The following is a 244193-nucleotide window of genomic DNA, read 5'->3' on the forward strand; positions in this document are numbered from 1 at the left end:
CTGAGCCAACTGCAAAAGCTCGATGATGGGAAATTGTGTTTAACCCCTCAAACGGAGAGGCCACATCATTTTTAGGGCATTTATTTCAGCGATACTTCTGATGGAGAAGCAAGGTTCAGAAATGTGATCAGATGTGGTGGTAGGCATGGATGAGGTGACCCAGATCTCTGCCTTCCCCAGGGCACTGATCAGACTGTGCGCTTTCATCCCACCTTTCTTCCATCCGTGGTTCCTAAAGCATTTTACCAACATCTGTCCCCTTTCTCATTGCCACATTTCTGTCGATATCGGGGTACATCTATTGAAGCCACTGAGGCTTTATCAGCATCATCTGGTTTCATAGCAGGAATTAAGTCCCATCCCAGTGTATGTCTGCACCATAAATCCAATCGTTACCCCCTGAAAGAGGCATTTGCACCACACAAGCTGCACTGAGGATGCCTTCTGATGTTCAGACTGAGTAAAAATATCTGTGTTCTTATAGAGTCCCACTCGCTGGTGCATGGGATAATTTTGCTGTAGGTTTTTGTGGTCTTATTTTGAACTTTAGCTATGACAGAGCCATCGGTCCCCAACCCCACTCAAGCATGCAGCGTATTTTCCATATGCGTTCAAAAGATAAGGGCCTTTACTCAGAACATTAAAAAATAAGCAGTCATGGTCCCAGTCCAGCACGCTGACTGTTTTCTGACGTGCTTAGGGGTCAGTCTGTATTCTTTGTCATGCTGCAGGGGGAGGCGCAGGCTGGAGGGAAGGGGCAGGGGGGCTTCTGCAAAACATCTGCCTGCGAAAAGGGTTGCATGTGGAGGGACGGGCGGTACTGAAGGGAGCTGAGTCCAGCAACAGAACAGCAGCAGGGTGTAAAGTCAGTTAACACTGTAGCCCCTTCCCCTTAGCATCCCAGCCAGCAGAAAGCCCAAGCGTTTCAGTCGCGAGCAGCAACCCAAAATCCCAGTCACAAAGGACAGGATTTTCTCCAGGTGATGCCACGGAAGCAGCCTATATCCAGTGTTTGCTAACAATTAGCAGAGGTGTCCATGGGAATGGACATACCACAGCAGGCTGCCTGGGCACCCGCAACTTGCACACAGAGCAGACATTCCTGCTATCCATGGAAAAATCCTCCCCCAAATATTCCACATCACAGTGGCTAGTCTCTGAGCTGATCGTATTAGAGGAAAGAAATTAAAAATTGCAATTGACTCACCAGTAAAAATATGTGAGTGTACCCAGCAAATAAAGTAGATTCCCTCAGCACTTACCTAATAATTTTGCTTTTAATTAAACTGTCCATTCCCGCACTGATTTACATTTAAAAAGAAAACATCTGTGTGTATTTCACTGGGAAACCTTCCCCTGGTGTTTACAAAAATATTCTGCTTTGCTTAATGCGAAAGATTTGGGGCCTGATTCTTGTTAACAACACGCTGCCTTCCAGCTCCTCTGTGAAGGCAAACAGGTATTAGAGGTTGTCACTGAAGGGGACGTGCTCACCCTGTGTGCTTACAGCCTTTCTCTTCTGTTTTCTGTTGGTTTTTTTTTTAATGTACCTTACAGTCTTTTATTAGTACATTTTTTAGGCTCAATCTTTCTGAAGAAGAAAATGCAGTGGATGGACAATGAGCTGAGAAAGGTGGGAGCCATAACGCCCCTCAGCTTTCTTCGGGAGAAAGAGGAAAAAATTTCACATCAGTAGCAGGCACCTCTGGCATTGCCCCGGCTTGCTCTTGGCACAGCTGGTGCCCGGTGGAGGCAGCAGAGAAGAGGAGGTGATGCCACCGTAGCGTTTCTGGCCCCAAGGGACCAAAGGGCACCTCACGTCCATTCGCGCAATCCCCCTAAAATGGGAATGGTGTCCAACAACTATGTTTTAAAACTCACCTGCCTTCCTTCTTGCACCTTGACCTCCAAAATCTGTATTAACTTTAAAAAAAAAAAGAAAAAAAAAAAGAACCCCAAACTGTTATCATTTCCAGTAAGAAACAGTAACTCCTGCTACTCCCACTGCGGTTGAGTATAGCCCCCTGAGACATGCCAGTCAAACACTGTGTGCCTTTCTGGAGAAGCGAGTGACATGGCCAAGGCCACCGAGATTTGCGTATGTGGGGCAGAAATGGAAATGAGCCCCCCTGAGTGCCAGCCCAGCGCTATAAAAAGGCCACCCCTCCTTTCCCTGGCTTAGTCTCTGCCACCACCGCCCAGCAGCCATGGTGGAGGTAGCGGAGGATGCTGCTGCCTCGGTGGCACACGACACTCCCTGACAAGGCTGAGCGTGCCGTGTGCTTGCACCCAGACTACGTGTGTGTTTATGGTAGACCCAAATATGAAAAATCATCAGATGAGGTATAAAAATGTGCTTTTCCAGTGCTGGTTCACGATTGTCTCCCAAGCAAAGGGGCCAAAGAGAAGAAATAGTCTGTTGGGCTGGGAAAGTCTCTCTGGATTGAAAATTTTAGTGACACGTCCTGCAGTCTCAGGCATGCAGAGAGCACGGGCTTGCCCCGGGGCTGTTGTGGCCTCGCTGCCAGTGCCTGGCTCCCGATGGGTACATTCACTCCACGGGGGGGGGCCTAGATGACCAAGGGTGTAGCATCCTTGCATGGATGCTCATTTTGGGGGAGAACGGAAAGAAGGTTGTAGGCTCAGAGCTGGGCCACCTCTGGAGCGCATCCCTATCCGTGCACAGTAGTGGGAAAGCGCAGCAAGGGGTTGTACCCCCCCGGCTCCAAACCACACGCCCCAAGTCCCCTCTGGAGGAGACTCTCACGGGGAGGCCCCTGTGCGAGCCAAGGGGGAAGGCGAAGCCCTGCTCCCTCTGCATGCCCACACACCACAAGCTTCCTCCATGCACCGGGTTTTAGCAGCTGATCTGGGCCGAGGTCAGGACCTGTTGGGGCTGGGTTTTGTTTACCAAATGTGCTGTGACCTCATTTGGCAGCAATATTTAAAAATATGTAAGACCTGAACAGTTCTAGTTGGTGAAAATATCCCCACTAATTTTCCTATCTTTGGACGCATTATCAGCAGATGAGAATCTGTAATGTCCTTGGCGTTACTGAACCTGAAAGGCAATCAGGAATTGCCATCCTGGGCCAGCCAAGTAGTCCATCAAGTTCTACCCTAAAAGGGGCAGAATAACCTGTGCTTTGAAGCCAGGCAACTTTAGCATTTCCGTAGGTATGTCACGCACAGGTTTGGCTGCTCCCGCGTCCCCTCTGTGCTCCACCCGCCAGCCACAGGGCTGGGAGCCACCATTGCCGAGCCCAGGCCACACACAGTGAGTCCTGCAGGTCCCTCCGCCAACCCCTTCCTCTTTTCTTCTGGTGGGAGAGTGAGTTTGGCTTACATTTTAAGCTCCTGTGTCATGCTAGCTTTGATGGACATGGAGTTAACGCAGGTCCGATGGCTACGGGATAGCTCAGGGTGAAACGGAGAGGGAGAAGAACCCATAAGTGCAGTTTCACGCAGCAGAGGCTGGTACCCCTGTCCCCATTTCATAGCCGAGGAGACCAAGGGTGATATGACTAACCTGGAGCCACACTGCAGCAAAATGCAATGACAAGAAGTGAAGCCAGTTCCTTTAGCAGCCTGCTCCTCTCCTCTGGTTTTGTCCTCTGCTCTTCTCCAATACTTCTCCACGTCTCCTCCGTGGCTCTGAGACGGGGCTCCATGGCTGCTGCTCTGATCAAGGGCAAGGAGGCAGGCTGGGATCACAAGCATCAGTAGCCTCAGAAAGCAGATAATGTCCTCCATCATAAAAGAAGAGAGCAGCGCAGAATTACAATGACCAGAAACATGTTTTGGGAAAATGTGAAGTTACCGACTCACTGCCTAGAGAGTCACCATGGCTAAATAAAAGAAGGGTGAGAAGCAAGTAAAAATACTGTGCCCGCTGCCGTCTGCACCGCTTGCCCTCCAGCTCTGGCTTGGACTTCTCCAGCGGTCCAGCTGGAGGCAGCTCCATTTCTTTCCAAGATTTGGTGGTGCTTGGTCTTGGGATCACTCTCAAAATGAAGCAGGGATGAGACGGCAGCAGGTTTTGCTCCCTCTGCTGTACACAGTCCTCCAGTGCCATCCCAGCCGACTGCGCCCTCAACCACCTCCACCTGCCCTGCCTGCCACTCCCTGACACATTTAACACGTATCCTCAGCTTCATGTTGTAAACAGAATGCTAATGGGCCATGAAACAGCCCTCCTGTTATTTCAGGTATTTTTCAATAGGGAAAAAAGTCATGCAAAACGCTGAAGATACCTTGCGAGCAAGGGGGCCCGCAGGAGCCGAGGGGTCTCATTCTCCGCAGTGCGGCCACGGCAATCCTGCTCCACCAGCCCGTCAACACAGGTTGCTCCCTGGCCCGCTTTTATCTGCCAGCGCAGGCATCCTCTGAGCACCCCGAGACTAGGAGCCAGGCTGGCAGGGGCGCTTGGCTGTCACTGAAATCCCTAAATAAATGTTACCTCTTGCCTCCTCCTCCTCCTCAAGACATCAACAGGAGCGACGGGTGTCGAGCCCTGCTGCGATTGAATCCTGCAGTGGGAGAGGTCTGGGCTGGCACCAGCAGCAGCAAGAGGCAGCGTTTTTGGGGACCAGCCGTAACAGCAGGCGCGAACAGAGTACGTCTTCACCGGTCTGGTCCCAGACTGCTCGCTGGTAAGGAGCTCCAGGCGGGCAGATCCAGACAGGAGTTAATGCAGGATCACAGCCCGAGGTTTCGTTTCCACCTTTGCCAGAGGCTTTGCATGAGTCTCAGCTTCCTTGCCTGTGTAATGGGTACCTGGTGACTGACCTTCCTCTGTAAAGCCCCTGTCAAGCAAAGGGGGCTCCGGAGAATGTGGCTTCACCTACAGCTTTCTTGTATGCACCGACAAAAATGATACTGGTCGGGTTGGTGTTCCTACAGCAAGAGTTCAACCAGAGAGATGGATCTTTTAAAACAAAAATGGGAATGGGGGGGGAAGTAGTGGCTGTCAATCCCAGTAAGTAAACACTTCTTTGATGTGGTTCCTTTTTTTTTTAAAACAAAAACACAACCCAAATCCTAAAAGCAACAACGTATGTTTATTTTAAATGCATCCGCTAAATATTTACACTGCAAGCAAGCTAAATGAAAAAAAAAAAGGGTAAATTGGAACTTTTGTCAGTGAACCAGATTGTGAAATGCCTTGAGGGAATAGAAGATTTATTTGGGGAGAGGGGGAGAGGTAGGAATTTTCCATGCTATTGTAAAACATGAGCTCAAATTATATGATCCCCACAGCCAGTGAATTGCAAAGCTTCAATCGGCTGCCTTTTTTATTTTTTTTTCCTTCCTCTCTTTTCTATAAAGGGGGGGTAAGGCAGAAGTGTTTCACCAACTTCTGTTGACTGTTCCTTTTTTCTCCTGATTGAAATGTGTTGTTAAACAAGATCCCACATAATCTCAGCAGAGGGTTTCTCTCGCTCGCTCCCTCTCCTTCTGGGAAGCCGCGATCAGTGCCATCGGCGCTTGATTATTTGCAAACTCCCTTCGCTTTTTTTTTTTTTTTTTTTTTTTTGCCTTTTTTTTTCCCTCCTCTCCGTCTCGGTCTCCGTCTCCCTCTCTCTCCCTCCGTCTCTCTCTCCCTTTCTCTCACCCCCAGTGCAACTTTTGCAGGCGCCCCGGCACACGCAGCCATGCCGCGCTGAGAGCGGGGGCACCGCGCCAGCCCCCCTCCTTCCCTCCCTCCCTCCCTCCCTCCCTCCTTTCCTCCCTCCCTCCCTCTCTCCTTCCCTCCCTCCCTCCCTCCCTCCCCAGCGCCGCCGTCCCGAGCCGGGGGGGCCCCGCCGCCCGCCGCCCCTGCCCGGCCCCGCGCCTCGCCCCGGCCCCGGCCCCGGCCCGGCCCGGCCCGGCCCGGCGCCGCCGCCCCCCGCCCGCTCGCCCGCCCGCCCCGGCCGCGTCGGAGGGCCGGCAGCGGGGCTGGATGTGCCCGGCTCCCCCCGCGCTGAGGCGGGCAGCGATGCAGAAGGCAGGCGGCAGCTTCGCCTCCGCCGAGAGACACCCGCTCAAGATGGCAGATGTGTGTTGAGTTTGGGGGGCTGCGATCTCGCGTCGTTCGTGGCGGCGTTGCCATGAATAACAGGCGTCCTTGCACCGATGGCCCCCATGTACGAAGGTAAGCCCCGGCCCGGCACAGCCCGGCCCACCCTGCCGGCACCCCTCGCCCCGCCGCGGGGGGGGCGGGGGGGGCACGACACCCGGGGGTCCCCGGCCGCCCGCGGTTCTCGTCCCCCCGGCGTTGTTGCGGGGAGGCTGGCGGCGGCGGGGCACCCCCGCCCTGCCCGGCGCCCGGCGGGGAGCGGGGCGAGGCGCGGGTCGCCGCCCGGCTCTGCCCCCCCCCCCCCCACACCGCCAGCCCTCCCCGGCCCCGCGGTCCCGGGCGCTCGGGCCCCGGCGGGGGGCGGTGGGTGAAGTCCGTGCCGGTGCCGAGCAGAACAATGAGGTGGACGGAGCTTGCCCTGCGCCTCCGTGTGCGTGTGTGTGTGCCTGCCTGCTCGCCCGCCTGCCCCTCGCCGCAGTTCTCATTTCCAGGACCGGCCACCCCGCTCCTTTCGCCGATTTCCCAAGAGTTCCCCCCGCCGGGGCTCCCCTCCGGGGCCCCGAGACCCCGCGGGCAGCGGCGGCGGGGAACGGGGCTGCCGGCAGCCGCCTGTCAGCTCCTCCGGCTTCTGCTTCAGCCCAGCCCGGGCTGCGGCGAGAAGCCCAAGTGCCCCAACTTAGTTTTTTCGGTTTGGAAAAAAAAAAAAATAAATGTGTGTGTGTTAGATCGGTGCGTATTTCAGGGTGGCTGTTTAAAAAAAAAAAAATTAAAAATGTATCAGGGTTGATTTAAATCCCCTCGCCATGCATTTATCCTCCCCCGTCACCCCTCCCGGCTCGGCGCTGGCCGGGGAGCGTTACATAAACCGGAGGGACATCCACCCGGCGGGCGCTTTATCCCGCCCGGGGACCTATCGGTCCGTGGCGGCGGAGACCCGGCCGCCCGGCGGGGGGCAGGGGGGAGACGGGGACGGACACACGGGGACACGGTACTTTTCTCCCTGTGGCGAAACCGGTAAAACTTATCTGAGGAGAAAATCGAGCCTGGGCTGCAGCGCCCGTGAGGAGGGCGCTCGGCGGGCGGTGTAAAGTTACCGGCCCGCCGGGTTATTTCTGGGCAGCCCCGGGCTCGCCGGCGGTGAGGAGTTTGGACCCCGCGAGAGGCAGGCAGACAAAGAGGAGCGTTTTCGGCAGCGGAGGGAGGACGGCCGTCCCTCCCCGCCCTCGTCGCTGCCGGGCACCGGACTGTCGGAGCCCGGGGACGGCGGCACCGCCAGGGAGCGCGGAGGGGGCGCGGCGTCGGTGGCGGCGGCGGCGGCGGCGGCGGCGGCGGGGCCCTGCGCCGCGGCGGGCCGGTGCCGGCGGCGGGGCCGCGGCGGGCCCGGGGTGCCGGTCGGGGCCGGCCCGCCGGCAGCGCCCTCTGCCGGCCGCGCCGCGCCGCCGAGCGGCCTCGGCCCCCGGGCCCGGGCAGCCCCCCCCCCACCCGCGCCCGGGCCGCCCCCGGCGCCTCCAACGGCAGCGGGCGGCCGCGGGGGCCTGCGGCGGGCAGGGGGAGGCCGCCGCCGCCGCCCCCCGTCCCCGGCCGCGGCGGGGGCTCGCAGCCCCGACGCGTACCTGCGCGGCCCCTACCCGCGGCCCCCCGCCGGGCCGGGCCTGTCCCCCCCTGGCGCGGCCCCGGGCCAACCGGCGGGCCGGTGAGGCCTGCCCGGCATCGCAGCGCCCGCCGCTGAGCCTGCCCAGCCCCTCCCGAGCGGGCGCCGCTGGCAGGGTGGGTAATGCGGCGATTCCTCTGAAGTTCGCTCCTCGCCGGGCCGCATCCCCCGAGCGGGCGGCGGTGCGGAGCGGTGCGGTGCCCCGCGGCGGGCGGCGGCGCCCGGCGGCTCCGCAGCGGCCGGGGGCGGAGTGAGGCGCGGGGCCTGCGGTCAGCCCGGCCGCGCTCCCCTTCCCGGCGCGCCGCAGCGGGCGCCCGCCGAGCGCCGGCACGGCCGCCTCCCCGGAGCCGGGCAGGGCAGGGCAGGGGAAGGGAAGGGAAGGGAGAGGAGGCCTCGGCCGCAGCCAGGGCGGGCAGGGCGCCGGCTTCCTCCCGGGGAGGAGGCGGCGGTGCCGCACCAAAGCGTGCGGTGGAAGTTTAGCGGTTCCTTAGAGCATCCTAACTTCAGCGGCGCCCGTGCTTCTGCCTGACTGGAAAAAGGGAGCGGACGGAAAAAACGCCCTGAAAAGCAACCCGTAAAACAAATTCCCTGCAAGCGATACAGAAGGGTCCACGGCCAGGCTCCGCAGCACGCCTCAAGCCTTGAAGTAGGTGAATATCCCAACTCGCAGGAGCCCGTGGATAGCGTAAAGGCTGATAGGCACTGTTTTATCTGTTTTGTGTTGCAGTATGTTTGTGGGTTAAATTGCTGCTGGATGGCTTCCAGGGAGACGGAGGAGGGGTTAATGAATGTTTTTCGCCTCCTAGTTGCCATGAGTGGTCCTTAGAATTCCCTGCAATATTGCAGTGCGTAGATAAAAACTTACTTATCGCAGGGGATGCGATTTCCTCCTTAGAAGGAGGCAAGGACTGCGATCCTCCCTTACGAGCCTCACGTTATGTGCATAACCAGCCTGGTCCGTAGCCCTCCTCTGGAGCATCAGGTACAGTCAGGCCACTGAGGAGAGTGCAGGAGCTGAGGGGTTGGATCAGCGCTGCGGCGGGCAGTCGCTTCTCCGCTCCTGCCCTTGTCGGAGCAGTCTCGGGTGGCACAGACGCACGCCCACTGCCACCACTGCAAGGCAGGCGAGGGCAGGTGAAACAGTATCTCCACCATACGGATTTCAGAACATAGGCTCTTTGACAGAAAAGGCGCCCTGGGAAGAAATGTGACACCTCAGAGGCCTTATGAAATGGTTCCAGTAGAAATTTAAGTGAGTGATAACATAGAGCACATGCACAAAGTCACCCGTGATTCTCAACGTGGAGGTGAGAGTGGTGTGTGCCAGTGCTGAGCAGCTGGCTTAAATACTGGTTCTGGGAAGCAGAATGGTGTCTCACCTGATATTAATAGGCGAGGCGTGATAAATAAATGAATATCTGGTGTGAAATCCTCCCCCACACACATTGTGCAAGAAGAATTTTCCCATTCGTTTTAAGGATTTCAGAGTTTTTGCTGTCATCTTCTCCTCCACCGGGTTTTTCTCATTCATGTTTTTCTGAGTGTTGCAGAGCTGAGTGGTAAAATGAAGGACATAAAAACCTACCAAGTAAAATAAAACAGAAGTAACACCGCCGTGCGATGTTTGACCTGGATTTTAGTTTCGGTTGTGAGCGACACAGGGGAATGGGCTTCAAAGCGGGCCTCATCAGGTGTAATCCCACATGGCCTCTGCTCCAGAGTTGGGGCAAACTAATGGCTGCTGTCCCACTGGGCACCGGAGATGTGGCTTCCTCAGAGGCGGCTGTATCGGCTTCAGAGGAGGCGAATGGCTTGAGGCAGGCGAGAATCTGGTTCTTCGGTCTCTCCTTTAGACAATGTTGCCCTTGCTGTGCAAAGTCATCATCGGTGCGCTTGTCGTGAGACATTTCCTCCCATGCAGAGAACAGAGCCAGGCTCTGTGGACCAGGGGAGACCCCATTTTAAGAGGGCTTACTGCTAGACATCACCAGTGCCTGGGCTGTGGGTAGCTTTCTGCCCTGGGCGGGTGTCTCCAGCGATTTCCTGGGTGCCTCGTACCTGGCATCCTTCAGAATTGGGTAAAAAGAGCTGTTTATACATTTTAACCTTTATTTTCTAAACAGCGATTACCTCTGTTTTGGTTTTGTTCCTTTTTGCTTCGCTTCATACTTATTCCTGACAACTTTGTTGCAACTCGCGGTGTATTTTTAGCAACTGCGTCGGTAGTTTTCTATGTGGGTGGCTTATGGAATTAATCTTGGTAATATTTGTAAATTGCACCTCGCCACCGGTGCCGCTGCTGGAGCTCGGCGCAGGCAGGGACCTGCCCGCACGCCGTCCTTGTCACACGAGGGGCTGGGAAGTCTGAAACTCTGACCCCGGATGCGTCACGGATCAGATCCCATTTAACGCCAGGAACAGGCCAGCCCCGCTGGGTTTTAAATGCATCCTCAAATCTCGTTTAGGCGCACGAAACTTGCTCATCGGGGAGGCGGCACCAGTGAGGCGGAGTAAAGGTCTTTACCCCAAAGTTCGTGCCGGGAGATGATAACTGGGAGGCGCTTCCTGTTTATGAATTAATAACCAGAACTTAAGCTAAGTCAATGCTGGGACCAAAAGCGTAAGTTTTTATTAGCTCAGGATATGGCTATAGCCAGGGTAACAGGAAGCCCCCTCCAGTTATAATTATTGTTCTTATCATGCTGCTGCGTCTAGCAATTAAATGGGTTTGAGATGTAATGAGTGAAAAATGCTGTTTTATTTTCGGAAGTGGAAAGAGCGCTGCTGGGACCAGGGGCCGGGGCGAGCAGACAAACAACGCGCTTGGACAAAGAGGCAAGCACAGTTACTCGCCACAGTTGTTGGCCCTTGGACTCCGTGCAGCGTGTTCCTCTGCATGGCTGTAACAGCTGGGGAAGACCCTGTTGGCTTCGGCTAGACATCTCAGCTGGCCTAGAAAATGAAGCAATTTTCATTTTCCCATGCCTCGGTTTCCCCATTTACTCAACGGTTGCTATTTCCCGCCCACCTTCACAGGGTGCTTTGAAAGCACTGGATGTGGTTTCATCCAGACTGGGTAAGAGCTGGCTATGGACCCTGATCGGTGTACGTCTTCTACTGATGAGGGACAGCCCAGAGACCTCCTTGATACCTGTGAGGGTTTTGAACTCCTAGAAGTTAGACCATTTATTCGGAGGCAAATAACGTACTTGGGTGGCTAAATGAATAAGCGTCGGTTTTGGCCACATGGCAGCAATGGCGTGTAAAAGTATGTGGATATTTGGTCAGGAGGAAAGCTCTGGGAAGTCAAGTCACGGAAGGATTAGTGACCTGGGCGTGGAGGTAAATCCCTGTCCCGACTGCGGGCCTCACCAAGTGGGTCTCAGGTGATGGTGTTAGAGCAGTTCTGCCAGATGGCGAGGTCAAGGGCAAGTTCAGCCACCTTCTGCTCAGAAGGGCTGAGACACTGGTAGATTTAGACCACTTTTCTTAGGTGCAGGAGTCGAGGCAACTGGGATAGCACGTACCTTGGGCAAGACTCCCAAGAAGGGGAGTTTGCAAAGCCATTCAGTGGTGGACTGTTAGTGTCCCCATCCCTGTATCTGTAGAGGTCGGGTAGGCTGAGACTGGATGTTTTTGAAAGTTCCACCCTTTTCCTCTCTAATCCCAATTTAAGAAGATATTTTAAGGTCTGTGCCTAAATTTAAGCTCACAGGCAGTGCTGCTGACTTCATTAGAATTGTTTATGTCTTTAAAGCTGGCCACACGCTGAAGTACCTTTCTGACTCATGGCCTCTATAGCTTAATCAGTCCATTTATAAAAATGAGGTTGTTTCCTCATCCTTACTAGGAAATCTCTGCCCTCTGAATGTGAAATATTATTTATAGGGATTTTTCTTGCTTTTTGAAGGTTAACTGGTGGATAACAAGAAGTGAGAATTAAACGCTATTTAGAGAAAAGGTTGTTTCTTCAGTTATTTACATACCCTAATATGGACGGGGTTTAACAGGAGGCCTTCTCTTTTGAAACTATTCGCCCTAGCAGTACAGAGTTCAGCTTTTGTTTTGAAAATAAACCCAGGTGATAATTTCACTCCAGATAGGGCATTTAGCAATTTGTCTGTTTGTCGTGGGGGAAGAGTAGAGGCATGTTACTGCTTCCCCCCATTTACAGCACAGAGTGCACCTGAATCCTCCCTTATTTGGCCACATCAGCAACTGAGGTCCTTCCTCCGCAAAGCACAAGTGCATGTATTTTGGGACCACTCTTGAATTCAGGTAGCCTTCTGAGTTGGGTAATTTTTATGGTAGAAATCATTCTTCTAAGACTTCCCTACGCAGATGAGTGGAGGAGCAGCCCCTGTCTCTGTAGGCTGGCAAAGGCATCACCACATCTCCAAACACCTTGGAGAGTCGGGAGTCAGGGTAAAAAGAATTAAAAAGCTGTACCATTAGAATTTATTTATTTAGTGGAAGTAATAATAAGCTGTAATAGTGTGTGTTTATACAGTGCTGTATATGTTCAAGGTGCTGTATAAAGAGTGGCTGTCTGATCAAGCCACTGACAGAATGATGCCAGAGTCTTTCACTTGTTCGCAGGGGGAGTACAAAATAGGCAGCGGGAGGGAAGCATCCTCGAGATGTGAGCCCCTTGAGCTGCTCCTGGGCTCGATACTGATTTTGGGGATCATAGTATAGATCAACAACAGTGCCACTGAAACCCGGGGAGCTATGCGGGGAGAAGCACCGTCTCTGTGCAGCGAGCCTTAACCCATCCGCATCGCGTTCTGGTGGGAGAAGGGGGGTTTATGCTGGATGAAGGATGGCATAGTCTGCTCCCTTGGTTTTCTTTAGCATTTCCCACTGAATGGGACATTTACTTGGAGAAGCTGAAGCTCACTGTCTTTTCACGCCTCGTTTTCTGTCCTGCTCACCTTCCAGGGCCTGTGCTGACATCTGTCTCTGGAAGGATGAAGTAAGAGCAATCGCTTACAGCTCCTGGGAAGTCAAATTGAAAAGCGGGAAAGGTCACCCCATAAGGCAGTGGTATTTGCCAGAGATGCTTGGGAAGCTCAGAAGGGCAGCTGTCTTCCCTGTTCATTATAACCTTTAATCTTTAAAGGTATTAGCAAGACCTGGAACAATGGTGTTACACAGCGGTACCCTGCAGGCTAACGTCTCCTCCGATTCTAAACGCTGACAGGTTTATCTTGGTCTGTGGGCTATGCTGAAATGCCGAAGAAACTTGGCTCTCGCCAAAATCATTGAAATCATAGGAAGTGGGCATAGGAAAGACTTCAAAAAGTTTTTCAAAGCAGGACGTACTATACCAAAGGCATGCTTGTCCAGCATGTTCCCTAACATGCTTGTCCAGCGTATTCCCCATGTATGGAGGGTCCACAGCCTGTCCGGGCTGTCACCGCTGCCTTTAGCTATCTTAGTCATTGAAAAGATTTTACCTCCTCTGTAACTCCGCTCTGCTTTGCTTGCTGTGATTCCTTGTCCTATCGACAAGGTGTGGAAAAAGTATTCCTTCCTCTTTGTCATGTCTCTCCTTGGCTTTATGTTCCTTAGGCTAGATCCTATCTCAAATGCATCCTTCAGCTTTCTCTTGTGTCTTGTTTTCTGCAGCTCTAACCATCCTCCTGCTTCTCTGTGTTCCCTTCAGCTAGTCCACCTCTCTCTTGAATGGCACTGCTAGAGCACAGCGCTTTACCTGGGGTCCTGCGCTGGCCAAGTAAAGCCGAAGTATTCCTTCACGTCTCTTACAGGCAGTGCTCCTGTTTGGTTTAACCTTTGCACCATGACGTCGTTCATCTGTGTGTAGCTTGTGATGTGCCGTGGCTCCCAGATCCTGCCCAAGAGATCTGATGCCTCGTGAGCCATTTTCTATCCTGTGGAGCTAGCCTTTCCTACCTAAGCGTATGATTTTCGTATTTGTCCTGTTTGAATTTCATCCTGTACCTTTCAATTTGTCGGGATTGTTTTGAATTCTAATCTAATTCCCCTGACTTTGCAGTCCCTTCCTGCTTGGTGTCACCTGCCAATATAAAAAAAGCACAATCCCTGTTTCTTCACCAAGATCAGCTTTGTTTTCCACTCTGCAGTCCCAAATAGAAAGCACAGAAGAGAAGAAGTTGTTTCATAAAAAATAAGAACAGAACTCACCCCCCAAATATAAAAGAAACTGAAAACCCCACAAAACACTTGGCGTTGTTTTCACACCTCCTATTCTTTTACTCTCCTTTGGAGGTTTTGAAGTATTCCTAAGAACGGTTGTATTTGCTGTAGTAGCGCCAGTGCCAAACAAAAGCAGGACCTTGCTGCACTAGGCATGACACTGACATGAAGGGGTAGGTAGTTCCCACCCCACAGGATCTGCATTTTATGTAGACGAAGACACAGAAGGGTGGATTATACAAACCGGCTGGGCTCTTTGGGGAGAGGAAATCACAATGTGTGGGTTTCCTTAAACATTTTTTGACAGGGGTTCGTTCGGGTTAGGGAAGGGTGGGCTGGAGGTTGAGAAGAAGTAAGGAAGTAGGTCAGGAACAAGAGAGAAGAGACAGGTGGGGGAGGAAGATGAGGGCAAGTGACTGTAACAGGAGAGAGGGAGGAGAGGGAGGTGATCCCTGAGAAGTACAGGGGCTGACGCTGCCGCAGCCAAGGCCAGCAGGAACAGAAAGTTGGGTGAATTGCTGAAGATCCTGGCTTAGGCTGTTTTTGCAGCTGCCCTTACTGACTTCAGTCTCTCCCAGTTTTTTTCCCTGCAGTTGTCTCTAATATCTTTGGAAGGGAAGGTGGGCGAGGACAGGAGATACCGCCTATATCCTAATGCTCAGTCTGCCTGGGGATTCCCCGGCTGGAGCTGAGACCAGAGGCAAAACTGATGCTATAGCATTCCCGTGAGATCTCTGATCCTGCTCTCCACGCTCAGGAAATTCTGATGGGTCAGAGATTAGCCGAAACACCAGCACTTTTCATTGATCTGAGATCCTTGCGGTTTCCTCCCTTGCTGCCATTGCCCTTCCCACGAGGAAGGTGGTTATGCAGGACCAATTTGACCTGCCATCCTCCCTCCTCCCATGCGGCAGGCCCCGCATGCTGAATTTTCCCTCAGCCTGCACATGATGTCTTTAAGGGCACGTGTGACTCTCCCACCCTCTGTCCTTGTGTCTGCCCTACTCTCACCATCAGTCCGGGTGACTGAAACAGGTACGAGCACGGAGGCACAGTCATCAGCGCCTGAGCTGATGGGTGAGAGCTGCACGTGCGTCATGCCGCACACGGATGTGCGTGGCCCGAAGGCTGGGTGCGTTTCGAGCGTATGCAGCTCAACATACTGTTCTCTCCAGTAGCAGGTCCGGTATGTCAGTACATTTGGCAGCGAGTCTATAAGATTATGGTTTTTCTCTTGGGTGAAGAGAGCAAGAAAAGCTCTTTTTTTGCTTATAGTTTGGGGTCAGGGCGTTTATTTGCTACTGGATGTGATCCAGTGGATTCAGTGTGTCTCTGTTTATTTTCGCTTGAAGACATGACTTTTTTTTTCTAGTTACAGATCGTAAAGGCACATGGGATGGCAGGTAGCCAGCAAGCTCCCTAACTATTAGCTGCATTGGTGGGGTGTTACGCTAACACTTCTGGAGGGAATGTTACAGCAGACGATGGAGTGGGTTGACAGAGACTTGGACTCTAGCAGCAAGGCTCAGAAAATACCCAGTCCCAGAAAACTTGCAGAACATTTCAAAAAAAGTTTGGTTTTTCAGGAAGCTCCTTTAGCTTTCCTAGAATATTTCTACTTGTAGGCAAAATTTGTAAGCGTTCTTTATTTTTAAAACGCAGTTTATATTCTGCTCTTGTCTGCAGCAGCGCCAGCACTGTCAATGTATTTATCTTTTCCCTGTTAACACTTGCTGTTCCTGGAACGTCTCCTGCTCAGCAGCTGTTTGTAGGTGGTTTTTTTTCTCTCCCATCATCATGTACCTTTCCTTCCTGTTCAAGGCATCCATAAACCTCTCGTAGTGACATCATAGCTGTTTCCATAGCAACAGATTATGATACTAGAACAGAAGATAATATCAAACAGGAGGAGGAAGAGATAAATTATGGTGTTTGTGTCCATGTGTCTGAGGGCTTGATTATATTCCTACATCTCTTCCGAGGATGATGTCTGCCTGGTTTCTCCTCTGTTTATCTTACATGCCTTTTAAAGGTTAGGAAAAAGAGAAGGGGAAAAAAAGATCTGGAGGTCAGAACAATACAGATGCATATTTTTGATGGTCTCTGTGTAAACCTAGTAGGCTGAGATTTTTTTTTTATCTCAGTGGTAGCTCTCCTGTGTCTCCTGAGAGTAATCTAGTCTGGAGAAAACTTGGAGGCACAACAATCCCCTGGTGCAGCTTCACTTTTATTTTAATTACGAATTACTTGTAGCCACTAGCAGCTGGGATCCCAAGTCAAGGATCCCTGTGCTGCAAATTTTCCAAAAGACGGACAAACGTGGCATGGCATTGCGCCAGAGGACTCACAACCTGTATTTGAGGAATGGTGCGACAGGTGCTCAGATCAGCCAGCTCTGGCATGGGGAGAAGACAGAGGAGTACCCAAAAGAAGGGTATCAGCAGACAGTGCTGCAGCCTGCCTAGAGAGTGGTCATCGCAGAGGTGATCTGAGCCTCACCCCAGTGTTAACTTTTCACAGTGGTGTTCTGGAAGTGCTGTGCTGGTAGTGGGTTGGGGGTCTGGTTTGTGACTGTCTGCGTGGTTCTTCCATGGCTTCAGGCTGTCACTCTGAGAGTAGCTGACAGCAGCAGGATTGCAGAAGAATGAGTATCCATGTTGCTCAATGCTTACGTTGGTAGGAAGGCTATCTGTTTGCTTAAAGCATGAGGCTGGAGGTGAAGAACATCCAGCTAAATGCATGAGGTTTTATTTTCTCCTAGGCAGCATTTAGTGTTGACAAATTCCAAATAGTTTGGCAAGGATTTTCAGCAGGTCTCTGTTTTGCCTCTAAATAGCGGTAATTTCTGGCCATCATTGCTACTTTCCTATTTAGATGATTGACTTCAGAAGCTGGAGAAAAATTTCCAAGAAAATCCTCTTGGATATCCTCATAACTCTGTGTGTGTATGCAATCTTTAATCTTCCTCTTGTGGCAAAGTTTCTGGGGAGTTAAATGGCCATTCCTAGTCTTTAAAATACCCAGAGTAGGGTATGTCTAACACGGCAAATCTCTGGTGATGCTCTTGAGCACTCTAACGTTGACAAACACTTTTGATCCCACTCTTAGGCACTCTAGTGCCCCAGGGAGGAGTGCAGGGTAGGGATCTGAGCAGAGCAGTAATCCGTAACATGTCAGCTAGCTTTAGCGATGCAGTGGGGCAGAGGGGTATGTAACAGGGCTCGTTCCGTTACGGCAATTCCGTGACGTGCCGCAGGATGAGCCCTGGGTCAGCAGCAGAGCAGCGCCGGGATTTGGCGATGCCCAGCCTCCAGCTCCCAAGGCGTCAGTGCACAGAAGCTTTCTGGCATCTGGGTGGGCTGCTAGTGGGCTTGGTGGCCATGTTGAGCGAAGAGTTTTTGGTCCAACTTAGTGCCACCAGGATGGAGAGAAGTCGGCAAGTAGGAGGAATTGCACGAGTCACTTAAACTCAGCAATGCCATCAGGGGTTAAAGTTACTCAGAAGGTATGTGAGCACAGAATACCTTGACAGGAATTAATAGTTAGGTCACCTTCATGGAAGCTTATTGGGAACCAGTAGAGACCACAGAGGACTGGTTGGGTGTGCTTCCCCTGCGCAGCGCCAGCTCGCCACACTAGCCCCAGTTTCTGAGCAGGCTGACGGCACTGTCCTGCGGGGAACGCGTTTCCGCAGTCAGGCCCTGGGGTGATGGGGGCAAGGGAAGCTGGAACGAGGTCCTTTGCAGAGGGAAGAGAGAACGCAACCTTTTCTCTGAAGCCAGATTAAAACAAAAGGACAGCTTTTGGCTACAGCCAATTTGTGGACACCGTGGAGAAACCCAGGACCTCATAACTCCCCCAAGGCATGTGCCTACAAAGCAAGTGGGGATCACGTTTAATCATTAGTACAATTATAAATTCCTTCATGTCTTCTAGCGCTATCACTGGCACCACCAGAAACCTGCCTTCCCATCAAACTCCCCCTCTGCATTCCCTCAACACCAGAGTGTGTATGTATTTAGCAAGTGGGGATAAGAAACATGTTGCAAACCCCATTTAAAATTGCTGCACCACCTGACAAGGAGATGTGAAACCCAGACACGAGCATATCCCATTGATGGTGACAATACTTCTCTTGCAGTGTCATCTTCTCATCACTTATCGGAGGCTGTGAGCACCTGGATAATAAAAGTGAAGCTTCCAAATGCCTGCGCTGCCGGAAAGCCCATGCGAGTCAGAAGGGACGGTAGATGCTGTTATAGAGCCGTGTGTGTGAGAATACAGGTGGAAGAGTATCTGTGTGCATATATATGTGTGTGGGACTCTTTCCATGTTTGCAGGCACGCGTAGGAACGTGCACATGTGTTTGCATGTGGCTGCATCCCCTTTGTCTGCAGAAGGCAACGTGGGCCTGGTTCTCCTTAGAGCTGTTACACCGTTCTCTCAGCAAATTGCATTTGTACCAGGGCTCTTTTCCACTGCGGGGAATGAAGAAGAGAGATTTATTATAAATATAAATTAGGCCTTCTGTGTGTTTGTGAGCTGTCACAGCCTGTACAGGGGGAAATATAAACAAGGTGAATGCAGGGTGTTTATGTGGAGCGATGCTGTGACAGCATACGTGTTGGCAGAAGTGCTGTCTGCAGGCTCTGCATAAGGGGTTGTGTCGCCGGAGTGAGTGTGGAAGGCTGTAAATCACAGTGTGTTCAGGAGGGGACACTACCACTCTGCCTGTAGAAGGCAGGGAGAGATTTTTGAAGCAATGTGACTCTTCTCAGGCCGAACAAAAGGGTTACTAGAAATCCAAGCTTGAGAAAAATATCATCCAAGACATTTTTACTGGGAGTGATCTGTAATCCATATCCACCAGCTCATCTCCATCTTGACCCAGAACAGCTGCATGGCTGGCATCTTTTACACATCTCTCCCAGTGCCAGGTTTTGGTGGCCCTACTGGACCAGTTCTTTGGCATCTCTGCAGCTCTGCTAATGTGTTTCAGGTCTGTCCTGCTCTATCCTCAGTTATTTCAGTCTTGGCCTGGTCCTGTGGTGTAGCTGTTGTCTTTATGCAAATGCAACATCTCCTGGAGAATCTGTATCCATTTAGATGTATTTACCATATCACTCACAACGTTTCTAATGTAGGTGAGACTATCTCAGTAAAGTAGCTGTATCTTTTTCAGCATCCTTGCAGGTAGGTGCCTGAACCCTGGTTTTGTTCTTGCTCAACTGCGAACTTGAGCTACAGACTGTGGAATTCCCCTCTTTAGGAGTGGACTTGGCTTAAAAGTTACTTCGTGTTCCTCCAAAATCATTGCCGTTTCCCAGAGGAGCACTTGAGTCATTATCAATCCCTGCATTTCCTCTCGACCAGGAAGGGTTGAAGGGGTTTCAACCCCTTCAGATGCTTTAGAGGAGGATGCTTTACAAGGAGACGTCTGCTTTCCCTTGCCATGCCCTGTCGCAAACAGACACCGAGACTCTTGCCAAAAAGCCGCTGCCTGTAGAAAATAGCGTGCGAGGGAAGAAGAAGATGGGATGTGAGGGTAGGGCAGGGTTTCAGGTGGGGATGCCTGATGCTTTTGATACCGGGTGCAATAAAACAGATGCTTGTGGCAGCACTGGGGGTGAGCTAGGAAATGTGCTTATGTCACTTGGCATCACTAGAGCAAGTTGCAGATCATAGTTTTTGATTTGGATTTCATTGTGGTTGGTACTCCTGTCCGTCTCACCCTCTGTCATTGTAAGGCTTGTGGAGGGGATGGGGCTTCTACTTTGCTTGTGTATTTTTTGTCCTTTCTCATGTCCCTGCCAGCCTCTTCCCCTCTGCCACCCCCTCCCCAGCACAGCCCTGTCATGTTCGGTCGTGCTTGGTTGAAGATGACCAGCCCACCTGAGGTGTCCATGGCCGAGGACATAGCGCGCTACGTATCGAGAACATGCCGACTTCCCCTGGGAGCCGAATGTTGCGTGTCAGACGTCCTGAGCCGTGGGCCGGTGAGCGCGGGGACTCTGCGGTCACCCCTGGGGCTCAGGGTGAGCCTTGGGGGGCCGGCGGGCGCGTGGGGGAGGAAAAGCACAGGCACAGTCGCATGGGTAAAACACTCCGTGGTTACCGTGAAACGCTTGCTGAAAAGGCAGATATTGGGAGTTATTTGCTAAATGAAGCAAGGGAAGTGGGAGCCTCTCCCGGTGATCTCAGCGTTCCTGCCTTGCCCACCAGGGACGTGGGGAGGGCTGCCGGGGGCAGGCACTCCCCATCCCCTGCTCGGGGTGTCCGGGCAGATGCGCTGCCTGCGAGCCAGCCTGCGGGGCACTCATCCCCTTTTCGGTTGGAGGTGGCAATTCAGCAGCACATGAGAACTGTGAAATCCAACCCTGTGTTGGCCCAGGCTGCACTTAAGCCCCGTGAAAGCCCTAATTTGAAGGCTTAAGGGGAACTGAAGCATGGCACCAAGTGCTGCGGCTGAGCTTCACTCTTCCTGAGCCGTGACAGCCTGCCAGGAGGGGAACTGAGGGGCAGGACAGCCTCTGCCTTCCCAGCAGGGCCAGGAACCTCCAGCCGAACTTCTTGGTCCCGACAGAAGTGTTGGATTTGGTAGGGTTTTAAACTGTAAATGTGATTAAGCGTGGCTGGCAGTTCTGACCTCTGTGGTTTTTACCAGATGCCCAAAGACGTTGTTGCAGTAATGGGCCCGTTCTGCCTGCAGCCCAGCTGGTCTCCATACGTCTGGTTACGTATGTTCATCCCTGTAGTTCTGCCCCCGATAATTGCTCTCCATCTCCTCAGCCTGGTCACTGCTTCTCTTTGCAGGCAGCGGGCTCAGCTTGCGGCTGGTAGCAGATACCACCTCCCCTGTGCCAGGCTTCTAAAGGCCACGTAGCCATTGCGGTGGACCTCCGTCGGGAGAGCCCCCCCACTTCCCTCTCCTGCCTGCGTCCCTCCTCCCCACGCTTGCTCTCTGCACAGGGACCCCTTTCATCTGGTGCCCCTCAGGGGGATGCTGGGCTCCGTGTGCTGCGGGAGTGGGTGAGCCGCCCAGCACGCAGGCAGTCACAGCAGGCTGAGCCTCACCGTTTCTTCCTTTTCTTTGCGACTGTGATCCTTGTTTGTTGTTACAATTGTCATATTCACTTAGGGTCACTTCAGCATTGGATGCTTTCATTTATTTCAGAGCCCCGTCACTGCGTAACATGCAGCCGTAGTTTTGGGAAAGTCAGAGTGTGCCATGCTATGCCTAGGCTTGGAAGGGGGATTCGGATAGGCGCTGAAGATGGCCCCCAGCATCGTGCCTGCTGTATTGCTGGGAAGCACACACGTGCACCTAAGTGCACATACAGACCTGTGTCTGTGGACGTCCCTGGGAGCATCCTGTGGCATCCTGCCCACCTTCCTCCTCCAGTCAGGTCCGTGGGACTTCGGCCAGTACACTGGAGAAATGATCACTGGTGTTTGTCAACCTTTACAAGAAAACAGATGGTTTTTAAGCCAAGGCTAATATTGTAGCTCATGCTGGAGGCTGGAAGGTAACTGTAAATCCTAGGTCTCATTTGCACAAATACATTGGGTTCCAATCCTAAGGGCATTTTGCCTTCCCCTGCCTGTACCTCTGTTTCAGAAACATGTACATTTAGTTTGGATTTGTTTCTTCAAAAATGTGGGGGTGGGGGGCTTTTAAATTACATTTGGCACAGAGGGGATAAGGAGGATTCTGGATGCTCCATCGGGTAGGAATCCGTGGATGTTTGTCATTTACGCGCTGTCAGTTGGGAACACTGAAAAGACTGGATACACAGGAGAGCGGTAATGATATTTGCAGCCTCTTACTTGTAGGTCTGCTGCTCAGATCAGACCTCTCAGCTTTCTTCTGGCCCAGCATATGAGACCCCACACACTGGGTCATGTTTCAGGCGCGAACCTTACGTGTAGGGTCATCTGGTGGATAAGTGTCCTGTCATGTGAAGGGGGACAGGCTCTGTGGCAGGGTTGCTGCAGGAGTGGGAGGCGATGCTGGCCAGTTCGGCTCCTTCCAGCACAGAAACCTGCAAGATGCCCCTGCCTCTCCAAAGAGGCCGTCCCTTTTGCGGCAGGGTCCATGGAGCAGAGAAGAGGTTCTTGGTTTCTGCCCTGAAGATGTGGGAGGTACAGACCTACCTGAGAGCCCATGAGGAGGCAGCCGTGGCAGTGATTCCCAGGTTCGCTGGGGGTCAGCAATGATGGCACATTTATACCACTGCAGGCCTTACCCGTAGCAAAGTATTTGTTCGCATTTACTGGCTGCTTACCAGATCTCAAAATTGTTACAAAGAGCGACAAACCAGCTAAGATAGCCTGCGGGGCAGGGATGGGGCTCCCTTCAGGAGGCAGGGGGACCATGCTGGCAAGGGTGCGTGGAGGGAGCTCTGCACCGACACGGGTCGTGCTGTGTGCGCTCGGTGCTCTATTTCCCGAGCTGCCAATTCAGTGTCTTTCACCTCCACCGGTTCTTTAGGAGGAAGAAACCAAAGAAGAGTTGGAGGCTTGTCCATGCAGAGACTGGCTGCTGGAGGAACTCCCGCCAGCCCTCCCGTTACTGTCGGCAGAGGAGAGGGAGAAGTTTGTGTCCCCTCCTGCCTTTCAGCCAGAAGGAATGCATGTGCTTGGGGGCTTCCTGCCATGCTCTCTTGCCATGCTGATGGGTTTCATGACACCCCTTTTAGCACCTGAGGATAGGTGTGAAAAGGGAGGAGGTGGAGGAGGAGAAGGTGGAGGTGGTGGTGGTGTGAGTTAATACAAGACCCAGTGGGAAGCAGCGGCAGGCAGTATTATTTCAGCGGTTTGAGCCAAAACTTTCTCTCTCTCTCTCCCTCTCATTAAATTACAACTAATGCAAGTAGCATTGTGAAGGAGGAATTTGGGAACTGTTGTTCATCATCCAATCGCTTGTAACGAATGTGCTGCTCAGTGCCATAGCCCATAGCCTAGCTGAGAAGTAATTCACTTGGTATTTGCAGGCATGACATGCATGCCATAAGAATTCCGCTGTTAGCATTATTCCAGCATTAGCGAGGGGATATGAAAATAAATGATGAGCTATTGTTTTTCATGATTAAGTCCAGGCTTTTTGCTCCTCTTGTCTTTTTCCCTTCCTCCGTCTGTGGAAGGAGGGGCCTCTCCATTCCTTTCGCTTTCGGAGCAGGGAGGTTGTGCCCTCACTCATCCCAGCTGCCCCGTCCCCCTTCCAGACCAGCACCCTTCTGCTGCTCCCTCTGCCTGTCTCCTCCTGAGTTTGGAGACCAGCCACAGCGGTCCTTAAAATTGCTGTAGGATATCACCGCAGAATGATACGACGGTAGAGGGGACGTCAGCATTTTGTTATGGGTCTACAAAGCTGTGTGTGTGGCCCTCACCATCTCTCAAGGGGACCAAGCTCTTCATGGTTGCCGTGGCAAGCTGAGAGTTCGGTGGCGGGTCAGCAATTTGGTACTTTGAGGTCATCGGCAAGCCTTAAGTGACTCTTCTGTTATTTAAAAAAAAAAAGAACAGGGAAAGCTCTTGAGACAGCTGTCAATCTGGATATGCAGGAGTTGAGCTGAGCAGCCTCTGCCAGGGTCTGCTGGCAGTGGCCAGCGCTTGTTTGTCCACAGGGCAAACAAGGGGGATCTGCGACCCGCGGTTGTGAGGAGCGTCCCTGTCCATTCCAGTGGGCTTTCCTGTGTTTCCTGCAGAGCTTTATAAATGCGAAGGAGTTAAACATTACAGGGGAGTGAGGTAGTTAAGTATTATTTATCCCTACTTTCTAGCAGGGGCGACCAAAGAAGAAAGTGTACCAGTTTCAGAGATGACCCCTGTTTCTGGGATCATCAGTTCATGGGGCTGGTTTAAGCAGGCATGCGAACACCCACCTGCGCAAAATAAAAGACTTCTTTCGAAAACTGGGCTTAAATATCCCCATGAAATCCCCGGACTGAGTCAGTACCAGCACTATACAGGATTCCTGCGCTCTTAATCTTATTCTTAATCAACTAACCCAGGCAGTCTTTCATGTCACTGAGTTGCTGCTCACTCCAGTGGCCCCAGCCCGCGTTGGCTGTTCAGCAGAAGGCCTGGCTGAGCTGAAGGCAGATGGCAGAGTAGGAGCTTGTGCTGATCCTACTACTATTAACTCTACCACTCCTCTGCACAGCAAGCTGCTCCCTTTGAACATCAGCAGAACCGTTTTTAAAAGCCCTGCGGCCCAGCCTTGTGTGACAGAATAGCTCATTTTGTCAGGGAAAAAGATACCTTGGCAAACTTTTGAGTGTAAGCTGTCAGGGGTAACCTCAAGACCCTGGAAGAAGCAGCCGTAGCTTTGAGGAAAAAGCAGCAGCCAGCTGCAGGTGTCGCGTCCCCACCTGCGAGGGGATGCATGAAAGCCATTGCTTTTTCCCCCGTGTTCTTTATTCATCCTCTCACAGGAGCAGTGTGCGCACCAGAGTGTTCTGTGACGTTGCTTTGCCCGTAATCATGGTTATGAAATCCAAAGCTGCTGGGTCGCTGTACTTGTCCCGCCCCGCGCTGCCAGCATACCTCGGCCCACAGCGACCTGCAGCACGGCGTGGTTATCCCAGCGTAGCCCTGACCTGTGGGTCTCCTAAAATGTCTCAGGCCGGGTATCTCTCTCTTCCCCACCACCTGCACTTGCTTACACGCATGCACATACATGTGCAATGCACAGCCTTAGCACCGGTAGCATGCAGCTCTCGCCAGTTCACTTCAGAGCAGTTGCGAAGTCCCACGTCTCAGAACTGGGGAGGCCGTGTCCCTCTGCCTGAGCTCCTCCTCGCAGCCCTCTCACAGCCCTCGCGGTGATTGCCAAGGTCCTTTCCACTGAGAAGCGATACCTGCGCTTGGTTCTTCTCGGATTTTGCAATATGCATAAATGGGGTGGTGGTGGCACTGGGCGTGAAGCCATCAACTCATATTTACTTGTGATCTAAGAAAGCGATTCCAGTTCAGACCTCAAAGGGCAAGCTGGTGTCTGATTTAAAATTGTGCTACCAGCAGAAGCATATGACCTCATCATATGAAAAAGCAGGAAGAAAAAAGAACTAAGCTTCTAAGGTACACAAACGTCCACAGGGAAAAGAAGAAATATCTTAATAGAAGAGTCAGTTGTCTGCGTAAGAGAAGGCTGGGGAAATGACTAATTTGCTGGTTCTCTTATACGTGCAATTTGATTCAGTTGTTCCTTCTTTGATTCAGGCCCCCTCCTTCACTTTCTGTACCCCCCACCTCGCCTTGGCTTTTTCTGCCTTTTAAGAGAGAGCGGGCGAGGGAGGGTGGAAGGGCTCAGTGAGGAAGGAGTTAAGGGAATGCTCAGTGGGGATTATAAAACAGCCAGGCACTTGGAAACAGTTAAGAAGAGAGAAACAGATCTGCCAGGAGGGAGTGTGGCACTGGAGCCGGTGGTTTATTTTCATGCCTCCCTACACAGCGATGCAGAAGGCTCTCCTACAATGGGGACGGAGGTAACAGCGGGGGGAGCGGGGTCGGTGCCGGGGTGGGGGCAGCAAGGTGAAATGGGGAACAGACTTCTCCGGCACCAAGTTGGCAAGCCTTCTCACTGATCCTTACTGACGTGCTCCGCTCTGGATGTGGGTCGTTTCCATTAAGGGTGGCAGGAGTTAGCACCTACCGTAGCCTGAGGGCATGGCCTTGCCCTGGGGGCAAGGTGTCCTCTTTGCATGTTGGACGTAGGGGAGAGTAGTCTGCGTGCTCTTGGCATCACCCTGGAACGCAACAAACTCACTGTCTGCTCGAGCGCAGCGCCGAGAGCAAAGTGTGGGCAGGTCTGTGGGTATGCCTACGTGAGCGTGAGTTGCCTGCGAGGTCCCCTGCGAACGTGGCTGTGGGTGGACATCTTGTGCAAGCCCACCTGGCCAGGAGGAGCCTTCTGTCATGCTCTGATGAGGCGGCCTTGAGTCACGAAGAGCTGTGTTTTTACTCACACTGCATTTGTGCCTCAGAAGCCCAGCTGAGACCTTCTGCATGCTGTGTCAGGCACCCAGTGCCTCAACGGGGGCAGAGAGTCTCGGTCCCAGGAAGGAGAGGCGAATACAGGCACCTGGAGGCAATGTGACCCGACAGACCGGGTTACTGGTAGGGCTGCAAAGAGAAGCTAGGTCAGTCGAGCCTTCCTCCATTGTGTTCCCCAGATGCCCATGCTTGGGGCAGTAGCTAACCACTTCCCCGTTTGAGGGACACTGCTACTGGTGATGTGATGGTGAGTTAAGAAGTTGACCCGAATGCAGGTCCTGCCATCCCCTCTTGGCTCTTCAGCTCTGTGCATAAAAAATCGTGGTGTTTGCAGCCGCGCAGCAGTGGGAGCATGTGTGGGAGTGACCACAGGGGAGAGTACTGCACGTGTGCAACGCGGAGACCTGTTTTTCTTGGGGGGAAAAACCAGATGCAACTATTGGAGCCAAAGTGTGTGGAGAGAAGAGTTAGTCACTCTGCAAGTGTCAGAGGCTCGCGGAGGAAATAGTGAGGAGTTTGCTGACTAATGCTGATGATGTTCAAGGAGTAAATGAGAAATAGAGGGAAAACCCTCTGTTGCTGAATTTGGAAGGGAAAAAAAGAGAGAGGAAAAAAAAAAAAGGAAAATGTACGGAGTTACTAATCAGCCCCCAAAGTCTCTGACCTATATCTCCCTCCTTTCCCTGGAGCCATTCTTGAAATGAAAAATTAATAGAGAACAACCAGGTTTTACCTCCAGGGTACTCTTTTAGGCTGCCATGTACTGCAGGCTGAGACCAGCGGATAGGACTTTGGTGTCCCTCAGCATGATCTAGAAAGCGGAGTGGTCTCAGTCTAGGGCGTTGTGAGGACGTCCAGAGAGACTGAAAGCGAGAAGGTAATCTCCTGTCTGGGAAGGATGGTCTCTGGCTTCAGACGGTTGGGAAAAGGATGTTGAGCTGACACGCTAGGTTAAAGTAGACCAGTAAAGAAGGATAGTCCTTGAAGTTACAGTAACTTTATCAGGGGAAATGGAGGTGAGAAGGAAAAAAAAAAAGTATATCAGGTCATTAGCCCTCTGAGGGCCAAGTTCATTGTGTCTACAGAATATTCCTCCCCCTCTTCCCATTTTTAGTTTTTTAATGAGGAAAGAAAATCCTTATTTAAGAAGCTAAAACCTAGGGTTGTGGGTCAGGAGGTTTCATTTCCCAGTTCTGCTGCTGCCTCACTCTTTAAGCTTGAGCAAGTCACTTCACTTTCTTCTGGCTCCATCTTTGTCTCTATAGGATGTGGTTTGTGATACCCTTTGCAAAGCATTTTCAAACCTGTAGAAGAAAGGAAAGGCTCCATTTTCCAAGGTGACCAGGGCCAGGGCGTCGCGACGACAGCCGTGTGGAGTGCAGGAGGAGGAAGGCTGATGCCGGGGGTTTCTGCCTGCACTGGAATAGGCTCTGTGCCTGCGCAGTGCACCCACGGCTTTGGGCACTGCCGGATTCACCCTCCCACGTGGCATGGGAGGGATGGGACTACGTAGCTGTCGTGTGTTCTGAGAAGTGCTGTCACCCACTGTGGCAGCAGGGCTAGGCTAGCTTTGCGGGGATCTGAACACATGTGAACATCTCCTCATGTTGGATGACCTCAACTTAGATGCCCAAGATCACTAGCCATATTTAACGTGTAGATCTGGATGCATCATGTTGTCTTTGTTGTGCTCCTTCAGAGCCTAGCTCCGTAGATGTTTGCAAGATACCTCACTTTTACTGCTATCTTTTGTGATAAATATCCTCCATAACCCTGAAGGGCCAGAAGCTAAGCCATGCGGGCTGTCTCTGCATGGACTTCTGCCTCTCCAATACTAGGATGCCTCATGCAGCTTGAGAAACTAGGTTATATAGCAGCTTTAATGGGGCTTTTTCCAGACACTGATTGACCTGATTCCTCGGACCAGCTGTTTTATTTATTAAGCAAAACAGGAGAAAAAGAATGCATCTCCTACATAAATTTGATTCATTGTGGAGAACATTTAAACTATTTTTTTGTTTTTTTGTAAATTGATGTAGAGCTCTTGCTTCATATTGACTTTGGAGATATTAATTTATACACTAGGAATGAGGAAGATTTGCCTCTTCATCTAATCCTGTTTCTAGAGAGAGATTTACTTAATGTGCAGTGTAATTTGTCTAATGTGCAACTTTGTATGTAGAGTGTACCCAGATCCAGTAGAAACAGTGGGTATAATAAAAGAGAGCGCTGTAGTGCAGTGCTGTAAATCCCTCTGTGATTAAAAATACTACATTAGTCAATGCTAGTGCAGTCAGGAGACATCGCTAGCAGAAAAGCAGGGATATATGGTGAGAGTCTTCAGTGCAGGACAGAGAAACTGGGTCTGTGTTCGTCTGTGTGTGCGTGTGGTATGTGTCTAGGGGAGGGGCAGCTTATAACATCATTCGCCAGGAATACCGCTTGGGTGGCAAAGAGGACTCATTGGGAGTTATCCCAGGGTTGTCCTTGCATGTTCACAAGGTGATGGAGGAACCGAGTCTCCTGCCAACTCCCATATTGTCTCACTCTGTTTCCCTCTCGAGTCCTGCGCGCGCTTGGTGGACAGTTGCAAGGTTGGATTTTACACTTCTACAAAAGTGTCTCTAAAAATAATTTATTGCTCTGAAGAAGGCTGGCACCATGGATCGGTTGATTTTTTCATTTCCCCCCCCCCCATCTGTCTTTTTGTCTGTCTGTCTTTCTTTCCTGGTGTTGACACTGGAATTTTTAGATGGGTCTTTTTTTAGGATTTTGTGAATCTCCCTGTATATAAACAGGGAAAGGATACGTTCATAGCAATATAAGAGTCACCATCTCTGAGTACTGTCCATCTGTCCTATATCCAGTTTATGACCACTGCTGCCTACAGGATCTGATACTTAATTTGCTTTCTCTTTCTGAGACAGCAGGAGGAAAGGTGACATGCAAAAGTTGCTGTTTGGAACCAAGTAACAAGACTCTGTTATGCATTAAGATTAAAAATAAATGAATTTTATTTATCTGAACAGAATCAGGATATGAAATAAAGCTTTAGTTACAGTTTGCATTTAAGTTTGACATGATTCTGTTAGTGTAACATCTGGCGTGTGTAGTTTCTTCAACAGCTGGATAATATAATCCAAGAGAAAGAAAAGTGTATGTCATGGCAATGACCTGCTGTTGAGGCTATTCAGCAGCTTCCCTATTATGGGTTGTTCACAATTTTACCAAACTTAAACTCTGTGGGCTAAAATTTTCCATCCCAGCTACCTGCCTCAGAATGTGTATTTAGAAAACAGCTCTTTTATACCTCTGTTGTAATTTTTGATCAATGTTAAATATAACAAATGAACAAATAAGGGAGAAAACAACCCCCCACCTTGACAACCCAATAAAATTTGCATGGTATATATGTCAGAGGCACCACTTCTGCTGTCTTCAAGAGCATCAGCCCAAACTTGGCCAAGTTTCAAGCCTTAGAAAAAATGGTTGTCATCACATCCTCAGCAGACAAAACAAATCTCTGAAGAATTTGGACCTAAGAGTTTCAATTAGGCAGTTAAAATTAGTGGAAGCTTTTCATGTTAATCTCTCTGTGCCTCAATTCCCTGCCCATGACATATGGATAATACAGTGTGTTACTTTATGAGGGCATTGTGAAAATACATACCTTTATGTTTGTGAAACATTCAGTTACTCTAATGATGCGTACTGTAGGAAAGCCCGGGAGTAAATTACTAATTCTGTCTGCAGAGCAGAGTGTGGCTGGTACCTAGTAAACAAGGCTTCGGGCCACACCTTGAACAGTGTGGAGAAGACGAAATAGTGACTCGTTGCTCGCTAAGTGAGCACCGTGCATCCTGCTGTGCTGGGTGAGGCCAAGGTCCCATAGAAAAATAGCCTGTGATTATGTGATTAACAGCTCTGCCACCATACACAGGCAAGAAAAGGGGTCGAAGGAAGCCTGCACAGGCAATCATAAAGCTGAGGTTTCCTAAGCCTTGCATTCTTGATTTGCAGCTTTAAATAGTCTTGCTTTCACCTTTTTCTGTTTTCTGTGTAGTTGTTTATCATGCGGAGTGGGCATGAGGAATAATAAGCAGCCGTTGCTCCTGGAAGAAGAGACAGGGAAACGCCTGGTGCCATCGATCATCAGAGAGGAAAATTCTTGGTGAAGCCTTGCATCCAGGCATTGCGTATAGGAGCATGTGTGACCCTCGAGATAGAGAGAAGTCAGGGATGGAGGGAAAAAAGCAAACAAACCGAGATGTCTTTTTTTTCCTTTATGCTGTTTTTCTGTAATAATGCTGCATACCATTAAACAGCAATGCCACAAACCAACAGACTTGCAAGTTATTTTAAAGAAGGACAAGATCATCCCATTGCTTTTTGCTGTGGGTCTTGTGGGAAGGCGTTTCCTGGTTTTACTCTGATACTCACAGTTCTGGTCATTCCCTCTCCCGGCTCCTGCCTGTGGAAATCCTAAGTGGTACACACATGAGACCGTCATCTTTAAGCTTGGGAAAATGACCCAGTCCTGACTCACAGGCAGAGTCACCCCCAAACCCCTCTGGTTTTGTTCACTTTCTTATATTTTGCTTTTCTACCCATATGTGTTTCCTCAGGTAGAAGGAAGTAGCGCTGCCCGCAGCCCGTTACTAGTTCAGAGTTGTATGTGGGCAGTAGTAGGGGAGGAGGAGGCTCCGGTTGAAGGTTTGAAGTAGAAATCATGATCATGCCACCGATGAGCAAGCTACTGGATGGCTGGGATGCCCACTTCAGCAGAAGTTTGCCCATGTCACAGTAGTATCGGCTGTTTCTTCTGCAGTAACTTAGGATGGGAGTAAGCTGGTCACGCCAATGCTGCAGAGGAAGTGGGAGTGGAGGGCAAAGATTGCCATGAGCCAGGAGCTATGAGATGCAAGAAAGTTGTATAGATACACTGATTTTAAAGAGTTACAGTTCAGCACGGGAACATACCCACTGAGCTGTACAAGTTGAGGAAACTTGTTTGTTCTCTGCCTACATTATGAGTCAAACCAGGATGCACGTTTTCTTCAAATCCCTAAACCCTAAAGCCCGTGCACAAGAGCCTCTTCTTGATGTGGTTTTCATAATTGATGTTTGGCTATTTCACAGTTGCTTTTCCCCATGGAGTTTCTCTTAAAAATGCCCTATATTTCTTTTTAATTTTGACTGTGCATGGCAAGTTTATATTTCAGAAAAAATATTCAAGCATCATCTTTTGTAAAGCTAGGATGCCATTAGGGTACTTCGGGGAGGGAACTGCTTACTATTTGTGGTGTCCCCTGAGCAGCTGATAACTGAAGTCCTACCGATATTTCCCCTTCTTCTTCATGTGAATTTTCAGAAAGGTTTGTCAAGACAGACATTGATCTGCCAGCACTGGCTGGTTATTTCAGTTGTTCAAGCATTAGGTAATTATGTTTTAGCAAGCAACTATACTTTCTCTTTCTCTTTCTTTCTCTTTTTTGTTTCTTTTCTTTTAATAGCAAATGCCTTTCACATTCCCTGCTATTGACTCCTCCAAAAGGAGGCATGCCTTTTAATGGGCAGCTTTCAATGTGTAACTCTGAGCTGAGATCTCTCAGCCCTGTTGAAACCCTGGAGAAGAAGCTGGGGTAGAGCAGGTGGTCCTGCTTCAGCCCAGGGCCCTGTGAGGGAGGAACGAGGGGGCCATGTGTGTGCCTGCACACAGGGGCAACCACTGGTGCGGGCGTCTTTGGTCACTCCAGGTCGTACCTGCGCTCGGTGTGGATCGCCACCAGCGTCCCATCTCCCATAACGCTAGCGAGGGAAACACAGAGTTGCTCTGGAGCAGGGATTTTGGAGGAAAGGGGCTGTTACCATGGGAGGGGCTCGTCTCCTCTGAAAGATGGCGTCGAGCCACGTGAGCGAAGGGCTCAGACATGGCCTGCCTGGGAGTCCACTGCGATGCATCAGTCGGTTGCCCCGACCTCCGGTGTTTCACACCCAAACTGCTGGGTGTTGACTTTGTCACGGTGTGCTACTTTTAAAATAACCCTTACTAAGGGGTGGAAAGTGTCTAACCCATGAAGTGCCTGCGTCCTCCCTCCCGCTCCCCTCCGCAGAGCTCCTGGGGTGCCACGGCTTGAAGATGTCCGGGGCGAGAGAAGGGGAGGGAGGTAGTGAAGATAACGTCCCCCTCTGAAGATCTGGTACATGTGAGGACATGGGATGCGTTACTCCATTTCTGACCTCTGAAAATGACCTCATTTTCATTTCTGACTCCATGAAAACCTTCTCTTTGCCCCTTTGCCTGCCAGCCAGCCCCGTTCTGAGTTAGAGCACATAAGGCAGGGTAGATGGGATCACCTTTCTTTCCGAAAAAGAGTACAAGGCGGCACCACCACTTGTTTTAATTTATTCCTGCTCCGGGGTGTAATTATAACCTCTGAGTTTCAGTGTAAAGGTGGAAGGGGATGTGATTGAATGGGGTTAAGTTTTTTTTTCAAATTGCATTAATACGTGACTTATATGAAAAACAACCACCCTCACACAGGAATGCAGGCAGTATTTGCAAGCTGCCTGTGGATTTATGAAGCGTTTGGAAACACACCGTACATTATTTCCTGAGACCTGTTTCTTTACACAGCAATGGTGTTTGCTTATTCTGGGACAATGACGAGACATGAAGGTATTAAAAACAAAATTTAAAAAAGGATAGAAAATGTTTATTTCAAAAGCTAATAAGGGCCCCGTTTCTTAACAGAACAGGAGCAAAATGACAAACCTTTCAGTGCCTAGTTGGGACTTTGAGAGATCTGCCTAGAGAAAACTCTGTTTATCATATATTTATTTATACTTCTTTTTGAGAAAACTCCATTTATCATATATTTATATATACTTCTTTTTTCAGTTTTTTTCCCTCTTTTCTGTGAAGGCTGTTTACACCAAAACAGTATCTTTGTTTTCAAAGTTCATCTGCTCCCGCTGCTCCTTTTCGAGCTGAAGTCACAATACTTGGTCTGTGACATCACTGTTGGCTGCAGTGACAACGTGGTATCACAAAGAGGAGTTTTCACTCCAGGTGGAGAATGTGCAGCAGCAGCAGACAAACTCTGCTGAGAGCAGAGAGCGTGTTTTATATTGCTAGTCATGAAGAAAGAGGGGAAGGAAAAATCTGCAAGAAAATCAAGGAGAAGAAAACCCACGGAATGCCCGAGTAGGTCTTCTGAGAGTGTGCAGCTTCTGGGGTGGGCATGGGTGCTGGAGACTCTACCTTCCACAGGATTTCTTTTGAAATCAGTTAACAGCAGACCAAATACTTAACTGGTAAAAAATCACGTACTTTTAAAAAAGGGAAAGTGAGAGAAAGGAGTTTAATTCAGATTCAGGTATGACTCGGATACCTGAACCGTATCCACAAGTTTTGTGGGGGTTTTTTGCTTTTTTTTGCTACACAAACCCCCTTGCAGAAAACAAGGGAGATGACTAATGCCCTGATCCTGCTAACGCTTACACATGTGGTTAGCTTTCAGTGCGTGAGTTGTCCTGCTGAAGTCAGTTAAGACAATTCATCTGCTTAAACTCAGACACAGGCCCACTTGCCTGTAGCGTCAGGGTCTAGCCGGCTGCCCTAGGGGAACAGTTAAATAAAGAATTTATAGAATATCTTCTGATGCAGACACTGTCTTGACCTGGAGAAGCTGAAGTCTCTGGCCTGAATCCTCCAGGAAAAGCAAACGAACTGGCCTTACGCCTTTCCCCTTTGCTTTTCTCTGCCTGATTCATCTCTTGGGTCACAGGCTTGCAGCTGCTGGTTAGAAGGTGAGGCATGTCTGCAGGTGTTTGAAGGACTGTGGCTTAAGAGGTGACACAGAGAGATCATTAAAGAGCAGAGGGGGAAACAGAATGGTAAAATGGTCAATGTCCCCATTGACCGTATCGCAGTGATAGAAGTGAAAAATGTATGTACATCCATAGACATCCTACAGCTAGATATAACTAGACATCCAAAGTCTAGTTATTAGTGACCGATTCATTTGTTGGTTGCTTTGAAGAACAGTATGTCCTGGTGGCCCGCAAGCATGGATAGAGCAGTCATCTCACATCCACTCCAAAAGCTACCCTGAAGGGTAGGGGCAGCATGGAAACCCCTCACATGCACTCGTAGCATTATTTCCATGCTTCAGTCTCATGGCTGCACCAAGGACTCCAGGAGGACCTTGAGCAGGAAAAGGCATTACTGTTTCTCCAGCATAACTTCCCTGCCAGTGTAAGACAGGCAGCACCTCCAACTGGCTAAGTGCGCTTGGAGATGTGTTTTCCAAAAGACCCTGAGAAACCGTTGCAGCCACAGCTCCCGGTGACTGATGAGCAGCCTTTGCTACAAGCGTCTTCTCACACCTCCAGCATCCAGGCAACGCAGGCATCTGCTTGGTCAGGGTCCAGGTTCCCAGTGAGAAGAGGCTGAATGTTACTCTTGCTTTCCCCTGGTTCCCTGCTACAGCCATGCAGAAGCATTTCTGAAGTGTCACAAGTCAGGAGGGTATATAGTTTTCAGGCAAGCCCCATAGCATAACTATGCTGGCAGCCTCAAGAGAGTGGCCCTTTACCTACATCTGTCTTTTGGGATGTCTTAGGAATTTTTTTTGTTTGTTTGTTTTTTTAGCAGGGCTGCACACGCTGTGTTGCTGTTGTGGCAATCCATATGATTCATGTCTTGCAGTCTGACAAGTTTATTGTAGCTCGCGTGTGCTGAGCTGCACACTGTGTTTGCTGCACTGCTCGTGGTTGGTACCAGGGCAGCCCATCATGCCGGTGCTGGGCTGTGAGCGAGTGCCAGGACCCAGAGGGTGCCATGCGTGGGAGGGCCACTCAAGCGAGCTGCTTGCATTGGCTTTGGAAAGTGGAGAGGACAAAAGAACACTTCTTGGGCTTTATTTTTTAAAACTCCTCCAGGAATAGTGTGTTCCTTGGAACAAGCAGAGCAGAAAGCAGGAGGGTCAATTTTGGGATCTACTGGTGCTGCCAAGATGCAGCTTCATATTTATTTTCTGACCCTGCAGAGCATGGAGTAAGTTATCATTTCATTTGAACAGCTCGGAGTCTCTAACCACCAAGCCTTTAAAAGACTAGATGTCCAGTTACACCTGCTTCTGTTTGACATCTGTCTTCCCTAAGGTTCGAACGTTACGCTGGCTTGTTGGGTCCTTCATTCACTGATGCCCATCTGAACCTCTCAGCTCTTGGGTTTTTTGTGGGTTTTTTTTGGTCAAGGGAAAAGGAGAGAAGGTGTAGAGGGCTGGGAGCAGAGGCACAGCAAGGCGGATGGATCATGGCCTTGCTGAAACCCAGGGATGAGCTGGAGGGAAGGACCAAGACAAAACAGGAGTGACATCATTAGTTGGGAAATTTAGAGCAGTTTCATGAAAACCTGTTTGGTGCCATCTCGCGTGCAGTCCCTCATCACCATTCGCCGCTGCTTGGGGCAGGTGAGAGGAGTGTGGTTGGGGGCCTCAAGCCAGCAGGTTTTCTGGGTGAGCCACAGAGGGACCCGCGCTGTTGATCTGCCACCGCCCGCTGCTTTGGAGCCCCCCACGCTTGGCTCGGTGGTGGCTTGTGGCGTGGTGTCGGCAAGCTGTGCCTGAGCAGCTGTGCAACGCGACCCAGCCCTTCCAAGTCAGTGTTGCTCTTCTTGACAGCACAGGGAGAACAGGCGTTTCCCCTAGAGATCTACCTACTGTTCATTTTGCTCTAGAGCTACATCTTCTCCCCTTCATTTGTCTCTTCTGTGAAGTAAATATTTCCATAATAGTTAATATTAGGACTTTCCTTGGCTCTCGGTGACTTTTGTCACTCAGCTACATCTTGTTTTCTGGTTTTGCCAGATTTCCATAAAGCGGGACAGAGATAAAGGTGAGCTTTGTGTTGCGGGACACTGATTTTGTAGGTGCTGGTATAAATACGTCTGCTTTGAACTTCACGCCTGTGACTAACATTTGTAGGACTGAGGTCCCACTCGGCACTTTTAGCCTGTTCAGGTGTGTCAGAGACATGCCTGAGGGGGTGTGCTGATCGACAGCAGGTTTGGGAGGGCTGGGCAGCCGGTCAGGATCAGCATCATTTGTTTGGTGCCCAAATACAAGGTTGTGATTCATTGTCTGAGTGATGTGTGGGGCAAGGGAGCTTGTACTGCACCTGCTCACAGTGTGCCCAGCTCCTCAGGACAGTCACCCACTGTCCTGAACACTAAATTCACTTGCTAAACTTCTTTAGTCACCATAAAAAAATTGTTAGGTAAATACATTTTCTGTGCTCAAAATCCATTGCCCCACTTCCTTTTGTTCTGAAGATAATAGACATAAAAATGAAATATAGACCTGTGTTCTTAAAAGGTCATAGTTATTTGGTCCTGAGGGAGATTCATATTGAAACAGGTTTTGTTAAGATTTGATGATACTCTGAAGAAATGGAATGAATTGGGACTTTGGTTCGTAGAAGTCGGAAAATCGGCTAAAAATTGCCTGTGATCTGGAAGATGGAGATGGCCATTTCTGAGATAAGGAACTCCTTTTTCTTAATGCAACTGGGATGGGGAAACTGAATGGAGAAGGGCGTTGTGTCAGATGCAGAACCAGTGGTCCGTGCTTGTTTTGCATTGTACTAGTTTCATTTAAGGCCGCCTTCTGTCTGGCTTAAAATAACGGCTCGTAGTGGCCGTGGTCTCCAACCCTTGCTGCCTAATGCATGGTTGGTTGCTAGGAGGGCTGCCGTCATCCACGTTTTAGTTGTGGATGTGATGACCAATTTTGCATCGCTTTCCAGGCTTCTGCTGGATGACTCAGCTGGTCCTCTGGTGACTCATTTCAGTCTCCCATGAGCCCAGGAAGGACTAAAGAGGGAAACGTGTCTATTTTCAGATACAAAAAATGACCAAACCCAAGGAGTATGTCCACAAAGGAGTACTGCAAACATTGAATGAATTGGGTATTTCTATAGGGTGTAAACTCGCCCCTTCCCACTGAAATTCTTTCCTCAGTTACTGTACTTCTGCTGAATCTAGTTTCCAGTCTCTTCTTATTCTTCAACCATATGAATATTGGAAAGCCCTCTGTGAGTTTTGAGTGCATAAGGTCTGAAGAAAGTTCACAGGACTTTTGGTACTAAATTCCCCTAGCTGGTTTTGGTTTTGTTTTTTTGGCAGCTCCCCCCTCTCATCATTTACTAGAATTCTCACCATTGCTCTACCAACAACCGTAGGTCCACCCCAGGCTAGTTTTCTCCCCAATTGTACTATGTTAGACAAAGCTTAAGATGCCCAAGGTTCTCCTAGACCTATTGAAAGCTCTTGTGATTGACCACAAGATGTTACTAATTTGTTTTTTCTGGATCCTGTGGAAATAGCGGTGTATTTGCTCCTTGTGAGAAAATCATACAGAGCTCACTTTCCCAGAAACTCTTCTTTCCCTGTGACTCAGTTTGGCCAGACTTCCTTTTCATCATTAGTCAAAACCCGTAGGTGTGACTGTGGACAGCTTGGCTGCGATATCACCAGTGCATTGATTATTCTGAACTCGTCGTCCCGTTGCATCTAGGCTGAATCCTCTAACTTCCTTGCTGTAGGAAGAGCAAAGAGTCGAGTGTTCTGGGTTGAAAGGGCATGGCTGCAGAACAGCTGTAATAGCGCCAAAAAGATGGTTATGGAGGAGATGGGGTAAGTGCATAGCAACATGTCAATTCACAAACATAGGATCATGGATGAGAAGGAGGCCTGACAGCACCTTTAGCTAGCTGCAGAGGTTGTCGTCTCTCGTCTGTAGCCAGCTATCCTTTCTAACATGGATTTTTGATTCTATAGCTTTGGCTTCAGCAATTGTGCCGTACCCATGAGTGCCGCACAGCAGTTACTGGTAGTGAAGAGTGAGCGCAGTCGTACAAGGCGTGAAGCGTGCTCAGGTGCCCGTGCCTCTGCAGGGTGCTGTTCAGGGTCTCGAAAGCACTGAGCGATCTGGAGCAAAGTTACACCAAGGGTTGTGTTTCACTGTACACCCCACCGAAGCTATCGCCTCTTGCTCTTTCTTGGTTGAAGAGGAGCGTGTATGCCCAGTCTGGCTGTGGGGCTCTCTCCACCTAGAGGCAGCTTTTAAAGCTCGGTCCCCCTTTCTAGCCCATCACAGTGGTAGCATGCCTCAGACTGCACTGCAGAAGGCATTTGGCAGGTATCATACTGGATCTCGAGGTTCAGCTTTGCTCCTCTTCTCTCATGCTCTAGTCTTGCCGGCGCAAGAAGCCCAGCAGCCATGGTGTTAAGCACTGTAGAGCTGAGTAAATAAATATGTCAATAAATAATCATATCCTGCACAAAAGAGAAACCTGGGGGAGAGACTGATGGTAGCCAGGGAGTTCTGCTGATCCAGGTGGGGGTTTTTATTGTTTTCTTTCTCTTAATTACTTCCCTTGCTCTTATTTCTTTTCTTCTAGAGCTTTGAGGGGGAGTAGGCAGTTACTGGTGTCCCTGACCTTCTTCATCACGCACGAGGGCCTTATATCCTTCTTCCTCAAGTAGATATCTTTTCCTGAGCTCCCGGATGTTTACTCTTCAAGGCTCTGAAATCCTTCATGTAGTTTATCCCCATGCCTAAATCAGGTTTTCTTTCTGTGTTAGCAAGACAGCATCACCTAGGCTGTCCTTCCTTGGCCAAACAAGCTTCTTCTCTGCATGCTGAACTGGCCTCTGTCCTGTTGGACCTTGCTTAAAAAGGAGTTGCTGTGAAGACAGTGGGAGATCAGGCATGCACCGCCAGCCCCAGCAGCAAGCCAGCAGTGGGGCAGGGAGGCATCCAGAGGCACTTCTGTGGGATCGCTTGGGGCAGCATCACTCATCTCTTTTGGAGAAGAGATTCATTGCCTTCGTGGGTCATCCTCTGGCTGTGCAAGTGCTTGCGTGTCTATGTGTGCCTGAGCGTGACCTTGTGCTTTGTGTGACAGAGGTCAGTACAACCTCAAATACAGCAAAACAAATCATTGGAATTTCCGAGCCATCGCAGTCACCGGGGTTCCCAAGGATACGCCCGTTAACGCCCCATGTTCCCATGGAGACTGGGAGCTGCAGCTCCCTCTCACCGTGGTCTCCTGTGAGCTACTCGTTGCTCTCGAAGGAGAAGGGATTGAGAGAGACAGTTAAGTGGCACTTTTCTACAGGGTCACTCTTCTCAGGCGCAGCCTGTGAATTAAAGAGATGACTGAGTGGGGATTTTTGGGGAGAAACGAGTCCACGTTCAAACCCTCAACCCTCTTGTCTCCCCAGCAGTCTTTGGTTTGGGCTGGATGGCTCAGTCCTGCTTGCGCCCGTTCTGGTCCTGGGCTGTGCTCGTGGCCCCAGCCCGTTTCATGTCGTACATTTCTGGTTTTGTAGTCTTACTTTGGAATGCAAATCAAACGCCATGGGTGACAGCAAAAAAGGTTTCTGACTGTTTGGCCATCACTTCGGAGATGTTTTCTTGGTCCTGAGTGATGAGGAGGGCGACGTCTGGAAGAGGGGGTGAAACATTCATGCTCAAGACGCGTTTCCTTGAGGAACTGAAGGGCTTTTCCTTGTGCAGGTGTGTGTTTGTGTGCCTGTGTGAGGACCTGTTATTTACAGCATTGTTTTAACTCTGAAAGTCAGGTGATTAACCTGCACTATCCCTTCTCTTAATTTCCTAAAACACCCCATAGCCATTGATGTGCTGTAAATCCTGTCTTTGGATTTCATTCTTATTTGAAAGGGAGATGTTGCTACAGAAGGGAGGAGACATAGTTAACCCTGGCTTTGGGATAGTTAGGAGGTCATCCAATTTTCGGCTTTGGCAGAGTCCTGTGCCCAGCTTCCCCACCTTTCTCCTCGCATCTTCGTCTTCTTTTGCAGCCCAAATCCTGTGTATTTCATCCAGACCTCACCAGAGGCTTGTTTCTCTCCAACAGGTCTGTATCCTGATGGAAATGAAATGAAGGGAGGGACTTTGCGAACAGGCAAATTGACCTTTTCAGCCCAGCTAGTGCTTGATCTGAGTTTCAGCTTTCATAAACAAAGCAAGGGCTGAATGTCATGCAATGGCCTCTTTGCAAATGAAACACTTAGGAAAAAATCCTGTGGGAGTGAGAGGCTCAGCCTGAGACTCCCACGAACCTTGCCCATGTCCTGCCTTCACAAGTAGGATTGCTTCTAAGAGTGAGGTATGCGAAGTGCCAGCCATTCCCTGTGGTTTCAGCACACTTGCGGGCCAGTTGGGAGTCATTGACATTACAAAGCTAATATTTACAGGTGGGAAGTCATCCAGGTGGGGAGGCAGACCTGGTGGAAAAAGCCAAAATACCCTTTCCACTAGGCAGTTGTGGGAAGCCACGAGTGTGCCAGTGCTGCGTGGGTGAGGGGGGCACAGCCAGGGCAGCAGAGGGAAACGCTGATTCATTTTGGTCTCTTTTCCAGAGGCCCTGGCACTCTTTCCCGGGTACTAAGATGACAGAGGGCCAGGTGGGGTGGCCAGTGAAGGCTGTAGGACCTGGGGTCAGGAATTGAGGAAGTCCTCTGTTTCTCCCGTAAGATGGGGATGCTGTTGTCAAGCCCTGTTTGGAAGATGGAAACTGAAGTGACCCAGCTGAGTGACTTGACCCACACTGCCTGGAAAGCAGAGCCATGCCGAGATCCTTCTTTTTTTTAGTTCTGCTTTCAGGATGCAACTCTGTCAGCAAGTAGCAATCAGAGATGGAGCTTGTGGGAACCTAGAGGCTCTTGCATTACAGATTTGCTTGGAGGTTAAACGTATGGACCCACACACGTGCTAAACTGGACTACAAGGCAAGCCCTGGCCAGTTTCATATTTACTGCTCAGGCTATCTTGTATAGCTCTCTAAAGGGAACTTTGGGTGCTGTGGAAATGCTGTGGTTAAAGTTTGTTCCACTTTGCCTCCGTGGAGAACATACGATGGGAGGGAGGAAGGTGGCCAGAACACATATGCTGTTGCCAAACAGTCCTACCTGGCATATGGATCTGAGTAACTGCTTTTAGGCTCCTCTTGCTCCATTTTGGCTTCAGGATGGAGAAGCCACATAACATTCCTTGGTAGCTTGCTTTCCCCATCTCCTTTGGCCGTTCCCAGCACTTCAGGAGCCCATTTAAGCATGGGATTATACAAGCCTGAGTGTGACATGCCTCGTTTTGAGTGGTGCTACGGGTGTTACCATGGTCTCCTGCTCTTTAAGCAGATGTGGTGCTGCTTGTGGGTCCCTCAGCAGCAGCCTGCAGTACAGCCCAGCCTCAGCTCTGCTGGGCCTCTCTCCGAGAAAACTGAAAAACTGAAAGAGGGATTTCTTTGGCAAAGCATTTTGTTAGACATCCTTCAGTGTCCTCCAAAGATAAAGCTTCAAAGCAGGGCTTCTGTCGATCCCACCTGTCTGACTTCATCTTGTTCTTTTTTTCTCATCCCATCTCTGACTCCAGAGCAGACTTTCTTCTCCTCCGAGGTCCTTGGGAGTACTGAGTGTTTGGCTGTAAAACTTGTTCCCGGCTTCATTGACACCCACTTTCCTAAAACGTCTTTACACTGAGATTGTGCATAAGTTCCTTTGCACTCGCATGCAGACTTTGAAGGCTTTCAGGTGCTGCCGCCACCGCCTCTGTCTTTATCTTTCGTTGCCTCATTTTGCTGTTAGGACTCCAGAAGTCGTCACAGGAGCTGGAGGCTTCGCTCCCTGGCTCGGCAGGACTGCTGCTCAGCGGGGTACATCTGGCAGGGCTACCCATCTGCCTTCTCAAGCCGCTGAGACCTGCCATGGGCGCAGTGGACTCCCAGGTTTCTTACGCTATGTCTGGAGAGCACTTCAATGTCTTGGTAGAGCGTTTGCCACGTCATTTCATGATTTCCATAGAGGTGACAGTCTTCCTGTCAGCTTTGACAGGTATGCTGAGCGGAGTTTACTTACTGGGGTCTGGCTCTATCTTGTCAAGGCTGTAGCCTATGAAATGTATTTGCTTGCTGCCTTCATTTGCTTTCCACTCAGTGACGTTGAGGTGTCCTGGAGAGAAGAAGTTTTGCGCTATTCCAACTGTGATGGTTTTTCCCCTAGGAAGGTATCTAGGGGTTACCTTCCAGTTCAGGGGAGCACGCACTTGACTGCTGGACTTTCTCACACCTAGATCTAGAAATTGCTGTCGGGTCCAGTGGCTGCAGCATCTGCAAGGAAGTAGTGAGGCAGCCAAGCTTCTGGTGAGGAATATTTTAACCTGCGTTTTCAGGTGTTGCATTGTTAATTAACTATAATGTGAAACATAAACTAGTCGCATGATTTACTGAGGAAATCTGTAATATCTCTTGTCATTGCTGCAATTCATTAAAGTGGGAAATGGATATACATTATATATAATCAAGGATATAAATGTAAGTGTATATGTTTGTCCTGAGATTTTGCTTCACGTGCCTAAAACCAGGAATATGTCAGAGGAGCCCACAGCTTGTTACTCAGGCTCATGGGCACCTGAACCCACATCAAAAGGATGAATAAGAATTGTGATGTTTCTGGATTACAGAAGATACCTCATAGTAGGGTTTCATGGCTTGTAGTGGATATGGAAGAGTGGAGTTTTGTAGCGGTGAGATGTGAAATTGTGGTCACTGAGCACTGAAGGAAAGGCTTGATATTTCAGGGACTTGACTTCGGTCTTTAAAGACAATAAAAGACAGCACAGATGATTCAAAGGGAGATCTGTGGCTGGTGATGCCTTGTATTCACTAATTCCTATGAGTTTGGTGTTTTAGATGTATAGCATGCTTATTTAAGCGGTTGCCCACGGTCCAAATCCAGCCCACGCGACATTGTCTAGTGACCCGCCAGATGTGGCAAGCACGGGCAGATGGGGCTGGAGCAGCTTAGATGTTTCCAGGCTCCAGTGCGGGGTCTGGCCCGGGGTGTTGCTGCCTGGTTTGGTCTGTGCAGGACACGCCAGGGCTCTGGGTAGCCCATTTCCCCCTGAGCTACTCATGACAGCTCTCACCTGGGGTGGCAGGGATGCTTCCCAGAGCATATGCAGCATGGTTAGCTCTGCCCATCTTGCAGTGTCTGTGCCGTAGCCTTGGGAAAAGAGATGCTGCCCCTGCGGGGTCTGTGCATCGGAGAGCACCCATCTCCCACCAACCCCACCACCAGAGATGTCCTGGAGGGGAAAGTGGGTGTGCGCCATCTCACCAGCCTTCAACCTGCATCGGTACGTAGGCACTGAGCCTGGGCTTGCCGACTGCCCTGCTCCCAAGCGGTGCTGGCTAGCAGCCCCGGCCAGCTGTTACCGCCTCTCCCAGCACCTCCTGTGCGGGTGCGGAGGAGCTGGAGGCTCAGAGATGGGGGCAGGATGGACAGGGCTGACCCAGAGGAAGGTCTCCCCAATGTTTTCTTAGCTGCGTCCTCTTTGCCCTGGTCACCTGAGAAAGCTTTCAGTACTCAGCAGGCAAGTTGCCCTGGATTTAAGGATTTAAAAGGGAGAGTAAAGAAAGGAATGAAGATGGTTTCGGGGGGGAGGTAGCAGTATCCTGAGCCACACGCCAAAATAACCTGCTCAGGCCATGATAGGGAGGAACTGCCTACACCCCCATGCCCAAGAGTACTAATTGTGGTCCTGGTTGCTAACTTTTATCCTACGTACAAACGAAAGCCATGGTGTGGAGAATGAAATAGTAAGCAGGTTGCTGATGCTATAAATGCAGGAGAGGGATGTGTAGGAGGGCAGTCGGGGTGGCAGGAGAATACGGGGTGTGAAGGTGATTGGGATCAGAGTTCGCTGGCCATCGCGCTGCAGCGGGAGACGTGCTTTTTGGTGTGTGGGGGGGTGGTGGTAGAAGGATGCTTGGCTTTGGTTAGTTTCTTTACAGCTACTCTGTGCATTGGAAAGTTGCTTTTTTTTCTGGCTGTGGGACATGGTTCAAACGTGGCAGCTTGGAGCCACGTGAAACCAGGTCTGGAGCAGTGCAGGGGACAGGCTCTGCACATCTTTGAGAACCGCTGCGCGCTACATAAGCGTTTAGGAAACTACTAATTAGGACGAGACAGTTTTACTAGCAGGACAGGAAAAGCAGAGCAGGGATGCAAGGAGATTTTCACCTGGAATGAAGGCTCCCTTGACATCTTCTGCACACCAGGAACAGGAAGGAGCTGAGGCTGTTTAGGTCTGAACTCCACTTTGAGGTTGTCTCCAAACATTCAGTAGCACAAGAGAAGGAATTTGTGTAGCCTCCAGGGAAGTAAATTTTAAGGAGGTTCCAAGAGCGCAGTGGTACTGGGGACAGTGCCTCAAAGGGGGCACACAGAGGCCACCGTGAAGAAGAGTGCTGTGCTATTTTGAAGGTGCAATACATTAGCCATACCTGGCAGATCCCCTTTTCATTGCCTTCTTAACCTGGGTGTGTATATGAGTTTGCAGGCTTGTGCCTCTCTGGGGAGAAGTGGAAGATATTTATTTCAGGAGTGTCTTGTGTGCATCATTTATATGCTGAACACATGCCATGTGCTTTCGACGGTATTTTTCAAGCAGGCACTGTCGTTCTGGCGGCAGTCAGCAAGCAGCCTCTGGTTACAGTGCACTGGCAGCTCTGCAGGTACTGCAAAAGGTCTTACTGCCTACTTAATACAGGGCAGGGGCTTGGTCTCTTGCCACCGCAAAGGCCACGTTTATAAATCAGCAGTAAGTGCTAGGAGTAAAGCAGAAGAAAAAATCAGTGACTTTCAAACTGTTCCTTCTTTCGTCCCCAGAGTGTATTTTTTGCCCTTTGGGGTGAGGTGGGTGGATAGGGAACTTTACCTCATTTGCTTTCCTGAAACCTGTTGGAAGTACAAGTGAGGCGGCTGTGTGATTTGTGTATGCATGCAGAAGAGGGCCATCTGAATTGTAAATAGCACCTGCTAAATTATTATTAAGTGAAAGCTGACGTGGGAGGAGTTCTCAGGAAAAAAAAAGTCAAGTCTTTTAATAAAAGCCATTCAGGCTGTTTTAACATTATCCCCTGGTTGCACACTACATAACTTCAGCTCATGTGGATGCTACGGGGAGTTACGTGAGTCGTATCAAGGACAGGGGAGGCCCCATTAAATCCAGTTACTGTCAATTGTGTGAGAGCTTTAAATGGCTACACTAAAACTCATTATTAAAGAAAGGAACTATCAATTTTATTTAATGCATGGTGCCCAACCTTGATCCTGCTCCCAGCTCAGAGTTTCGCCGTGCACAGGGGTGATATAAAAATTAGACCTGCACTCTTCAGGGCTTGTATTTAGCTGTTGCGGAGTCCTGGCTGCAGCCTGACTGGCTAACTGGGGCTGCGGGAGGCTGCCCTGTACCCCTGCCAAGGCAGGGACTAAGCCTGAGCTCAGGAGGGTTCAGTCCTTGTCGCACTTGCCTTAGTCCAGACAAAGCTATTTGCTAGCACAGGTGGGGCTGCTGAGCCAGGGTTCAGGAAAGCAGGAGCGCTCAGTGGGCATGGCTGCTCGTCCTGAGCATCCTCACCCCCTCTGCTGCTGTCGGAGAGCAAAAAGGAGAGGAACCAGGGGCCAGCTTCAGGCCGTCCCATGCAAAATGTGGCAAGGTGTCTGCTAGGATCTTCCTGGGTCAAAGGGAGGCAGCAAGAAAGGCCCAGCCTCGCACAGGAGGTTTCTTGGCAGACCTGAGTTCAAGAGGACTTCTCCCAAGTGAAACTGCCTGTTTCCCTCCCTCCGTGGTTTATGGCCCCTCCACCTCTCCAAGACTCCAGGAGTGAGGATGCTCCTTCCCCAGAGACTGTCTCTGGGGGATGCTCAGGGGACATCGCTGTCGCAGGGCTTAACTGGCATGGATCGCCCCATTACTGCCTGCTTGTTTCTTCACGGACATTGCGGCAAGCTGTTGTTGGCCTACGTAATCAGAAGGCTGAAGCTGTAAATCATATTACAGGCTGTAATGAGGAATTTGATCCCTGTAACAAACTGTCCAACTTTTATTCACATTTATTACTATTTCTGCTATTGCCATGGAGTAAAGATCCTTTTAAAAAAAAGAACATGCCACCAGCACAATTTGATAGTGTCCTCAGAAAATTTAGGGTTGTGTTTTTCTCACATTAGCTGCACAGGCAAATTTGCAATAAAAACATCTTCGCTGCAGAAGCCTTCTTTTCCCATCACCAAGCTGTCAATCAGCCTGTAATTTCTTAATATCGGACTATGCTGAAGAGCTGGACTAGTTATTCTCCTTACAACACGTGCCCCTAAAATCTCAAATGCGAAAAAATAATTTTGGATGGAAGGAAGAAAATTTCATACTTCTTTTTTCAGGGGAAAAAAGATATTTCTCCTGCAATGAGATATAACCTCTGAGGAGGGTGGAAGTGGCAAAAGAGGAGTCCAAAGTCCTCTCTTTAGCCACAAGACAACCCTGCTTCCTCCACCCCCACATTTTTGGGGTACCAGGGTGGGTCAGTGTTTGTTCCCTGTTCCTGTCCCCCTGCTGAGACTGCCAGCAGTGTTGCAGGGACAGCAAGGGGCTGGTTGTTGATGTGGAAACCAGTCCCTAACAACAACTCATTTCACCAAGGGGCACAGGCAGCCATCTGACGTTGACAATGTTGAGTGACTGCTGACCTTGTTTTTAGCGTCAGCTGATATCAACTGGAGCCCTGCCAGTTTGCACCAGTTGAAAGTCTGTCTCTTAATGGTGGCGATTATCCTGATTTTTACAGTGGCACTGAGAAAGTTGCAGCTGCTGCGCTTCACATCCTGACTTTAATTTGGGGTGCCTGGGTCTTTGGGTATTATCTTTAGAGGAACGTGTGAGAAGAACCTCTCTCCTTGTTCTGCATCAATCATTTTTTTCCCATTTTATTTTGTATGAAGAGATATTGCTCAAGCACACCATGGAATGAAACCCATAAAGCTATAAATTACACCTCTTCTAGGTCCACAATATGTTACCAATTACATCTGCTTTATTATTCGCGTCCAGGGGGAAAACATACATCAAACCAACCCCACTCTCCAGGCAGGTCGGTACTGTACTAGAAGGAACACCGTGACTCTTCTTAATCAGTGGAAAAACAAACACAGTTTCGGCTCACTCACATACAATATTTGTGTCCAGGATGACAAGTTGAGTAATATTGCTGCGGTTCTCCGAGCTTGCCGCATGCCACATGCTACGGCATTCGTGGCAACATCATCGTCCCGTGGAAAGGAGAGAGGAGAGAAAGCACTTAGAGGGGCAGGGAGCTGGGGGGGTCCAAGGACCTTGGAAATTGCTGCCAAGGAGGTTGGTGGGGAGGAATTAATAGGAATTGCAGCAAACGGCATCAGAAATGACATGAAAGGCAGGGGTCGCGTCTGCAAAGGAGCACACGCTGCAGTTTGCAGGGCTTCATTGCTAGAGTGGGGTTAGTGGGGTTTTGCGTTTTAGCAGGGGTGAGGGTTTCCCCACGTGTCCTGATAGGGGTTTTCTTCTGCGTCTGCCCTGTCTTCACAAATTCATCACTGCGGCAGGGATGAAGGTGGGCGCGTTGAAGCAAACTGGAGTGATTGCCTTGCTGGTTACTTCTGTGTAGCTACATACGGTGGTTTTTGGCTCGCCGCAGCACCCCTCTCCTGCACAGTTCTTGGGCTTTGGGCTGCGGGGAATTAACTGGAAAACGGGTGTTGGGTGTGTTTAGGTGTGTTTGCTTGACCATGCTACTCATCATTGGAAGTTTGGAGTAACTTTCGTATTTTTTTATATGGGTGTATATGTTTATGCATGCATGTGTGTGAGTGTATGCATGCATATGTGAGCTCTGGAATGAGTTCCAGAAAATCTTCTGAAGAGCAACATGGACTAGCGGAGAATGAGTTTCTTTTAGGAAAGGGAGCCGAGTGTTAGACACTCTCAGGTCTCCACATGAAGAAGTCATCCATGTGCACTGCGGAGTTTGTTGTGGTTTTGTCACTGAAGCATTCATTCAGCTTTTAACTTTTTAAAGTTGAAAACAAGTCAAGGTTATGTTTGTGCTTAATAATTCAGCAATGGTGCCAGCTCAGCATATTGTCTTTTTCTTCCCTAGTCATTCTGGTTTATTAAAAAGAAACACTGACGACAGATAGAAGGGTGAAGGAGGCTGTGCCTTTCTGCTTTAACTCCCACTGGGCGCTGACTCCTTCCCCAGGAATCCCCATAGATTTGTGCCATTCACAATACCTTTGCCCCAGCGGTACCGTCCCTACCCTGGGCAGGGAAAGCTGGCAGCAAGTCAGGACTTAGATGGCCTCTTCTCTGTGGACCACGTCTTTTTTTCTGAATAGGAGCATTTTCTGTTTCAGTGGAATATTACTCAGAATCCTTCAGTAAGTCTGTCTCAGTGATACTTTATTTTCACTTTGGTTATGAGGTTGTGGGTTCCTTTTTTTGTTTGTTTGGTGGGGGTGTTTTTTAATAACATTGTAGAAGATCATTAACTCTTCTAGAACCGAAGAAGCTTGCAGTAAAATAGGTTTTTGTCTTTTCTTAAAAAATAAAGTTATATTAGGACCTAGCTCTGCTACATGTGTACGTTGCTTCATTAACAATGCCATTCATTTCCAGGGGATCTGCTTTCCAGTGATGGCATTGTCACTGTGAAAAAGAATAGATGAACACAATTTTATAGATCTGGGAGAACTGAGAGCACACAGTGGAGCTCATGTTGTGTAACTCCCATCTCCAGTGTCCCTGAGCACAGACCAGCATTGTGCACGATTCCCACACGCAGACTTGGCAAGCAACCTGAAACATCATCTGCTGCTTCTGTCTTGGCTCCTCAACTTTGTCCACGCACCTCCATTTTGTCACGGCGTATCATCTCCTGGTCCCATCCTGGCTCTCTGCAGGCCAGAAGCTACACAGTGGTTTTATAGGAATAAATGGAGGGCTTAAGTCAGATCCACCAAAGTGTTTAGTATAGGATGAGCCTGAGGATTTGAGATTTGGCCTCCATAGGCAGAATACTTTGCAGTATTTGACAGCAATTCTTCCTGAGAGCTAGATATATTCCTGGAGACAATGGGAATAGGAGTCTCTTTAGGCAGAGGAGGTAAAAATAACATTTATTGAAATGTTATTAAAAATGAGAAGGGGGAGAGCAAGAGAGCAGGAATCTTGGTTGTTGTTAGTATAGTTCAATCAGGGGTAATGATTTATTTTAGAGCATAATATTTTATTTGTGTTGAATGCGTATTTCTGGAAGAACTTGATTTTTGTGTGTGCGTGTGTGCTGTATCTGAAGTCTGTATCCCATTTTCCCTTCCTGCCACTGAACAAATGAAAAAAGCTGGGGAAGACATCTTGACACTGTGGTTTCACTCTGATGTTGTATTGCAGGTATGGCCTCGCATGTGCAAGTTTTCTCTCCTCACACCCTTCAGTCAAGTGCCTTCTGTAGCGTGAAGAAACTGAAAGTGGAGCCGAGTTCGAACTGGGATATGACTGGGTACGGCACACACAGCAAAGTCTACAGCCAGAGCAAGAACGTGCAGTCCTCCCAAGCAGCCGCCGCAGCAGCCGTCAACGCCTCCCTCCAGATCCCCAATCCGAGCATCCCTTACGAACAGACCATCATCTTCCCAGCAAGCACGGGGCACATCGTGGTGACATCCGCCAATAGCACTTCTGGTGTGGTTGCAGTGTCTGGGCAAACACTGGGCGGGCCACACAACCTGATGCGTCGCAGCACTGTGAGCCTTCTGGACACCTACCAAAAATGTGGACTTAAGCGCAAGAGTGAGGAGATCGAGAACACAAGCAGCGTGCAGATCATCGAAGAGCATCCACCAATGATTCAGAACAATGCCAGTGGGGCCACTGTAGCCACCGCCACCACCTCCACGGCCACCTCCAAAAACAGTGGCTCCAACAGCGAAGGGGATTACCAGCTGGTGCAACATGAGGTGCTCTGTTCCATGACCAACACATACGAAGTGTTAGAGTTTCTTGGCCGTGGAACCTTCGGACAAGTAGTCAAATGCTGGAAACGTGGCACTAATGAGATTGTGGCTATCAAGATCCTAAAGAACCATCCTTCCTATGCCCGGCAAGGCCAGATTGAAGTGAGCATCCTGGCTCGGCTGAGCACAGAAAGTGCGGATGACTACAACTTTGTCCGCGCATATGAGTGCTTCCAGCACAAGAATCACACGTGCTTGGTCTTTGAAATGTTGGAGCAGAACCTCTATGATTTCCTAAAACAAAACAAATTCAGTCCCTTGCCCCTTAAGTACATTCGGCCAATTCTCCAGCAGGTAGCAACTGCCCTAATGAAGCTGAAAAGCCTGGGACTGATTCATGCTGATCTCAAACCAGAGAACATCATGTTGGTAGACCCATCCCGACAGCCATATAGGGTCAAGGTCATAGACTTTGGTTCAGCTAGCCATGTGTCTAAAGCTGTGTGTTCTACCTACCTTCAATCCAGATATTACAGGTAAGAGACTGGGCTCATGTAACGTTACTAGGAGAAATATTTTACCTATGGGAATTTTCCTACATTCCTGTGAGTGAATGAGAGTCATCCCGTAATCCTTTACTGGGATGGCTCTTAGAATGGCTTGTTGGTGATAGAAAAAATGGTATCCTAACCTCATGGAGTTTACTTGCATTGAAAACCATTGTTAATTTGTAAATAACCATAAAATGTTGTAAAAACAGAGTTTGCCAGTTACAATTTAGAAAGCCTTTCATCTCTGCCAGTACTTTGTTCTCTCTGTGTCTGTTTCCAGAAGAGGAGATGGATCTGGAGGGTCCACATTTCTTTTCCAAGTCAAAGCAAGTAGGTTCTTGGTTTCAGAAAGACCTTAATCTAAACAATCAATCCATATTTCAGCTGTATCTTCCAGTCTTTATTCAGGGACTTTACAAAAATAAGGTTGGCCCACAGGAAAACTCTATGGATGCAGAAGATGCTTTGTCAAGGAGTAGTTTTCGCACAGGCTGTGGAGCTTGCTAGAGTTAATGAGAGTTAACTGGCTGGCTCCCATCGGCTCTGCTCCAGGTGAGCGGGCAGCCTGGCCGGGCTGGAAACACCTTTCTCCACGTGGGAAGCTGTTGGTAGGGATGAATGAGTATTGTCAGTAATTTGGTGTTGAATTGAGGACCCGTTGTGGACTGTCGATTCCCACTCACAGTGCCTTTAACTACAGGTATGTTATGTGCTAGGATGGAGTTCTGACCTCTGCGTAGGCGCGCCCGAAGCAAAACGTGTGAACCAGCCATATCCCTCTTCAGTCTGTTGAACAGTTTCAGCAGCCTCTTTTCATAACCCCTGGAAGGTCATCCTCTCCCTCGGTCTTGACTCCAAGACACAAACTCTCTCTGTAGATGTTCTCCCCAGACCCTCTGTTTGGTACCAGTCAATTCAACATCCCAAGGACTGAGAAAAGCAATTCTACTGCTTCCTCGGGGGTGGGGAGAAAAAGTGGGGGAAAAGGAAATTTTTCTTTAGATGACAGCTGAATTTAGAAATGTTCAGGCCATGTTTTTGTTGTTGTAATTCTGTGAAACGGGTGAAGAGGGAAAATGTGATCTATCTTGATGACTGATTTAATGCAAATCAGTCCTGGCAGCACCCACAGCTCATCAGATGGGTTACAAAAAAGCATTTTGCTCTGTTTGTAAATAGGAAAGAAATCTGTCTTATACATGGGGAGGACTGGGGACAAAAAACCAACATGAGTTGATAAAAGACCCTTTTCCTGCTTCATAAACATCACAGTGGCAAAGCCCACCTGAGCTCTGAGCTTGGGAAGAGTTAATTTTCACAGGAACTTTGACAGTGTAGCATTGCAGCAGCTGATTTTTATCTGTTTGTCCTTTGCTCTGAAGGAGGCCAGAAAAAAATCCCCAACCCTAGTTTATACCTCAGAAGAGGCTTATTAAATGAAATATTCTACCTGATGACAGTCCCATCCTCCAGGAGAGACCTGTTTCTGTGGTAAATATGCAAAAGCTTTTAGGTTGCAATTACCTGGCAGACTAGAAGAAAAAAAAAAAAAGATAATACAGGCATTTTGTTGTTGAGTTATCTGTGATTCTGCATTAGCAGCCTAGGTCCCTAGTTGAAAGACAGAAGGGGCAGCCAAAATGAAACATGTGACAGAAAGCAGAAATGAAGAGAAAAATGGTTCATTCTCAACGACAAACAGGGAATATTTTTGTGGCAGTCTCTGGGGAGGAAAAGGCTTGATAAAATTTGCTTTTTATATTTTAAATGTTATTCCTGCCCAGTCTGAAGTTGCAGCTTGTTAGATAATAAGTTCTGTCTGTCTAATTCCTCCCTTGTTTTCCATGCCTGAATTGATGGGAGGAGGGGAAAAGGGGCAGCAGCTCACCAGAAAAAAAAATAAGAATAAGAAAAATCTCATTGGGTTGAATTACATCAGCAGGGGGCTGCTGATGAAGCTAAATTCAAGTCATGAGGAAAATTTATGTTTTTCTTCATTTTCTGGTGGGGAAAAATACAGCAAGAGTAAAGACCCATTCCACTCAAAAGGGAAGGAACTTTCATGCTAGGGGAAACACTGGGCTTTATAAAGATTTCATGTGTCTTCCATTTAATTTACACTTGTTTTGCTTGCTAGCGTATAAAAGACAAGGGGATGACTTCAAGAAATGGCACATTTAAGCTGAATGTGAAGGAAAAGCTTCCTCAGAGTAAAATGTCTCAGACTCTAAGCAGGCATGCCAAAGAAGTGACAGAAGCCCTGTGCCCCATGCATTTCAGTAAAGGCGAGGCAGAGCGCTGGGGAATATAATGTGGAGGTCGGCTCTCAGCTGGAGGTTTTTTATCATGAGCTTTTGGGAGCACATTCCCAGGTCGTCCCCATATTTTATTAACAACTTGCTTTTTCTTTTCCCTCTTTTTTTTTTTTTTTTTTTTTGTTTAACACTACTCTCAAGAATGTAATGGCCAAATCCTTTCAAGTGAGGAAAGTTATGTGGGATCCTGCTCATTCTCAGAGCAGTATAAGGCCTTTCCTCTTGCTATAAATGATAGGCCTATTTTCTTCTCCCGGAGGTGGAAGACAGAATTGTCTTTAAACAAATTCCATGCTCTTTCTTGGCCCATATCTGCATAGCCCAGCATAAGCTAAGGCAGTCCCAGGGCTGCTTGCAGACTTGACGTGAGCAATTTGCCGTTGCTGCCATGTAACGTGGCCCGAAGATGAACTGGATCCCTCAGCCCAGTTTCTTGTGAGAGGAGCGGACTTGGTGTTGCGCTGCTGGCGCAGCTGGGGGGCCCTCGCTGGGCGCCCCGACGTCAGGACCTCTCTGTCCCACCAGAGATATTTCTGTCAGGCTAAGCCAGTGCTCTCCAGAAGGATCTGGAGGGAGGAGAATTTTTGCTCCTGAGAGGGGCCCGGGAGAGGCAGGACACGCCAGGCTGAGGTGGGCCTTGCAGGACCTCCCCCTCGCCGCCCAGAGTCCCCCTGCCCCAGGCCTGCGCCTCTGGTGAAGGGCACGAGCACCAGCCAGAGCCTGGCGGGGTGTGGGGACAGGCCGCACCCTGGGCCCTGCCGCTGGCTCCGCACCAAAATGACAAAGGGCGTCACGGCCATTGTGAGAGCTTAAGATCCTGAGTCCTTTACTAAAGGGGAACGACCCCAGAGCAGACTGGGAACCAGGGGTAGGGTCCTCTCTCCCGCCAGGCCTGTACCAGCACGTTGTTGCCTGCCCTGGCCCCGATGGCTGCGCAGCTCTGGCGCTGTCGCACTCGCATCGCTCCCCCCGCTCCCCGGCAGCGGTGGTGGGCTGCGCAGGGGCTCGCCCGCCCCGTCCCGATGTCGTCGGCCGCTCCTTGCGCTGCTCCTCCAGCCAAGTCAGAGATTTTGTCAGTACTGTTGTCCGAGTTGTCTTCTAAAAGGGGGAGTGCAGTGAAGAGGATCAGCCTCCTTCCTCACACCCACCTTCAGCCTGTGGTGCAGAACTCGCTGTGGTGCAAAGCGTTTCTCATGTAGCATCCTTAACCTGGGCGTGTAGGACCTGGCTGGTGGCCGTCCAAGTGTTCCCCCTTGTTTGGGACAGTGGTCCGAGCCTGCCTCCCCCAGTCACCGTAGTCCTTCGTCTTGTTACTTATCACTAGCTGAGTCGGCCTGGGCCTGATCGGTGACCCTTCATGGAGGTACGTGGTGACACAGCCATGGTATGGAGATGCCTGTGTGAGGAACTGAAGCTGCCGATGGAGGGCTGCTCTGCCCAGCTCGCAGTGCAGGAGCGGGGCTTTGCAGCTGGCAGTTTTAGCCAGACACTCTTAGGCTAGAAATGAAGCCCTGTTTACAGAGCAGCTGATCAAAAAGCTGTAACAGCCGCTGCGTCACGAGGTGTCTTCACGGGATTTTTTTTCCTTTTCTTTTTTTATGCTGCAGTTGAAGAGGAGATCATTGAGGTAGGCTTTGTGATCTCCGTTTTGCAGGAAGTCAGAGGGATGAATGACCAGAGAGATCCCTTCCGGGTTGATAAACCATGTATGGACAGCTTCCTGGGAAAAGCCACATCTCGAGAAATGCAGGGCTCAGACTGCAACAGATGCCCCCTCTGTTAGAGCCCACATTCATGCACCCAGGTGGAAGAGGGGGGAGTACCCTCTGGGAGAGGGGGTGGTTGGGGCGGTGGGTAGAGCTGCGGTCCTCCCTTGCTGGAACCAGAGTGGTTCCCCAGCGTGGGGTGACAGCGCTGGGACGCTCGGAGCAGGAGGGCTTCTCCTGGAGGCACTATCACCAAGCTACCTTGCCCTCTTGCCTTTTCTTTGCTGCTCAGCTGAAACAGCTGCTGTGTTGCACCCCAGGGATGAGTGCGTTTCACTAACTAATGGCATAATCACCTTACAAGATTTAAGTCTTTTAGAATTTGCAAAATATTGCAGATATAAAATAATGGCTGTCACCCCGCCACTATTAAAGGATAAATGTAGTTTTGGTGCCTTGTTTTCAAAAGGTTTTGGTATGTGGTGTGTCTGGCCATGGGTTGAGATGTCTGCTTGTTGGTAAGTGACCTTTGATGAAATGTTTGGATAACAGAGGATGAAGCTCTGTATCAGTTTGAAGAGGTGTTTATCATCAGTCTAGTTTCAGACACTGCAGGAAAATACGCAGGCATAACGGCCTACGCGCATGTTGTCAGCTGCCCATACGGAGTATATAGTGAGGTCGTGTGCAGGTGTGTTTTTTAACTGGCTGTACATGCTTGAGCTGCGTGAGTGTGGGTCCCGAGGGATGCAGGAGACTAAACTGGATCCGTCTTGCCACACATGGACGTCATGCCATGACAGGTATCAGTTCTTTAGCTGTGCTGACAGGGTGCCAAAGCAAGGTAGATTCCCGAGCAGTATCACGTCATCTTCCCCATTGTGTGACTCAAAGCACACGTCATTCTGGCCAAAACTGCCCTTTAAATGAGGCAGTAGTAACGGCAGCAGGGATAGGCTGTGCTTATTAGTTTACTCAGTGAATTGGCATCTGTTACATCCTGTATAACAGTGTTAGTGCACTTACATTTCAAAACCTTCTGCCATTCCGGACTTGCAAAAACGTCTCTATCTCAGACTTGACTGCTTTTGCAGCTGCGGGAGCCTCATTGTTCTGCCAGTCTGTTTCAATCCTACCTGCAACATTCACTGCTTTACTGACTCTCCTCTCCAAGGTAAAGAGCAGGATAGCTAGATGGTTTGAGGAGGAATGTTTCTTCTGGGGACTGGAGCGAAACCACCAAGTCCATTGCTGAAGTCTAAGCTCGGTTTCACTTAGTGACGATCATGCCTGGTAGGACTACAGGCTTGCAGAACAGGCAATATATTGTAGAAGACTTTGGGGGAAAGCAGACTTCAAGCTATACTATTTTAAGCAGTTCTTCATTTCTTTCCCAAGGACATGTGGAGTTTTGAGTAGTTTTTTTCAGAACCAAGATTCAGCAGAATTCTTTTTTGCAAAACTAACACCAGGATTAATTGAATCTCAGTTTCATTGTATCCAGACCACCGAGTCTTGGAAGGGAACAGCCATTCAGCTGAAAGCTTTTGGCTTTGTCCCATCTGTGTGATAGTCAGGCCAGGTTAGTTTCTGGTTTTACAAAACTCAAGCAAAGGTAGTTCTTTGCCAAGTTCCTTTGTGTATAAATCACCCCAGAGCAGGGATGGTAAACCAGTGTTGTGCCCGTGGTGCATCCGACAGAAGATAAACTCTGTATATTCCAAAATAACTCCCTTTCTGGGGTCTAATTTAAAACAGAAAAGCCTATATTTCAGCCTAAACAATCTCTTCAGACCGGAGACTCCCTAGGGTTTTCTCTACTGAAAACTTCTTACCATTTCCTTAGGTGTTTTTTGTTTTGCTCTGAGCAGACATGCCAGCTCCTCCTTTATTTTGTCAAAGTTAGCGATCTGCCCCTTTCCCTGTGATGCCACAGCATCTCCCTGCCCGGCTCCAGCACGTGATGCTGGCCTTACTCCAAGAGGAGCCCTGCATCCCTGTGCAGGAGTCGAAAAGGCTGTCACAGGAGGCCTTTGTTTATTTATTAACCAAGTGTATAAAATATGCACAGTTATATGCCTCTGTGCCCCAGAATATTTGTAACAAAGGGCTGTTTGCAAGGAACCTGACAGGGAGGCTTTCCCCAGCAAAGAGAAGTCGTCGATAGCCCGAGGAGGGGGAGAAGTCTTGTGCTGCTTCCTTTTGGCTCATCCATGTCTGAGTGGTGGAAAATCAAATATCTCAACTGAGTGCTGGGCCAGTCCCTTCTATCCTCTCTCCCAAAACAGCCCCTATACAGCAAAGACAGGGGACTGACAGTAATTATTCCTCCTGCAGATTTCAGTTTTGTCTTGGTGGCCGGAAAGGAAGGAACCTGTGTGTCCACAGACAGGGCTCAATCCATTAGGGGTGTTGTAGATCAGAGACAAGTATGTGAAAGGCAGCAGAGGTAGGTGCCAGGGAGGGAGCACTGGTTTTCCATCAGCTGATGCCACCCCACGGGTGAGGGGCTTTGGTCCTCACCAGTCAGCTGGAGTTGCAAAACCTCTGCCGTAGCCCAATGAGGTAAAACACCACAGGGAACCAGCTGGCAAAGTCCCACTAAGCACAGATTACAAAAAACAATAATAATAATTAAATAAAAATATTTTTGGCTACCATACTTACCATTAATTGTTGGAACAACCGGAGACCCTAAGCGCACTCTGAAATCTGGGCTTTGGGCCACCTGTTAACCATACCCTGTCATTCCCACATTGCTTTTCCTTTGTTCATCACTGTTACAGATACTTGCGTGAAAAAGTGTTTGTTTCTTAGGAGTTCCTAATTTCCAGCTGTTTCTCTTCCCCACTTGAAGTTACAATCTCCTGTTAGCAGGAGTTGTGGAAAGGGGATAAGATTGCCAGTGCGACCAATGCAAGCAGCAGGATGGTGGTCTCAGGTGAGGGGATGAGCGCTGGGAGCAGGTGAACTGCTAAACAAAGATCCCTCATTTAGGAAAATGGCAGTTAAGCAAAAGAGCAAGCAAAACACAGGGAAAAGAAGGTAAATGCAAATTTGCTTGTAAAAAAAGAGTGTTTTCCTAAGGCTGCTCCTGCTTTAGTGATCCCCACAGAGGGAAAGGCAGCTCTCTGGATGCAGGCAGCCCCATTCACCCTCAGTGGCACTGCTCGCAGCCCGGGCAGTGCTGTGCAGGCAGGGAGCAGGAGCAGGAGCAGAGCTGTGACGGCAGGGCTGCTGACCAGGGCTCAGTGGTCGACATGACCAGCTCTGACACAGGTGTCCTGCCCATGCTGGGGCAGCTCACCTCATCCTTCTCCACATCAGCTCCGGAGGGACACAATTTTGGAGAACATCACTCCTCTTCCCCCCTCCCCTCCACCCCCTCTCCCCCCTAACTTTGCCATTAAAGCATACCTTCCCTCCATGGGCATTCACACCACCCAGTGCCACGGGGTCCCAGGCCTGGGGCTGACCTCCCCGAAAGCAACACTTTCTGGTTTGGAAACAAATATGCTTCAAATGCGGCTGAGCTGGCGTTCCTGCGTGCTTTCGAGAGGGCTTGCAGAGAGGAGGCAGCGTGCAAATACGCTCCCATTACCTGTCTGCATATTGCTACCTGAAGTCATGTGGGTACTCCTGACATAAACATCTACAAACTTTTATGTTTTTTAAACCCAGCGCTGAATCCTAAACTAATCCCTATCTTATCTACACTCACTGCCAGAGTCATTTCAGTAATGCTGGGAGGATCAGTGAGAGGCTTGAAAGTCCCAGTCTCCCCACTTACAGGTTGCCCACAGGTTAGGGTTTTTTTGGTGTTTTTTTTTTCTCTTGCTACCATCTCTCTCACATGATCACCAAAACAAGCCTGTCACAGGATTTCCTGCTGTCTATTTTTCTTCTCTCAAGCTTTATAAGCACAGTAAGTCCTTTAAGGCTGCAGCCTGGTGAAATGATGTGAAAAATCAAGGTCACTCTCATATTTACCGTACCAGGGCAGGTCTGAAACAGCTACAAATGGCTAGCTTGTTTTACTTAAAAAGAGGTATTTACCTAAGAGAAATCAAAACCCTCCTATTGCAGCTATTGGCTGTAGCGCTTGAGACTCCATCTCTGTAGTACATAAAAGACATACTGTCTTTTGGTAGATACCTGTGCTCAGAGCACGGTCTGGGAAATAACCTAGCTCAGTACAGTGACAAGCAGTTGCTTCTGCAGCAATACTTGTGAGTGACGGTACAATTAGCGGGGCTAGAACAAGGGCCGGCTGCAATCAGAGGCTGCTGTTTGCATGTATATGAGAGACATAAAGTTTGGTCTCTGCTCCTAGTGGCTTACTTCTGTGGTTTTGTGTTTGCCCTCCTTTCTCTCCTCCCACTCAAGTTGCTTCCTCGCCAAGTGCAAAGGAAACGGAGCAGGGGAAAGGGTGCTCTTTTTTTTCAGCTCCAATGAGCAGCAGCAGCTGCTCATAGGAACAGCAGTGTGGTGACCCACGGACGTTACTCCAGCAATAGGTGATCAGTGAAGGAGAAGGCACTGCAGTCACACACTGGAGTGTGATTTTCCATGTCCCTCTCCACTTCAACATTTGTTTAGGTCAGGGCAGTAGCTGGCTAATGTCAGTGGTAGCTGCTGAGAAGCAGAACGAGGTGAGGGGCTGTTGGCATGAGATCGGTGCTCCACGTGTGAAAATAAGAATTACAAATAGTGAGGTTCATCATCCGCACTTCGGAGTATGAAAAAGCAGCATTAACCACACAGTTTGCACAGGATTTCAGGGGTGCTTTGCTCAAGTACCATGTATTTAAATCCTATCAGGTTTTTGCCTCCCCCTGTACGTTTGCTCACTGCAGGCAAGAGATTTAAGTGTAACAAGGAGGAAGCTTACTGCGTACGTCTGTGCATTCATTAGGTTCACAAGTTTTAGGCCCCAGCACAGTGGGACTGAAAAGCTGTATTACACTGAAGAGCATTTTCTGATTGGAAAGTGTTTCTGCTCTGCTGCTTATTGGCAATGAGGTTAGAAAAGTGACTGATGTTGGTTTATAAATGAATGAGTCATTACCAGAAGAGAGAAATTACTTAAAGATGCTACGATTAGTATGGGGTTATACATTCCCCTGCTTCAGACCCCTGAATACTGTGATTTCAGTCCCCAAAGTTTCTATCTTAACTTCTCAAGCCACTTGCTGCACTGATGCTTCAAATTAGCGTAAGCTAATGTAAAGGCACCTAATTCTCAGGTTGGGGCTCCGTTGCTGCCGCCTTCTGCAGGTCACACTGGGGAAAAGGAGCAACTCTCAAGCAGTTGAGAGCTGTTATCTTGCTTGAAAAACACTAATCTTGTGGCCTGACTTAAGCTGAGTTAGAGCCACAGCTGTTACCTGTTTAAGGAGGAAGGTCAAGGAAATGTCCTTTGCCTTTTAGACCAGGTCATACAATGGTTATTCTGTGGTGCTTTACAACAAAAAAAAAAAAGGGCAGAAGAGAGGCATGTGTATATATACTGTTAGAAATTTTCGGTTCTAAGAGGAATAAATAGAAGGGAAGTAGCTCTAGGAACTGAGAGAGGGGAAGGGCAGAGGAGAAATCCTCTTACAGGCAATGGCTACCTGGAAGTTGCTGTTCCCCATATAAGGAAAGATGTGGGAGGAAAGAAGATGAGATTTCACCCTTCTTGCTATATGGAGACTTCAAAACCAGGGATAGCTGATTTCCAAACAGGACAGCCTGCTTTTCCTGCAATGGACTGGAAAGTAATCTGTAAGTCCCTGATTGGCAGCTTGACCTCTGTCTTCTACTTATTGAAAGACAGAAGTAGTCACAGCCGTTGTTTTACTTGCACAGATGTGAGTTATTTTGTGCTGACAGGTTTTGCCTTTATTTTGCTGTGACTGCATGGGATTGGTGCTTGGGTGCACGTTCAGGTTCTGTCCCTGCTGCCCCTGCATCTTTTGGTTTGCATTAGCCAGGGAGTAGCAGACTTCTGCTCACTACCAAACCTACTGTCTTGTCTCCAAAGGCTCCCACTCAGGGGCGGAGGCAGGGTAGATGTGTGCGATTTGGCCTGAATCTAACTGAAGTGGCTCTGAATCAAAAACTCTACGGTTCAAAGAGTTGGGTTAACTCTTTGTCATTACTTTTCTTTTTGCCAACCACTGCCATTCGTAGCTGGTTTGAAGCAAAAGTTCTCAAGCACGAGCATAGTACCCCGAGTCTAATGAGACATGAAAAGTGCTGAAAGATTTGTAGTGTCATCACTGAACTTCTACCTTTGTGGGAGGCTTGGAACAGTTTTCAGATAACTCTGGTGACTTGTGCAGCTCCCAAGCCTGGGAAGCTCACCAGCTGAAGCCTTCAGAGAAGAAGGTGAATCGTCTGTTCCAGCAGCTGATGCTTGTGCTTATGTAGAGGCAGACAAGAAAAAGTTAGCAATGTTTCAGTTAACTTGACAACAGGAGGAGCAGTACTGTAATGAGTTGTGTTTTAACTGCAGATCGTACGATTAGATCACTTGTGGTAATGCTGCTGAGCAACACTGTGTTTTCTCCCCGTACTCTCCAGTCTGGCTGTAGGTGTCTTTTGCTGTTTACCTTAAGCTGTTCTCCTCAGATGCTGTGTTTTCTGAAGCAGGGCTGTGTTTACAGCACCTAACGCACAAAGATTTTTGTGGCTGAGGCCCTTAAACAAAAGGGTAATAGAGAGTATAATGGTACATGTGACCATGAGGGCTAGCATGCACGTTAACGTGACAGCTGGCGTACGGAAGGAAAGCTGATGACCTCTTTCAGATCCACCATGGCAAGAATTTGTGTTTCAACTAGTTGCTTCCATGCGGAGCTGTGCACTCAAAAGAAAATCCAGGGTGGTGGGGTGGAAGGAGTATCTGATGGCTTAAAAAAAGTTTCAGTTTATTTTGTTTAAGAGTCTTTTACTTGCCAGTGGGAGACTGCAAACAGAGAATAACCATCCAAGAGGAAAATGGAGTATTTCTTTGATGCTTACAATATTAAAAGGGACAGATGAAATCTAAAAGGTAAACAGGTTCAGCTGAGGCTAGCTGAATTTCCTGATTACTATGCTAAAAAGTTAATGATGAAATACCACTAGTTGATTTCAGCAGGTAAAAGGAAGTATTGGTGAAGGCCTATATCAAAAATAAAAGCATACCTAAGCGATCTCATCCCCGTAGTTGTCAAAAATACAGCTCCTGCTGTTGTTAGCATCTTAAATTAGCGGACTGGACTCTGGAGGGTTGCATGAGCAAAAGCAGAAGATAGCCATGTTGTTGTTTCTGGAAATGCTTTTCTGGAGGCTTATTTGATAACCTATCTCCTCTTGGCAGGTGCGTGAGGAACCAGGGAAGGGAAAGGTAGCACGGGCTGGGTTCTACTTAGCAATGCCAATATGCGTACGGAGATGTGGCGGCTCCAAACCTATTCCTTTAAGTGAGGCCAAAATACAGCTTGACATGTAAGATATATAATGAGTGAGAGAAAGGCAGGCATGTTAACTGGGTTGGAAGATAACATTCTGTCTTTTGAATGCATCCTTGTTACTGTCTCTGATGTTACTTTCAGCAAAAAAATTACGTTGAAATTATTCTTTTTTCTCCATTGTTTAGCTCTTGTTCTCAGCTTTGTAATGGCCACAAAGATGATAAAAATGGATTGGCACAAAGCTGGGTTTCCTGTATCATTTAGAGTTATGTTTTCAGCCCTTAGTACTTTGATAGGGTCTGTTCTTCATTTTGAAAATAGCTATAAAAGAGCAGAGAACATAAGAAAACACAATTCTCTCTCTTTTTTTTTTTAATGAAATTGTCAGTGCTAGTCTGAACTTTGCCTCTGATCTGTATGAAGTCTCTGAACTATGCAGTTGGAAGAAAGCAGATACAAAAGAGAGGTAAAATATCCATGTGCCTGGCTACTTTAGAAGGTAATAAAAAGCCCCCAAAGTCTTGCTTGTTTTTAATCTGTATATTTATGTCTACATAAATCTTTTGGGAATAAAGTTTAAACATTTACGTTGGATTTAGAGAATTACGTTCCAGCATCAGTACTTATGATCTAGCAAAAGAAACTAAGCTTAAGCTTATGTGAATGGCCCCCTTGGCTTCCAGAGGCATGGGTAACATTAAAGCATGTGTTGAATTGCTGCACTAAAATGAGGAATGGTGGTAACGGGTATGAAGTGTTGCAGTTTATTTGCTGTTCCTGTGTGGTTATTGGGGGCATTGGGCATGCACAGGAAGATAGCTCACATCTTAGAAAAAGGATCAATTTGCAGCATTTGGCAGTTGGGTGTCGAGACACAGTTGACAGCCCCCCCACTTCGGTGGGGAGTGTCGTGTTATGTGGACCTTGAATGAGCCCAAGCCTTCAGCCTCCTCATCAGAGAGAGGTGAAGAATCACCAGCTGCTTCTCCCCAGCAGCTTGAGAAGCGCAGCAGTGTCTGTCCCACCTGTAAATTGTCAGGACATTCTCCTAGCAGCCTTGATGCCCTTCTCAGGCTTTGAAGGGCAGCCAAAGTAGAAGTTGAAGAGAGAGAAGCAGCAGGAGCAAACCCAGAGCATGAGAGGTTGCTTCAGATGAAAGATGAGGATGGCAAAGGCCAGAGTTGCTCTAGACAGCCCATACAGCCATGTGGACCAGTCGGCTCAGCCCAATTCTGCAGTGTAGTGTTACGTAGGATTTGAAGAGACTCATTTCCAGTTCAAGGTGCTTTTGAGCACCCCTGGAGCTCTAGCTTCTAGACAGACTCACAGCTTTTACCTTAGCCTGGGGCTACGGGATCTGATTATTGCCTTCAAAACGGTGTTTTAAGTCCTGGAAGAATCCTTTGTGCAGAATATAACTATAGCCCTTAGTTTTGTGAGGGGGATGTCTCGGCAGCCCAATGACAGGGCAGAAAGAAGGGGATGCTGTTTGTTTTTCTGCAGAAAATGCCCCTGACTTTCTATATCACACAGATCAAATTGAATGGTGAGTGAGGGCTGGAGGAGTGGGGATGGCTGCAAACTTTTAAGTCATTAGAGCCATTGGTATTCTCGAGCAGCTTGCAAAATAGCCACTTCCATTATATTTCCCCCATGTTTTTGCCTCCGGAGAAAGATCCAAATTGTTGCATGTTTCCCTTCCACACCAGGAGCAGTGCATTTGCTTGATACTATGTTGCTTTGCATAGTTTTTAGGTTATGCTTGAAGCTGTGCCACACCATTTTATTTGCTGCTGTTATGCTTTTCATCAGTGGCGTGGCCAGGCAACGGGGTACATTTCTTCATGGTGCTTTGAAACATCTGCTGTGCTCTTGTTGCATGTACCCATCTGCATACACGTATATACCCACACATATACCCTCTCTGGTGAGCCAGGGTTTCTGTGTGCTGGCCGGCGCAGTGGCAGGAGGGCCAGCAGCTAGCTGGCCTTGGCAGCGGACCCTGTGGCACCCAGAGGGGAGGGAGGACTGAGGCACTGCAGGAACCATAGCGTGGTAGAAAGGGCAAGAGGCTGCTGTGGCTGCAGTCTGAGCTTGCTTTCCTTCAAGCTGGCGCAAGATTTTTCCAATGAGGCCTTGACTGACCAGGAGATTAAAGGCTTTCTTATCTGCAGAGTGTGACACAGGCTGGTGGCAGCTCGTAATTAATAGTGATACTAACCCTCCTTATGCAACTGGGGGATGTCTGACAGCGTTAGTAGGTAGTTGCTCAACAACAAGGCATGTTACAACTAACCAGCTGGGGCCAATTATGAAAGTCTTACTAATGCTAGCAAGCACTTGCCTGTTCACATCATCGGACTGAAGTTGAAGAGATGAGTGACTGCTCCGCACAACGTGCAGGCAGACTCATGGTCAGGTGGTGCATGGTGTTGAGCTGAAGCACAGCCACTGTGTCGAGCGTGGGGTGTCTGTGCTCTGGGATATGTTTGCTGGGCACCGATGAGCCACTGTGCCCTATGTTGGCACCGTCTGTAGCTCGTGGTCCTAGATGTGGGATGAGGAAGCACCCCCAGGGCTGCAGCACCATCTCCCTCCCCACCCGCAGCTTCTCCCACCCCCTGCCTTCTGCAGCAGCACTGATACATGCCCAGTACCTACTTAACTGCTCACTATGGTTAGAAAAAGGGCGGGAGCGGGGGCTCCTACTTAAGGCTTCCTCATTAATTTTTAGTCACAACATGAAGATTTCAAGAGTGTGCGAATAAAACATAAAATGAAGCGAAAGACTAAGTGGCACTGCACAAAAGCAGGAAAAAAAAACACTGAATCATTGTCCAAAAGGTACAGCCATTAGAGAATAATAATAGTTTTTGTGTGCAGTGCAGCTGGGGCCACAGTTGCAGAAGGAAGGTCCTCGGTGACCTGTGCGATGGCTCTGTTTGTTTAATGTGCTAAAACAAAGAACTGAAAAGCAGACAGGACCCTCACAGATACTCGCAGGGCTTCTCTCTCAGTTCCTGTGTCTGTGCTCGCTCTCACTGCGTGCATGTCTTCATGCTCCAAATGCAACTAATCACAGCTACATGCTGTTGGATGCCTTCCGTTGTGCATCCCTTGTCTCTGCCTGGGCACTCCCTTGTTGTTGAATTGCTATTTTTGTAATTTAGAAACTATGACAAATAACGTAAAGTCGTTTGACTATTTTATTGTCTGTTTTTGTACTTCTCCGTCCTTCAGAACGAGCTCGGGGTAATGACATTATTCCCACCCCTCCACCCTGACCTCAGTCTTTTTCTATCCATTTAGCAAATACTGCAGCTTGCTCTGTTTTTAATGGGTGGGAATCAATGTGGCTTTTTAAAATTGGATTCTCTCTGCCTGCACAAACAAAATCAATGATGTTATTGAGCATGTGCAGGGCTGTGTGAACAGGAGCGAGACAGCAGGGTTTGCCGCCTCAGAGAGGCAGGGGCAAAGCCTGTAACTCACATGAGGAGGATCACTCTTTATTTCTCTGTCATTTTGGTAAGGGCTGATGAGCAGCTTGCTACTGTTTAGAAAGAAGGGCCTAGGGAGACTTTTCATCAGGTTAATAAGATTTTTAAGGTGGTCAGCGTGAGGCTGTAAAAATGGGCTAAAACCAGACCAGTTTGACTGCCAGTAGGAGGTTTGAAGATCCCAGTGAAATGAGATTTAATCTGAACTGTGCTTTAGTTTGATATGACTTTACAATTGGGTTTGCCCCCCATCTTGCGGGATACTCCCACTGTGGCCTGGTCGGAGACCTTTGCTCTCAGAAGTGAGTTTCAGAGGGAGCTATAGCAGCAGGAGTGTGGTTTTGCTTCATTCAAGCTAAGCGTTTGTATGCAAGCAAATGGGATGGGGAATTTCTGTATCCATGTCTATCTTCCGTGGGGAAATGAGTTTACTAACGTTGAGCTGTCGTTGACTGGCAGAATTGGTCATGGCCTTGGGATATGGAGGGAAGGGCAGTTTACAGATGGATGGTATTGGGGTTTTGGTGGGGTTTTTTTATTACTTCTGCAGGGATTATCTTCAGTTTTAACATTAGCAGGATTTTATTGCGTAGTACGGGAAGAATGGACTCTTCCAGCATATTGTCTTGGAGACATCAGCATCATCCATAAACCCTGGTTCAGGAGGCTGTTGTAGATGGTTTGCGGGACTGGATTAAATGGTAACATGGAGGATATTTTCAGTTAAAACTTAGCTGTGGAGGGTGTATCACAATCCATGAAAGGCCTTGTATCTGCTTGAAGAGCCTACCGGCTGCCACTGCAGGCTGTGTTGGTGGGACAAACAGCATACACGAAAAGGAGGTTCAAAATGCATTCCTTTCTGAGTCTTGACCTCTCTGTGTCAAGTACCTCAAACAGCGTGTATATTTGTCTTCCAGGAGTTAGAGTGATACTCCCAACTCGGTTAGATAGGATACCAGCAGTCTTCCAGCTGCAGCCAGTTTCAGGCACCACTGATACGGGTCGGGTTCAAACTGACGACTTCAGTTGTATGTGAAGGACTCCAGAACCTTTTACCAACCTGCAGGACCATGCAGTCATTTCACATAAATGCACGTGCCAACGCTTGTTTTGAATGCTTGTTTGTTAGGAGCACAGCAAGCCCAGTGTTTTGAGTGAGAGCAAAAATTTCTGGCCGTGCGACAGGAGGGGTTTTCTAATGCTCCTGTCGGCTGAGGAGCTCTAGGCCCTGAGAGGGACGGGGTGGCAAGAAGGGACCTTTCCTCCAGTGACTGCACCACCAGAAGATGTGTTTGTTCAGTGCCGTACGTTTTTGTGGCTAAATGGAGTTCATTTTGAAATGCTGTCAGCTTGGACGATAGAGTAGTAATGAGTGGAAAGGAAGAGTTGTGTTTACGATAGTTTCATATCTCCATAGCCAAGAGGAAAACATGAGCTGGCATTTGGTTCCTGACAGCAACTTTTGCTGGGGTGCCAACCCTCAGTTTTGGTGCGTGACCTTCCAGTGAAATCTTCCGAGTTTGCTTTTCCCGACCCACTTCAGATTTCTTCATTTCTTAGTGCTGAAAATCCCCATTGCCCCTGGATTTCACTTGTAAATGGGGTGGGCATGTTTCTAACAAACAAGAAAATTGACCTTCTCCTGCTGTCCCTGCTTTGAGTAAGGATTTCTTTATGGCCATCATTTAATTATGTGATTGTGACTGGCCTGGACAAATAAGACCGTTTCAGTATCCTGCATTTGGTATAGCTTATCCATGCAAACATTATGAAGTACGTAGAGTAGCTATAAATGATGCAGGAATCATTTCTCAACACAGGGCTTGGTACATGTATGTATGTACTGGTGGACGCCATTTTTCATTGTGCAGACACAGTTTTATCCATGCAAGAAGCTTGTGATCATCAAATATCCTTTAAAAGAAGCTAAAAATGTGTCTTTACTGGCTTCTTTTCTTTCCACAGACAGCAAAGGTCCTACTTAATTATTTTCAAATGTTGGCAGCAGTGAGGTTTTCTGCAACTTGCAAATCAGTGCAAGAAGCTTCCCTTGGCTGAAATGTGTTCAGCAAAGGGTCCAGTCAAACACCACTTCATTAACCACCTAATTTCCACACGTAATACAATTTTCAATCAATACAATGTGTTTTTCATATGTTCTGGTGTGCCGATTAGAGTGCTGCAAAAAAATCGGCATGTGCCGGGACAGGCTTTTTCCTCTTGCTTTATGAAGTCCCCAGGACAGGTAGGTCATCTTTCTGTGGAGAGGCCTCTGCTAACTGTGAAGGCAGGAAACTTAGGCTGCTTTGATCCAGCCCTTCTCTCCACTCCAGGGTCAGCAGTGTGCTCTGCTGGGAGGGCTGGACCGTCGCAGTATTCAGTGGGTCCTGGGCAGAGACTTCCAAACGTCCAAGCAGGAGTTCTGCTCCCTCCCAGGGGCTCCTGCTGTCCCCTGCTTCCCCTGCGTCCTGCCACAGGAACGGGTGAAAAATGTTGATCAAACTGCAGGGGAAAAAAATAGTAACAGATTCTTCTTTATTTTTTAGGTTTTAGGGTTGATACTGTAAAGATTTGGGTTGGAGCCTTGATGATTAGAAACTTAATTAAAACGGAAAGCTAACGTTCTTAGATGAATACACAGCTGAGAATTAAAAAAAAAAAGTATTGACTGAAAGAGCCATCAAATAATAATGGTATTTGGACTTCCCTGACTTGTTTTGATGTGGCTAAGTGATCTCATTTAGGGCTAATCAGAACATGATTTCCCTCCACAATTCCACTTCTCCAAAATTTTAGCCAAAAAAAAAAAAAAAACAAAAAAACAAACAACCTTTTTTCCATTCTAATTGAAAACCTATCACTGTGAAATTCTGGTGTTGGGCTTTATTGTAACATTTTTGGTGGTTGAAAAATCAATCCAATTTTACTTTATATAGAGAACAATTTTTGCTTCTTTTTTTTTTTTCAAAACAAAGCAAACCAAAACCCCGTCCCTTTACTACCCTCCAGACTGTATGCTTAAACATTCTTCGACGTTCTTCCTTTTTTTTTATTTTCGATTTTTTTTTTTTTTTTTTTTTTTTTTACCGTGTAGTAAAAATAATAAACTGCAGTCTGAAATAGAATTGTTGTTCTTCAACTTTCCAAAGCAGTAAGGGAAAATAGATCACACAGCAAGTTTTAAAAATCAGCCAGTGTGTGGGATATGCTACACTGAACCTCTTTTCAGAAAAGAACTGGATTGCAGCCTTCAGGAACTGTGTTTACTTTAAGAGAAACTGAATTTATACCAAGTAAAAAGGATGTGGGAAGCACCAGCTTCGTACTGCTGTGAGGACTGCAAAGCAAAAATTAAAAAAAAAAAAGGGGGGGGGGGGGGGGGCGGGAAGTACAGCCAAAACAGGGATTTTCCACCGTGTGGATAAATTACTGGAAATGTCTGAAATCCATTCGTTCTGGGAAGGTGCACCGCACAAGTCATTTCTCCTCTCTGGCAATCTAGCGAAGGGTTAAAAGTTTGAGCGAGAATTGATTCGGGGAGAAGACTGCTGCCACAATACTAAAGACTCATTTATTGGGAGAGCGCTACACTGCTTACTGTAATTGCAAGAAAATTAAAAGAAAGCAAATTAGCTGGGAGCTTTTCAGAACTCTTCCTCCTTTTGCTGACGTTAATGAGATTTTCCCCATACCAAAGCGGCGTTAATAACTTCCGCCAAGTGGCTTCTGTAAGCCATTGCTTACAAAATGAAACAAACCTGGGGTGACAGCGAGGGGGGGAAGGGTACTGAGCACAAGGGGTGGCGGGGAAGGGGATGAATCCTTAGGATGGGTTATGTTACGGTCTGGCACATCTACACGTGAGGTAGCTCCATGCCGAGGCGTGTGCCGATGGTCTGCGTGCGGATCGTCTCCTGCCACCTGTGCTGCTTCTCCGGCAAAGCGCCGCTTTCCCCGATTTATATTCTGCGGTGGCTTTCGCTGGGATGATTTCAGCAAGCGGAAAGTTTATGTAGTAAAGGGAAAAATGTCACAAGCTGTTCTTAGGGCTGTATTTATAGCCAAGGCATTTCCAGGAAGGTGAATTTCCTAAACTGGGGTGGAGGTCAGGGCAGAAGGGAAGGGCTTGATAAGGATCAGCTTCCTTAACAGGAATTCCTATCTTAAGCAAGAATCTGCTGCTTTCCAAGAAACTGGGCTTTTCCACAGCTAGCAGAAGGGATGCTTCAGAGGCAGGGAAGGAGATGACTGAAATTATCCGTGCATTTGGAGGCCCCTCTGTGGGGAAATGCTGAGTTGCAAGTGAGTTACATTGCAGGGAAAGGCTTTCATCGGGGCAGGACCCCCTTTTGCTCCTCCATCTGCCCCAGGAGAGAGGTGGCTACCAGGGCTGCACAGGGCGTAGTCCCTTTGGAAGTGAGGCATGGAGGAGTTGGGATCCCAAAGTGCTGCTGGGATGAGAGGGGTGGATGAAAGCGGTGAGGCTGTAGCTCTTCCTCGCTTCGGGTGCGGTACTTTCCTGTGAAGGGATGGAAAAATACCTTTGTTTTTCTGAAAGCTCATGGATGCAAATGTTTGTTTATAGTGGGCATCTCGATAGCTATGTACACACAAACCCAATGTATACATACACGAGTGCATGTTGAGTGGGAGTAATATTTTGTAATTTCTAAGGCACTCCTACATGAAGAGACGTGGGTGCCTAAGAAAACATAGCTGAAAGCAAAATCAACATGACCTAGTAAACAACAGCTATCTAGCACATGTGTGCCTACTGTAAAGCAGATCCTGCCTGTGCTTCTCTGGATGGTGAGAAGTTAGCGTTGTTTGAACTGAGAGCTCTCAGTAAGATTTTACTGAATTCAGACAATTATTCCGGAAATTTTCTTTTGCATTTTACTACCCCACTGTCTGCGTATAACAAAGTGACACCCAACAGCTACAACACCTGCTTTGTGGGAAATGGTACCTGCTCAGTGCAGCAAAAGTGGCGCTGGTTTTTGGCTGTTGCGGCTTGGCACAGGCACTTCCCTGGTGCTGTCCTGTGGGTGACAGCGCGATTTGCAAGTTATTAAAAGTTTAGGAAGATTCAGAACATCCTATTCCAACGGTTTTTAAATATTTCATGCCTGTCAGCTAAAGCAGTTTCAGTGCTTCAAAACAGCAGGAGAAAAAAACTATGCATTGTATATTTATAATACATGATTGTTGATCTCTGCTGACATTTATCTTTACTCTAGAGAAGAGACCAGATAACTCGCTTGTGGCGGGGAAGGTAAATGTCATAACCAGGATAGCCTGTTACAAATGTGTATTAACCCTTTCAGTTAATTTTCTTACCACTGTAATGGGCTTAAGGAAGGGTCATGTGATAAATCAGGCCCGTGCTTTTACCCTCCCACATAAAGGGATGCATGATGAAACTTGCATTGTTCCAGGCATGGGCGCGGAGATGCGAACCGTAAAATGACTCTCAAAGGATGACAGCAGAGAACAAGCTACCTGTGGAGGAGCCCAGGAGATGGTGGCTCTGTGTGCCCTAGCAAGCAGTGTGGCCTGGTGGGGGCCGGTCTGTAGAGTAAATCAGTTGGTGACAAGGTCCTGACAGCCATGTTTGGGGCATTTCGGGGGGGTGGCTGTTTTGGACTAGGTCTTGGTCAGTGCGTGAATTCTTGTTCATGCACTCTGAGACCACTCTGTAAGGTGAGCACAGAACAAGTGGGAGCGACTGGGAGGTTTGCCTCGAAAGAGCCCAACTGAGACACTGGTGTAGATGCACCCAGTATTGTTAATTCCTTATGTTTTCATCAAGTCTTATAATGCTCTTTTTCTTGACATCCTACCTACCTGGGTAGGTACCTGGGAGAATCTGTTTAACTTAAAAATAGGGGGGAGGTGTTTCTAAACCTCAGTGTTATTGCAAGGAAGAGTTTGGAAAAAAGCTAAATTTAAAAGAGACTGAATACATTCTTAAAAAACAAACACACAAAAAAAACCCCAAAAAAACCTCTCATGTGATTTTGAAGGTTGGTTTTTAGATTATCCTTTCCTGGGAGAAAACCTGCAAGAACAGCCTGGGTGGGAGAAGAATACCTCCGTGACTCTCCATGATACTAAAGTGAGGGGAACTGTTTCTCTCTTGATTTAAGTCCTTGCATCTCCAGCGCAACAGCTGTGGAGTTATTTGTGGTTCAGGTTCACTGCAGTGACAGCTCTAGGAAAATCTGCTTCCAAAATTTCCCCGAATTCTGACAAGGAGTTGCCGAGGAAGTCTAGGCTACGTTACTTTTTTTTTCCCCATCCTTTTCTAATTTTTATAGGCCCTGCTTCCACCTTCCTCTCTGGGGCCAGCACTCTTTCTACACCTCTTGCTTTGAGCAGGCCCTGGGGCATCCCCCACACAAAAGGGTATGGGGTGGTTGGCGTTAAGTGCAAGCCCTGGCTCTGGGGAGCAGAGCGCTGCCCAGGTGGACATCCTCTCTCTGTGCACAGCCACCCAGAGCCTTTCGGCCCCTTCAAATCCTCAGCACCCCATGGGGGGAGAAATTGGGAAGAACCAGAGGGGAAGGTGATGGCCCCTGTGCCAGGAAGCCCTCGTGATGGGCAGCCTGGTGCAAGATGAAACCCTGGAGCAGGAGGGAAGCGCGGGGTCATTCCCATTCTGATCTTTCCTTCAAGCCTCCTTGTTTTCAAATGCTAAGTACCAAACCCTTCACTGCCTCCCCGCTGCTCGCCCCTGCGCTTGCTGCTTCTCTGAGAAATGTGTTTGTAGTAAGAGGGAGTTGAAGAGATCAAAGCAACAAAACGCCGAATGCACCAGTACCCGAGAGGGACGGCAAGTGCAAAACCACCCCGCGGTCGGCAAACCGGTTGGGAAGGAGGGATTTGGATGAATGCAGTGTTATTTCACCTCTGGCTGGCCATGCCAGGCAACGCATGGCTTAAAACCGAGAAGAGAAAAACATAATGGGGAGTAGAGGCTTTGAGGAGTGTCATTGCTGCGTGGAGAGCTGCAGCTAGCCGGTGGAAATCCTAGAGAGGGAGAGGCTGGATTAGCATCACCTGGATGATGAAGAGATTACCAGTGAGTTAATAAACACGTAAAAATCCCGCTAGTCCCCGAGGTATGACAGGTTACTAGAATCGTCAGTGGTCTGCTGGAGGTGAGTTTGCCCCAAATAAGATGAATCTGTATGTAGAGAAAATGTTAGGTTTGACATCTGAAGAAAATTTCCTCCAGTTGGATGCTTGTCTTCTTTTTTCTTTAGTTGTCTTTTCTCCTAGTACTTTGAAAATGGGGACATTCATATCTTAAGATTTGGTTCTGTTTCGTACGTTCCTTAAACAATAAAATAAAATAGAATTCTGAAAAGCTTTCTATAGGAATAAAAGATCAACACCCACCTGCTGAGATAATTTCTAGAAAACTGTATGTTATGGCCAGTTTTTTTAAAGTATCTCCACATACAATTTTTAATGGGTGCTGGTAGTTCAGACTCAAAAGTCATCCTACCTTCTAACTGCCTAGCTAGTTCTGTCTTAAGAATCTAAATGCATAATATATAGTTTAAATATTTTATTTTATAGATATTAAATACTTTAAATATTTAGAGAATTTTGATTTTTTCCAGATGAAACTCTTCATTTGAGCACTAACCTGGAAAAATAACCATATGCCATTGATTTTTTTTTTTTTTTTTTTTGGTCTATGTGTGAGAGCAATTAATTAATAATTTGTATTCTCCGAATGGTTTCTGGTATGTTGCAGTGATGTAAACTACAAAGCAATCGTTAATATCAAACTGTAGGAAAAGCACAGGTAGAGTACAGATATTTGCGAAATGAAGTGAAGCTGAATTTTGAAAATTCCCAGAGCATCTTAGATGTAATGATGAAAAGTTAACCAACAGAAAAGAGCATATTTGCACCCTTTGACTTATATCTCCATTAGCCGTGTTGAAGGCAGTGTGACTGTGGGAAGTATAAATCCACACTGAATTTGGATTAGGTGCCTTCTGGATTCGGGGCAAGCCTTTCCACATCTGCAGTCTCTATTAATTTATTCCATCAATGGTGGAATAAAGGTGAAGGTTCATGCTGCTGTTGTCAGTACAGTTACCATCTGCCAGGCTGAATGTCTCCCACTCTTTATTCTTGTGTCTTTTTTCTTTTCTCCATTTAATTCACATTTCTGACTCAAGAAGGGGAAAACTTAAGAGCACAGCCCATTGTGGCTGGAGCAGCTGCCCGCACCAATGGGGCATAAAACCCTGCTTGGTTTCATCTTTTTCACTTGCTTTTTCTGTGGGCAGCGGGAGCTGCCTCTCGCTTTTGGAATGAGCACCCACCCTTCACGGCACCTTGGCTTGCTCAGCTCCATCCGTCGCATTATGATCTGTGGGGGTCGGGAGTGAAGGCTGGGGTTAACACAGACCTGGACTGCAGAGTCAACAGGCAGTTACCTGCTATTGTAACTGCTCCCATCCCATGCGGAGAAAATAGCGGGTGACAGCAAATGCCTTCTGCTCCTCGGTCAGTGTTACAGGAAGGTGGGCATGCTGTGATCGGCCCCTTCCCGAGCAGCACTGCTGCACGCGGGTCCGGTGGCCCAGCTCCTGCGGAGGTCACCGGTGGCCCTGGGGGAGAGCGGGGACGCTGTGCCCTGGAGCAGGAGGGGCTCGTGAGTGGCTGCTGGGCTCAAAATTAGTATTGATAATTGCAAGAAACTTGGGAAAAAGGAGGCGAGCGTAGGATGCGAGAGGAACTAATCCTGCAGATTACCTCTGCCCTTGAGTTTTGTCAGTCAGATGGAAAAGGGAAGTAATATAGACATTGCAAGTTTATTCAGAAGTTTTCAGACTGGAAAGGGCCCTGCCTAAATCGAAAATAGCTTCCCTTTGCAGAAGAGGCTTCCTTGCTTGTTCTTTATGTATTTATATCTGACCTGGGCTGGCTCAATGGACAAAATGTTCTGTACTTATTTCCTCTTCTTTTTTCGGAAGAAGGCAGACGTCGAGTGCAGGAGAACTGCACCAGGGCTGGCTGGCCTGCACCGACCAGGGACAAACACCCTGTTTCTAGGGCAAGAGCGGGCACCTGACGGGCATCTTTTGTCCGTACCTTTGCGCTGCTGCAACGGGAAGGCTTTGCTGTCATATGAAGAGAAAAGAGCTGTTCCTCTGCCTCCTTCTCTAAGCTTTTTGCTTTCATTAAGCAGAGAGCATCAGCCTCCGCTGTGGTGGAAACCAGGGCGGAGGTGAAGGATGGTGAGACCAGCAAGGCCAATGTGAAATAACCCTACAGGACTGCAGGAGAATGTATGGAAATCTCCCCCTGACTTTTATCAATTAAAGGGAAAAGGGGAATAGTATAGGCATGGCAATTAAAAAAGGTAATAGAGTCTGATTTACATTTCAGAATGTATTAGCTTGGTTTTAATTGGAAAATAATTTGAATTGCAAGTGAAATAATTAGATTAGAAAGCCACTCAGCAATTTACTGCTCATATTCCCTAGAACCGGACTCCTGGTTCATCGAATAATTGTGAACATTATGGGAGCTGCGTTTGATTTTCCCCCTTTTTTGCCCTCCCCTTCACTCCTCTCCTAACGAATTGCATTTTGGAAGTAGAGGCATATCTTCATTAACGACCACATTTTATTTCTGAGCTCTCAGCTGGTTGCAGGGGCTTTTTTGAGGAATGAAATTTGTGAGGGCTCGTGAGAAAAGGGCTAAAGGAGTTATTCTGGATTCCTCCAAGCCATTTATTCCAAACCTAGGCTGTAAAAGAAAAATCATTGTCAGGTCCACCTCGGTATCCCTTCTGGAAGTAGTTGGGGGCATTCTGGAGTTGTTAAATGCAGGAAAACTGGCAACAGAGATACACAGTGCTTGCAGTGAATACATTATTTATCCAGGAACATGGATGTATAGCTGGTGCTTTATTTACAAAAGGCACAGCACATCCCCAAGCACCTTGCAACCCAGGAGCCCTAGTTCTGCAGACTTGTATGCGTGAGCGAGCCCAGCCATCGTTTCCCTCCTCCTTGCTCCAGGGCAAGTGCTTAGGGATGGGGACAAAGGCAGGCTGCAACTGGGGCTCGTGTCCCTGCCAAGCACAGGTCTTGCTTTTGTAGTTATTGGATGTCGCTAATGCTTTTGTGAGGTTCGATCTTTGCATTTGAAAGGAAAATCTTTTCCATCTCTGTCGTGGAGAAGTACGCCAGGGAATTGTATTTGGGGGAACTTACCTACCACGGCTTATTAATGTTATAAATCATTGTTTACTGGCTCATATATCTGTCATAAATTACAGATCTTAAAAATCCTCACAGATGTGAGACAGAAAGCAATGCGTTACTGCTGCTTTTTCTTGTTTCTTCTCTGATAGACCCCAGCAACTGCACCATCAGCCTATGGTTATTTCCAATTATTTATTTACACGTAAAGCCCTTGCCGTCTCTTCCAGGTCAGGAATGCTTCTTTCACTTGAGGGATAACTTAAAACCAATTTCATTGGGCATGAAGACTAATTGGACGTCACTTTGAGAAGCAATCCCTCTCCGTAATCTATCACTGTTTTCATGCTAGCCTGTTTCTGAGGCAGGGCAGCATTTGCTCGTATCTGGTAGTCCGAGGCTGTTGTTTCTCCAAAATACAGGCCCCTTTTCCATACTGATTCTTTTCCAGCCTCTGTTTATTTCCTTAATGACTGAAGCAAAAGCAGATATTGTTAGATAAGTGGCTAAAATGATTCTGGCAGCTTTGTATAAAGGCACGTGATAAATTTTCAGGAAAGAATTTGTTGCCAGGACAGCTTCTGGAGCCAAAATGTTGGTGCCAAACTAAATGGGAAGAGCACATGTGAGAGACCCGTCGGGGTGCTACCCTGTGGGGTTGCAGCCTTTCTTCTGGTGGGCCCCCCTCTTGCAGCGGTGGGGTGAGGGGTGGTGCGATGCTCTAGGCCCTAACCTCTTCACCAAAACCATCATCTGTCCTCATCCTTCCTGCTGTTTCCAGGCCCTGTTTAGTATGTGCGATCCCATCTCCTTCTTGCGGTTTTGTTTTTTCCTTTTTTGAGCAATCCTTAACCCTCTAATTCGGTCTCAGAGGTCATGTGAGGAACTCTATGGATTTGCTGGTGGGACTTCATATACCCGTATGTACGCAGCGGATGGCCTGCCCGCATGGCGGGGACGTGGTTGGGGCACATGCCGCGTGGTGCGAGGAGACCTGTGGGAGCTCCCCTGGAGCTGGACAGAGCTGAAGGGGGTCCCAGCAAAGGGCAGCAGCAGGGCTGTGACCCGAGTCTGGGGTTCCTTCAGCAGGAGCTGCTCCTCCTGCCTTCCCTGGCATCAACACCATAACCTGAACCTCTAAACGTCTTGTGCAAGGCAGCGATTTGAATTCCCAAGCTCACAAGCTGCAGATTCCTCCATCTTAAAGAGCTATTCTTCCATCTGTAAGCTGGCTACTTGTTTGATTTTTAAATCAGGTTTTCCTGTTGAAAGTAGAGACCGAGGGGAAGGGCCTCTGTGGCAGGACCTTCACCTCTGGCAGCAATGTGCACGCATGGTAGTTCCCATTAGTTCCTGTCCACTCCAAGTGGATTTAACTTTCATTTTTAAATGGCAGCATTTGAAAGGCATATAGGGCTGCGCTAACCATGTAAGTAATTAGGCTAGGAATGCAAGCAGAGGGGGCCATCAGCACTCATTATTTAAGAGCCAGCTTCATTATTTTTACTGCTTGGATGCTTATCTTAACATCAGTAGCTGCTTTTATTTAAAGGGACTTTGCTTTGCAGACTTGACGTTCCTTGCTAGGCTCTCCTGGAAGGGTGCTCAGAGTTCACGCGCCTTCCTCAGAGAGGTGAAACTAAAATAGTTCCCTCCAAAAATGATGCTTCCCAGTGCTGACGCTCCCGAAGTACTTACGCCCTGTGCAGGCTTCGCAGGGATTCCTGCCCCCATCCCTGGAACAGTGCTGCCATCACAATAAAAGTGAGATGCTCTTTGACAGCGCACGGTATTTTTTATTAGGTCAGAGCATGAAAACTGTCCCAGGCATCTAAAATTAGAAGACAGTGAGGTTGGTAGGGAAAAGCAGTGTCAAATCACACAGGTGCAGTCCCTGCCCCAAAGTGCTTGCAGTTAAACGCCCACCTTGGCTCCAAGCTTTCATTGACTCCGACTTACTATAAGGGAGCTGACAAAAAGTGCACAATCCAAGGTGAGCCCAAGTGTAGTGGTGACTTTTATTCTGACTCCTTTTGTTAAATATGTATATGCCTAGGGCTGTATTTTGGTGGGAGATTTGCAAAGGGGAGAACAGCGCAATATTGTATACCAAGTGATCATACCGGTGTGCCACTGCGTCCTTTCCCTGAGCCCCTTCATTCTCTTTGCTGCTTTTTATCATTCTCGTCTGTGTGGTGGATGCCCAGACTCTGCTCCTGTAAATAACCCTTACACAAGGGTGGGCCACGTGGGAAGAGGGATATACTGTCAGTCTTCCGTAGGAAGGATTAGTCTGAGATGCTGAACTCCTTTGTGAGGGCCTTTGAGGTATATAAGCGGGTGTGCTGCTCTAGTGCTCTTCTATGCCACCCAAAACTGCCTGGAAATTTGAAGACATCTCACAGGAGATGGCCCAGCCGTTCTCTCAGCAAGTCCCTGGGCGCTGAGCAGTGCATTTCTCCAGGCACCTGGGGAAAGGAGAGGAGATACTGTCTTCTACCTTTGCAGTTTCCCGCGGCTCTGGTCTTTCCTGCAAATCTGTGCCCAGCCCAGCAGAGTTAAATGCTGCCGCCGTTGCGTGCAGGGCTGCTTTGTTGCCATGTCAACTGTGCATGTCATTTGTTTACATTTGATTTGGCAGAACATTTCATGATAAGAACCGAGGCCTCCAGCGACTTTGAACTGGGGGGTGGCTGGGCAGGGGCATGGCGGGGTGGAGAGCAAGGGAGAGGGTCTGCACCCACCTTCTGCTGGTTGCCCTCCAAACAAGCGGGTGAAGCCGCCTGGGGCCTCATCTTCATAGTTAGTTTCCAGGAAAGTAGGAGCAGGGGAAATAAATGTTGATTCTTTATTAATATCGATAACAGCGTATGTTAATTCTCAGGTGGCTTCTTGTAGTCCGACCCATGGAGTGTGAAGGTTATTTCCACAGCCTGTTGTGGTCAAGGTTGCAGCAGCTAGGTAATTTCTGTGATCCTATGAAATTCCTGACAATCAGATCTGAATTGTTTTCATGTGTTAATCAGCAATGGGAAGAGATGAATCTTTACAGGCAAAGACCCATAATTCGAGACAAATCTGTGACAGACTTTCCTGAGGACTTTCCCCAAGTAAAAAGAATACCAGGGTTTGGCCCAAAGCCAGGAAGAAAATATGTCTTAAAGAAAATCTACAAAGACTGAAGTAGTATGTGGTGTCCTCAGCCAGCACAAAAGCGATGCAAGAGGAGTTAATGCAAAACTACTTTTTCAAAAAAATTAATTTTTCAAAATCACTTCAATGACAATGGATTTTTTTTAAAATTTTTTCTTCCTAAATAGAAGCGAGCTGGGAAGAGGTTGGTAAAGTCTAAGAGATTTTTTCCAGATTCCTTCTGACTGTTTGCCAGGGATGTTTTCCCCCCATATTTGTTACGTGATCAGGAGTGATAAATTCTCCATTTCCCTTTCTGTGCTGTTCTCTACTTTCTGGACTTGAGACACTTTGCTTGTGGTGTTGGTGGGAAAGACATTCAGGTTTCAGGTGCTGGGGAACTGGGGAGGTGATGCAATTCCCCCCTTCCTTCTTAAAAGAAAGAGATTAGTTTACTGTGCATTAATATGAAAAGCAAAGCTTGTCTCCCCGGCAGCTCCACGGGTGACGACGGGGGACGCTGTAAAGTCCATGATCCTTTAAGAGGTATGTGCCTCTGCCAGCCCCTCCTCAGCGCCTGGTGAGTCACAGTGACCGCACCGGCAGGCTGCCTTCTGGGGGGGCTCTGCTTTCATGTGAGAGAAAATACCCTTCAGCTGTGATTAATGTCCAAACCACCGAGCACCACCTGAAAGACCGTGCTGCCGGGAGCACAGAAGAAATGAGTCGTGGGCTGGCAGTGTGTTTCCCCACTTTGATCTCCATCACTCTGCTCATTGCTCTGGCTTGATTTTTACATACCTGCGTGTGATAGCTTGGTCCTGAGCTCACCAAGGCAGCAGTTGTCTTCTTGGGGCATGCTCACATACGTGCCCTTTGGTGACAGCAGCTGCCTGAGCAGTGCTGCCTCCCTCTCCCCGTCTTACTGCCCTGGTGCGTCGGAGCCGGTTCACCCCTGCGTGACCCAGCGAGCATTTGCACCAGCTTGTCCTAAGGAAAGGTGCAGGGGTGGGACCTGGGGTTTGGGGCAGAGACTGGTTAAACCAGCAGTGCCACCAGGAGGAGATGTGCCTGGAGACCACAGCCTCCACAACAGCCAAGACAAGCCTGGGGTGTGCTTCCCCATGCCTCGCGTGCAGGTGGGACTCCAGGTCCGCAGATGGTGCATGCTGTTGACGTTGGCCTAGAGCTGTGCAGGAGTTGCTCATATTGGTACCTGCTTTGTTACTTCTGCCCATTAATCAGGGTGTCTCCCTCGGACCAAGAACAGTTAGGCTTGTGCTGGGAAAGTAGATGAAGGTGGGCAGCATGGTAGCATGACTGGTGTTGAAGCAGGGGTGAAATGCCCATTCCCCTTTTTCTTTTCCCTCTTCCATGGCCTGGAGACATCCTATCTAGGTAAAGGGCTAAGCCAGCTTCATGACTGTCTTGGTCTTTGGCCTCTCTAGGGCTGCACAACCATGCTACCAAAAGTGACTATTTTTGTAAGGTGGGTCCATCTCCTGGCTGCTGACCAACTATTTCTGAACTCCATTCATGCAGGCCTTGAAACAAACCACTGAAAAATAAAGCCTGTCAGGTACTACTAACATGCGTAGGATTTAATCTGGCTCCCAACCTGTGTAAGTTTTTTATCGGGCACTAATAATCACATGGTGTGCTCCAGTTCTTGCTTTTTAATTTTCTACTTAAGGGTGAGACTAGGTGCTTTCCTCAGAACATGAGATTCTTTAATTTTAGACATGAGGTCTGGCACCCTCTGTGGAAGCCAGCTGTCTTCTCGTTTTCCTAGCAGTGCTTTCATTCTTCTGCATTGCAAGCCAGCTCTTTTTCTGTGTGGGATCCTTCTCACCCTAGCCCTTTCCCAGTTACATAAAGAAGGAAGAGCGCTAAAGAAGGGGCCGCGCTTAAATTTAAAAAAAAAAAAAAAAAAAAATCACTGAGGCCCTTTCTGATGTGTTGCTACATGCCAGATGTCTGCCTATGGTTATTTCCAAATAAAAGCACTGCCAGGCAGTAGGTGTGGATCTATAGTGTTATCTGTAATAATGAGCAGTATATGGGATAATAGTACGGAGTACAGTTAAGAGCAAAGTAATGCATCTTGGGCTTGAATACGTCCTGTCTTTGGTGATCTTTGAAAGTTTTCAGTTGTTTTATTGTTTTGTAGCCTTCCTCTCTCCCTCATTTTGAAGTTGGTATTTGCATAACATCTAAAACCCAATGTGTGGAGGAAGCATGCGGAGATAACTTCTACAAATAGGTCCCAGTTGCTTTGTTTGAGGAAAAAGAGAGGTTGCCTGCATTCCTTCTGGATGTCACCTTTTCACTTGCTGAACCCAGAAAGAAGCCTTATTCCCTCCTCTGGGCTCGCTGCTGAAGCGGTGTCGGCTGGAAGAGGTGCCGGTGAGGAGTGCAAGGTGCTCCCTGCTCAGTCTTGGGCTTTAATTCTTTCCTGAACTCCAGCTCCTTGGAGACTCATGATTCCTATGCTAAGAGCAGGGACATGTTGTTTCTGTATTTATTGGGCAAGGCAGATGCCCTCAGTCCTTTGTCACTTCTAGCAGATGAGCCTTCCAGATGGGAACCTCATTTCCAAATAGTTCTTCAACAAAAATGACATTCCTTGGAACCTCATTTCCAAATAGTTCTTCAACAAAAATGACATTCCTTGGACTGCTTGTTCTCAAAAAGTGCTCCAAGTGACCTTAATGCGTTCTCAGCTGTCCTTTACAGCCGAGAAGTATTTCTGAATGCAAGGTCACCAATTGCAGTGATATGTATTAATAATAAACTTGGCAGTTGTATCTAAAGATGATCTTGTGGCTAACATACAAGGTTGGGACAAAGGAAGTTATTTTCTTGTTTGCTTTTGTGAATTTGTTGAAATTATTTTTCTGCTACATCTCTTAGTCTTCCCAGCTGTAAAGCGGGATTAATAAACCGCGCTTGCCTTACCTGGGTATATTAAAGTTTCTGAAAGTCCAACAGCTGTCTTTATGGAAATACAAAGTGCTTGGGTCTTTCTGATACCACTCACACCCTAACAGCTGACCCGCAGACTTGCTTCTCACAGCTAGAGTCGAATGGCAGTTCGTTCTGATTGCAGGCAAATATGGTAGTTATCAGCAGCTCTTGTGAATATCCTTGAACTAGACCCTGCTCCAAGGGGCCAGACAGCGTATGCATCAAGGTAAAATGTTCATTCTGTTAGGTATTTCTTCAAAACTCTTGGTAGAAATACTTTTGCCCCTCACCAGCATCATACCTGGGGACCTGTTGATTGCCAGCAGCAATTAATACAATGCAGATAGCAGTGCTTGGGAAGGAATGGAAGTGATTGACTTTCAAATTCAGGTCTGTTGTTTGCAGGACTGTGCTTGGGGAAAACCCATAAAAAGGTTTCTGTCTAGAAACTAGGCGTATCTGATGTGGAATTACAGAGAAACAATGAACAGGAAAGTTGACAGTACTGCTTTTACTGAGCGGAATTGCACTTTTAAGTCCACTTTAGAAGTAGGTTTTGCGAGACAGAGCCTTAGACACTTAGGAGGGCAATCCTCTCAGCGTCCCAAAAAGAACATTGCAGCCTCTAATTAAGCAGAGTATTAACTATCTTATCTCCTTGATGAAACTTGGTAAACTCTGCTCTGACAGACGCGCACACACGCCTTTCTCCCTGGAAATTTGAAAGCTAAGACATGCTTTCTCTATCATCTATATGATTTATTTTAACCCCTGGCTATTCCTCTGGAGTTGTGCTAATGCACTGAACTAAGTGCAGCTGTCTTTGCGTTGAGCCGTATTTGCATAGAGCTCTATTTGCATGTTGGCTTGTGCTGGCGTACCATATTAATAAGGTATTAAAGGAGAGCAGGGGGAGGGGTAAGTTAAGATTTCGGTCTTGTCTAAGCAGGGCCGTGCAAATAAATTTCCTTTTATCCAGAATTAATGACTAATACGTTAACTGGCCTCAGACTGGGATTTTGCTTGCCTGGGAACAATGTCTGCAGCAGGAGGCTGTGCTTGCTGCTCTGTCTTCCATGCCTCCAGAGACATGAGCGGGTTTGTCCACCTTCAGCTAGAAGCTGCAAGGTTGCTCGTGCAAGGAAGTCTCTCTGGTTACAACCATGCATGTCTGGAAATAAATGCAGCCCAGTGGAAAGCCACAGCATGGGAATGGATGAGAGGGAGAAAGGGGAAGGGGCGGGGAAACAAAGGAAAAAGGGGGAAAGAGCAAGTTCTTTACCAAAAGAAAGCTACAGCCTTGAACTTGGACCTGACCTGCTCTTACCTGAAAGAGCACACCTGTAACAAATGGCTCGGTAAGAGGGTATGTCCCTCAGAGGTGGAGAGTTGGGGCTACCTGCCATCATTCAGCGTGGCGGCCGTGCTCAGTGTGCAGATCCATACTCGCGCTGGAGTTAGCCCAGGCTGGGCATCTGTTCTGCTCAAAGTGGAGGGCTCAGCAGCAGCACGTGCTAACCGAGGTAATGGTGCTAGCACATTATGTTACTCTGCTATCTGGGGGGCTATCTGTTAGACTGTGGTGAGGGGACAGTGAGCAGGAGAGGGGGATCCCTTGCCTGTTGGAGATTGCCAAGGAATGCTGTGGCCAGGAGAGCCGGGGTGGGACCATGGGAGACTCGCTGTTTTGCACATAGTTAGCTCTTAGTGATGATAATCTGATTGCAGGACCCTAGGAGCCCAAGTAGTAATGGCTGCTGTGGGGGAAGCCGATTAGTGTGATTTCCAGGGAGGGGTTGCCTTCACTCTGCAGCGTAAGGAGTACTTCTGGAGCTTGCACACCTGGTACCTTTTTATCGACAGCCCAGAAACGTCTGAAGAAGAGGAGCTGTTCTAGAAGGAGCTGTTTATAATCGGGTTTTTATCAGGTTGCTCTGTCCGGTATGTATGGGGGAGTACAGGAGGGCCAGAATTCCTGTGTTGAGGAAGAGAGGTGCCTTAGCCCCAAGCAGGTTTGCATTGCCTGTCCTTGGCTATGGTGGGCCAGAAGTCTTTCAAACCTGGGCTTGCCACTAGTGTAATTGCCTCCTGTGCTAATTCTGAGTCAGCTTTCCTTGGGGTGCCATACAGCTGGATCACCTTTTTCTAAAGTTTTGGTGTTTCAACTCGCAATGGAAGAATAAGCAAGGTGGGGGGGTGTGGGTGTTCAATGCTCCTGTCTCTGTGCTCAGCTCCCGCTGTAGACGTCTTGGTGGTAACCTGGTAATCCCACAAGTCTCTTGAGGGAACAGTTTGATCTTGCTGTGGGGATGGTGCCACATTATGGGGGAAGCTCTGTTCTTAATCAGTGCAGAAGCCGTGAGGGGAAAAACAAGTCTGCAACATCACTTGGCAACACAATTATTATAATAGGGTTTGCTTCTTCCTACACTGCCCAACTGAATTATTTTCTCCATATGGTGGAGCTACTCTGTTTTTAACTGGTTCTTCCTGCCCCTTCACCAGATGGCTGTTTTTATGCAGGACCTCACAGCTCTTGTGCATTGTGCCTTGCTGAGCTAAGAGCAGGGAAAGGATCTACAGGTGAAAGCAGGCTCAGGACAGATGCTGCTAGCCCTGGTCACGGGGCAATGAACGTATCTGGAGCTGGACATTTAGGCATTGTCATTAAGATGAATATTTAGATGTTATCTAACAAGGTAACTCAAACCTAGCATCCTGTTTATTTTTGGGGATCATGAGATTTTGATGAGAGCATGGAGTTGAAGAAGCTGTAATGGGCTGCACACCGTAAAGTCTTCCCCTTCTGTGTTGCCAGCTCACTTGTCTTAGGTGTTAAGCCCAGCTCTGCTAATACGTTGCAATCCTGTCTGTTGTCTTGCTATTTTTGTCTTCCTAGGGCAGGGCACCCACCTGTAAGCCTCTTGTTGCTCTCCAGCTGCCAGGGGATCCTTGTCCTGCACCACAGTATGTCTCTGCTTTGAGTACATCCATGCAAGGACATGGAGAGTAAAAAAAACCCAAACAAAAGAACCCAAAACACCTGCAAAAAATAAAAGGGACATACAGAAATTCCAACAGTAGGTGCAAAGTGTTTAAAAAAGATAAATCACTTCTGTAATTTACACCTCAGGAAAAAATAGGCCACCTGGGTTCTGGATAGCCAGGCGCTCTGCATCTGTATTCAAGGGCCTTCCTCATTTGCTTTTAGTCTCCTTTTCTAAGGAAATGACACGTGTGTGATCACACTGCCGCTGTGTTCCCCTTAACTTTTGAATCTGGTGGACAAATTCAAGCAAATTTGATGCAGAGGGAGAGGTCTCAGTGGTATTGAGTTCTACATGTTTCATGAAAATAGGCAGCTGGGCAGAGACCCTGTTAATGCATGCCCTGGGGGAAGGGCTGCAGTGTCAGCTTGCCAGTTAATATAATGTTGGAGGAGTGTCTCTGTACAGGAGCTCAGTCCTGAGATCCCTGTCTGTAGGAAACAGCAGAAGTCTTTCTCTGGCCTTTTCTTTTTTAATTTTCTTTTTTTTTTTCCTTTGGTGAGACTTGAAAATAAAAATAACACTTTTCATCTTCAAAGGGCTTTACAAACATCAGCCAATTAATCCTTCCCTCATCTAGTTTGCTGCTTCAAGGAAGAGTGGAAAAGCAGGCATTTTTGTAAAAGTGAGTGAGATGGATCCTTAGAGGGCCCATCTCAATCCTGGAGGGTCTGTGGCTGTTGCTCCACTCCAGAGCATGCGGCTCTGTACCATGTTGTTGTTTGTTCTTTGTTTCTGTAGCAAATAAATAAACAATGGAATTCAAAGAAACAACCAAGAGATGTCCCCCAATATGTATGCCCCAGCTTATGAGTAAACCATCAACCTGAAAAAACTGTAAATTGGCTTAATCAGGAGGGGAAAAAAATTCCCATCATTCAATTTTAGATCTTTAAAATTGATCACACATGAGATCCTCACATTTTCTCAGAAATTACCTTGAAAACACAATAAGAGCTCTTCCTGTTCTTTTCTTGACGTCCCTGAGGATCTTGCAGGCATTCTCAAAACCAGAAGCTTTAGACATATCCTGGTCTAGTTGTCCTCCCCCTTGGTCCAGCAAACTGTACTTGGGTAGAGTGTCAGTCCTGCTGCTGATGTGATGAGTAAACATTGCCTTGTGGATTCGGGGGAGGATGAGCACTGGGCTGACACTGGCCCTGTCTGTTGGATGAAAGAAGATAACTATAAACGAGGTCTGACTCTGGAGAACTCGGCACAATGGGTGTGGATGGGAGGAGGGCACAGAGAACAGCCCTCAGTGGGTGTAGGTGGCTTTTACTCTGTTGGCTTCAAATGAGCTTCTGGCCCAGGCAGATCCAGGTTTTGTGCCGATGGTAGCTCTGACTCCCTGCCTTGGTTGTGTGCAGGATGGGCATCAATGCAAAAAGCCAGTGCTCCTCCTGGTGGGGAACTATAAAGAGGGGATGAGAGCTGAACTGGAGGTGCTTATAGCTGGAACATCTCTGCCACGCTCAACACCAAAGATGGCAGATCCCTGTTGCAGCCATCCCGTGCTGCTTTCCTGAGGGCTTGGCTGAGGGAAGCCTCATCTGAATGCAGTATGTGCTTGTAAGCATTGCGAGCAGGGATTTTGGCTGAAAAAGGGTTTGGCTCTCGCAGCATGTGGAGAAGGAGAGGTTTTGCATGGCACCTCCGGGACATGGGAACCAATGTCCATTGTGGTCCATTGTGGGTTTTTTCTAGCATCCGCTCCACTGTCTGTTGTGGATCCAACTCAGAAATAAAGCTTTAGGGATGGGCTGACGCTCTGTGATTTTTTTTTTTTTTTTTTTGGCCCCTTCACAAACATTTGGAAACACACTCAAGTATTTTGGTGTGGTTGAGCGTGATTACATTCGATACAGTGAGTTAGCTTCAGAGGGCAGCAGGTGCCGTGCTTTTGGTTTTCCTTGCCAGTGTGAAAGAGGCCTACACCTCCTCAGTTTTTCTGTATCCTACCTGTGCCTAGTTTTCTATCAGGATGCTGAGGTGAGCATCTCAGAGCTCAGCAGCCTCAAAGGCACTGCACAAGCTCTCACCTTTCTAGGTTTCTTTCTCAAGAGAAATTCGGTATTTCATTTCCTCTTGAGACTACTCATACTGGCTTTTCCAGGGTGATTCTCTCTTCATTAGCGTTCAACAGGTGTGAACTTTTCTGGGGTCCAAAATAGGACATGCATACAACTTTGTATCATTGCATGACTTTTGTCATGCAAGCTATTCACTCTTGTCGGCAAATTTTTTTTCTATTCTACTTTGCATCAACATGGAGTTATGTTGCAGATATGGTTACAATTAGAAAATAATTATTTTAGTATTGTTAGAGCATGAGTTAATTACAATTTCTGGTGGGATAGAAAAAAGCAAGAACAGAAAATACTTCTCAGATCTAGGGCTTAAAGTATTTCTCACTATTGTTGCTGCAGCAGCAGTTTTCCTGATTTTATACATATTTACTATTATTCAACAACTGAAAAGCCTGGATCCAGAAATACTGCAGAAGGAAGAAATGGTGATTACAGAGCGCAGGTTCTCAAAGGAAGCTATTTTAGGTTTCCCCAAAGCAAAAAAATAAAAAGTAAAAAAAATTAAAAAGACCTTCAGGCTTCCCTGCATCAGAAACGTGATGCTGTACTTTGAGTAGAAACATGCCGAGTTCCCTGCAAATTCATTGCCTGCAAATCATTGCCTTGCGCTTCCCCTGCCCATCTCTGCATAACTCTAATTTGGCTGCCCGTGTCTGCATGCATAAATGTGCAAGAAATGAGTCCAGAGTGGCTCTGGAAGCCTTGGTTGGGTTTGCTGGACTAGTAGATAGTGAGGAAAAAAAAGCTGTTCTTCTTTTAAACTGAGAAATTCAGATCAGGCATCAGGGAGACGCAGTAAACAAGGAGCCTGGCGATGCCGTTTTTAGACAGGCACCGTTCAGAGTATGATTGCGCTTTAGGAGGTGCTAAGTATGTTCAGCAATATTGGCATTTTGTTTCAGTTGGATGAAGATCTGAAAGCAAATCTGAGCCCTTCATGAATGGAAACGGTCTTCCCTCATGCTCCCCTACCTTGCTTCTCCGTCTCACGTGGCGGATGTAAAGACCTGCATCCCTCCTACTTCCATCCCACCTCGACCTCTGCTGAGAGGTGGCAGCTTCTCACGTCGGGTGAAGGAAGGGCAGGAAAGCCCTGAAGCTGCCTTTCCCCGGCCACGCCACTCTGTGGGGATCACAGAAGTTGTGCCGCTTAATCCGTCAGCTGCCGTAGCATGTTGTGGGGCGGTAACAATGAGCATAAACAAAATGCATAATTAATAAAGCAGCGGTGGTTTGCGTTTGGTGCTTGGTGATGGGTGCTTGGTGAGGAGAAGCGGTGGGGTAATTATAGATGTGAAAAATGAGGCAGGAACATGCGGTAACCTTTCTAGGTTAGCTGTCCCTGTGATCGATGGCCTACATTGTTTTCTCGCTAACCTTTTGGTGAACCTCCCCTTAGAATAACAGGGGAAATACAGTTATTCCCTTCCCCGTCTTGTTTGTTGGTAAAGCACTCATGTGCCGCCTTATTATTGCGCCCTAAATATTGCCGTGTGTTGGTAGTAAATCATAAGGCGGGTAATGAGCTGCACCTCGGGCAGGGGCCTTTCCGTCCTCCCCCTGCCAGCGGGAGGCTGCCTGCCCATCGCAGTGCGGGCAATAGCATGGACTCTGTCGCGGTCCTAGTTAAACCAAAAAGACCACTTTCCACACCTGAAATAGATGTTGGGGGAGCTGTGGGGACAGAGGTGGGTAAGGGTGCAACAAAGGAGGTGATGAAACCAAAGATGTACCTTAAGGTTTTTGGTGGAGGGACGGGGAAGCTCCAAGATGTTGGGGTGATAAATTCATGGGCTTACAACTGGTGGCACAGGCCTGGATGGAATTGTCTTTAAGGGGAGGTGTTGGTCCATTTGCATCCACTGCTGCCTGAACGTACTCTGATTTTTACCTATCAAAGCCAAACTTACCCTGTTTTCAGTAATTTCAAACACAGCCCTCAAGTGATGAGGTTTCTGAGAGCTGCAGCCAAGTTTATGAACCCCGAACTCCTCCGTAGGAGGAAGATGGTTCGGTTCAGGCATTTCGGGGGGAAGCATATGATATACGCCAGATAAAATTGCAACATGTAAAAAAATGTAAAGATTGCCAGGAAGTGTTCTTGAACCCTGCAGCTGACTTAGCAGAGGGCTAAATGGTTACAGGCAGTCATGATAATTGAAGATATGAATGTATACATGAGAGCCCCTTCTTTCAAGAAGGGATGGATCTTTGCCTTCATGTCCTGGAAAGTACTTTTGATTGTTGTATTTATTTCTCTGGAGTAATTACTGAACTTCCCCTCAGCCAAAAGCATTCCTGATATATGGGGATTTCTTCGCCCTTTACAAGGACAGTACTGGCTACTTGCAAAACAGTCAAATTAAGAAATGACATCCGTACCGCAGTGCGATCCAAGGACGAAGTAGAAGTTTAAAATTAATCAGATGGGAATCATTCCAAATTCCCCTCATGTATGGCAAAGAGGAGGAAAAGTTTCTTTTGTATGTTTTTTTTTTTCTGCAAGTTTTGTCTCTCCAAAATTTCTGTCGTGGCCACCTAAAATTTTAACATGTGGGAAATGTTTATATTTTTTCAGAACATCGGGATAGCTTTAAGAATTTGATTTGGCAAGAAAAAAATGAAACTGTAAAAGGAGACATTTGAAGAGTCCCAGAAACAAATATATGACTATGTGTTGACATGTTATGAAGGTGTTGGGAGCAACTCCTTACTTAAAATTGTGTTGAAATTTGCACTTACTATGGGTTTAAATTCGTCAGCTTCACACTGTAATGATTGAATTTAGTCTCCTGATTTGGTACAGAGATGCGTTGGAGAACAATTGAATTTTCCATGTGATGGTTTTAAATAAAGAATGAACTTAACTTTGCAAAAGACACTATTTTAAAAGTCTCCCTTCTGAAGCATTGCCTTTCTCTCTGCAAGCATCATGGTTCCTTCGGGACTGTTTGCACACCACGTGTGCATTCTTGTATTCTGGTTTTCTGTCCAGTTCCTGTAAGATATGTGGCATTAAAGGTTAAAGTCAGAGTTGTTCCTCTGCTAACAGCTCTGTAAGGGCTCTCTTCCACATCTGGACAATTGCGGAATTGCAGTCTTTGGCCCTAAAATGTGGTAGCCCCCATCCCTGTGTGAGATAAGGTGTGGGTGAGAGCAGAGGGCATTCACAGAAAACACCATTCCAGAGATGGTGTTTCGGGCTTGCCCTGTCCATCCCTTTGCTCCCTAAGCACTGGACCAGCAGGCATTCAGCCCGGGAAGGGTGAAACCTGGAGGAGGGATGGGGAAGGAGGGGATCTTGGGAGGAAATAAACTGGTGTTTGGAGTGAGCAGGTGAGCTGAGTGGAGTTTTGAAGTGGAGCAAGGGCTGGTGGGGACAGAGGGAGGAGTGGGAGGGAAGGGCAGGGACTAGGGGAGCTGGCGTGGGGGATGTGGTATGAGGGGAGCGGGGCCCCACTCGCTGCAGAGAAGGCACTGGTCCCTCCGAGCCCTCGGGGTGCTGCTTGCCACTATCACTGTGCCCAGGGCTCCATGAGGAACCCAGTTACCCTTCAGTGCTGAGGTTTGTGCTCGGGAGTCTTGGGCACTTATCATAGAATCATAGAATATCTCATGCTGGAAGGGACCCATAAGGATCATCCAGTCCAACTCCCTGCTCCTTGCAGGAGTCCACACTGACGTGGTGCGTGCTGGAAGTGTGTTTGTGTGCTGGCTTGTTCAGGGCAGCCATGTGTTATCAGCAGCCTGAGATTTTAGTTCTGATCCTTTGTCCTTCCTGCAGATTTGCTTAAGCCTTACTTTACTGTACTCTTTACGTAACTGACAGCGGGATACCAGTAGCCCAGGCTGCTGGGGCTTCCCAGCAGGGCTGCTCTCATCCGTGGGCTTGCTCCTGTCCCCATCGGCTGCAGCACCCAGACTGTCAGTGGTCACCCTGGTGGGTCAGGGACTGTGTTTTGTGCAGGCTTGGTTGCAGATCCCAGCTTAGCAGAAGCTGAGCAGCAAGTCCCAGAGTTTATACTTCCAGGGTGACAAGGGATCCCAAATTAGGTTGCGAGTCTTTTAGGGCAGGGACTGTTTTCTTATGCTTTTTTACAGCACCTAGTATAGTAGAGCCCTGCTTAAACCTTCCAGATTTTAGCCGTGCTATAAATACAATAAAAAGAAGTTAAATTCTGAGTGGACTCGTGTTTCTGTGGAAGAGGAATGTTTTTCCGTGGTGCTGTGCCCTGCTGCCTGTACAGGGGGCTCTTGTCACCCTCTCCGTGGGACGCTTTGCGAGCTGTGTTGATTCGAGTAGGGCTTGATTTAAAGGTAGAAATTTGCAGCAGGAATAGCCAGCTGGGGCAGCTCCAGGGTGCTCCTGCTGTTCCCAGCCACGTGTACCTCCGCGTGCGGGTTGGCAGGCATTCCCAGGCTTTTCCTAAATCTTGTCTGTAGACCAGGCAGGTCCTCACAGCATAGGCGGGATGCTGCGACTCACCGAGCGGGGCGTTAAAGTGGGCCTTGGATTTCATGAGCTGTTCCCGACACACTGTCTTGCTGGGTGACATCTACAGGTCATTCTGCCTCAAAGTCTGCCTTGCCTCAGTAATACCCATCTCTTTTGAAAGAATCTGTGTATTATTATTGCTGTTCCTGAATATCATAAGTAGAAGATGTTGTGGTCTAATAGTTTCAGCACACTGTTCGCAAGGGCCCCGCTTCTTTTTTTGGCTTTGCTACACACTCTCCGTATGATCTTGGGCAAACTGCTCCACCAATCTGTTCCCCTGTCACCACACATCGCCTTAGATCATCAATTCTCTGGAGCAGACACAGTCCCTTAGCACGTCGTCTTTTAGTGTCTAGCATTACGGGACTCCAGTATCCACCGGGACTTCTGCGTGCTATAGAAATACAAATAGTTGCTGCTAATAATAATATTAAATCTGCATGGCCCTTCAGAGATAAGTAAAGGGCAGTGCTCCTTCCTCTGAGGAGCAGGCAGAATAAGTACTTTATTTTTGTCTTTGTCTTTTTCTAATTAAAAAAAAAAGCGGCCAGTAGACATGATTAAAAGAAAAAAAAAAAAATAAAGGAGGCTGCAGTAATTTGATATTTTTAGCCCCAGACCTGCTACTTGCTCTGTGAAGCCAATCTTGGGATCATGGCCTGAGTCTGGTTCGTATCCATGTTTGCCAGGGGTAGAAATCGTTTGGACCCTTATATTGGCAGTTGGCTCAGTATTCGGGCTAATCCCATAAAACCACCATGCAGCTTGGTGCAACTTTCAGTATTTGCTGTGAACAAAAGTCTCGGGGAACATTACAGATCTGACGTGAGGAGCTTCTCTTGGCTGACACGTGGCAGGGCTCTGGGCTGGAATGATAAGGGTTTGGGATGGAGCTGAGCATGGCAGAATGGGAGGCTGTCGGAGATGAGAAGTCAACTCTTGACTGTTTTTGTGTGCTTTGGGATTTTTTAAACTATTATTTCATGTCCAAAGAAACACAACAGCAACAACAAAAGGTCTTAAATATTCAACAGTGAAAACAATAGATTTGAAAAGGAAAATGAAAAGTTAGAGCCAGCTCTGGCATTGGTGGGCATTTGGCTCTGAGGGAAGGGAGGACAGCTTGGATTTGCATAAATTGCATACTGCGGGTCAGAAAGCGGAGTCAGAATTATGCTTTCATTGCGGTGGCATGAATGGGAGCACATAATTGGCATTCTTCCCTTCTTGATCAGATGCCTCCTTCAGGGGATCTCTGCACCCAATACGTTGCAGCTCATCCATTCACTGCCTGGCCTGGATAGGGCTTTTGTTTTCAAATTATGATTTTTCTATTCTCTGATTTCTTCCATAACCTGGGAAAGCCCCAGCCCTCCCCCCCTGTGTATTACCCTTTGTTTCGGAGAACAACCAGAGGTCACACTGTGCTGAATGTAGCTGTCGTTGCATCACACCCCCCCGCCCCGTGCATGTTTCTGCACTTCTGGGTCAGTGTGGAGCTGACAACCCCCGGGGGTGATGGTCGTGGTGCTCAGTGTTGTGCACCTCCTCTGAAGTTTACCGAGTCCTGAGTCCGAAGAGACAAGCGTGATTGTGATCAATCCAGTAGGGCTTCTTCCAGGGATGTTCAAAGCTGCACTTCTGGCTAGGACAAGCTTAGTATGTCTCTTGGCTGACCCAGGACCTGGCTTTCTTTTCCATTATTGGGCTTGATAGCTTTTCTTGCCTCTTAAGATTTCCAGCTCAAGTGCAACGAGGACTTGCTAGCAGATTCAGATTCAGCAAAGCACTTAAATGTATGCTTAACTTTAGCTGCATCCAGTGCCCTCACGGGGACTCAGGCATGTATTTGCTTCAGGTGATGCATATGGTACAGAGTTTCGCTGAACTGGAGCCTCAGCCTCCAGCAAGTGCATAGAGCGCTGCTAAAAACTCATGTTCATTCAGACATCGGCAGCCACGTGGAAGCCGTTCCGGCTGGATGTCAGGACCTGGTCCTCCTCCCCGCGTGGTTCCCTGTCAGCACTGCCCACTCCAGGGCTTTCTCTCTCATCCTGGATGCGTGTTTGCAGTTTCTCTCTCCACAGAGTCACTGGCCAGACCAAATACCACGTGCCACTTGGCCATGTCCTGTCCTTTCCTGGAACCATACCCACCCTGCTATTGATATCAGATCTGTCCAGTGGCAAAGGCAAATGGCAACTAACGGCTATTGATGGCTGGGGCCTGCCTCTTCATTTATCCACAGATAAATGTTTTAACCTGTCGGTGCTAAGAAATCATATTGATTGGAGAGACTTTGTTTTATTCCTTGGGTCTGCTAATCGAAAGGGCGAGTCCTCCTTTAATATCTTCCTGCCGCAGGCTCGGTTCTACTGTACCTTGTCCGAAAAAGCTTTTATTTTCAAGGCACAGGGAAAATGATATTTATAAAATATAAACTACGGGATTTTTCATTCCCCTCTGGCTTTAGGAGGAGGAGAGCAGCTGGTAGAGCGTGGATGAGAAAGGCTTTATCTGCTGTATTTTGGTTACTGCGCTTTGAGTGATGGGTTTAATAATTGATAGAGCAATTTAGCAATGATCCATAATCCCGAAAGAAGCCTACACTCCCCTCCCTCTCCCTCTCCCTCTCCCTCCCTCCGAGACTGACAGGCTGCTCTCAGTGTTTTTGTCTGCAAAATTTCATCCCTTGGTTTCTGTAAACAGCCTGACATGGGAGAGGGGGGGAAAAAAGCAACTGTTTCTAAATCTTTTGTCTTGTTTCCATGAACAGCTGCGCTGCCTTCTCCAGCTCAGGGCTTCAGTCATTTGCTCGCACGCTTTTGCTGAAGAGAGCAGGAGGTTTTCTTTCAGGCCCTAACGTAAATGGAATGTATATATGCAATGTATATAGGAGAACAGAATGGTGCAGAGCCTCCCAGCAGGGACCCGTCCCTCCCCATTTAAACTCAGGCTTTGTTCATGGCTGAACCCGGCTTTCTTAATCCCAAGAAAGGTGCGTAGCAATGGCAAGTGCTCGGGGTACCCTAGTGCGCTTTGCTTGAAACTAGAATTAACCTGTGGAAATTGCTTTTCCCAAGAGCCTCATGATGATGGTCGCAGCGAGCGACAGGATCCCATTGGGGTGCCTGGTCTGTAAGCGTCTGTGTGAAACCCCATTTTTAAAGATGGGTGCAAACAATCTGTGCTTGCCCAGCTTGCCCCCGTAGCAGCACAAGGCCATGTGTTTGCAGGCGTGTGTTGTGCACCCCCTCCATGGGGGTAGGGAGTTTCAGCTCTCCTGTGCGTGATGTCCATCTCGCTCTTCATCCACAATAAGTGCAGGAAGAGAGCGAAAAGATGAGACAGAAAAAGGAGACAGAGGTAAGCAGGAGAGAAAAAGAGACAAGGTTATAGGTACTGAATATGTGTTGAGGCCAAGGCAGGGTGAAGATAGGGAGGAGGTGCAGCCTGGCAGAAAGCTGGGTATAGGCAAAGTCAAGTGAGATGTATTAAGTTATGTTTTTCCATATGTATTATATAGATGCCAGATTGACAACAAGTTGTAATTAAGCATGACATAAAGTCAGCTATGCACAGCTGTATTATTCCTTAAAATTACAAGGGGTGAGGTCCTTTGGGGCAAAGCAGAGTTTATGGACGCTCCGCCATGGGAGGTCTGTAAGACAAGCCGACTGAACCCTTGCCAGGAGTGACATAGGCATGGATGACCCGATATCGAGGCGGGGGGGAGCGGGTGACTTCACGGGGTCTGGGCTAGCCCTGTCAGCCTCTGACACCATCCTCTGGAGTATTTTCACCTTTCCCAGTCAGCACCCTGGTGGAACATGAGCAGTGTCAAGGGGCGGGTAGTTTAGTCTGCTTCTATGATTTATTTGCTATTAAATACCCTTAGTAATGATAGGATCCTGAGGCTTGTTCAATAATTACGCCAATCAAGTCCAGAAGTAATTCTTGTGTAACTTGCTCTCTATTTTTAAAAGACAGAAGAACTATGTGTATACACTTGCTAAAAACACCCTGGGACCTACACCTGTGCCCCCTGAAACGCTCCCAGCTATGTAGTGTTTTGCCTGCATGTAGGAGGATCGTGGTGACCTTCCTATTGACAAATGTATAGTTACTGTACCATATAGAGTCAGAGTAGTTCAAGTGGGAGGGGGCCTTGGGAGGTCATTTAGCCCAACCTGCTGCTCAAGATAGGGTCAGCCATGAGAACAAGGTCAGGACTTTGTCTTGCTAGGTCTTGAAAGCCTCCAAGGATAGCAACTGCACAGCCTCTCGGGGCAGCCTGTGCTGGTGGTTCATTTATCGGCTCAGCGGAGGCGTTTTCCCTGTCCCCAGTGGGAACCTCCCCTGTTTCAGTTTGTCTATCGGTCTCCGCCTCCTGCTGCCCACCTGAGCAAAGAGCCTGGCACAGTCTTCTCCATGTGGAAGAGGAGAAGGCGACAGGGTCCCCCATGGCTGTCTCTCCCCGCACTGAGGTTCCTCCAGTTCGCCCATGCACTGGGGTCCCCAGGCTGAACATGGTATCCAGATGTGGTCTCACAGGTATGGCTGGAGGTGGATCATCACATTCCTTGGTTTGCTGGCCCTGCTCCAGGGAGGCTGTTGGTCCAGCTGCTACCAGGGTCCTCGTTTCAGCCCACTGCCCCCCAAGTCAAGGTGCTCATGGCCCTTCCCACCAAGCAGTTCCCCAGGTATTGTCACCAGGGCTCACCCATTCAAGGGGCGGGACTCTGCATTTGTCCTGGCTGCATTTCAGACGGTCCCCGTCGGCCCATGTCTCCTGCCTGTCCGAGTCCCTCTGGGTGGCAGCCCTGCCTTCAAGCGCATCGCCAGGTCTCTCCAGTTTGGCGTCACCCGTAAACTGGATGAGAGTACATTCTGCCTCCTTCCCTGGGTCAGTGATAAAGATGTTAAAGACCAGTCCTGGGATAAACCCCTGCAGTACCTCACTTGTTACCAGCCTCCGGTTTATGTTTATGTCCTGTAACATAAACCATCATTGAAGGCTGAGTGGATCCAGCTTCCAGTCCTCTGAGTTGATACAGATTTTTTTTGATGTGTTGCAAACTTATCTTGAGGGATGGGCGAGGGCAATGTGAGCAACGCAGTGTTGGAGCTACCCTCTAGTGGTGTTTGTGCTGGTGGTCTGACAGCTCTGGAAGTGGCTCCGGCTACATCCACGGTCCTTTCCAGAAACTGGGTGTAGCTGTGTTTGACCTGTGAAATAGGGAGCTTGTAAGTACGCCCTTCAGAGGCACAGTCCCTCCTTACAACTCACACCAAAACATCTTTGTGGGTAAACAGTGCACTCTGATAGATTGGGCGATATTCCTCAATGGCCTTTTCCCTCCCTCATGAATATCCCTGTGTTGACTAAACTCTCTGGGTTTTGAACTTTATGCTGGATTCTGAATGGCATGGTGTGCCTGCCTGTCCTGGGATGAGTCCTGTCTCCCAGGGCCGTCTCTTGCTGCGATTCTGCTGGATTGGTTGGTGCTTCCCAACATGGTCCAGAGATCATGGCAGTCCTTGAAGCCCTAGCAAGCGGTCTGCAGAGCTGTACCACTTCTGTATGGGCTTCGGCTGAGCATTTGAGCAAACTCCAGCACTCGGGGATGCAGGAGAAATGCAAAGGTCCTGCAGCAAGGCCAGCAGTGAGAGTGAGCCCGGCTCTCCCCAGCTGTGAGTGGCACAGGTCTGGAGCTGCTGTCTTGTCCACTGCATGGGATGGGGAGTGAGCGAGCGAGCAGGAGCTGTTGGTGCCTGTAGGTGTTAAGCTCTGGCCCTGATGGAAGGCTTTTTCACAGGCGGGAAGTCTGCAACTGCCCAGCCCCAGAGCGGAGGAAGGTCTTGAGTCTGGGGGTCATCCATATTAGATGTCTGCATCCCTTCCAGGTGTTTGTGTGAGTGGAGAGGTGGAGGGGCAAGGGAAATAGCAACTATAACCTTTTACACCCAGAATATGAGCCTGTCTCCTTTTACAGCCCTGCACTTAAGAAGTGATTTGGGGTCTGAGAGGTACAGAGGGACAAAAAAAGGTGCTGTATGCTCTCCACCTCCATTAAATAAGAGCTAAGGGTACTCTGCATGCTACAGTATGTGGCAATAAAAAGTGGGTACCTCCACAAAATACAAAAGGGCCAAGTGAGCAGGAATGAGAAAGAGACCATAAAGATGCCAAAGAAAGGGTTCAGCTGGGAGGAAGATGGAGCCCCATTGCTTGAATAAAAGCCCCTTTGTAAGACATGTGAAGGATGCAGTTCCTCCTCCTCACAGGAGGTATCTTAGAACGTGGGAGAGCCCAAGCAAGCGCTGAGAGGGGTCAAGCCCTGGGCATGCAGCCGGTCAGTGTGTGCCCGCTTGGGCTGAGGGGTTTGGCTCCTGTCTCTCTGCTTCTGCCCAGGGTTTTCTGGATGCAGATGTGAAAGCTGCTGCTTCCTGAAGCTCAGGCTTTGGCAGGTGAGACTAACGGGTAGAAGAAGACGGGAGCTGTGTATGTCGACTCAGCAGACAGTATCACTGTAGGTCTGTCTGTTTGCACTGCCAGCAGCTGCCTTCAACCTTCTTCTAGAAGCGTCACCCTGAAGGAGAGAAGCAGGCACGCTCACTGCTCAAGGTGCCAGCAAGTATCAAGTTTTGAGTTATATTTTTGTCTGATATGTATACTTGTCCATGAAGGACTCTGCTGAGACAATCACGCTCGGCCACAGGACCCTACTAGGGGTGGTAAATTATCCCAGAGGAGGGCAGTTTGCAGGGGAGTTTTAAAATTCAGAAGGAACCCAGCTTTCCGAATCCAAGTCTGTGGAAATGAATTTTTTTGGCATGTGTTTTTAATGTCCTGTGATGTGTGGGTGAAAAAGCCAGTGAGCTAGACTGGTAATTAATTTTCCTGACAGAAACACCAGACAATGAAATTACCCTGCCACAAAGCAGGGTCACTAAAGTAAATACTCTGCCAGCGGCAGGCCTGAAAGCCGGACGGGGTCATATGTGAGGTGCAAGCAAATGATGAGATGGCACTTCTGCTTCTGGAGACCTGTGGGCTCTGCCAGCACAGGGGCCCTCATACCCTGGGTCCCTGGCTCCCAGCACCGGCAGCTCTCTGGTATACATGGGCGCATTCAAGCTGGGCTCCAAGGTGATGGAGGACTTGCCGGACCCAGCGCTGAGCCGAAGAGCGGGTCACCCTTTGCTGGCCAGGGGAGTAATTTGGTCTGGGAAAGGGGTAAGAGATGTGGGAAGCAGGGATGGGCTGGCTGCCTCTCTCTTGGAGATACAGGCTCTTGGAGGGGGTGTTCGGTCTCTCCCAGGTTGGTGGCAAGTGATTTCTACATCTTTGGTCTATGCTGGAGAGATCTATGTGAGCCGTAGAGCAGGTTGTGCCTGCACATACAGAAGCGGAGTGCCTTTCGTTGGGAGACATCGAAGGCAGCTTGCGGGACAGGAAGGATGGGAGGGCAAAGTTTTCTGTTTTCCCTCCACGTGTCTCGTACCGGAGGCTGGAATTACTGTGCCAAGGACGTTGCGGATGCACAGCCAAAAAACTGGCAGAGTGTGGTAAATGGGGACATTCCTGCACATACCAAGGTATCTGGCAACAGGCTGCCTTTGCGTGTTTCAAACAAGATCGCCACCACAATCGAAAGGTTTGGCGAGTCTGTTAAAACAAGCAGTATTATCGGTATGGAATACACTTCCCTGTGCAGTCATGGAGAGATCTGCTGAAGACCTCAGTGCTGTTCTGGGAAGACCTGCCACCATGTGAATCGTCCTTCCAATTTATAATTTCAATACTCTGATGTGCACACTTTAATAGGGCATTTTCCCCTGTTATGTAGTGTTACCAGCTGCAGAATGGAGAAATCCCACATAAGAACTAGCTAAGACATGGAAATGTTTTCTTTCCCTTTGGAAGAGAGAATTACACCATTCTTAGAGCTGAGCTAAATCTGAGTGCTTTCAGGAATAAGAGAGTCAGTTGTGGAGTGGACTGTGTGCACATTTTAGCACTAGAGTTATTTTATGTATAAATTATTTGTAAAAAGTGGTGGACCAGCAGAGAAGTGTGCAGGTACCACTGACTTGCTTAGGTTAGGCTGCGGAAAAGAGTAAGGAGCATTTAAGGGACTTGATCTAGATTACAGACAACATTATGCCAGATTAGTGTAGTACTGAAAGGCAGTAAACATTGGAAGAGGAAAAATGAACCATTTCTACATAATTCTATGTCCTAAATTAACTGCAGCTCCTCTGGAGAAAGGACTGTGCGTCTCAGAGGATCTCCCAGATAAAACATCTGCTGAAATGCCTCATGTCACTCCAAAAACAAACAAAATATTAGGCTCAGGGAAGACTGGAATGCAAAAACATTCTGCAAATAGTGTAAAATAAATCTGGGGAATATCCTCGTGTTTAACTGTTTCTAGGTCTGTTCAGCCTGTCTCCAAGCAGTCATGTCAGGAAGAAGAGTTGTAGGGCCAGGCAGTGGAAGTGGATTGAAACATCCATGGGATGGAACACTGAGAAGCCAGAAGCTGCTGCAAGCACGGGAGAACAGGGCAGAGGTATAAAAATAGCTTGTACTAAAAGAAAGGTGATTCAAGCACTTCTGTCTTCACCTCCAGGCCAATCCATGTGAACATGAAGTGAGAGGTGACAAATTTAAACCTGATGAAGGAAAATCAGGCTTTAAACAACTGAGTTAAGATGCTATTGAAAGCAGAAGGTTGCCTGTGGAACTCCGTGCCACAATGTGTGATTGAAGTCAAGATCTCACCTTGTCTTAAAAAATTGACATGTTTATGTTAAGAAAGAGAGGAGTTCCACGTGTTAGATAAAGGTCTATGTGCAGAAGGATCTGTGCATCCATAACTAAGCATACGGAACAGTTTCCACCCAATAGACATTTGGAAGGCATTTTATCAGTGGACGAGTTGTTTCATTACAGAACTTGTAGTATCCTCCACCAAAACGCTTGGCGTTGGCCATTAGCAGAGAGTGCCAGCAGGCCATTGCTCCTCCTGGAGTGACTCCAGCTCTCTCTTACGCACGGCAAACAGGAGGTGTCTGTTAGCTGAAAATCTGGAAGCCTGTGTGGTGTCTGATACGTGTCGTTCTTTTGGTGTCTTAATGACTGCTGAATTAAGTTAACAAGGTCTTTTTGTCTTAGGGCCACTCCCTCTCCATGGAAAAATTGCAGTCACGACGCAAAGGCAGGGCCGGGAGAAAGCCGCAGCGAACAGCGTACACCGCTGGCTGTGGTGTACGTAAGGCACCATATCACTTCAGTCTGGCCCTGCTCTCACAGGGATTCCCATCGCTGTTCCAAAATTATTGTCTATTTGGGACTGAATGGGCAAAGATTGCCCCTAATGTTTAGGCTTGATTGAGTAATGCGAATACCAACTTTCAAAAAGGTAAAATAAAATAAAACTATCTTGCCACCTCCCCTCCCTACAGCAATAGGTCTGGTTTAATATGATGAATGACATTCCGTTTAGTTGCCTTTTATGTGTCTAAATGGTACAGACACTGGTTTTGTGCTTTCCTTCCCAACAGCGGAGGTGTAAAACTTTCGTGTGTGAAAAAGAAATTCTCTCCTAAGTGCTGCACTCCAGAAGCTGGAGCTTTAAGGAGAACTCACTGGACAGCCGAAGACTCACGAGAAAAAAATTAGAAATTTTGGAATCTCAAATTCTAGGTCATCCCTTCTTGCAGGGGTCTAGAGGTGTTGGCAGCATAAGTGTGGAGAGAGGGGAGGAGGCGTGTGCTGCGTATGACAGTGGTGCAAGCGATTTTTATGAACAGGGAGGTTTCTACACGATATCACATTGGGAATATCCCACCGATAGTCCACCCCTCCGCTCCCTCCTCTTGAGTTAGTGGGAGGGATTTGAAGTTCAGGCAACGTGTGGTTGAGCTCTCATTAGTGACCACGGACATTTAGTTCACAATGTGGAAGGCAGACAGGGAGAGGCAGATGGCTTTGAATGCAGGATTTACATAGTAATGAGATTCAGGTCACCATAGCTGTCTTTTTCTCTCTGCATTTTGTCTAGGTGTCGAGTAGTGTGCAGGGATGACAGAACGGGGGGGAAAAGAGGAAAATTAACCCCTTGTTCCTAAGGAGAGAATAAAAAGTTTGTCATGATAGGCTAAAGAACAGTGGGGTATGAGAACAACAAGCACAGATGAAGCTAGAAGGGCTAAGGGTAGCCGCTTTTTAAGTTTCTGGCGTGTTTTCTGTGGGAATGGCACAAAGCATCCTAGCCTTAAAATCCCAGAATTTCCCATAGTTTTTACGTTCTGCGTTGCTGGTTTGAGAACAGATAGTTTTGGTCTTTTATCATTACCAGTCAACCCAAAATTGGGGAAGTTTGTGGACTGAAGATGGGTCATGGATTCTTGCTACAGGGCCTTTGCTTGTTTCCTTGGAAAAAATTACCCATTTTGCCTGGTTTCTTGGCTAAAGACTTGTCTTCACATGACTATGTAATAGCGTGATTAAAACATAATATTTTCCACTGCAATTGGTAATCCTTAGTATGATCTCACTAGTGTCAGATCTTATCCTGATGACGGATGGGAAACTGGGAACCATGGGCCCTATTTCCAGCTCTGGATGGTGGCACTTGATTTGCTCAATAGTCAACCCCAGGCATTTCCAAAATATGCATCATGGCCCAAGAAATCCCAAGGCTATTTTGAAAATGATGAAAGTTTTAAAGCAATGCATGTTTCTTTCTTTCATCTGTCTTCTGCTTTTTTTTTTTGCCCCCCCCCCCCCCCCTTTTTTTTAATAGTTAGAGGAGTATGGGAGAGTAAGTTTTTCTTTCTGTTGTAAATCATCTGACTCCAGAAGCTCGGGCTTTAGAAGAAAGTGTTGCAAGATCTGCAAGAAGAGCAAGGAGAGAAGCCTTAGGTGATCCCTGTGTAAAATAGGAACTATGGCACTTAACTGCATGTGGAAGTCTGGGCTGAGGTAGGGAAAGTAAGGAGGGTCTTTGTGTGCAGAGGTGGGTTTTGTATAAGGTTTTCAGTATTTGTAAGATACTTTTGATTCTTCCACATAGAAGTTGCTTTTGAAATGCAAAGCATTTGGGGCACTAAGGGGAGGATTCATCTTGTCTCACCTTGCCCACTGGAGTTTAGGGAGCTTGTGTAGCCTCAGTGAAGGAAGATGCAAACCACCCCGAGGCAGTGGGACAAATCCCCCTTGGGAGGTGTGTGTGTCTCTCCATTGTCTGCACGGTACCTAGCTAAGATTTGACACCAGTTTCTACCTGGCTGAAAGGTGAAATGACCCTAACCTTAAGGTCCTGTGGAAGTCTGAGCTGAGACTGGTCTTGCTTATTTGGGCATCTCCTCCATGTCCTGGCTGGGGATCCTCCTGAAGCAAAGCTTTTACCTTGTCCTCTCCTTCCTCAGCAAGGCTAACACCGAAACTCACAGAGCAGAGGTGCCTTAGTGGGCATCTCCTGAAGCCAAAAGTAAATGCATAGCAGGAGTGCTGCCACATTTTGACTGTTTGGGCTGGAAGGGAAGAGGAAATCTAATCAGGCGCCTGGGACAGACTGGGAAGTGAAGGCTTCTTGGCTACTTCCTCCTGAGGAAAAGGCTTAGGTCTAATAGATCTAATTACGTTATTTCTCTGTTTTATGGTTACATCCATTTGTTTAAAAAGTCAGTAATCCTTTTATACCAGTCCTGTAATGATTATTTAATGTGTGGCTGTTTGTGAAGCCCGCCGAGCTGCGTGAACAGAGGATGCTTCACTGCAGGGAGTCCACACGGTTCCCCCACAGGACGGCAAGCCGGGCCCGAGAGCCTCGAGTGGGGGCCTTAATTGGGTGGCCTTGAACGCACAACGTTCGTTTTGTGCTTCATTTTCCCACCTGCCGAATGAAAATAATGGTAGTTCTCTCCTTTGCAAACTGCTGCGAAACATAGGACTGTCTCTTGGTGAAATGCTGCCAGAGGACTCTTCTGCAAGGATGAATATTCACCGACTCATGCTTGGTTAGCAGATGCTTTGCCGGTGGCCAGTGGGGCCCTCAGCTCCATAGGAGCAATGACACTTGTTGGCAGCAGGCAGCTTCGTGAGCGTCGCGCTCTGCACAGGCCTCCCTACGCCAGCCGAGCGGATCTGCTCTCGTTGCTGATGTTTTCTAACCTCTTCCTTTGCAGAGCCCCTGAAATCATCCTCGGTTTACCGTTTTGTGAAGCAATCGATATGTGGTCGTTGGGATGTGTCATTGCAGAGCTGTTCTTGGGCTGGCCGTTGTACCCGGGAGCTTCAGAGTACGATCAGGTGGGTACGGATATTGCCCTGGATGCTGGTAAGAGCACAGATGTTTGTGGGTTGGAGGTTTTTTTCCCTTCTCTTGTCAGAGTGAACAGATGCCAACTTTTTCTGTTTTGCTAATAGGGGATATGTAATTCTTACCCCCCCGCCCCAAGTCAACTTTTTCACTATCTACCTGAGGTATTTATTCTAGGTAACCAGTGTGCTGTTTGGCACGCTGGCTTTTAAGACCTGACTGCCTAAGTGAAATCTCAATCAAGAGTCAATGCTGCCGTTGACTGGAGAGCTCTGTACATGTCTCTCCTCACCGAGCAGAGCAGGCACCCTTTCTCTGCTGTAACAGCAAGTGTTGAATAAAGGTTTATTTGTTAGAAGAAACTGCACGAACTCTGCTGCGCTTCATAACCCCTTTTATGAGGGTGCATATTAAAAGCAATGACAAGAAGGAGAATGTTCACAGTGGTGTAGGTTTCCAGTTAACATAAGCTGTTGTACTTCTCTCCCTATAGGCTTTTATGCTCCTTTTGTAGTCCTAAAACTGATAGTGCAGCAGCTGCTAGAGCCAGGGCTGCAGAATACTTTCCATTCCCATAGCCTTCTTCAGGGTGATCTTAGCTGTCTGCAAATGTGGCCTGAAAAGGGTCTTTTTTCTTTTAGAAAATTAAAAAAAAAAAAAAAGAGCAGGGTAATAAATAAGTTCTTCATATATGAAAATGTTTCTTTGACTTTTCTTTTGTAACCAGTGTTATTTTAGTCAGAGCTTCAAAGGTGAAATTTGGCAGGGGAAATAACCTGCAGTGAAGAGCAGGGCCATTAGTGACTCCAAAGAAAATTAGATGTAGCTGAAAAACTTAAAAGCGTTTGAAAAATCGCATACCAAGCATGAAGAGTGGGTTTCTTTCTCCTCCCTGCTGCACCCCAAAAGCCATAAAACACACAGCTGAAAAAGAAATCACCATACCTACCTGCCCAGCTTAACTGCCCAGCATAAAGCTTCTTCTGGTGAAGTACGGTGAGGGCCCCTGGGAAGCTGGGAGAGGAGCAGGGGCTGATCCTGGTCCCTTGCTGCAGCCCGAGTCACCCTGCAGCACTGGTGCTGGGCTGCAGGCAGGATCCTGGTGCTTCTCTGGTGCATGAGCTCCGATGGACCTCAGGAGCTGCAGAGCTGAGCAAGCCATGCTCAGTGAACCAGGTCCTGAGTGCTTGGAAGTCTTTGAAACCACGGCTGCTTTTTATGCCTTTATTTACGTAATTTTTTTACCCCCCTCTGTCTTTTCTCTCAAAAATGCTTTCCATTCTTCCCTAGAATTTTCTAGAGTAGATGACTATTTTTAGTAGTTTTGCAGAATTTGCAGCAATTTTGCAGAGTGAAACATTCAGGAGCCAGGAGATGCCAAAGTTAAGGTTTCATGTAGCACCCCAGGCGTGTGTGAGATCAGTCTCTAATTGTGTCATCACAGACCTTTTCTCCTTTGAATAAATAAATTAAAGTCTGAGATCCTGGAAACACATGTGTAGCATCTTTTAGCTGTGTGAGTGCCAGCGAGGTCATACTCATGGAAGGTAACCCAAATAACAAATGAAGTCATGTAGGCAATAGAGATGAAGCACTTTACATACCATGAGGGTGTCAGTTCGTTGGAGTGTATATTTCATCTAAGTTCAAAGATAGTCACTTCATAGTCCTCTGTTTTGAACTTCAAACTGCTCCTAGGAAAGGCTGTGCACTCAGCTGGGGGTAAAAACAGCAAAAGTTAGAGCACAAATATAAAATTGTTGAAATTACCTCCTGGGGAGGAGAGCGTGACATAAAAAGGCGCAAAGTGGTGAAACACCCCATTGAAATCTCTGTGTGGGTCTTCCTCTTTGACCTCTAAAACCTGGGGACTTTCCTCCCTTTATCCGTAGGCTTTGTGGGAGCGTACCGTAAGGGTGAGTTTCCAGTGATGTACGTGATAAATGAGGGGTGCTGTACGGGAATTCTCTTTCCTCTCATTCCTTGCAGTGGGGGGGTTTGCGGTGAAGTCTATGTGCTTTCTCTTTCTTTCTTTGTTCTATTGTTTTAAATGCCTCCTGCCCTCCTTCAAGGAACTTCTCCAGAGATCTTCTCTTCACAGGATGAACGGTGACCTCTCATCTTTCTCTTACAGATTCGCTATATTTCACAGACGCAGGGCTTACCAGCAGAGTATTTGTTAAGTGCAGGGACAAAGACTACGAGGTTTTTCAACAGGGATACAGACTCACCGTATCCTTTGTGGAGGCTGAAGGTAGGAAGGATGTTCCCTTGTTTCTTTTACCTTGCTGTTGGTTGGAAGTGAGGAAACATTCAGGTGACCTCAGAGCCTAGGTCTCTGCTTTTTGCAATGCAGCACAGACATTGGGGTGGGTATAGCTCGAGGTAAAACTGCCATCCCTGAAGTCTGCAGCCCTTAGCCCACCTGCTTGGCACTGCTTTGTGGGAAATTTCAGTCCAGAATTGACCTGGAAATCTCCCTCTAAGTAGTCAATGAATTGATGTGGAGTTTAAGTGAAGCATGCCCTGGGCAGACTTTGCTCTAATATCTAACACGTTGTGGGGGAAGAAAAAAAAGAAAGCATTTTAATTCTGACAATCAAATCCACTAGTAAGTGAGCCCTGAGTCTCTTGTACCAGCGTGTTTGGCTGCATTCAGTCCCCAAGGAGAGAGGCCAGTGGGCTTCTGGCTGTAAGGATGGGATGCTGAGCTTCATGCTGGGATGGGTGCAAGAGACCTTTGGGACTCCCACCGTAGTTGGGAGAATCCTCTGAAGTGAAAAAGAAGAGATAAATCACCTTGTGACACAAAAGCTGTCATGTAACAGTAGCGGAGATAGCGTAAATGTTATCTGGTCAGGCAAGAGAGACACAGTGGTTTCTGATGAGGGCAGGATAAGGCACAAGTTGGAAGTAGCGCATAACCCGCAGCTGATTGCAGGGCAGTTCTGGTCAATGCCTGTCTCCTGTTTTGAGCAGACGCCAGATGATCATGAGGCAGAGACGGGGATTAAGTCGAAGGAAGCAAGAAAGTATATTTTCAACTGTTTGGATGATATGGCACAGGTAAGAGCATTGGTGAGTAACCAGCAATACTGTCTCACATGCTTTCGGGCAACGCTAACAAAGGGGAACTACATGATTTCTCTGTGTATCCTATTCTTCTGCCAGCTCCTGAGAAATACCAGGATTATGCCAACCAGATCGGCTCGTTATGTGCTGCTTTGTAGGGGAAACTGCACATAGGGGCATGTGGGCTCAATGTGCTGTAATAAAGCAGCCTTGGAAAATGGCTAAGTCACATCTCTGAGTGTCGAAATCCTGCGTTTTCTCTTGTCTCTCCAGTGCTCCTCTGTGTGACCGCTGGCAAGTCATTTACTTCTCTGTGCTTTAATATTTCCCTTTGTAAAATGGTGACACTGGAAATAATCACTGAGGCCGCAGAAGAGCATGCTCTCTGTAAAACGTGGCTATCTGGGAGAATAGGGAGTACTAATTTACTGTGTCAATTCTGTGTGGTTGTGACAATTAATTCCAGCATAACCACTCCTGCGACTGGAGTTTGTGCTAGCAAACAAACTAATGCGCAAAACTGGCACAACACTAGCACAAAACTGGAGTTTGTGCTAGCAAAGTCTAGACATTGTAGCATTCACAAGCAAACATGCAGAAATGGAGGACTGAGATCAGGGGAGAGTGTATTAATGGATGAAATAACAACGGGGTTTTTTTTCTTGGCACCTGATGCACGAGTGGGATGTTTCTCATAAACCTACTGACAATTTTTATTTATTTTATATATTTTTTGCTCACAGGACACATAGTTAAGTATCTGATAGCACAGTCCTTTATATGATAAGTATACTGATTATCAGAGCTTGCCTGCTACCACATGGAAGCTGTTCATCTTCAGTGGAGGGTGACTAAGTGTTTCATTAGCCATTGACCCAAGCGAGCTGAACACTTAACAGTCTGTCTAGAGATCTGACATGCACAAGCCAGATGACTAGCCACTGCGGAGTCTGCTGTGTGACTTCAGCCACTACCCCTTTAGACAGGGAGGCTTGCAGGGCGTGTGCTCCAATGAGGAGTAAATACAGTTTGCTGGAGACCTGACCATCTGCTCTTTCCCTTTAGTGCTCACCCTTGTCCTTTCTCCCTTAGGTGAACATGACAACAGATTTGGAAGGAAGTGATATGTTGGTGGAAAAGGCGGACCGGCGGGAGTTTATAGATCTGTTAAAGAAGATGTTGACGATAGATGCAGATAAGAGAATAACACCCATTGAAACTCTGAACCACCCTTTTGTCACCATGACACACTTGCTTGATTTCCCTCACAGCACACAGTACGTGGCTTTCGTTTCCCTTGGGTTTTGAACTGAGGGGTGAAGAGGAGAGCTGGTTATGGTGGAGGTCAAATGTATCTGAGGGGCATTATTAAGATGCTTAAGCCTTAAGTTTTAATGTTTTTCTGGTTAAAAAAAAAAGAGGATTGCCAACTCTTAAGGTTGCAAGAATTGTGTTGTAGGTGCTTGGCATTTAAAACACTGCAGTGTGTGCTACATTCATTATGTAAATATTCAATAATTACATATGTTTGCATTAAAATGCAGAAGAAATTATGCAATTAGTACTAAAAGTATCAGTATATCTGAAAGTAATATAGTCCTGATTGTTACTGCAGTAGTCAAGCTTATCTGCAGTGGGGAGCCGACTCTTCTTCCCAGAACCTTCCCATTTGCAGGGGTTAGTTTGCTTTTTAAGGGAACAGCTTTTTCTGCAGCAGGCTGGTTTAGCGGCACAGGCAACAGGACAAGGAGTTCAGTTTTCAGCTTTGTTGTTGCCCGCCTGTGTAACTTAAACACCACGCTCTGACCTCAGCTGACACGTTTGTGGAATGGAGATGGACTCCACTGCCTGATGGAGATGTGAGGAAGTGTCATGCCTTCAAGCCTGACTCTCCCTTCTCCTAAGGCTGTGTCACGGAGCGCAGCAGCCTGAAATGCAGGAAACCTGCACCCAGCACATTGCTCTTGTCCCCTGGGCACTTCACGTAGGGCCAGGCTTCTCAGGTGCAAGTGAAGGCAGACACGTAGCGGGAGTTTTCCAAAGCCTTGAGGACACCTAGCTTTGAACATCCGGCTCTACAGCGCTTCACAGTTCAAGGTGCTTTTGCAGGCTGTCCCTTCACCTCATCAGGAGAACAGTTACCAGCACAGCACTGTACTTCATTAGGTGCCATGTGCATGGGTGTTTAAAGGCTGTGAGGAGCTGAGGTACAAACATAAAGGGAACTGCTTAAAAAGCCATAGAGTATGTTTGTGTGGGTGCTGCAGAGCAACAGGTTACTGTGTCACCTCTCCTGTATGTGTGCTCTTACCTGCGGTATTTCAAGTTCATTTAAGGTAGTTTTCCCTCTGTGAAGGAGTGTAGCTGCCTTTTTGTTGCATTTATCACAAGATAAGAGCAGCTGCTTACCAGAAGGTAGTGGGTGCACAATCTGTGTAGACGCAGACCTACCCTGCACAGACATCTTTGAGCATTGTTATCTATAAGTAAATAGTAAGTGATAAATGTAATGAAAACAAGATGGGAGATTGTTGTGCTAAACAGAGAGACAGTAAGTTTCATATAAAAACATTCATAAATAAAAAAACGATAGTATTTTCTAACAGTGTTAGCATCATACACTAAAGTCTTTAATTTGCAACAGTCCTCCTTACTGTGCAACAACCGATTGTGTAAGATAGGAGAGATTTGTGGCATAATGCATTGCCATCAGAAATCTTTCCGCTAACGCAACAGACCATAATCGCATCTTCATTTTTGAAGTGCTCGCTTGTGGCTGCTCAGGCAAAGCCCCAGAAGGGTTGAAAATATCATTGGGGCCAATAGCAGTGAAAATTTTACCTGAATAAAAAAATTCAGCATCAGGTCTCTGAATGCTAAATGCTGTGCCAGCCGGGTGCGTAACCCCACGCAGCCCCTCCGCATTGGAAGCAGTGATTGGTAAAGAGAACAATAAGCTGTAACCAGCATGGCAGGTTGATGGAAATTTTGTCTGTGATTGCCTGTGGTTTTGAGAATAGAAATTTCAAAGCCTTGAGAGATACAGGGAGTTGTAATCTCTCTTGAAAGTAAATCAGGCAGCAGAGAAAGTGAAAATATATGGAAGATGTAGCTTCTGGAAGGAATCTCTGCTCTGCTATGCTTCAGAGAGGCTGCAAGTTTGAGCAGCCCGAGAGGGGCTGTTCTGCTTCCTTCCAAGCAAACAGCAAAGCGAGTTTAACTCCCTGTTTCACGTGTTTAACTGCCTGGCTCTTAAATTGTTGTGTACTCCTCAGTCGTTATGTCCTGGTTTGCTCTGTCCCTGCCTTCTTTTTTTTTTCCTTTTTTTTTTTTTTAATAAGTAAAGACAGAGGACACAGTATTACATCAGTAGAGATTATACCTTATTATATAAAACTGTTTGGTAACGCACAGAGTTTACCATGTACACAATATATGCTCTTTCCAGTGCTTTCTGCGTTTTGGAGGGAGAATTATATTCATACCTGACTGGAAAAAGGCAATCCAATAGTCCTCTATATTCATTTGATAAATGTGTTTGATTTTTCTCAATGTTCTGCAACTTACAGGTATTTCATAGTTCTTTAAATGAATGCACATAATGCGCAGCTATGCACAGTGTCCTGAGCCTGTCTTGTCTGCAGGTGTTTATGGCACAGATCCAGTTATCAAGATATTACCTGTAAGAGAAGAAAAATGACCATGTGAGTAAGAGATTAGACAGGGATAAAAAGATCTAGGTCCTCTTCCTGACCAACCCTAGAGATCTTACGAGCTTGTTTCTTTTGAAGGGACATTTTGTTTCTTAAAAATTGTGCGAGAATGTATTTACTTCCCCTACCTCTAACAGCTTAGATCATTACAGAAGAAGTTATGCATACAGCTGATTTTTTACAGTTGATTTTCACTGCTTGGATTTTCTATTTTTCTGGGTTGGGATAATGGAAATAAAATAAATGCCTTTATACTTTTTTGAGTTGTGACCTCAGAGTCTGAAACACATTTGTAAAAACAATTCTGTGGAAGAATTGTGGAAAACCTGTATTGGTTTTTAGACCTTAGAAAAATGAGATTTTATTAAAAATACAGTTTTGCACAAGTTCGCTATGTTGTTATCTCTTAAACCTCTGTATGCTGTGGTATCCCAATTATAAAAATGAAATACCGGCAGTTTCATGTACCAGACACCTAGAGTGCTCTAGCAATGCAGAGAGTATTTCATCTCCTTTACTGGGGATGCAAAATATGATACTTCTCAAAATTTCCATTGCTATATCAATAACATTTAAAGGAAAGTCTGTGTAGAGGAAGAGGCTGTAATCTTTCCCCCCAGAGATCCAGTTCTCAGTCTGAGATAACCTCAGAACCTGATTCCCTTGGGGCGTTGATGAATCTGATTTGGCATAACCTTTTGCGATATGAATCGTCCCATTGACTGCAAGAGGACAGCTCATGTGCTTTAAGATAAGCATCTGCGGAAGTGTTTAGCCAGACAGGGGCAATGTTTTCACCACTTGCCTGGACTCAGCTCTCAATGAACACTTTTTAAAAGGAACAAGTAAGATTTTTCAGGGGTCTCAGTGACCAAGAACAGTAAAATTCTTCCTTTCAAAAGACTTGTAAAACTTACCTTTAGGCTTACACTGAGGCAGAAAGCATGAGTTGTCTTTTCCTCTCAGGCTCAATCATCAGAAAAAAACAGTATCTATCTTTCTTGCTCTCAGTCTCTTTCACTCTTTTAAAATAGCCACTTTGTATTTCTTGCCCTGCCACCTAACGAGCAACCAATTTGCTTGCTTTTTGTGACTTACATTGCGGTGCTGAGACCCATGAGGGCACCCAGGAGTCCCAGAGCAGCCGCTCTCATCTTGACACTCATTTGGCCCTCTTCAGTACGGGGTTAATCTGACTCTCATTGGTTAAAATAAAATATCAAAGGGCTTTACGAGCCTAGGAAGTGCCAAGCCTGCTGTCGAGACCTAAAGCAGGGCCACTGTGATGAACTGTTACCTGTGCTGGTCGGTTGGTTGATTTTCTCTCTTCCTTGTCCCCCCTTTCCTTACACAGTGTCAAGTCCTGCTTCCAGAACATGGAGATTTGCAAGCGGCGGGTGAATATGTATGACACAGTGAACCAGAGCAAGACGCCATTCATCACCCATGTAGCCCCGAGCACATCGACCAACTTGACCATGACTTTTAACAACCAGCTGAACACAGTCCACAACCAGGTAAGGGCATTGATCAGAAGCAGCCAGTGCTTGAAACGTTTCCATCAGTAGGGTCTAGAAGATGAAAAGCAAAGTAGCATCCCATTTAACATGCCTGCAAAAAGATGGTACTTTTTTACTCTCCTTCCTCTGCTCTGTCTCATTCTCTTTTCTTCAGGCAAGCGGTAATCTTGTGACATTTTGTGCGATGGTGAAATGTTGCCTTCATTGTTTATATTGTTGTTGGGGGTGATAAATCCTGCTTACCTGGGAAGTTGCTATGGGGAAAAGCTCATTAAGTCCCTTAATGCAGCAAGCAGGACTGCGTTTCCTGGGTCAGGCAGAAGTATTTGTGACCTTATAGCACTTCTTCAAATGGAAGTAAAAAGAATTTAAACCCTTCTGTAACAGACACAGCACTGTAACCGATCAACAGGAAGGAAGAGTTTAGTGGTAATGTTTATTCTTATCTCTCATTGGTTTTACTCCAGGTGCCACAGTTGATGTGGGGACCTATGCACATACCCCCACTCCGAACACATTGCACTCTATATTGGTGGGCTCTGACTTTGTAATCATGCTTTGGACTCTTGTATTAGTCTTAAATGCCCCAGTGTTGGGGAGTGCTGCGCTGACAAATTTTATATGACTAGCAGGCTAAGTTGTTTACTGTGGTACTGTATTACAACAGTGAAAGGAAACTCTCCAGGGGCAGCACTCTAGGAGATTGAAGCTCAAGAAATAGCTACTGTCTTTTAAGCCTATTGGGAACAGGCTGCTCAAGATTCACTCTAGAGATTGCAGGTGGCATTGCGGAAATGGTGCTTGGAAAGCAAGGGAGCTAAAGGAGTCTGTGTAGATGTACGGGGTGTTCCTGTATCATTCAGAAAACCAGACTTCATGACTCAGTTCTTGATACATGTGATCACAGAAGGTCTTTTGGAACAATTCATTAAGCAGATGCAGAAAGGGATAGGTCATGGCTTGGTGTGATAGGGTATTAGTTACAAACACTGGTTCCCTTTCTTGGCTGTTTCTGTGATGCTGACTAAAGAAATGCTTGCTACATGCTCCCCTAGGCCCCAGCTGCAGGGCAGAGACACCATTTGTACCACAATTGCTAGTAGGAAATGTAGACTTGCTTTCGTTTCCTCACAACTCATTTGATGTTAAGATCCGTTGTTGGCTGAGGAGGTCCGTGGTAATCTCTGAATTCTCATAAGGGGTGTGTGTTGTGAGCAGAACCGGTATCTCCAGTGTTTCTAGAAGAAGGGGTAGAAACATTTCCAGGAAGGGCGTTTTAATTTGAACAAGCTCTAAATCTTTCACTGTTCTCTTCAACATGCCACTCATCTTGGCTCTCTGGTGCTGCCTGTCTCTGCAGAATATCTGGGGATTGCCTCCTTTCAGTTATGACTCCTGAGATTAGGAGTGTGGGAGCTGTCGTGGTTGCTGCTCAGTGTGTTGCACAGGGGAACGGATTGCACTTCTCTGCCTCTGCACAGAGAGGGGAGGAGGAGGAGGAGAAAGAAATGTTTTGCTGTCCCATCCCTCGTGGCTGTGGTTGTGGCTGTGGCAGTGCAGCATGGGTGCCTTTCCCGGGCCCAGTGGCAACCAGGGCAGTGCGAAGTGCTGAACCTGCTGCTTCCTGCAGCCTTGATCAAAGCCTCATCCTGGTTTCATACATTCACCATGAGAAAGTGTTGTCTCACCTATCTCCAGCAGTGATGCTGGTGCGTTTGGGTGCAGAGGGAAGGTGGGCTCTGGTCTGGTAAAGCCTAGTTGCCTAGACATGAATGCTAAGAGCATATTTTTATAGAGCAGCGGCAGAGCTGTTTAGGGGTTGTTTGTCTGCAACTGTTACAGATTCAGTCCAAATGAAAAACAAATCATCCTAAGATTGCAGACAACACCAAGTTGGGCAGGGATGTTGATCTGCTGGAGGGTAGGAAGGCTCTGCAGAGGGACCTGGACAGGCTGGATCGATGGGCCGAGGCCAACTGTATGAGGTTCAACAAGGCCAAGTGCCGGGTCCTGCACTTGGGCCACAACAACCCCATGCAACGCTACAGGCTTGGGGAAGAGTGGCTGGAAAGCTGCCTGGAGGAAAAGGACTTGGGGGTGCTGATTGACAGCCGGCTGAACATGAGCCGGCAGTGTGCCCAGGTGGCCAAGAAGGCCAATGGCATCCTGGCCTGTATCAGAAATAGCGTGGCCAGCAGGAGCAGGGAGGTGATCGTGCCCCTGTACTCGGCATTGGTGAGACCTCGCCTCAAATACTGTGTTCAGTTTTGGGCCCCTCACTACAAGAGGGACATTGAGGTGCTGGAGTGTGTCCAGAGAAGGGCAACGAAGCTGGTGAAGGGCCTGGAGCACAAGTCTTATGAGGAGCGGCTGAGGGAACTGGGGTTGTTTAGCCTGGAGAAGAGGAGGCTGAGGGGAGACCTCATCGCACTCTACAACTACCTGAAAGGAGGTTGTAGCGAGGTGGGTGTTGGTCTCTTCTCCCAAGTAACAAGCGACAGGATGAGAGGAAATGGCCTCAAGTTGCGCCAAGGGAGGTTTAGACTGGACATTAGAAACAATTTCTTTACTGAAAGAGTGGTCAGGCCTTGGAACAGGCTGCCCAGGGAAGTGGTTGAGTCACCATCCCTGGAAGTATTTAAAAGACATGTAGATGAGGCGCTTAGGGACATGGTTTAGTGGGCATGGTGGTGTTGGGTTGACGGTTGGACTCGATGATCTTAGAGGTCTTTTCCAACCTTAATGATTTTATGATTCTGTGATTTCTAGATGTTTTGCAAACACTGGGGTGATTTTTGTGGCTTTGAAACATCCCCTGCTGGAGTTTCTGCTCTGAGAGATTTTGAAGTCAAGCCAAGCGAAGTTTGGACTTTGAAAGTATTATTATTACTTTTATGCCTTCTGATTCCTTCAAATTCGAAACATAATTCAAGGGGCATGTGCCATCTTAGATACAAGGTAGAGGAAAGGCTGGAATGGGTCTCCCCTCTCAGGATGAGGCTTCACAGGGCATGGAGGCGCTGAGTTTCTTTTACCTAAGAAATGTGAGCATCTTCTAGAGCTATGTGCATGATGAGAGAACAATGTGATTTGGGGATTGTAGCATTTTCTGAACCTATCTTCTATATGCTGCAAATCAGAGCCAGTTGGGCAATAAATGAGGCTACAGTTCTGCTTTGGAGAACGCACTATGTATCCGAGCAGTACACAGCAGCGCTGCATGGCCAGAGGTCCTGTGGCATGGTACAGCTGCGGTTACTCAGGCAGATCGTGCTCCTTTCCCCATCGCTGCCCTTGCCTCTGCGCTCCTCAGTGTCCTGTTCTACTCCTTGTTTGGTTTCGGTTTGCTGGTTTTCTTTGTTGTTGTGTTTTCGTTGTTTTTTTTTTTTTTACTTTATCTTACACTATTTTACTTTTTTATTTTATTTTTGGATTTTGCTTCTTCCAACGTACCCATCTCCCTCATTTTTTGTTTGTTTTTGTTTAATTCCCGTCATTCCTTTAGACCACCAACCTGGCTCCCACCTCCTCCAGTGCCACTATTTCCTTAGCCAACCCCGAGGTCTCCATACTAAATTACCAATCTGCACTCTACCAGCCCTCAGCGGCGTCCATGGCTGCGGTGGCCCAGCGGAGCATGCCCCTGCAGACAGGAACAGCGCAGATCTGTGCCCGGCCCGACCCCTTCCAGCAAGCTCTCATTGTCTGCCCACCAGGCTTCCAAGGTAAGTAACAGCCTCACCAAGTCTTGGCCCTTTGCTGCTCCCTCCCTGCTGCTGCTTCATCTAACTCTTGGTGGAAACAAGCTTTCTTAATGCAGATCATATTTACAGGCCAGCAATTTTTCTACCGTAAGAGCAATGAGGTTGTTGCAGATGGAAATGTTTGCAGCAGTGGAGGATCTTGCAGGCACCTCCAACATCATGGGTTGGAGGTGGCTGGTCTAAAACAACGGGGCAGGCACTGAGAAGGGGTTGGGAGAGAATATGTGATATTTGTCATCCTTTGCTCTGAACGGAGTTTAAGACTCTTCTGCCTGACTTTGGTAAACTTGAAAACTTGTCCCCACAACAACGATAAATCAGTACATAAGTAATGGGTTCATCACTTCTCAGTGATTCAGTTATTAAAAGAGGGACTCAGGATGTTAATGCAGCAGGGATTGTGGTGCTGGTGGAGATGAGGGTTTGACCCCAGAACTGATGCTCGTGACCATTTATCAGTACAATTCCTTCAGCTCCAGCCCTGCTGCGAACAGCTGTGCCCGTGTATACCAGTGGCAGGTACCATTGTCAGACAACTTGTGTGATGATCAGATTAAGCCACTTGTCCTTCTTTTGACTTTACATGCTGTAGCAATTTGGAAAAACTAGCCAGGTATCTGTAGGAAGTGGTCTAAATAGACCTTGGTTCAACTAGTGCAACTTCTGCTCTTCATTTCTACAAGCCTGTCTGTGCAGCAGTCTCTAGGCACTTGTTAAATGTTCTGCAAGATTATCAAAGCTCTTTTGAACTAGGGGAGTTTAGCTAGACCTCTTCTACATAGTTACAATGCATCTCAAGGGTTTGACTTCAGAAATGTATTGCTGCAATATGTAAGCTAACATCTTCTGCGTGCTGTCTTGAGAAAGCTCTAAAGCAGAGGAGGTAGCACAGGCTATGTCATGTGCTAAGGTGGCGGAGAGGGAAGTTTCCTCCAGCTCAGTTAGGCTAATGCATGGCTGAGTCAGCAATGGTTGGAGTTTGGGGTGTGCTAGATTACACGGTCAAATCAGTCTTTTACATATTAGTCCTGAGAAGCTGTGCAAGAGAAAATCACCTATTCCCATCAAGGCTGAGTGAGTGCACACTTCTGGATTCCCATCCCGCTGTCCCACTTGGACACAAGAGAGCATTCTTACATAGCAATGGTTTTTGGCTGGCAAGGACCATTTTCTGTTGTCAAACCAGAGAACATTGGGGAAGAGAAGCCATTCCCTCCCCTCTGTTCCTTTTCTCCCTGTACACATTGTATTGAGATGTTTGCCACTGTTTCGAGGTACCCTAAAAATATGAACTCAGTTAATCCCTCAATGTCTTTGAAAATGTCTTTTCTGCACCCTTATGCATGTATCATGTTTTATCACCATTTGATAGATATCTTTGGGCTGGGGTGGAATATGTGGGACTCCAAGAGCCCGATTTTTCAGAGGGACTGAACACTGCAATTTAAGTGGACATCAGCGAGTGCCCTTAGGCACCTCTGAAAACCAGACCCCCGTTCCTAGCAATGCTGTTGATGGCTAATGCTGTACCTTCTGTGCTGGTGGAACAGGGTTACAAGCCTCCCCTTCGAAGCATGCTGGGTATTCAGTTCGGATGGAGAATGCTGTTCCCATTGTCACTCAGGCTCCTGGGGCCCAGCCTCTTCAGATCCAGCCAGGACTCCTCGCACAGGTAAGGAGCTCTGAGAACACCAAGCTGGGCAGGTATTTTTTGTGTTGTTTAGCTCTTGGAGGCTGAGGAGAACAGCTTTCTCTGAGGGCCTTCTGTGGTGCAGTTTGGAGACTTTGGCAGCTATATAAGAGTCTCCAGCTTTCTCCGAAATGTTCAAACCTTCCCCAGTTCATTGTTCAGCTCAAAGGCTATGTCAGAGTTGCAAAAGTCTCTGGAAGGACCTTCTTTCCTTTTGCTTCTCCACTGGAATCAGTGGGAAGCCTCAGGGGAAGCTGTGTCAGGCCTTTGCTGAGGAGGAACCAGTAATAACTTTCCTGCATCCTCCTGAACTCGTGGTCTCAGTGGTAGTTGGTGGCCAGGAGTTGCGCTGGTGAATTCCGTGCTGCCGATAAATATCTTTCATGCTTTAAGTTTACACCCTTCTGTTTACGAGCTGCCCCTCTGCTCTCAACTTATGAGAGAGATATAGGGGGCAGAAGCAAGGGCCCTACAGCCAAGGAGCTCTCCTTGTCAGCAGCAGTTGTTGGCACAATTGTCCGAAATGCCCTCACAGGAAAAGCACGGTTCCTCCCAGGAAGAAAAACAAATGGGAATGGGTACCAACCGATCACATGCACATCCTCAAGGGGAACCCCAGCTCCTCAAAAAGGAGGAGCAGTTCTCCTCCTTGTGCTGGCTTCAGTGAATCTGCCCCTACTGGTTTTCAGCTGGTGCCATGGTATCTCTGCCAATATCAAGCATGTTTCTGGCAGCAAAAAAAAAAAAGTGCCTAATACACTTAGTATTAAGTTGTGCAGCCTGGAAAAGATGACCTGCAAGTCAAAAATGCATGCCTCTGACTCCGGATTGGTTGAGCTGCCATGCTTCCATTAATGCCAGCGCGTTCATACGCAGTCAAGTACCAGCAGACTTCAGGGTCTATGCCTGTGCATTGCATTGCCAGGGTAAGACTGTTGGTGCAATTGCCTTTCTTTGCCAGCTGCCAGTCGCGCTTATCTGGTGAAGACGGATCAAAAGACAACTTGTAGCCTGTGTGATTTCCATTAGCTGACATGCCCTGCCCCTTCCCAATAGCAGAGTCTTTGTTAGAGGTCTATCTGAAACATCAAACCTATCTCTGTTGCAGCCTGTCGTAACAACCTACATGGGCCAGCTCCCTTGTTTGGTAGGAAAGGAGAGCCTAAGAGGCAGGGGAAACAAAAACAATGGCAAAGCGAGAAGCAGTCTGTGCAGGCACAGTTGCAGGCACCATTGCTTGTGCAAGAAGTCAGCCAAGTCAGTGGATGAAGGAGGTGACAGAGCTTTGCACACCCCTGCCATTCTGCCAGGCCTACTGAGGTGTGCTGTTACATGGGACTTGGAAGGGGTGAGAGTCGGGTCTGAAGCATCCCAAAGGCAGCAGGATCCTGAAAGGTCTTGAGACCTCCAGTCCCTTCTTTCTTCTCGAGGTGGTCTTGTTGGGGTCACCACGCAGTCTGGGGGAGGGAGAGAGTGTTCAGAAGAACCTTTGCTACCAATTTCTGTGCTCCCTGTGCTACATGAACTCCCACTTCAGGGGCTGCCCCTCTCGTACTTTCTACTGACGTTTTATTCACTGTCACTTCCACAAAGGAATTTAAGCTGTTTCTGAGAAACACTCCTCACTTGCATAGATTTTTAATTTTTGATTTAATAAAAGAGAGGCAGTCTGCCTGTTGATATATCTGTCTGTCTCACATGATGAGAAATGCTAGCTGCTGCTCTGATGGCAAGGCGCTCTGATTGATGCCGGTGGCATCTGGTGTCCGCGGGCCTCGCTTGGTTCGGGCTGAGCAGCTGGTCTGATAAACAAATCTGTACCCAATTCCAGTTTCCTGAATGGAAAAACACAGCTTCTTTGTAATGCATTGTAGTCACATCTGATCTCTGACCGGCTGCGTGTCTCTCTTTCAGCAGAGAGATATTCCTCTCATGCACAGCTGCTTATCTAATGCTCTTCAGACCAGACCGTGCGATTGCTCCAACTACTAGAGGGACTGTCCCCAGCAGAGAGCGTAGCGCCTCCGGAGCCCACTTCTGTCTTTCCACCCACCTTATTTGTCCACCTGATCAGGCACGATGCCGCTCCTTGTGCTCCCAGCACTGTGTAGTGCCGTCGAACTTTCTCCCCTGCCCCACATGCGGCGCAGGTCGCTGTGCTTGCCTGCTCAGGATGGCTGTGGCTGGCAAAGCCTTACTGCACCCCAGTCAGCCAGCATCCAGCTCTCCCTGTGCGTTTTGTGCGAGACCAGTCGTCCCAGAGGAGGGACAGGGGAAGGAGCTCCTGGAGCTGGAGGGACCCAGGGCAGAGGCAGTGACAGATTTTTAGCATCGTCTCTGGCATCATCTCTGTCTGCAGCCCATGGCGTGGAGCTAGACAGAGCAAGCAGCCTGCAGGATGCAGAGCCAGTGGTGAAAGTAACTTATTTTAACTTCTCTGGGTCTGTTTTGCTTGAGAGGATGAAAATACATACAGAGGTCCACATACCGTATGCACAGAGACTAGTGAAAGGAGACTGATCCTGTCTTTACTAATAGCCCTCTTCAGCTTCAGATCTCAAAAGAGACAAAGCTGTACAGTTTTCTGGCAGGCTTCCATGACGTGACCCAGAACTGTCCCCTGTCCTTGAATAACACCCTGAATTCTTGATTTTCTTTCCTTTTAACTCCTTCCCAACAACACTTCTTCCCATGGAGGTCCTGCTACCAGCTTTCAGAACAAACACGCTTATTCCATTAGTCGTGCTTGCTCTTCATCCGAAGCGGGAGCTCCGTCGCACCAGGGGACCCACCACCTCCCGAGCGCAGGGGCCAGTGCAGCGCTCCGCCATGGTGGCACAATTTTGCAGTAATGCAATAACCGAGAACAGGCTGCGGCTGCCGGCACAAGCCTCCCGTGTGTAAGCACAGCGCAGTGTGCTAGTGGATCAGCCTAGACAAGTCTTATCTGCAGATTAAATGATTCAGTGGTCCTTACCTAATAAGTGAGGAATTTGTGCCTGGACCCTGACACTGCATCTAAATTTATGCACTACAGTTGGGAAAGGAGCTTAGATTTGTTCAGTTCTCTTCCTGAAAAGGGAGGAAGCAGTTTTCTCTGCAAGTAAATCCAGGTAGTACCCTGGGACTGACCACAACAGTAGTTTAGTCTCCTCTTTTAAATCAAAGCTGGGAAAAAAGGAATGAAAAGAAAAGGGGAAAAAAAGCTTTTTTCCTCCGTGATCTTTTTGCGTCTTTGACTTCTACCTGCTCTGAGCAGCACCAGTCCGTGGTTGTGGCTCCTTAGATGAAGAGCTCTCAGGAGCCCTATGACTGTCCATCCTTTGCAGATATTGCTGAGAGGCCTCACCATAGCAGTCTTTTCATCTAACTCAGCAACGTGGAACATTACAAGACAGTCAACCTTTGGAGCAGAACTGGGAAAAGGGGGGGTTTTTGGGGGGAAGGGTGGTGCTGGTGGTGGTTTTTTGTTTTGGTTTGGTTTTTTACTGGGGGATAGGAGGGGATTATGGGATAGTTAACGGGATTCTTGTTAGGATGGAGATGGGGACAAATGCATGCCTGAAATAAGCCTCCCCTTTTTAATATTTAGCTTCCTTAGAGCTGTGAGATAACACAACACGGTTCCAATATAGTGGTGCCGTTTGGGACTAAGGAGGGCCGTAGCCGATACCGCTGCGTTCCCCAGCCCAGGCAGTGAGAAGCTGCCGGAGCCGCCTTCAGGCAGCATGTAGCAAAGAAAGTTTTCCAAATCAAAAAGCCAATCATCTGACTTGTGTGTGGAGTCACTGGAGCAGGGCGACCTGAGTCATGCCTACGGCAGCGCAGCTGGAGGGATGGCTGCATAGCAGAGCGATGGCTCAACTCACAGAGCAGAGATTTCCACCCCTGCAAGGGGGGCATCCGCTGAGAAAAAGCCAGAGAGCACACAGAGAGGAGAGGCACACAATGTGTAGCCATGCACAGCTCCACTCTGCTTTGGCCGGGGGGCTCCTCGTGAGCTGGAAGCCAGCGACTGGGCTCCTTGGCCCATGCAGTAAGATGTTGCTCCTGAGGAGCAGTCGGTGACCAATACTCACTCCCTTCTGGTATCCCCAAATTCCTCTTTTTTTCCTCCTTGCAAAAGCCTTGCAGCCCCCTGTTCTCTTTCCTAATCCTTGAAAAGTTTGTTCTCCTTTTAAGTTCCTTTAAGTTCCTGAAGTCCTTTAGGTCCTGTTGGGATGGGAAGGAAAATTGGCTGTAGGAGGGGGAAAATAACAACGGGACATAGTGCCCAGCTGATCTGGAGAGTCAAAATTAAAAGGTGCTAAAGAGTTTGACGTTTGGGTTGGAATGCCAACCAGTTTCGATCCCTCCCATTCCCAGTTTAACCTAAAAACAGCTGCTGCTTTGGACGGCTAGGATTTTTTTTCCCCTCCTTTGTGCTCTCTATATTGATACGCTTGTTGCGTGATGCCTCTTGTTAAGAAATTGTTTTTCCTCTGTCCGACAGCAAGCGTGGCCCAGTGGCACTCAGCAGATCCTGCTCCCTCCTGCCTGGCAGCAGCTGACCGGGGTGGCCACCCACACTTCTGTCCAGCACGCGACCGTCATCCCAGAGTCCATGGCGGGAACCCAACCGCTGGCAGACTGGAGGTAAACTGGAGGCACTTGGAGGCTCCCTGAAGTACCCACCAGTGCCGGAGGAGGCGTGAGAAGAGCTGGGGAGGGAGGGGCGGGGTCCCATGAGTCTGCGGAGCAGGGGGAGAAGGGCAGGAGGCTGCAGCCTGCAACCCTCCTGTCTGACAGCTACAGGCAGTTCTCCGTTCCCCGTCCCTGAAGCGGAGTGCTGTGCCCAGGCTGCTCCCTTCAGTCGCTTCCCTGGGGGAAACGCTGCTTTCTGGGGGGACTGGGAGCCCAACGGGCCCTGGAGGAGGGTGCCTCGGTGAAGGCGGTGGGAGCCTGTGAAAGAGCCTGCTGAAGAGCCGCCGGTTGCATTTTAAACGTGTGCCTGTCTCCCCCCTTTGCAGAAACACCCACGCTCACGGCAGCCATTATAACCCCATCATGCAGCAGCCCGCGCTGTTAGCTAGCCATGTGACTCTCCCCGCAGCCCAGCCCGTCAACGTGGGTGTTGCTCACGTCATGCGCCAGCCGCCCGCCGCCGCCACCTCCGCCAGGAAGAGTAAGCAGCACCAGTCGGCGCCCCGGTAAGTGTGCGCAGCTCCCGGCGCTGGCGTTGGTCGTGGTGTCGGTGAGGCAGGAGTCCGCACCTGGGTTGTTCTGAATGCAGCCCTGCAATGCAAGCATGCTGACGAGGGTGGTATTCACTGACATCTGTGGGGCAAAGTAAAGTTTGTTCCGTGGTTCACGAGTGATTAGATCACGCTTTTTGTGACTGGACTGTGCTGCTTTACCTCTTCCATACCCAGGTCAGGAGAGCAGGGGGTAAGAGGTAGTCAGGTGCATTTTATACCCAGTGAGCATCATTTTCTGTGGGAGTTAGTGGCTGGAGGGGATGCAGGATGGGAGACTCAGGCCCTGTTCATATAGCTCGTTATGCCGCTGTGATTACCTGAGGCCTTGTAGTCACCGTAATTAAAAATGCAACTATATTCTCAGGTCAGTGTGGTGCAATGCCCAGTTGCCACACCTTTTCTTCCCACGTCATCTTGAAGAAGCACTCCTGAGGTGCAGTGTCTGCATTTCCACAGGGTGGTGTACCTCCAGGGGACCGCATCTTCAGGAACATGTGCCTGATGTGTGCACACAAGATCTGCCCTTTCAAAAACAAAAGGATGATGACCTATCTTCTGAGCTTTAATGCCATGTGGAGTGGAGGATTGGGGTGGCTTTAGGCCACCTTCAAGCTCTCTAGCTCCTAACATAGGTGGTTGGCCCCTATCTTCAACAGTACACACCAGCAACAGATACTCGTGCTGGCCTTTTTATAATCATGGCAGCATAAAACAGGGAGCATTTTATAAGGACATCTCATACAGGGGCAGCCCTTAGACACCTAAATCTATCAAGTCTCAGTAGGACCATTTGGTTCTGCAAGGAGGAGACTGGGTTTTGGTTCATACTATGTTATGTGGCACAACTCAAATGATAGGATGATTGCAGTGCCTGTCACAGCCCTGTAATCTTGCCTACAGGACAAGGCTATTTAAGATGTATGTGCAGCTGTTCTGGGGAAAGTCCTCTGGGCTGTGAAACTAGCACATTTCTTTAAAAAAAACCAAAACAGAACAGTACAGGGGAGTGAAACAAAATCGGTCACCACTTGTGCAGTGGCAAAAACAGAGGAGCTTGTGGTTTTCCTGGGTGACTGGACTGGGGCCAGAGGAGCTCTGAGTTCACAACCAATTTGACTCTATTTAAGAGGCCACTATTTAAATCCTTCCCATTTATGTGCTCTCTAATGTTGCATTTACTTTGGGTGGGCTCCAGCTGTCTTAGTCCATTCGTAATTTAGAGCAGAGGCAGCTATGTCCCCAGCAAGCCAGCAAAAGAGAACGCCTGTTGCAACCAGTGTGCCTGTGCAGGGCCTCCCCTCTCCCTTCCCTCTCCAGGGGCAGGGTGGCAGTGTCCAGGAGGAATTGGGTACTCTCAGAGCAACGGGTATCTACGGCTTCATTAATTGTTATGCTTTTGTAGCCAAATGAGGAACGTGCTCCTTTGGAGAGGGGGGTACTCCACGCTGCTCATTGGTATTCAAAAAGCACTGCAAATGCTACTGTGCAGCCATTTGTTATGCAAAAGACCCTGTGTAAGTTGGTATAGTGCGATACGTCCATAATGACTTCCTTTTGATGGATGCCACCTATTCCTTTTGTTAGCTGTCGGGCCAAGCTGAACATGCAGCCCAGGCCTATTTGTAGAATAAAACCAGAACTTTGTTTGCTTCCTTTTTGAATCTGAGAATGTTTTGCAATAGGCAGAAGAAGTAAAAGTTTAAAAAAAAAAAAAAAAAAAAAAGAAGAAAGAAAATGTGGGAAACGAGTGAAATTGGCTTTAGTCAGTGTGCTTTGATAAATATTTCCATCTGCAGACCTGTGCTGCACTGTTTGGTGGACAGGTTCTGTGTTCAGATCCCTGATCCAAGTGGGTCCTTTCCAACTGTCAGGCAGGGAAGCTGAAGTAGGAAGACTGGGGAAAAAAACAGGACTTGAGAATGTTTTTCTACTGCATAATAAAAAGATTGTTCTTTTCCTTCTGATTTATATACGGTGTATCTGCTGCCTCACGTGGGAATGAAATGAAACAGTATATGTCCTCCCATCTGTGTGCTCTTATCCATGGGACTCCACTATCCTAGAGGATTGAGGCATTGGGCAGGAAATGTTCATTGAAAAGATTCTTAAACAGAAAATTAAATTTTCAACTAAGAAAAGCAGTTTTCCCGATAAATGATTGTTGTTTTCCACAACAGATTCTAATTTTACCTCTAGCTTTTTCTGGCCAAAAAATATCTGGTCATAATGCATCCATGCAGGATACAGGAGAAAGGGATTATCATTTGGATTCTTTTTCCATCTGTGACAGCCGTACTGTGCCTGCCTGTGTTTTGTACGTCTGGGCTGTGTGACTAACCTCTACCTCCCAGTGCAAACTCCTGGGAGGCAGCATTTTTCATTTGGAAATTTCTAGGGAAAACAAAATTGAATTTTTTACTGAAAGAAACTCTTTTCAGCCAATTATATGAATAAGTCATGTGAGGCGCTCTGTCCTTTGAAGAGGTGACTGTGCCAATTTTGCAGTTTTCCTAGATGCCATAAATCAGTGCCACTGAATCAGAAACCAGGAATCAAAAACCATGGCGATGGGCAACTTAAGCAAACTGAGTTTTAACCAGCTAACAACCCTTCCCCTTTCCAGAAATGCATCCACCTATGAAGTTTCATCCTCTCAATCCATCAGCTCGCCTCAGCGGTCGAAACGAGTGAAGGAAAACACGCCTCCCCGCTGTGCCATGGTGCACAACAGCCCTGCCTGCAGCACCTCCGTCACGTGCGGCTGGGGCGATGTGGCGACCAGCACCACGCGGGAGCGGCAGCGGCAGACGATAATCATTCCCGACACCCCTAGCCCCGCAGTGAGTGTCATCACTATCAGCAGCGACACAGATGAAGAGGAGGAGCAGAAGCATGCACCCACCAGGTGAGCAGTGGCTCTCTGCTCTTCTCTGTGTGCAGAAGAGAGAGAGGCAGAGAAGTGCTGCAGCATCCAGGAGTTGCTGTAGGGTCCCAAGAGCTACAGTTGGGTCTCAGCACCCCGGTCATCGTTCATTTGGGAGGAAAGATGATGGGGAGGCTAAAATACTAGCTGAGGACTCTGCAGACCTAGGTGGTGTTCCCTACCGTGCTGTGTATTCGCTGTGTGATCTTGGAGAAGTGTAGTAGTCTCTCTGTGCCATAGTCTCTCATCTGTAAGGGGAAAAAATAGTTTTCTCTATCTTACAAGACTGTTGTTAGAGATCCTATGATGATGACCCTCTTTAAGTCAGATAGCTGTTTAAAACAAAGACAAAAAGAAGGGCTTGGAAGGAAGGTAGCTTAAAATTGCCTTTTCTCTTTTGAAGTGATCCAGGCATCTGTAAAGAGCATTAGATGACACCTTCCATATGTGGTATTTTCCATAAAAAGGTCCTGAAAAACAGTTAGTGGATGTGTCATAAACACTCAATAATGGTAAATACATTGCAAGAGGTTTGCTTAGTTCTGATTATGTTGCCAACACATCCCTGAACTATTGTCTTAAGTGGCAGAAACTGATGGCTTTTTGACTGACTCTGCAGAGAGGCATAGATGAGGCTGTAAAGACCGTGGTGACTAAGTTTGCTCCTCAGAGAATTAACTGACCCGAGTGAACAGTGTGGCCCAGGACAGCTGCCACTGCTGATCATCTGCCGTGGATGAGAGAGGACTGACTTTTCCGGACTGTCTTTTTAGCACCTTTCATCAGATGCAAGCGCTCTAGGTTTCCCATCTGATGCCAGTCACAAGACATCACTCTGCTTTATAAGTTGTAGAGAAGTAGCCTTGCAAACAGCTGAATAATTATACAATCTTTATGTTGGTAACTGAGCTAGGAATTTTTTAACCTTATCCCTCCAGTATTGTCGAGAGAGAATTATTTTTTTTATTTATTTAGGACATGCTCCATGGCAGATTTTCCTTTAATCACTGGAGATATCTATCTACGTCTCTGCATCTCTGCACTGTGGTGATAAATGAAGCACTGCAAATGCACACAGAACAGATGAGATGCATTTGGCCTCAAGGAGCTAAAAATCTGTAACGAGGAGCCACACGATTCAGGCATCTAGGGCTGCAATTTCAGCCTGCCTCCCTCCAGCCGCTGCCGCTTCACATTCCCCTTCTCCCTACCAGTGAACTCCACCGGGCAGTGAGAGCTCAGTGCCTCTCACATTCAGGCTTGCCATGAATGCAGTGGTCGTTGTCGGGAATTGATCACAGGACAGCGTAACATATTTCACTTAAAAAAAAAAAAAATTGCTATAGTATTCCTTAGTTTGGTAGGGAGAAGAAAGCGTGTTTCCAGAAAGGGTTGAATGAAGGTCAGCGTGCATCAGGTGGACTATAAATAAGGAGCTCCCACTTCCAGGGCTTTTATGGGAAAGGAAGGGCAAGACAAAACCGGTGCTAAAAACTAAGGTTGTGAGGTGGGGCAGCATGAAGAGGGCAGGTACCTCAAGGGTCATGGGACCTATTTGCAAGCATGTTTACTCATGGTGCTGATCCCAGGCTTTGGGAGATTACATGCAAATACTGATACTACCACCTGGGTATCATCTTGGGTCCAGAGCGGGGTGGAGGGAAGAGCTGGGATCCTGCAGCCGCTTCAGCTAATGGTTGTCTCCTCTGCTTCAACTTCGCTGCCATCTGACCAGTTTCTTCACTCAGCACCTCTCCAGGGAAACAGACAGAACAAAGTTCTGGAAAATGTCTGGAAATTGAGTTGGGAGTTTGGGGTATTTAAATATTCAGGCAAGGTCTGCCGAGGGGTTAGGAAAGTAGTCCCAGGAGCCAGACTTACATAAACAAACTGGCTTTGATATGACTAAAGCATATTCAGGACACGTTCCTGCCTGGGATCAGATCCCTGGCTACTTTTTGTGTCCATATGGCATATCTATACAGAGTGCCAGGGCGACAGCATTCCTGGAAGGCCAAAGCTTAAGAGCTAGATTTAATTTCTGAGCCATGTAGAGACATTTCGCGCAGACACGGGCTGTTCTCGGGCACCTTTTGGAATTCCAGAGTGAGTTAAATTGCCTGTGCAGATGTAACCAGAGCGAGTGGAGAATTAGGGGCAGAGACACAGATGGAAAACAGCATGTCCAGAATGAGAATTTTTGGTTAAAGTCTCCAGGAGAGTGAAATCAACTCGCTCAGTGCCTTTTGACCTGGGCATATCTAAGACCAGATTCTCAGCTGGACTAAGAATGTAGCTTCCAGTCAAGGAAGCTGTATCAGCATTTAATGCCAATGAACTTTGCCCCTGCCAAAGTTGAGGTCTTTTTCATTGAAAGTACGTCACGTTTAGGAAAGTACCTCCAAGTTTTCTTATGTATTTTTTTTGGCCCCAAGAAAAATGGGAGTGACAGTGAAATATGTTCTTTACTGTAATCAGTGCCCAAATGTTCAGGATCTGAGTCGAAAATGAAACTGTGCAAAGAATGCATTGTCTCACCCATATTTATGCAAATATTACCCTGTTGGGCAATTGCTGTGCTGTGGGGGTGAAAAATAAAGAATAATTTGAAACGTGCTATTGGTCACATCCTAACATATTAGCTTTTTCTAGATTAGAATACAGAAATTGTACGGTACTTGACGGATCAGTCAAAGTTAATTGCCTGATCCCATCTTATTGATAGCGATGGTATCTTTGCATTAACTTCACTGACGTTGGATCAGCTCCTGCATTTGCTACAGCACTTCCTTCTCTTATTTCCAGTGGGATTGGAAATTTCTCTTTGACCCATGAGACTAAAAATGTTTATTTTATTGATTGCTCAGCAAAGAGATATTAGAGCTACCTGTGGTTGTGAGAAGTAGTAGATCCTTCAACAATGTAAGAGTTCCTAAGTCTCAGTTTAAGAAGGACTGGTAATGCTGATAAAATATGATAGTGCTGATGCAGGAGAGGAGCCCTACAGCTTGGATTTACTCCGACAGAAAAGCCTCTCTGTAATACCAGAGCAGCAGAGAGAGCTTTTCTAGTACAGGGGATGCAACTTTTTTATTGGCGAAAGAAAAATCTGAAGAATTCGGTGTGACATGGGCAGAATTTTCCTTTTCCTAATGAAAAGCACAGATGTTCAAGTAGGATGTTTATGAAATACCAGCTGACCGGGCAGGCAAGCAGGCTTGTTGCTCGTTCTTTGCTCACATGTGTTTTGCACTGTTGTTGAGTGTAGCTTGGTGTAATCTTTGTAAAATCCATAGTCATCTGAAAATGTTGGGCTCCTGTTGGGTAAAGGTGCTGGGGAGGTGGTGCAAGGTGGGCTCTGGAGGACCTGCTCGATGGAGCCTTGTCAAAGGGGGCCATCTACTGGGCCCCGGCCCCACGCCTAGGGCGAAATCACAGAGGAGGGACCTTAGGTACAGTTCGGCAGGGGCAGTCCTCAGAGAAATGGTCAGAGATTTTCAGGGGGCAAATTCCTGATTTAAAAAGTCAGTTTGTCAAAACCAAGGCTTTTTGCAGGCTACCTTGAGATTTTTCTAGTAATATCCCCAACACAGTGAAATCTGGGGAAGCTTCAAAACTGCAAAAAGTTCTTACTTTTATTTAATGGGGAAAAAGTGTTACCGGATTAACTAATTAAGGGGAAGATTTCTCTTTTCTGGTTTAATGGAGGAATTTTTTTCTTTCAAAATGTAAGCAAATAATAGGAAAAAAAAAAAGAGATGTTCAAAATAAAAAGGGAACAATTTTACTGAATGAAATTTTTTTTACCTGGTTTCTGATGCCCACAAAGTTTTGCATGTGACATTTTGTCCTGTAGAACAGCAGAAAAAAAATTGTGTATAGAAAGCACTATATGAACAGGAAACAATTTTGTGACCCTGTTTATTTATCACCAGTGAATTTCTAGACTCTCAGTTCAGCATCCTTTACAAAGAGACTCTATGGGCCAAAGACATGTTTACTGCTGTGCTGTAAGATAATACCCTGACTGTTATTTATTCTGGAAAGAAGAATTTAGGTCTAACCATTACCTGTAAAGCACTGAAGAGAGTAAGAACAGAGAGTAGACTTGATATTTTTCTTATCAATTTATTCCTCTTAAGTTTCTCTGCTTGCTCTAGCAAGAAAGTCAAGCAGACAGACAGACTGACGGTGCAACTGCAGTCGCAGTAATCGGAGCACATATTCAGCAAGTAGCAAGTAGCAGGGGTTAAGTACTCCCCAGTATGCAACTTCACATGGTGCAGTGGTTTAAATGTAAATCCTCCCTTGATTAAATATTTCTGAAGCTTAAAAGCGGAGAAAAATAAAGCAACTTAAACACAGGGCAGAGAGGCACAAGTGCATCCTGGGATGGCTGAATTGTGGGTGGGAGGGAAGGAGAGCACACGTGGTCCTGCGGGAGGGACGCGCCGGGCTGTGCTGGTGCTGCAGGGAGGGGTATTTCCATGTCCTGCCAAGGGCCGTGTCGCAGAGTATGGCAGGAGGAAGGGCTGGAGGGAAAGGCGGTGGAGGTGGCCATTGTGACATGCCTAGATGACTTCCCATCTCAAGCAATAAGTGCAATAGCCAAGGAAAACATGACCGTTTTCTTAAAACAATATAGTCATGGCCTTGAGGTGGGTGGTTTTGAGGGTGCTTCCACCCCAACAAGGCAGGAGGGCCCCTCACTTCCCCAGTGCCTGCTCTCTCTGTGCTGGTATCATAAGTAACACCTCTCCAGCTTGGCTTTCCACGGGATCCTCACCGTAATCACTGTCTTCCTGGGCAAGAAAGACTGACCACAGCTGTCATGTGGGCATCCTGAGTAACTGCCTCATGGGCCATCTTCGCTGGCACAAAATTCTTGCAGGGTTGGTGTTTTTTTCCTTTTTCTTAAAATGGTAAACTATGCAGTGAAGTCTCTGTGTGAGTTTCACCTTTATAACTGAGCGTGAGCTGATGCAAGTTGTTAATTCACCTTATTCACGTCGTAGTGCAATGGTGGTAGAGTCTACTTCAGAGGACCTTCATTCCCCTTACGCACAGAAATCGCTGGCAAGCACAAACCAGGTGTTTTTGCCAACTTGCTGATGTGTGTGTGTGAGGGTCAAAATGCCATTTGTGATTCTTTTTTGACACCTAGCCTATTGTGGCTATGTTATGCTGTGCATAGTAATGCACTGAGTCTGCATAGCAATACGTTGACTAACTACAGTCATCTGGTAAAAAGATTGCTGCCTTCCATCTCCAGAAGACACACCGACATGCAACTAATCCTTAAAATAGCAGAGATAGACAGCAGCGCTTTCAGCAAACCTTCAGCAGCAGAACCTTTACAACCTGCTAAGCAATTCAGCATATATGACTTAAATAGCTACAACACGTGCTGTATAGCCTAATAAAATGGCCTCAGTGTAGTACTTGGTAAATATTTCTTACTATCACAAATTCACAAAGAAGGTGAGAGCAGATTAACATGTCGGGCTGGAGGTTGACCTGAAGAGAGATGGGCATGTTGTCAAAACCGAGCATGGCATAAGATTTCAACATGAAGAGAGCAATTGCAGTTGTAGTGTGAGTTTTTGTTGGCTGACTCTATACTTTCCTAGAAGAGGTGGATTATTCTGAAGCAGCAAACTGAAAAGGTTGCATGTTATTAAGTTTTCAAAGACCTGGAACAGAATTTTTGTGATGTGATGTAAAGCTAACGTGCCATGGTATACATGCACACTGGTTCAAAGGCACACTTGTGGGATGGGTGCCTTCTTCCCCCAAACGAGAAGGCCATCTTGGTGACCTTGAGAGCTGAAAGCCTCTGTTGCTGTAGTGTCAGCCACACTGAAAGGTTTGTACCTCTGTGGGTGAACCGCACGCTGAAGAATTGCCCCTACTAGACTCCATTTGCTTTTTCTGAGATTCTGGTGTAACTTGAGATATTCAGGGAAAAAAGATCCTGTTCATGCAATGCTATCGCATACCGAGCTGTTGGGCTGGGCCTTCAGCAAGCGGAAATCATCTCAAGTTGTGCTCTTACAAGAGGTGGTGTCCCTGTCCTTGTCCTTGGCTATTTAGATGGTTCCAATGTTGTTTTAACACCTAATTCAGCACCTTCTTCTTTTCCTTAATTTCCTCTCACTTTTCCTTCTCAACATCTGCCTTCGGCACCTTTCCATTAACAGTATCTGAGATGTCCACCTTAGTGTCTTGCCCTGTGCCTGTGCACAAACTATCTTCTCTTTCCTCCATCAGACTTTTCCTTGAGATCTTTCCTTGCTGTGGGCAATAGAGACCCACGTCCGTCTCTCTGCTGTGCATTCATGAGGGTGGTATATGTTAGAGAGCTGTCTCCGAGAGCTGCTTCTGCATGTTCGAAGGCACGGTCGTGCTCTGTGTCTGCACATTGGACAGACATGAATTGTTTTGTGGCCAAGTTTGAGAACAAGCTCTTTGGGACCAGGTGGGAATGGGCTACCACTCATAAACTAGTAATAAACTTACAAAGCAATGCATAGTTTTCTAACTGCTGTTCTGAAAGGGAGGATGCAGCTCCAGCCAGTAAGGGTTAAAAAGCCTTCCTGGCTTATTGCTTTTCAGTCTGTGTAGATGGATTTGGTGCCACTTCGGTAATCTTTCCCCCTCCCTCCTCTGGAGAATTAAAATACACCTACTCACATAATGCAGGCAGGCGCACAAGCTGACCAGGAACGCTGCCGACTCTCAACACTACTAAATCACGTATGCTGCTGCTACCGTGCTTGCAGGAGGGAAAGCAATTACCAGCCTTGGAGTCAGCTTAATAGGAAGGGGGCAAGACTTCTAATGGTATTTTTCTGTGTAAGCACAAACATCCCCAAAAGCTGTGGCTGAGTTATAGGAATACTGTAAGCTTGCTGAGTAGGCAAATGCTGTGTCAACAGGTAAAAGCTCTCAGTCCTGATAGTTTGTGAGCAGGGAAGGCGATACATCAGCCTGGACCTCACACAGATAACTCCTGCATTACTGCAGCTGGGTCCTCAGAGGGAGCTGGAAGGAGGACAGTTGCTGGCTAGCAAGAAGGCTTTGAAAAGGGGGAGCTCTAGCTCTTCTGGCTTGAATTTTCAAAAGCCCCCATTTTGGCTTAACGTGTATCTTTAAGCCTGTGAATCAACTGATTTTCAGCGTGAGTTGGGCCTTTGATGCTTTTGAAATTCCCACCCTTAATCTCTCGGGCAGGCTGTGGTACAGCAGGTGCCAAGCTCTGGGCGTGTGAATAGTCCCGACTGACTTCTCTGCCTGCTCTGACATTAACCGCAGTTGTTACCTTTCCTAAAGACAAAAATCCAGCTGCTTTCAATGAGACTCCTCGTGTGCTTGGAATGATGCAGCCTGCTGAATTGAGAGTCTAATCAGTTAGGCCCTAATCCTGCAAATATTTACCCATGTGCTTTAGCTCTGTTACCGGAATAGTGCAGCTGACTTTGGTGGATGACGCATACTAGCAGTGCTAAGCACTTGCGCAAGGCCTGGCAGGACCATAGCTCTGGTCCTTCTCGGTTTCCCACCCATGAAATGAGTTTAATATCCTGCTATGGTCCCTTTCTCTGGAAGGGTTTGGGTTTGGGGTCATTTATTTTTTCAACCCAACGTACGTGATTTTCTTATTGTAACCAAGGAGCTGTAAGACTTTGAAGGAGAAGACTCCTTATGGTCCCTGCTTTGACAAGCTCTCAATCAAATTGGTGAAAAATATGCCCATTCTAAAAAAATAAATAGCACAGATAACACAGAAAAATAGCTTTCCAGTTCTACAGCTCAGCCTTCCTATGTCGAGTGTCAGCCGAGAGCAAGTATTTCCAGTTCAGCAGCTCAGCCACTTATATAAGGAAGGGACTGCAAAAGAATAGCTAGACCTTATCACTTGTCAGAAAACTCTTTAGTGACTTGATTTTTCTTTATAAAATGTAATAACTGTCAGAGGTAGAGAATATATATCTCTTCCCAACTGGCAGCCAAGGGTAGCTGCAAAGGGCAAGCAGTGTGGATACTCATAAATGTGTGATTACAGGCATTTCTACTGAAAGAGAGGAATATTGATGCAATATTCGTCATTTTTATTGGCTTAATATTCTTCTTTCATAGCACCATATCCAAACTGCTACATCTTTCTTCATGTACAGTAGTTGTCCATCTAAGATACTATGTTGCTCTTTCCATTTCTAATCCAACGCTCTCCAGCTCCTTGTGGAAAGCCAGAATACGAGGGTTCGCTGTCGTACACCCTTCGAAAAGATCCCTGCCCCTGCAACGATTGCTTTCAGCTTCCGGATTGCTGTGCAGTGGCTTCCCCTCCTTCTCTATCATCTGCTCTGTTTCAGGTGTCAATGCTTAGGATAACAGGGGCCTCTTGAGACTTGTTTTTCACTGTGCGTAGAACAGCATGGCCTTGTGCCCTCTTTGGGGCACGCCAGGATCCTGAGATGATAGCCCAGGGAAAGTCTGTGTGACGGTAACCTGTTTGTGAATGCAGCACCCCAAGGCGTTCTTTAATGGAGGAGATGATAGCTTTTCAGTTTTCGCCTTGGGAGCGAGGTGGTGAGTTGCAGCTTGTGAATGCTGACAGAGAGGCTTTGGACAGACGAGTTGAAGGGAGCCCACCAGTGCTCCTTTAGCACTGTGAAATAAGGCAGACAGTGTCCTTGGAAGGAAACTGTTCTCAGTGTCTGTTCCACCTTTCCCTGGGTAAGAAGCAATGCTGAGACTAGGCAACAAATGGCTCCATCACAGACTAAGACCAAATAAATCAGCTGTTCCCTGGACTGGGCTGGCCAGAGTGAGAGAACAGAGAGGAGACTCCATGGGAAAGGGATCTCTCTCTTTTTAAAGCGCACACTCAAGAAGTTAAAAGAGATAGATTCCTTTTTCTCCATGGCATTTCTGTTCCTATTGGGGCTGTTTCCACCATTAAGCCTAATTACTTAGCTTTTTATGTGCTACCCATTTCTTTTCATCATTTTAAAAACTTCAGTTGCCATAACAACATAATGCAATCAGTGAAACATAGCAGCTATTTTCTGTAGTCAAGGTCTGTGCACTGTCAAGGATGCGAACCATTTAAGCAAATCTTCACCATCCCCCTTCCTCTGTCCTCTTTCTCGCTCTCTCTTTTTCTCCCTGAACAAGCTCATAACAGGAAGGAGAAACCATCAGGAATAATTTGACACAATAGCAGAGCAAATCCCAATCGTACTCATGCAGTCTAGTCTAATGAACTTCTAGCACTAATCTTGGAAGTGTTGATGTTCCTTTTTAATCACTTTTTTGATGTCATAAATAGATTAGCTGCAGCAGGACCTCGATAATCCATGCTAGAGCCAGGAGACCCAGCACTTATTCAGCGAAAGAAAAAAAAACCAAAAGCTTTACATACTTTGCTCATTTTTTCTTCATTCGTTCCTCAGTTTCAAATGCTTATTGAGAATATATGCCCATTGTACCATATTAGTAAACAGAACGGAGTGTATTTTGTAGATTCATGGGATTTAATCATGAAAAGTTGTAGCATCTATTATTAAATCATTGCTGGAAGGCTGGGAGAAACCGCCACGTTTTTGTGTGGGTGGTGAGACTTGCAACAAAGCATAGTATAACTGCTGGGCTTCTACTGCACACATATATAAAAAACAGTCTGAAAATAAATCTGGCAGTCTGGTTCAGTGCTATTCTAAGCAGTGTGAATATAAGATCTATCCACAATGTCTTACTCACTCCTTGACCTCCACAAAGGCTTTCCTGGAATAGCAACGAGTGAGTTTCAAAGCCTGGGATTTGGCTTAAGCAGCCTCTCTCTGGCGGAGGACTGAAGGGTGTGCTTTGCCTTTATGGAGCTAGTCTGCCGCGGGCAGAGTCTTCTGGTGGCTTCCGAGTCGATCGTTGCCCATTCACTCTTTCCATGTATGTGCTTGTGTTTCAGCACCTTGTCCAAGCAAAGGAAGAACGTCATCAGCTGTGTCACCGTGCATGACTCCCCCTACTCCGATTCCTCCAGCAACAACAGCCCTTACGCCGTGCAGCATCGCGCAGGGCAGAATAACGGGAACACCTACGACACCAAAGGGGTTCCAGAGACTCACTGCAGTGGGAACCCCCGAACGATCATCGTGCCACCACTGAAAACCCAGGCCAGTGAGGTGTTGGTAGAGTGCGATAGCCTGGCACCAGGTAAATTGCACCTCTTCCGTCAAGAAAATTAGTAAGAAATAAATGATTTATCTTGGAAGAATCTCATTGTTCGGTTTCATTTTGTTTGTTTGTTTGTTTTGTTTTCCAAAGAAACCGTGCTCCTGCCCTTCTCTCAAGTGACACATCTGTTCTTGGGAGCCATATTGCATTGTTTATGTGCCCTGGTACACTCAGGAGTCACGGGGGCGAGTGTCGTTCCCAGTTACTTCTGTACAAACCCAAGATCAGAATGCAGCCTTTAGCTCAACATTTGACGTGAAAGGCTCCCAAATGCAAGTGTGAACCTTTGCTGCCCTGCCTTTCCATAGGTTTACTTTAAAATGGGTAAGAGATTGAAAACACATGTGCATTTTCATCCAAACTTGTTGACATTTCTGGGAAGAACGTTTCCCCAGGATCTTCATTATGGACTGATGAGGTTTGCTCATCCAGAGCCTCCGCAATGCTAGGTAGTACGATGTGTTGAAAAGGGGCTTATGGTGGAAGTCTGGCCCAAAGCAATTGGCTTCGAGCTACTTGGCAGTCCTTTCTTTTGACGCACTGCTGGTGAACGCGAAGGCTCGGAGGGTGAGCTCCCCACTAGCTCCTTCTCCCTCCCTTCCTACTCACGGTGAGGTCAGCCAAGCCAGGGCTTTTTTGTGCTGTGCACGCTATACTTTCCTTCCTCTCCTTGGGATTTGTACCTGCATCGTACAGTTCTGCTGGCAGAACGGTTTCTCACACTTCTGAAGGATCTGTAAAGCCCTCTCCGGGCCCGGTTTGGGTCCAGATATCAGGTCTGCTTGTCTGCCTCTAGGATAACAGGCTGGCCGTGTATTTGAAGCACTGCTGAGATATGCTGTTAATTAAGAGAAATCATTTTCTTATCCTGCTTCTGTTGTATGTCTCCTCCCAAAAGCCACTCTGGAGGAGATTCAGTGAGGAAAAGGTAGGGTGAGCAATTAAAGAATGTGATGTAAGCTACAAATGTGTTTCCTTTCCTGGCACAGTCACCACCAGTCACCACTCATCCTCCTACAAGTCCAAGTCCTCCAGCACCGTGACCTCCACCAGCGGTCACTCTTCAGGGAGCTCGTCTGGAGCCGTTGCCTATAGGCAGCAGCGACCAGGAGCACATTTCCAGCAGCAGCAGCCTCTTAATCTAAGTCAGGTAAGTCAACTGAGACACATTTTGGTGGTGCATCATCCAGCTGTAACCTACCACTCCTCCAGCATGGGCAGTCCTGTTCCAGTCTAAAGATAGTTGGGCCCCATATCGAGTTTGGTCAACTTGTCTCAACTTCACTGCAGACCTTGATCTTCCAGTTCAGGCAGTTGAGGTAGCACAGATCCCACCCCGAGTGGGCTGGCAGTACTCTTACCATGTGTTTTGAAGTCAGATGATCTAACAGTGTGAGTGGGAATAATGTGAGGGAGAAGATGCAGTGGCTCAGACACAAAGGAGTGGAGCGGGACCGTGTAGGAAGGACTGAATTCTCCTTAGCTATAGGTAACCGTGGGGAGAGTGTCTTCCAAGTGAACGGAGTGCATCAGCCCAGCTGCGGCTTTGGGAGGGAAGTCCCCATCAGATGCGACAAGGCAAAGCAGAACCTCTATGCATATATGTGGCCTCATGTAATGAGTTTGATCCATCCCGTGATAAACCTGGGCTGAGATCTGGGCAAATCTCGTTACTTGGCAGCACGCAGTTCTCAAGATGTTTCATAGTCTGTGAACAAAACACGCAGGGAGCTCCCCAGGACCTTCAGTAAATAATGCCCTTTTCACGTACTGCACCTGGGGCCTCTCTCTACCCTGAGGTGAGGTAATGAGGGTAGGGAAGTGACAGCACAGTTACCGACATTTCAAGAGGAGAAAGCCTGGAGAGCTCAGAGGACCGCACTGGTTTGCATCCAGAGCTGGCTATAAGCAGAACTCTGGTGTGGTTTTTTTAAATAATTTGGGGGAGAGGAATGTCCCCTCCCCCTCAAAATGTAGTTGAAATTTAAAAATTTAAACAAACTTGAAATAAAAGTGAGTGAAAATGGAGGAAGTGGGTGAGATGTTGTTTCCAAGAGCGGGGGAGGAGTGTGGCTGCCGCATTTCAGACCACAATGACAGCGCAGGGAGTGCTTACAAAGAGGATGAGAAGGCTTGGAAGAATAAAAGGAAATAACACGGAGCATTGCCGTTCTTGCCTTCTAATTCCTACTTTATTGGTTATTTAATACTCTGACTACAAATGACCAGGAAAACTCCTTGACATTGTGCAGTGCAAAAAAAAAAACCTTAGAAAGTCCCTGGAAAAGTACACTGCTCCTGTCCCACTGCAGGAAAATTGCCTGTGCTCAAGTAATTATAGCTGATTGCATGAGGGCACCGGGATCTGATCGAGCCAAGGGTTTTATCTTTAAAAAATAAAGTAGTTATTTTACTAACTGAGGCAATGATAACCGCAAAGACCCAAACTGAGCAAAAATAAATTGCCTGTTCCAGGCGTAGTTAGGCAACTTCATACCCCGGAGCTATCGGCGCACCGTATTTCGTTCACTAACAACAGCCAAGTGTTGTGCAAGCGACCGGACGTGAGGAAGATGTTCTTAGGAGCCAGGCATCCAAGGCTGGGTCTTCAGGTTAGCTGTGCCAGCAGGTGGTGGCTCGAAGTGGGGGACTCCGCTGTCCTTTTGGGGGCCATTTTGGTGAATGTATGAAACTACAGGGTCTTCCCAGACTTGGGAGGGACCCTTTGCCATCACCCGTTTCCAAGGGAAGACTGTGGTGGTGCTGAGGGTGTCAGGAGGAGCGCAAGGGACTCTCCCGAGGCCGTCCTGGTGTCGTAGGGAGGCCCCCAGGCACCGCTGAGGAGGTAACGAGCCATCTCTTGTCTTGTAACCACTTATCACTGTTGCTGTCTTTATCCAGGCCCAGCAGCACATCGCGACCGATCGCACAGGGAGTCACCGGAGACAGCAAGCCTACATCACTCCAACGATAGCTCAGGCCCCGTACTCTTTCCCGCACAATAGTCCCAGCCACGGTACAGTTCATCCTCACTTGGCCGCGGCTGCCGCTGCTCACCTGCCCGCCCAACCCCACCTCTACACATACACCGCCCCCGCCGCCCTGGGCTCCACGGGCACCGTCGCGCACCTGGTGGCCTCCCAAGGGTCTGCGCGGCACGCCGTGCAGCACACCACCTACCCCGCCAGCATCGTCCACCAGGTCCCTGTCAGCATGGGCCCGCGGGTTCTGCCCTCCCCCACCATCCACCCGAGTCAGTACCAGGCTCAGTTTGCCCATCAGACCTATATCAGTGCTTCTCCAGCCTCCACAGTCTACACTGGATACCCACTGAGCCCCACCAAGGTCAACCAGTACCCTTACATCTAAACACTGGAATAAGGAGCGAGAGACGCACCCATCCCGGGGGAGCGAGGCGGCCGCTTTTGTACTGAAGAACATGACAAACTAACAATGCAATGGGAGGCTCGCGTGAAACTTGAACGAAGGAGACTTTAAGGAAGAAACGAAAAAGAGGAAAGAAGGGGGAGAACCAATTCTACACTTTTTATTTAAAAAAAAAAAAAAAGAAAATGGAAAAAAAGAACAGAAAAAAAAATAAACCACAAAAAACCAACCATTCTGCACCAAACTAGAGAGAGAGAGAAGCAGAAGGACCCTCCAGCGGGTCCTGTCTTTTGAAGAACTTCACCAATAGACTTTAAAAGGTTATTTTCATCCAATAGTGAGCTACATTTAGAAATTTGTTGTCCAGAACACCTAAAATGAAATCCATTAGGTTTTTAATCCAATAGGTATATGGATTAGGGATTTATCCAGCATTTCAAAGGGTTTATGCCCCATCTTCGCAGTGGTCTCTGTATCCCAAAGCATACCTAAGGTTTGGGGTTTTTTTTCTGGAAATAGAAAATGGGTAAGGGAAGCTGAGGGAGGAGGAGAAAATGTAAACGTTGTCCCAGTGCTCTAAATTTGGATCTAGCACTGCTACCCTTGAAAACAGGTGGGCAAAACAGGCCGTGCAGCACTGGTCGAGAGCAGAAGCAACGGGGCTGTTTCTCCCTTTCCTTGAACACACTGGATAAATCCCTGAGAAATGCTATTCCTAAACGCGATCTCTCATAATGTATGTTGGATTTCGGTTGCGTTTCATTTTATTTTATTTGGAAATTTTCCTTTTCAATCCCTAGCCGTTTTAGTATAGGAGGAGACATTTTAGCTGCCCCCCCCCTCCCCCCAGTAGAATGTAGCACTATACAGGTTCATACGCCCTTTTTACTATTTTGTGTTGAACTTCAACGATACCAATAGACTATTCCTCAATGTGATTGCACAAAGAAAAGTGATATAACATAGGCATGTAACAAATGTGATTGTCCGGGTATGTACGTGTGTGCGTGCGTGCGTGCGTGTGCGTGCAGATGCTGCCTTCTCTCTGTGGTGTGTTCCTCGGCACAGCCATTACAACTGTCACAGTCTTAGTTTTACATCATTCCCTCGTAGTGCCTTACCGAACTACAGACGCGGTTTAAGGGTTTACTTCCACTGGTACTCCTAGAAACTGACTGAGGCTAGTCGGAATTTACTCTCAGCTCTTTTTTCTTTTTTTTTTTTTTTTTTGGGTTGTTATTGCTGATTTTCTTCTTCTGCTGGTGGTGTTTTGGGGTTTTTTTCCCACGTCGTCAATCTTAGCTCACTTGGCGAGGTGTTGGGGAAGCTCGTCGGGGTTGGAAGTGCGTCTAACTGGGTGTTTTGTCGAGCACTGGATGGGCTGGAAGTGACCAGGTCGGTTGTGAGACCCAGGGTGACTCCCAGAGGGTCTGGGGATTCGTTTGTGGACTGGTCTGTTTCTATCCTGTTGAAATAGCAGGTTTCCTCCCCGGAAACTGAATTCTCCTTCTGCTGTTTGCTGACGTTCTCGGTGGACTGGGAGGAGAGCGTCCTCCCAAGTTGTCAGGTTGTCCCGGTTGTGCCTCTGAAATGGGAACAAAACTTTAGCCTGTGAAAGGGGGAAACACGAGTTGTTGCCAACATCTCTCGCTACGTCTGTCGATGGGAGGGGGTCGGGAAAGGGCTGGAGTCCCAAAGCAAGCACGAGAAAATCCAGTTGAGAGTCAAACTCAGGTTTCTTAAGTGAAGAGAGCATTGTAAGACATGGGGCCTTACCCGCTCTATCGTAGCTGTGACAGTGTGCGCGTCCCCTCCTCCCTTCTCACCTACGCCCCGAAAGATTGCCTGCAGCGGCAGAGCGACCCTGGAACCGGAGAGCACGGTGGTCCTGAGGGTCCTCCTCGCCGAGGAACGCTACGTGGTCGTCTTGTTTTCCAGCAGGTTCCTAAAGAGAGCCTTTCCTACAGTTGGGTTTGGTTCAGAGGGGAGTTTCGCTGGTAATGGCAGTTGCACGGGTGCATGAATATTTGGAAGTGTCTCTCAAGTACCCATGTCTGTGGATGGCCCGGGGAGGAAGGAGAGAAGAGAGTTTGTTAGAACGTTTCCATGTTTTCATGAAAGCTGAAGTCTACGTGGCTGCTTGGTTCCACTCTACGTTTCCCTGTAACTAGAGCATGAAGTATTCAGGTATTTCACAAGATGCTGGAAAATAGCAGGTTCGTCGGCAGGGTGGCGAGGGATGGTTCCCTGGGTGGCAGTAAGGAAGGAGGTTCTCTCACGTGGGAAAAGCTGACAGAAAGACAAGCACAAATGTATTGTCTTGCGGTAAGTGCTTGGCTGGCCTGGAAGAAGAAGGCGTCCCGCTATGCATGGGCTGTTCAACAAGGCTGTTGTCTTCTGGCAAACCACCAAATAACCTCCCTGGTTGCCAGCTCTGGTTCTTGGGTTACCCTTGCACAGTTTTCTTCTCCTGCCTGTCCTTCATTCCAGCTCAATATACTGTAGATGAGGGTGCGATCTCCCAGCAGCCTATGCACCTTACCCCCCCTTCCTTTGGAAAGACAGCACATCCCCTTTCGTCTGAGGCAGGAAAATAAAGCCCTGCCCTCTCCGTTGCATTCCTCTCCTCTCCCACCAGTTCGGGAGCGAGAGCGTCGTGCTGCTTGTGTCATGAAAAGGAAAGATAATGTTATTTTATTGTATGGTTGTTATGATTATTATTTTATTATTATTGTATTTTACTCTGGGTTTTAATTGCACACGCATTCCTTAATCTTTGTGTTATCTTTTTTTTCTCTTAGTATTGTTGTTGTTGTTGTTAATTTTATTTCTTTTCATCAGTGGCATCAGAAGGGTTGCTGTGTTTGTGAAAACTGCAGGAGAAAGGGGAAACGAGATTGTCCCGAGGATGAAAACTCTGCCTCTAACCTAGGGGGAGTGGGGCCGCTCCGTGAGAGCGGTTACAGCCTTGAGGGACGGGAGTTATCCTCCGTGTCACATCTGCATTTCAGAATCAGTCCAGAAACATTCATTCAGAGGCCAAAACCGAACAGCAGCTAATGTAATGATCTACCCGGAGAGCTGGATCAAAGGCAGGTAAGGACCTTGGTGCCCTAGGATCCAGCTCACCATCACTTTGATAGGAAGTTTATATGAGATCAAGACCTCAAGACCTATTTGTGCTCCAGGCCACGGTCATTGAGCCCTTTCGATGAACCCAAGGTCACGCTACGCGTTAGGGTTTGGTTTTCCTAAAGGAGAAAGCAGATAGATGGCTCTCCAGAAACAGGGCTATCGGAGGAGCCGCGGCGGAGGCGTGAGCGCGGCTCTCAGTCCCGTCGCTGGGTAAAGGACACTGGCACGCAGGGACGGCGTTAGCTGGGTGAAGCACGGCCGCAGGCAGGGCAGGGTTCCTCGTCTGCTCTTCCGCTCTCACTGAAGGTTGATCAGGTGTCCACATGGCCAGGATGCCTGACTTGCTTTTTTTTTTCCCTGATGCAGATTTTCCCTTCTTTTATAATTATTTGTTGTGGAAGTTTATTAAGCTATTCTGGTTGCTAGAGTTTAGGTATTTATGTTTTCATTTGCATCGCCTGCTCTGTTAGAACGGGGGGAAGCAGTAACTGAATTCAAACTCCATAAAAAATGATAGGACTTCAGCAGAGACTTAAAGTTAATCACGCATTTGAGTGCTTTGCTAAAGAACAGACTTAAACCCTTCAAGTTAATTACTTGTTTATGCGCTCCTCTGGCCTAGGACTGGCGAAGCGTGGAAGGTTGCAATCTCAGCCACAGTAACGTTTTACTTGTATTAATTGCGTTTTCCCTGTCTACCCATCTGACCTGCTCTCCCGTGCGGGCGCGAATCTGATTTTGGGGGGCGTTTGGCTGTGGAGCTGTTAGAAGGGCAACGCTGGCAGCGAGAAGGGGTGCAGTGCGCGCCGGAGGAGCCACCTTTCACGCTGACCATCCTGGAGTCGCTGACCTGCCAGCCGTGGGTGGTCAGATGATGGTGGTGATGGGACGCTGTGATTGCGAGAGATGCACAGCACAGCCGTCAGATTGCTGCGATGGTGCAACACTGCGTGTTTTCTGGTGGGTATGGGGGAGCTGAGCAACACCTCCTCCCTCGCACCTGTATAAAGGCGTAGTACGGAAAAAAGCGTGGTACGGTTAGTCACAGGGGAAACCTGATCGTTTTGGCAGAGGAAGCAAAAGCTCTGCATGCTGTCGGTGCCACGTACGTAACAGCAGCCAGCTTGTTTTGCTCGCAAAGTCCTTTGGAGAGGAAATGGGGTTGGCGTGGTTGGGTTGGTGTTCTTTGTCTGCGTGGGGTAAACAGCATGGAAACTTGAGAGGGGAGGTGAATGTTTAGATACTGGACGTTTTATGGGTGGCTTATGGCTGTCACAGTGAAAAAGCGGTCCCTTTCCCCATCACCTCGTCTTGTATTCTTCTCGTGCGGGAAGCAGAAGGAAGCACGGACGTTGCCTCTCCTCAGAGATGGATGTTCAAATTCCTGCTGCGAAACCAGGATGCAGGAGGGAGCGGAGAGAACTGCTGACATGAGCAGAATGGAAAACCCAAATGGAAGCGCTTCTTACTGCAGGCTGGGCCAAATCCAGTCGTTTGAGAGAGCAAATGCAATTGCATCTTCCTCAGCAGAGTTGTACCTGCTTGTACCCAACAAATTGGGCCTTGGCAGGTCTCTCTCTCTCTCTCTCTCTCTCGTAGTTTTGTCGTAATATGTAAAACATTCCAAGAAAGGGACGCTTCTGTCTGTGACATTTTTCCTTTTTTATACTTCCAAGGGATTATGTTTTGTAATTTGGTTTGAAGGCAATTCCATTAGCAAACTTGAAGGGCGATAAACATGTTTTTTTCTTTAACCAAAGAAACTTTTACTTTTTTAAGAGAGAGAGAAAGAGACCCCCACCCACTCCAGAAACGAAATTAAGCCACGAGTCATAACCGCCAGGCAATGGGGATAAGCTGTGGATCTCCATCTTTCCTTTCTCTTCTTTTTCTTTTTCTCTCTCAAGTTTCTGTCATAGTTTCGAGTAGCTAGCTTGACGAGCAGAGAAATTCACACTAAATATTGCTGCTATCCTAAACTGTAGGGGATGTCAAAAACTATTCTTCTCTCATTATCGTTCACATTGATTAAAGTGTTTCAGTGGCGACAATGCAGTGTGGGAACGGCGAGCTGCGTAGTGGGGATAAGCTTCTGGATGCTCTGCATGCTTCTGTAGTGTCTCCTCTGGATTTAGGATGCTGGGTTTGTTCCGTGGGTCAGACCCCAAACAGGGCCGCCTGGTCAGGCCAGGCACAGCTGGGCAAGGATGTTGGACTTTGGCGTGTGTTTTTCCATGGCTTGGCAATCAGCCCGTCGGAGATCTGCAGTGCTACCTGTGGGCCAAATCCTGGATGCCTCTACGCCAGGTCTGCAGAAATAATCCTTGTTGAGGGTAGGCGACGCAGAAGGGAAAAATGTGGGAAGGGAAGGATTTCCCCCTTCCTGCTGACAGAGCTGTCCCTGCCGTGGTCCCGATTCCCATGGGAGCTTCAAAGCTGCGGATCTGCGGTCCTGGGCACTCACCCATGTCACCCCCCTCTGTCCCCGAGTCTCAGCGGTGCTCCTGTGAGGAAAGCCTGTGTCCAAAGTATGTGGAGTCCCCGACTTGCTTCTTGTGGCCCGCTCCTGTGCCTGTAAATCATTTTGCTCCCTCCGTACTCGAGGAGGAGAAGGTGGGCCAGCGCTGCTGGGGTTCCCCCACTGCCGTGCTCCAGCAAAGCCGCCTCTGGCGACGGTGAGAATTTCACCCCGGGCTGCCGACGTTGGGCGAGGTACAACGTTTCACAGCGGTGCTCAAAGCCGCGGTGGCGGTCCTGTGGTGAATGCCTGCGCGTGGGCTCCTTGCTGGAGTACTGCCCTGGACGGGAGGCGCTGGGCTCTCCGGGCTGGTCCGTGTCTCCGCGGTCCATCCTTCCCACCACCCGGGAACGCCGCTACCTGTGAGGGACGCCGTGAAGCCACCGTCCTCCCCTCCCACCCTGGGCACGCAGCGGGACCCGCCGGAGGGGCGGCCCCTTGAAGTAAGCCCGGGCAGCTGCGGAGGAGCACCGCTAGCCGAGGGCTCCGCGCTGAAGGTGTCTTGTTCCCCCGTGACAAACGTTAGTTGGTGGGAGTGACCCCCGAGGCGGTGGTTACCTGCGAAGAGCTGCTGAAGCAGGTGGAGGTGTAAGAACCGGGCTGGAGGTAAGCCGGGCTGACTCTGCGCCTGTCAAATGCTTTCCGTGGGAAGACGCGGTTTAGAGCATTTGCCTGTGTCAGGAGTGAAATTTGAACGGTAGATTGGCTTGGTTCTTCAGAAGTCTTAGGAAGCATACTAGGAGGCTTTGCGTTCGGCATTTATGGTCTGAAACTCCTGTTTCTCATTTACGGGTTAGCTTTGTCCTTCCAGTTTTAGCAGTGCTGCTATAACAGACTATTCATGTGTGTTTGAAGATAAAGGTTTTGTTTTTAATCTTTTGCTTATCATAGTTAATCTAAGAAAGGCAATACTAAAGGTATATTTTTTTCCAAAAATGATATTTTTTACTGCACTGATAAATATTGTGACATCTCTGTTCTTAACTCTTTCGCTGTGAGGGGAACTGTGTGCAGATTCACACAAACCTTGTAAATACTTGCGTGTACTTCTGACAGCCAGGGATTTATTCTTTCTTTCTTTCTTTCTTTCCTTCTTTCTTTCTTTCTTTCTTTTTCTTTCTTTCTTTCTTTCTTCCTTTCTTTCTTCCTTTTTCTTCCTTTCTTTCTTCCTTTCTTTCTTCCTTTCTCTCTTTCTTTCTTTCTCTCTCTTTCTTTCTTTCTCTCTCTTTCTCTTTCATTCTTCCTTTCTTTCATTCTTCCTTTCTTTCTTTCTTCCTTTCATTCTTCCCTTCTTTTTCTTTCTTTCTTTCTTTCTTTGGAACAAACTTTCCTCTTTGAAACAGAAAACAATGCGACAACAATGCTCAGAGCAAAAGCAAAGCTTATCCCACTTTCAGAACATAGCCAAGGAGTTTTTGCAGTGCTGGCATAGAGTAAATATTTAACGCCAATGTGGTTTGACTTTTTTTTTTTCCCCAGCAAACTGTTTGGAAAGGAATAAGACAGATAGAAAAGCTTTGGTCTGGAATTCTGATCAGAAATGTTACCCATCTATTTTATGGCACCTCTGATTTTTCTTTTGTTTTCTTTTTTCTGAGGAAAAAAAAAAAAGGCTTGTCGCCTGAGCTCTAGGCTGGCCGGCGGCTGTTCCCGGGGGCGCCTGGTGCTCCGGGACCGCCGGCTCCTTTGGAAGCAAACCCACTGATCAGGATTCTGGATTCTGATTGCTACAAAGCGTGTCCCCCAGTACCGCGGGATACCTTCGGTTTTTTTAAAGAAGGATTTAGATACACTTATATTACGCAAACTGTGACCTAATGGCAATAATTACCTCAAATGTGGGCATTCATCCTGGTTTTAGCCTTTTTGAAAACATGTAGCCAGCTTGAACTTTGATTCAAAGACTCTGAACTCCGTAGGGGCGGAATAGCGATAAATGCCCACCCTGGTCATTGTTGCTTGAGTGAATTCTGAAGACAGTGAATCTTTAAACAGAAAAAAAAAAATTAAACCAAGGAATAGATTACTCTTTTATGTATTTTAATCAATTGTGATGTTAAAATGCACATGTAAGTATATATGTTTATAGCTACTGTAAAATGCTTTGGCCTTCTAGAAGATATTTAATGAGTCACATTTTAAACCAATATGAACTGAATAATAGACTGTGGCTACTTAAACAGTTTTCTGGCTACATTTTATAGTTATTACAGTGTTTTATAGTTTACATTTAAACTGGTACTTTTTAAGGGAAATCTTGTGTTTATAAGTGACACCTTCAAAAACTCAATACAGCTGCCTCTTTTTAATTTCACCCGTTAAAAATGGAAAAGTACAAGTGTGTCTTTAATATGTATATTCTGTTTTGAGATATAACATAGTGTCGGAAAGTCAGTCCAGAGATCAAGTAATCCACTGTATTCCAAAGTCTGGTCGAAAAAACACTCCACCCACTTTGAAGATTTAGTCCAACAGATGATAAACTATTTGTTTGTTTGCTTGTTTTAATAACATACTTTATCAGGCTCCTTGGGTTGAAGCAGGGAGCACGATACTAAATTCACTGTTCTATGTAGGATCCTCATCTGGATGAAGATACCCGCGTCAGGAGAATGAAGGATATTCAAAGGAAGGATTGTATTGTACTGTTGATAAATCATTAGCCAAATGATTGATTCCTGAGTTAGTGAATGCTTGTTTTATTTTGTGGGGGGGGTTTGTGTGTGTGTGTGTGTGTGTGCGCGCGCGCGACAGCCACTCAGAGGCAATGCTGTAATTTGGCTTCCATCTGTTCACCCCTTTCTTACAAACGATGCTTGCCACCACAGAAATGTTTTGAAGCAGTAAACGAAATACAAAGTTCACTGACCATCTCCTTGTCAGCCGTTTTCTCAGCCCGTGCCAGTTCCCGTCAGTGCTGTTTCCCCGCTGCTGTTACCCCGTACTTTGCATTTCGATATATCACATTCCCCCTCCCCAGTCCTGCTTAGCTGTCTAGTTTTGTCTGTTGTGTTCTTTCACTTGGGTAACCAATGAACATGGTATAAACGTCTGCTGAGCAAAATGGTACTTTGAGGTCACGGAAGTACAGGAATTGGCATTTAAAAATACGTATATGTACACCTGAAGAACCGAGCTTCAGTCGTGGAGCTCGGGTACTCTCGGGAGGGCTCCTTACGTGTTCCCCTCGTGCCTGACGGGGCTGTGTCAGTCAGCTTGGAGCAGAGGTAGCGAAAAGGAGGGCTCAGCGATGCTTTGCAGTTGGGCGCCTGTGCTGCTCCCAGTACAATCAGCAGCGGCGGGGCCGGGGGAGTGCGACCCGCCTCCCCCTCCTCCCTCGGCACCATTCCGGGGCTGCCGTGCCCACCCCGTCGTCATCCACATTACCAAAGCGATAACGTGTCATACGGCAAGCCAGGACTGTCAGCAGCACTCCGGCCAACTGGAAAACGTCCACCCGTCCTCATCGAGCACGGCCACCCACCCCACAGGCTTTGCTGCCCTCGGCGCCTGCCCCGGCTTCTGTTCTCCTGGGGGGAGTCAGACCCAGCACGCTCGGATGAAGGAGCCACGGAGTCTTGTTGAGTACTTTGGCTTGCAGCTTGTTAGGCAAGAAGGGGTTTCCGACACCGGCAACGCGCATCCCGTAGGATCTGGATGGTTACATATAGCACCTCTGCCCTCGGCAAGGAAATAAAACGCTTCTGCAATGCTTCCACCCCACGTGGTTACGTACAACACTTCTGGCTTTTCTTTTTTCCCCCTTTGTCCCTTACGATGTGTTTGATTTTTTATTTTATTTTATATTTGTTTGCTCTGTATTCTTCTTGAAACAAAACTTCCACGGATATTCCAGGGCACAACCATTTCAGGTGTAAAAAAGGATCTCCTCATCCCATGTTTCACCAACAGAGCAATCGAGGCGTTTTGGGTACCATGTTCTACTTGGGCAGAACCAGAATGTAGCCTGTATCTTTCATACCAAATCAAATTTCTGAAAGGAGAGGAAGTGTCATTAATAGCTTTATTAAAGGAGTGTGTGTGAGAGAGAGAGAGAGTAAGAGAGGGCGCGAGAAAGAGAGAAGAAGGAGGGGCATCTCGGAAGGTGAAGACTTCGGGTAGTTAAAAACGAACCAACGGGTGAAACATTTTTTTTTACGAGCCGCAAAATCCTTTTAAAAACAGGAGGGGGGAAATGGAGAGAATGTTTTATGCCTTTCGACTGCCCACGAGCCCAGCGTACTCTGGATGGAAAGTGGAAGTTAATATACACTGCACCAAAATTATGAAGGGGAAGAGAGGGGGGGAAAAGCTGTGAAACGCTATCACAATCGCAAGGGAAAAGATGCCCCTGCCCCAGCTCTGGATCTCGAGTGGTTCTTTCTCTACAGCATCATCTCAGCCCAGTAACCCCACGAAAGCCCTGAGCCCTTGTGTTCCTTCACTGTACGGTTTCTGTAATAAGAGTGTTAATCCATGTTAATCTTTGTGAAAATTATTGTGTGCAACAGTATTTTCTTGTGTACTGCTTTTTTCCTACGTGAATTGTCCCTTTCTTTTTTCTTTTTTGTTTTTTTTTTCCTTCCTTTTTTTCTTTTTTTTTCTTTTTTCTTTTGGTAATATGTCTTTCTTCTTTTAAAAGAAAAAACAAAAACAAACTGATGTGTTGTAGACCTATATGTAACCTATTCCTTAGTCTCATATTATAGGTATGTTATAAGAATGGATATTTTACTTGGCTTTAGAATGTTTTACAAGAAAACTAATTCTTAACCAATCAAGTTCTTGCTACTAAAAAAAAAATGCTTGTGTTTTTCATCATGACGTTGTGTGCTTCTAATTAATAATCATTTTCGTTGTAGAAAAATGGAGTGAATTTATATTAGTCTTGGAAACTAATAATAGCATTGTAAATTTATGAGATGATTTTAACAGAAAATACATTATAGAAGAATATAGTTATTTTAATTGTAATATTACTAACTGTAGGGTGAGAAAGGAGGTCCCGTTGTGGTGAACTATGTTATAGCTTGTTATTCACGGTTTCTTTTTGATCATTTTTTCGGTCTCTGAGGTGAAACGAGTTATTAATCAGAATTTGTAAACTCACATATGCATATTGTATATGTGTAGAAATGTAATCACACTTTGTCTTGGAATTACATTAAACTGTTTTAAGTCACTGCAAAGTTTGTGTGTCTGTATGTCTCCTTGCTAGTTAAAGTTTGGCCTGAACATTTGGTTAGTTTTCAGTTACTATTGTTTAATCTCCTCAGTCTATTGGAAAAAGAGCAGTAATAGTATCATTAATAATAAATAGTTTTCCCTTTGAGGTGACATGTTTAGATTTGTGAGATTTTTTTTTTTTCCCAGGGCAGAAGAGCATCTGCGTTCAGATGTTCAGATCTGGGCTTCACTGAAGCACAGAAGGCTGCCCAGAGCCGCCGCGTTCAGCTCCATCGAGAGCCCCCTGCTACGTCCCGCTGTGCCGACCGAAGTGTGGGGATCGCTGCAAATATCAGTCTGGTTTTTCTTTTCATTATGCCTGAGCCCTCGTTTCATTTGTTCCCTTTCCTTTTTTTTGGCCAGGTCCCAGCTGACCTTTGAAAGCTTTATATAGACATAAAAATGCTTAAACCCATAGTGGTACCTGCTGCGGGCTGTGCCCGACTTTCACCGTGAGGTTCTCTCAGGAGCAAGCTGGAGGCACGTCTGCAGAGGGTCCCCCATTATATCATGGCATCGCCTTGGAGGAGGCAAACGGCTCCTCAACAACTCCTCTCAACGGAGGGAGAGTAAGACCTCCCTGGTTTGCTGCTGACCCTTCCCAGCGCAGCGACTCACGCGCAAGCCGCCGGGTTTCCTGGCCCGGGGGATCCATCTCAGCAGTTCAGGCTCTCCCTTCCCGGGGACGGCCAGAGGGACGTTCAGGGGGTTGTACTGGGCTGCCCACAGCGCGGGGCCAGGCTTTGCCTGAGGTGTCTGGCAAATGGTTTCTGCAAACGTGCGATAACTGCCTGAGGGCATCGCCGGGCGATGGGCTCGCATCGGGACATAAGCCTTCAGGTAGAGCAGGAGGCTTGTTTTATCAGCGAGTGCCGGCAGTGAGGCAACGGCCCCTTTCCACGGGCTTGGTTTTCCAGCCTTCTGTCTCAGGAATCCCTGGAATAAGCAGCGAGCGTTGCGGAAACTGTTGCTATGAATTTCTAGGTAGATATGAAACTTTTGGTAACAAGAGGTCATGGGACCTTTCTCCTAACTGCCTTAAACTGGCTGAGACCCCAACTCAGCAAAAGCAATTAAAGCTGTAATACCTGCAGCTGTTCAGCAAACCAATTAAATCTGTGTTTAATTTAAAATCATCTGTCCTATTAAACTTCAAGCTTTTTAAACATATGCTAACAGGTAATTGCATGGTTAGGTGCTCTACTGGAAATGGGGAGTTTACTGGGTCATGATATAAGGAAGAGAAACTAGTGAATGATCTAATCTGAGAAACAGCTGTAAATCCAGAAGAGCTGGATTAACTAGTGCAGCGTTTCTCCATGTTTGTATTGTGTTACAGCGTCTTCTTTTTTTGTTTCTTTTTCTTCTTTTGTTTCTTCTTTTATCTATAAAACTGTAAAAAATATTTGTCGTCCTGTTGTCCAAGACCAAAACAGATTAACAATGCATCGTGGTTGGAGAATGTATTTTCTGACCTTTTTTTTCCCAGGAGGGGAAAATAGTTTCTCAATTTAAGCAGGGGTGCTTCTAATGGAGCCTGCAATGCCCTGTGAGAGGAAACAGTGAGGGTTTTCAGCCACCAGATGAAAGGATGAGAATGGTTTTGGAGACCCCTACACCATCAGTGGCCCAAGCCTGGCCTCCAGACAGCCCAACACCAAGGAATAGTCTGCAAGTGCAGCCATTTCCCAGGTTTCTCCTTGGATTGGTCATTTATCTGCATATCCACTTGTAAATACTCCTGAGTCTAGCTAAATCTAACTTGGTAGGCATTTTACTGAAACCCAAGGGAGCTCTTACTGACTAGCAGGAGGCCAGGACTGTCCAGGCATCTTCCACGGGCATGGTGGTCACAAAGAATTCATCCCCCATTGCTCTGAGCTCGCTCAAAAGATACTAAGTGCAACTTTCACGAGGCTTAAACAGCCCAGCAGGGCTTGGAGAGCCCAGCCCGCTGTGGAGCTGAGGTCAGACGCGTCTCTCCCAGTAGCACAAACCCACTGGAGCTGCAGGAACATCAGCGCCTGGAGAGCGCGAGCCTGAGCAGCTGGTACCAATCACCACCACCAAGCTTGGGCCAGTCCAGCTCTTTCTGGGCCAGAAGGAATCTCTGCTGCTGCTCTGAGAGTGTTCACCTCAGCCAAACCAGTTTATTCAAGGTGGGTATGGCTCTTACTTAAAATTGGGAGGGTGGGGGGACACACACTAAAATTGGGAGGGTGGGGTGGCGTACGCATAGCGGTGCAGCTGTTCCTGGCACGTGCTGCTTGTGCTTTCAGATGCAGCGGCTATGTTCTAACTCTTTGGCGTCCAAAGTTTGGCACCTAAATTTGTATTTATCCATGTAAGACTTGCCTGACTTCCAATGCTGCTCTGCACTCCTAATTGCTATTCACTTCAAATGAAACTGGAAAGGGGGACTGGGAGAAGGAGAGGAATGGTCCTGCTCCATGAAATGCAGACCGTTGCCCTTTAGTCACCTGTGCACGTGTGTCAGGTCTCCACAGCAAACCCGTGCTGGAGCTGTGGAACTACATCTTTTAAATTCTTGTGTCTTCTCTTTCTCACTGTGCCGGTCAGGCCAGGGCAAACATGCCTGCATCAGCGTTTCCGCAATGCACTTTCCCTTTATGTTTTCTCCTGCGAGGTAGCTGTGCAAATAATGAGCAATAAAGGCTGTTATTTAAAGGCCCCCGCACTGCACCGTATATCAAAGTCTCTGCTATTTCGGGCTTTTGCTGAAAAGGAAGCAGCCACGGGAGAAACTCGATGCACGGATCCTGAGCCACGCTAAAACCCATTTGTCAAGGCTGGGACAGGAGCGCTGCCACTGCCGTGCCAGCCCTGGGGACACAGCACAGGCCAGGGAGCAACACTCGGTCCCCACGTGGACTCGTCACCCCTGTGTTAACTCTGTAGCAAGGTCCAATGAAAAGGCACACCAGGTAGCTTAAGTACACTTAACTCCAGGCTGCGTTTGTGCATGGGCCTTTCTGGACACATCCAGACATGTGGTGTTGGGGTGCAGGAGGCCACAAGTCCAGCAGGCATCTGGAACACTTCCCATTTGTACTTGGACAGCATACTGCCTCTGGGGTGTGAACTCGTTAAACACGAAAAAGTCGCTTTATCCCCCTTTTTTTATTCCAAGCTCATAAAAAAAACATAAATTAAGACTTGTAGTAATGTCACAGGGGAAAAAAAGGGGGGGAGGTATGGTTAGAAAGAAGGACTTACTGTAGTTCACAATACTGTGACTGGACCTTGAGACAAAAATTCCCATCCCTTCCAGACACTCAGGGACAGTCTGGAAACCACAGAGAGGAATTCATGCACACACAAACAAAGAGCAAGGCTGCTGCTGAATTGCCCCCCACAGACTGGGGTTTGGGTCACAGCTCCATCAAGGCACTGCTGGTCTACTCGAGAAAAGTTCACTTTGGCTCTCTGAGGGTGGTTCTTCCACACCCAAATATCCTTGCTCTGCCTCTCTCCTTCAGACAGCAACAGGCCTCCTCGGGAGTTTATGGGATAGGAGTGATAGGAATAATAAAGGCAGGTCTGGAAGGAGACGGCAGGAGGCATTGATGAAGGTTCAACCATACTTCACCTGCATGTGCCAGATTATTTGTCTACCTTGTTCTTAAAAACGTTGTGGCGTGGAGTCCCCGGACATCAGAGCTCCGCTCTCTTCGGTGTCAGCGAGCCGGTGCTCCTTTGCCAGTCACGTCTCCCTCCTTACCCCTGCCTTCCCCACGCTCAGAATACCCCCTCCTCTTTTTTAATGACCCTTGTCCTGCATGATCCCATTTCCTCACCTCTCCCCTTGCCTCCTTTTGTTTCTCTCAATATTGTTTTGACCCCAGCATGTGTGTGCATAATTTAGGAGGGCGGGTGAAAGCCGAGGGGTGCGGGGTGGGCTGTTACAGCTTGCGAGAGGCAACAGTGTGTAGCGGAGGGTGACAGGAAAAGCAAATCCCATTAGGTAGGGGATTTTTTTAAGGCTTTAAAATAATATCTGGAATGACTGTGTTTACAGAGAGGCAAGGCCTAGAGACACTGATGGTGATGGCTCACCATTCAGCCTCGTGATAAGTACCTCTGTCCTAGCGTGTTTGTTTCAACCTTTGTGTGTGTGCCCTGTGCCCCAGTGGTGTTAAAACACTGGCAGGGAAGAACCAAAGCGGCTGGGAAACCTTTCCCCACATCCGTGCAATCCCCCCAGCTGTGTCACTTGCCCTAATCCATCATTCTCTCCATCCCCTGCCCTTTATGCTGCCTGCTAAAATATGGAAATGGGGGTGTGCAACGCGGACAGATAAAACAAAGGAGGTATAAAAGACCGTGTGAAGCAGGGGGAGGGCACCACAAGATGGGAGAAGGTCTGGTATTATTGGGAAAGGTGGATAAAAGGAATGAAATATTCTGAAACCAGACACAATAGGAAACAAAAGAGAGCTGAGTGGAAAACAGGCAGTGGGTCGAAGAGGAGGAGAAGAAAATAGTGATGTAGATGTGAAAGAGAAAAGAAGGGATTTTCAGAAGCAATGTGTTTCCACTGCTCTAACCAAAATACAGAAGACTGGGTGGGGGTGCTCAACCCCTTGAAAAAATCAGGTCCTCCCTCAATCAGATTTTTCCACCCAGCCTCTGGAGCAGCGGTCTCCAAAGTGGGGTGTGCACAAGACAGTCCATTGGGGTGCAGGAAGAAAATATTTTTCTGCCCGCTCTGGTAGTGGAACCATGACCCCATCGCCCCCGTGCACTGCACCCAGTAACCGTTACTTGCAGGCACCGAGACCTTTCGAGGCGCAGGGCCCCGGCGGCCGGCAGAGGGCACCCGGCGCCCGCAGCCTCCGCCCGCCCGCCCCGCCGCCGCTCGGCTCGGCTCGGCGCGGCTCGGCTCGGCTCGGCTCGGCTCGGCTCGGCGCGGCGCGGCTCGGCTCGGCTCCCCCAGGTGAGTGTACGGTACACACTGTCAGTACCAAGAAGTGAGGGGGTTTAAAAATCCTTATTCCTGCTATTTAACTGCAGTTAGGTGGCACTGAAAAGTCAGTCGTGGCCAGACGCTGCACAGCCATGTAAAATAAAGCAGGTTGGTGCTAGATGACATTTTTAAGTGCTGAGCACGGTAGAAATATTCAAATATATGGGTGTGAAAGAAGACTGGGTTGAGATTAAGACAGCTTAATAAATAAAGAAGAAAACTCAAAAGTGTGGGTGTCAGTCTCTTCTCCAAGTAACAAGCGGTAGGACGAGAGGAGGTTTAGATTGGATATTAGGAAAAATTTCTTCACTGAAAGTTGTCAAGCAATGGAACAGGCTGCCCAGGGAAGTGGTTGAGTCACCATCCCCGGAGGTATTTATAAGACATGTAGATGTGGTGCTTAGGGACATGGTTTAGTCGTGGACTTGGCAGTGCCAAGTTAACGGTTGGACTCGATGATCTTAAAGGTCTTTTCCAACCTAAACGATTCTATGATTCTGTGATGCAAGGGCAATCACTCCCCACCTCCCACCAGCAGACCGATGCTCAGCCAGTCCCTCAGCAACAGCAGCTTTGGAATCTCCCCTTTCCCCTCAGTTTTTATTGCTGAATATGACGTAATATGGTATGGAATATCCTTTTGGTCAGTTGGGGTCAGCTGTCCAGGCTGTCCCACCCCAGCCTCTTGCCCACTCACTGGGAGGGCAGAGTGAGAAACAGGGAAGGCCTTGACCCTGTGCAAGCACTGCTCAGCAATAGCTAACACACTGTTGCGTTATCAGCACTGTTTTGGACACAAATTCAAAACACAGGATTATATGGGCTGCTGTGAAGAAAATTAACTCCATCCCAGCCAGACCCGGTAGAGCTGGGAAACCTTGTGAGAGACATTGTAATTCAGGTGCTTTGAAACAGAGGTAGCAGAAGAATTCAGAGGACATAGAGACAATTACAAAAAGGTACTCAAAGATTTCAGTTAAAAAAATAGTTGGTACTAGAGGTAAAGCAAAAGTAAGCAGAATATTCAGTCAGCACTCAAGTAAGGATATCACCGGTGCTTTTCTCTAGAAGGAGTCAAAGATCCTCAAACACATACCTTTGATCACAGGGCTTGCCTTTGATCACAGGGAACAGCGCCGTGCCTGCACAGAGGATTTTGTAACACCTCGGTTGGATATCAAATGTTAACAGCTCCGACACATCCAGTGCTGGAACCATTGCTTGTGAGATTCCCAGCAAATTGATGGAACTACTTGAACACAAAATCTGGATGGCGAAGGTCAGAGGGACCCATTCATCCATCTCAGTTGCCCTTCCTTTGAACAAAAATGGGAGTCCTCTGGCTTCTTAAATCCATTGCTCTCCAGAGGCTCCTGGCTACAGTAATGAAGATGAAGAATATCACTTCTCGGGAAGGTGAGGGGCTGTTTGGACTGAGGTTTTTCACCTCAGCTGCAAAGGCAGCAGCCTGATTTCAGCCCCGTGAGAAGAAAACTGAGCGGAGAAGGGTGTCTGTTTTGTCTTTCTCAACACCACTTTCAGAGTTTTCAAAGGAGACAGGGCTTTCACCAAGAAATACTCCAAGGTTTTGAGCTATGTGCGATGCTCGAGAAGCCAATGATCTGCTTTGCAGAAAAAGAAAATCTGATAAGCAATCTCCGAGAAATAAACTGCCTGCGGTTTACAACAGAAACAATGCTTGGGTTCCTTTCATAATGTTTTATTACTCCTTATGTTTAATGAAAACTTTGAGAAAATTTTCCTGAACCACATTTGTCATTTATGACCTTACTTCAATACAAGCGGAGGTTACAGAGAAAGGATCTGGTTTTTTAAGAGATTTTTAATAGGGTATGTGCTTCCTTGCCCTTTAACTATAGGCAGACAGGGTCACAGGGCAATGCACACACTTATTGTAAAGCTCAGTTTTCTGTGGCTGCCTTCTCTCTCACTTTTCTTCTTCCTTCTTTTCTTTATTGTCTCCCATCATCCCGCTTTTCTTCTTCGCGATAAGCAGAGTTATCAATGGTCCTAACTGGTCTGTGCCAAGCTCTCTCTTACTGAGCCATCCCGCTTGCTTGCCCAGGGCACTATTTTTACTCTCTGAACTGTGAAGCAGTTGTTCTTTAGTTTATTACGGCATCTGTCTCCATTTATTAATAGGCCTCCTCAGCAAAAGGGCACTTGAAGTATGTTGCTGAATACAATAACAATCATCTGAAACCGATTCTGCTGCATCAACCCTCTGAACAGTGCAACGTGTGTTTCTCCTGTGCTCTCTATGGCCTGGCATGTGCTCTTTATACAGGCTTACGTGACAGGTTACCCTGGCGGGACGGATCTTGAATCTGTTTCCTGGTGAGTAAACACTGATTTCTTTAAGGACTTGTGGGAAAAATCGATTTTAATTCTCTGGGGAATTCTGCAATCGGACGACGTGGCTTGGTGGGAAGGGGGCCCACCAGTAGCTCCAAAACTGCATGCTGCGTGAAAGGGGCCTGGTGAATGGAAAGAAGCCCTGTAACTGCTCTGGAGAAGCAAATGCAACTGCTACTGCTCTCCTGCAGAGGAGACCCTCTGATCATGCTGAGCATCCCAAAAAGGAAAAGAATGAGTGAGACGCATCTTTTACACCTCCAGGGAAATGCAATCAGAAACTCTGATCTGATGCTATTTGATGCTAATGAAAACACTCCAGCAGACTTCAGAGTAGACCCGCAGGTAAGGAGAAATTATACCATTTGAGCCTTGCTGCCAATAACAACTGAAAGTATGATATTATGGTATCATCAACCGGGGCAGTACTGTTAAACCTTTTGGACGAAGGTTAGGAGAAGCGTAAGCAGGGGCAGGAGAACTCCCCAGCTCTGCTGTTACTCACTCATCCCTCATTTCTCAGGCAGTCTGGTCTCTCTTATGACCAGGGGCTGTCTCTGTGGGACAGGCTAACACATGGCGGAGGTACCGAGGTGGTACCCTGGGCATGCAGATCCCCACAGCCCCTCTCTTGCCCTCCCAGAACCTAGAGTTTCACACATGCGGTAGATCCACAGTGCTCTGCAAGGGAGGGGGAGAAGACTCAATCCCTTCCCCTAAGCCTCTCCAGGAGCAAAAGAGGACGTGCTACTCTGTAGAGGAGGTCAGGGCAGAGACAGTCAGAGAAAAGTGAGGTCAGGACACAATAAAGGTACAGAGCAGAGCAAACAACTGGTATTAATTTTGCCCCAAAGATTGGGCCCAGTAATTGCAGGCTGGCTAGGCTTAGCTCTGTTCCAGAGAAAATAAAGGAAAGCTTGTATGGGATTCAGTCGAGAAGGAATTCAGGGAAAGAATATGATTAATGCCACTGACATAGCTTTGTGGTAACTATAAGCAAACTTGTCAAACAAACCTGATTTTTGTGCTTTGATGAGACTATATATTTGGTTGACAAAGGTAATTGCATGGTGATAATGTATGTGAAAGTGTGTTGGGAGTATGAGTCAGTAGTACGCTGCATTTTGAGTCTAAAAATGAACGTGCAGTATCAATACAGCTTGTGTGAGCCGCACCAAGAGGAGGCCAACTGACAGCCCTCAAAGAGCCAGTGAGGAGTCCAGGAGAGGCTCACGGAGATTAGGGCAATGCTGGAAGCTGTTTAATCCATTAATGTAACAATTTAATCTATGATCTAAATGAATATGAAATCACTATTGAGAACAGCAGGGGCTGGCAATGATTAGCAGGACAGAAGACAGTGATGAAGACAGTCACGCAGAGTGATCTGATAGCAATGGGCTACTTAGTCTTGGAAAGGTAGAGCTGTGAATAGGAGTAGATTGGGATTTTTAGTTTAGTGGATGGTGTTGACAGGTCTGAAACATCCAAGATCTTAGAGGAGATTTGGCGAAATGAGCTATTTTCGATTCTGAGGGCATAAAGGGTCTGTCTTGGATCCAGAAGCAAGCAGTAGAGGCTCTCCTGGACACAAGACTTCCACAACCAGAGCCCTTCCTGACTCCCTCTCAGACTTCCTAAGCAGCAGAGAGCCTTTTCCTCCCTGGTACATCTCCAGCCAGGGCTGCGGAGAGGACACCGCTGCCTGCACACCAAGCTGTCCTATAGTGTGAACAGAAGTTGAGTAGTTTAAAGCCCATGCAGACAGCAGAAGAGGTAACGTTCAGGTTCTGCCTCCTCGAGCCATTTGCTCAATTAATATGCTCAGGTCTGCCGTAAGGGAAGATTGTCCTGTTTCTGCGCGGAGTGGGATCACTCTCTTTCTGCAAACTGATACCTTCTTTTCTGCCATCAGCCTGGCAGGGGCAGGCAGCAGCAGGGGAGCGGTTGCCTGGGAACTATGCAGCACACCTCGGTGGGAGAAACAGTAGGGTCAAATGACAGTACCCTTCTCAGGTTTACCTGTTTGTTGGGGTTTTTTTCTTGGGTGGTGGTTTTTTGTTGTTATGCAGTTGTTGTCGCTTTTCTTATCTGGGACCAAGTTCTCACATTTGTGTACTGCTGCCGAGGGGACGAAGCACAGGCTTGTGAGGCAGTGGGCACACTAAGTCATCTCATGTCACTACCAACCAGGGATGGTTTTTTTCCCTCCACATAGTCTTCTCCAGGGTAGTTGAGTCCAGCACTCAACATGTGAATAGAGAAGTCAGCAGCCCCTGTTCTGCACCGCACTGACCCAACACACTTTGGGCCAGCAGCTGATTCAGGGGCCTCAAGAATATCTTTTTTGAAACAAAATATATTTCTTCAGCCAAAGGAAGAAAATCAGAAGATGAAACGTGAGATGAAACAAAGAAAGAGCATTTGTACATAAGTCTTACCAGAAAACACAGTTGTTTCAAGAGCTTCCACTGAGCATAAACGCACCTGTTTAAGGTCAAGTGCCAAAACCAACTCTCTTTTAAAGGCTGGCTTTTTCTGACTCATCCCAACACTGCTGTTCATCCGTTCCTCTTTGTCTAGCTGTGGTTTTCAGCACTTCTTTATTCTCCCTGGACTTAGGAGAAATTAACACTCGCCTGCTTGAATGTATGTGGGCAGATATTCCCCGATACACTTTTTTTAACAGCTCTGTGATATTTGAAATGGTATTGGTATGTTGTCACTGTTTTCTTCCTATTTGCTTCCCTCTAATATTCTTCTGTACAGCCTGGCAGGAAAATAGCCAACAGGAAAACTGAGATATTGTTGACATTAATAAAAACAACTTGTTTTCTCCATCGTTTTTCACACATAGATTTATCTTACTACTTCTGTTACAACCACCCTAAACCATCAGCAAGTGATTTCTGCAGAAAAAGCATCAGGGATTTCAGTATCTGTGCATCCTGCTGGGCTAGGTTTAGATGCAGCGTCTTAAACAAATGGACCCAAATGGCCAAAAGATCCAGATTTCCCAGGCTTATAGTGAGCAATGCCACAGGTCTGTCCTGAGGCGTGGGCTCATGGAGGTCCCAGCAGAGGCACAGTGGATCTGGTGCCAGAACTACTGGACATGCGCTGAGTGTCTCCACTGTGGTGTATGTATGACATATCATCTTCTGTGCATACATGTATAGTTTGGCCGTCCTCAGAACCATCCTGTTACATCTCTCCCACACACACAGAGAAAAAAAACTCAGCAAGCTCCAAAAATGAGTGTCCAGAAAAGGAAGGGCTGAAGCATCACTCCCTGACCATAAGCAGGAATTGTCTTATTAATGTGGTCTACCTTGTTTCTCTCTCCCCAGGAGCTTACCCTGAGGAATGTTTCCATTTCTACGTATCCCTGACTTTTCTTTGATCATCTGATATTCCTGAGGTTTGCAAGGTAAGTCTGCATTCCTTTATGTGAGCTATTGTTAGGTTACTTGTGAAAGGGAGACAAACTACTCTTAAGCGGTGAATTATCAAAACATGCCAAATGGCAGCCCTCTTCGTCATAAGCTTTTTGTGAGTACTTGGCTCTTCTCTCCCTCCCTGCAGTTGGTGTGTTCATCCTCCCTCCTGTGCACACTGAGGAACTGATTACACTGATATAATTCCACTGAATTTGAGGGGATTACCTTTCAAATTACACTGGTGAGACACCTTCTGTCCTTCAACAGTCGCTCTGATCAGAGTTGTGTTTAAGGGCTGAAAATAAAGTGCAACTGTGAGAAGCTATGAATTATACAGGTGGGACTCATTAGACCTTAGGGAACCATGCAGATCTCCTGTAACTTGCCTGAAGGTACCTGAGTTTAACCTCCCGAGACTCCAAAAGTTTATCTCTGGCTCTGACTGCATATAATTTATTCTTTAGTTGATGCAGGGGTTTTGCCTTCTATTGTCCTCCTACACAGTTTTCCATCTCTTTGCATCTTCCTTTCTTTTCCTCATTATTGTTTTTGCTCTTTAGCTGCATGTTACAGTAAAGCATGTTTTTTTCCAAAGCAGTTCTGCATGAGGCTGTAGTGGAGCTAAGGCTGTGGTGAAAGGAAAGATACCAAAAATACATCAAGCGGTACACTGCCGGGTAATTTAAAAAATAGTATGTCTTGTGTTAGCCAAACAATACAGCATTTGATAACCTACCTGCAGCTGAGAAGATAATTTTCAAAGGGTCATCCACCTGCAGCACAGAATCCAAGGATCAGAGGTAAGCTTCAGGCTGAACTCCCAGCCAAAGATCCTCGCCACCCTTTCCCATTCTTTCTTTGGGGTGGAGGTGAGGATGCTAGAGCTAAGGACTAGGACATTTGACGAGATTTTTTATTGTAGCAAGAAATGACAAAATGGAAAGGAGGGATAGGGATGGAAAAGATTGATAATTGTTTCCTTGGCAACTGAAACTGTAGAGCTTCATGCAGGAATCCCTGAGAAAAATCCTAGAGGAAGCCAGACTAAATGATCATAATGGTCTCTTCTGCCTTCAGACTCTGTTTCAGGCTAAGTTTACACATCAGAGTGTGGTGCTGCATAAAAGAGATCGAGTTAGTGCTAAATGGAAACCAGAAGCTGTATAATTGTAAGAAATCCTTGGGAAGAAGAGAAGCACTATTGTCTCCCTTTCATAAAATGGGGAACATTTTCTAAAGCAAAAGATGAAAAGATTGAATAACTTGGCAAAGATTGTTAAAATGTCTTTTGCAACACAGAGGACAGGCACATTACAAGTCCCTGCCGATCGTTCTCATCACTGCAATGGGAACACATCCCCCCTCAATTGAGGGTGCACTGAAGATGTTCAAGGAATTCACAGACAGGCTAAGGGAGCAGAAAGCAGGTGAAACGGCTGCTGTTTAATGAATGCCATTTGCCCACCGCACAGTTCAGTGCTCCATGGGGGCTGCTGGCACAAAAGGGTCCCGGTCCTGCACAGTGTTCGCTGCAGCAGCAGTGAATCTTCATTAGTGGATTTAAATGTAAGAACTGGGGCATATATATGAATATTAATGAAAGAAAGATTTACTAACTTCATGCTATTAAAAGATTTCTAGCCCCAGAGAGTAGGTGGAGCCTTTTAAAAAATGTATAATGAAATATAATGTGCGATACACAATTTTTTAGGGCACTAAGGATGTGGATTTTCATCCCTTCTAATTTTCTGTTTATGTAATGCTTTGCAAGTGTGAAATGGAAATATGCCTTTATTTGAATATTCTTCTTTTTTCTCCTCTATGTCCCATGTACTGGTGTTTGTTAATGCGGAATTTTATGGCCACGCGTTCTGGGGAGCCACTTGGCAGTGGGCAGCTAGTATTGATTTCTGATTCAAAAATAGAGCATCAAATGCTTGTATATTTATAAATGTATGTGTGCATGCATATATATGCATGTATATATATATAAATGGGTGTTGCAAAGATATAGAAGACATAGGAAAGTTAATAGGAAGGTTAAATCAGAATTGTGATTACTAACCTTGCCAGTTCCAATGTAAACTTTTGTGCCAGCAGTGCATATAACACATAAATGCTGAAGAGCATAATATACTGTGCCATACCTGTTAAAGATACCCCCAAGCAGGAGGCTGGTGCATTACTACACATTCACTAGAAACCAGAGATTCAGGGCAGCAGAATTTCCAGACAGTCATGTGAGAAAGCAGTACTGCAGCATCAAGGCAGCCAGTCCACTTATTTCTGTCTGTTCATGATGTTAAATAATTGCCGAGGCCTGCATCGCTATCGGTTACTTCTCCGAGTAGCTTAATGATAGGAAACCAGCTTTGTGAGTGATTCCCTGTACAAGTGAGTAGAGATGTTACATGTGTCTGTCTGATCCTCTGCAAGGAGTGAGTGACTGTGGCAGCTCTAACAAAGCAGGTGAAGAAAATGAAAGGATCCTTAGGGAGCCGATACATATTTTTTACTCGTCGGTGTCTGTGATGGAGACGGCTGGCATACAGCACAAAATGAAATTTGTGTTCCCTGAGACTTTCTTCTGGGCTAGCACCGATACTCACAAATAAAATAAGTAAAGTGCCAGAACGGCCATGTTCTCAGATGAAATAAGAAGGGGCTACTATAAAGCATGCCAGCCAAAATAAGATGGGAGAATCCTGCCTTACTGTCTGAAGTATTCCTCAAAAGTAATTAGTAGCAGGTATCTATGTGTGTGTATCTGAGTGTGCGACTATATAATTAGTATGTAAAAGGTGAAATGCAAAGCTAAAATCAGTGAGTTTGTTCTTTATTGCTCTCCTGTTTAAAATCTTACTTGTTTTTCTCTCTCTTTTTCTGCTTATTTTTCACCCTTTAATGCCCAAATTATCATGTTTGCAGCTCCTTTTCTTTGATGAAGGGCATTTGGAGACCTAAATAATGGTGTCAGATAAATGTGTAGCTTTTATAAGGAACAGAAATTTCTCTGCCTGGAGAGGCAGCTGTTCCTTTAGGGCAAAAAAGATGGAAGATATTTAAGGCAGCGAAAATGAGAAAGGAATTTAATTTTATTATTTTGATGCATGGGTACCCAAAATATGTCATCAAGGTTGGGATTCATTTCACTAACACTATCTATCTACAAGAAAGAACCTAGTTATCGAAGCCTTCCTCTACAGACAAAGGAGAGAGCCAGGCAAGGCCAGAGGCTGATGAATGCCCTATCTTATCACGAAATGCGTATTATTTCTTTCCATTCACAACACAGGAATGGTGCTTAGAGACTAAGTTTCAAAGAAATGTATGCATGTAACTTCAGTTAAAAAGGATCTATTACATTTGTCCTGGTTGAGTCAAGGAATGCAAGTTCTTTCCAAAGTAGATGTAAGAGTGGTTTCCTCCTACCGAAAAGGAGAGGTCTATAAGCAATCAAGGATGCAGTACATTGAGCACAAATGAGGAAATACAGGACAGGCACTTCAGAGGAGCAGAAAGAGAGAGGGATGTATTAGAGCAGGAGTCAAGCCTCCTGAAGCTTCAGGGAAGTATACTCCACAATATGACATTATCCACATTTTTCAAGATGTACAAAATGTGCTTCCTTCCAGAGAGGCAGGTCAGTTGGCTAGGCTAATTCATTAACTTGATTTGGGGAACTTAGCACATTGTCACCGACTCTTATAAGTCTCAACTTCTTTGGTCTGGAGTCATGTGATTTCATAAAAACTTGGTCTTTACTTAAAAAGAAAAAAAGCTCAATTTTTTTTTCCTAGATTGTGGAGTAAAAGTTGAAGATGCGAACTGTAAAGGGTCCAAAAAGGGAAAAGCAAATATGAAACCAGACATGTATGATCCCCTAGCTAGCCTTACAATTTCTGAATACTCAGACTTGACCACCAAGTTGGCATTAATGTAGTGTTAACCTCATCCATTGCCTGCCTTCCAAAACTGTGTTAGCTGTGTTACACATGGAAGGAAAAAAGGACGTCATTCTCTGTATGGCCTTCCTCTTTTCTTCCCCTTCCCCTGTGTATTCATAAAGCCAGGCTTTGCCCCATACGTGCAGCTCAAGAGACATTTAGAGGTACAATTATGGTGCAAACGTAACTGGGTTATTACCACAATAACACAACAAACCGCTCTAACTAAAGTATATGTATTGCAGGCCTGTGATGTTAAAATCAGATTTCCTTAAAGTGCCTTTGGTTGCAGACAATAAAAACAGCCTGTATGGCAGAAGACCACTGAAAATAACTTTTAAAGAAAGGATCCATTTTTACAATAGCAGCATTTCATCTGATGTGCAGACCTTGGTTCATAATTGAAAGTGAGACAGCCAAGGGAACTAGTAGGATTAGGCTATGGGAATTCAACCGAACAATGTTTTGCATTCAGATAATTGCATGAAATTGGGCTATTAGTGTAATTTTTGCAAATTGCAATAACATAAAACAAAGTAAAATATTCCCAGTGTATACATTCAACTAATGTGCTAAAAGGGAACCACAACTGGCTTCAGACAGAGCACTGAGAACTTCCATTAACTATTCAGAGCTGTGTCCAAATACTGTTCTCAGTCTTACAGGTTCCTCAAATGGACTTTCAAAGGGAAACTCTTTTTATAAAACAGTAAGTAAATAAACATAATTGAATAGTTAACTTGTGGTTTTCACTGGCAAGGATGTTACTAACATGTCCTTTGTCTGACCTTAATTTAACGTTGCATAAAATATCACCAAAAAGAACTGGAGAAGGAAAGAGTTTCGGCTCAAATTGCAGCTGCTCACTCCAGTAGCTCTCCTGACCAAATGTCAGCAGCAGCTGCAGCTCGTGCCTTTTTAACTTCTTCCATGGGATAGGATTATTCTGTTCGGTGGCTTTCCCCTAGCTAAGCAAAAAGGTTATTAGGAGAGATGTCCCAAATCCTCCCTTGTCTTAACTTCTTGGTCTTTACTTTTTACCCTGCATTCACTCTTGGGACTCAACCTCAGTATTTGGAATGAGCATCTCTAGAGGACAGTTTTAGAGGTGGCTTTTGACCACGCAGCTCCAGCCCAGTCAAGTCATCACAGCAGACAAATGCTGGCCCACCACCGACTCAGGCTAATTATTCTAGTGCTTTGAGCTCAGCCTGGCTAATGCCTACTGCCGTGGCACCTGAGAAGGAAGACTGCAATTAGTCATGCTTTCATCTTTATTGAAGACTTGGCTGCTCAGGACCATGTGCCAGCCACATGACTAGCTGGACTACTGAGGCGAATGCCTGTGTCACTTACCTTTCTGTGGGGTTCGGAGGCAATTTCCCATTTGCCTGTCTCTTCTCTCCCATTTTTGATGTGATGTTCATCACATCATCCTATGTATGACGAACATAGAATATAATAATATCAAATAACCAATTAATGTATCTGTGTCAGTAATTCAATCTCTTTACTAGTGTTTTTCAGCTTAAAAACGGTATCAGAATACAGAAGAAAACACCACGTCAGCATCCTGTAATGAATGTAAACATACAAGACAGTTGAGCTGTGAATAAGAGGTACCTTAGTAACACCGGAGGTTTCAGCTCATTTCTCTGTCACTGAATTCAGCAGCGGAGTAAGCCTTTCATGGCATCTAGTGTTGTTCCCTGGATTCTGCTCTGTGCCCAGTCTACGTGAGCCTTAAAATTCCAACCGAGGAGGGTTTTGTTACTGTCCTTGGAGGGCAATTTCCATGCTCGTGTATCCCACTGCCAGAAATTTTATCCGGAGGTTCTGACTCAGGTTTGCCTTTTTTGGATTAAATTATTTCTCTTTCAAACATTGCCCTTAACAAACTCTTCTTTTTCTTTACAATTAAAGCTTTTCAAGTGTTTTGTGTCTCTTTATTATGTCCGCCTGTCAGAAGTCTGTACAATGGTCTTTTAAAGTTTACTTAGGACGCAGCTGCACTGTGACACACCATGGTGCAAATATCCCTGAAGCAAAGCTGAATGAGCCGGCTCCAAAACCAGGATTTGTACTTTGGCTATTTAGTAGGAAGAGACAAGGACCATCTTTTCTGGCTTGCTTTGTTCTGTGTCTGTTGAGTTCGATACAACAGGGTCCTGGGTTGCAGGCAGGGTTTGTAAGCTCTACTTTCAGAAAAGAAAAAAAGTAATGAAAGTATCAAGAAGTTGCATATCTCTCCGACTGCGGCATTCAATGCTAAACAAGGGTGTTTGGTGGGGGACAATGCTGGTTGAAGAAAATAACGTGAAACGTGGTTTAGGAATCACGCAATTTGGGCCTCGAGTAGAGTCATATAACGTAAGTTTCTTGCTTTACAGAGATCTGGATGGTGACATTTCATTGAGGGATGGGGAAGCAACATGGGGAGAAAAGGTCTTTGTGGTGACATAAAGGCAGGAAGACTGTAGGAAGACAAATGTGAACGAAGAAAAAAGAGTAGAGAACAGAAGTATAGGTATTTTGTGACAGGTATTGAATGGGAGGGAGCCTGGGGTTGTAATTTCTAGAGGGACCAGAAACCATTAGCAGCAGGAAACCAAAGAAGATTTGAGGGAAGGGAAGAGGGCTGTTAAAGCATTTCTCTCAGGAAGATCAAGCTACTATCATCTGTCAGCAGGAGCAAAAGCTCACTAGAGGTGAATGTCATGGGCAAGATTTTGAAAGTGTTCATTCCAGCTGCTCCTACTAAAATCTGGCAAAGCAAATACTGATTGCCTGATTTAGTTTTTCTTACTTTCCAAAAAACACTGATCCTTGAGTCTGCAAAACCTACTCATCTGCCTTGTTCATTATATAAATTACGATAGCATTTGATAAATCTTTGGTATAAACTATATCTGGGCCAGACAGGAGGAAGCCTTATCTTTTTATATGAAGTCCAAATGGTTTCCGGAATGGGAGATGTACCCTGAATTATGAAGTGATGATTGGAAACAGATGTGGGGGAGGATTTTGCAAGGTCTGGATATTTTTTGGAAGTATTTATTGACATTGCATAAAGTGGCAGGAAGGTTTGTTGATTCTGTTTTGTGGGAGGAGTTTAACAGATGTATGTGTAAGTGACCTTTTCAGTGAGCACTCTGTTTAAGATGGGATTATCAAGGATATTTTATAGTAAATTCACTGTACTTGAAATTTACTTCTCTTAAGTTCCAAAATTACCACAGACAAGATCTAGTTTGCTGGGGTTTTGTGTGTCATTCCACAATGCAGAGAAATAATCTAACTGCTATTATGATCAATGCTATAGTAGCTTGAAATGCGTTATTTTTAATATGCTGAGTTAGCTAAGTATAGATGGAATTATTTTCAGTTGCTCAGTGTATAAGGATGAAGGATAGTTTGATAGAGCAAAATATGTCTGCGATGCAATAATTTCTGAATATGGTATGTCTATGTGTTATAAAATGATATTTCGTGAACAAAATGGGATAGTTAAGTTCAGGATTGGTTGCAGATACAAAGGAAAAAAGACCATCGGTTCAGAGAGCTACATACCTCTCCACTGGAGGAAGAACACTAAGCCCATTTATTCTAACGCATTGCCTCAGAAGAACTGAAGAGACAGGAATTTGAGGTAAAAGGTTTTGGCAGGTGGTGAAAGTGAAGGAGTCAGAGGAGGCAATCAGAGTAACCATTCTTAGGAAGAGTAGTATGAAGCTGTAGATCACAGACATTTGTTGCAGACCCAATGCCAGAAGTCCAGGAATTGGATTAAACAGACAGCCTGAGGTATTTGCAAAAAGATGACAAGCCTTTCAGCAAAAGAGGTGCACTTGGCCAGTCTCTCTAATGTCTCAATGAAATCTGTAGTCAAAAATGTGGAAGAAAGCCATTTATTAGACGCCTCTACTCTTCTTATAAAAGGCTATTTCTCTGAGTTACCTCCGTATATTTCTCCAGCTTAGATGCTCAGAACTGAAAACACAGCATACATACATCTCTTGCCTTTTTCCTTTTATACATAGGAACAATCTGGTATTTGTGTGGGCATTCCTGGTGCCAGTTCCCAATATTGCATTTTACACAGTCACAACATGAGACCATACAGGACTGTCTTGTTAAGCTTGTTAAGTACAAAAATCTATACCCTAATGAAGTTTGGTTTTTCCCTTTCATTTTTTAACCTAGAAAGCATACTTTCTAGTATCTTCCTTGTACTTCTAGAGCAAAACTGATCTGTTTTGTTAGTCTGGCCTTCTGAAGTTTGCTCTTTTCTCTTCTGGTGCCAGCAGCTGTTGCTACTGTACTTCATCAGCTAGTTAAAAGGGGCAGGGCAGAAGTAACCTAGAGCGCAAGTCTGGATCAAGCAAAGTATAAAAGTTCAGAAATAGAATGGAAGTGCACAGTAAGTCTGGGCTGTATTGATCTGTAAATGGTTTGAGTCTTTTTCATGTCACATACCATGCAACTTTCCATAGCACACAGCTTTCAGAGAGTAAAAGAAAAACGATAATGAAAGAAAGCACTCTCTGCTCCCTTAGACACAAGTGTTGGTAAGAAAACTGGATGTCTGAGAGCATTGGGAATAGCCTAATGAACTGTCTGAAGGTCTTCAAAAAGCCAAGCTAGAACTTCTCCCTTTGAATGTTTTTCCAATGCGTAGTTCAGCAAATTGGAAACATTCACAAAAAAAATCTGTTTCTTCACAAATTTCAGCAACAGCAAAAGAGCAGGAGAAAAAACCTCTTTTTTTTAAAAAAAAAAAAAAATGTAAATATTGTTCACCAAAGCAAAAAATGTCTTTAGCAGCTCTGGTCACTGAGTCCCAAACCAGTAATAACTGAAAGTTAAACTACTGAGCAGTTGTCTGGTTCCATTGGAAATAATGTTGATGGTCTCCAATTCACTTCAGCGTCTCTGAACTGGTGTTTTGATGTGCAGTTTTGAGAAACAAGTTTCCAGATTTGGGTATTACATACTCTACAAAAAGCAAGATGATTGGAAAGTATTTTCAGTTTGTAAGAGGGGCTAATTTCACACCTTCCCTTCCAGCAAAACCTGGGCAGTAAGAAATGAGCACTTCCACCAAGAGCCTTCTGAGGACGCTCTTGTTTCTGTCACTGCAGTGTGGGTGCTCACTTCCACTGCTGAGGTTGCAGCCCCAAATGTCCCCCTGTGTGTGTTCACTTGTGAGGTTTCTATCCAAAATGTTGCAGTTCTTTTTCCCTCTTACATCCTTCACAAAACAAGCTCTCAGTTTCCAGGTGGAGCTTGTCATCATTAATCTAATCATACTTCGCACAGCCTTTGATTTTTTTTGCATCCTCAGTCTTGCCCCAGTGATAAATCAGAGTAGCCGTCACTGTAGTGGAAAGCTCAGTAATGTCAAAAACTTCCTGGTGTATATGCAATGGGAAGTCATTCAGCAGTAAGTAAATAACCCTTGCGAGCCACGCTGTTACAAAAGATTACTTCTACTCTCCCCTTAAGCAGGAGGAGCTAATATCTTGACCTATACTGCCAAGGACCACCGTAGAGTACCATAGGAAAGAGAATTTCTCACCTTCCAACTCAGTTACTTCATGTGATGAATGCATTTACAAGCTGCAGAATAAAATGTAGTTAAAATTATAGCTAGTTTCACTTTGTGAGTTTGCAAGTGACAATGTAGGGAAGCCTGTGAGAGCCACAGATTCCAGGATTTCCGGCCTGTATTAACGTCGTAGCAAAATTTGCTGTATTTTTTCAGATTTCTGTTTTAGTGAATCTGAAGTCTCCTATAGATCCTTGCTTTTTTTATTATTTTTTAATATTGTTATTATAAATAACCATCATTCTGACTTAAAATACTTCTTAGAAGCATATAAGGTGGGGGTTTTTTTGCAATTCCAAAGGGAAAGGAAAAACACAGCCTCCACCACAAATCCCAGCCTGTCATCCCTTCAAGGGATATCTGAGTGAAGTTCTTGCTGGTTATTCTGTAGCACCTTTTATCTGTGCATCTGCAATAGGTGAAAAGGACCAGAGAGAGAGAAGGTGGTGAGGATGCAGTGACACAGCCTGAAGAATTCCTGAGGAAAGCACAAAGAGAAGTACAGGCTGAGACGTGCTTGAAGCTGTAACCAAAAAAAACTGTCCTTTGTCAGGATTCCTGCTGTACTCAGGACTTCCTGGTAGATGAGCAGAATTATACAGAAGAAATAGCTGAAGGCTATATAAAGGAAAGCTTGAGAAAAAAACCTGTAGTTGGTCATAAAATCATTGTGATCCTGCTGCCACAAAGATGCAAAATATATATGGATAACTCCTGCCCTGGTTCATCAAGACTAATGGGTGAAGTACACGTCAGTCAGGTTGCCACATATGATAAGGCTTTCCAAGAAAAGGGGGACTAATAGGACTGCTAAAAGGATTAAAGAAACTGAACAGCAGCACAAAGATACTAAAGTTAATTCAATCACTAAGGGGAGTAGGAGCTACAACTGCAAAAGCATCGCCCCGAAGTATGGCTGCAGTGAAAGAGGAGGCTAGGCAGGACAGAGGATCATACGAGACTAGTGAAATTCCTTCGCACCTTCTGGGAAACAGCAGACCAAAACAGAGGGTGAACGGTAGCATAACAGGTAGCTGCCTCGCAGCTCCTCTTTCAATGCCGGTTGTTATTTAACAACGGGAGTTTAATTTGGAGGTGTCTGGTGGAACATGTGAAATTGCAAGGGAATAGATAATATGCGATCAAATGTGACAGTTCTTAAATTAGTCCAGGAAGCGGGGAAATAATATAAATACCAGTTCGGTCTCAACAGACACAGAAACTGGGGAACATGAACCCAAACACAAGATAGGAAGATTATTTTTGTGAACTGAACTCCGGGAACTGGAGCAGGAAATCGTGTTAGCTGAGACAGTGAAGGAGTTAGCAGTTGCAGTAGATTTCATTAGGGATAACATCTCAGAAATGTGAGAGAAGTTGTCTCACGCTTTCGTCTGGAAAGTTACCTTTGGATCTTGGTGAAACAAATTATCTACAGGCAATCCGAAATGTTCTACAGGCAGCCTTATGTGCTCTGTTGCTAGAGACACGGTTAGGACAACGATGTAATGTGGTATCTTTAAGCGAAGGAGATGGTAGGCAGTGTCTAAAATATGTTTTGAAATTAAGTATTTCAAGGGTCTTAACTGCCAAAGCTCCCACTGAATCTGAAGGAGGGATGGATTCCTATTCACTTACCGAGTAATTCTGAGGGCTAGCTTATTAAAAGAGAAGGAAAACCACATTTTGCAAACAGAAAGAGTATGTAACTGCATACTCCAATGCCAAACATGGGTGCGCACCGCTGCTTACAATGAAGGCAGATTGGAATGAAGCGGGTTTTTTTAAGCTTTTTGTGGCTATTGTTTAACCTGCACTGTAGATCTGCAAAAGAGGTTGGGAAGGGCAAGAGAAACTGAAAGAGATGGAAGCAAGGAAGTACCTGACATGGTGCGTATCCACAAATGGTGGGTACGTAGTTATAAGAAAAAGCTAAAGAACGCTTTTTTGAGGTAAGCTGTTTTCAGGGGACTGGCAACTAGCAAAAAAAAAAAATTAGCTGTTTGATTCCTAATGGGTTCTGGGAAAGAGAAATCTCGATTTTTTTAGTAAATAAAAAGGAATATCAAAGACATACTTCTCTCTATCAGCAATTTAATATAGCAGAAACAATCCCCAGGCCCTGTTTTCTTTTGTTATTTGTTCAGGTAAAAAAAAGGTGGGTGTTATGCAAGTTTTTCTGCATTCGGTTTTTGTTAGATGTTTCAAAAAGGATTTTTTTTGGTCACACTGTCATCTTCTTTTTGCAACATCTTTACATGGGATGTTAAAGCTTAGATTTTTAGTTTCATTTTAAGATATAGGTTGTAATCACCCATTAAATTTTCTGTGAAACATCTCTCCACTGTAGAAGATTATATCGTATGGACCGAGACTTTCAGAATGAAAGTATAGGTCTTGTGCTAGAAGGCCTGAAGTACTCACCATAGTGATTGCCTTTGATACCTTGCCAAAGACAGGAGATTCGTGGCCTTTTTGACCCTGAAAATGTTTAACCTAAAACCAGGAGGTTTTTCAGATCTCGCGCCCTCCCCTTACTTGCTGTGTCTATATTAAGCCACATCTGCAGTTGATGTAGTTTGGCCAATTTCAGTTTTTATTTACATTGCCGAGGATCTGCCATGTATTATTTTCCTTTGCTGTCTGCGTGATACTATGTTGTGAGGTGCATTGCGCGATGTAAAGCTAAAGCTTGTAGGTATTACTTTATTTCTGTATGTCAGCAAAATGAATCCTTTGCTCCCTCCATCCTTCTTTAGGAATGAGGTGTACCTGTTGTGACTGGTGTGCGCTGAGAACAGCACCAGGAAGTCCCCTGATGTACTGTTAGCCTGTTTTTTCCTGAGTACAGCTGCGAACTAGGTGAGCCCGGCTCTACTTTCTGGTAGGACCTTTTCCCAGCTCTTGCTGGTGCTCCTGGGTGAGTGCCTGACTCATCTGTGCCCCTGAGGAGAGCCAGGCTCAGGAGGAGCCCTGTGGTGAAAGGGTCCTCCCCGGCCTTTTTGCCTTTGATTCCCCTGGAGCAACACTAATGCTGCGTGGGTGTCCTGCCATGGCTGCGCCTTCTCCTTTCGGGCGTTTATTATTATTTCAGCCCCTAAAACTCTGCACAGCCTGTGGGAAGCGAGGGCCTGTCCCCGGGCATCTCGCCATGGGGAGCGCAGTAGGAAACTGCAGTCAGGAAACTGCGCCCCCCACCCCCCGATCACGGAGCAGGTACCGGGAGCCACCGAGGACCCAACCGGGCCCTCAGCGCTTCCCACCGCCCCTGAGGGCAACGGCCGTTGGGTGACCCCCTCCCCCGCCGCTTCCCGGGCCGCGCGTGCAACGGGGCGACGCACGAGCACGCGACGGGTCCGGCCGCGAGGAGACGGGGTGCGGCGGCAGGGGCGCGGCCGGCGCCGTGCGGCCGGCGGGCGGGGGGGGGAGGGGCGGAGGGAGAGAGGGGCGGAGGGAGAGAGGGGCGGAGGGGGCCCGCGGGCGGCCACGGGCGGGGGCGGGGCCTGCTGACGCAGCACCGCCCCGTCCCTCACACCTCCCCCCGCAGAGCGGGGCCGGGGGCCTTGGCTCCTCCCCTCCCCACCGCCCCCGCCCCCGCCCGCGCGCGGCGGAGGGGGCGGGGCGGGCGCGCCCCCGCGCAGACGCGGACGGCGGGGCGCGCGCAGGTGGCGGGCGGCCCCGCTGCGCTCGCTGCCGCTGCGGGCCGGCCTCCTCCGGGTTTAGCGCGTCGCCGGCGGGGAGGGAGGGAGCGAGCACCGGCCGGCTGGATCGGGGCTGCCGCCGCCTCCCACGTGAAGGGCCATAGCCGCCCGGGCGAGCGCCGCGGCCGGCCAAGGAGCTCCGCTGCCCCGCAGCGCGGGGGCTTCCCCTCCGCCTCCCCGCTCGGGGCCCGAACCGAGGCGCTCGCGGGCCCTGCGGGGCGCCGCTGCCCCGCTCCCGCCCCGCCGCTTCTGGGAGGTGGCTGGCGCAGCGGCGCTGCCCCCGTGAATACTCCTCACGGGGTGGGCGTGGGGAGGGGGGGCTGCGGCGGCCTCCCGCTCCCGGGCGTCCCAGCCCCGCCGGCGGTGGATGCGCCCGGGAGGAGCCGCCGAGCCCGCCCAGCCCTTTCAGCCCGCGGGGGGGACGCGGGGCGCCGCGATGACTTGACGCCGGGCCGCGGCGTGCCGTGCCGTGCCATGGAGGGGATGACACGCTTCGTGGTGGCCTCGGCGGCCGCGGCGCGGTGGCGGCCGGCGCTGCCCGCCCTGCTGCCGCTGCTGCTGGCCGTGCCAGCGCTGCGGGGCTCGCCCGCCGCAGGTAAGGGAACAAAGGGGGCCCGCGGGGCCGGCCGGGCGGCGGCAGGTGTGCCGGGCCGGGGCCGTGTCGGGAGGGGAGGGTTGGGCCGCCGCTGCTGAGGGCAGCGGTCCTCGCGCGCCGGCGTCCGTTAGCGGGCGCGTGCCGGCGGAGGCAGTGCCGGTAACAATGCGGCGGTGCCGGTGGGGGGGAGGGTGGGGGGACGACCGCCTCTGCGCGCGGCGCTGGTGGGGAGCTCCGCCAGAAAACGCGCGCATTGTTTGCAGCCGAACGGCGTCCGCTCTGGCGTAGGGCCGTGGGCAGCCCCGAGGCGCGGGGGCGGGCTGGGACTCGTTCCGTGGAAGCGAGGGAGGGAACCGGTGTGGGGAGGGGTGTTGGTGGCAGCCCTGTCCCCGGGGACCCGGTGTTTCGGGTGTGCGGGATGTCCTCTGTGGGCCGCCGGTCGCCCGGAGGTGTGCTCCGAGCGCCCGCTCCCCTTTCCCCTGCCTGCGGAGTGCCTGGCGCGTTTGGGGGTGCCGAGTCTCAGCCTGGCTCTCCTTCACCTTTCAAGTCGGGAAGCATCAGAGCCCCCCAAAAGGACAGATGCTCCTTCCCAAGCACAGCCGTGGCACGACTTGTGTGCGGAGAGAACTGTTCGGGCTTCAGGGGGTGGTGTGTTCAGCAGATATTTCAAAGTAGCCAGGCATCATTGACCCTCTTTTTTCTCTCTCCTTTTCTCTAGTGGCTCTAGACATCAAAATTAGTCTGTAGTTAAGCAGACAGTTTAATCACAAAAATGTCTCATTTGGTTCTGCTCCCATAGCACTTCTTGGTTCATCTTTAACACTTTTTTAAAAAAAATGCAACAATTACCATTTCGTAGAAAGGGACAATTTTGCTGTGACTATAGGTTTTCTTTTTGGTAGATAACAGGTATAAATTAATAAATTTTTATCAACCTTAAGAACTTGTTGATAAGTGGTAAGAAGTGATAACCTGCACCAACCTATTTCATCCAGTGGACCGACCACCGTTGACTCTTTTATTTAAACACAAGAATGGTGGTGATTATCATTCGGTGCTTAAGAAGCCTTGGTGTTATAAAACATGCTTATCTTTTTATTAATGCTTTATTTCCACTTCAGAAAGTAGTTTGTGTTTTGGTGGTGAGTGGTCAGCTTTTCAGGGAAGTTACACTCTGCTCCACCTCCCTTTGTAGTCAACAAGAGATGTTCCATTTCCAGCCTACGTGAAAGTTGATAATTTCTAATAAGCTTCAGAGATTCTTTTTCTTAAATAGAGCAGGCTTCGCATACAAATAGGAGAAGGCAAAGCAGTAGGTTCATAAGTTGGAGATTTGCTTGGGGGTTTTTTGCCTCTTTGAGGTTAATAGAATGGCTGGGTTTCCTTTTCTAGATTTTCATAGTAAATCAGTGAAGGCTTTTGTTTAATTGTTTGTGTAATACTTAGTAGTTCTTAATTAAACATTGCTGTGGATTTCTGTAAACTTTTGTGTGATTGCTGTGCATTCTTGTATAACTTAAAAACAGCGGTAGAAATATTATGTAACTTAGCCAGTGTTTGTGCTGCTGGAAGGGAGCACTCAGAGACAACAGATCTTGCCCAAAGCTATGCTTTCCTGCTCAGTCTAGGGCAGGAACCTTCAAGCTGTTTTGATTTGCGAGTGCTCCACATTTTCGCTTTCCACTGGGCATGTGAACCATGTACAATGAACTTTAGCATACTAAGAGCAAACTTGCTTTTCAGAGGATGCTTTTCATACACATCTTAGAAATGGGCCATTGGTCGCAGAGATTTAAACACCACAGGTTGCAGAGAACAAGACTATTCTGTTCCTTTTCAGTTAAGGTGAAATGCTTTATTAAAAAGCATGACAGGAGTCCGATTTCTCTGTCTTGGGCCCATAATGTTTACAAAGTTAGGACACAGCCTTTATCCTAATCTTTTCTTTAGCCTTGAAATGTTTTGATGGTATAATGGGTGATGTGAAACAGAAGAGATGTGTACTGGTCCATATGCAGTAGGCTTAGACAACATTAACTTAATTGCTCAACAGATTTACAACTCCCTGAGTATCTCTCTTGGGTGCAATTCATTTGCTTTTCAGTGCCATTTGGTGTTGACCAGTTTAGGAACAGCAAGAGCAACCTCCTACAGCTTTGAGTTATGCAGAAGAGGCATCCAGTAAGAGTGGAATGGCTGTTAGAGCCACTTGCTTGCAGTTGAGATAGCAAAGTGAATGTCAGTACTTAAGAAAATTAAGTAGTAAATCAACTTGGATTTTGGAATGCTTGATCCAGCTCCCACTGAAGTCACATGTTGCTGAATCAGGGCTTCAGCTTCCACAATTAAGCAGATGCTGAACTCTTAGTATGTGGATAGGCTGCTAGTGTGCTAAAGGTAGGTATGTATTTGAGCACCTCTGTGAACTAGAGCTTTGGTCAGGCTCTGTGACTGTCTTATGCTCAGCCCAGGCTGTGTTTTTGCTTTTGTTCCCTTGCACAATCTGTGCAACTCCCGCACTGACAATCAGGAGGATTTATCTTGTCTTGCTGCGCTGTTTTTGTGGGAGAGAGGAGAGCTATGTGCTGGGCTCAGAAAAGCCTGCAGTGGGTCTCCTCAGAGACTCAAGGACCAAAGACAAGTTGTGGAGGTCAGGCAAGGAATCAGATGTAGCTGTCTTATGGGACAATTGCAGGATATTGTTTATTCAACTTAATTGCATGAGTGTGTTGCAGACACTTGAGTTGGCATCGTGTCTCTTGTGGCCAGTTCAGCTTGTCAAGTTTGCTTCCAGTTCATTTTCACAGAAGACCCATATGGTTGGAAGATTCCCTTTAAGACTGCTTTCTATGCTGTGCTTGCTTTATTTATGTCAGCCTCGTGTCTACAAGCTACACTTGTAGTCTTGCCAGAGGAAATGTGTTTTTTGTTTGCATGTTCTTTCAAGAAGTTAGAATGCTAAACAAGCTAGTGGACAGTGAAGCTTTTTGTTTAGTTATGTCTGTTCTGTGAGTGACATTTGTTTTCTGTGAAGCAAGGTCTTAGATTTCTCAGGCAGGGCTGGGACTTGAAAAATAGCATGCCTTTAACAAAATAGGCTTTAACAGCTTTGACCTACCTTGGGTAATAGATTTCAGGCACTGGACACATTAAACAGCAGTGATTCTTGCTGCAGCACAAATCTTTTCCAAGAGGTCTTGGGAAGCTGATGGTTGTGGTAAGTGGCAGGTTCTGACAATCCAGTTGTTATTTCTCAATTCAGAATGGGGGGGGGAGAGGGGGGAGTTGCTTTGGAGGGAAGTGAAGCAGAATAGGCTTCTTAATAATAGAGTCTCACTTCAGCTGTGGGAGACATGGCTTTCCTTCATTTGAAAGTAAATCTGTCTGTGGATGATGTCCTAAACTACCAGTGAGTCTCCAGCCTGGCCCATTGTGGCGTACAGTATGAATAACGCTAATTGCGTAAGAGTTATTATGGATGATGTCCTTAACTACTAGTGTGTCTCCAGCCTGGCCCATTGTGGCATACAGTATGAATAACACTAATTGCATAAGAGTTATTAAATAGTGTGTCGTGGGAACCTATGTATATGTAAAAAGCTTTAAGGAAATAGCACAAGTTGTCATTCAAATTTTGTCTTAGAACCCCAAAGTTAAGTCAAATGATACCACTAAGTGAACAATGCAGACTTAATTTCTTTTCTGGCTCATGTATAAGAATGACATTTTAATAGAGTCCTTGTCAGTACGGCCAGTTTTGTACTCTGGAGTTGCATGATATGTCTTTTTTATCCATTCTGTGCTTTTCTTTAATGGTTGCTAAACACACATGAGCTCAATAACAAATTTAATTGACACTCCCTATATGTGCTGTGTTTTCAGCTGTTGATGTTATTGGAGACAGCTGTTTTGGAAGGCTAAGGGAGGACCTTTCATAAAAGCAATGGATTGGTGGTGTCTTCTTCCTAGCACATGACATGGGGAAAAGATACAACAGACCATCAGTAGTCACGTCACTGATTATATCAGTGCAATCAATTGCATGTAAAATGCACAGAATAAATACTGGAAAATGGTAGACTGGGCTGATTGTGCTAGCTCTTACTAAAGCTGTAAGATGTTACAAGATGCTTGCAAGAAGAAATATTACTGCTTTGCAGCAGAGTTGAGAACAAACTTAACTATTTCAATTGAAATTTTATAAATTGTGTGTTTTGCTATGGGCTGAAGCTTTTTTTTCTTTGCAAAATGTCAGTTGAAAGACTTCAGCTAGTTCTGATGTTGAGGCAAGAGGAAAACAATGGTTTCTGCTTTGAGTTCTGCCAACTTCTTTTCTGAACAACTTTAATACCCTTATGCTTTGGAGCATGAAGTTAAACTTTGGCAGATTGTGTCTGCTCTGAAGGGGATGTTTTCTCTGCTGCTGCTTTGAAAGTGATTTTTTTCAAAAGCTTGTAACAACTGAATTTAGGCACACATGGCTGTGATAGAGATGATGCTTTTTTTTTGGTCTGCTAAAACTTGGATATATCCTATTCTCATGGAACCTCACCTACCTATTAATACTGACCAGGGGATATATGTGCCACCTGAGCAAACATACTAAGCATGCTTCCCATAGCCCAAGATGATAGGTGAAAGATTGGACTTAACCTGTGAAAGTCTATCTAAACTGCTCCAGAAGTGGTACTGGATTGAGCTTTAGGACTGAGAACTGGCACCTGCCTGCCTTGTGTTTAAGGACATGTCTGTGCTATGTAATGGAGCGCTTTACTTTTTTTAGGGCAACTTGGGCATCTACCTTGTGGCGCGGTGTTGTGTGGTGGTACTTGATCAGGCCGAAGAGGCAAAATGGAGAGAAGACTTCTAGAAGGAGCCAGCATGGGATTCAGATTTAGTTAAGCAGCAGGAGTAAGAGAAGGGTCTACGAATCTTTTCCAGTCACTGTTCTGCTCATTGATGAGATGTGTGCAGAAACCTGGGAGTTGTATGAGTACGAGGGGAAGAGACACACAAGTTGCAAGAGGGTTCGTGAGATGAAAGAAACTGGAACTGGCAGGGCACAAAGACTAGCAGGCAAGACATTAGGTCAGGAGTGGGAAATAGGTCTGTGGATGAGGGAAACTGCAATGCAGAAATTAATCCTAGAAGAAATAAACAGTGCAGCCTGGTAGTAGGATGAGCACACTGGGATACACAGATGGACTCAGTTTAAAAAAGGAAAATAAGCCTCCAAAAAATAGTGTTGAAAGGAAGAATCGGAAGTGGGGAAGGTAAGGGACTGGGACAAGACTGGAAGAGATGAGGCTGAAAGCATCAAGCTTGGAATTTAGGAACAGGGAAGCGTGTGCCCGCTGCTCTGGGACACTTTCTCCAGAAATTGGCACAGAACCCAGGGCTTCAGAGTGTTGGCCTTTTTCTCCTCTCAGCCAGGAGTATGATAATCTGCTGCTACTCCTTGAACATTTCGTGAATATGCATGCTTCAGCCTTGTGACAGAATTTCAGACTTTGTTTTAAAACCTGGAAAATTTCCTTCACAGAAATTGTAGCAGCATATGAAGACTGCAAAGGCAAAAATCAGCAAGTTGGAAATATTGATGTTACAATAACCTGTACAATTTTAAACTACTTATGTGCCTGTAAGTTATGGTACAGCTATACTCACGTGACCACAAAGTGTATATCCATATAGATAATATAGCTATGTAGGCACCTGCACATAAATATCTGTACATACACATACCCACACGCAGACAGGACCCTCATCGCATTCAGTGTACAAAACTGATCCTGCTCTGGGGAGAAATGGGTGTTGGATAGCAAAGGAAGATGTTATCTATAGGACTGTTGCTCCTTTTGTAGCTGATGTTCGAAGGTGTGAAATGAAATGAGGCGGGGGACAGGGAAGTTTGAATAAAGGTTTCACTGTTAATGTAATTAAATGCTGTCCTAGACAATTGAATTGTGTTGCTATTGCAGAGTTTCAGTGATGTGAACAAGTTGCTTAACCCAGGCTTCCCACAGGTGGTCACGAGCTGTGTGTTCCTCATTTACTGGACGTGAGACCTCTGGGATATGTGTAACAGAAATGCTGAGTGCTTGCAGCTGCCAAAGAAGTCAAGGGGAAATGTTCGTGAATAGATGTTGTGTCTGTAATTCTAAATACTCATTAATGTTTCAAATTAGGCACTCAGAATTTGACCTCGTTTCTTAGTTAAACCATTTGTAAAATGTAATTTCTTAGATGTAATTTCGTGTTTGATTTTCAAAATAGTATGAAATGTTCAGATGCAATAACAGTGAGCACAAAAGAAAAGTTCATCAGAAAGCCAAAGACTTTTGTCTTTAGAACAGTAAAGATCCAGTGGATGTTAAACCAGTCTACAGAACTTGAATCTACAGAAAAGAAGTGTAAGAAATAAATTATTTGTAAGCAAATAGAAAGTAACAGGTGATGGTGTAAGGGTATGCATTTACTCTAGTGAGGGTTAGCTAGCCTTATAGGTGGGAAGACATACCATGCTGTATCAAAGTGTAGTAGGATTTTGTTTGATTTTTTAAAAATTCAAATCTTCATAAAAAGAACTCATTTATGGTCGCTGATGTTTGTTGCTTACTTTCAGTTTTAGCAGTTTCAGCCTACATCCCCTACCTGCTTGTTCTTCACGCACAAACTGTTTTCTAATCCTTTTAGTCCTCTTCCATTCTCCCCTCTGATTTAGAGAGGCTTCTCTTCTATGAATTAATTCCCTGTATAGAGTTTTAAATTGGCTTTAGCTGTCTGGTCAAGACAGTGTGTCTGGTCTTGTGGTTTGAAATAGAGGTAAGAGGCTAAAATTCACCAGCAAGTAAAGGGAGAAGGAGCAAGGAATGCTGGAAACGTAGTAAAAGAAGGGCCTGAAAATCCAGATGCTTTCCAGTATAATAGTATCATACTGAAGGGGCTGAAAACCTGTACAGCCGTAGGATGGGGAATAGGCAATGCAACAGTGCTGTATGAAAGGATCTGGTGTTTATCGTGGATCACAAACAGAATGTGATTCGGCAAGATCACAGTGGTGATCTCTGGCATATCCTGTGTAATACCTCGTTTGTTCTCTTCAGTGGCAGAAGAGCTCCAGCTGGAACGCTTGCTGTGTCTAGTATGGGGCCTTGTCCTTCAAGGAAGAGACGGGCTGCTGGAGAGAGTTCAGATCACAGAAGTATTTGGGTTGCCTAATCTAGAATAAAAAAAACAGGTGGACAGGACTTTATTCAAACATATGAAAGAGAAATACAAAGCAAAGTGTAATAAACAGTTGTTTATGTTGAGTAAGAAAAGAAGTAAAATACTTGAATTGCAGTGAACAAGACAGGTTTTCTAACTGCTGATCTTTCTAACAGTGGGGATAGTGAAACCCTGAAATACATGGTTTGGGGCAATAATGTAATCTGTCACCGGAGTGGTGAGAACAGCTTGTATAATGATCAAATAGAATTGGATTGCAACAGTGATTCCACAGTGTTATGGAAGGATGGAGTAGATGACCTCCTGAAATATTTTGCAATTCTGTTTTTGTGAGATTCTACAAAAAACGTAATTTGTGTGTAGATGTGCAACATTGGGGCCAATATCTGTTCATTACTGAAAACTTTGGAGTGCTGTTCAAGTGAAGAAACAATCTGTGGTTGTATAGTTAAATACCATGTCATAATGTTTATGCAGAGAAAAGCTGAATTAGGATTTCATAGGTAGCCTTAGTAATGACACTTCCTAACTTTTGTATGATTGGTTTTAGGCTTAACAGTTTTGTAAGGTTTCAAAGAATATTTTGTAATCCTTGTTATAGTGACTTCATCCTTATTAATAACGGACGGGAGGAACACACTAATTTTTTAAGTTAGTCTCTGTGCAAGTTCAGTTTCTTAAGCATTTTATAATACTGCATAGATTGTCACTGAGAGGACAGGTAGGAGTAAATGGTGTGGATGTGATTCTGCATGTCTTGTCTTTATTCATCAACTGAATTACTAGGATTTGTATATCTAACAGGTGGGATGGAAAGAGAGGCAGTATTAGTGCTCAAAACACTTTATTGATATTTCTATGAAATGTATAGTTGGGCAAGCTGGAAACTTGCTCATCTTGGCACAGAATTTAGGGTTTACCCTTGCCCTTAGGGAAGGGAGAGATGGTGGAAGGGAGAGGTCCTAAGTGGTGCAAGATAATTGGGAGACTGAGCAAATAAATAGCACTAGACCAAATCTTTCAGTTGCCTGTGTTGTATGTACTGTCGGCCAGTGCAGCACATGGTTGGGCTCTGGATTGAAGGGAGAATGCAAAGCTTCTGTTCTTCAATAGCTGAGAGGTAGTGGGTGCCCCACCTGGTGACTGGGACGTGGTCGGGTTTCCTGCCTGGAGCGGCAGTCACTAGGAGAGCAGCACTGTGCGCTTGCTGGCCTCCGCTCGGGTGTGTGCAGTGGTTCTCAGCTCTGCAGCGAGTGTGTCCTGACAAAGCTTTTCTGGACAGTCAAGGCAGTGGGAAGCTGTCTTTGCATCCCTTATCTGAAATCGGTTGGTATGGCAGGGTGAGAGATGGAGGATAGGAGCTTTGGTCAGGAGGATACTGAAATAAGGAACAGCAAAGATAACACTAGGAGGTGGGGCTACTGTAGGAGTGGGTGAAATGGGGAATATGGATTACGGTATTGATGGTGGAAGGCTTAGTTGAGAAGTGCTGTGGTAAGAAGAGGGCTGCTTGATATTGATAAATTGGAAGTTTTTGTGGCTGCTCTGTCTATTTGACTTGAGCATCCTCACTTTAGAGCTTGCCCTAGAGCTACGCAGAAGAAACTGAGGCGCTTACATAGGGCGTTTTCTGAAGGGGTAGCTGGGCTCAGTTTTAGTAGAAAACTCTCGGGGGCCTGGTAAGATATATTTGAGAACTGTAAATGCACCTGAAAATAAATGGTCGCATAGGGCAGGTGGACAATACAGGTAAAGATGTTTTTTCTGAAGTAGTATTGATACAATTTACAGATTTTGTTTTCAGCCTATTTTTTTAATTCTTGGACTGGATTTCCTATTGAGTGCTTTCATACCGAGTAAGAAAATCAAACTGGTATAATTTCTTACATGAGAAGGGTTTCCTTTGGTTTGCTCACCAGCCAATAGTGTATGGAACTAGTTTGTGGATACTCCCTAAGTAAAAGTTCTTCCTTCATTTAAAGGCAATTGTTTGATACTGCAGGGTGATGCAGGGACTGTTTATTCTCCTAGTTGGGTGTGAACTCGATTAGATGTTGAGCCTGTCTCACCTTTTCCTGTGGCCTGTAATTCTATTGTAAATAAATTCCACCTCATGTATGCAGATTGCAGTGAGCACTGCTCAACCACAAAGCCACAATGATTTCGAGACAAAGCTCCAAGCATTTATGTAGCAGATCCCTCTGGGCTAATATCACGTTACTTTTTGAATAGAAGGAAGACGGTTGTTTATCAGGTACACTGGATTCTGATTAGGTAACTTCTCCAGTGGATGTCTGTATTTAAAACTGGAGCTAGTGCTGAATTGGGACTAACTTGTGTGATATATTGGGATAGAAATTGCATGTCACAGAACAAAATCCTGATCTAGAGCAGAAGTCTGGTTTGAAGATGTTTTCAATTAGAAGCTGACAGTGACCTTACTTCCTGTCCTTATGCTGAAAGATGAAACAGATTTGGGCTTCCAGCCATTGACATTCAATTTTTAGAAGATGTAATTTGTTCCACTCTGAAAGAAGGAAAAAAAAAAAGCTTTTCCTTTGTCTTTCCAGAGTGCATGTGCTTTTTATAGTAACTTGGTTAAAAAAAAATTACATAAATGCTTATCAACATAGTAATCAAGGTTTTGTCAAGAAATATTTTATCCAGTATTAGTACAGGCAAGGAAATTTCAAGGAAATAAATCGTGTTAGTCTGTTTACTTCGTTTTCTTCTGTGAGTAGTTACTTTGCTGTTTCTACCGCAGCCAGGTTCTTAAAGCTGTACAAATTGTCGGAAGGATTAGGATAGCTGAGGAATGTGAAATGAATGTAAATCCATTCTGCTTCGTTTTAAATTGACTGGATTCCAAGTAGACAGTGTCACTTGAAAGTATAATCTTCTTAAAATCCTGGGAGCATTAGAAACTTAGAAACAAAACCGAACATAGTTTCTGTATTGGAGTATTAATTCTTATGATTCTTTAGCATTTACTGCTGCCGTTTACTGTGTGTGAAGTTTGTTAAGCACTGAGGTTAGGTGAAGATAGTTCTGGAAACCTTAAAGAGGTTCTTTCAGATTTACTAAAACAACACTCAAATTAGTTGTTTTTATATATTTCTTGAATGAGCCAAAACCATCATTAAAACATGCTACTGATGTGTGAGATTGCACTGACAGTTTAGAATGGTTGTATTATTTTACATTTGGAAATAAAATACACCCTTGAAGAACAGAATGCAACTTTATGGTGTATCATGTATTCAGTCAAACATCCGTGTCATTTAGGTAAGATACTTCAGAAATATTCTGCAGTATTTTCCCTCATTTCTAAATAGAATCAGCCTTGGAGGTCACATCTAAAACTTGTTCTCTGCCAATACCATGTTAAATAGCTTTCGAGATATTTTTAAAAGCAGAAAAATACATAAATTTTACATCTTCCAAATGCAGGTGCAAGGGTTAATATCCTTTATGAAGACGAGTATTTTGATTTGAGTGAATACTCCAAGCTCCTACTTCCATTTCTCATACATCAGAAATTACATTTCTAATGAATTAGTGGACTTGGGTTTTATGAAGACATATTTTGAGATTCGTTGCTTTTAGTTTTGAGAGATTTGGAAAAAAATGAGAACATTACCAGTAGAATGAAAGTAATGAATTAATTAAAATGATAGCTGTTGGAATTCTTCTGCGTGTTTAAGATCAGTTCTTGTGCATTGAATTATTTGGAGGAGGACAGGTGAAAAGCACAGGTGCATGTTAAATATAGTTTGTCATGGGCAGTCAAAGCAACCACCCAGAACAGCAGGTGATTGTGGAACATGCATATAAACTCAGGCATGTAGCACTGGTTTGTGCTCATCATGCATTAAGATGTGTGTGTTTTGGTTTGGTGTTTGGTTTTTTGTTTTTGTTTTGTGTTTTTTGTTGTTGGTTGTTGTTGTTTTTTGGTTTTTTTTCTCTTTCTTTTTTTCCCCTTGGGAGTTGAGGGAAAACTTTAAATGAGATTATGCATTCTTTAATCATGAAAATAAACAAAGGGTTGAAGGCTGGCTGTGCAGGTTTGGTTGTATGAACTCTCCCAAAGTTTAATTGGGACCTCTGCCTCAAGTTCTGTTTCTGTTGCACTCACTTTAGGAGCTGCATCATACAGTAATCTGATACCAGTTTGCTCTGGTAATTCTGCAATGCCTTCGTTAAGTGTTTCTTTTATTGTAATGTAAAGGAGCATGAACATAGTCTGTCAGCAGGAAAGAAGTAGAATAGGGAGCTACAGGAAGTTTACGAGGTGGGGAACCTGAATGGTCAAAGCTCTCATTAGACTAGCTATCTTTATAACCTACAGTATTTTTATTGTGCTAACTTCTGTACAGTTCATCTCGCCTGGAAACTTTGTAAGGTCATAAGCTTATTGATGCTTCTTAAATTGTTACTGCAGTGTAAGAGAAATAGCATTACTGCATCCTTTCTAACTTCTGGGACTGGATTCCTTGCTGCTTCAAATATGTTGGAGGTAAAACTATTAAGTCGAGGCAAGAATTTCATCCTGTGGCTGCAGGTCTAAAGAATTTAGAGCTTTTAAATTGCAGCTCTGTTATCTCAAGCTAGGTGGAAAATGTTGAAATAGGAGTTTTGTTTGAAACCTATATATTTAAAAAGAAGGTTTGGGGTTTTTTGCTGATTTGCTTTCATGAAAGAATACCCAAGACAAGTCAATCAAAGCTGATGGGATATGCTATTAACAATAAATGTCTTGTATGTCTCATAATTAAACTCCTGTTCATAGTCTTTTGGGGGAACGGGTCTGTTTTTTCTCAACGTGCAGGATTTTTTTTTGTATTTAAGAAGTTGAAAAGAACATAGTAGTATAAGTTTTTTTTATTAAACACTTGTGTTCGTGCAGAAATTGTTCAGTGGCTGTGTAATTGAGTTAGAGTAGCATGACTTGTGATGATGTAGTCTCTGACAGTCATATCAATAGCCTGTTTTCCATCCAAAAAATCTTGCAGACCTCCTTATAGCATTCTCTGTTGGTGTTTATGGAAAATGGCACATTTCTAAATAAAAATCATGCTTTGGTAAGTGGGCTTTTCATGAAGCAATCAATTTCTATTTTAAACAAGTAAACCCACCAGCTTTTTCTCTGTTTTTACACATTACAGCAGGTGTTATGTATACTGAATCAGAAGACAAAACAATAATAAGTCAAAGCTAGTCTTTTGAGCTCAGCCTTGTTTCATATCGGTGTTTTATGTTGTTTGTCTGGAATGTTGAATTGGCATAATATATACCTATTCAAATAGAGGCACAAGACCAAGAGATTTCACTTCACAAACATGGTAACATGGTTTCTTTTATCCAATATAGTAAACTCCAGATCCTTTTCTTCCTTTTTTTTTCCCCCCTCTTGGAAGAAAATGCTTTTATGGGATTTTTTTTTTTTTTAACAAATGTATCAGCATTCCCTCTGTGCTTTCCCTGATGCTCCTCTTACTTTCTTCCATATATTCTACCCTATTTGCTATGTCTCTGTCTTGGAGTGAAAGTTGCAGGGAGTTCCATCTTACCTCCTACTGAAAACCAGAAAAAAAATGACGTGATTCCAGCTTTTGTTGGTTTTGCACTCTGTATACTTCTTCCAAGCTCTTAAGGAGGAGAGTAGAACTTGTTAGGCATGGGTGGGGTTTTTTCTTGTTGGGTAAGGGAAGACTTGGAAAAAGGGGAGGAGGAAGAAAGCAGGAGTGCAGTCTCTTGCCAGACGTGAATGATTTTCCCTCTTATGAAGCTGTGACTCTCTGTTATTCCATGCAGGAGAAAATCCAATTTAAGACTTTTCTGTTACTTCTCTCTTAGCATGTCACTTCAGTTTTTTTTGATGGTTGTTGTATAGGCTGTATTTTTAAAACAGTACTTTATTGGGATATTTTTACTGGTTTGGTTTTTTGTGTTTTCTCCTTTAAATGGGATAGTTCTTGAAACCCTAACTTGGAGCACAATCATGAAAACAATTGGATTGGCACCTCTGCAGTGCAAAAATGAGTATCTGGGGACGTAAGGGAGTGGCAAGAACCTTTCAAAACACAGCTGCCACTGACAGAATGGCACCACAGCTCTATTTTAACTCTGAAATCCATTTGTTAAGGAGCAACTGGATTAGAACTTGCTTGATCTTGAATAGCCTCTACCATTGAGAAACCTTCACTTTAACAGCAACTACTTTCTCATTTGAACTCGGTTACTTACTAGTAATTTTTATATGACTGTTTCTCTTTCTGGAAGTTTTGCCTTCTGAAAGGAAAGTGGATCTTTGTATTTTTAAGTAGTTCAACTCTGTAGGTACATAGTAAAATCCTTTCCTTTAAGGAAATATTCATATGAATGATTGAATCAAAATGTCTCCTTGGTCTTCAGTCTTGTTACACTTTGTATAGAAAGTTTAAGCTCCACCATTTGCCTAGATAAAGAATTTTCGCTTTTATAACTGACAGGTTTAGGGAACGAGTGTTCTTGCTAATACATTTTAGTAGGGCCCTACATCCTTCTTTACAGTTGATGCCTTCTGGTTTAGGACTGGCTTCAACACTTGCCCTAGCATCAAAATGATTTACTGTTCAGTCCCCACATGAGGACTTCAGTTCCTTTGTTCACACTGTTTTTGCATACGCTCTCCCTGCATAGCTTCACAGGTCCCGAGCTTTGCCAGCACCCTAAGCTTCCCTCCATCTGCTTGCTTCCCTGCGCGACAGCCGCTGCTCCTGCTTTGTGCTTTGTAGTCCCGCAGGACTAGCTGGGGTACTGGCTAAACCGGTGTTGCTATTGCATTTTTGGCTCTATTCTATTTCTGTACACTATATCAAATAGAAAAACCACCTTGTAGTTACGCCTGTATTAATCTCTGTGCAAATCAGGCCCTTATTATAAATTCATTCCAGTCTAACAAGCCATGCTTGTCTATAGGGCAGCAAATGCATCCCTGGGCGTTCTGAGGTGAATGCACAAATACATGTTTAGAGGTCTCAGAGGTCTTAACTCAGCAAGCTAGGCTGTCCAGGACTGTGTGAAAAGCAAGAAAATTTTGGGAGTTAAAATTTAGGTGGCCCAATATGAAATGATAAATGTCTAGCACTTGACTGAAATCAGGTTGTAAAGTATCTATGATATATCATGCTGTCTACCTACTGAAGAGTTGCTGCTTTAGATGTTTTCTGCATCATCCAAGAGAGCAAGATTCCAGTTAGTGGGCTTCGGCATTAAGTAGGTAGTGGAAATGTTTGTTTTCTCACCTCATTCAACATTACCATGTGAGAGACAGGATTTGAAAACACTGTTTGTCAGCACTGGACACAAAATATTTTGTAGTGAGTGCACTCATCAATTACAGCAGACTTTTGCAAAGTTTTATGAGTGCGAACTTGCTGGCAGCTGCTGCTGACGGCAGCTTTCCTGTGAGTAGAAGAGTTAAATTTATGGTGTTGGGCCTGTTCTGTTGCCTTTCAGAGCAGGAGGGGCAGCAGGGACGTTGACAAGCAGCATGGTGGCATGTCAGTTCTCAGCCCCTTCTGAAGGAAACTGGGCAGAGGCAAACTAATGCATTTCACAGTAGAAAATGCAGGAGTCTTCCTGAATGTTGTGGTATTGTGGAGCATTGGGAACAAAAAGAATACCGAAATATTTTGGAGAAAACTAAGCCAGCATGTTTCTTGTTACGGAGTAAATGGATACGTTTTTATTTTTGTCTTGGTGGTCTTTTTAAAGCCAAATGATACTGAACTCGGTATTTTTTTTTTCTTTGTCTGTTGGCTTAATGATGGAACAGTATCTTGGGGAGGGGAAGCCTCATCAGGGAGAAACTAATAAAAATGAGTCATTTGAGTCTGTGCATATTGTAGGTCATTTTAGAGAGACTGTGTTTTTCCAATCTTGTATGGAACTGGAAGTGTCACCCTTGTGGTTTCTTTAATTATGATTTAAGTATCACATGGATGTGAAGCATTAAAAATCCTAAAGAATCTCTGTGACTGAATGAAAAAAATCAGTGTTGCAGTTCTCATAGTACTTAAGATGAAGGATGACTCTTTCGCCAGAATAGGCTTTCATTGAAAAACAGACTTCCTGATACGTCCCTACATAATTGTGTAAAAACTTTAGACCTTTTGCTGTTTTGCATAGTTAGCTTCAATAATAAAATTTTGCACTGCCACTAAGAACTAATGCAGGAAAATTTTCCAGATGTATGTATTTAAACATATAATCTTAGTCATATTTCACTTCATTCACACTGATAATTTTCCTGGGTTCTGTTCAGTAATTATTTGAAGATCAGTAACAGGTGTATTTTTCTGTCTATCCTATCTAGCAGTATAGTGGTCTTTGAGATACTCAGAGAAAACTGAAGATTTCTCATGATGCTGACTGTAACAGACTTAGGCTCTGATTAGGGCTGGTTTATGTAAACCGGTCTGGGAACTGACAAGTTCTCCGTTTCCTAACCCCTTGCAGAGGAAGGATGGGGAAAAAAAAACACCAGGAGGCTCAAGAGCACCGTATAAATCTGAACTTGCTGACATTTTAGAGAAAACTACAAGTGTTGGAAATGCCAGGTTTCGTTAGTTTTTGTTATTAAATAGTTTTTTGGGTTTAGATGGATGTTTTAGATGGACTATACTGGAATCTCCTCTACAGGAAACACCAACATGAGTCTTTGGTGTGAAGTGGTACTGTATTGAGTATTCAGATTTTCACAGCTTCATTTTTTTTTTTATTATCCCTTGCATTTTTCCATATCTGTGTTGTAGGAATATTGGTATATTACTTGCATCTAAGGAAGATGTAAGGACTTGCATGCAGGTTAACTACTCTTCTGTAAGGAAACTGTGGCACGAGTTTGATGTGGTGAAGTGCTTTTCGTCAGTCACTGGATTCTACAGAGCAGGCATGAAACTAAAGATGCGTTGAGATTTCCCAGATGTTTGATCAAAAAATGGTATCAATAGCTTGTCCTTCAATATATAGGTTTTTCTTCTTCCTAGACCAAACTTGAGTCAAATATACAGGTGCTGATTTTTTTCAGGTAGAGAAACATCATTCTTATGTCAACAGTAGGTACCTTATGGCATCCACGAGACCATATGTTGGCATATTACTGGCATTTGATAACCAGTGACTACTTTTTAGAGGCTTAATGTCTTGAGGGCATAACTTTTGCTTGGTTAAATGCAAAAGTTTGTTTATTTCACTTTGCGTATACTTCAGTTTATGATGAGATTAACACTCCAAGCAATGTAATTTACCTCAGAAATGCTTAAAATGAAATAATCTTCACTATTTTAGCCAACTTAAAGCCTTTGGAAACTGTCTTCTGTGCAAAGGTCTAGTGTCTTCCAGTGAACTTGATCTTTTTCTTGATGATTATATCTGTTTGTTGTATGTTGTTTCTTAGAAATGAAATGCTTCTTGATGAAAGCGGGGGAGGGGAGCATTGCTAAAATGCTCTGGTTTTGTAAACCTGGAACTGAACTGGATAAGAGGGGAAGGAGGACAGAGGATATGAAACTTTTTGTTGATTGGTTTAACATACTAGAAAGTAAGTGGACCATGCTTGGATCTTGGCATTACAGTAGGATAAAAAATGCTAAGCATGTTTAGTTATGGTTTGGGGTATTTTGGAGTATTTATTTCCCTGATAACAAAGGAAGGAAGGCTTTTTTCCCTTTAAATCCTTATTTAAGTGATTTTATTCCCCAGTAACAGAAATTGATAGAACAAAATGGTGGTGAAGGGAGGGAAGGAATCCTGTGCACATCTCTGTTAGCATGTTGGCGTTACCCAATTTCGTATTTGCCATGAGAAACAAGAGTTAATATGTTTAATGAAAGATACCACAAACACTTTTCATTTACTGAAACTGGATTTTTGATAGTGAAAAACATTGCTGAGTACTTTTTCGTTTTCCTTCAGGGAGAGGAGCATTCAGTTTTTAGATTATAACAACTTTTACACTTCTATTAAAGTTGTTTTGGACCGGCTTTATGGACGAACTATTTACTATTCAGAGTATAACCTCTTGTTTTATGACTATGGAAAGACCTACTATTGCAGCTCCACCAGATACTACATATGTATCTTTCTTCTAGATTAGTCCTTGGGTAGCATCTTATGGGCAGTGTTCTATGCAATCATTTGTCATTTAAACAGTATTAATGTGGTTCTGTCATGAACAAATTATCACACAATATACGAGACCAATGCATGATAAATGTAGGATGCTACTTGGTAAACATGAGAGGGATGTTGTTGGTTTAGAGTGCATTAAATGTGTCAGAGATGTTGCTTTGTGAGAGAGACATGAAGTGACTTTCTGGATTGCAGGGATGTTGTTGGGAATTCGGAGCCCTGTGGGAGCTGAGTCCTTAAAAGTGTACTCCACAAAGGTATCTGCTGTGATTAGGTATTAGCTTTAGATTAAAAAGCTAATTAAACCCATTTGTTTAAAGATGCCATAGAACAGACACTAACACAGTGTACCAGGCTTTGTTCACTAATATGTTGAATAAAATTTTTGTAGGAAGCTTCATTTTGGTTTTTGTACAAATAGCATAGGGAGGCTAAGCTGATTTGTCTAGAGATAAACAGTGAAGGCCATCTTGATATCATGGCAAAAACTTCTGAAAGACAGTGATTTGGGGCTGGAGGGGAATGTGTCAGGAGGAGGAAGAGTTTGGTAGGCTGTTGAAGAGGAGCTCCCTGTGCGGTGGTGTGGTTGGGAATAATCTTTAAACATATGAATGGAAGCTGGGAAGTTTTCTTATCTGTGTATGTGGCTGTTGTGTGGTAGCTACTAGTGTCAACTGTTCAGGAAGGATATTGGCTAATTGGGGATGGTTCAGAGAATATCCCCGTGAGGCTTTGGAAGGGATGTTTCCAGGTGAAAATGCCAAAAAAAGCAGCCTAGTTAACATGTTCTAGAAGCAGTGGAGATGTGACTTGATTTCTCTATTGTGGAAAATATAAATTCTGTAGTGGAAGGGCCCTTGGACCAGATAGGAAAGATTTTCAGTAAGGGGAAATCAAAGCTTAAGAACATTAGACTAGGAGTTACATGTAAGTTTTGTAATGAGGAATAGTTAACCATAGAACAACTTACTGTGTTGGAAACTTTAAAAAGCAGGAGTTAATTTAGGCAAGATTTATGAACTGAATTAGGCCAGAGGTGAGGCTGGAAGATCACATTGTTACTTTCTGTCCTTATAAACTTCTGGTTATGTGCTGTAAAAGAATGACATTACAGAGTCTATTCATGTAGCATGGAATCTAATTCTCCTTTCCTTTGGCTCCAGTCACCTTCTGTTGGAGCAAATGACAAAACCTGCTCTGACGAAGAGGAATATGATATTGCTCGTGCTTGCCTCCTTTGTCTGGGATTTAGGGGAGACTGATACAAAGTTTTAGTGGTTAAAAACAATCACTTCTGTACCAAAAAATGTCAAGATTTCAAGGTGGTAATGAATTGCAGTAAACTTATAGAATATGATGCTGAAAGCATAACATGCAATCTGATAAATAAAACTTTGGCCGATATATCCGCTTTGCAATGTAATTCTGGAACACGCAATGTTCTGGAGGGTGACAGGGCACAACATGGATGCTGGTGGTGCTGTGGCAGTGGGGAGCTGGAGGTAAGCTGAGCTCAGTCACTACCACCCAGGCTGACTCCCTTTTTTTTTTGTAGCAAGTGCTAAAGTGGAGTAGACATGTTGCACAGCCTGTTGTGCACCTGTACCAGGAAAGGTTCTGTGGGTGTAGAAGCAGATGGTTGTGTTTGGATAATATTCTGAATTCCCATGGAGAGGCAAGAAGAAAGAAGGAAAGGGAAAGAGGTCTCAGTCAACTTTTCCACCAAATGAGAAGTTCCCCAGAGATGTGTGCCACCACAAGTAAGAAGTAGCTCTAGAAATAAAACTAGAAGAGGACCAGAGACCAAGCTGTAGACACCTCTTTCTTCCCTTCGCTATCGACTCCATGACACGAAAGGTTTAATTTGCTTATTGGGTAGTACTTAAAAAAAATTTTTTTTTGGCATGGGCATCATGCCAAGGTTCAAATGATACTGGCCAGTATTACTTGTAGTAGGGCATATTTTGCAGACTGGCAACTGTTAGTGTGCACAGAGTGAAGAAGCTGGAGTGAGTTAAACTGACACTTCTATAGCAATGGAAACTTTTTAATAAATCAATGCAGTACTATAGAAGCTGATATCTGTGGTGACCAATATCAATCATTTTAATGGTTCTCTCTCACTTCCTTGTTACGTTAGCCATTTACCTGGAGTATTTGTTATTTTAAACTATGATGGGAAAGGGGGACAGAAGGGGACAGCAATATCTCAGTAGTTTTGTTTGTGTGGGTTTCAGCTGTAAGCTTTAAGGCCTCTGCTGAGTGAAATACTAGCATAGGGTTTTGTCCATGTCATTCTGAAGAGAGATCCTATTGATCTTGTATTTGCTCCGGTGAAGATGGCATCATCTGAACTGGACCCTTCGGGCCAAAACCATTTACTGTTTGCTAGCTGAACTAGTTTGTGTTTGTTCAGTTCAGTTGTTTGCTGCTGAATTTCTACTGTGTTCAGAAATCCTTATTGAATTTATTGTTCTACAAACTATATACACCAGAGCTATTACTCTTTTTTAACTTGTGGACTCCTAGTAGCTAGTAAAACTTGATGGTGATAGGTTTTTCCCTTTTGAGTTTCCTTTTGTGCATGTTTTAGAAATAGTATATGATCTCCCCAGGAAACTGGGAAGTAAAGGTTGAAAAATTTTGGTGTAATGACATTTGAGGGTTCCTGAATCCAGGTTTACACCAGGTTTCAAAATTAGTGCAGTGGTTGAGCAAGAAAAGCAATCGGTGGGGAAGAGACCAGCTGAATCGAAATGAAGCAACTATTTCGTGGCTTTTCCTTAGAGAAATGAATGTGGCTTAAGAAGTGGGTTTTATTGACGGGGCCCTTTATTCACAGTTAACAGAAAATGTGAAAACTGTGCAAACATCTGAGAAGTGGGAGGGGAAAGATGTGTGATGGTATAATTGAACAAGATTGTGTTCTGAGAGGTCAGAGCAGCAAAGGACAGACTTGAAAAGGGCATGGCAGATAAAGGTGCAACTAGAACAAAAAGAGCAACAAAAGAGAGAACAGAGAATAAAAATATGCTCTTCAAAAACAGCATATCTAGGAAACTATCCTCTTTTGAAATTGAAGTAAATGAAAGTCTCCAGTTCTGTAGGTAGTGATGCATTTCAGTAAAATTATTCAAGAGTTCCAGTCCCACCTCCAAATACATTAATGTGCAAGAGTTGGCTGACAAAAAGAATAGCCATTTAAAACAGTTTCTGATGTGAAAAACTGCCAGTGTAGAAGAAACCAAGACAAGTCTGTGTGCCTTACGTTTCTCTTGAAATGACAAATAATTGTCATTAAAAACTGATGATGGATCTTTAAAGGTATGCGATGTGTTTGTGACTGGGCGAAAATTTCATTTTTTGTTTAAAGTGAGGGCTGTAACTCTTGTTGCAATATGTCACATACAGAACAGCATATTCTGAAGTAATGCAAATTCATGGAATATATATCAGACCATGTGAAGATTCACAGTGTTGAAATGAATGATGGCACTGCCATGGAAGTTGTGGGACAAGTTTTCAAGCAAGTGTTTAGGTAAAACACTTGAGCAAGAGTTCTCAAACCTTGCATGGCCACATGAGGAGAAAGGTAACTTCCATCAATCAACTGCAAACTTCTTAAAGGAGAGTAGTGACTTCAGTTTGTTCTGGGATTTATATTGCTGTTACTGTAAAGGTTCAAATCAATTTTAGCAAATAGGTCTTGGAGGAGATAACATTCTGCCAGCAAAACTTCAATTCCCAAAGTGTGTTGGGAATTAAAGGAAATTGTTTTAATGGACAGTTTAAAAAACACTACCTGTTTTTGATAACATACCTAGCAACTTTCATGTCTGGGGCTGTGTGTTTGGTGTGCTGTGTCCACATTGCAGATACTGAAATTTGTTTCTGCTTTACTTCTCTGTCTTTGCTGTTTTGCAGCAAAGGTCAAATTAACTCTGTGGTTACTCAGAGCTAAGGAAATGGAGCAAGCTTGTAGTATTCATTTCTCTGGTTTCTTCTAGTCTTCTGCAGCTGAATGCAGTATGAATACAGTATTTTTCAGGTATTTGTCTAGGGTTTTTTTAATCTATTTATGCTCTTTAGACTCTTAACATCCCATGGCAGTGAGTTCCACAATTTAGTTATGTTTGGGGAGAAAATACTTGTATTTTGTTTCTACTAAACTTATGCTAGTTGATACCTTCATTGAATTTTTTAACCATTGATTCTGAAATGTCGTAATTGTTATTTAATTCATCACATCTCTCCCATTCATGATGCTGGAAAACTCATTCTCATAGTCTCACTTCTGTTGTCTCTCCTCCAATCTCAAGAATCTTATAATGGAGCCAGTCTGTACCTACACTTTATCCTTCTCTGTGACACTTCAATTTCTCTATTCTTTTTCGGGAGCAGTAATTATAACAGTGAGCACTTAAGATGAGATCACAATGTTTGCGTGTAGTGTGGAATAATAACGTGTTTCTGTTCTTGTTCTCTATTCCTTTCCTAGTGGTCTTTAGTATTCTGTTTTGTATCTTTGATTTCTGCTGAGCACTGAGCTGACATTTTGAAATCATGGTGGATGGTACTTCACAATCTCTTTTCCCAAGTTAGTAGTAGCTAACTTAGAGCTTACTGTTGCTTCAGTAGGTAGGGTTGTTTTTCCTTCTTTCTATACTTTACTTTCATCAATCTTGAATTTCACCTAACGTGGTGGAAGCCCATGGTGTTGAAAGAGCCTTCCACTGCTCTTCAGTGTCAGTTTTCAGTGAAATGCGGTTGGCAAATGTTGTCAACTTATTCACCCCTCCGTTCCTGATTGCGTTTTGAGGATATTACGCATTGTAGCTGCACCACTGCTGGAAATCTTTTTGCATTCTAAAGCTTTTAATTGATTCCTGCTGACATCTCGAGCTTAGTCCGTAGTAGTTAAATTTAAGAGTTTTGATTAGAAGCCTTGTTAAAGGCTTTGAAAATCCAGTTAAAATCGTTTCAGGTGGATTAACATTGTGTGTACACACTCTTCACAGAACTGTCATCTTCACAGAACTGTCACTAACATGTGAGATACGATTTACTTCTACAAAAATTATTTGGGAACCTCTGAGATACAACTATTAACTCTTTCACAGATCATTGTGCTTAGTCCATCTGTGCAAGGCAATTCGGTAGCAAGTCCAAGATAGAAATGCTGATGGATTACAGGGAACTCAAGTGTTTTCGGAAGGTAGATTTATGCTCTTGAAACTATAAACAACCTGAATGAGAGTAGTCTTCTAAGTAGCGGAAGCTTTGTTCAAAAAGTAGGTCTTTTTGGAGGTACTTTCAGGATAAGCTTGGGAAGGAGGCTTATGCTTTTGAACACCAAATAAAACCCAACTCCAAGAAGGGGCTACATGTTGTTGTTATATACCTAGTGCTTAGGGGCCAATGTAAAAAACAACACATCTCATGAGATTTACCTTTAAAGTGTTTGGCTGCTATCAATGAAGAGAAAAGTAGAGTCTTACTTGCTATTTTGGCTTTCTTGGGCATTAGCAACCATTTACAAATCTTTTATTTCTTGGTTTATGCAATACCTATTCAAATTCAGTTTGTAAGCAATCTGGAGTTACTTGTACCACTAGAAAAGATCTATGTGAATGAAAATGTTTTAGTTTCTCTTTCTGCAAGCGTGTGTGCGTACATCATGAAACAAAAGTAGTAAAGAAGCATTATGCTTAATATACCAGTTCTCAGGAGGCCAAGTGGAATCTGGTTGAAATTATTTAAAAGCAAATAGTTGTGCCTCAGGATACTGTGTATGTCTGAGCTCGGTATATTCTATAGTTGGTTTTCTCATGTTTCTCTAATATAAATGTTTATCGTTGACTTGCATGGTAGTCTGCAACATTTCTGCATAGTGATCTTAAACCAAATATATTCATGCACACATATAGATTTATATGCACATACATGTATGTATACAATATTTATATATACATACCCGATGCATATAAAAATATATGTACGCATGTATTTTGGCAGTATTACTGCCTGATGTGCAGCAGTAAAAACATGGAAAGTAAGAAATTTGATAGTTAGAAACCTATTTTGGGACCCATGAATTTAATATTCCACAAAAAAAGCAGCTGTCTACTGAAAACCCATACGTCTTCAACAAATCTTGGGATTAAAGCTTAAAATCAAACAATGCATAACTGCTTAACAGTTTTCCAGTCCATCCTTAAGCTGCTGAGTTGATGTGGTTCATTGGATCACCCTAAGTGGTGGATATTTGCTTGTGAGATCATTCACTTAAAGTTTTTTATAATTTTCTGCAACTTTTGAGTGGGCTCTTGATCTGGGAAACCAGTTTATCTCAGATATGCATCATACATGCATACATAACATCCAAATATTGCAAGTGATGCTGTGGAGGAATTTTTAGGGGTAGGTATCTGGAGTGAAGCCATGATTTACTGTCTATTCCAGAATGACATGCACAACTTTTTTGCATCAGTATTATATACATTATTTTTGGCTATATATGGTTTTCCCATGCTACAGTGGGCTTGCTTATTCACATATAACTGAAGTTAGCAAACAAAAGTTGTGGTATCTGAGAAGGCTAGGTGCAGGAGTGAAGGCAAGTAGGTATAAGATACTGTGTCCAAGTAGCTAGAGATGTGCCAGAGGTGAAGACAGTATGCAAAGCATTTTTTAAACTGTGAAAATCATTATAAGCATCTTAATCGTGAAGGCACCAGAAAGGTTGCTGAAAAGACTGAATAGATTCATTGTCAAGGCCATTTATTAACAAGATCATGTATAATAACCTTAGTTGTCACCTTCATCTATTCTTGCTTATTAACAGAAAGATTGGGAGAGCGATATAAATGGTAGCAGTCTCTTCTCTTAAAATCCATGGAGGGAGGTTATGTTCAGGGGCGTAAATTTCCTTACAAACCATACACAACATCCCAACTGATGTTTACAATACTTGCAGATGACAGCAGGCTGATAAGCCATGCAGCTTGCTAAGTAAGGCTTTTATTTCAGTTAGGGCTTTTAAATTATATCTGACCATATAGTTTGTGGGTTGATACTGTATAGTGAGCTAAAATTGGGAATTTGCTGTTTTCCTTGGGAGGACTTGATGAAATACAAAACTTTCTTGAGGTTTCTGGGGTTTTTGCCACGTTTGCTAATTGAGAAGATTTTTTTTTTTTTTTGAGATGCCAGACAATGTTTTTTCCTGTGAGGTCTTTTTACTTCTTGTTGGCTTATTTGTAACATTAAAAAGTTGTCGTCTAAGGTACTTCAGGTTCATGCTTCAGAATTCAGGACTGTAAGTATCTGTCTGGACTGGAGAGAAATCATCGTGGCTTATTCATATCTGTACGACAAAAAGAACTGAGTGGTGACTTGGTTTTGCCTCTTACATCATGACTCTAGTGTGTCTCTTAAATGAGTTTTCCCTGTTAAAATGTATAGAAGATTTTTGCATCATGTTGTCCACTATTGTTTCTCTTATAACTAACAGTAAGTGTTATCTCATACAGGAACAGCTGAATGTTTGTATATTGTCGGCATCTATGCAATTCTGATCCTCAGTGGTATCAGTGAGGAGATAATGTACATTTTCAGAGTGTTACAGTTTTATCTGCGAGGCTCCTAACTAAAGATTAACAGCTTTAGGAGTACAATGGAAAAGGTACTTAAACTTCTGAAAAATGACAATTTGATTTCAAAACCTTCAGTCCTTCAACAGTGAGAAGATGATCTTTTTAACAGTTCATTTAAAGCTTTGTGCTTAATGCTAATTTCTGTGTAGGGATACCACATGCATGAAAATGTATGTTACTGTCGAAAGTTTCCTATTCCAACTTACACTTGGATAATGGAGAAGATTTGGAGTGGAAAACACTTGACACATCGAGTTCATTACAAATCTTGACTTGCAATACACTGACAATTGTTTTCTGAAACTAATTTGCATATTGAACATGATTTTGACTGCAACTTTGGATGTTTTTCAATATCTCAGCATTCATGTACAGTTTTTCAGGTGACCTGTCTGTATAAAACTCAAATTTTAGTTTCTGGCAACTTACATAATACACGAGAGAAAGCAGAATTATCCAGACAAAATGTCCTCAAACTATCAGAGGTATTCTGTTGTTTTGTCTTCAAGACCTTGCTCATGCAGAGTTGTGAACTGTGTCAAAGAATATAATCCGTTTACTAGAAGAAAGATTGAGTAGTACAGTTTGTCATTTTTTTTTCTAGTTTTCACATGGCAGCCAAATGTAGCCTTCGAATTCTGGTGCAAGAAGTCGGTGCCTGAAGATTTTTCATGAGTGTTCTGGCTGCCTGAACTAAGAGGGATGTTAGGGCACACCTATTTAAACTACATATCTGAAATTTTAAATTGTCATGTGGTATCTTTAATGGAGTGAAAGATTCCATGGGTGGTTTGTGGGAGCAGTCGATACTGGAAGAATGGTGTACCCATCTTCAATTCTTGCAGTCTGTCACTGTGGAAATAAAAAAGAGAATAGAATTGGTGCGGTGCTGGCCAACACTCTAGTTCATGGGTGCGTTCATTGTCAGTGGTAAAGTCAACATATATAGTGTGTAGTAGAAAAATTTCTCTGGGATTTATTTCTGAAAGCATTATGTGTATTTTTTGGAAATAACATGACCGCATTGACCCTCCTCTCTTGAGGTGAAACCAAATCCTGTAGTTGTCAAGGGTAGCTGACAGCAATTGGTTTTGTAGGAGAAGTAAAACTTGAGCAAACATCACCCATCAGAAACTATAACATGTCTGTATACTTGTTAGCTGTATTTACTTCCCTATTTTTAAAAAATTTTAAGAACTAATGTTCCTTGCCCCTCCTCTTATATCCCCTATGCCCCCCGGTCTTACTGTGGAAGTATTACATTAGATTTATAAAGAATAAACTTGTTAAACATGTCCATCCAGGTTGGAAAGTCCTTTTTTAAAGTAATATTTTTAACTGTCTCTTTGTATCCAGGATATTGAGAAAATTCCATTTGGTTCAAGTTGGTTGACTTTTTGTAACGTAACAGCCAAGCAGGATGTCTTGCACTATTATAAATGTTCCTGTGTTTCATGGTGAAAATAGTTACCAGCAGAAAGGTATCATGCTGGGATCTCTTTGAGTATCCTTGGGTGCATAATAAATCCCACTACACTAGGATTAAAATACTAAGGTTAATTTTCCATTGATATTGATGAACCTTTTTGTTATCTTGGCTGTGAATGGGTTCACTGGCTCTGTATAAGTATTGTGAGATTTATTAAGGCTATGATTATTGCTGTTTTATTGGGCAGCAAAACATAATTTCAATGTTTCCTAAAGCATTGACTTAGAGTAGCTTTTCCCATTGAGCTTCTGCAAAAGTATCATTCCACTTGCTTTCCAAATTGCACTGTCGATGACAGTGACCTCAGTGAGAAGGATTAGCATGCTTGTAAAATCTTTGCCTGAGAGCTGTATTGTGGGCGGTCTCTGGACTTGCCCTCAGTTCAGTGTATCTTCACTTGAACTCAGTTCAGTACCACTTCCCGAGGTTGTGGCAGGCTTTGCTGTCCTAAAGAAACCTGAGTTTCGTTTCTTCAGTATTAAAACTGCAGTTAAATTTCTCTAGAGAGCTTCAGCACCTGTAGGAAAATTACTGCTATTTTGTTAGGGGGAAAAAAAAAATCCAAAGGCTTTCCCTAGGGAGAAAGTTTGTGGGAAGAGGATTTGGTTCTTATTTTTTGCTATGTAACGTATAATATATACTATATAGTAATTATAATGTTTTGTTTTTCTTTTATAACCTCTGAACAAAGAGAAAGGAAGATTTCCCAGTTGTATTTAGTAACATAGGCTCCATGTATATATTGGTGTGTACCCTTAATATGGGAGATATGTAACTGAGAACTGTGTTTAAGTAGCATAACACTTGCTTCTCTCTCATAACAAGTAATGTCTGTTAGAGCTGATGGGATTGTTTGCATAAATAATGACTGCAGAATTGAGGAAAAAAAATAGTTATGTGTTGATGGAAATCTGTTTAATTGGGTTGCTTGCTAGCTTATGGAATGTAATTGAAGAAATCTCCGTATGTTCCAGGTTATCCAGCTTTATTGCACTCTCTTGTAAGTTTTCTGAAAGCTTTATTTCAGTAGTAGTCTGATGATACACTTTATTTGCTACTCTTGGAAACAGTCATTGTATCTATATATGTAATTAACTTGAATGTAGTAATCTTCTTGGGGAAGATAAAATGAAGTATGCTGCAAAAGTCTGTTGCTTGTGTTCACTGTTATCTACCTAATACCTATATATAAATAGAGGAAAATCCAGAACAGGCTTCAGCACTGATGAGCGCAAAAGGCCCTGAATAAAGCAGTTGTACAAGCCTTAGAACGATGCTGAGAACGTGCATAGCTGCAGTAGCTGGTCAAGTCTTGCCAAGGACTTAAGTGTTTGTGCTTCTGTGTATATGCTTGGCTTTCTTAAACGGCCTTTTTCTTTTGACCACGAGTAGCAGTTGCCCAGACTTTTCCAAGGTCCCAGACATGAAATGCCTCCTCTCACGATCTTTTGGTCTCACAGGGAGGACATCCAGTGTGCTGCCATAGTTTGTAACTGTGAAGGCCATGCATAATTCCTGCTGGCTAGACAAGGCTGGTCCTTCTGGAATGGACTTGGATTATAAAGCACCAAGTTTTGGAAGAATTCAGTTGTCCTGGTAGAGACTAAGAAGTGTGCTATGTTGTGTCCTCGTACAATTGAGAGCACCAATTTGTGCATCCCCTAGAAAGTTCAACAAAGAAGATACGAATTGGAAAAAGCCTTGCTGCAAATTTACTTGCTGATTAGTAGAGCAAATAGACTAAACGTGTCACAGATTTGTCATATGTGAATTCTGAAAGATCAAAAGCATGTATTTTTTTTTAGCAAATGTTGGGGCTGGAGGTGATGTGGGGCTTGCAAACTGTTTCCTGATAGTGTTCCTGATGGCTACTTCGCTGGTATCAGAAGCTCAGCTATGACAGTCTGTGCTTATCATCGTGTAAAATGTTGTTGGTTAGATTATACTCTTCTATGTAATGCAGCTGTTTTCTAATGGGGCTTGGAGTCAACAGATTGATCATGTGTCTTTAGTACTGAACATTTCAAAGTCTTGTGGCTTCATAAGTTATCCTGTGTCAATGAACCTGAAACAATGGGGGGGGGGGTGTTGGCAAGTGCAGACTAATTTGACTTGACTTTAATTTAGTCCTAAATCATATGCGATATACCTGGTGTGAACTGTCTGCACACAGTTATGCAAATCAGTGAATACTTAGTAATACCTCTTAACTGAGTAATGAATAAAAACAGTTAATATTTCAATCAAAAATATTTTGATGTTAATACAGGTGTATTTGAAAGAACACAAGACTCTGGCTCTGATTTCTTGTATAAATCAGTGTATCTGAATGATGGGATAGCATAAGCAATTTCAAGATATCACTTCTGTGAAATACTGTAGCCTGTGGAAATGTACTTTCCAGCTCTTGGAAAGGAGAAGGAAGGGGACTGTATCTGGCTAAAAGCAACATAAAATAAGTGACAACGGGTGTATGTACAGGGAGGGAATGCAATAATTTTGTTTCATGTCTATCCTAAAGCTTTTGAAAATAGGAAGCATATATAAGCTTATATGAAGTATATGATTATCTTTTTACTGACATTTACTTGTAAATTACTTAGTGAGCCATGTCATTTAAGTTCAATGTTCAGAATTCACTTTGCATTTAAGCTGGAACCTAAGAACTGCTATTGTCATCACATGTGGTCTCTCGTGGTCTCACTTAAGTCCGTAAATGAGTCACTATATTTAATCTTAGATTTCCTAACTTTTAACAGACTTGTTAAAGAAATAGAATATTCTGAATTTTGAAGAATGGTAGTTCATATTGCTTTGTTCAGTACATTATGCTACTGTTAGGGAAATTCAAAAGGGACATGTTCGCTGCAGAGCTGGGAGGTTGTGTTGAAGTACTGGTACAGCCTGCTTACAGACCTGTGCAGGTCTTGACTAGTGATGTTATTTCAGTTACCTAACATAGTAAGTACTATACAAGCTGTGCTCTAAGCAAAAACTGGTTTGCATAATATGCCAAAATGCTGTGCTGGAGAGTCAACAATTATCAAATCGGATTGAAAGGGAAATGTTACCAGCATGAAACAGAGAAAGTAATAAACTCTTCTATTAGTATTTTATGAAATAGATATAAATATGATGTAAAAGTTACGACAGAAAATGCAGGACTCTTTAAATGTGTGAAAAGCTAAAACCAGAAAAAGTTATTAAGAGCTGTTCCCTCTGCCTATCCAGGCTAGGGAATTTCAGAGATACAAAGGGCAGTTGGGGTATGGTAGGGCAATATAAACCGCCAAATTATCCTGCTTATGATCTAAGAAGAGAACAGGTTTTTTAATTTCACAGTGCAAAATTGAGGTATAGTTAGGTTAAATGCAAGAAGGTATTGTACATAAACAATTACGTTTGTGTACAGGGGAAGCCTTTTGAAGCTTTGCTTCTACTATTTGAAAATGGCTTCCTGGGGTCCTCAGAATTCCTGAGCAGTAAAAATAAGCAGTAACGGATGCAGCATAATAGGACTATTGTAGAGATCCTAAAGACTTCAACACCTGCCCTTATATATAAAAAAAAATTGCTAATAGCAGTCTTTAAAATGCGTTTTTCTTTACAAAGCAGGCTTGTTATTATATCACTTCAACATGAGTCATCTGCTTAAATCTAACTTATTTTATTCTGTAGAGTGCATGTTGATACAGTAGAGTTTTCATTTTAGTGTTTCATAGACTTTTTACAAAGGAGCAATTCAAAGCTGAGCACTGGCTGTCTGCTTTAATGGAATGCATCAGTTAAGGCAATTTCCTGTTGCAGGGAGAGAAACCTTAAGTAGATTTACTGAATGTGACAGGAGACGTACGCAAAAAGCAAATTATTTAGTAGTTTGGAACAAGATGTTATGGTGCTTTGGAAGATTGTCACTGAGTGACATGTTACATAACAGGTAATTCAGTAGGGTATTAAATGTGTCAGTTTGGGGCAAATTATAAACACAAAAGCAGTTTTCTTGTGCCTCTTTTACACATTTGATGATCAGGCATATCAGACAAGACTCCTGACACTGCATTGTCCTGTTTCTGTCCAATTTCTCCTTATGATGGGAACGGAGAAGCGAAGCTCTGTGATAAAGGAAAGTGCACCCTTTAGGGTAGTACGTTAATATCTGTATCTCCATTCTTCATGACTTGGCGGCAATAACAGTCCCTTTTAACAGCAGGCCTGTTTACAGCTTCAGCTGTCGCAGTACTAGGTTGCTTTTGAACTAGGCTTTTGTTACTTTTTTTTACTCCTTCTGTGAAAGGGTGTTGCATTAACTTAATTCCAGTGCAGTAATTTCAGGGATTTGTTTTTTAAATAAAATGACTAAATGCCATCTGTGTGGCTTGGCTAAACGGCAGCTAGTAATTTGCAAGAATTGATGAGTTTTAAACACCAAAGTTGTGGTGGGTTTCCTTCACGTACTACTAGTCATAAGCAAGAGTCGTCCATTGAAACAGAGAGTGGGATGGATCAGGGAAAATGTCCTTAGCTTGTGGCTGGCCTTGAGGGAATTAGTTGCAGCACAACAGTCCATTTATAAAATTAAAATGAACAAAAAAGCAATAAAAGATGTTGTGGGGATAAAAGCATCACAGTAACCTACAGTGAAACAGAGTACGTGTGCTGGTGGAACGCACAGGATGTGAGACATCTTTTGCCACTTCTGTTTGTTTAAATCTTAGCTGGAAAGTTAAAGCTCTCGTTTGTTCTTGTGTGTCCAAAGATTTGCTAAATGTTAACATTTTGAAGTTAATGGAAAACTTGAGTTTGAGAAAGGATTTGTCAAAAGGTGTTTTCTGTTTTTCTTCTTTTTTTAATAGGAAAAGTTTACTTCAGGCATAAACACTGTGCTATTTATTCCTGTTTTCGTAAAGATCCACTGTAGTCTGACTGCTCAGAGGTAATTTTGTGGTCATCTGTTATAAATCATTTTTGTTTGAGAATTACTTCACTGTCTATGGCATGAATTTCTTTAATTGAAAAAGTGACGAGCTTCATCTTCCCCTTTCTTGTGTAACTTTGAGCACTAGCATTGTATTTTGTATAGGTGCATGAAAGATGCATGCTATAGCAATGTCTTAGTATATCTTTCCTCTCTTCAAGGAAACCTAATATTTAAAAAAAAATTAAAAACACCGATGTTTGTTGAGCGTGAACTCTTTTTCTACCATTATTTTTTTTTACTATGCAAACACAAAACAGAGGATGGTCCTAGCCTTTGAGATCAAAGGCAAAGGCGGCTATCAGTCTCCCAAGCTGTGTTAAGGGGGAGTGTTGCCAGCAGGTCAAGAGAGGTGATCCTTCCCTTCTACTCAGCACTTGTGAGGCCACACCTGGAGTACTGGGTCTAGTTCTGGGCTCTCCAGTACAAGACAGATACGGACATACTGGAGAGAGTCCAGCAAAGGGCTGCTAAGATCATGAAGGGACTGGACCATCTCTTCAGTCAGAGAGCGCTGGGGACTATTCAGCCTGGAGAAGAGAAGGCTCGGGGATCTTGTCAATGTATATAAACACCTGAAGTGAGGGTGCAAAGAAGACAGAGCCAGACTTTTTTCAGTGGTGCCCAGTGACAGGACCAGAGGCAATGGGCACAAACTGAAACACAGGAGGTTCCCTCTGAATATCAAGAAACACCTTTTTACTGTGAGGGTGATTGAGCGCTGGCACAGGTTGCCTAGGGAGGTTGTGGAGTCTCCATCCTTGGAGATGTTCAAAAGCCATCTGGACATGGTCCTGGGCAACCTGCTTGAGCAGGGGGGTTGGACAGGATGACCTCCAGAGGTCTCTTCCAACCTCAACCATTTTGTGATTACAGGAGTGCATTTTGTTGTCAGTTAAATTGAACCATTAAAAGAGGAGAGATTGGTTGTTCTGTTCGTGTTTGCTGTCACGAAGCAAATGCAAGCTTGGAGGAGTGGTGCTTTTCCAAGGAAGATGAAGGAGTCATCTCTTCTTTTTATCCACTCCCATTTTTAAAAGCTTGAAATGACCTCATTTGGCTCAATCTAAGATTATGCCATGTGAAAGGATGTTCCTTTTTAAAATGGGACTCTTACTTTTAGTATGTGGTTCCAGTATGGAAAAGATTCCCAACTCTTGATCTGAGAGTACCAAAGCAGGCAAAGTAAAACCAAGAGTGGGTGTTTTGAGTATGTAATCTGCAATGTGTATCCCACTGTTCCTTTAGAGCATTGGGAGGGTGGGGTGGTTGTACTGACAGTCCTACAGGGAGTTATTTAAGAAGGCAAAGAAGTATTTTAGTTAAGAACTTCCTGAAATGTTGAGATATATGGCACTCCTTGATTATTTTTTTTGTGTGTCATGTTTTTCCTGTGAGACGTGCATTATACGATAAAGCCGCTGCTTTGCTTGGAACTGGGGAAGGGAGCATACGAGTGCTTGTTTTTCAGTCTGATCAGCATTATTTTGACTTCAGCTCTCTGGAAAATAATGAGAACCGAATTGTCTGCACTATTACTTACTTGCTCAATTTTATGATCATATGAAGAAAAGAGAGAATTGTCACGTTAGTGGGGTTTTTTTCTTCCTTTGCTGTGTCATGGAAGTTCAAGAAAGGGAAAAGGACTACAGAGATTTTTGACCTGATCTAATGCATAAAAGTTTTTTTTTTTGTCATCTGTGTGCCCCCCTTCTTTGCCTGCTTTTCCTGTTAATACACTTCTCTTGCAGTCCAGAAATATTTTGAAACCTGAGCTGCAATGAGTTCTAGTCATTTACTATGTGTAGTTTGAATAAATGCAAACTATATTTAGTATTAGTAGAGCACAGTGAACAGCATGCTACAAGAAGGACTCCTTAAGATAACTAGTAGGTCATGCCTCCATGCCTGAAGCAATGTATTTCATCATTCCTGGTGAGAGTTTTGAACAATTTTGGCTCTGTGGATATACCTGCTGAGTATCTGTTCTGCATCAGGGTGTCACCTGCCTCTAAAAAGTAATTGCTAAAATGTCTTCTTATTAACAACATGGGAAAAATAAAATGGTCATGAACCCAAACCCTGATAAAAACTTCTGTAGAAATCAAGTTTGGGACTGAGGATCCATTCTGTAAATGGGGACTATTAAAATGGTATGAAGCCTTATGAAACTTAACTTCCAGAGATAGCATGATTCTGCTGTTACTATATTGTGGTTGCAGGAAGACTAATACGGTTATCCTAACGTGTAGGGAAAGATAAGGTAAATTGTCGTTTGGCTTTATATAGCAGCCAGTACTGTGGAACTGTAACTTGCTGCTGGTCAGGCTATTGCTTGAGAGGTTAATTGAGATATTGCTTGATATAACATAAATATTTCAGAGGTAGGCAGGAGATTCTTAGTGCTCTCTATTTAGCTACAATTCCCAGTAGTGCCTTTTACATTCTTGTGGCTATCTAAATTTGTCAGCTCAAACTCTGCCAGAAACTTCAACTAAACAAAAATCAGAGTTTTGTTTCTTTTGACATACATGTTTATATTAACTATACTATTGCTTCTGTAAATTAGTCCCAATTGTTTTTTTAAAAACACTAAAATCTCTCAATTAAAAAAAAAGTGGGACTTGATGCATTTTCTTTTTCAAAATTATATCACATATTCATGATTTATGGTAACTCAAATGATGAGGAGGAAGAACACTGCTGTTGCATGACTAAGGCTTGAATGATGGATAGGGCCCAGCAGTTAATTCTGTAAACACTTCAGGACTGTTTTAAAGCTGTTCATAAACTTGGTCTTTTTTAGCCAGCTTGCACCTCATTAAAAATCAAAATGCTGCCCTCCTCCAGAAAAGAATCTGCAATCATGAATTTATTGAAATAAATTTCTAGTGTCTGTCACGGCTTTTATAGTTGAAGGCATTCTTTGGATTTTTATGTGCACTTAGTTGTCTAACTTAGATAACTTCTAGTTTCGTCTTTAGAGATCTCCTTCAGATGTCCATATCCTACATGTACCATGGCTTTGCCTGTAATCTCTATATTGAGCACAGAATTCTCCTGTGAATATATAGGTGTCAAAGGGTTGAAGACCTGCAGTTTTCGATACCTCTGAGCAATTAAGTATCACTTTTTCAACACTGAGTTAATGTTTATCACAGTAATATGAATAAATGCCTTGATCCAGATAGGCAATTATGCTGTCTCCCCTCTTCATCCTAAGAGAGCCCCCCTCTCAAGTACTTTTTTGAGTAGGAAGACACATCAACAGCTCTCTACAATACAAGTTTTATGAATAGACAAGTGCAGTTCTTCGTTCAGGTTTTTTCTTGGAGGTGCATTATTTAAATCGAAGCTTGCACATGCATCATAGAACAATGAGATAAACATTAAAACAATTACTGTAAATAACATGCATTTAACTTTGGCTTTCCGTAAATTCTTTAAAATAAGCATTGTCACTGATAAACAATGTGCTTCCTAGTTATCTGCAGTATAGTGGGGACAGAAGATGCCCCCATATTGCTGATGGGAACTTGGCCTCGTGATGGATGGGAGAGAGTAGTACTGTTCAAGGCCCCTTATTCTCCATAGCTTTGCTATTTAGGTTTTCAACTGGAAATGCTACTTGAAAAGACACAAAAAGATTGTGGATAGCAGTCACCAGCCATCTAGGAACTGAGCTGAGACCACCAGTATATTTCAGGAATGATGGGACATCAATGTAGCATCTTAATGTCTTTCTGTCACTCTCTTCCCTGCCTGCTCCCTGTTGCCCATCCTGAGCAACGAGCTGGAGGTGTGAGCCTCCAAAGTCCTTGCAGTAGGAGGCTTCTGTATTGGAATGCATAGATGTTACATGGGAGGGTGAAATGAGCTAAAAATATGTTGCAGTACTGCCATAAGTATGGTTCCAATTGGTCCTAAATTACAGCAGGCTCTTTATCATGGTGATATTCTTGACAGCTTTTTGTTTAAAAATGATGGTTATAGCTCGGGGGAGCACTGTATCTATCCCCAGTACTGCTAGTTCACCACTAACTCTTCAGAGACCTTGGATCACGCCTAACTCTACATGATCAATAAGCACCCTAGTTTTCAGAATCAACCTAAAGCTGCATTCAAAATCAAGCAGTGCATTTTGGTACCAAATCAAGTTATTAAGCTTCATCAGAAGAGCCGAGTGCCTGAACTACTAACTGCAGCACATAAATGGTTTATTGTCAGGCTGAAGGGCAAGTCCGAGGAAAGCCTTTATCTAGACTTGAAGGAAACTTTTTTGTTTCTCTGAGCTATGACTGCAGTGCTTCCAGGCGGACCAGCCACCTGTGTCAGGTGCCTGTTGCTTTTTCCCCACAGAAGTGCTCGTGCGGGATCCTTGAGAAGTGTTTTGGCAGAACCAGGCCAACTGCAGATTCCAGGCTCAGGGGCAGTTAAAAATTACAGCTAGCTGTAATTTCTCTGTTGTGGAAGTTGGCCTTGTCCAGCCGTATGCCCTTTATATTAAGGGTCAATTATTTATTCTGAGACCAGAAATTTCCTTACTTTTAAACTTTTGTGTGGCTGGTGACACGTTGATGAAATTGGGCTCAGTCTTTTTTCACTCAGTTGGTTTATACTAGCTAGATAGGGAATAGTGGGTAGATTTGTTTCAGGAATAGTTCCCTAGATACTTCTCCTGTGCTGCCTAAACTAAAGAAACTTCCAGAAAATACACATGCTTTTTGCTCCTGCCCAGATAGACACACAGACTGAAGCATGTTAAATGGTATCGACGCTTCTGATGTGAGGTCCCAAGTGGGACCTGATCTTCCCTGCTAATTCTTGTTGTTCGTGGGTGGTTTTTTTTTCCTTCTCTCCATGAATCCTTTTTTTTTTATTCCAGCCAATTCTTATCTCTACAGCTCCCAGCATGGTGGCTGTGGAGAGTTCCTGGGGGATTTTTGTTACAACTAGGTAAGCCTATTTGTTTCAGAAAATCTTTAGCCTTGTTTATTTCAAGAGCTGGAGAGAGCTCAGATGACTTATGAAGCTACTTCAGCTGAAGTGTATTATGGTAATTTATAACAAACATAGGTAGTTTTGGTATGACTGTGTAGGTAAACATAGGCCAAGTAAATACCCTTTCTTTAATTACACTTCTGTTAGATCAGTCTTATGACTTAAACGTAGTAATATTTCTAATGTCGTATAAAAACATAAGATGCTAAAATATTTCTGTTAAATCTCTCATTTTAAAAAAGCAAACCCAGTTACTGTCTGGTTTTATATTTTGACGGAACAGCAATGAGGTAAGACTTGTAGGCTTTTCCATGACAGCCTTATTTGAGCACAAGAGTATTAAATGTAGGAGAAACCTGTTGCAGATATGAGCACCCAGAGGTGAATCTCTCAAAAGCTTATTTAGGTTGTGTAGCTCCATAACTTGCTAAAAGCCTTTATATGAATAAGAAATACTTTCATATGCGAGAAGTCTGAAAGCTGTATGGTGCTAAAAGCATCTGCTTTGCCTGGCCGTCGCTTTCTTAATTTCACAAATAGCCTTGGCACAGTCGCTTTCCATATTTTAGAGTCCTTTGGCCTTTTAGTTAAGTATTGATTTGAACTTACGGCTTTGTCATCTCCACTTCAGTATACACTTATTTCTGAGAGAACAGTAAGAAAACCTGAAGTGCACAAGTTCCTCCTTGAAATGGTGAGGGGGGGAAAGAGTAACTTCTACTTTGTAGTTCATTTAATGTATTTATGGGCTGTTAGTGCATCACAAGGACATATTCTGTATGTGATATAAATTTTTTTCAGCTTTCTTGTCCCACAATTCAAAAATACATTGGTATTAAGTCAGTTGATAAGTGCTTACGAAGTTCGTTCAAGTGTTTCTGCAGGTACAGCACTGGTTTTATAAGTCTTGGAAGTTGGGGTCCATTTTCTCTCTTCACAGCACCTCTAGCCCTGTATACAGAAGGTGTCACTTCTCAGAAAAGTCTCAGAACATTTATGTGGACTACTGAATAACAAACATTTTAACTAACAAGGAGTTATTTACAAATGCAGGAAACTTAGGGATAACTTTCTTTTACCGTATTTTCTTGACTTGTTCCATAACTGTCAGGCAAGACCATTTACTCTCAGTACTGCAAATATGGTCCGTGCCAACAACATCTCAAAAAATGGCTGGCCTAGTGCCAGCACCATTATCCTGTCATTATTCTGACAATAAAGAAATGCAGATGTGCCTCAGTTCGTACTGTCTGAAACACTGAAGAATTAAGAACGATCAAAGTACATCTGATAGGATTTTGGCACAACCTTATCTCGGGGGAATCTGGAGGGGAGGGTGGGGTTGGTTCAGCTCCCTTTTACATCAGCTTATTGTATTCTCAACAATGCTGGCTCCTTCATGTGTTGGTAATGGCGCTAGTGGTGAAAATAGACTTTCAGGTACTAAATTCATAATTTTATGAAAGTAGTATTTTATAAAATGGGAAGTTTTTCCCCAAAGTGTCATCTTTTGAAAAGATGCTTGTATGCTTGATGTATGCTTGTTAACTGTACTTCTCCCTAAATGTCCAAGCATTATAGTAAATGGGAAACAATGAGGTGTTCTCATCAACACTGGGGGCTTAGACATCTTGGCACCACTAACCTTTGTTAGCTCTTCAGAGTGTTTGGAAGACTTCAGTGGTAGGACTCTTAGGTTTTTCAGGCCCTGCTTTCTGCCTTCTTTCAAGTTGCTGGAGATTGCTTGTACCACAGTTTAATCTAGATAAATGTTCTTGACTTAAACTACGAATCCTGTGAGAGATTCAGCATTGGAGTAAAAGCTGTTCCTTTGCACCATAAAGCTTATATTAATGTGTTGAATTTCTTGTGGTGAAGGCTGTGCGAGTCCGTCTGTCTTTGCTGTTGGGAGAGTGCTGTTCTAAACAGTAAGTTAACTCCACTTGATGTGACTAGGTTGCCCTGTTTGCACATAAAATTCTTTTGGGCAGTGGAGTGTTCAAGAGATGTGGGCAATAATTTTGAGCCTTAACTGGCCAACAGTGAAATTCTGGAGGAGCTGAGAGGGAATGAGAATTGATGTAGACCAACAGCACTTTCTTTTAGCAAAAGTAAGGTATGTAAAGTAGGTTTGATGCTGCTGGCAGTAAATATGGGCTAAACCAGCATGTTCCCAGGGAGGTGGGGCTGAGGCCTTTGTATAATACTTGACACTGGTGAGTGTCCTGGCTCAGGTGAGGGAAGCATTCAGTGCTCCTCAAAAAGCACCTGTCATCTTAGTATCTGTTAGCTTCTTTTACATCTGGGAAACATGGGCCTGTGAGAGACTCAAATGAAATAAGAAACTTGGGAGAAGAACTTGTAGTTAAGTTTTCATAGCAGTGTGTCTCAGTTAATATGCTTTGCCAGGCCTTTGATTCCCAAAAGTGGCTTTAGAGAGACACCTTTTACAGACCTCTCCGTGTACCCCCTGATTTATATCTATTGCTTTCATCAATAGTCAGATCTTCCCAAAGTATCCTTGGCTGAAAATATTGAATAAATAATAATGGTATTGAAAGAAGACACTTGATGTACTAGCAAGGGAAGAAAAACTGCCCCCACAAACATTTTACCCTTTTAATAAGGCAGAAAATGGATTTTGTAGATTGGTAATTCAAAAAGGCTTTTTATTCTTGTGATTGCTATTCTGTTAGTAATTCAATTGAGAGAAGATCTCTTGAGTCTGCTAAGAAGGAAGGGAATACAGATTTTAATACTTGTGGTTTTGTGTACAACTTGAGCTTAGAGTGATGATTTACGTGATTTTTCTTAGTTTTTAAATGCAGTGGAGGGAAACACTCCATTATTTACCTCTTGCTGCAGGGTGGGGCCTGTTGTATTAATTGTCTTACAAACCACTTTCTAGAGCTTTGAATTAACATTGTAAGATCTCACTTAATTTCTTGTTCCCTATAATTTCCTAGTTTCCAGCTACAGGTGTTAATTATTGAGCTCTTCATGGAGGTGGCTGCATGTTTCCTTCATGTAAGGAAATTTTTTTTAGAGCTCATCCACAGGGTGATTCTGAAGGATTAGGGTTAGGGTTCCTTCTGAAGATTCACTTTTGTCAAGATTGACATTTTGGTGGGAAATTAGGTGAGAGAGGCATGCCAAAGAAAATAGTATGGGATGTCTCTCCTGTCTGACCTGATGGATACCAAAGTATGCAAAACCTAGAGGGAGAGAGAGACCCTTTCTTGCTGGTTGCTTTGACTACTGTCTTCCTATTATAGCTATTTACCTTTATTTTCTCCTTTCTGTGAGAGGAATTCAGCAATATAACTGTGTTAACCAAAATCTCAAACAGTTTTTAATCTCCAAGATGGCTCTGTGCAAAACAGGCTTGGACATTGAAGGGTTTTCTGGTTCATGCAAACGCTGCTATGCTGCTGATTCCAAAACCAGCAGTTCTGTTTTCATAGTCCTGCCGCTGAGCTCGTGTCCTGCCGGGCCTGGGGTACCCAGAAAGGGGCTCATGCAGGCTGTGTTCCCTCTTTCTTCCTTACTCATTCTCCTACCAGAGCAGCTTAAGTAGTCTGTCCATGGACAAAGAAGAGTTGACCTACTGACAGAAAAGCATCTATTTATTGACAAGTGATGCAGTCTGTCTGCCATAGTATTTACCATTAAGAGAGCATACTTATTCCTAAAGGTATTTTTATATTCGTGTTTTTCATATGGTATTTTTTATAAGCACAAATACAAAGAACACTAACTGTACAAGGCCAGAGGTGAATTGGACCCTCTTGAGTGTTGTTTGCTTCGTTCTCTAATGTTGTTACAGTTTCAGTGAAGAGGCGATTCAATCAAATATTGTTTCCTCTGCTTTTAAATTCAGGCCATCATAGTAGTGAGGAAGGAAGACATAATAAGCACTCAATTCATAGAAGTTGTCTTGACATGTCTGTGGTGAGAGCTGGGGCTGCAGGAGGCAGGATGGCTTTTGTAGCAACTGAGAAGCATTCTGGCTGTCTGTCAGTTCATTTACATTGGGAGCTAAATGTTTAGAAATACATTTTACATATGCAGAAAAAAAACTAAATATAAAATAGCAATCTTAAAGTCTTGGAGGAAAAGAGGATTACCTCATATATAGTTTCTCAATGCTTGTGACCTTTTTTTTAATTTTTTACCATTTAACATGATCAAGTCTGGATTTATGCCATAATGAACAGTTTAGGAGGAAAAAGGTTAAAGACCACTTGGGTGATCATTCAGAAAACTGGTAAGTCTTAAGACACTTGAAGTCAGCAGTGACCCTGTTTTGAAATAGAGACACAAAATGGAGAATGAGGCATTCCCCACTACAAACAAAAGGCAAATTACTGCACTGAACAGAACAGGCTGATCTTCCCCCTTCCAAAGCTTCTCCCGATGGAAATTGTCAGGATTTTAATCTTTTCCACCAAATCACATCTCAGAAATTATGGGGGTCTCTAACTTCAGTGTGAAAGTGGCTAGTATTTTAGGGAAGATATTGCTGCACATCATCTTTTATTCATTGTTATGATTGGCATGGCTAACTTCATACCATTTTTAGCATTATTGAATTTTAGATTCTTTGAAACTCTGGTGTCTTTTGACTAACTAGGGAAATCTTGCTACCCTTCAGTGATAAAGTTTTTTGAAGTCATGGTAAATGGTTCAAATCACTCTTCACTTGTGACACAACCTGGTTTTTAAATGCTGATGTAAAGAGTTTAAAATAAACAACCAAACAAACCACTTTAATGAACAAAATCATTCTAGCTTTCAGAGTTCTGATTTCAAGGCAGAAAGTCCAGTCTTGTCCAGCTGAACTTTAAAAAGCTGTCCTATTTTTTTCTGTTTTCGGTGGGTGGCAGGCCCATATACAGTAGAAAATAAATGAGGTCACCTATATCTCAGCAGCATGCTCCACATGTCCTGTTGTACTTCCTAGTTCATAAATAGAACTGAAATACTACTAGCAAGTATCTAATGACTTTGCCCCCAATCAAGACATTTGTAAGATGGGCTCCCCAGAGTATAAAGGTCATTTGTATTTAAAAAGTTATTCAAGCCTTCATTATCAAGGAGGAAGAAAATTCTGATTAAAGTTTTATCTTGCTGGCTAAATTTTTATTTGTCCAGATGTTTTTCTCTATATATGTGTACAGATGTCTAAACATATATTTGATAATTGTATGTATATAGTAAATTTTCATGAATTTAAACATGAATTTATTATCCACTTGAGAACCTCCTGCCTTTAAAACTTTGTTTACCTTGACTATGTAAAAAGTAACCTTAAAAATTTAAAAGATTAGGCTCTAGAAGTTATCACAGGCACCCTACTTTTTTAGTTTCACTTTTTCCTGTCTGTTTAGTTGGAATTCACTTCCCAGAGCTGCTTTTGCTGTTCCTTCTCCTCCCACGATACTCTTACCTACCCCACTGCAATCTCAGAGTAGCTTTCTGTATATAAGACTTCAGACTATTAAATTTATTTTTAACTCTGCAAAAAAGACTGCATTCTTAAACTGTAAGTTTACTAGAACTTTTTTAACTGTATCTGTCAGCAATTGAGTAAGATTGGAAACAGGTGATTTAACACTTTTGCAGTGTGATCCATTCCCATCCTCCTGCCCCCCAGGTGCAACCCCTTCCCCCCAGAAGTTAGAAGCTGTGCTGCCATTTCATTCATTAACTTCTTTTCATTCCTCAGAAAATGCTTTGAAATCAACTTCACTAAATTTGATTTGAATTGCTTACATGTGAATGTGGATTTCTCTCTCTACTTTCTGTTGAGAGGTAATGGTTGGAATATGAAATTAATCTGGTAAGTAATGAAGTAGCTAAACATCTAAACAAGACTGCTTATGAAATGATGTGTTTAACATTGTTTTTTGGTGTGATGAATGTTTCCTTTTAATACCCTGTAAACTGTTATTTTGGCGGAGATTTTGGTCTTTGCTGAAAAATCTTGATGAAGACAAGTATTACAGAAACTTGGGCTAACCAGTCATTAGTTCACTTGCAGTTAATGATTTGGCATAATCTGTTTTTCAAACACTTTGTGCTCTTTGCAGAGCGTTGAACTGTGTCCTCTGGAGTCTGCAATAAGTAGCCAGCAGGATGTGTACCGTTTTTATTTTAATAATCAATAGAGGTGCAATCTGTTTTATAAGTACTTTCTAAAGCTAATTCTGTTCAGACAGTTATGTGCCAGAGACTTGAATTATCTGATTTACATGCTCCTGTCTCTTGTTCAGCAATTTAAGTATGGCCTTGCTAGGTTAGATCGGAAATCACTCAGAAATCCTTTGAATACCATATCGGTTCCCTTTCAGAGAACAGTGGGTGCCATTGGGACTGCTCTGCTTGATCCTCCTTACAGTTCCTTCTATTTATGTTGACCCTCACTGTCCTTGATCTTTTTCATTTGTGTCCAGTTAAATCATTTTGTTTGCCCTCTCTTTTGTCTTTCTCTCCCTAGGGGAGGCTCTTAGCATGGTTAGAGAGGAACATCAGTCCGTCTCTAAGGGGGAGGCTAGTAGAAATAGTGGTCATTAAAGAAAAAAAAAAAACAAAGGCATTAAGCTTCCATTGGAGGAGGGAGGGAGGGAGGGAGGTCCTGCTTCATCAGCATCACTGCCAGGTCAGCTCTGCCCACCTCTGGGCCCTGCCAAACTTGTCCATGGTGCAGGTCGTCTGTATGGTGTATACACTGTACGTACCCTTTTTCTGTGGCTCTAATGCAACATGTAGCTCTTTCTGGTTGACATGAGATCTTTCTTGATACCTCTGGACATTTACCAGGCCCTGGAGGCTCCTCAGCACACAGGTGCCCCACAGCAACCAAGCTGCCTCATTGAGCCCCTGCTGTACAACCCCCTGGTGCCCCTGGTGGATGGTCCTGCTGCTCATTCCCAAGTCTGCAGACCTCCTTAATCCCTGCTGATGGAATTGAGGTGTTTCCCTTGTTGTATATACAGATCATTGGGTGATCTGCCTGAATTCCTCCCTCTCTGCTCCAGGGTGGGAGGAAGACATATACTGAGTCTGCTGGACTGCAGCACTTCCCCTCACTCTTTCAGTAATGCTTGCAGAGGTCCTCACTGTTTCTTTTCCCTTTGTTTCTTAATCTCCATCCTTCTCTGCCCAACAGTTTCTACTCCTGGCCCTGGCCAACCCATGCATCCACAGTGCTGGAAGTAGGAAGCTTGACCAGAGAACACTTACAGGTGCACAGCTGTAGCGTGTCCTGTGTGAGCTGCTTCCTCTTTGAACGGTGGTGTGGGAATGCATTCTTCTGGTGTAGTCGGAATGTTTCCATTTCGATGTTTCTTGGACACGAGTCACTTCTGGATTTTGCTGGAAATGGCACATAAGCAGACTTCCTTGTAAAACTGGCTATGCACATCTGTGTGACAACAAAATGAGGTCACAAAATGTTTTATTTTGCTTATATGTAATCTAAAGGAGCACAACAGCATACCATATGTCATCAGTTCAGGTGTTTCACTAATACCTGTTTGACAAATTTGATTTAAATCTTCAGAACCTTGAACCTGACAAAGTATTGAGTTTTTGAAGTTGGAAGCTTTTGAAAAAGTTTGAGCGCGTATCAGGTCTCCTCTTGCTTCCCAGAAAAGTAGAAGTAAATTTTACGAAGCACATGTAATGCCAAGGCTTGCTAGTACTTTGCAGCAAGACTGACTTAAATTTTAAATATATTCTTTCAGCAGAATACTTTAAGAATCATTAAAAATGAAAATAAAAGAATAATTTGCCTTTAATACTGGCTGGACTTGGAAGAGGTTAGAATTTTCCCTTTTTGGCATGTTTGTTGGATTAATGAACCTTAGCTGCTTTAGGCGGACTGCTTCCAGCGTTAGATGAGCTAGCAGCGAAAACCTCTGTCTTGCTCTGCATATAGAAATGCAGATATGTTTCTTTTTTCAGTATTAATACCTCTATTTCCTCAGTGTTGGCTTCGGATGAGTGATGCTCTGTCACCATCAACAAGGACTAAGTGCAAAATAGCTTCTGACTGCCTATGACATTCTCAAAACACAGCATGTTCCTAAGAATAGTTTTGTGTAAATAGATGCTGCAATTGTATGTTCCAGATACATGACCAAGCTGCATTTTTTGAATAGTGAGCAAAATGATGAGCAGAGGATGCACCTTCATCCAGGCCCAGATGCAGTTCTGACTCTGTCATGGCCAGAGATCTCCATGTAAAAGCAGGCGATGTTGTTGGGAGGAGGGGTATTATATCCCATTCTGTGTTGGAGAAATTCACCCTGCTTTCAGCCAGAATGGGTTGCATCACTGTCTAGCTCTAGCTGATCAATAAAAAATTAATGACTTACAGCTCAGTCTAAAATAAATATTTAAACTTCTCCATTGTGCCCCAATCTTATTGTGGTAAGAAGAACTCCAGTGTTTTAGGTTTGTCATTCATACTGGGCAGGACCTCTCAGAAAATGCTCGATTTTTATGTTAAGTAGCTTAATTGCCTCATAGGTTTCTGAATTAAAAGCCTTACTCAATTAGCTATTTGCTACGTCTGTAATGTGCACCAAGAGCCGAGTCAACTACAGTTTTGCTAAAAATCCTTTGCAATTTTAGCTGGCCAGTATTTGATGGTCCTACTTCTGAGATCATGAGCCATGCCTGTCAGAGTACTTACCTGCAAGTGAATCTGAAAGGCTTTATTTTGGAGGAGAGAATACTGAATTTAGGGGTGGAAGGGAGTTGGGGTTTAAATTTCCTTTCTTGCTTGTGGAAGGAAGAACGGCTAAGAGCAAAATATTTTTGTACTAAACCATTTCTCTTGATTTAATCTTCTGCCAATAGCAAGAAAGGGAGTTTGTATGTGTTTCTGGGGGCACAAATTAGATCTTTTGTTAGTTTAGGATAAATGACAGGTTTGGTGAGCTTAGTAAATCAACCAACTAGCTGAACATGCTTTTGCAGGTGTGTTTTACTTTTCTTCCTCACTAAAAGATTATGTAGTGACATGTGCAAATATTATATTTAATATTCTTTGTAACTTTCAAGATAATAGAGCTTAGGTTTGTAGTATTACTGAACTGTTAGTACTAGTATCCACTTTTTGTTCTGTAACCAAAAGAGGGAGATGGCTTGAAAAAGAAAAAGCAGGTGATATTTATTCACTAAAGTTCTCACTGTGTGGACAACATAAACATAGGATTATTTAAAGAAGATGTAGCTCAGTAAGATCTGGGAATAATCTCGGAAATCTAGGTTTTGAGGTGTACCACTGATAACCTGTTGCATTTAGTGAGTATTTAATGTACTTTGTTTCTGGCAGAAAGCACTTGGCAGCTTGTAGGAAGAAGCTCAATTTTAACACAAATTACTTTTCTCTAAATAAAAAGTAAGTATACTTTAGGTTTTAAGAATATAGAGAGAAACATTTGGATGCAAAATATGTTTGACATATTTTGTAACCAGGTTCATTTAGGAAAGATGTAGGTTCAGTAACTTAAAAAATTGTGGTATCAGGTTACTAAACTAGACTCTTTTTCTGACCTTTGCTTTGGTTTCCATAGTTATGCATATTTATTGTTGCAGTTCCATATGGGGCAGCTGTAAACTGCAGTATATTAGAACATCTGGTTATGCAAACCCTTGTTGATGAAGGGAAAGGGATGGAAGTAAATTTAATGTACTAAAAGACTGCTGCCTTAAACAAAAACCTTGCATGTGGAGTTCAAGTACAGCATGAGTTTTGTTTCATTTTTTTTTTCTAATTTAAAACATTTTCTGAAATAACATGTGCTTCTCATTGTATACTTCTCTTAATGTTTCGTTCTTTCTTCAACATACATGACTGCCTAAAAATCAAGAAACAAAATGCTCCTCATCTCCTTATCCCCATTTTTAAGACTTCAGTTCTTCTAGAGGGTAGAAAGGGCTTGGAGAATGCCAGGCTGGTGAGCCTCTAAACATGCAATGCTTGAAACTGTAAATTAAACCTGTCCCGTGGAAAGCAAAGCCCTTTGGACTATACAAATATGAAAGTAGTATTGTGGAATCATGAAATAATCATGTAGATAGAGGAAAGCAGTCAGGTTTTACCTTGATTAGTTCCTAGGGAACCGCGTTCACACTCTAGGCAGTGATTAGTATGTCTTCTGGAAGCACAGTAGTGCTTGCTCCAGCTCTGAACCACTAATAGTTGGATCTTTTTGAGCAAAAATTACTGCAGATTTCAAACTGGTAACAAGCTGTGTGTATGTTATGTTCAGATGTCTCTGTCTTTCTAACGGAATGACTGTAAGGAACCTTTAATTTGAAACCTATTACTTAAGTGAAAGCTGCATTTGATATATTCATTAGAAGTAAGTAAATGTTTGATATTTATGTAATACTCAGAATATTCTTTACTGTGGTAAGCAAGGGTGTTGTTTTTTTATTTTGGTCTGTTGCAAGACTCTTCTGGAAGCTCTTTATCAGCTTAAGGGTAACATAATAAAAGTCGTCTTAATAGATAAAAGAATAGATAAAAATCATACCCTCTTGGTTATAAAGCTAACAAGCTGTTGCAAATGATGAAGTGCTGCATAATTGAATACTTAGATGAATACAGGTGAGCACATCTAAGCTGTGACTATCTCGGATTTAAAATGACCTGTGCTTGCCCATGTGGAAGAGTAAAGAGGAAAAGGAGGGGGATGGCAGGTGGATCACAAGATTTAAGACTTCGGAAAACGATTTTCTCTCTCCCTTTTTTGTTTGAATTGTAGTGAGGTGGGAGGCCATAATGGAAAAATACATAGTAGTTTTTGAGCAGTCTTAGGGATTACATCTTGATGTATCACCAACACAGCTGTTACATTGCAATACTATGTCATGATTACATTTTACAGGAGGAGGAAAAAAGAATTAGATGAAGTGATCCTTTAAGCTCCCACGGGTTTAACATACTGTTCTAACATGCGTTACAGTTTTTAAGAATAAAAAAGAATAGCTGTTTAATATTTACTTTATGGTCTTAATGAGTTAGGGGAATGTGAAGACCCAAAATAAAACGTTCACAATTTACAGAGCATTAAATGTAAAATGTACTGAAGTTAATGTGGAATTACAGCAGCCTGTATGGCACTTCTGTCTTAAGAAAGATTTCTCAGCCCTTCTGGGATGCTTACAACAAACTGGACAAAAAAGTCCATGTTATTTTTTCACTATATAGCTCTGTCTTGTTTTCATGATGCAGTGCCATGTAGTTGCATTAAAGGAGACTCTAGCAGGGCTAGAGAAGGAAATGGTGGCGAGGATGAGTATTTGTAGGAGCTTTGCTTTGGAGAAGCTAAAATAACACTTGCTAGGTCATCAACTGTTGGGAGAAGCTTAATGATCTGGCATCATCCAAACTAGGATGTAACTCCTTTTTGAAGTTAAGTAGGGGAGCAGAGGAGATTTCTGAGTTCGTAGACGAGAAAAAGGAGAGTGTTTTGAAGAGAGAATGGAGGTAACGCAGAGAAAGAGGGGAAAGCGCAAGGCTGGAAAGGGTGAGGTTTCTTGGTGCTGCTAGAGGTGTTGGGGTTCAGGAAACCTAGGAGTAATGAGAGTTGCAAGTCACAAAATGCACAGAGATTTTATTCATTATATGCTTTCGTCCTAAAGCTTTGATTCTGAGGTGCTGATAAATCTGCTGTTTTTAAGTGGTTTGAGTTATTCTAATGAACTTCAAACCTATGTTCCTGAAAGCAGGCTCATGCTTGGTGCACTCTCAGTTGGACTTGGTGAATTAGCCAAGAGTAATACCCTGAGGACTGTGGCTCAAATCTTTGCTTAGAAATCAGCAAATTGTAAATGATGTGGAGTCTTCGTGCCTGACGTGTGAGAGCTGCAAGAAGATATTGTGGTATAGCTGTGTTGATAACCAGGTCAGTACTGAAGCATGTAGCACTTTAAGGTTATATTGATCGGCAGAATTTAGTTATGGTACAGGTAAAGTATGTCAAGCATAAAGCTTAATGGGAAGAAAAAGCAAAATCAAAAGACTGCACAATGAATCAAAACTACTTTCTAGAAAAACATGCTATCATCAAAGTGGACCCCACCATATTAAAAAACAACTACACGTTCTCCTGTGCAAACTCAAGTTCTAGTGTTTGGAGTCTAACTCAGTTTCCCTGGTGGTTTTCCTAATTCTGAAGGCCAGATGATGTTTCATTGTGGCAATGGTCCTAAGAAATGTCAGGCTGATGTCAGTGATTTGCTTTTAAACAAAATCTCAAAAAAATCTCCTCTAAAATAAACCACACCCAGTGACTAGGATGTTTAGGTTTACATTGTTAGCATATGGAAGAAAGCAAAAGGCAGAACAAGTTTAATACTTAATTTACTTTTAAAGCATTCAGCACCACCAAATCCGTTGTACTACTGTTAAGATCAGATATTCTTATTTGCATTTCTCTAGAGGTAGAGCATAAGCTAGACAGATAGCATAAGCTAGACAGATTTTGTCTGCTCAACTACTTAACCTGAAACCTGCCTCATTTAATTCACCCTTTTAAGGTTTTTTCTCCTTTTTTTTTTTTTTGTTTTAGTGTTAGCATTCTGTTGGTGCTTAGGATGGTGAGCTGACTGAACTGTTTACTGCTGCTGAAACAAGGGGACATCTCACTTGACTTCCTTCCTCCAGTGCTCTGACTGTTGCCCAGCTCCTCTTTTTCAGTGGTTCTGGGGCACTTTGGGCTCTTCACTGAGCCAATGCATCCCACTAATCCAGCAAATTTTTCACCAGTTCTGTGCCGTTTGTAGGCTGCTCACCTGTATAGCCTAGCTCTCTCCTTGGACATGCTTACTACCTTTTAAACAATTTTGCTGAAATAATTATATCCTGTTTTTCCCACGTGTCATAGCTACTCTTGAAGACAGGGCATTAAAGTCTATTTTGCTGAGTTTGAAAGTTTGCAGTAGTTAAACTGACTTTGAGGGGCACTGCAGATCAACCAGCACAAGTGGAACTTGCTGTTGAATTGTCCTAATTAGTGCACCATTTTTAGATTTTAAAAAACTGAGCACCAGAAAATAGAAAAAAGTTGTAGTTCAGGAGTTAACAGCTAAATGTATTCTCAAATAGATCAAAGCCCCACATTATTTCTTTTCTTAGTTTCTGAAATCAAATGCAAAAGAAGCAGGTTTGTTGAGATGCAGATGCTTTTAATCAGTAAAGCACCATTTGTGCTTGTTTCACGTTCATAACTGAGCTTAGCCACACTGAGCCTGGTGTCCTCCTGCTTACTGTCATCAGGAATGCTGTGCAGTTTCAAACTTCACATTTATTGTATTTGCGGTGCTCCGGTACTTCCGTTCTTGGCACCTCAATAAGTATTTTGTGACGTTTCCTCTCCATCTGATCTTGTGTGTCTTTGACTCCTCTGTGTGTAAGGAAATAAGCAAGAGGTTACATCCTATTTGTCTTCGCTTGCTGTTGTGGGTTATTGGACAAATATCAAGCCAAAAATTATACTTATGTTTAGCTAATCAGCTACATAATTAAATGACAGTAGAGCATCTCTTCAGTCTTGTTCTCTCCTGGGGTTTCATCTTATCTTGCTGCTCCATGACATTGTAAAAATGGCATCTTTTTCCTTGACTTCTCCCTTCTACTGGGTCTCACTCCTCTCTTCACTCCTTGTTCTCTCTTGGGAAAGAATTAGTGGCTTCATTTTTGGCCACATGTGACTTTTAAGCTGCTGCAGGTGAGATGTGTAGTGTGTTTTAAGCACTGTGGTCTTTTTTCTGTCCTCTTTTAACTGTTAGCATAGCGCTAGTATTAATTGAAGGTAATAACCTACTTTGCAGGAGTTTCTATCACTACTTAAATTAAGAGTGGATGCTTCCTTCATATGTTTAAAAGAAAAACTTAATTAAATCCTAAACTGTTACTAATGCAAAATAATTTGGTTTTATTTCAAAAGTTCAAACAGTAGAAAGTTAGGGGTTCTAAAATTTTTTTGGTCTGGTTCTTGTCGCTATAATGTTCAACATAAAAATGGATTTTCACATAGTTTCATTTACTGTTACACTGAGGTGCAACAGAAAAATTCTGACTTTCTTTTCTTCAGCCTTTTACTCCTCCTCTTCTTCCTCCAACAGAAATACCCATGCACAGATAGGAAGAAACATAAGAAACATGCATGCACTGAGAACGTGGAAATTAACTCTGTGCAGCTGTTCAGTTCATTAGCGTTTCTAATTCCATATGGGAATTAAATTACTGGTGGGATGAAGGGGATGGAAGGTTCACCACAGTGGGACTCCTGGATGCAAGTGCTAACCAAAGTTCACTTAAAGCTGGCGTGCAACGGGTGACTGCCGAATCCTACATTTTTTTGAGAGACAGAAAAGATCATTACTCTGCTTAGTCATAGTACTACACCAGCATAGTTTTCTGAGTAGTTACATAGTATAACAGACTGGTTTAGGCTGTTTTATATAACTTTTCCTGGTTAACAGGAAGGTAGGTCAATATGTTATATTAAAACTTTTTTTTTTAAACAGATGCTTACCAGAGGTTTGGTGTGTTGCTTTCTCCCCTGTCTTAGCACATTCTCTCCAAGGGTTAATTGCTGCTTAGTGTATTGACAGCCTGGCTTCTGACATGACATGGATAAAATGATGGTGGTTATTCTGTTTTTATATCGCTCCCAGCTAAATCTTTTGCACGTACAGTGACTTGATTTGGGAAAATAACCCTTAGATTTTAGACTTCTGCCCCGCAAAACTCTCTCTTATCAGTTCCATAGTCTAACCTGCGCATACTGGATTTTTAAGTTATCGAGCTAGAATGTATCATAAGCAGGAAAGCTGAACGGCCCTGCCTGTAGGCCAGATCTGGCCTGCTTGATGTATTTATCTAGATCCCATGACAGATTGTGCAGAATTTTAGCTTACGGCTTGGAAATAGAAGTAAAATTTCTGATCCTTAGAGGCTAAGAGGACTAACTTCCAAATGTGAAATAATACGGTGCTGTTTTAAGTATCCAGAAATGACAACTCTCTGATGAGGACTGCTAAGCCTAATTAGAGATTTTCTAAGTCAAATCATTAAATAACTTAAATGCTTGAATATATGCATAATTTAATTGTGCACATAAATTAGAGGCAAAAAGGCTTTGGAGAATAATGAAGATGCATATCCTATATCCTTTTCTCTTATCCTGAGTGATGCTGAATGCAATGCTCTGACTAGTGCATACTGGTGCGTTCTGTTCCCAGCTATTACTTGAATCTGACTCATGGTGTCTGTAGGAGACCTGCAGAGAGTAACATGTACCTTGTCTTCAGTAACTCCAGCCTTCGGTCCAAGTCATAATTGTAGTTCAGTCTGCTTTATGTCCTTAGTTTATAACTGTGTATGATAAAACATAAACTTTACTTCCCTTCCATTGATTCTCTTTTATACCATGTCAGATAAGACGCTCGTTTTACATTTTGTAGTAGTCAAATTACTTCTTTTATGAAGTGAACAAAATGTTCAATAAGAGTGAAGGAGGAAATCAATCTTCAGAGGACTTCAAGCTGCAGACTGAAGTGTAGGCAATGCTGTAGTTGCACATTACCATTCCATTATTAAAACCAGAAGGAAACCATGCTTATTGTCAAGAAGTTTTTGCAGTATTTAGAGCTGGGAACAGGGTTTAGAAGACGGCAGATTTCCTCGAAATACAGGAATTAGTTTTAGTTGAAGAGGGGACTATCAAAGAAGATCATCTTCAGATGAAAATTTTTGTTGCGACCCGTGTGGAATCTGCTGTAGGGCTGCCATCATTGTCTGCGTGTGAGGTGGAGTCTTTCAGTAATGGGAACAGGAGTCAGAGTTGGAATAATGTAGCAGTTTCATAGTGTTATCATCATTGTTGTCAAGCAATTGTGTTAATCTTTTTACTTACCTAACAAGTCAATAATTTTGGGGGGAAAACACGATTGCCTTTTTTCTCGTTGGGGGGAGAAACACCGTCTTCTGTTTGTTAGACATTTGGATTGTTTGCCAGGTTGAACTTTGCGTCCGAAAGTGTTTGGCTGCTTGATCCATGTGCAGAACTAACTTGAAAGAAGGATCCATTTTCTGAAGTGATTAGGTTCAGTGTTTTGTGCAGCCATTTGAAAACCTGTCACGACCAGGTGGATTTGGGGATTTCTGCACAGAACAGAACTGGGTGGGTGGATGGAAGGGCAACTTGGTCTAAAATAAATCTCTTCCAAGACAGGCAGAATTCATGAATCCCAATGCCTTGACAGTAGTGTCCTGTTTCCCTCTCCTCCCTCCATCTCTGTCCAGCCAGGGCAGTAAGAGCAGATCAATGTCAAAAAGATGTTTGTACTGGGCAAGAAGCAGTATATGTGGTGTTATGTCTGGAGCTGTGGATATGCAAGTTTGCTAGCCAGCTGCTCCCAAAAGGCTTGTTAAAAGCTGAGTTCTGCCTGAACCTCACTCAGAGGAGAAAAGGGCAGATGAATGACTAATTTAGACTTCTTTCCTCATCTCAGATGCTTGTGTTCATGAAATATGAATGCAACTGATTATTTCTGAGTTTTTAGACTTCTGTTTAGTATTTTTTGAATTGGCCATTGGATTTAGAAGTTACTGGAGAGGACAGAACGCAGAATAACATACTCTATGCTCACTTAGGAAATCAGTGATTTTTATGTTACGGTCTGTGCAGAACTGTGCATCGCTGGCAGCTGGTAGGAGCAGATCTGCAAAGGAGGCTGCTGCAGTGTCTCCCAGAGACTGGGCTGGAAATCGCGCTCCTCAAAGTGCCCTTTTTCCACTGCTGCCTTCTACTGACAGGGGGAACAGCATGCTTTGTTTACGTGCCTGCAATCATGATTTCTGGCTGGTTTTCTTGTAGCCTTCCTTAAGGTGATCATTTCACCTACTATGCCCAAAGGCCCTTAGAATTTTTAAAGATGGGTCAGGATGTTACAAATCTTCACAATAACATTAAGATCTTCATCCTGACTTGAGCTGCTGACTGAAAATTGGGGAACTGGAGGGAGAAGAGAGGCGAAGGGGAGGATTTAAGTCTCCATAAAATCATAGCAGAGTTTGGATATGAGCTTTATGTCATCTCCTGTATTTTGATCTGTGTGTGAAGACAGTCTGAAGAAGGTATTACTGAAATAAGAACTGAGTCTCAGGCTATGAAATTGGGAAAATTTCACAGCTTTAAGCTCAGCTGTGTGGGAGGGAGGACCATTAGAACTGATCTAGAATGTACGCATGTTAGTGTATTATATACTATGTGTATGTATATATTAGATCTAATATATACATATTTTATATATATATATGTTTAATGTTCTTTTCACCTGTTTTTTTCAAACCTTTAACTGTTTATATTTTGATGGCATGAGACACCTTCCATTTGCTTTCCTCTTAAGGTGGTTTGTATAATGTGACATTTCAGGGACCTGGCAAACAGGAAGGCACATCCCATGTCTCTGGGCATGGAAACTCTAAAACTAGAACTGCCAACCGCAGCTAGTGTTGAATTTTAATACTTTTTCTAGTGTTGGGTTTTAATACTTTTCTCCTTTCCGTTAAAAGGATAACTGGTCCTTTACCACAAAGTGTGGTTATTGGTTTTAGAGTTAGTGCTGCAAGATGTGTGAAAGGGATTTTTTTTTTTTTTTTGGATGACTAGTGTTAGCAGAGACTTTCGAACACATAAGAAGATTACAGGGGTAACTACAGGGATGCCTGGACCTTGATAGTCTCAAGGAAGCTTATAATGGATGTTTTGGTGACTTTGCTGCCTATGAAGACGACTGTACTCTAGCTTTGTGAATACTTGTGCTAATATACCTCTTTTTTTTAATGTTTTTTGTTTCTTTATTAAGCAGGTTGTGGTTTGACTGAAATGTATACTACACCTGGCTATGTATTTTAAAACGAAGTTTTCTTGGATGGGAGCGCTATTGCTTGCATCTCTTAGCTGAGTTTGGTACTAAGTTTTTTGGCCTTTTTTTATGTTATTCATTTGGAGAGAGAATAAGCAAATCCACTTGTGGGTGATCTGATGGGCCAAAATGGAAAATGCTGCTGGAAATAATCTTAGTGTTACTCTTAAATCTGTAGGAGGTTTACATGACCGTATGCTTTTAGCTTTTTCCAAATCCTAATTAATAAAGAATGAATGTGTGTATGTGTGTGAATGAATAAAATCTAAGATCGTCTCAAGTAGAAGTGGTGCCAGCTAATTAACTTTGCAGGGAAGGAGAATAAGGAGCTAGAGAAAAAAATCTTATGGGTCTAGTTTCAGTAATTTAAAATAAATTTAATTTAGAAAATTTTGAATGAGGCAAAACTCCTACCAGCACTTACTGTAATTTTTATGAAGCAGGATGTCATGGAACAGGTATTGCCAAAGCCTGGAGTCTGAATCTCTGCGAGGGGCTTGTACATGGTGCCACAAAACAGCAAGTAACAGCAAAATATCTTTTACCTGCTCTAACTAGAAGCATCACCAAGAGTTTCCATTTTAATTATTCTGCCTGTCAGGTGGCAACGTATACTAGAGGAGGCAAACCACACTTTTTTGATCCTAGGATGGCAATATTAGAACAGCTCTATCTCTAAGGGCAAGGCATGTATAGATTTTCTTCTAGATTTACTTCCATACAGAGAGCAGCCTCTCTTGCCTTCCTAACTGAGGCTGAAATATCCAGCACTGCTGCAGGCATCAGAGCCTTGACCCTACAGCACAGAAGTGTAACTGTCCGTACCCATTTCTCATCTGAGTTTCTTCAGGTGGAAGTGTCATATAGTATAAATTTGGGGAAAATTTTTCAGTCCAGTGTGCAGTATATGCTCACAGCTTTCTCTTGCGCAATTGTTGTCAGCGGTAATAGGAATTTAAAGCATTCCACAGCAGCAGGAACTGTCCTACTTTGCTCTTAATCTCAGTTAGCAGGGCAGCACTAGTTGATAAAAATGTGTGTAGTTTTGGAGGCCCAGGTAGGTCTTGAAGTGCAACTGAGGATAACCACAGCTGAAGTTGCTGAAGAAACTTCTTTGCTAGCTGTAGGAGTCCGAAGCAGCTCAGAATACGTTTTTCATTGCTTTGGTTTTATCCTTGATGTAGGTATTGTGGGAAGCAGCAGGGTAGGGAAAGAGAGGGTGAAATAGCCTCATGAAGTAAAAAGTGGTATGTGTCTGTGATGGGGATGGCTTCCTTGACTGTGCAATTGTACAGGTGGTTGTACTTGCAGTGCTTTTAAAATGTTTGTGGTTGTAACTAAGAAACTGGTTGTAATTTCTTCCTCCTTTCTCATGCTAGTAAGAAGATGTGGAAACAGTTTTTGGGGAGCTGAATATTGGCTGTGGTTTTTTTACAGGTGGAAATACTACTCTGTTCATTTGAGGCTTTCAGAACATTTGACTTTATTTTTACTCCAGTTGTAATCAAGGACTGAACAGTCTGGCCTTTGAAAGGGAATGGGCAATGCTGGAAGGCAAGAGAAAGAATTTGGAGGCTTGCCTTACTGGAAAAGGTCCCTGACAGCATAGCTAAACAAGTTGTGCTTCTGTAATGAGTTCTGTGGTTGTTTAGAGAGACTGTAAATAACACATTCACCACAGAGGTTGCACAACTGGTGACGGAGTCATACACACACTGCTTTCAAACACTGGTCCTTTTTACTGCTGGGTCCTCAGTGGTGTGAAATTGTTTATATATGCTTTTATCCAGCTGAATACAGAACATGTTATTCTGTTGCTCTTATAGAGTGTAGTATACACTTTACCTACTACCCATTGGCAACTAATTGCTAGTTAGGATTAGGGAATTCCGTATAATCACCAATTATAATCCCTGCTTAGCGTACCTTTAAGTGTGTTAGTTGACCTGTTCCTTGGCAACCTCATGTTTATGGTGACAATTCACTATATATAAGCTAACATTTTTAATTTAACAGATCCTGGAGAAATTCCTTTCTCAAGCAGCACGAAAATTTGGATGTTCATAAACACAGTTTGTTGGTTTATTTTCTTTAAAATGGCTTTGCTGTATATGAGAAACTGCACAGAAGGTTTAGCCCTGCAACTTTTTGTTTTTTAAACATGTGACATTGATTTTCTTCTACAGTGCATCTGAATAGCCTGGATCAGAGGAAATAGGTCTGAAAGAAGTATCAAAGCCTCAAAGAAAGAATCAGCTATAACTATCATTCCTGATGTGGTTGTTTAAACTGTTATTAAAGACCTCCAGTGATGGAGACTCCTGGACCATCTGGAGCAATCCTTTCCAATATAGAGCAACATCGACCTTTGGAAAACTCATTCTAATGGCTATTAAGACTGCTGAGCTGTCCAGTATAGATGTGGAAAAGAGATTATTCCTCTTTGCTATAACTTTACATGTGTTTTATTATGTACCTTCCCTTCCCTCTGCAATCACTTGTCCTTTAGGATGATTAATCCCAACTTTCTCAGTTGTTTCCTGATTAGAGAACCTCTGTCCATTCTTGTACTTTTCTTTGGATTCTTTTTAATTAAACCATATATTTCTTTAAGTACAGCATCCAAAACCAGACAAAGTCACATGTAAATCTCTTTTATTTCCTTTTTTTAATATCACAGCATGAGACAACTGACTTGTGTTCGTACGCCTTCCTGCAGAACCCCGCGCAGTCAGCTGGGCGAGGAGCGCTGCATTTCCTACAGCGCTCAAGGTGCTTTGCACAGGACTGCACTGGAGGGGCTAAGCTCAATTGTACCACTGTGGTGGGTGCCATATGATGTTGGCCCTGCAGGAAGAAGTCTGCACAGAAAAGAAAAACCTTACTCCAAAGGTTGAATAAAGCTCATATCATTGCAAATGGGAGTGTTTAAATATAGTGAATTTGAGAGCAAAGCTCAAACTATCATACTCCCAGCACGTTCTCTTTTCATTTTAATTAACAGGTTCTCTCTGTTCCACGCTTTTCACTGGATGAAACCAATATTAGTTAATGGACCAAATTCTCTGTGTAGGCAGTTATTTTCTGTGTGCTGTGTGCAAATTTTCCCAGGTTAGGATAACAGCACTTTACAGATGTGGGAATATGTGTGTAAGGTTAAAAGCAAAGGATAATCAAGCTCATGCCCTCCAAAATCATCTCTTCTTTAGACCTTTTTAAGCCCCATCTGGTCCCCTTAAAAAGAAAACAGAAGTTTCCCTGGGTTTCCAGCATGATTTGTTATACTTATTTGCGGGGAAAAAACCCTCCCTGCAGTGCTTTTTTCTATCCAGAAAGTAGAGAAATGATGCCTTAGGTCTATGGGAACTACACTGCTGCTGATCTCCGTATTAGGTCAGTTTATAGCAAAAGAGTATTAGTGGGGTAGTAGGAATATCGCAGTTAGAGATAATTAGGCTAGAAGTCCATTCCCAAGTGGCTGTTTGTTGGAGGGGGGTTTGAAACCATGGGGAGTGAAATAGAGTAAACTGTAGCTCATAACTTGTGTAAGACTGACCTGTTTTTCCTTTAGCATAAATAAAAATTTTATACTAATTTGGCTATACATGGTAGAGTAGTACAAAGTATCTGTGTTGTGACCTGATCCGGAAACACTGGTCACTTTCGATCATGGGCACTTAAGCAGTGTGACTTGTGAAAGGCCAAGCTGTTTTAAGGGAAGAAAATAACCATATGCATGATGCAGTCTCTTAAATAACTGAAATCAGCTTGATACAGAAGACTTTATTCTCTTCTACTGGGGACTGTTCTTTTTCTATAGGAAAGTATTTCCTCTTGAGGTTTTTTTTTTTAATTGAACAGTTTTTGAGGTAGTTGCTTACAAAATTTTCATTTGGGGTATCTCATCTTAGTACTTCTATTGTGGTTTCTAAGGTGTGGACATTGTTACCATGAATAACGTTATTTCCTGGGATTAGGATATTAGGAGAAGAATGCATCAACAGTCAACCAGGATCCTTAATTCAGCTCTTCCACCTAAGAAAGGAGAAGAACCCCAACATACAGGAGCTGGGGTCAGCTCTTAAGAGTATGTTCTGTTATACCTAATGTGCCTGTCCTCAAGCAGCCTCTTTTCTTTAAGGCAGGAGTGGATTTTCCAGCTCTGTAAGGGACATATCAAACAGCATTCACGTACATTGTAAATACTCCATCTCAAATAACTGATAACTTAGAGAAGGTTAGTGTATTTCTTTTCCCTTTCTTTTGAACCTGTTTCACTGCAGATAGAATTCTTCTGAACAGTAAATTTCTTAAGACTGTTACACCATGGAAATTATCATTTTGATGTTATTTCTTTATCCAATGATATTGTTTATTTTAACATTAGCTGGAGTAAAAGTGAAAGTAGTTATTAACATGTGCAGTCATTTTCATTCCATTATTGTTTGGAGACATTGTGATGTGCATAAGCCTATTTTTTTTGAATAATCAACGGAAGAAGCCTACAATTATTTTAAATTGTACTAAGCATGCAATAAAGGGGAATAGTTGTGTGTGTTTGATCAGAAAGGGGTCTGTTCTTTATTTTGGAAAATTGTATCTATTTATTTGCATTTATATGCAAATAAAAAATGTACATCAGCCTTGCCTCTACTTTGTATTTTTATTCTTGGAATTCGTGTCATGATTCCCGATAAAACTGAACTCTTGCTTTACCACGGTTCTGCCTTTTTGCTCATTACAGGTGTAACTGAATTACTTTCTTCCTCTTGGAATATTTTGGAAAGGGAAGGGAGATGCTTTAAATGTGTGGTACCTTGTGGAGAACGCTAGCAGCCCCATTCATAGTGCGGAGGCCCAGTTTCAATGCAGTGATATTTTTCAAGTAGGAAGGTTAAAGCTATTCATGACATCAAACCCCCAACTTCTAAATTCAGTTCAGAGTCCAATGGTGTGAAAGCCTAATGGAGAGTGGAGACTAACAGTAGACTATCACGGCCTGAATGACCTAGCACAAGAAGCTGGGAGGGAGCAGGTCAGCAAGGACAGCTGACCCAAACTGGCCAAAGGGGTATTCCATACCGTATGACGTCATGCCCAGTATATGTAAACTGGGGGGTGTTGGCTGGGGGGCAGCGATCGCTGCTCGGGGACTGGCTGGGCATTGGTCAGTGGGTGGTGAGCAATTGCAATTGTGCATCACTTGCTTTGTATATTCTATTATTATTATTACTTCTGTTTTACTTTATTTCAATTATTAAACTGTCTTTATCTCAACCCACAAGTTTTCTCACTATTACTCGCCTGATTCTCTCCCCCATCCCACTGGGGGGAGGGGGGGGCGGAAGTGAGTGAGCGGCTGTGTGGTGTTTAGTTGCTGGCTGGGGTTAAACCGTAACAAATGAGTAGCTGTTTCAGCTTCCAAACATAGGTGTGCTATCCTGAGGCACACCACATATGAAAGGAACTCAGTGCTTCACCAGGTTCAATGTGATCATGTTTTCTAAGTAGATAGGTTGAAGCTATTGACAACATCATGAATGAAAAGCCCCACTTCTAAGTTCAGTTCAGAATCTAAGGGGTATCTGTTTCAGCTTCCAAAAATATTGTGTACTGTCCTGAGAAGTCCCACATAAGGAACTCGTCAACACTTCACTGGATTAAACTTCTAGGTTGTCCTAAAATGTAGATCAGATCATTTCAAAACAAACACCAAGCTCTGAATTCAAGAGAAGCCTGTATTATTTTCATGAGACCACTGTTAAATGTTTAAATGTTCTTGGATATTTTTTCTTTTATTATCTTTGTCTTGGAGACTCTGCAGCTAGCGTGCATCTCAACCCTGTTTCCCAGTTGCTTTCTCCAGTGTGCATGGGAATCAGCATGGTTTTACCAGATGTGAGATTCATGTGAGGAGCTTCTAGTCCTGGCCCAGTTTTTGTCAGTGGAGAATACCTTTAACAGTGCCATCTGTGGTAGATGGAGTAGTGCATGCAGGTCTCTGTTTAATCAGTATGTGTTGCAATTTATAACCCCTCACTCATTCCTGTGTCTGTAGCTTTACTGAACAGTAATGGAGGTAGGTTGGAACCTTATGCAACCTTACACAGTAGAGCCTATGGAGAAGTGAAGGGATGACCCAGGGAGCTTAAGGACCAGGAAAGGTCCTAGTAATGACTTAGAAGGACCATCTCTTCAGTGTCATCATTCGCTTCGGCAACAATTCACAGCCAAGCTAACATGGTGCTGTACTACAGGATCTTGAAAAGTCTATTTGTAATGGGATGCTTTATGGCAGCCAAGGTGACAAGTGTGCAACGATTATTACTGAATGTGGATGTGGCAGAGTTTGGCTGTTGTTTTCTGCATGTGCATGATGCCTTGCCCACTTCCTTTTCTCCTCGTTGCTTTGAGGAAAATATACTTTCTTTCATGCCGCTAATACACGTCAGTTGTAACAAAAATGTCTTCTCCAAGGCTAGCGTGGCTGTGCTATGGCTTTTCAGTTTCTTTAATGCTCAGTTTTTGTGAAACGTTGTAGTTGCTCTGCTAGTAGTCTTGCTTGGGAAAGGCGCATTAACTGATCTGTTTCCCAACAAGTTGTTTCTGTTTATCATTTGTCTCGAGTGTGTTAAGTTTTGATAAGAGGAGATTCCTTGCCTCTCCTTTTTATTGTTGGCTATTGTTGGCTCCCAGTATGTTAATTAGGAAGTTTTACTTTGTGATGTTCCTGAAGAGATATTGTTCCTGTAAAAAATGCTGTGAGCAGACTGCACTGTAAAGTAGGACTATGTAATACTTTCCACTCCCATGTATTCCTCTGTTCTTTACAGTTGTTTGTTACCTTTCTGGTTCTCCTATACATATTTCTAGTAAAAATACTCTCCTTAGATTCTTTTTCTATGTATTCGTTGTTTCCTACAGCTGATCCTTTTCTGATTTATTTCCATGACTCTTGTTAACGTGTTATTTTCTCATTCTTTTGTTTCTGTTGTTAACTGAGGCTATGAAGGTTCTAGAGCCATGCAGAAACTGCAGTTCTTATTACAGGATGGTCTTACTACCATGACTTGGGAACTTCAGTATCCACAGCTTCTTTCTCTTAAGTTTGGAGTGTCACACGCATCTTGAGCAACTAAGGGTACCAAGAAGAAGAACACTTAATATCTTGGGTGTTATTCTATGGCTGATGACTTGTGGTCTCACAGCACTAACTTCAGCACTGGGAAAAGATGATGCAACTTTGCTGGAGCCAGTAGAGTTGAACTGTGTGTTGGTCATGAACTTGGCCTCAGGTCTGAAAGCTTAGACGGCAGTAGCTCAGGATAGCCTGTTTCCAGTAGAGTGCTCTGAGAGCGGTGATTAAGTCTGTTGTATTGCATTAAGGATATGGAAGAAAAGGCTTTGGGCAAGTTTCATTTCTCTTAAGATGCTAGCAACTACGATTTCTTTACTTGTCATGTTCTGAGGATGTTGTTAAGGAGAGAAAGACAAAAAGACCAGAATTAATTGCTAAATCTTGAGATACTTGCATAAGGAAGCATACTACTAGATATCATAATTACTGTTCTTAAAACTAGTGCAGTTCCAGAATCTCCAGTAAGGATATTTGTATTAAATTTACGTATGTTGTGCAGTGGATGCCTAAGCCTGACAACCTATAGGGAAGGGGCAGAGAAGGGCGGAGGGGGGAGGTGTTTGTGGCTGGTTTGGTTATTTGTTTGGTTGTTGTTGTTTGGGTTTTATTATTTGAAATAATACTTGTGTTGCCTTCTTTCTTCTTCCCTAGTAATTTTGCCAGGGAATTGTTTTCTGGAAGTTCTATGGGTATAAATTATGGCAGAAATTTGATCTTTGGTATTACGCAGTGACTCTCTCTATTTATTACAGGTTTTTTTAGGAGATTTCTCTTTTTCCAAGTTAGGTTAAGGCTAGTAACACTTGCACATTGTAAAGAAAAACCTTAGGTAACTTATTTAAAACCTCTACTTAAAGCGAGTACTTCTTGAACTTCTGTTCCATCTCTTTGTATATCCCTTTTCTTTTCATGTTTTCAGCTCTTGGTGAGCGCTCAGTTTCAGCCCCAAAGGCTGGGGTGGCTGGGACTGTTCTGCTCTGTTTCCGAGCTTTTCTGTGCAATCTCCTTTTTCTGTGGAAATGCATTGATAGATTCTCTCTCATGTGACTTGATTTGCCGAGTGATACATGCTGTGAGTACCACTAAATGCCTTCATATCCGACTGTGCAAGAGCTTTTCAGTATTATTTGCTTATGCATATACAGCTGTTTGAAAAATTAGGCGTGTGCAGGCATATTGTAATGATCTGGCCCTGGAGCAATGAAGTTGTTGTTTTGTGAGCTCAATACAGAGTGACGGTACTATGCCATCTTGTCTTTTCAGATATTTCATCATGCTTTGTGTAACGAAAGTCTTGTGAATTAACTTCTCAAAGGACCTGCTTTTAGGTGTTGCAGGTTGGGACTTCCATCTATTCCTTGAAGTAATACGATTTTGTAGCAATGAGCCTGCTGACCTGGCCAACTTACACCTCAATCAAGGGTATTTTTCCTTTGCCAGCACGGCACCGTTAAGGATATGTGTCAATGAAGAGAGTCCCTGTGGATAACTGGGTTACTAGGATACAGCGTAGGTTTTTTTTTAATTAGGCAGTTACTCTTGTCTTCAGGCTCTCCGTCATTTCATTGCTTCTGGAGATTTTGTAGTGATAATGCAATTTAAGAAATAAAAATTTTGTTTTAAGGATGTACTTTTTGCTAAAAGTATTTGTATGCATGGGCTGCAAAATACTACTCACTGATACGTCATCTGCACAAAAGAGAGGCTAATATAAATTCAGTTGGTCTTTTCAAAAGCTTCCAGGATCTGCATTTTGGAGGACATTGCAGTGTTGAGCATAAACAGAAAGCTTCTCAGTAGTTATTTGGTTGGGTGAAAACTGACACTGGCTCTTTAGAGGCTAAAAATCAAGTTGCTGTGCAAAGAGCAATTAAAAAAAAAAAAAGGACAGGGGAAAGAAAGCTTTTTCTTTTTAAAAATGTGACCTGGTTATCCTGATGAGCAAATCTGATGAGAGGTTTTCTTAGAATTAACATTTGTAAAGCTAATTCAAGTTTTTGTATACTTTATCCCTAACATACGGCTTCCCACACGATGATGTCGTACAACTAAATGCCAAAAAAGTGTGAATGCTCCCAGCAAAAGCTGCACTTTGAACTACGATTTGATTTGCAGTTTTCTGTGTGTGCACGTGCATGGCCAGCCAGCTGGTCACATTGGAGCACTGAGCTCTGCACGAAGCCGTGGCTTTTCCCAACTGTGGGTGATGGTCTGTAGGAACACATAGTGGCCATAGACGGTTTCTGTGTCGGAAACAACTACCTTTCTTTCCCCTGAGATGTTCAAAATGGTGTGAATCGTCATGGCTAATTTGCTTCCTCACCTCTGCATTCAGGTGTCTCTGTTCAGAGAAGTTCTAGAGAGAGACTGTCAGCTCGAGGCATCTTGGTCCTGCAAGAGCTTTATGCAATTCCACGAGTGAGGATTTCTGTATCGTTTGGTTTTACAGGTGTTGTGTAGGCATGACAAACTGTTCTGTGCATGAGTTTTGTTCCCAGCCCACTTGTTAGCAAAGCTGTGTTTTTTCAAAGATAATAATACCGTTTGGGAAGTGGATCTCACCGCGTGCTTGTGTTTATGGAGTGGGTGGTGGGGTTGTTCGCTCTCTCCACATCTGTATGCTCTCCGGCCCTTACTGCCTGATCTGGTGGTGTGCTGTTATCTTTTGTGTTACAAAAAGCTTCACTTGGGTTGCAAGGTTTTTCTTCTCTTTCATGCAAAACAGAATGTGTTACAGTGGTATCAAATAACAAGAAGCTGTGGGGGTTTTTTTTGTTTTCTTTTTTCTTTTAATCTACCATTTACTGTAAGCTACAACAGGGTCCTGTTCTGCCTCAGCAGTGGATATGTTAGGAAGATTCCTGGATCAGAACATAGATTGCAGGTTTTCTGATGAGGTGTTCCATCGGCCGTGCAGTGGAAGTTGGGATCTCGGACAGCCCTTTAACGTGATGGTTACCAGCAGAAGTGTCCTAAAGGAAGTTTTGAGGTTTTTTTTAATGTTGGATAAGGAAGAAAATGTAAATGCTAGTGCCTGGTATTATAGGTTCATTGGTATTGGTTTTCAAATGCAATACTTGATGAGGAGCGTCATGATGTATTTTTTAACTCGGGTATGAAATGCAGTTAGACTGCCTTCTACTAAATTTCTTTCTTTACAAAGTCTTCACCAACTCTGCTGGCAAGCAAGCAAGGGTTTATCTTTGCCCCTTCCCTTTGTGCTTTGATGCATCTTTTCTCCTCATGCAGAGATGGAAGCTTGTGCTCATTTGCAGGAGGGGGAGTTTCTTGTATACGTGCACCTGGGCAGCAGCTGAGCCACATCTGTTTGCATGTGGATGAAGAATGACTTCAAGATGATGTTCTTCTTTCTTGAAACCTGAAGTGTGCAAAAGTGAGCGTGTGTGTACCTAGGCACTTACTTTGCACGCTTCCTATAACACTATTATTTTTCTCTTAATACGACTTTTTCTATTTGTTATGAAATTTTATCTTCAACTGCAGTGCGAAAGAGTGCCGAGACAGCATAATTTTTTTATTTCTTTACTTTCTCTCTCTTTTAGCCTTTCAGGTAGTACAAGCAGCTTAGTTAAAATTCATAAGTGCGTGTGGTAAATGATGAGAGATATTCTTGACCTTTTACAATAAGAAAATTAACATCTTTGAGAAACAGCTGTTAGGACTCCAGGTGATTTGTGTCCCTTGCACAGCCTAAGCGTGCACTGCCCTGCGGGAGCAGTGGGCACGGGTGCAGTATGTGCTCCGGGGAACAGAACCTCCAAAAGCTGCCCAGAGCCCCACAGAGGAGCTGGGAGCTGGAGCTCAGGAAGGGAAGAATGGTGCAGGCTCCCATCCCCTCCTCTCCCTGGCTTTTGTGTGCCGGGGTGATTACCATCACTGTTCAATCCATGCTTAATGCCTCCCAGAGAAGAAAGCAGACGGCTTTTCAGCTACACATGCTTCTGTGACTGCTATTTTCCTACAAGCCAGACACCGAAGAAATTTAGTTAGAGGCTTACACAAGAGAACTGTGTAAATTTTTTGCAATGACCTAATGCATACAAGCTCATTTTGACAGAAGCTGAACTAAATGCTGTTAAATAAATTAGAAAGCTATTAAGTATTAAGCCATATGAGGAAGAGTTATGATTTTTTTCAGATACATTTGCATCTATCATTCTCTCTACCCTTGAGTAGTCTTGTCGTACGCTACGTTCAGTTATTTCAATTTCTTTCTTTCTGTTTCTCAAAGAAAAAGTTAAATAAAAAAAATGTTGTTAAAAGCTTGCCTTAAATGTGATGTGCTACTCTACCCCATAGTCAGGGAGCCATTTCAAGTGGTGAATATTCCTAGTGAGTTCATAGCTTTAATTTAGTAATTTTAGTAATTTGGGAATAGTAGGAATTTTCCCACAATACTTGGAACATACGTAGCATCAGTTGCCTCTCTACCTAAAATGCCTCTGTTTGAAACAATGGGCAGCAATAAAAGAGCTTTTTTTCTCCTTGCCTGAAAAATGAAGGTACTAGAATTTAATTTTGTAGATCATTGTGTTAGTACACAGAAGATCATTTTTTTTAAGTGATGTTTTGAACTGGTTTGCTGCTAGTCTGCTCACACTTTCTGATGTTTGCAAACTGTATTAGCTGCTACTTAGTTTCTCAAAAACAATAGAGCAATAATTACTAGTTCTATTCTTAAGGTTTAATTTTATCACAAGTAAAGACTTCTCTGTTGTATTCGTTGTTGTCATGCCTGTATCTATCATCTGTAATTTAACGTCTTCGTAATATAGGAAATTACCTACATTTTAGTAGATATTGATAGTCGTGATAGTGTACGATTGCCACATTTTAATAGCAGAATGCAGAAAAGTGATGCAACCTTTTTGAAGTCACATGAGAGATCAGTGGCAGAGGTGAGATTACATCTTGGATCCTGCATTTAGAAATATATGAAAGTATGTTTATTATAAATAAATGAAATAAGAAAGCATATGAACATATGCGTATATTATTACAAACATATATATGAAAAATCATCCTTTTTTACTTTATTATAAAGTATAGAACAGACATTACTTTTCAACACTGCAGCTACACGAAGGATGAAAACTACATCCCTCTAATTGCTTTCTGGAAAAATGACCAGTCTAGTTCCTGGTTTATGAACACACATAGTTTTCTGGCAAGCTGACACGGTATATTTTTGTCACCAAAGACGTCTGTAGGCTGCAGCAGTCCTTTGCTTTAGTCATGGGAAAGTGCTGTGCTGGTGTTATGGCCCTTCCCAAATTCACACAAGTCTGCACCAGCGTTAAGGGTGCACGGCCGTGCTTCTGTAAATACAGATTTGGCAGTTGAAGGGGTCGTTGTGTTCAGTGACAGGTTCCATTACTTGAGAATTTCGTTCAGGCTCTTATCAGTTTTGGGGGGCAGCAGAAGCAGCAGAGAGTTCGTCACCCCAAGCACATCAACGCCTTTCCTATGCTGCCACTCCTCCCGCGTCCGAATGTCATTGTCTGAGCTGAGGCATTGTACTGGTGCCATCTGTGCCTCCCGTGGCCCCTGCCACAAGTGCTCTCCTTTCCTCCCCTTCGCTGTAGCTTGGGATCACAGCTTTGCTTCCTCTGCTATCTATTCTTTTTCGTAATGTTATCAGCTTGGTGGAGTTTGGCTTGTCTGATTGTCGTCGTGTCACTGTTGCCTAGCTCAACGGCAGTACAGTTGCTGGACTGCGAAACCATCACCCAACAAGAACAGCTGTGCAAACAAACAAGTCAGCATTGATATTCATCAATAGCTTTGTGCAGTCGTGGCATTAAGATACACCAGAACATGTGCAATCTGTCTGCTTTCTTTGTCCCACAGTACAGCCAGATCGGCTGCTCTGTGCTGATGAGGGCATGATTGTCATGCCGTGGTGTGCCTTCACCTCCTTCCCTTTTTCCTCTGCTTTTCCTTCCTCTTTGTGGGCTGTCTGGCTGCTCCCAGGCACATCTGCCGCGCGTCCCATCTGCTCTGCACAAGAGGCGCGCGCAGTTCCGACAAGCAGTGTTCAAGTAGTACACTGTTCTTCTGGAGATGACAGAAAACAGTAATTTGTATTATTAATGGCATGTCACTAATGCTCCCTGCTTCTAAAACGCTAAGCAAAGCAAATAGCGTGGAACATTGGCTTTCGAACTTGCCGGTGAGTTATTGTTTCAAAACGCTATATGCACAAGTGAATTTTTCCCACTCCACTTACCTCAAGTAACAATGCTCTTACCTTGTCTTATAGCTTGTAGCTTTTTCAAGACATGGTGTGTTTTCCTTAAAAAAATGAAACATCTTTTTCAGAAGTCGTATTCTTTCCTTCCTGGCATCCTGCCACCTTCCTGATGGCAAGATTCTTTACATTAAGAGGCACAGGTGTATGATAAAATTGTTATTTATTATTACTTTATGCTTTTCAAGGAAAAAATACTAGCAGACTGTCAAGAAAAAACTAATTCTAAAGTCATAATGAATTTAAAGCCAAGATTGCCCTTGCCTCTTATGCATGTCTATTGGACAGCTTGTGGTAGTGCAAGTAACTCTTCAGAACATCTTTCTGTGACATGTAGTCACCTCCAGCAGGATCTTGCCTATCAAATTGAACAAAGATAAAGGAAGCTCTCTATGGGTGAAGGAAGAAAAGATGATACACAGCATAGGCATGTATAGGCAGTGAAACTGTTTTGTTTGTGGAATCACCCTTGGGTCAAAGATTTGTGGACATACGTGATCAAAAGTGCAGTTAGTGATTGGTATGTATGCACCTTTGCCGATCGTATTAACTGTTCCACGTTTACCATGCTTATTGTGATGAAGCTAACACAGCTGTCTTGTGTTACTGCCGCAGGGATTTACAACATGAAGCCGTCATGTACAAGAACTTTATCTGTTAGCAATGTTTGCCTGCAATTTGGAATTCACTGTAAGCAAGCACTAGGTGTCCAAAGTGTGACCGAGGTGGGCAGGATTTTACAGGGCTGGCTGAAAGTAATTGTGCATGTGTGTAGGGAGAGAAGTGATTCACTTAGGCAGTGTTTGTTTCATAGCCTTGTAAGTCTTTTCCTTTAGTAGCTCCCTGCTTACTCAAAATATCACGAAGAGAAAAATAAGGGCTGGAAGCCTAAGTCACAGGAAGGAGTGAGGCTAGCGAGACTTTTAGTGAGGAGAAAACATTGAACAACTTTTGGTCAGAAAACGGGGGCTGGGTCGGGGTCCATGTCTTGGTTCCATGCTTGCTAGAAACTGCTTTGTCTGTTACCCACGTTAACTGCTTGTGGAAGCTGTTATTCCATGGTGGCTGCACTGTGCCATGTTCGAACAGCTGACCTCCATGGGAGAAGTCAAGGATGGACTTGTGTATTTGTCTTAGATGGCTTTTATAAGAGTGTACCTGTTTTTTCTCTTCTTTCTTTTTTTTTTTTTTTTTGCCCTGAGAGCTTTGTAAAGCAGTATATTTTATCATTACATCACAACTAAGCATCATAAAGCTGGCAAAGCCTACAGTGCGTTTCAGGAGGAGAAAATGGATTGGGACAACTTGAGAGAATAGTATCAGCTATGCTGCAAAACATTGTGCATGGGATCTGTAAAATAAAGTATATAGTCACAGCGCTCATTTGATTAGGTGTAATTAGTGGTATTAATACTTAGTGGTATTAGCTCTGTGCATTAATTCATGTAATTGTGCTTTTCAGATCAGCAGCTTCAAAATTTATCAAGTCAGTATGTCAGTGCTTGAAAAGTTGCGTCAAGGAATTTAGCAAACAGACCAGGGAAGAGGGGATGATTACAGCAGTTTATCACCTTTGGAAAGTGTTGTTA

General features: G+C 45.1%; 1 protein-coding gene and 1 long non-coding RNA gene across 5 annotated transcripts; both read left to right on the forward strand.

Moving 5' to 3' along the window:
- The first annotated feature begins 5943 nt into the window (after positions 1–5943).
- HIPK2 (homeodomain interacting protein kinase 2) lies at positions 5944–147011 on the forward strand. Of its 4 annotated transcripts, none has more exons than XM_075157737.1 (16): positions 5944–6133; positions 49247–50345; positions 103500–103623; positions 105768–105887; positions 106613–106699; positions 107798–107982; positions 110350–110409; positions 111773–111935; positions 115537–115663; positions 117253–117374; positions 121885–122027; positions 122402–122581; positions 125253–125534; positions 135523–135770; positions 136781–136941; positions 138693–147011. In XM_075157737.1, the coding sequence occupies exons 1-16, from the start codon at positions 6115–6117 to the stop codon at positions 139158–139160; spliced, it is 3588 nt and encodes a 1195-aa protein (XP_075013838.1). In that variant the 5' UTR covers positions 5944–6114; the 3' UTR covers positions 139161–147011. The 4 variants fall into 4 exon arrangements, with proteins under 4 accessions (XP_075013838.1, XP_075013818.1, XP_075013849.1 ...); XM_075157717.1 differs by having other exon boundaries at positions 5945–6133; positions 115444–115663; XM_075157748.1 differs by lacking the exon at positions 110350–110409 and having other exon boundaries at positions 5945–6133.
- Positions 8234–30223, forward strand: LOC142085663 (uncharacterized). The gene is made up of 2 exons (XR_012674774.1): positions 8234–8355; positions 29950–30223. It is a non-coding gene; the product is annotated as an uncharacterized LOC142085663 (long non-coding RNA).
- Positions 147012–244193: the final 97182 nt, after the last annotated feature.

This window comes from Calonectris borealis, chromosome 1 (assembly GCF_964195595.1).
Source record: "Calonectris borealis chromosome 1, bCalBor7.hap1.2, whole genome shotgun sequence".
NCBI classification, from domain to species: domain Eukaryota; kingdom Metazoa; phylum Chordata; class Aves; order Procellariiformes; family Procellariidae; genus Calonectris; species Calonectris borealis.

What these genes read in the sequence shown, in the direction of transcription:
- HIPK2 (XM_075157717.1), top strand. An exon ending in AAGAGAAGAAAAATGACCAT is followed by an intron (nt 110,410 to 111,772) that starts GTGAGTAAGAGA and finishes TTCCTTACACAG; the next exon opens with TGTCAAGTCCTGCTTCCAGA. An exon ending in GTGCGATAGCCTGGCACCAG is followed by an intron (nt 135,771 to 136,780) that starts GTAAATTGCACC and finishes TTCCTGGCACAG; the next exon opens with TCACCACCAGTCACCACTCA.